The 240,335-nt window shown below is 44.5% G+C and overlaps 4 protein-coding genes across 7 annotated transcripts; 2 read left to right on the top strand and 2 right to left on the bottom strand.

The window, feature by feature from the left end:
* Positions 1 to 1,866: 1,866 nt before the first annotated feature.
* LOC120524111 (splicing regulator RBM11-like) lies at positions 1,867 to 29,499 on the bottom strand. The gene is made up of 5 exons (XM_039745990.1): positions 29,298 to 29,499; positions 15,024 to 15,186; positions 12,610 to 12,691; positions 6,160 to 6,253; positions 1,867 to 3,253 (listed from the first exon to the last, which is right to left on the bottom strand). The coding sequence occupies exons 1-5, from the start codon at positions 29,397 to 29,399 to the stop codon at positions 2,921 to 2,923; spliced, it is 774 nt and encodes a 257-aa protein (XP_039601924.1). The 5' UTR covers positions 29,400 to 29,499; the 3' UTR covers positions 1,867 to 2,920.
* Positions 29,500 to 38,206: 8,707 nt separating this feature from the next.
* On the top strand, positions 38,207 to 142,675 carry LOC120524644 (multidrug resistance-associated protein 1-like). Its single transcript, XM_039746471.1, has 29 exons — positions 38,207 to 38,212; positions 39,778 to 39,939; positions 53,278 to 53,339; positions 60,076 to 60,208; positions 62,993 to 63,153; positions 70,954 to 71,128; positions 73,346 to 73,600; positions 76,321 to 76,386; positions 77,421 to 77,558; positions 77,687 to 77,833; positions 84,060 to 84,144; positions 87,946 to 88,012; positions 88,845 to 88,971; positions 89,322 to 89,498; positions 91,532 to 91,699; positions 96,953 to 97,139; positions 97,446 to 97,497; positions 101,844 to 101,904; positions 104,283 to 104,502; positions 110,880 to 111,034; positions 112,375 to 112,530; positions 113,333 to 113,532; positions 119,132 to 119,258; positions 119,748 to 119,849; positions 122,176 to 122,319; positions 126,052 to 126,210; positions 129,499 to 129,665; positions 137,846 to 138,040; positions 142,265 to 142,675. The coding sequence occupies exons 1-29, from the start codon at positions 38,207 to 38,209 to the stop codon at positions 142,407 to 142,409; spliced, it is 3,999 nt and encodes a 1,332-aa protein (XP_039602405.1). The 3' UTR covers positions 142,410 to 142,675.
* Positions 142,676 to 149,451: 6,776 nt separating this feature from the next.
* rbb4l (retinoblastoma binding protein 4, like) lies at positions 149,452 to 168,205 on the top strand. 2 transcript variants are annotated; one of them, XM_039745988.1, is made up of 13 exons: positions 149,452 to 149,616; positions 151,381 to 151,525; positions 152,589 to 152,734; positions 152,975 to 152,977; positions 154,897 to 155,070; positions 158,418 to 158,533; positions 159,308 to 159,468; positions 163,248 to 163,374; positions 166,009 to 166,086; positions 166,719 to 166,795; positions 166,997 to 167,054; positions 167,137 to 167,247; positions 167,802 to 168,205. In XM_039745988.1, exons 1-13 carry the CDS (start codon positions 149,601 to 149,603, stop codon positions 167,868 to 167,870), a joined length of 1,281 nt encoding a protein of 426 aa, XP_039601922.1. In that variant the 5' UTR covers positions 149,452 to 149,600; the 3' UTR covers positions 167,871 to 168,205. The 2 variants fall into 2 exon arrangements, with proteins under 2 accessions (XP_039601922.1, XP_039601923.1); XM_039745989.1 differs by lacking the exon at positions 152,975 to 152,977.
* Positions 168,206 to 172,726: 4,521 nt separating this feature from the next.
* On the bottom strand, positions 172,727 to 224,509 carry txlng (taxilin gamma). 3 transcript variants are annotated; one of them, XM_039745985.1, is made up of 10 exons: positions 224,413 to 224,509; positions 220,982 to 221,240; positions 199,249 to 199,340; positions 188,781 to 188,951; positions 187,434 to 187,628; positions 186,116 to 186,235; positions 181,620 to 181,694; positions 179,366 to 179,458; positions 178,032 to 178,127; positions 172,727 to 174,506 (listed from the first exon to the last, which is right to left on the bottom strand). In XM_039745985.1, the coding sequence occupies exons 1-10, from the start codon at positions 224,470 to 224,472 to the stop codon at positions 174,201 to 174,203; spliced, it is 1,467 nt and encodes a 488-aa protein (XP_039601919.1). In that variant the 5' UTR covers positions 224,473 to 224,509; the 3' UTR covers positions 172,727 to 174,200. The 3 variants fall into 3 exon arrangements, with proteins under 3 accessions (XP_039601919.1, XP_039601921.1, XP_039601920.1); XM_039745987.1 differs by lacking the exon at positions 224,413 to 224,509 and adding an exon at positions 223,869 to 224,070; XM_039745986.1 differs by lacking the exon at positions 224,413 to 224,509 and adding an exon at positions 221,725 to 222,590.
* Between the last annotated feature and the right edge of the window lie 15,826 nt (positions 224,510 to 240,335).

The following is a 240,335-nucleotide window of genomic DNA, read 5'->3' as shown; positions in this document are numbered from 1 at the left end:
TTACGTTAAGGCCATGTCAGCGTTACGGGACCCTCACACCCATTTATTAGCAGAACGTCATCAGTCACCAAAGCCATCCTGACCAGTCTGTCATCATACACTCATCATGCCTGCCTGTCCCCGAGACGACTGCCTCCCTCTCAAGTCCTGCTGCTTGATGCTGGGAAGACTTTGCACACATGAATTCACCAGAGACACTTTATTTCGGTTTGACATGTCTCTTTTTTTCATGTCAGCATGGAGAAGATGTGGAGATGCGAGTGTCCAATTCATCAGGTCAGTGAACTGCCATCCCACCGTGTCCTTCAGGCACCAAACACGTTCTTCATTTCTTTTCTTTTACTTTTTATACCACCCAGTTACGCTGGTTACCAGAGGTGGTGACTGAGGACCACAGAGCAGAGGCTCAGCTAAACCACGCAAACACAACTGCTGGCCACCAAAGGACTGAAAGAGACTTGTGTGAGGAGACCGTGATGGACAGAAACACCAGGAGTGAAAGGAAACCTGCCAATGGCTGAACGGTAGGCGGAGGGGCTCTTGAGCAGGCAATACAAGTTAAGCCATTAAAAGGCAAGACCACCAAATACTAACAAAGGGTGTGGAGACCCACTGAAAACCTGAAAGCCGACATCAATCTGGAGATAAAGGCAATGGAGCCAACACAGGGAATGTGTGGAGCAGTGACACGTGCAGTTTGAAGGTCCTTGGACAGAAATGTGTGCCCTCAAGAGCAGCAGAACCTTCACAAATCACGTTACCACCCACCCTGGTGCCACACCAGACCCTGAAGATGGGACAATAAGGACCTGGAAAACCAAACTGAGCCACACGTCACGTGTCCTTCAGCTCAGGCCTGAAATGGGGGAAAAAACAGTAAGAAGAAAACCTAAAAATCAAGGAATGGTGGGAATGGCGGCGCAGTCACGGCGGATGTCGAGATGATTCGCAATCAAGATAAAGAAGTAAATGAATGGCACCGTCATCAACGCAAAGCAAGGCCATCATACGCAACGTCACAAGGACACTCAAACAGCCAGCAACCGACTGCTTAATAATAATGTTATTTATATAGCGCCTTTCCGATGCTCAAGGCAGCGTGTTGATCAAGAACACAAATGGCTCTGCTCACGTGACAACTCAATCGATCTGCGCTGCATTTTTTGGTCAATTATAAATAATAATAATAACTTCCTTCAAAGGCACCTTGTTGGGAGTCGGACAACACGCGTTGATCTCCGTTTCATTAGAACAGAAGGTTCAAGTGGTGATGACTGGCCAGCAAACCCAAGGGTGCCAGTTCAACCCCACATGGGTGCCAGCCTGGTCAAATCTTTATAACATTAAGGCTAATTGGCTCTTTTACTTAAGAAGTTGGACAAATGAGAGGAGGCCATTCACTCCATCGCGCTCCATTGGTTGTCTAATTGCGGGGCAATGCAGGTGGCAGCCAATCCCAGCAGCTCTGCCCTGTGCTCTCCCTCTGCTGTTCTCTATTTCTTGAGCTTCTGGCACAAATAAAGTGCTGTCTATTATATAGTGCCTTTCATCTCTCTCTGTTTATCTGTTGCCAATGTCAGATATTTTTAAACTCTGTGACTTTTTAGTTTCTTTCCAATTCTCAAATCTCTAATGTCTCCTGGCCTCAGCCACAGATGCAGTACCCGTAGCCTCCACTAGATCTCCATGTCCCCAACTGCTGGATCTTGAGACTCTTTAAATCCAAAAGCAATTCTAACAACTCTACTCCTGGACCTCTGAAACCCCCAAATGCCCCCCTGATATCTCAAACATCTTTAGAGGCCAAGAACAAAACGTGTAAACAATTAAACCAAAAGCCAGATCACGACGCACTAATTCTTCAGGTCTCTGCCTGTCATTCTGGGTTTAATTAAAAAAAACAAAAGACCACCGGTGTCACTTCAGGTCCCATGCAGACCGTGCCATGGACTTTGGTGTTCTTTTAGTTTGATGCCCACTTTGAGAACTATGATAACAATCACGACAACTGCAGTACTAACAGCACCCGACACACAGGGACAAGCCTGGCAGGAGAGTTCTGAGCAGATGGCACTGCATGTCCACTGTGATGACTGCCACTTGCATTGTTCGGCCTCATCTGACGGAGACGCACACCAGGAAAGGACGGCTGCAAAGTCATGGCTGGGGTGGGCTACCAGTGTTGTGCTTGTCCCCCACTAATGTGTATGATGTGGCTTTTATTGTGATCTATCATGCCAAACGTTCAGGCCTGAACCCCAACGTATACGGCATGACAGTCCCACCTGACTGATCACAGACAGAATTCTGGTTCATTGCCCTAAAGGTAATTCCTGCCTATGCCACTGGGTGGCAGCCAATTAGTCAATAAGCCAGTGGCGGAGCCAAGCGCAGCGTGCTGTGTGTGTGTTTCTGTCACATTCTCAATTATTTGGGTCAGATGAGCCACAGTCACCCATCCATTCAAAGTAAGCTGGTGCCAATCCCAGCAGCACTGACCCTGGAAAGGCTGCCAGTGGACCACACGGGCACACTTTAGAACTGCCAGTTCATCTAACATGCCAGCTTTTGGGGTTTGGAGTAAAAACTCAAGGGCTGATAGAGAAGCCCCCAGAGACACGAGGAGCACATGCAAACTGTCCACCAGTGGGGATTTGAATCTGGAATGCTGGAGCTAAGTGCTGTGCCACCCTACTGGTATCACGTAACGTCGTGTCACTCGATCGTCTACCGCTGGCATCAGAGTGAGTAAGATCAGCAGGTAAAAGGCTGTCAAATGACTCAGACCATTCAGGATTTTCACGTCTGTGAACTTCCTTTTGCTTTACTCTCCTCATTTGACATAAAGTGCAGGAAGAAGAGCAGAAGCAGCAGCCGCCACTGCCAACGCCACCAAGCCAGTCTGCCGCACGTGTCCCCTTCAGCTTTTGTCGCCTCGCGTTTGACTTTTGCGCCTCCTTCGGTGCTCGTGCCTGGTCAGGTGACTCCTTTTCCCCCTTTTCTCTCGGTTTTCGTCACTGTCTGTGTCACTCTGCTGGTGTCTTCCTGCTCCCCGTGCTACTCCTGGGTACTCCTGGGTCAGCTGATGCTCCCAATTCCAGTATGCTGGTCCGACTGGAAGGTGCGGAGTTGCACTCTGACACCCAGGAAGAGGCGTTGGAGGTGTCTGGTAACTCGCTGCATTATGAAAATAAAACTGATGTTGAGCTGCACAGACGTCAAAGGGAAACTGCAGGGCTGGAAATGGAGGCACCTGGAAGGGAAAGACGAGAGTCGTTTAGAAAAACATCGAGATGCCCCAGACGACAAACAGTCAGTGGCGGCGGTGGGCGGCGTGTTCAAGAATAACGATGACAACCCAAACGGGCCAGAGGGAGCGAAGGAGCTCGTGACAAACACTCGGGGACCTCGGCGAACAGGAACAGTCGGTGCACACGACTCGGCGGTCAGTCCACTTAGCAAATGACCAGCGGCCACTTCATCCACATGTCTGCCGAGTCATTTATCAAGTAGACGTGAGGCCAGTCCACAAACACACAGACAGACGCCTGTCCTAAACTGGACATCACTGTCAGAAGCCATTCACATGAATCCACTAAACTGTGCGCTCAGAGTGTGGCCATAAGTGAACACCACGGACAGATAATTACTACTCTAAATACGTCTGTCACAGCTTTCAATAAAAATGAAATAAGCACAGGACACGCTTTACACAGATGACGACTCCGCAAGGACCTTTAAGGGACGCAGGGAAGTCTGAATTCCAGTTCAGGCCCGGGGGGCACATCTGGGGCTCTGCACTGACTCGCAGTGAAACGGTAAAGGACTAAAATGTCAAGGATCAGGAGATGAAGTGATGCAGTCAGCCAAAAGTCAAGGCGATCGATCGGCCGTCAGGATTAAATCACTAACCAAAAATCAAGAGCAGAGTTCTACAGGCCCGAAGTTAACTGTCACCAAACGAATCGCACAGGGATTATCCACAACCTCGGATGAGAACATGGCCGCCACTGCCAGCCTTTATACCGTCAGTATTCACAACGTCAGGGGTCGTGACCTCAGTGACAACGCCCCTGGCATCCAAGAGGTGCATCTTGACAACACGTCTCACAAAATGAGACGCCGTAACGCTGAAAACGTTGTTCACTCAAGTCGTGGGTTCCAAACCCCCTAAATGCTACTGTATACATGAATACTGAAAACACAGAATATGAATAAAAAGTGCCAATCACGACGGGTTCAGGTCGCACTTTGCCCGCTGTACTCGACCTCGTGTGTTGTTACGGTGGACTCACAAAGCATTCCGACTCCTTCACTTTCCGCACACTTTAAGGTGTTGCCGATTTAACATTAAATGGATAAACGTGCCCCTCAATCTCCACTCAATAATAGTAATTCATTACATTTATATAGCGCCTTTCTCACGGCTCAAAGTGATCTCCACACAGGGAGGACCCGGGAAGTGAACCCCCAATCAAAAACTGAAATCTCCCATTCCTAGAAGTTTTCAGACCCTTAACTTACTACTTTTTAGAGACCCTTTGGCAGCAATTCCAGCTTGGAGTCTTCTTCGCAAGTCTCTACAAGCTTTGTACTCCTGGATTTGGGCAGCTGATCCCATTCTTTCTGGTAGATCTTCTCAAGCTCCATTAGACTGGGTGGGACGCGCCTGTGAACTGCCATCTTAAGCTCTCCCCACCACGTTCTATGGCGTTTGCCCGGGCCACTCGAGGACACGCAGACACTTGACCTGAAGTCACTCCAGCGCCGCCTTGGCTGTATGCCTCAGGTCACTGAACCATTGCTTCAGTCTGAGGTTGCACATTTTCATCAAGGACCTTTTTGTTTTTGGCTGCTTTCACCCTTCCTTGAATCCTGACCGGTCCCCCTGTCCCTGTTCTCGCTCCATGATGCTGCCTCCACTGGGCTTCGCCATAGGGATGGTATTAGGCAGGTGCTGAGCAGGGCCTGGGCTGGGCTTGGAGTCCATTTTTGTTTCATCAAAAGAGAGCCTCTTCCTCATCGTGTTCATAGAGTCCCTTCAAATGTTATATGCCCTTTACTCAAGAGCGACTTCTATCTAGCCACATTGCCTAAACACTTGAATAATGAAGTGCTGCAGAAATGGTTGCCCTTCCATCTCAGCAGAGGACTTCTGAAGGTCTGCTAGAGTGACCATTGGATTTGTGGGCATCTCCCTGACCAAAGCCCTTCTTGCCCTGTTACTAAGTTTGAATAGACGGCCAACTGTAAGAAGAGTCCTGGTGGTTCCAGCATCTTCCTGCGAACACTCAAAGCCTCAGAAATGGTTTGATCCCCTTTCTTTATCTCGGTGGTCTTTGGCTCGGACATGCAGTGTGAATTAAGGGACCACCTTCTGTACATGACATGTCTTTCTAAATGATGCCCAGTCACTTCAGTTTGCCACACTTGACTCCAGTGAAGTTCTTGACACATCTCAAGGAGAATTAAAGAAAACAGAGACATCCAAGCCCAATGTGGACTGGCACAGCAGAGGGTCTGAGTGAAAGATTTCAGCTTTTGATTTTTAAGACATTTGTAAACCTTTTTGGTCACATGTTTTCACTTTGTCATTACGAGTTATTGAGAGTAGAATGACAGTCAAAAATGTCACCTTTGTCCGTTTCAAAAGAAATGTACAAACCCAACAGTGTGCAGAAGGTGAAGTTTGTCTGAAGACTTTATGAGTCTACGGGATACTTACATGACCTGTAAAGTGAGATCTGAGCCACCGGCATGTTAGTCAAGCACACAAATGACAACATTCACTGCGCTCTGCACACGTGACAACTGAATCAATGGATCTGAGCTGCGTTTTCTGTAAATTCAAAAGAGAGCGGACATCACTGGCTACCGGCGTGTGGTTACTAAGCCCACAATACCCAACAGACCTTGGCACCGTGTGCTTCCTACACAGAGCGGGATGTGGGCACACACAATGAGAACAACACTGCGGAACAAGTTAAGCTGCTCTTTCTGAGAATACGGTAGAGAGCAAGAGAATGGGATATGAAGTACAACTGCTGGAATCATAAAAGGACCGACCAGCGTCAGCATCTACAAGGCAACTTGGCAGCCATTTTAGTTCATGCAGGATCAGCATGCCAGCAGTAAAGGCCTCTTCATGACAGGACGTACCGCATTGGGCCAACAGGGATTCTCCTGTGACGCCCCTGTGCTGACCACCCAGGGAGAAGGACAGACCTGAGGAGACCCGTGATGACCATCAGCCCTGGACACAAGACAAAGGTGTCAACTGGACAATCAAAGTGTAGCACATTTCACTATGCAAGGCGCCACATACATGACTGTCAGTGCTTTACTTCTGATAGGCTTTTTCAGGGACATTTCTAAATAAATCACATATTACAAAATAAATGTGTTGACTTAGTAGTGATAGCAGATGCCACTATTAGGATTTACGATTAACCAAAATGAGGGTACTGGTGTCTGAAGCACCGCATTGGGTTTGTCCACCAGCACACAATGGGTCAGTCCCCATTGTTGATGACGGACCCAACAGGTTTATTCTCAAGTTTTAACAGTTGTATTCCGGATTTGTCAATCAGTTTCATAATTTCTCAGTTTTACTGTGTGTTTAACCTCATTTGTGTGTTCACGTATGTAATGATGTCTGCTGTCACCATTTCTGTTATTGCCTTACATCTGTGAACTCTGGCAGGAAGGCTGTGCTCGGCCTCGGTGAGGAGTGCAATGACTGCCCAGAAAGAAAAAGTCATAAATGGGTTTACTTAACACTAGAATCCCTGAAGCCTATGAAAACACTCGCAATCCCGACCCACCTTAAATCCCTTCGCACCACCTCATCAGCGTCTTTTGTGTTGTAAATCTGTCGATCAGCACAAGCAGCAAGCAGCCTGCTATCCCATCCTCTCCACCACAGATGCAGCTCAAGTCGCAGAGAAGATTCTCAGAGCTCAAGTCTGTTTATCTGGGTGTGAGGTGCCTGGACTTGTAGAGGACCTCTTGCTGCATCCAAACGACGCCATCTTTCGCCTTTACACTGGTGCAGCTGGGTTGTTCTTATGTGAGAGTGGACGTGTCTTGCGAGGAGGGCTTCTGTTCTCTTTCTCCAATGTAGAACCCTCATCTTCATCTGAGTTCACCTCTGTTATAGCTCGTCTTTATTTGAAAACACCAGTGTCAGATCGGGGGGAGCGTGAACGTGACTGAGAGAATAAAACTGAATAATGAAACAAAATGCTAACCTTTACAAGTACCATACATTTACAGCAGCTGTTACAGACTCAAATCAAATGTATGTTTTTATTGTATAATAGTAACAATAAGAGCAGCTCACTACTCGAAATGGACGAGCTCGGAATGGAACTGAGAACCTCTTGATTATTAGCAGTGTCACCGTGTCGGTGTTGAACCCTAACCTGATTTCTTTTTCTTTGGTTATATTCTTGAATAAAAGCAGGCTTGTTTTGTTAAACTTGTACCTTTTGTGAAAGTGTTTTGATATTTGGACTTCAGGCTTCACCTATTATACACTTCATGTCTACATTTTGCCAGTTTTTACTAAAATATGAAAAACATTTCTTTTTTAGTTATGTGTTCAACAATTCCTGCCTCGCATTTCATCCTCCATTTACACTGATCTTTGTAGACACATGAAAGGCATGTATTCCAAACGACGATAGATTATTTACCCTCTATAACTTCAGGCACCTCACACCCAGATAAACCACTTGAGCTCTGAGAATCTTCTCTGTGACTTGAGCTGCGTTGATGGTGAAGGGGATGGGATAGCAAACTGCAGGCTGCTTGTGCTGATCAACGAATTTACAAAACAAAAGACGCTGATGGAGAGGTTTGAAGGGATTTAAGGTGGGTCGGGATTACAAATTTTTTTGTAGGCTTCAGGGATTCTAGTGTTAGGATCTGGGCATAGGGGGGGTCTGAAAAAATAAGCAAGCAAAGTCGATACCAGTAAGCAAGAAAATGAGTATTTAAACAGAGCCTAAAACGTGAGGCCAAAATCAGGGTCAAAAAGGGCACAGCGAGAAGGCTGAGAACCAGAAAAACGATTAACTCATTGGCTGAAATGAGAGACAAAAATCAGTGTCAGCTAACCGAGAGATCAAACGAATCAACAGTAATAAGCTGCTGTCACGCACAAGCGCATGGGGAGTGGCTCAAGGACCCGACAGGCAACGCGACAAGCCATGCCGGGGGACAATGGTGGGGTACTAACCTCTCCTTTCTTGTTCCTTCAGAAAGACCGAAATGCCGCCGCCATAAAGAAACCCAGAAGTCTTCTGCTACCAACCATGTCCGGGGTCCTTTCTAACCTCCAGTCCCCCTAAGATGACATCACTCTCCCATCAACCATTACAACTTTCCCCATCATTTCATCACTTCCTGTTGCACCACTATAAACTGTCCGACCTGCTTATGTTCTGTTGTCTGTTGTACTTCAGTAGAAAACACTGACATTTTCTTTGAATTGCTTTACAGTATATGGGGCCAAGAAACCCCAAACTTTTATACTTGTCTGTGCTTTTTCATTACAGCTGCACACAAACTTCTCTGAAGATCTCGATATGACAAATCAGAGATGATGCCATCATTATGACGCACTCATCTGACCATTACATCCAGCAACAAAGTAGCACCAGCAGAACAGAAGAGACGGCGCTACAGCAAATAACAGTAACGTTCATAAAACCATGAACTCCTCTTCATCTCAGAAACACCCAAAACGTCAGCTTAATGATATTCTGAGGCCAAGAAACAACTACAAAAAATCAAAAAAGAATCAAATCCTGTCCAGCGGCAATCCAAACAAGTAAACCGAACTGAGCTGCCATTTCAAAGTGTTTTGCGTTAAGTACTATTGACTTAACAAATTCACTTTTGAAGGAAAGCAGTCATCTTCCATGTTTCGTGTCATCAGGCCATCACCACCACCATATTGGCATGCACGTGTTCAAATTGTGCCTCTCCTTTGAAATTCTTTTCATTTTCATCATCTTTGTAATTTAACTCCAGTGCTTGTCCTCAGTTTTCATTTTATATGATTTCTGGATTTTAGCCCCTGATTGCTTGTTTATGGCTGTCAGGTGGTCAATCAGGAGGTACTGAGGGACTCTGTTTAAGACCCCTGCATGTTCAGCGGTGGCGCTGGGTCACCCCTCATGGCTCAGAGTTTGCCCCTTTTGCCCCTCACTTTGCGCGTTTTATGGTCTTCTGACTTTTTAGTACTTTGAATGTTCTTGCTTTGCTTCTTGGATTTTGTGGATTTGGTTTGTTGTCCACTTTTTAGTTTTCTGCTGTTAAATCTTTAGTTTGAAATTTGTTTTTGTATTTTGTTTAAATTCTTTGCTTAATTTAATTCAGATAATTTGGGTAAAGTGTTTTTTATGTTTTTTTGCCTTCATTGTTTTGGTTATTCATAACAGAGTGGGTGCAGTGGGCTGGTAGATGTCCCCCGTTATTACGGGAGTATCAAACCATCATGGTCAACTATTCCTTGCCGTTTCTTGGCAGTTTTTCTTTTTTTTGTCCTTTCCCTTCTTGTGCCTCTGCTACTCCCGTATTTTTCTTTATCTCAAATTTTTGTTTAATATCACAGTGTGTTATTTCTTCACCTTGATCTAATTCTTAGGCAGATGCACATATCTCTCACTACATTGGGTATGACATGTGAGGTAAACCCTTGCGGGTTCATCTTAGGATGGGCTTCCTCACATGTTGGGCCTTCTGGGCTGTCGCTCTTACAGATCAGCAGGCTCAGTAGCACATCTGCCTTTTTTGATCCACACAGCTGAGCTGCGACACCAAGAACTGCCACAAAGCTGACAGGCTGGTCATGTGTTTTGGAACATAACTCTCATGATCTGCAGAAAAGCATTTTGGGTAAAGAGTTTTGTTTTGAATTATTATGATTATGATTCTTTTTTATCATTATTTATTTGCCATCACTGCTTTATCATTTAGCTCATCACTATTTTGTTTTGTTTAATTGATATTTTTGTGATCGCTGCCTTTAAAGCTGCCCAGTTACTAAGCAAGCGACTGGACGTCAACACAGTGTGTGACATCATCACCGTACTACAGATACAGAATATGGCAGTGTGGTGCAGATGGCATCCGAGCTTTGGACCCTTAAACTTTGTCCTCAGACCTTTGTCTGTCCTCCTGACGCTTGCTTTGCCTCACCCCACTGGCTCTTCACCTCTGTTAATTTTTGCCCTTGCCATTTTGTTTTATCTCCTGTCCACAATAATAACTGAGAACACAACATTGTGGTCTGCCATACATAATAGTGGGCAGAGAAACAATTGTTCTAGAAAAGATCAGAAATGGAGTGGGCAGCAAAACTTTGACCGCAGGCTTACATCCTCATGGCCTCTTTTAATGTGTTCCCATGTTAAGATGGTTCCCCATAATTTCCTGGAGTCTAAAGAGCCACAAAATTTCACACATGGTTGTAGGAACCTTCAGAAATAAGGGTAGTGATTTGGTCTGCAATGGTAATTGGAACAGCACGACGTTACCTTTGATCTCTGAAACTGAAGTGGTCACATGTGAGTTGCAGCGATGGCTAACAGATTCTTTGTTACTGCCATCTGACCACTTCCACTATCAAAAACGAACCGTAATATCCAATCATGCTAGTCATGGAAGTGATTGTCTGCATTTGCTGTTTGAAGCCTGACCAACGTGTTCTCTGCCGTTTTGTTTTCACTTCAGATTAGAATGTGAATTAACTGAGACTGCAACACAATGTTCACAAAATACCAAGACATGTATGTCATATTACAACAACTGTGGTGAGAACAGGCCAGAGAGCCCAATAAGCCTGTCCATCCTGCTGATATCACTAAAATAAAATCAAGTCGAGACATGAAGGTCTCTGAAGTCCTACTGTTCACCAGACTACTTGGTCACTTATTCAATGAGTCTGTGGTTCTTGAGTGACAAATATTGGCAGGGCCGGCACTTATTCTACGCTAGACGAAGCTGTAAAAGTCACACCAACACTCAAGTGTTTCATGGTGTAGCCACCCTAACTACAAATCCCAGCAGCCCCGGTAGTACTTCGCCATTGGTCAGCTGTTGGGGTTGCTGTCCGCAGACTTTAAAGTTGTGCCAGAAGTAGACGGCAAAAGAAACTTTCTGTGTCTCAATGTTTCACCCCAATATCGGATGACCACAGCTTCCTGAAGATTACGAATGCTGGATTTCTGTTTGTGTGGTCTGACCAGAGTTGGTGAACGTCTTCATCTGTGGAGCACTCCCAATGCCTGCAAATCTTCACCTACACCCCACCACGGCAGGACCAGACTTTATATGTTACAGAGAAGGCTCTTCACTTGGGACGTTCATTCATTTATCACCTTCAGTCGGCATCTGCATGTGGAAGTGGACCGTGATTGGACTTCGCCGTTAGTTGTGTTTATCGTTGATCTCTTTGTATTGGTGCTTTGTTCTTTGGTAGTTAATTAATTATCGCCATCCAGGGAATTGAGGCCGGGCTTTTGTGTACACATTAGCTGTCTAAAAATGGTTTTCTTGCCTCCTTTATGTGTTTCATATATACTTTATTATCAATTCGTTTGAGCCTCTGTCTGTGTGTGTGTGTGTGAGTCAAGGCTGGGTGTGTTTCTGGGGTCCCCGAAATAAAAGAAACAAATCTCCATTTCCGGATGGTGTGAATCTTAAAAGTGATTCACAACCGCTACAGAAGTTTTTGGTCTTTACTTACAGGCATATAAAATTGAACAGCGGGTGGGGGGGCTCTTGGAAGACCTCAGTTTCCCAGTTTGTGCTTCAAGAACACACATATACAGTATGGTATACAAATCAAACAGGGGGCCTGTCCTCCTAGGTGTTTTTGAGCCCGTTGTGAGTAAGTCAAGATCAACAATGATGACAAAATCAAAATGTCGTCGCCCTTGGTGGCTGCCTAGTTCATCGACCTGGTGCTGCCCGTTTCTCTTAGGCTGGATATTTTAATTCCAAAATCACTTTTTCTATGGAGCTCCTTTGTGTCTTATGGGAAGGTCGTGCATTTTTGTGCAGTGACCTCTGATTGGATTGGCTGTTGTGCATTTATTATTGAGAATAATCTGGTCAGAAATCAGAAATATGTTTTACATGCGTAAATGTTCGAAACATGTCAACGATTAGTTTGATTTTCTCTGAAAACCATAAATATGTATTATTATTCCTCTTATTCTTATTATTCTTATTTAATATTATTGTTACATTTTTAACATGACTAAAAACTGATTGCATCAATGATGTGTTGTGCCCTCGTTCCCAAGCACTTCAGTGCCCATGTATTACGGCCCCTCAAAAGCTTTGTCATAGCTATTTGCCTTTGCCAGGCCTGGATGATGTGACTGAAGGTCACATGTGCAGCCAGAGGTGAATCAAACTGGCATCACGTCCAGTAAGCTGGACCTACAAGAGATAAGTGAGCTCAATGCTAAATGGCGGGTCACATGCATTCACCTGTAGTGTGTGACTGCAGCCATGTTTGTGATCTAGACATTCATTTCATTTTTGTAAAAGGATACTTGTGGTCCCACAGAACAGCAGGAAAGCACTCACCTGGGCCCACCTGAGGGAGGTCGATAAGGACTGCTGTCTGAGCTCGTGTAAGGACTGCCTGCCTCATTTATGTGAGAGCTCCCTGTAAAGAAGCAAATACGTGTTACTTTACTTGGTAGAGCAAATGTGGGTAGTCAGCGCCACTCTACTAATATCATTCTCATAACTCATACACAGCTGCAGAGGGCCAGAACAAAACACCCAAGTCAGGGTCGGAGGGGTCAGTGGGCAGACGCCATCTTGGCACCAGTGGGCAGAAAACATGGCCCACTCACCCACTCACATGCCCACCCAAATAACAGTGTGAAAAACTTTTGTTCCAAATCAGAGTCCCAAAATGAGATAAACTGAAGCCATCTGCTTAATTTGAACTTGTGATCTGACATATTGAAAGAATAAACCAACAATGTCAACAGGACACGGATGGATTGTAGATTCCAGTGCGACACCATTAGTCAACAACTGTTGGTTTAACACTTTAGGTTCTGATTTTGTGGTTAAGACTCATAACTTTCCAAATGTCATGTTATGGAAAATGGGAGGAGCAAGAAGAAGAAGAAAAGAAAAGATGATGATTTTGGCTCAAGTTGAATTTTTTCTGTTTTTGTTAGCAACTCCTGCCAATTCTTGCTTGACTACAATAACAGTTTAGCCCTCTGGTATTTGATAACAACCCATAATCTATCTGTTGTAGTTTCTGTTTTAACCACCAGGCTCATCTCCTGGTCTGTTGCTATCTAGCAGCTGATCTTCAAAGAGGATGGCTGGAGGACAGCACCTTTACTGAAGTTCAGCCGAGCTGCTTTGACTATTCTCACCTGGCACAGAAAAGTCCACAATCTAAGATCTAAATCCACAACCAAAATCAAATTTCGTAAATCAGGAAATTACAAGAAGTACTTGCAAAATAAAATTAAAAAAAATAAGGAAGATCTGAACAAACACAGCAATACGTCAATGTCCCAGTGCTAGCAGTGACGCTTTCTTAGGCTTGTTTAGGCAGGGAGGCTCACCCCCTTTGGTACAACATATTGAGAATAAGAAGCAGACCTAAGAAATACTACAATAATATAAAAGAATTAAATAAAAAACAATATTCACTAAGAGAATTGACTATGCTAAAATGGGCCCATTGTTTGTGTGTGTGTGTGTGTGTGTTTGCTCTGTGATGGACTGGTGCCCCATGGTAGCTGAGACAGACCCCAGCACCCCAATGACCATGGTCTGACTGGATTAAGCAGGTTAGAAAAGGATAGGACAATATTCACTGAGAAGTAATAAAATCCAAACAGTAAGAATGCACAAACAGAATTTACAAAATTAATATTTAAAACATAAACAGAAGACCACAGTGCCCAAATAAAATGAGTCCTAATGTAGTTTATGTGAAAGTCACTGTGTAAGAAAAACCTCAAGGCCCTTATTTAAATTTCCTGGGTGCTGATGAAATTGTCCTCCACAGGGCACTCCTTCAGCCTGATGGGAATTGTAGTCCCTGTGTCAGCAGGGCCACGAGACACTGTGTCAGATGAGATGAACATATAGGGATGGATGAAGGTGTGTCTATATATACGAGGTGTGCCTATTAAATAACGAGACTGGGTTTCTATCTCTTAAACAAAGCGGTGAGAACTGATTACGAGCAAACCTGTTTAAACCTGTCCAAACCGGCACAGCAGACGACAACACTCTCTGCCGTTTAGCTGACTGTCAGTCACCGTTTAATGCAGTTGTGTTTCCCCTCGTGTGCCGCAGTCATGAGAAGTTTACAAGATGAGCAACGTGTCAATTCGAAATATTTAGTAAAATTGAACAAAACACAAAATGAATCTTTTAAATGCTTACTGAGGCTTACGGGGTAGACTGCATGTCTCGTACGCGAGTGTTTTTCCTAAATTGAAGGGACATGTTTTGAGTCAATGGATGCAGTCAAGAAGTAAAGAAGAAAACGTCTGGAAACAGCTGACAGAAACTGATCTGCTCCACGCCTTCGACCCGTGGGCCTGCGTCTGTGCATATTGGTGAACGGGAGCATATTGAAGGGGACGAGCATTACAACTGTTATATAAATAAAAGTGTCAGTCTCGTTATTTAATAGACAGACCTCGTAATATATTACCTTATGTACTATTAGATATATTAAACAGCTTTCTTTCTGGATCAGTTGGCCAAATTTGACTCGCTGATAAGCAAGCAGCATACTTCAGCAATTCTTTTTGCAAAGCAAAATTCAAAGTTTCCCTGTGGACTCAACTTCACTGGAATCAAAGACACATCGATACTAAAAAAAACTGGAAAAACAGCCACAGGCCCAGGTAAAGGGCCCCCGCCACCCCCTGGTTGTGCAGTCTATGATCAACAGCCAAAAAAACTGTAAATAAAATAAATAAATAAATAATACATAGGATACCCACCAAATTTGTAGTGGAGCTTGATGGGCCTTCCATAAAGTTGAATGCCGTTGAGCAGAGCGATGGCGTACGGCACAGCCTCCTTGTGTTTGAAGCACACAAAGCCATATGACTTCTGCCTCCCATCTTTATCCTTTGGAATGGCAACTCTGGTCAGGGGTCCAGCCTAAAATGAAATCAATAAAGAGCTAACTGAACATGCAAGAAGTTGTTTTAAAAGATGACTCTACGTCACACATCATCAAATAGGATAAAAACTAAACGTAACTAAAAAACAAAAAGTGGTGCAGGTGCTCCTCTCCAAGCGCTGCACTCCCGCCGAGTTTGCATGTTTGACGTTGGGCCGTTCAAATGCTGCAATTGAATGAAAGTTGGGTCAACCTGAAGGACCATCCAGACACACATTGTGAATTTACATTTCTGCTTTGAGGAACCTTCATATAAATTTAGATTATTGACAAAGGTCCACGTGTGTGTGTGTGTGAGTGTATCAGGCATGGCGTGTTCAGCAGGAGGGTCATGCTTTGCACCCCTGTAGGCCCAACATGGTAGTGTGAGGTACACTGAATAATCAGCACGGAAAAGCAGAGGGTAGCGGCTGAGCCAATGGGAGCGGTCGTAGCTCAGCATCCAATCGCAGGGCAGACGTCTCTATCTGCCTCTTCATCTTACTTGGCAGTGCAGGACTGGACATTCAGCATTTAACCCGTTTGATTCAAAACTGAAAACACAGATATGTTTGGTTTTACACTTGATATCCAAAGTTAAACCACTAAACATTAATGGGGTTAAAAACTCGATGCCAAATTTTGAGAAAGCCGCTGAACACTGCAAACGTCACCTGCTTACTTTTGTTCTGCAGCTAACGTCCATGTATTCCAGATATAAATATGAGAGGTTTAATAACTAAGTCATTTCCTGAATATCCTCCCTTACTTTTAATTTTGTAAATTCTGTGCTAACCTGTCGCCACATAAATATGGGGTTCAACACTGGATCCCCAATTTTCAAATTCTTATGAAATAAAAAGAAACCCTCTGTTATGATTTCAGCACCACACAAATATGAGGCCTCCAAAATTGGGCCAAAAGCAGGCCAGTACCCTTACCAGTCTGCCCTAAGAAGGCAACACTTCAAAAGGCTGGCATATGAAATCCTCAACAAAAATCTTAAGAAGCAGAGCAAAATAAGTTGGAAAGACCAGAGATCAAAGCCAAAGAAAATACGAAACTCACGGAACCACCAAAATCCACCGAGTGCACAGGCCTGAAGTACACAGGACTTCAATTCCCAGCAGCCTTTATTGGGTTTGGGGGTGGTCCCTGAAATATGATGGATGGATGGCTCTGCCTCTCTGGGATCCACCCACAAAATACAAAAGAGCCTGAGAGATCTGCAGGACACACAAAGATACTACATGTGAAAGAAATAGAATAAAAAACAACAGATAATAGATAACTAAACAAATAATCAACGAACAGCACAATATTAAAAGAACAATGGAAAACAAGGAACAGGTCAGTTCAGGTCAGGCAGCAGGCACTGGTACAGCACCCACCACAAGACTAAACAGCTCGGGATCCTGGTTGTCAACCCCCCGGGTAGACTGCGGTCCAGTCCCACTGTCCAGAATGACCCTCTATCTGTCTCAGTCAGGTGTTACGTGGGTGTCCCCTTGGCCTGGTCCAGCCACTCGGCTCCTCAACAATTAGGATCCTGCAAGCTGGATGATCCTCAGGTAATCGCTCTACATGGCCATAGTGTGGTAACTGACGATCCCTCACAATGCAAGTCATGTGCCTCATCCATGACCAACCACTCATTCAACACAAAGTCAAACCAGCGGCCCCCAAGGATTCTCCAAAGAGACACACATGAAGGAGTCCAGTCTTCATCTCAGGTCACTGCATAGCGCCCATGTCTCACAAACTAGGACTCTAAAGACTTGGACCTTTTTCCTTTTGTGCCACACACCCTTCTCCAGAGACCTCATGACCCCCCATACTCTCCCAATCCGCCTACTGTATTCATAGGAAGAGTCACCAATGTCTCATGAATGGTAAGTAAACTTCTTGATGACGAGGTCGACACTCTCTCCGCAGACAGACACACTGCTGATGGCCGTACCCAAGAGGTCATTACAGGCCTGGCTCTTGGTTTTTATCAGGACCCTTGCAAGCCCAGACACTCAGACCCCTCAATCAAGCCTCCATTAACTCCACAAAGATCACAACATTATCTGCAAAGTCAAGATCAGTGAATCTCTCTTTACCAACAGATGGACCCCACGACCCTGCCTGACACCCAGTCCATACAAGCTCTGAAGGGAGGAGGAGCAGAACACACCCCTGACAGACCCCAGAATCAACTGGGAAAAACGCAGAGGTTCTGCCTCCACTCTGCACAGCACTCACAGTGCCAGACTACAGCCCGGCCATGATATCCAGCAACCTTGAGGGGATCCCGCGAAATCCCAGGATGCCTCATAGGGCAGCTCAATCAACTGAATAGATTTTTAAAAAGCATTCAAAAAAGACTGCAAAGAAACTCTGCTGATATTCGCGTTTCTGCTCCATGAGAACCCTCAGTGCCAGGATGTGGTTGATGGTAGAATTCTTAGGTGGTAGGTGAGCAAGTGATCACGGATCCTATTGAGGATGACCTTACCTGGCACCGAGAGCTGTGGTGTCCCCCTGTAGTTGATAACCCATCCCTTTCCAGATAGGGATGACAAGTCTCGTTTTCCAGTCAGTTGGGAAGATGCCAATCTCCCAAATGGAAGCAGAGATTGCTAGCAATGCCAGGAGGACAGCCTTACCACCAGCCTGCAGAAAGAAGTTCACTCCAGATACAGCAGACCCTGCAGCCTTCCCTGCCCTCAGCTGGTTCATCACCTGTGAAATGCCAGTGAGACTATGGGGGTCACAGCTAATTGGAGGATCAGCCTCAAGAACTATGGACCAGAGATATCTAACATCCTAGCTGGAGGATCAGCTTTGAACAACTGCTCAAAGTAGCCAGCCCAGTGGGTCACAACTGCAGTGTCATCCGTAAGGACCGCTCCATCAGCTGCCCTGACTACGACTCTCTGAGGAATAGATTCAGATGTGCATAATGCTTCGATTCCTCTGTAAGCAGGACGTGGGTCACTAGACCACAGATGGTGGTCCCTGCTCACAGGTTCCTCTAACAAACGCCTCTTTATCTGCCCTCAGAGCCCTCGCAGCCGTCCTTCTCAGTTCCCAGTACAGACCAGAGTTGAACTCCTCTCGATGATATCCAGGGTGCCCTGCAAGATGAAACAACACTGGTAACACCAACACAACCCTCAGCAACCTTCAGGGTCTTGTTACAGAGGGTCTCTCACATCACATTAGGACAGGCAGTCACACCCAAACCGGCAAGTTCCTCACACAAACTGCAGGCAAACTCATTAGAAACAAGAAACAGAAGGAAGCACTTGAAACATGAGCCAAAGGAGCAGCCCTGCCCTGCCTTGATGCCCTCGATTAAGTGTTTCCACCCTACGTTGTGATCGATTAGATGGTAGAGTCTCGTTTCTGGATTTTGATTTCATGTTTTTGTCTGTTTTGGTGTTTCTTCCTCCCTTCCTGGATTTGACCTCAAATCCCATATTGTCCCCAAGTCCCACTCTGTCCCTTCTCTCATTTACAGCACTAAAACTAAAATCTTAGGGTACCAACTTTGGCTCTTTAGTGTCCTACATGATGACTTTATGGGGCAGAAGGTGGGCGAGGAATGAGACAGAGCTCAGCTGATGCCACAAGGAGGTTCTCCGCTTGTAGGGTTTAGACAGGCAGTCCCTGCGCATTTTGGTATCGAAGTTCTCCTATTAGCTCACGCTGTAAGGAGCTGGTAATCTAAGGGTCTTTGTGATCCAAACCTTGTGGGTCTGCGGCCGACCATCAGCAGCAATCTCATCTCCTTTTCCTGACACCAGAGGTCTCTTCTTATTGTGTGGGGTTTTCTCTCCTTCTCTTCAGCTGGTCCCATCCATCCAGATTTGCAGCTCTTTATCCTGCTTATCGAGGCCAGTGGAGTCTCTGTTCGCTCATCTGTGTGGAGTTTGTGACGGCACTTTGTCACTTCTCTCTGTTTTTTAAGTGGGACTCTCCCTCAACACGTCTGTCTCTCTCCCTCTCATAGTGATCTCTGTATTTGTTTAAGAGCCCCAAACTATAAACCACTCCATCTGGGATTGTCCACCACATTGTTTTACTCCCCATCTTGGTCTGTCCTTTGATGCCGGTTGTCCCTGCCAGATCCCTTTTTTTGTATGTTCTGGTAGTGCCCCCCCACTCTCGGCTTTCTGGGTGTCTATTGCTAATTTCCTCTCGACCGTCTTTCACAATACCTTTCCTCGTTTTTCTCCACATTTTTATTTAGTGAACGTCTCATCTTTCTTTTCCTATCACCTCATATGCAGAGGCCTTTTTCTGTGGCACCAATGGGATCTCTCATTAGGAATCTGATGTTTCCTTTACATCTCACCACATTACCCTTCTGGAGCCCTCAGCGGAGGTGATAAATGGGCCACCCAATTCATAAATTACTGAATGGTGTGCTCCAGGTGTAATTTCTGTGGGTGGCCAGTGACTGCTGGGCGATGTCCAACTGTGCCACCCTATAATGTTTTCAAAGCATTCGTCCCATTCACAGCTGTGGGCAGCCACTGCGTATGCCAGCAGCATCAGGAGCCAGGATAAGAATGGGGAAACTTCACTCAGAAAATGCACAGGAATTTGTATTTGAGCAGCAGCAGCTAACCACAGTACATCCCATAATACAAGTTAATGTGAGGTATTAGTCACCTGGCTCTAGATTGTTCCTGCCTGGCAAAGAAACTGTCAGGGCAGAAGGTGGCACGCTCAAAAGTTTCAGTACTTTAAACGCTATAACCACCCAGGTGATTGGAGTAATTGCCCCAGTAATTGGCAGAGTAGGTAGACAGGGGCCTGCAGGGGGCAGTAAGTGAAGCTCAGGAATAAATGACCCCAATAGCTTCCAGAAAAGTGGAGTTCATGAGCCACCGGAAGGAGGCCCACCAGGTAGGGTGGGTTTGACATTACAGAAGGACGGTGTCTAAGAGGTGCTTTAAAAACACAGACCTGGTGGGACGCTCGGCTAGTGGTCCACCACGCTTAGTAGAGGATGGAGAGCTGGCAGAAGGGTCACTGGGCAGGCAGATGGTTTGACCAAGAGAGTGTTCTTGTGCTTGAAATGCCAAGCCTGAGGTGAGTACATGAGTGATGGAAAACCATGAAGTCCCTCTTGTGGCGGATGGATGGTCAGGACACCTCAATAGTGGAAGGATCGGGGAAGAGTGCGTATCCAGAACATTACCTCCCCTGAAGCACTAGGTGGCAGCGGTGCCATGGACTCCCACAGGGTTCCTTGGGAATTGGAGTTTGGAGCAGCCCCATTGGGTTGCAAGAACTGTTGAGCCCAATGTTTGGCAGCATTTCCACAACACCCAGAAGTGCTGCCAGAAGAGGCTCACTGCAAACACCTGGAGTCCTTCTGGGCATCCTATTAAAGGAGCCAGCCGCCTTGACTCAGGGAGCCAGAGTTGGGAGGAGAATGATGAAGAAACTTGCCAGAGAGGGAGTGGTGGCAGAAGGACTGTGACAGAGAGGAAGAGGAGAGCTCTGAACAGAAAATACTTTGGTGCTTGTACTGTGCTGTGTGCTGCACTTGTGTGTCGGGTTAGGGTGGCCGTATGCGCCCCTGGATACCCCACTCCTCTTCATCCTCCACAGTGAAGGTGATGAATGACAAAGAAAATAAAAAGAGACAACGGGCAACAAGTCTGAGGCCCACAGGCAAAAACGACTGCTTTGTCACTTGCAGCTGCCTTCATTTTTGATGCCCTTTCTATATAATTATTAGTTTAGGATTTATTTTATTATTTGACGTCAAACTTACATTTTTTGTTGCCACTTTCTCTTTCAGAAATGCTGCCAATGGTTTAGTGGCAGCATTCCAATTGTTATCATGTGACACCAGAAAGTTTGCTGTGACATCACAGCCTGGAAGATATTTAAAGCAGCATTTAAATTTGTAAACGATAAGCAATTAACTTCAGCAAATCTAAGAAAGGGAGACCACACAGAAACAGTAGCACTGCTTTGACGCCGGGGGCCACCTGTTTGCAAAACTGAGCAGAAACGTGCGCATGAAGTGGGGGAAATGCCATGAAAATGTACATAGCGTTACGCCAAATTTAGTTTTTATATACATCTCGATGTGAGCGTGGATACGGGCATACGCACTGTTTGAAAACGAGGCCCCAGGACCTTTCTACTTCCATTTCTTGCCCCTCATAAATTGTCACACCTGTCACTCTGAGTCACTTTTGAATTTTACCATCTCCATCAACTTGGGGTCTCATGTATAACACCTTGTGTAGAATTCACACTAAAACACTGAGTACACACAACAAGAAAAACAAACAGAAACGTGCGTACGCATGCCGTGAAATTGTGCATAGCGTTACAGCAAGTTTAGTTTTTATGCAGCTCGACGTGAGCTCTGAAATAGGCATACATATCAGTTTTGTGCGTATGTATGGTTTCTACACGAGGCCCCTGGTCCTTCCTTTTGTTTTCTTGCCTTCCTACAAAGCAACACAGCAGTGAGTCTCCTTTAGGGCGCAAATCAAATAAATGAGGACTGGAGAGAAGCTCAATATGGACGCGTGGGAGGATGGAGGTCACCAGATATTAGAGCAGGGATACGAAACTCAGATCCTGGAGGTTTGAATTCCAGCCCCTTTCTCCATGATTAACTGCTGACTAATGCTAACAGCACAGACCATGTTGCCTTGATTTTAATTGACTTCCATTTTAATTGTTCTGTTTTATCTTAAACAAGCAGCCAAACAATAATGAGATGCAAAGCAAGCCAAAAGATGGCCAGGCGAACTTCGACCTCATTTGCACCCGTGTCTTTCACACGCTATCCGTCTCAATAAAATATCTGACAAGAAAAAAATGAAGGACTGAGAAATACTGAGCTGCAAAACATCTGTGTGGCGATGTCAGAAAAAAAAAAAATACTTTTAAAAACTTATATTAAGTGTACTAAAAAGTAAAAATAAGTCTTTCATACATCACTCGTAAAAAAAAAATAAGAGCGTGGGCACTTTTCTGAATGTTGATTGATGAAAAGTACCTACACTTTTATTTTATGAGTGATGTATGAGAGACTTATTTTTTAGTACACTTTTTAACTTAAAGGTTTTTTAAAAAGTATTTTTATATATATATATTATTTTCAACTTTTTATTCTTGGGTTTGTCTTAGTATAATTTTGTAATCAATATTTTAACACTTACTTTGATGTTTATATGCACACATCTTCATACAAAATGCAGTTACAAGCGCCATCTATTGGTGAAATCTTGAACTATTCTTCATATATGAAAATTTCATTTCATTTACTTAACATGGATTAATGGATCAATTAGTGAAACTGATTACTGATTCATGTATTGTCATCGGAAGTCATTTGGACAACAGGAAGTGAATTAAATATCGATTACAAGATTTGTACCAGACAACAAACAGGTGAAGTTAAAATAAGTGTGGTAAAAAAAAAAAGAACACCAGCTTTGGAAATGACTGGAGGGGCAGAATGAGAACATGCCACAGAATTAAATAACAGGCTTCATCAACAGAAAAAGGACTCTGGTGGGAGTGAAAATGGTGGAGACCCCCAGATAGCTGCTCATCTGTTGGCTTGCTTTGTTTAGCCTCACGTTAAGGAAAAAAAAACCAATTAAGCAAATGAATGACAACTAACAGATGTGCATTACGTTCAACAAGCAGCTGTAACTCTGTGGCCCTGCAGGATTTGAGTTTGGCACCCCAAGTGCAGAGTGCGGCCTTGAACAGACCCCCCAGTACATGGAAGGAGTGAGACTGAGATGAGGGCAGAACAGGAGGACCCAGATGAGTGTAAGAGAGGCCTCGTGCTCAAAGTTTGGGGGTCGCGGCCGCTTGTCTGTAACTCTCTAACGAGAGGTAAATGCACACCACATAAAAACTTTTATAACCCCTGCCAAAAATGGTGGAATCCCTACTCTTGGAGGAGATCCATTCAGCTGTTTGACTTTGCTGTGAACAAACATATCACAGATATGAAACCAAACGATTTTATTGAACAGCTGAACATTCTGGTACACCTCAAAAAATTCAAATGAAATTGTTGTCATTAATGGCACAATTTTTATTCAGACCACGTAGGGCAAAAAAAATGATGGAATCACTCAACGATGAGGACAAAATGATGGAATCAGCTGGCAATTTGTGTTTCTAAGCACAAGTCGAAATCGGCCAACGAGTGTGCAGTTCAAAGCGAGAGCCTGCAGACCTCGCTGAGCCGTTGCACCGGGCTGATGGCCCCAACGTGACAGCGGTTGATTAAAACAATGGCAAGGATTAGAAAACTCTTTCAAGAAGGTCACTCAACACGGAGTGCGGCAAAAGAAGTTGGTTATTCCCAGTCAGGGGTGTCTAAAATTTGGATCAAGTACAAACAAAATATGAAAGCTGGAAAAGGGAAGCATACAGACAGACATCAAAGTGTCAGGACAGAAAACTCACCAAAGTAATATGATTGGGAAATAGAAAATACACAACAAAAGAAATGAAAAACAAATGAGGAGCCAATGTTTGTGACTGAACTGCAAGAGATCAGCTGAAGGAAACAGGATGTGCATACAGAAAAGCCAAAAGTAAACCATTAACACCTAAAAGGGAGAAATCAGTGGGCTACAGACAAGCAGCCATAGGCTGTGGATGAAGGTAACATTCTGTGATAAATCACAAATCTGCATTGGCTAAGGAGATGATGCTGGAACCTTCATTAGGTGCCGTTCCAATGAAACATATAAAGATGGCTGCCTGAAGAAAACAAGCACATCTCCACACTCACTGCTGATACGGCGTTGCATGTCAGCTAAAGGCTCCATCCTGCAAAGCTGCTCTGTCTACTGCTGTACAAAAAACCTGACTGATGAAGAATACTGTTTGTCATTAGTGAAGTCCATGCCTCAAAGAATTCAAGCTGTCAAAAAGGTCAGAGGAGGCAACAAAAGCACTAATTGTCATTTTTAGGGACAATGATTCCATCATTTTTTTCCTCTGCTTGGTCTGAACAAAAAATGTGCCACTAATTACAACAATTTCATTTAATTTTTTGGAGGTATGTTTTACAATGCCAGAATATTCAGCTGTTAAATAAATAGTGATTTTTTAAAATTTTATTTTTACAAGAAAAGTAAAACAGTTGAATGAACATCCTCTAAGAGTAGCAAGTCCATCACTTTTACCAAGGGTTGTAGCAACACTCACCTTTGCTGTGTTCCAAATTCACTGTAAATTCTAAATTCACTGATCAAATGTAGCAAAAGGAAAAGAAAAAAGACAAACCAACAATGGACTTGATTAAAAAACAACGACCACCTGCGGTCGTTACGTGTCTCTGTGCTAAGGCCTCAATTTAAAGACGCGAGGCTCTGCTAATTCTCTTTAGTGACGTCAGGTCGAGTGATCTGCCTACAACGCACAAATGCAAACATTATTATATCGTGTCTTTCAAGGTGAGCCGCATTTCAGTAGTTAGGGCATCAGTGAGTTAATGCCATCCACACCACATTGGGTCCAGAGCAGGAACACATTCATTCAACCAAATCACACACAGTGAGACTTTTTAGAAATACTATGATATGGTTCTGCTATGGACAGGCTAAGCACTTTAATCATCACTAAAATGGCAGATAAAATGTAATGTAAGTACTGTAAACGTAAAGTACTACATTGTAGGAAGGAAGGATGACAGATCTGAATACACAATGGGAGGTCTGAAACCAAAAAGTACCCCTTATGAGAAGGACCTGGGAGGTACAGTGGAGTCGTCGCTATCAGCTTCCACACAGAGGACAGGGGCATTCAAGAAGGCTAATAGGATGTTAGGCTGTACAGCACCCTGATGAGTAGGGTACAAGTCAATGGAGGTTACTCTTAATCTTTATCACCTACTAGTGAGGCCTCACCTGGAGTACCGCATGTAACTTTGGTCTCCACATTGCAAACAAACACAAAGCAGAAGCAGAGAAAGGCCAGAGGCGAATGGCGAGGCTGATTTGAGGCCTAAGAGGTCTGAGCTATGAGGATAGAGTGAAGCACATTAGCCTTTAAAGGACGGGGAGACTGGGATGTGATCTGTCTGGTGTATTTAAAATTACAAAGACATTAGTATAGTGGAAACCAGGCATTTGCTTTAAAATCAAGTTCTTCAACAAGAACATGGAGACACAACTGGGAACTTTTTAGGGGTAAATTTCACACAAATGTTAGCGAGTATTTCTTCACCCAGAGCACCACATACATATGGAAGTAGCGTGGGAGACAGCAGGGTCTACCAAATCTTTGCTCGATGTTTTTGGAGAAGTGAGATGAACAGGCTCTGCTGGGCTGAATGGCGTTGTTGTCAAAAATGTTCTAATGCTCTAAAGTAATAAACAAAACTCCGCAGTTGGTTAATAAAGAGTTAAAGAATCAGCTGCAAAGGAAACAAACAGATGAATAAGGCATAGAAGACTAATGACTGCAAAGTGAATTGTAGAGCGTATGAGAACAGGAGGGCAACCATTAAAAAGGACATCAGGGAGGCTAAAAGACAGTTGGAGAGGAACAGAGCAGATAAGGCGACAGACGACCCAAAGAGATTGTTTCAATATTCTAGTAGTAAAAGAACAGTCAAGGAGGAGGAGAAGTGCATAAGGAATAGTAAAGGGAATTAAAAGATACAGACAGGGAAACAATAGATGCTCCAAACTCACACTTCCTGAGGTCTTCACAAGTGAGGAAGGGGATAACCTCAGAGCAGTAACAGGGACTACTAAGGAGGTACTGAGGGATTTGGAAATTGTAGAAGGAGATTAAATAAGATGAAATCAAACAAATCACCAGGACCAGATCCTATTTACCACAGAGTTCTTAAGGAGGTTAGCAAGAACACATACAAACCCTTGACACATTTTTAGGAAGGTACTGTGTACTGGGGAAATTACGATTTTTGGTAAAGCAAGACTCCATTTGAAATTTATTTTTTAGTAAAGGTTCTTTTACAATAAAACATTTCATGGCATTCCTGTGTGGGTTCTGGGATATTCAGCATTAAAACTGTGGGATATTTCAGGAGGGGGGCCATCAGAACGGGTCTTCTTATGTCAGCTGTAATGCGGGCTTAGCTTATCTTATGAGATGATAACTTGACATCGGTGCCTCTTAGCGTGGACTTGATGACTAACCATGGCAGCTGCATTGGCTTCCAGACAATCCTGTCTGTTAATAAGCAATTTCATTTTACTACAACAACATTTCTTTCTATAGCACATTTTCTTACAAATACTGTAGCTCAAAGTGCTTTACATGATGAAGAATAAGAAAAAAAAGACAAAATAAGAATTAAAATAAGAGAACACTAATTAACATAGAATAAAAGTAAGGTCTAATGGCCAGAGAGGACAGAAAAAACACAAAAAACTCCAGACGGCTGGAGAAAAAATAAAATCTGCAGGGGGTCTGAGGCCATGAGACCACCCAGCTCCCTCTAGGCATTCTACCTAACATCAATGAAACACTCATCTTTGTATTCAGGGTCCTCATGGAAGGACTAGACAGGACTAGACAGTGCGTTTGTGTTCTCAGTCTGCTGTAGAAGTGTCCACTTTACTGTGTGGGTTAAGTGAAAGAAATGCGGTGTGAATTCTTGGCATTAGCTGCCCATTAATATACCAGGTTAGCTACTATCTTATCACTTAGAGCGTACAGCTAACAATACAGCTGGTCAAGACAAACACAACGTAGTAGGTTTATAAGTTACTAGGGTCTTTATTGTCACATGTACAGTGCACAGAACAAGGAAATTCTTTCTTGCATGTGCCAACTAACAAGCAACTTGTCATCAGTGTCTGGTGCCAGTGACCTTACCTTGAAACGTGCGTCTTCCTTACCTGACAGTCTGCAACATGACCTGCCACAATGAAGGCATTGAATCCTTGCAGAAACTTTTCTTTAAGCTCAGTCAATAATCAATGCCCTGAATCTCTCATACACTACAAATAAATCAATTAGGTAAACACAAACTTTCAGCCAAATGAAACCTGCACATTTTATTTATCAAGATGCTAGAAATGACTGAAAGGCTACAAACAATTAACAGGCCAAATGGGAGAATGAAGGAACACCTGACTCATGAATGATGTATTTTTTTAAATGTTTCTTACCCAGTTTAGTTTGCAGTGATAGCCAAGAAAAAAATGTTAATCTTATGATTTCACGCAGAAGGAAGACAAAAATGTTTATGATACAAGTCAATAGTGACCAAAAAATATGAAAAACATCCATGGAACAAAAGAAAAAAAAAGTCTTCACGTTACTCATATCACATAATCACATGCCAGATATCCAGACATGTGCAAAACGTACAAAACACATGCTAAAATATTGTCAAAAAATACTTAATGGAAAAGTCTGTGCACATCATGAAGAGAAAATACAAGTCACATGAGATTGACTTTTTGGGCTGAAAATCCTCCTCTCCAGCCATTCATTCTGTGCTTCTAGTTTATGATGTGCACTTTTTTCTTTTCCTGGAAGAATCTAACACAATTTTACCAAAGAATGCATGTGTTGTGCACGTTTTGATCAGCAATCACAATGAACTTCAAGGGGTGAGTAACATATAAAGAAATATCATTTTTGGGTGGCACATTCCTTTTACTCATTTCGCTCAACAGCCACGTCTGGTTTCTAATATTCCGCGAGACAAAATGGACACAACAGCACTGGATATCAAACCATTTTGGGTGCAGTCAAGGGTGTATTACTGTAAAAATAAGAACCAATTAATAGAAATGCACAATGTACTGTAAGAGTTTCTCCCAAGAGGCACACTAGTCATATAAATGAATCACTCAACACAACAGACACACAAACTGGGCCTTATGGACGCACACTGAGGCTGAGGGGTCTTCTTAAATAAGAATTGTGATTTCAAGGTAAGGCAGCTATTTCAGAAGGAGTTAGACAGACAGACGCTTCAAGTAAGTTAGTAATACTCACTTTGTACATGTGTTGTATGTTGATGAGAGCAGGACAGTAACAATTTCATGTGACAACACAGACACTACGAACCCATGTTGAACATCAGAAGACATTAAGAATGAAATATGAAGAAGATTCATTGAGCATACGATTAAGGCACAGGTGTCAGAGACACAGCTCGGTTTGTGTTCCTTGATCAATAGGTTGTCATAATAATAATAATAATAGTTTATTTATAAAGCACCTTCCCCATGCTGAAAGCACATAGAGTAGATAAATACAAACTCAAGAGTAATATTACAAAAAGTAACAAATATGAAGCAAAATAAAATTGGGGCACTTTACTAAACTGACTTGCAGCCTTTTAACTGAACGCTGGCTGTTAGTAAATTAAAGGATGGCAGGCCGACTACTGGACTGGACGCAGCTGTCTAATTCAATGAACCTTTTAGCAGAAAGCGGACAGCGACTTGTGATTAAGTGGCCATCGCAGTCACTCCCTTCGACTTTTGTTCCCACGAAGCTCCATCAGTGCTCACCGCCAACTGCATTTTACTTCCGTTAAACTCTAAATTGAATCTTCTGATCCTTCTGTAGTATCGCCTCACCCTTTCACTCTCCACTAATGTCCTAATGTTCACCTTTACTTCTGCAGCCATTTCTTTGCTGTGTGAGATTCCTTCTCATTTTCACAGTACAAACTATTTTTTTTACATATGAACCTTACAGTTTATGTTAATATGGAGTTGATCTCGTGAAGGGGAATGACGGCGGATCACTGGCTAAAATGGCATCCGCGTACACACAGGCTGCCTACTTAAGAATGAATAAATAAAAGAGTCAAGTGTTGTCTTCTAATCATAATGACCTAGCAATAACACAAAATATGGCAGTTGTATGGACAGCAATGTAATGGTGTAAATTGGTTTAACGCTGCTGTTTAAACGAACGCCTCGGCCCGCGCCTGCCTTCCTCTCCGTCACAATCCCAAGGCGGCTGCCTCGTAACTCGCATGCACAGGTGGGTCTCTTCACTGTCACCCGGCGACATCTCTGTCGCTATTCTGATCCGGACGTCTCGACAGCGACGGCCGCCTGCCACTAACGCGCTCGGCTGGACAGGCTCCGTACGCCTTACAAACCTGGAGGAAGAGCTCGAAGAGGATTTCTTCTTTTACTCTGCTCTCCAGATTGCCCACGAAGACAGTTCGGTCAGCCTCGTCGCGCTGGCTTGTGCTTAACATCCCTACGGTTACGCCTTTTTAATTTTAAATTCGTCACCATATCTTTAGCTTTCTCCTCGGCATGCGCGACTCAATGACATCGCCTGCCGCAAAGCGTTCGTGTAAACAAAACTTCACGACACGGTCACGTGGCGAGCGGCGCCGGACGCTGATTGGTTGGAGTGATGAGCCGGGAATGCGAGAGCGTACGCAGAGGGCGAAGGTCGCGATTCCAGCACGCGGAGAGTTTGGAGGGAGAAGACGTGCGCTGCTGCGGCAGCTCGCTGGACCCCCACCCTTGATTCGAGGGACTGCGGATCGGTGCTGCTCATGTTCAGGGGCCACTCGCTACGGCTGTGGGCTTTCATTTCATCAGGACACCTGCCTTCGTTTAGCGAGATGTCATTTACCAGTGGCGATGTTTAGAAGTTCTGTTCAGAAATTACAAGACTGGATGTGTTCTACTGTCAAGCTGATTGTTACTGTTATTGAATTATAACAATCACCAGTAACGGCGCACTGCCTGTAAAAGGCTTTGTAATCCTGTTGGGGACGCAGGCAGCTGCATGTAATCGCCATAAGTACAGCAAACAACTGTTTTTCAAAATGACATTTTATATTTTGGTGCGATTAAAGCAGTAGTCACGAGTTTACATCATTTCAAAGTGTAGAAGTAGCAGGTCAAGTTAGTCCAACCTTAGGGATTTACAAAGCCTTTTACTGCCCGTCTTTCCCCTCCTTCATTGGTCATCAAGCCACAACTCCAGTACTTCCAGGTTTTTCATTGTTTGTCAAACTGTCCCAGTAAATGTACCTTCTGCACCAGAAAGCCTCTCAGATCTGCACCAGCATGAGGTCCACTGTGCACCTGATTGTATTTTCAGCCATTTTTCTTTAATTTTCAATCTGTTGTTGTGCTCTTCTCTCTCATTCCATGTTTTGCAATGTTGATATCACATGAAGGGTCATGTTAACCAATGTTACTGCATGGCAGACATAATTGGACCAGGAAATGCATTTGTGTTCAGAAAACTACAGGAAGGATCCATTTCAAAAGTCAGAAAAGCTGCGGCCAAAACTCAAATTCTAAATCCTCAATCATGTCAAAAAAGCCGTTAACCAGACGTTGATAACTAAAAGACTTGTAGGACTGGAAGCACACACTCCAAAGCTGTTAGAGTTTCAAATCCGTAATCAGGATTATAAAAGGTAGCATCAGAGACGTGGCCCATTGTGACATCCAGAGCTGAACCCTTAGCAACCACATGCTGACAATACAGCCACTAAATGGCAGAGCCAATCTCCTTCTTCTTTCAGCTGCTCCCGTTAGGGGTCACCACAGCAGATCATCTTCTTCCATATCTTTCTGTCCTCGTCATCTTGTTCTGCTACACCCATCACCTGCATGTCTTCTCTCACCACCTCCATAAACCTCTTAGGCCTTCCTCTTTTCCTCTTACCTGGCAGCTCTATCCTTACTATCCTTTTCCCAATATACCCAGCATCTCTCCTCTGCACATGTCCAAACCAACACAATCTCGCCTCTCTGACTTTGTCTCCCAACCGTCCAACTTGAGCTGACCCTCTAATGTCCTCATTTCTAATCCTGTTCATCCTCGTCACACCCAGTGCAAATCTTAGCATCTTTAACTCTGCCACCTCCAGCTCGGTTTCCTGTGCCACCGTCGCCAGCCCATATAACATAGCTGGTCTCACTACTGTCCTGTAGACCTTCCCTGTCACTCTTGCTGGTACCCATCTGTCACAAATCACTCCTGACACTCTTCTCCACCCACTCCACCCTGCCTGCACTCTCTTCTTCACTTCTCTTCCACAATCCCCATTACTCTATACTGTTGATCCCAAGTATTTAAACTCATCCACCTTTGCCAACTCTACTCCCTGCATCCTCACCATTCCACTGGCCTCCCTCTCATTCACACACATGTATTCTGTCTTGGTGGTCCTACTGACCTTCATTCCTCTCCACTCTGATCTCCACCTCTCCAGGGTCTCCTCAACCTGCTCACCACTCTCACTACAGATCACAATGTCATCAGCAAACATCATAGTCCATGGGGACTCCTGTCTAATCTCATCTGTCAGCCTGTCCATCACCATTGCAAATAAGAAAGGGCTCAGAGCCGATCCCTGATGTAATCCCATCTCCGTCACTCCTACCTTAGCCCTCACCACGGTCACACTTCCCTCGTACATATCCTGTACAACTCTCACATACTTCTCTGCCACTCCCAACATCCTCTTACAATACCACAACTTCTCTCCAGGCACCCTGTCATATGCTTTCTCGAGGTCCACAAAGATGCAATGCAACTCCTTCTGGCCTTCTCTAAACGTCTCCATCAACATCCTCAGAGCAAACATCACATCTGTGGTTCTCTTTCTTGTCATGAAACTATCCGGCTGCTCACTAATCATCACCTCACTTCTTAACTGAGCTTCCACTACTAATTCCCATAACTTCATGCTGTGGCTCATCAATTTTATCCCCCTGCAGTTACTGGAGTCCTGCACATCCCCCTTATTCTTAAATATCAGCACCAGTAAACTTCTTCTCCACTCCTCAGGCATCCTCTCACTTTCCATTAAACAATCTCATTAAAAACTCCATTGCCATCTCTCCTAAGCACATCCATGCTTCCACAGGTATGTCATCTGGACCAACAGCCTTTCCATTCTTCATCCTCTTCATAGCTGTCCTTACTTCCTTCTTGCTAATCCGTTGCACTTCCTGATTCACTATCTCCACATCATCCAACCTCTTCTCTCTCTTGTTCTCTTCATTCATCAGCCTCTCAAAGTACTCTTTCCATCTGCTCAACACACTCTCCTCGCTTGTGAGTACGTTTCGATCTTTATCCTTTATCACTCTAACCTGCTGCATGTCTTTCCCAGCTCGGCCCCTCTGTCTACCCCACCGGTCCTTTTCTCCCTCGTTAGTGTCCAACTTCTCATATAACTCATCATACACCTTTTCTTTAGCCTTCGCCACCTCTCTCTTCACCTTGTCACCTTATCTCCTTGTACTCTTGTCTACTTTCTGCATCTCTCTGACTATCCTATTTCTTCTTTACCGTCCTCTTCCTCTGTATACTCTCCTGTACTTCCCCATTCCACAATCAGGTTTCCTTTTCCTCCTTCCTCTGTCCAGATGTCACACCAAGCACCCTTCTTGCTGTCACCCTTACTACATCTGCTGTAGTTTCCCAACTGTCTGGTGATTCTTCACTGCCACCCAGAGCCTGTCTAACCTCCTCCCTAAACTCAACCTTGCAGTCTTCCTTTTTCAGCTTCCACCATTTGATCCTCGGCTCTGCCCTCACTCTCTTCCTCTTCTTGATCTCCAACGTCATCCTACAGACCACCATCCTATGCTGCTTAACTACACTTTCCCCCACCACCACTTTGCAGTCTTCAATCTCCTTCAGATTGACTCTTCTTCATAGGATATCACCTACCTGTGTGCATCTTCCTCCACTCTTGTACGTCACCCTATGTTCCTCCCTCTTCTTAAAACACGTATTCACCACAGCCATGTCCATCCTTTTGGCAAAATCCACTATCCTCTGACCTTCTTCATTCCTCTCCTTGACACCATACCTACCCATCACCTCCTCGTCTCCACTATTCCCTTCACCAACATGTCCATTGAAATCTGCTCCAATCACTACTTCATCATTACTTCAATAAACTCACTCCAGAAATCCTCTTTCTCATCCATCGCACACCCAACTTGCAGTGCATATGCACTAACAACATTCATCATCACACCTCCAATTTCCAGCTTCATAATCATTACTCTGTCTGACACTGTTTTAACCTCCCAAACACTCTTGATGTGCTGTTCCTTCAGAATAACTCCTACTCTATTTCTCCTCCCATCCACACCGTGATAGAACAATTTGAATCCACCGCCAATCCACCTGGCCTTACTCCCCTTCCATTTAGTCTCTTCACGCACAATATATCAACCTTCCTTCTCTCCATCGTATCTGATAACTCTCTCCCCTTACCAGTCATACTGCCAACATTCACAGTTCCTACCCTCAGTTCTACTCTCTTTACTTTCCTCCTCTCCCCTGCCTACGTCTCCCCCTCTTCTTCTCCTTTTTCTTCGGCCAACAGTAGCCCAACTTCCGCCAGCACCCTGTTGGCTAACAGTACTGGTGGCGATTGTTGTTAACCCGGGGCTTGACCGATCCGGTATGGAAATCTGTATTGTTGTCTGCATATTGATCTGGCAAAATTTTACACCGGATGCCCTTCCTGACGTAACCCTCCGCATTTATCCGGGCTTGGGACCGGCACAAAGAAACACACTGGCTTGTGCATCTCCTGTGGCTGGGATCAAAATAAAAAAAGCCAATAAAAAAGTCAAAATGGTGGCTATGATATTGGAGCAGGCCAGAATCCTGACTTCAGAGTTTAAGGGTTGACTGGAAGGGTGATCCCACCAAACATGCACTATGTTACTAGAATAAGTCTCAAATAAAGATTTTTCTTTCTTTCCTCATATTTTTTAAGGCCATGGCTTATGTAACTATAACCAGGTTTCCATCCAAGGAGTTTTTGCAAAAAAATATTTAGCGCTTCAAATGTTTTTACTGATATAGCTGATGGAAATGCTAATTATGGATAAAATGTTGTACATGTCGACATAATATTTTTCCGTTTAACTTTAGCACATAAATTCCATATCGATACTTCAGATGTCGCAAAAACTACATTGGAAACACTTTTTGTTGGAAAAAAGGGCTTTAATGCAAATAAATGTGTCACATGATACAGTCTCGTGATGAGCCAATGCAGTAGCGGATAGGCTGGGTCTCCTGAACTCCCTCCACATCAACTGTAGCCTGGGGGGTCTCTCAGGATGTCTAAATAATACAAAAACCGCAAAGGTAGTTTACTGTGCCAGTCAAAATATTTAATAAACCGTGTGTTTCATTATCTAAACATTTTTTTCTTATTATTAAATGGCAGATGTTTTAGCATATATGAGAAATTCTCTCATTAATATTAACTTTAGCTTTTTTGATTAAACGTCGTTATTTTGTATTAATTCAAATTTCAGTTTTAATTAAAAACCTTAAGGGAAGCAGGTTACAGTACTAGTTCAGTTGTCATCGCACTGAGAAGGGATGTTGAAAGGTGGGCTCACCTGTACAGATCCGATGCTGCAAACACAGCTGCATCATGGGCACTTCCAGGAGTGCCAACGCAAATGTCTCGTTTCATGCACCTGTCATCAACAAGGGCCTGGAGAACAATAGATGGCCACCCTTTGTGATTAATGTAATCGCGGTAGCCTTCCGTCGGGGGAAGAATAGGCACATGCGTGCCATCCAGCGCACCGTAAATCTGTGGCACAAGATGCACCAAGGAATTGCGGTATGCAATTTCATTGGCCTTCGCTACAGTCGGAAGTCTGATATAACGCCGCATTCATCATTTTGAGAATCTTTAATAGCGGTGCACACAGCATATACACTCTTATCGATGGTTGATTTATTTTGGTAGTTTTACTAACCCGGTGCAAAGTTTCTCCAACTACTCTATACTCGGCGCAGGTTGCCAGCTTGTAAAGGGCGATGGCAATCCGCTTTTGGGTTGGAACCGGTGGTCGGGGGCAACCTGTGATGGGCGCAACATCAGGACTGATGAATCCACACAACATCTCAAATGTCGGCCGTGTAATCCTAAAATGTTGCAGCCAGAGATTTTCTGTGAATTGTCTCCCCACCACCTCCATCTAGAAGGTCTTATTCCGTCGTCTCTCCCATACCCGCACTGGGGTTTCGTCGCACTGGGGTACTTTCTTCGAGCTCTAGGGCTATCAGACAAGCAACTGCTTCATTCTGCTGTCGCCTTCGGATATTATGTACAATTCCAATTATTTGTGAAACTAAAATAACAGTAAGCTGGCAAATTTCAAAAAACTGTCTCAATAATCTCTCCATTTCTTTGTTTAGTGGAGGGGGTGTAACGTGGAAAACAAAAGGTAGATAATTTGCGACACACACAAAATTATGTATGGAAACGGCTCAAGGGCAGATTTTTTTTCGCGATACAACAAAACTTATGCGACAGTTCGTTTTGGGGGGGGATGACGTCATCACGCACACCATTTTATCGATAAAAAGCCAGTTGGATGGAAACAGGCTGGAGACAGCAAATTTTGCACATTTTTTTAACATATATTCTGTTTGTCGATAACAAAACGTCGCAAAAAACTGGATGGAAACTTGGCTTATGATAATAAACAACAGTGGAACCTAAAACATGCATCACTTCAAACAGATACATGACAACAGCAAACTCAAAGAATGACCATTCTTAACGGGAGACACCAACGACTTCACACACCCTGATGTTCAAAGAATCCAAAAAGCCACAAAAGAGCTGCAGACAGAAAAGTAGTTTAGGCAAAAAAAAGAGAAAATGGCAAACTGTCCGAAGTCGTAGCCAGTGGGAGTGACCAATGGAAGAGCAGGAGGCGGGACTTCAGTTTAACCGTGCGAGTCCACCGCCTGTCATGAGAAGATTTTCCTGGAAGTGAGTTGTTTAACGATATTTTATTCAAACCACACGTGTTTGGGACGTTATGAACATGTGACTGGGCACCTGGCAGGTGGACAATGCAGCCCCAGTAATCGGAGTTTTCTTTTCCTGGACATTTTGATTCTGCTTTGCTCTTGTTCAGGGTGGGTCTTCATTCCAGCCCATTGTTTCGGTAATTTGGTGGCCTCAGTTGTCTGTGAAAACATGAGATTAAAACTTCTCTTCAGACATTGCTACAAACAACACGGGGTAAGTAAGAGACACAAACTGATCATTTCTGAGTGGAGTGTTCCTTTGAAAACCTTTGCTGTCGCGGGCATTGGGGGTCCACACCTTGACGTCTTGGCCCCCTGTTCTGGGGCTTTCAGTCAGGTAAAGCCTGAGACCTTTCTGAATATTCTTAGTTTAGCTCTTTTGTGTGAAGGTTTTCCTTGTCTTGTTTTGGGGATTTTTCTAGTTGACCTTCTCTTCTTTTCCTGTGAAGCTCGACTTTGAGATCTCCCTGCTTTTAGTAACTACAGCCCTGTTAGCAGCCCCCCTGTAAGAAGGAGCCTCTGTCTGCTCATTCAATGAAAACGGGAGATTAAATCTGAACAAGCAGGAAACAGAAAGAAGCACAAATATCAAAAGAGAACAGTCAGTCATGTCAGTCAGTCATTGTCCAACCCGCTATATCCTAACACAGGTTCACGGGGGTCTGCTGGAGGCAATCCCAGACAACACAGGACACAAGGCAGGAACCAATCCCAGGCAGGGCACACACACCAAGCACACACTAGGGACAATTTAGGATCGCCAATGCACCTGACCTGCCTGCCTTTGGACTGTGGTAGGAAACCGGAGCTGATTTAAAGGGTCAGAGTATTAAATAGCAAATAAATTAAATGAAGTTAATTAGCAGCAAAAACAAGTCACTATGTAAGAAAATGCTTAGCATGAAAACCTGTAGCCACAGCGGCCCTCCAAGATCGGAGTTGGCCACCCCTGCATTAGAAGGCCTCAGGTATGATTACTATTGAATATATTCTACACTTCTGCATTGTGGTGAACGGCCGGGGCCTTACCGAGACGCCTCGATAGTGGAAGTACCGTTAGAGAGAGCTTATTCTGGACATGCTAGAGGGCAACTCCCCTGGCTTGAAGCGGGGCCACAGGTTTGGAGCATGGAAGCGCAACCCTGCTGGGGCCCGTGGCCTTTGCTGGGAATCCCTAGATGTCTACGGAGTCCTGTTTGGCAGCACTTCTGCCACACCCAGAAGAAGGTTGTTGGACACCTGGAGTCCTTCCCAGTGCCCTATAAGAGGAGCCGGAGGCCACTACTCGGGGAGCCAGAGTCAGGAGGAAGTGGATGAAGCTTACCAATAGACGAGTGGAGGTGGAAGCTCATTAAATAAGGAAATCAATAAGTTGAAGTGGCTCCCCACTGTCAATGTAAAGTGTTTTGAATAAGTTATAATAGAACTGGGGCAGCATGGTGGTGCAGTGGTAGCACTGCTGCCTCACAGTTAGGAGACCCGGGTTTGCTTCCCGGGTCCTCCCTGTCTGGAGTTTGCAGGTTGTCTGCGTGGGTTTCCTCCCACAGTCCAAAGACATGCTGGTTAGGTGGATTGGCGATTCTAAATTGGCCTTGTTGTGTGGTTGTGTTTGTGTGTGTCCTGCAGTGGGTTGGCACCCTGCCCGGGATTGGTTCCTGCCTTGTGCCCTGTGTTGGCTGGGATTGGCTCCAGCAGACCCCCGTGACCCTGTGTTCAGATTCAGAGGGTTGGAAAATGGATGGATGGATATAATAGAACTATATACAGTAAATGTAATTAATCTTATATATATAAACTTAATATCTGTGTGTATGTTTGTGTGTGTTTGTTCTTTACGGTCCATTCACAACACATCTTTTTGTAAACAAATTCTACTTTGTCAGGGAGAATCACTGGACTACTTTGAAACCCAAAATTTGCCCCTGGGGTTACCTTGGGAGGGGGTACCTTTTCATTTTTACTAGAGTGAGACTAAAAAGTGTTGCCTTTTCCCAGATTTTGAGCCCTGAAATAAATGAATTTACTGTCTTCCATTGCTAGATACAAGTTAATATAGTTCTGCCAGGCTGAGAATTACTTAGCTGGGCAATGCCAAGTGCCGCTGCTAGTTAATCATAATCTATTCTTATATTCTTGTGTAATAAAAAGAGCAGCAGGCTCAGCACTGCCCCCTGATGGACGCCACTTTCAAACTCCTTATTTTATGTGGACATGCAGGTGAGATGAGAGTTTCTCTGTCCTCAGTGCCACTGCTCTGATGACTGCTGCTAAGCCTGATCAGGTTTCTCTCCCCATAAGCCTTTGCTTCTCCACATTGCACTTTGAACTCCCACTTCTATCAGTATGACACATGTGGCACCTTATCAAAAGCTTTGTGAAAATCTTGAGACCTGTAAAGGAGAATCTCAGTTTGTTTGTTCTTTATGCACCGCTTTGTTTAGCAAGCCACTGACTTGAAACTTGGCACACAACTTCTTCTCCCCGTTGTCAAGTTTCAGCTGGCATTTCTCCCGTAGCCGGGGTTCAAAGTTGTGTTTCTGGTCTCTTGTGTCTAATCTTGTATCATTTACTTGTATTGATATTTCTTTTGCTTATTGTGTACATTTTTCTTTGTGTTTATTTGTAATTGGGAAATGCCATCCCATGTGTTTTGTGGGTGGTCCCACCTGCCAGTCACCCCCAGTTACTGCCCTTCACCCTATATACTGTACTGTATCAGAGGACCTTCCATAGTTCCTGGTGGTTCAGGGAGTGGAGGGTTTCTTGTATTTACTGTGCTTTTTGCTTTTGCTTTGTGATTTCCTGAATTCTTTGAACCTGTGCTCTGTTTTTGGTTTTCGCCTTCGGATTCTCTTTTAGGACTCATTGTGTTCACTGTGGATTGTCTTGTCTTCTCAGGCAATTTCTTTGTTGTCTTAGGAGCTTTGTGGTTTGCAGAGCCTTTTGTTAAAATAACCCTTTTATTTCATAAAGATTATTCAAGGCCCTTTTCTGTACCTAATTGGAGTTTGGACAGCAACCCAAAAGAGGACAACCTCTGAAAGTGCTTTTGGGACCCCAAGCCACAATACCCATGAGTCCGGTTTACTGTCCTGTATAATTCTGGCGAGGGCTGCTCCAGTGCGATCTGTCCACAAAGAAGCTGTGCTTAGCAAACTTGCCTTTCAACAAAGGAATCCGAGTTTGAATCCTGCAGACTGCCTGTCACGTTTTCTTTAATCAAGCATCCGTTCCTCCATTTTTCTGTCATGGCTTCAAGCTGCCCCGAGGAGGCCATGTCGTCTCCAGACTTATTGAATGCACTTTGGGGTTCTTTGCACCTGAGGAACAAGCTGAGAATGTTGTATACAAAGAAGCTTTAGTAATTGTTATTGTACTAATGCGGCAGGTCAACGCCAGGTAGCTCAGGTAGTCAAAGCCACTAACATCATCAGCTCCATTCTGATCGAGCGCTTGTGTTGCTCCCTTCTCCTAAACTCCACTCAGTCACGCAGTGTACCGCCGGCGATGGCCGATCTCCTCCTCAGCCGCTTTTTATATCAACGCTAACTGCCGGACAGAAGAGAAGAGAAGCGAAGCACGCGCTGGAGAGACTCACCTTGACTCGCCCTGCCCCACTCCCGCTCAGCCGACGGCTCCTCCACATTGGTCAAGGCGGTTCCGCGGGCCGCTCCTATTGGCTAAGCGTCCTGCCAATCTCAGGCAATCTCACAACAAGGAAGTGAGCGGCGGCAGCTTGTGACCGGCGACTGTGGTCAAACACTGAGGGTCTTGAACGTTAGGAGGACAGGAAACAACGTGGGCTTGAGGCGAGTCCACCCGCCAGGGGTGACCAAGTCATTCACGCTGTCATTGTCGCTTTATCCTTTCGCTCCGTCAAACTGGCCGCGCCGTCATCCTCCTGGCATGGCTCGCCTGAGAAGCGGCACCCTGCCGGTGATAAGGTGAGTGGGCAGGTGCTGAAGTGGCTGAACTGGGAGCGCGCGATGACACCTCGGCACGGGGAACCGTCTTCTCGCCGGTGCGAGTTGTCGCCTCGGTTTTGTCGCGTTGTGTCCCACTGGACGGTTGACGGCAGGGGCGAGGTGAAGGTTGTGGCTTTTTAATCGTTGACTACCAATGAGCCGTGCAAGGCGCTAGATAGCGTGCAGGTGACGGGCTCTGTGGACATCTCGTTTATGTCGCAGGGTGTCAAGTGCTGGAGTTGAGCTGAGGATTTCTCGTCATTTGCGCAGTAAACAGGCAGTCGCGATGCACAATGACAGCCCTGCTTCGCATGCTCTTTAGGCCACCAGTACACACGAGTTCAGCATAAGACAGTACGGTGACAATAAAATGGAAAAGCAAATTTCTGTCATAAATACAGCAGTGCAGTGTAGGCATATACAGTGCAAATACTATGAGTATTCCATCCATCCATTATCCAACCCGTTATATCCAAACACAGGGTCACGGGGGTCTGCTGGAGCCAATCCCAGCTAACACAGGGCGCAAGGCAGGAAACAAACCCCGGGCAGGGCGCCAGCCCACCACAGGTACTATGAGTATTACATAAACATATTTAAAAAAAAAAAAAAATTGGGCAGAGTGGTGGGTCTGAGGCTAGGGATCTGCACTGGCAATCGGAAGGTTGCTGGTTCAAATCCTGTAAATGCCAATAGGGACTCTGCTCTGTTGGACCCTTGAGCGAGGCCCTTAACCCGCTGAGCACTTTGAGTAGTGAGAAAAGCACTATATAAATGCAAAAATGATTTATTATTAAAATTATTAAAAAATGTTATACAAGATACCATAACTCAAAAGGTGAGTAGAGCAGGCAAATGGCTGGCTGGACCTTCAGTGTGTGCCAGCAAAGTCAGATATTGTGAGAGGGAGAGGCGATGGATGGGAATCATTCACAAGTCGAATTGCCTTCTGCTGTCTTGTAGTCCCTGATTTCACCCTCCTATAGCGGCTTCGACATGGCAGGTAGGAGTGTGAATAGACTGTTGAGGGTGAGTTCCATCCTTTATAAATGTACGGGTCCTCCTGATGACTCTAGCATGGCAGATGTCCTCCGGAGATGGAAGAGCCGCACCTGAAATGGCTTGGGCTGTCCGGATCACCCGCTGTAGGTCTTTGTAGTCCTGTGAAGAGCAGTTACTAAACCAGACTGTGATGGCATTGGTAAGAAAGCTCTCTGTAGTACCCCATAAAAGCTGCCAAAGATTCTGGCTGGCATGCAACATTTCTTATGCCTCCTCAGAAAGTGCAGACACACTTGAGATTACTTTACCAACTGAACAGCGTTGTGGAACCAGTAAGGTCCTCACCAGTATACAGTCAAAGTAAAAAGTATGTGAACCCTGTGAAATGATCCTGTTTACTGCGTGAATTGGTCATAAAAAATGATCTGATCCTCATCGAAGTCACAGGTCCTGATCTACACAATGTGCTTAAGACAATGACACGCAAACAATTCTACTCTTTCATGTCTTTATTTTACAAATGCATTCAACGTTCACAGTGGTAGTGGAAAAAGTAAGTGAACCTTAGGATTTCATAATTGGCTGACCCTCCTTTGGCAGCAGTGACCTCAACCAGGCACTTCCTGTAGCTGCAGATCAGACCTGCACATCGTGTGTTTGGGGGATTTGAGCCCATTCTTCTCTGCTGAGCTGCCTTAACTCTTCATATTCTTTGCTTGTCTTCTGTGTGGCTCCCTCTCTTCAAGTCATTCAATAGGATTGAGATCTGAGCTCTGACTGGGCCGCTCCACAAGGCTGAGTTTGTTCTTCTGAAGCCATCGTGCTGTTGATTTGCTGCCATGTTTGGGCTCGTTGTCCTGCTGCATCACCCGGCCTCTTCTGAGTTTAACTTGACGGACAGAAACCCTCACATCATCCTGGAGAATTTGTTGATAAACTTGATGATGGCAAGCTGTCCAGGTCCTGATGCAGTAAAGCAGGCCTGAATCCTGATGTTCCCTCCACCATACTTTACTGTAGAGATGATGTTTTGATGTTGATATGTGGTGCCCTTTTTATGCCAAATGAAGTTCTGCTTGTTCCTCCCAAATAGTTCAATTTTGGTATCTTCACTCCACAAAATATTTTCCCTGTCCTGTTGTGGAGTGTCCAAGTGCTCGTTCAGCGATGTTCTTTTTTGATAGCAGTGACTTCCTTCTTGGTGTCCTGCCATGGACTCCTTTCTTGTTCAGTGTTTTGTGTATAGTTGACTCGTGAATGGAGATGTTAGCCAGTTCTGATGACTTCTTCAAGTCCTTTGCTGTCACTCTAGGGTTCTTCTTGACCTCATTGCTGGCTTTGTGTTGTGCTCTTGGGGTCATCTTGGCAGGGCGCCCACTTATACCAAATGGTCTCCATTTATAGACAACGTGCCTAACAGTAGACTGATGAAGATCTCAGATCTTTGAGAGGACTTTGTCACTCTTTCCAGCCTCATGTAGATGAACGATTCTCCATCGTAGCTCTTCAGACAGCTCTTTAGTGCGAGACGTGACTCCCATCTGGATGTGCTTTTGTCAAAAGCTCAAACTCAAACTTTATCGTGTTTTTGATCAATCAAAGTCATTCAAGGCCACCACACCTCTGAACTCGTCTCATTAAATGGACTCCAGGTGTGCGAAATTCAGATTGCAATGAGCTTTTTAAAAAGTCCTTAGCTGAGGGTTCACTTACTTTATCCAACCTTCAGTTTCACAGTTTGAATGATTTATTCAATACGGTCAACACTTCTCTGAAAATCTGTGTGTCTTTAGTTCTAGGAGACGGTGTGTGTTCATTATGGTGACTGACATGAAGATACGAGCAGGTGTTATGTGGGAATTGGACAGAAACAGAGAGAATTCCTAGGGGTTCACATACTTTTTACTTTGACTGTAAACGCTGACAAGTTCAAAGGTTTTCCGCGTCTCCACCTCTGCCTCACGGATGTACCTGGGACTTCAAACCCTGGGGTTGTGGGTCCAAATCCTGGTGCTAACACTGTGCGACCCTGAGCAGGTCATTTCACCTGCCTGTTCTTCAATTGGAAACACAGAAGAAAAGTATCCAGTTGTATCTCAGATGTTGTGCGTTGCCTTGGATAAAGACATCCGCCAAATAATAAATAATTAATAATAATAATGATCTCTCATTGGAGGGCTAAGCCTTAAAATGAGAAGCCCTGACGAGTCCAGTGGTGGGTTTGAACATGGATGGACTCTGCAGCCTTCTTCTGTGGCTTTATGGGGTTTCTGTTATGTTTCAGCCAGCATTTCCACCCTGGCTGGGGGCTCAAAGTTGTGTTTGATTTTCATATTTTCATACTGTATTTGTATTTATGTTTCTTTTGTTTATTATGTAAATTTTTGCTTGTGTTTATTTGTAAGTGGATTAGGCCTCAGCGATGTGCCTAGGGTGGTTTGAGAAGGGGCGGGGCCATATGTCAATCACCACCAGGAACGCCCCTTTGTTTACTGTGGTAGCCTTGACTTTTCAGGCTCCTCCTTTGAGCTCTTTGGAGCTTCCTGTATTGCAGAGCCTTTGATTAAGAAAGCCTTTTTATTTTTAAACATTTGTCAAGGCTTGTAGTTGGGGTTTAATAGTATCAGGAGGGCAACTTTGAATTTGCTTGTGGAGCTTTTATACCTTTGGGTCTCACCAGTCAAATGTCTTGTATTTTTGTACAAACCATCACAAAAGACTTGTGGTTTTCCTTAACTGGTCACTCTGGACTGAGTCCCCCATCGCTCCGTTCAGGGATGGTTTCTGCATTTTGTTCCCACCCCCCTAAAATTGGATTCAATTCATTTATAGTAGTAAGTGGGATAAACAGAGAGAAAGGGGGAAACTGGCCAGGCGTCAGGTTAGACAAATAGCAGAAACAGGACTGAGGACATTCCAGAAGGGCAGCCGTCGAATGGAAATGGAGCCACGGCTCAGACCTCAAAGGCGGTTTTGCACACTCATTCTGTCAGGAGAGTCTCGTCAGCGTTTTCTACCAGTCCACGAAGCGGAGTGAATTCCAATTCCTCCATTAAGTCAGTGACTGGAAGGTCAGCAGGTTGAACCTGAAGTACCGGTTTGCTCGATCTCAGTTAGCGGATGATTCATCTGCGAGTGCCAAGTGCAGAATCTTCATTTATTACTTTGGTCTTTTGTAGCCCACCTGTGACACAGAGTACTCGAGATTTCCTTACTGAGCCTGACAGCTTTCTTTGGAAAATGGATTCATCAGATCAGGTTTGGATCGACAAATTCTTGAATCACTGCCCCCTTACAACAAAAAAGAGGGGCAAAAACAGCTTCTCCTCCTAAACAATGAGTAAAAGACCTGACATTGACAGGATTAGCTGCTTTAGTTGGAATGTTATTACTTGCATTCATTTTTAATGAATGAAAGCTAATCCTGATTTATGTTTTTTTTTTTTATTTGGAATTGTTTTAAAATTCCCAGGATGCCATTTAGTTTTTGTACAGGAACCAAATTTTGTGTAATAAGCGTTTACTGAGTGATATTTGGTTGCTAGCGACTACATCAGAGGTCACAGGGTATAAAGTGCATTTCCTGAGAGTGTTTTCGGATTTGTTTGTCGTGTTTGTGTTGTTTGGTCCTCTGATTTTGACACATTGATCTTCTGTCTTCCCAGTTATGATTTAGCTTTGTCTTGAGTCCTGGTCCTTCTATTTACCCATGTGACACAGCAAGCATACTGTATTTGATTTTCTTTCCTATTTTACTTGATACGTTTCCATATAAGACTTGTAATTCTGAATGTAAATCACATGACCAGGCCTCCTCGTGTTACATGATATAAATCAAACACATTGCAGCTTTCACTGAGAGACCAGCCTCTAACTGGCGGCTGTTCAGGTCACATCAGGCGAGTTTTTGAGATGTTCTGATCGATTGGCTACTAATCTAAACTCGACGATTTTCACTTCAAAACACTCGAATGGCAGTTGGTAAACTGGCTGATCAGGCCCGGTCTTAGGTATTATGGGGTCCAGGGCCCCCTGGAAGCTGTGCGAAATGCGTGAAAATTAGACCAAGAGACGTTTTCTTGTAACGTTATGAGGTCATCACCCTGCGTCCCTTTTTCGACAGCCGCCCACGCGGACACGCCCCCGCTGGCCCACGTGATTTAAACATGCGAGGGGACGGGCGGGCCGGGGGCCTGCGCCGCCGTCGATCTGGGGCCCCGCGGTCGCCTACTTTGCCTATGCCTAAGGCCGGGCCTGGGCTGATCAACAACAAACACATTTTTCATCGTCTGCTTTTCTAATTTAGTTGTGGTGCTGCTTTATGTGAGGTATTTCAGTCGCGAGTGTCCGCTTGTGTGGTTTTTGCTGTGAACTTTCTGTGAACAGAGAGCAGTAAGGCCGACTTTACTAGAGAGAGAAGACTGGAATCTTCATCGTTACATTAAAGAAAGTGGAGTCATGAGCTGAGAAGAACGAATCGCAGGACTCGTCTTGTGTCATTAGACAAATGGTCTAGAAAAGTGCCTTTAATGAATTCCAACCTTTGTATTTTGTCCTTCTGCGGTGGGTTGGCACCCTGCCTGGGATTGGTTCCTGCCTTGTGCCCTGTGTTGGCTCCAGCAGACCCCCGTGACCCTGTATTCGGATTCAGTGGGTTAGAAAATGGATGGATGGATGGATTTTGTCCTTTAATTAAAACGGACGCCACTGATCTGAGTTTGGACGGAGCGCAGGCTCGTGATAAATACAGCAGAAAAAGAGAAGACGACTTTGAAATTGCTGTGCAGTTGACAGCAGGCCTGTAAGTTTCACAGCATAATTTACAAGTTTGACTTTGACTGTTAAACACGCCTGCCTTGGGTCTTACTGATGAACATCTTAGGAGATTTGGTAGATACTCGCCATTCTGTACTCTGCTTCTTATTTGTTTGTGCGTGTCATACAGTGTGTACGTTCTGGTAAGAAAACAACTGCATAATGAAAACGGTAATCCATAATTATAATTACACTGGAAGAAAAAACGATAAATAGAGTATAGAGTACAATGTGTATTTTAACAGCAAAAACAGCCATTGTGTAATTAATGTTTAAAATAATTCAAACCTGTGAGTATATTTACATTTAAGCAGAGTTTAACTGGCAATATAAATTCAGTAAATCAGTTTGTCAGAGATATATATATTTATGGAAATGCACGCAGTTTAATGTCTTAATGTTTCATGAAATTGACAACAAATAAACAATGGTGAATAAATAAAAAAGTCAAGGAATCACTAAGTGTACAAAATTGTATTGAAATTTTTAATTCATCAAAGCAGCCACCTTTTACTGATTTAACAGCCAAACTCACCCGTGGCCTTCTATAATAATAATAATCATAATAATAATTCTTTTATGGAGAGCTTTTCTCACTACTCAAAGCACTTTTCAAACTTTTCTATAAGTGAAATCAAATGTTGGTCACAAAGATCGTCCCAGTACTGTTGCAGAAGTTCCCACCAATGTGTTGCTCCTGTAGGTTGCTCTCCTTTCACCTTTCTCTCCATTTCATCCAAAACCAACTCAGTGGGGTTTAAATCTGGAGGCTGTGCTGGCCAGTCCATGTTTTAAACTGGACCTTCTCATTCTGACATGGCATGGAGGTATGTGTTGGCTCATTGTCCTGCTGTAGGATGAGCTCCTGACCTGCTAGACACAGACCACAGGGTATTGATTGACTGGTCCTGCAAAATGCTGTGGGAACCTTTTTTGATTCTGAATGCCAGTCGCCAACTCTGCCTCCAGCAAAAGAAGCCCAGACCTTCACACTTCCTCCTCCATTTATCAGTATGCTGCTGCTGGAGTGTGTGAATTTGGGATTAATAAAGTGTCTACTATCTATCTATTATATAGTGCCTTCTGTCTGTCTGTCTGTCTAACTCTATATATTATTTAGTGCCTTCTATCTGTCTGTCTGTCTGTCTGTCTGCCTATTGGTGTCACACACTGAGGACCCATCCTGTCAACAACTTGATGCCGTACTAACACCCTGCATGATGATCCAAAAATTTCAAACTTGGATTCTTTGGTTTTCTTCCAGTCTGCAGTGGTCCACAGTTGGTATTTCAAGGCCCTAGTTAGTCCTTTCTTCCTGCCACTTTTACTGTTACACCTGAAGCACAAAGTCTCCTCTTCACAGTACAAACTGACACTCGTGTCTGTGATCACGTAAGCCGGTGACCCTCAGGAACGTGTCTTTTGATTGGCTGGTGACTTTGGCTCTGCCAGATCACTTATATGGGAGTTTCTTCCAGTTTCCAATTGCCTTTGGATTGTGTAGGACTCCACTGGACTCACTGATATTTAGGTTTTTCCTTTGCAGTTTCTCTAAATGAGTGGCCTACCCTTCTAAGGGTGATAATGCTCGTTCTCATTTCACTTCATTATCACTGGAATATTGTCCAAGTGGTACTTCAGAGGGTGTAGTAACTCAGTAGTCTGCTCCAGCTCTGCTTTAAGTAATCAACACAAATTGGGACACCTGTGCAAATTTTGTGCTTCAACTTGCAAGGCATCATGTACTTCAATTGCTGCACAACATCTCTAAGTCGTAACTTATTAGCTGTTCTCTAACGAAGGTCCATTTGTAATATTCTGAAATTTCTTTTTTTCAGTTTTTGCCAACCTAAACTTTAAATTTAAACCTCTGCCAGTTTACTACTTACCTTTTCACCATTTTAGGTCATTCATTGCATTTCAACTGATTAAATCTGAAGAAAAACTGAGGTCTTCTGAAACTTTTGGTTGGTAGCTAACGGGTATAGTTTTTTTTTTTTGTTAGACAAATTACTTTTCTTTAAATTAAGGTTTGTTTCAGATAAGTACATTGGAGATCATAAAAGCTTATAATTATGAGAAGCATTTTTTCTTTAATGCATTGTGTACTATGGATCAATATTTTTTTCTTCATATGTTTTTAGCTATAAAAGTATGCATTTTAGGGGAGCGTCTTTTAGCATTTTTATTGTCACTAAACAGTAAGCCTTCAAACTTTCATTTTCTTAATAAACATTGAAGAGGTGACACCCGTCATCTGTAGTTTAATTATAAAAGATAGCACTTGAATATAAAACATTAGGCTTCTCCTTGCCTTTGGTGTGAGGGTTTGTAAAGAGTTAAAGAAGAAAAAATCGGAATTGGTATCCGAGTTGGATGATCCAGTAATGTGAGCATCAGAGCCTCCCTAATTTTCGCTTAGCGCAGACTCAAAGTGCTGTGACAAATCCCACAGCTACAGTTCATCCATCCATCATCTTCTGCTTATCCAAGGTCGGGTCGCGGGGGCAGCAGCTTGAGCAGAGATGCCCAGACTTCCCTCTCCCCGGCCACTTCTTCTAGCTCTTCCAGGGGAATACCGAGGCGTTCCCAGGCCATCCGGGAGACATAGTCCTTCCAGCGTGTCCTGGGTCTTCCCCGGGGCCTCCTCCCGGTTAGACGTGCCCAGAGCACCTTGCCAAGGAGGTGTCCAGGAGGCATCCTGATCAGATGCCCGAGCCACCTCATCTGACTCCTCTCGATGCTCTACTCTGAGCCCCTCCCGGATGACTGAGCTTCTCACCTGATCTTTAAGGGAAAGCCCAGACACCCTGCGGAGGAAACTCATTTCAGCCGCTTGTATTCGTGATCTCGTTCTTTCGGTCACTACCCACAGCTCATGACCATAGGTGAGGGTAGGAACGTAGATCAACTGGTAAATTGAGAGCTTTGCCTTACGGCTCAGCTCCTTTTTCACCAGACAGACCGATGCAGAGCCCGCATCACTGTGGACGCCACACTGATCCGCCTGTCCATCTCACGCTCCATTCTTCCCTCACTCGTGAACAAGACCCCGAGATACTTGAACTCCTCCACTTGGGGCAGGATCTCGCTCCCAACCCTGATGGGGCACTCCACCCTTTTCCACCTGAGGACCATGGTGTCGGATTTGGAGGTTCAAATTACTACAGTTCAAATTACATAAAAATGGAAATGAGGTGGATAAGAACAAGCAGAGGCTTCGGTGACTGAGGCATTTCAGGATAAATAGGCCTGCAAAATCTTAAGATGTGGAGAACCGCATCAAGCTTCTTCAGTTCACGGAAAATTCCAGTTATCCATCTTGAGAGTTTGTACATCGAGTAAATAATTACAAATTTAATTGGGACGTGCATCCACTGAAAAGTAGAACGTGTTTGGAATGATATCTGGAGCCACTACACTCGGGTTTAACATCACATGAGCCTCCATGAAGTGGGCAGCAGCAGGTGTCATTAATAAGTGAAACTGAATCCACAAACTTGGACAACCAGGACATTGACGACACTAACATTTATAACAACGAGGTAATTATGTTAATTCATCACACTCTCCTAGTCGTCCTGCCTAGGAACCACCTGACAACAAAGAGAACACAAGTCACACATTAGTGGCACCAACAACAAAAATAAAATGTCACCAATGGAGAACCTAATTATTTTTTGTAATATTGTCAGAAACACTTCAAGGACAAAAATGAATGTAACGACTTGTTGTACCTTGTGGGCCACTTGCACTTTACCCTTTCAGTGTCCTTGCTTACGTTTATGACGTCCATTCACCGTCTGTCCCAGTGCTTTTTATTCGCTCTCTGCTGGCCTGAATCATCTGCGAGCAGAGTAAGGCCTGTCAGTAATGTCCATTACCGTGATAGCACTTTGCACAGCTTATTCTTTTTTAGTTTGTAAAATACATTTCAAGGACTTGTAGGCTTTCTAATTTCTAACGTTGGACCGTTTAGTCGTTTCCTTGTCTTGAAGACGGACCTCCAGTGTGACTTCTTCTGGATCAGCACACCTCAATCAACAATGACGCCTTCTATGAAACTAAGGTGCTGTCACTGGATTTTCAAATGGATGTACTCCTATGTGCTTGGGTGGGCATGGGGGTTAGTGCGGCAGCCAAACAGATCCAGAGCCCTGGGTTCATGTTCTGGCCCTGGTGTGGTGTAGTCTGTCAGTTTTCATTTGGATATTTTGGTTACCTTCCACATTGCAGCGACTTGTAGTTTAGGTTGACTGGCCCAGGGGATGTTCTGTGGTGGTCTGGCGCCCCTTCCAGGGCTACTTTCTGTTACTGGGATATGCTGTAGCTCTCCATTATAACACATCATACAGCAACCTCACACTTTCAGACCACACTTGATCCATTCCAGGCAGCTTCAAGCACGAGGTAGGATTCACCCTTAAATGGAGAGCCAGTCCATTAGAGGGCCTACTTGTGAAGTTATCTACTGTATGCATCTTTGAGATGCTGGTGGTGAGTCGACTCGGACACAGGGAGGACATGGAAACTCCACACAGACAGCAACGAGAGGACACTGGCTCTGTCACTGTGCCATCTGATAGTGGAACACATGGAAAACCGTGTGTACATAACAGTGGGGAGGAGAGCCCTCGGCTTGCCACCATGTCTCCATCACACAGCTGGTGGCCAGAATGAAATGAACAACAACCCTGATGAACACCAGTGGCAGTGTTGTGATGACCTTGTTAAAAGTGTTCTGATGGCTTCCTACATCTGAGAAGGACATCTTTGATATTTGTGCAGATTGGTTTCTTCTGCCACCAAACAAGACGTCACCTGACTGATAACACCTGGCTGCTGACAGAAATCTGCGGGCACTTTTTTCATTTCCCTTTTTGCTGACTCTGCATGAGCCGGCTTGACAGACTGAGGAACAGGAAGGACTGGTTTGGATGCGTTCTTCACTTTTTAATTTGAATCGTTTTTGTGCTCATAACAGTTCATTCTGAACACTTTGAAATCCCTTCAGTTTCTCATGTCCGGCACCTCCTGACTCGCACATACGACACACCATTGGACTCCTCGTGATGTCCAGTTCTGCAAGACACTGAGCTTTTTGAGGGTTCTTTGTTACGTTTGGCTCTCTAGAGCCAAAAAGGCTCATTCTAGGTAATTTCAGGACCATATATTGTGCAAACAATGACACCCTTAATATCAAGAGTAAACCAATAGGTGTCTTCAGTAAAGAAGAGCAGAAGGACTTGAAGTAGAGGGTCACCGTAATGAGATATGAAAAGCTGGGGATTGAGGACAAAGTTCTAGGCACAGGGAGTCTCATGTTGTGCTGTTTGGAGGTCAGTGCCTCCTGTGAGCCCACCACCTGCAGGAGGAATAGGGGCCTGGTGCAGTGGGACCGGCGTGGCCAGCAAAGGCAAAAGCCTTGTTGGACTGGAAACCAGACACACAAACTGAGCTGGCAAGTGTGGAAAGGGAAAGGGGACATGTGTGGGCCTCACTGCTAAGATTGACCCGGTGTTAGATAAGTGGTGGAGGATGACCGCCAACATGATCATATTTCTGATATTTGATTCTTTACGGGTTGTCCTAGCCCTCCAAGAGCCAAGCATCGGCATGTGGGCTATCATATTAGACTGTTTCATGGGCAGTGGTTGTGATTATGATGTTATGTTTGATCCTTTACTAGCCGTCTATGGACCTCTACCAGACCGTTTTCTAATACAACTGAGGATATTTAACAACAACAACAACATTTATTTCTATAGCACATTTTCATACAAAAAAAATGTAGCTCAAAGTGCTTTACATGATGAAGAATAGAAAAATAAAAGACACAGTAAGAAAATAAAATAAGTCAACATTAATTAACATAAAATAAGAGTAAGGTCCGATGGCCAGGGTGGACAGAAAAAACAAAAAAAACTCCAGACGGCTGGAGAAAAAATAAAATCTGTAGGGATTCCAGACCACGAGACCACCCAGTCCCCTCTGGGCATTCTACCTAACATGAATGAAACAGTCCTCTTTGGATTTAGGATTCTCACGGAAGGGCTTGATAATGGTGGTCACGTAGACTTCTGCCTTTTAGTCCATCAATGCTGGAGCATCATGATGCTTTGAGTAGGTGGTGGTGGCGCAGGTCGCCACCACAAAGAAACCGGAAAAAGAAACAGAAGAGAGAGTTGGGGTCAGTACGGATTTTAGAGCCACCATGAATAGTTATTATGAAGAATTGAACATACAGAGTATCAGGATTAAGTTAAAGTGAAGTTAGGAAAAGGTCATGTTACAGTAATGTGTTCTCAGCAGTAGCTTTTGGAATTCTAAGGAGACACTCATTTGAGGATCTAAGGTTACGATTTGGAATATAAGGTGTCAGGCACTCTGATATATAAAATAGAGCAGATTATTGAAGGCTTTATAAACCATAAGCAGAATTTTAAAGTCAATCCTGAATGACACAGGTGACCAGTGTAGTGACATCAAAACTGGAGAAATGTGTTCAGATTTTCTTTTCCCAGTTAGGATTCTAGCAGCTGCATTCTGCACTCGTTGCAAGTGATTTATGTCTTTTTTGGTGGTCCTGAGAGGAGTGCGTTACAGTAATGTAGTCGACTGAAAACAAACGCGTGAACTCATTTCTCAGCATCTTTCAATGATATAAGAGGTCTAACTTTACTTATGTTTCTTAAGAGGAAAAATGCTGTCCTAGAGATCTGATTAATATGCGATTTAAAATTCAGATTACAGTCAACGGTTACCCCTAATTTTTTACTTCCATCTTAACTTTTAATCCTAATGTATCCAGTTTATTTCTAATAACCTCATTGAATCCATTATTTCCAATCACTAAAATTTCAGTTTTCTCTTTATTTAACTTGATAAAATTACTATTCATCCATTCAGAAATACCAGTCAGACATTGTGTTAGTGTATCGAGAGAGTCGGGGTCATCAGGTGCTATTGATAAGTACAGCTGTGTGTCATCAGCATAGCTGTGGTAACTCACGTTGTGCCCTGAGATAATCTGACCTAACGGAAGCATGTAGATTGAGAAGAGCAGCGGACCAGGATAGAGCCTTGTGGACAAGCATATCGGATATCATGTGTCATGAGTTGTAAATATTAATTTTTATTTCACCGCTAATCCTATAACAGCATGAAAGTGGTGATAATGAAAGGCGTTTTGTTTGTCTGGCACAGCCATGAAGACTTGAGAGTGGTGTATGGTAGTTTGGATCAAGCAATGTGTGTTTAAAAATGTGAAAGCCATGCCGAGGACCAAAGAGAGCCCAGTAAGCGTCTCAAAAGGCAGTCCGCCAGTGGGCTGCTCATTTCTTGGTGTATCTTTGCTGCATTTCCAGCTCTGAGGTTACTTGAACTCACAGTCTGTCTGATCGGTGGCCCTGAGTGCTAAAGCACCTTGGCTGCCATCTTGTACAGCTCTGACGTCAAGTGGGTGTCAAGTCTTAACATTTCTTTTTGCTTTGTTTTTAGAACCCCAACCCAGAAAGGAACGTGTCTTACCTGAGCTGGCTCACGTATTGGTGGTTTAATAGGTAAGCGTCTTATTTTATTAACATTTGATCAAGGGTGGTGTAGTATATTGTAAGTCTGGACTTTTGGGGATTCCGTGGTAATAAAGGATTATGGGTATTGGAGAGCTATTAGGAAGTAGAGACTAATAATAAAACTGTGTAACGTGTACTCTGGGAACGATCTTAGTAAAGGACCTGTTAGTTTACTACTTTGAACCTGTCTTCGTCTTCTTCCTTTTATTAGTACAATATTATTGCCTGTAGATATAACAGGTGGCACAGCAGCTCTTTGTGGGTCCTTCATATTCTGCTCTGTCTGCGTTCACAATCCACACACTTAGTGAACAGAAGACCCCAACTCAGCCCAGTCTGAGAGATGTGACATGTCAGATATGAATTACTCTGAAAACCTAAACGTAGGTGTGTGCTGGAGGGCTGATAATCTTCTTCAAATCACTCACAGTGTCGGGGGCACACTTATTGTTTGTGGTGTAGACTGTTGTAGTATTTAAACAAACGGGTTAAGTGCATTGTAATTGTGATAGTTTAAACAAACAAACAGTGCCATTTCTTTATAAAGAGTGCATTGCTTCACATCAAACAGTAGCCTATAGTGCAGGGGTGGGCAAAGTCATTCCTGGAGGGCCGCAGTGGCTGCAGGTTTTTGTTCCAACCCAATTGCTTAATAAGAATCACTTATTGCTCTAGAAACACAGCTTCTGTCAGCACAAACCTTCTTTCCTTCTTGGCATTTTAGTTGTCTCCCTCACTATGATTTTGAGCCCTTATTGCTTATTTAAGTCTTAAACAGCTGCATTCTCTGTTTTTAATTACTCCTTATTACCAATAAGATGCAAATGACAAAAGAAACCAGCAGCTCTCCATTTTGCTTGTTCCCCTTTACACCTGTGTGTATTTATCGTGGACTATTTGGTTTAGTTAAATACTTGGAAGGAAAGAGAAGAGAAAAAAGTGAAGGGTTGAGAATTACCCCTCCATTTTATACTTCAAAGTATTTGGATGATATCCTTAGAATGAAAAAAAAATCTAGGATATGAGAATGAGTTGACGTAGCAGAGTTAAAGCACTAACAAGCCATGAAATGTAATTATTGGCAAGGATTGTTTTCTGATTAAGAAACTGGGTTGGAACAAAAACCCGCAGCCACTGCGGCCCTCCAGGAATGACTTTGCCCACCCCTGCTATAGAGTATGCAGCAGGATCTTTTTGGCATTTGAACAAACGCTTCATTGCAAAGAGTAGTGATAAATACAAATAAATAAAAGGCCTCAAATTGTAACTGCTTAAAAAATGAATCCTGACAGATACAATCAGACCTGAGGCCGACAACAAGAAGGCAGAGGGCATGAGCAGAGCAAAGCTTTGGGGTGATTGTGTCTACAGATTTCTCCTATTTGACAATTTAACAAGTGCCTTTTTAAGAGCATCTTTAAGTATTCAGGATTTCCATTATCATTTGGTTCAAACTGTATCCAACTTCAGCATTGTTCCTTTTTATTATTCCTACTTAATGTCAGCAGTTTTTTTTTTTTTTTGCTAAAGTGTTTGGACACCAGAGGCGCTCCAGCTCCTCCACACCCAGCACAAGCAGGTTTGGACTCAAATATAAAAGGCAAAGAGTGTTTAATTGTGGGAAGCACTTCCCTAAGCGTTTCCCACCACAGCCGCAAATACAATTAAGCACAAGCACAGTACAGCACAACTGGTTTATGTTCTTCTCTCTCTTGTCACTGCCTCCTCCACACAAGCATTAGATAGATAGATAGATAGATAGATAGATAGATAGATACTTTATTAATCCCAAGGGGAAATTCACAATCCTCCTCTTCCTCGTCTTCCTGACTCTAGCTCGTCCCTGTGTTGCAGTGGGCTCCTTTTTATGCTGGACACGGGAGCACTTTGTGACGGTGGGTGGCACTTCTGGGTCTCCTGCTCCCATGCTGCCCTGTGGGTGTCCAAACTGGAACTCTGTATGAGGAATGCTGACACCTATTATAGTGGGGGACAAACTGCCTCCTGCTGTCCTCTCTTTTACTGATTCCTGTAGCCTTCAGGCACCCCAGTCAGGACAGGAATCATATGGCGTCCTGTCCAGGTATTGCCTGCACTTAGTCCACCCTTCTGTTATGGCATCCTCTGGAGCATCTTCAGGTTCTGTAACTGTGCTTAAGAGTAGAAACTGTCCAATCAATGGTCTGAACAACCTTATCCATTGAAATTGATTTTCAGAGCTTTAGTTCATCCATTGGTGACACCTATAGGCTGTTTGTGAATTTCCCCTTGGGATTAATAAAGTATCTATCTATCTATCTATCTATCTATCTATCTATCTATCTATCTATCTATCTATCTATCTATCTATCTATCTATCTATCTATCTATCTATCTATCTATCTATCTATCTATCTATCTATCTATCTATCTATCTATCTATCTATCATGTTGTCATGTTCTTGTGTTCTTTATATCCCACTCATTTTTGAAATGAACATTGCATTTGCCGCTGCTTGATTACATTTCACCAATGCAAGATGCTCTGATTCATCGTTCAGAAAAAAAAGGTTAAGTGAGATTTTACAAAATTTAGGGGGTTCCTTTCACTGTGGTGATCTGGTTAACTGTTTACCTACACAGGCCCACCTGTACTGACAAAGGCCATCTGACTTTCTGAAGAAAGGAGCAACACAAAAGGCAAGTAAAAGAAGGAATGAAGGCCCGCTTATACTTAGCGCCTCGGCATTGCCATGTCAGTGACCACATGCCTGCAGAATTCTGTGGCTGAGCAGTCCTGTGCGCCCATCCTGCACACATTGACTGCACACATGCTGGACAAGAAAACACGGGCTCATCTGAGGAACAGGTGTATGAGGAGATTCAGAGCTACCCTCACCGATCCAATCCAACATTAAAAGCACACAGAGATGGCAAAATGTGCCCAAATTCATGGTAAGAAACTGCCCAGGCCCTGGGTAAAGATGAAAGTTGGTGCATGCAGAAATGGAAATATCTTTGAGATCAATATGTAAAGGCAAAGAAAAAACTTGGTAAGGATTCTGCAAATGTACAGTGCTGGGCACCGAATGCAGACAAGGGTGCGCCTCCTCTGTGCGTCCTTTGCTCTTGGCACCCGAGTACAAACAGACCTTTAAAGCAACTAAGATCTCTGATAATTGCTGGGCTGTGCACAACTCAGAAAACAGGCTTCACCTCCAGACTAGGCCTAGAAACAAAGTTAGCCTGGCTACAAACTCAAGAAGCAGGCTTTGCGTAAATTAGAAGAACAAAGTTTGTTTTCAATTGTATATTTTATTAACAAAAGACTCAAGAAAACGTTAACAAAAAGCCAGGGCAGGAGCAGTCAAAAAGGTTTGTCTACAAGAGGCAAACCACAAGGCAACTATCCAAAAAAATCTGGTGCTTGTAATTAGAACAAAAATCTTCAAAAGTAGTAACACTTACAAAAATGAGTTAGTCCTGACAAACACGAGCGAAGCCAGAGCTTCAGCATTGACTCGGAGGATTTGACAGGCTTCTGTAGACCATGTGGGGGTCCCACAACTGCAGCATCAGGCAGCCCCTGAGAGCATTACGTTAATTAAAGACTCGACTCGCGTGAAAAGGAACACGGCAAGGAGTGAGAAAAAACACAAAAGAAGGAATCCAACATGAATTGAGAACAACTAAATGGTAACTGTAGTCTAAAACAAAAGAAAGGAAATGATTTCTGAATTTTAGTTGGAATTAAACCCATGTCTAATTTCTTTATGTTTTCTGAAGGTGTTTCATCCCTAAATACAAAGAATAACATTGCAGAGTTCACTCCAGTAACGGGTTGAGCACATCTGTGTGTTTCCATTGCAATGTTGATGTGGAGGATGTTTTGTGTGTCCAGATTATGAGTGGTTGTCCTCCAGTTTTACTAAGGAAAAAACTGAGGTTCTCTTTAGAACATCATAACACTCGAGACGAGAACAGACCATTCAGCCCAACGAAGCTCACCAGTCCACAACAAGTCGAGTTTTGAAAGTCCCTAACGTCTTACTGTCTACCACACTACTTGGTCTCTAATTCCAAGTGTCTGTCGTTCTTTGTGTAAAGAAAAACTTCCTTTTTTGTGTGAAGTTCACCCTTCACAGGTTTCCAGCTGTGTCCCCGTGTTCTTGATGACCTCATTTTAAAATAACCGACTCGATCCACTGGACTGATTCCCTTCATGATTTTAACCACTTCACTCAGGTCTCCTCTTCATCACTGTAAAGGCTCAGCTCTTTTAATCTTTCCTCATAACTCATCCCCTGTAGCCCTGGAATCAGCCTAGTCGCTCTTCTCTGGACCTTCTCTTGTGCTGTTATGTCCTTTTTGTAGCCTGGAGACCCAAACTGCACACAGTACTCCAGATGAGGCCTCACCAGTGTGTTATAAAGCCTGAGCAGAACCTCCTGTGACTTGTCCACCACACATCAAGGCGCTATATAACCTGACAGTCTGTTAGCCTTCTTAATGGCTTCTTAACACTGTGTGGACGTTGATAGCTTAGAGTCCACTATGACTCCTAAATCCTTCTCATAAGCTGGGCTCTCGATTTTTCCGACCACCCATTGTGTAATTAGACCTCACATTTTTACTTCCTATGTGTAAGTCTTTACATTTAATGACATTAAATTTCATCTGCCCAAGCCTGTCAGCTGTCCAAGTCCTTCTGTGATGATGTAACGGATTCCAAATTATCTGCTTATCCACCTATCTTGGTATCCTCTGCAAACTTCACAAATCGTTTCTATATATTAAAAATGCAAGCAACCCTAGCACTGCCCCCTGCTGGTCACCACTCTTAACATCGGCCAGTTCTGATGAGGTTCCTCACACCATCGTCACCCTCTGCTTCCTGTGTCTGAGCCAATTCTGCACCCATCTAAAAACATCACCCTGAACTCCCACTTCTTTTAGTTTGATGCCCACCCTCTCACGTGGCACCTTATCAAATGCTTTCTGAAAGTCCACATCAATAATATCATAAGTTCCACTCTGGTCGTATCCTTTTGTTCTTCCTCATAGAATTCCAGCCTGTTAGTAAAACACAACCTCCCTCTTCTGACCCTATGCTGACTGTCCTGTCCTTTTCAGGTGTTCCTCCATCTTCTCCTTAATAATTCCTTCCATTAATTTTCCAGTGATAGTGGCATCTAGTTGCTTGGACCTGCCTGGTCACCCTTTTTATATAATGGGATGATATTTGCTGTTTTCCTGTCCTTCACAGTGACTTCATTGGTACTAAGTCTACTCTCACCAGACTTTTTCTCTGACAATTGATGGTTTTTCAGTTTCTCCTTCTCCTCAGGTTAAGAACTTGGGTGCCATCCTTGACAGCACTCTGTCTTTCAAAGCACACATTGATGACTTTACCCTGTCTGCATATTTTCACCTTTGCAGTGTAAATCGTCTTTCTTATACCTAATAGCACTGCTATCCTTGTCCCTGCTTTGGTAACATCTCACGTTGATGACTGTAATTCTATACTTCCTCACAAGTTTTTCCATAGGCTTCAGCTGATTCAGAAATCTGTTGCTCATGTCATCACCACAACAACCTCCACAGAACATATAACTCAGGTTTTATGTGAACTCCAAATCTCATATTGATTTGAAGATTTTGCTATTAACTTTCAAAGCTTTTTATAATCTGGCACCTGTATATCTTCTGGATTTGTTACACATTTATACGCCTGCTCGCACTCTTCTTGCAGGTCTTCTTACTCAAATCTCTACTCATTTATCTACAGTGCGTTTAGATCTTTTGGCTTTGGAACTTGCATCCCTCCCGCAGCATTGATTTCACTTCCCAACATCAAATCCAAACTTAAAATTTATCTTTTCAAACTTGCTTGCTCCCCTGCTTTTGCCCTTGGCCTGTTTGGTTTTTCACTTATTTTCTCTTAATTGTTTTATCGTATTGTTTTCTTTTACTTATTGTAAAGTGTCCTTGAGTGCCATGAAAAGGTGCCTTTAAATTAAATTATTATTATTTTGGGCCAATAGTTGTCACAGTCAGCTGCCCTCTGGGCTTTTCACTGTACCCTGTGTCATGTCTGACTCTCATGAGAATTCATACGAAATTGTGACGTGTGAGTCCCTGTCTTGCACCCCAAAACACAAAGCTGAGTCTCAGTACTTTAGCAACACCAGCTTTATTCAGTTTGAAACTGAAACAGCACGCTTATTTATTGTAGCGGGATCTGCCGCTCTCCTATACACAAACACAGCAGTCAGGCAGAGTCGTAGCCAGGTTAGTGGCCAAGTGATACTGTCCCCTACATTTCTAATGTTCCTTGCATCACCCATCGATGACAGGCACTTATAGTGCCACTGCGGTCGGTTCGGATTTGCTGTCATAATGGATAGGCTGTCTTCCATAGATGTGACGATCGCGATCGCGCGTTTTTTTTTCTTCTTCTGTGTCTCTGATTGAGTAAAACTCTGCAATCAGGGGTTTTTAAAGCAAGTGTGGCTACTACTGTTATTAGTTTTACAAGTTTCTGATTGGTCAACAGATCTGTCAGTTACAGAGGCTCAGAAGTCATTTGAAGGCTCTTTTCTGCCCGTTCTGGTCACATGTTGGACATGTCTGCATTTTAATTTTTCTATCTAGGAGGTTAAAGCTGGTGTTTTCTTTGCGTTGCCTCCTATTTTATCTGTAAATATTCAGGAGATACAATCATTCTGTTTACTTTTTTTAATAGAATAATCACCCTTGGCTACAAGAGACCTTTGCAGAGAGAGGACCTTTTCGAGTTAAATGATCATGACTCTCCCTACACTGTCTGTCCAGCCTTCGAGAAGCACTGGAAGGAGGAACACATTCAATGGCAAAAGGTAACGAAAGAAACTCCATCAAGTTTTGAAAGTGATGTGTTTTAAGGCTCAAAACTTTTAACGCTAGAATTACCAGAGCCTACGAAAAACCTTTGTAGATCCATCCCACCTTAAATCACTTCGCACCTCTCCATCAGCGTCTTTTGTCCTGTAAATGTGTCGATAAGCAGCAAGCAGTCAGTTATCACATCCCTCACCCCGCACAGTTTTCTCAGCTCAAGTCTGTTTACCTGTGTGTCAGTTGCTTAGAGTTGTAAAGAGTGAGAAGTCAAGCAAAATGACACCTTTAATAAATACTATATCATTATTTGGAACACTTGCATTTCAGGTGTGTTCCGTGTCTACAACAATCTATGTAAACACATCGTTAAAACAGAAACATTTTTCATGTTTTAGTAATAATTGACGAAATGTAGACATGACGTGTATAATGTGTGAAGCCTGAAGTCCAAATATCAAAGAAACACTTTCACAAAAGGTACAAATAGAACAGAACAAATACGCTTCTATTCAAGAATATAACTGCAGAAAAAGAACCTACGTTAGGGTGTGACATTGACACGCATTTACTACAACAGCTTTGGTGGCGCAATGGTATCAGCTGTTGACTGGTAATCAAAACTTCATGGGTTCGACCTCAGACCAGTCAGTTTTGAGAAGTGAGCTGCTCATAATTATTCTTACTATTTTAGAATAAAAACATACATTTGATTTCAGTCTGTAACTGCCTGTGTAAATTTATGATACTTGTAAGGTTAGGTTTGTTATTTTTTTTTATTCAGTTTTATTCTCCCAGTCGCATTCACGATCCCACCCTACCATTAGACACTGCTGTTTTTACATAGATGCTCTATAACAGAGGTGAAATCGGATGACGACGCCGGTTCTACATCGGAGAAAGAATGCACCTTGCACTTTTGCTATTGCTGTACTTTGTATATGTACACGGGAAGCTCTGCAGTCTACTTGTGACTTTACGCTGTAGGAAGTAAGTAAATACATAAAGGTAAATAACATTCGAACTGGCTCTTATATACAAAGTACAGCGACAGCAGCTTCCACCTTCAGCTATAGACTCTCCACGCTAGTGTTTAGATCTGAACAGTGCATGTGCCCAAACATTAACATTTATATGTTACTTACATAAAAGCCAGATCAAATGTTATTTACTTACTCTGTACAGCGTAAAGTCACAAGTAGACTGCAGAGCTTCCTGTGTTTGATCGACAAGGGCATGCTCAAAAAATACACATGTAATGTCACGAAAAGTGCCTGCTGACACTTCAGTGTGCAAGCATTGGTACGAGAATGCAGTCAGACTTCTTTTTTGGGCAGATACACCGCCCAGATCTAAACACTAGCGTGGAGAGTCACTCGCTTACTGAAGAGTCTATAGCTGCAGGTGGAAGCTGCCGTCGATGTACTTTGTATATAAGAGCCAGATCGAATGATATTTACTTATTTACCTTTATTTATTTACTTACTTCCTACAGCGTAAAGTCACAAGTAGACTGCAGAGCTTCCCGTGTACATGTATAAAGTACAGCGATGGCAAAAATGCATTTTTTATCCCATGTAGAACCGTCGTCATGATCTGAGTTCACCTCTGTTATATCGCGTCTATGTGAAAACAGCAGTGTGAAATGCGAGGGGAGGGTGGGATCGTGAATGCGACCCTCTAATGTCCTCATTGCTAATCCTGTCCATCCTCATCACACCCAATGCAAATCTTAACATCTTTATGCACCAATACACAAATAACACCAGTCCTTTCCTTTTTCTTTTCTTCTTCCTTTCTCTTCTCTATCTTTCTCTCTGTCATCCTCCACTCCTCCTCTGGCAAGCTTTGGCTCCCAGAATAGTGGCAGCTGGTTCCTCTGAAAGTTACTCTCAGTTGTGGTGAAAGCCTGATGTAATAGGGCTCTGTAGTCTCCGCAGCTCCCCCTGGCAGCCTCCACGGGACTCAACAGGGCTGTAGCAAACTCCAACTTTCAGCATGCCCTGCATTAATCCGTGGCAGTACTGCCATCTTACGGGCCGAGGGAGGTACTGTCCTGTGTCTGTTCTCTCCCCCAGTCCTTCCAGTTCAGTGGCAAAATCTGTATATCATATTCATTGTTTTTGAGGTGTAATATGTTTGTCATGTCGGCACACATCCTAGTGATGGCTTGCTGGTATGATTTATTATATGAGTGAGTCGTCATTTGTGTGGAACGCTACGTATGCACATTTAAAGCAAGTTTTATAAATCTGACCCCTGGAGAAAGAGATGCTTAATAGGCTGGCAGCAACAGAGTTGTGAGAAACATCTGGAGAAATAAGAGGAAGAACAAAGCTGTACAGCAATTGGAAGCAAGTACAAAAGCTTTGTAGGTGGAGCAAGTGTGGAGGACGAGAAGACGGGTGACAACAAGGATGTGTTACTCAAACTGAATTGGAATGAGAGCCATGGAGGCAGAACAACTGGATAAGACAAGGAGTTTGAGGAGATCAATTCAAAGTGTCTGCGGCCATCCAGTGGTTCTCATGTGTCCAGGATCACTTAGCAGTTGTCACATGGTCCAGGCCTTCCAGTTCTTTTTGCTTTTCATTTGCTCACAGAGACATTCCACATGTTTTTCTTTCATGTTTTCCTTTGACTGTGTTTTCCTAAAGATGTCATAAATTCAAATAGTCCACCGAGTGTTCTGTTAGTCCCATTAAAGTCGCTGCTCTTTTGGAAGGGCATCAAGTGGTTTTAGTAAAAAGGACAAACCCCACCGTATTTTGTCTTTTCTCATTCAGGGACACCGAGAGGATGAGGAGAGTTTACTGGGACCCCGGCAGAGCAGGAAGCCCTCCCTGTTTCGGGCCTTATGGCGCACATTCAGCGTCCTTTTTATCCAGGTGTTCCTGCTGAAACTGTTGGCTGACATGTTGGCGTTTGTCAGTCCACAGGTACTCAAGTAAGTCACGTTGAGTCACAGTGTTGTGCGCTGTTTAGTATCAGTGAGTTCCCAAAACTCTCCACGTTAGTTTAACGTAATTAATGTTTGCTTTTGAAGTTCAATAGCCAGCTGGTAAGATCAAAAAAAACGTTGCTATTCAACTGTGTGCACAATTATTAAGCAAGTTGTATTTTTGAGGATTCATTTTAATATGGAACAAATACAGTGCTATCAGTCAATCCAAAATGTTGTTAAACGTGTAACTTGAATGTTTTACAAAGGAAATGTGAGTGTGAACATCATCAGGGGAATACATATGTGTGCAACTATTAGTGTGCAGAATTATTACGCAACTAAAGGAAAAATGAAAATGTTCCCATCTCACTTGTTTGTTTTCATCTATTAAAGTGAGAATAATAAACAATTCAAAATTTACAAAGAAACATTTCTGACATTTCAAAAAGAAAAAAAAAATCAGTGCCCAATATAGCGCCCCTTCTGTTCAATAACGGTCATAAGTCTTCCGTTCATGGAGTCTGTCAGTTTCTTGATCTGTTGACAACTTTTTGTGCAGCAGCCACCACAGCCTCTCCCAGACGCCGTTCAGAGACGTGTTCTCTTTTCCTTCCCCGTAAATCTGCCGTTTAAGAAGGGCTTTAGGTCAGGTGAGCTCGGGGGCCATGTCATTATTCTTTTATCTTTAAGGCCTTCACCTGCTAGCCATGCAGTGGAGCACTTCGATGTATGTGATGGGGTGTTCGTTGTCCTGCATAAAAATCATGGTCTTCTAGAAAGATGCAGACCTTTTCTTTTTCCACTGCTTGAATAAAGTGTCTTTTGTCTTCTAAAAACTGGCAGTAGGTTTGGGAGTTGATTTTGAGTCCATCTTAAACCTGAAAAGGTCCAACTAGCTCATCCTTCTATATAATTTGATACTCTCCGTATGTATGGTGTTCGTGTCAATACCTCGACTCAATACAAGTTACAACCATGCAATGGGACTCTGCCTCTGTAGTTAGAACATCACGTGGCACATGCGGACGCAGTATTGCATGACTGGCTAAGAATGTTTGAATGCCTCAGTGACGCCGCTGGACGGCCGAGTGTAGTAAGTCGGTCTTGATTCGAGCAGATAACAGTAAGTTCGGTTGGTTTTTGGAACGTTGCTTTGGTGGGGCGTACTTTCCAGGACTAACATCGTCGACTGACTTAAACCCTTCGACAGCTCCGGAACCGTAAGTAATTTAGAACGTATCGCCATTTGCTTGGTACGTCGAAATCTATCTTTGGGCAGTTCGGTTTTGGCATCCATCTTTCAGACATCTATTGGCAAACTGAGTAGTGACGGCTGGGTATTAATAACGGTCACTGTTTTAAATTTTAGCTCAGATCTAAAATGACCACAGCAACATAATTATTACTCCAACTCTGATTAGAGTCGTAAAATACGGTTTGTTTTGAAAATTTGTTTGCTGGAAAAAATCAAATGAGGTGCACCGAAGAGCTGCGTTCACGTCTCGCAGCCCGGTTTAAACAGGAAGCTCTTCACTACATCGGCCGAAAAGGTCTATTTGAAGCACAAATCAGTGCCATGATAACAAAATCATTTCAAGGACTTAAAAAAACAAATCATTCTTTGCAGAGAAATTATGGAGCTCACAAACGTAGAATTTGTAGCCCGATTCGATCGGGCTCCCAGTCACTAGTCTTTTAATAATACCAGGCCATACCAGTACCCCACCTTCATCTTACTGGTGTCTGAGTCGTAGTCTGTGCCCATTACTGATCCAGCCGCAGGTCCATCTATCTGCTCCGTCAAGAGTCGCTCTCATCTCATCAGTCCATAAAACCTTTGTCTTCAGATATTTCTTGGCCCAGTCTTGACGTTTCAACTTCTGTGTCTTGTTCAGTGGTGGTTGGGTTTCAGCCTTCCTTACCTTGGCCATGTCTCTGAGCACTGAACACCTTGTACTTCTGGGCAGTCCATATGGGTTGCAGTACTGGAATTTGACAGCACTGGAGGATAACGAGTTCCTGGTAACTTCACGTTTGATTCTTCTCAAATCTTTGACAGTTAATTTTGGTCTTTTTTTTTTTTTTCCCCCCCAACACGTTTCTTGTGGCCCTGTTGACTATTTGCAACAAAATGTTTGGTGGCTCTGTGATCACACACCAATATCTGAGCAATTTCAAGAGTGCTGCATCCCCCTGAAAGACTTTTTACAATTTTTGACTTTTTAGTGTCGGTTGCTATATAAATGTGCCTTCTGCTCCGTCTGCTCAACAGCTGACGACCTGCGATGTCATCCCGGGTTTTAAAGGGGTGGGGTTGGGGGCGGAGTCAGTGCATGTCTTCCAGGCTAGGAGTGCAAAAATAAAATGATTGGAGGTTGTAGCAGCCATTAAAATCCTTTGCAGGTGCCCCCTGAAAGAGACACACGTGACCCACAACTTGGACAAGACTGCTAAGAATTTAAAATTTAAGAGGTGAATTCAGAAAAAATAGGAAGAAGAGGAGTCAAGTGTGAGCTCTTATGGAATCATTTGAGCTTCATGAAGTGTTTGAAGCGTGAGTGTAAAGGACATGAGATGTCATCTGCTTGTCCCTGTGATTGGAGCTGTGAGCTGTGGAGTGTGAGGCATGTGAGCGAGGTACTAATAACTCTTAATTAATTCACACTTAGCTTACATTTACTGTATACTAGAAACAGGCCTGTTTTATGAACAGTTTCTTTCCTGCCCCCCATCCTAGTATCACAAATATAATTTGAGTGATTTACTCCTCAGGTGATATTTAATTCAGTGTAACTCTTCACTGAGCTTTATGAGACTATCAGGGTAGTTAGTGCTGCGGTCTCATAGCTCCTGTGACCCCAGCCTGGCCACCATCTGTGTGCCATTTGCTTGTCCCACACACTTGACATTAGATTGATTGTAGGCCAAATGTCAAGCTGGGTGTTTGGATGTCTGTAGACAGGCATAAGTCAGAATGAATTTGGAATATAAAATTGAAAGCTGAATGGTTTTCAGATAAAGCACAGATATCAAAAGAATTCAAACTAATGAACAGAAATAATGCTGGAGCGCTGATGATTTACACACCGGACTGAAGAAATGGCACACCACTGAAACAAAAACACGGCCATCCAAAAAGGCATTAAAGGCTTTGCACGGCATGGTGGACGTGGCAGGAAATAACACAGGACCACTAAAGGCTAGTGGGGTCCTTACTGTGTGTACAGAGACCAGTCGAATTCACCCTTACATGTGTAAATCAACATGCAACACATAGTCGCTCTGTGGTTCGGTCACTGGTGTGCAGATCGACCTGACCTCCAGACTGCTGCTGTCTTAATCTCAGCACACAGTCCACAGCGCTGTCTACCTTTAGGAGACATGTTCATTCAGCAGAGTTTATAAAATGAAAGTAGTGATACACACAATAGCAGAAAAGAAATTCTTAAATGAATCAAACACTGCAGACAACTCCAGAACAGACCCTCAGGGAGGCTGACGGCACGCGTTTGTACAGCTTAAGCGACAGAAACCTCACGGAAAGGAGAACTCGCCCCATGCCATGCTCCCTTAATAGAGCTGGTGGTTTTCTTAAGTTGAACCTTCTGTTTTGAACGTCCTTCTATAAGCTCGTGCCACTTGTTAGCTGTGTTCTCTTGTCACCCGTTTGCCATTCATCCACTGCAGTATCAGGCTGAGGTACAGAATCTTTTCCAGGGTTGTCTGTAACTAAACCAATGGGGATCGATTCCGGCCATTTTATAATTGTCAAACTGTAACTTTAAGATGTTGGACTGCACACAGGCTCACGTCTCAGGTGATGTTAACCTGTCGCTAGTGCTGACTAATCAGTCTGGGCATGAAATGTAATCCTCATCCGTCGAAGGGCTCCTGTCACTCAAAACATCACCTTTATCATTCTGTCCACATTAATATTTAATGCACTATGTGTATGTAACATGGTATATCCATAGATCAAGAGAGAGCCTGATTATATTTAATAGATAAATAGATAGAGAGGGGTAAGTTTGGCTTTTTAAAGAAACTCAATAAATAAATTATATAAATAATTATGACAACTTCCACCCTGTCCCAAATACACACCAGAATAACTAAAATGACAGAAAACATCTGATTTGGTTAAAGATAAAAAGCGCTGGCCCAGTGACGCATTATGCAGACGTATTGCCATTGGTATAAATGAACGTCATGTTCCCCACACACTACTGCAGGATAATTCATTGACTGAAAGTACTCTTTGTGGAAGTGCAGCATCGTTCATAATGGCACCCAGTTCTGTCCTTTACCACTGGCTACAGAACGTGTAACAGATGTGGACCCCCAAGTACTTGTAGCACTCCCCAGATAGTGACCGGTCATACGGACCTATCAGCCTAACTAGACAGACACGAAGACAGGTCTGATTTATTATGAGTGAGTGTGGTGTGTCAGAGTGCCCAGTGATGGTGGGTATCCCATTCGTGATTTCTCAGATCCTGCCATACTTGCAGTATTACTACATTTGGCTTCTGTTACCCTGTGACTTTGTAATTGGGTAAGCTGCTTGAGGGCTTTCCAAGAATTTTTGTTGATCCTTTGGGAGACCATAATGGATGGTCATTACTATATACACTCACCTAAAGGATTATTAGGAACACCTGTTCAATTTCTCATTAATGCAATTATCTAATCAACCAATCACATGGCAGTTGCTTCAATGCATTTAGGGGTGTGGTCCTGGTCAAGACAATCTCCTGAACTCCAAACTGAATGTCAGAATGGGAAAGAAAGGTGATTTAAGCAATTTGGAGCGTGGCATGGTTGTTGGTGCCAGACGGGCCGGTCTGAGTATTTCACAATCTGCTCAGTTACTGGGATTTTCACGCACAACCATTTCTAGGGTTTACAAAGAATGGTGTGAAAAGGGAAAAACATCCAGTATGCGGCAGTCCTGTGGGCGAAAATGCCTTGTTGATGCTAGAGGTCAGAGGAGAATGAATGGGCCGACTGATTCAAGCTGATAGAAGAGCAACTTTGACTGAAATAACCACTCGTTACAACCGAGGTATGCAGCAAAGCATTTGTGAACACGCACAGCCTTGAGGGGGATGGGCTACAACAGCAGAAGACCCCACCGGGTACCACTCATCTCCACTACAAATAGGAAAAAGAGGCTACAATTTGCACGAGCTCACCAAAATTGGACAGTTGAAGACTGGAAAAATGTTGCCTGGTCTGATGAGTCTCGATTTCTGTTGAGACATTCAAATGGTAGAGTCAGAATTTGGCGTAAACAGAATGAGAACATGGATCCATCATGCCTTGTTACCACTGTGCAGGCTGGTGGTGGTGGTGTAATGGTGTGGGGGATGTTTTCTTGGCACACTTTAGGCCCCTTAGTGCCAATTGGGCATCGGCTACCTGAGCATTGTTTCTGACCATGTCCATCCCTTCATGACCACCATGTGCCCATCCTCTGATGGCTACTTCCAGCAGGATAATGCACCATGTCACAAAGCTCGAATCATTTCAAATTGGTTTCTTGAACATGACAATGAGTTCACTGTACTAAAATGGCCCCCACAGTCACCAGATCTCAACCCAATAGAGCATCTTTGGGATGTGGTGGAACGGGAGCTTCGTGCCCTGGATGTGCATCCCACAAATCTCCATCAACTGCAAGATGCTATCCTATCAATATGGGCCAACATTTGTAAAGAATGCTTTCAGCACCTTGTTGAATCAATGCCACGTAGAATTAAGGCAGTTCTGAAGGCGAAAGGGGGTCAAACACCGGATTAGTATGGTGGTCCTAATAATCCTTTAGGTGAGTGTAGATGTAGGCATAACCTGGCTGGGATGGTGCTTAATTATTATCCCAGTTGGGGTGGAAGATTCATGGAGGGACTGGGGGAGGCTGTCTGTCATGAGCAGTTCCTTCCCCAGTAGAACAGATGGCAGTGCTTCTCTGGCATGTCCCCAGTATGGACACCCACAAGGATCCATGGGATTTGTAGTCCTGGGGGACAACCCTGTCAGGGTCCTTGGATGCTGCCAGAGGACACTGCATGGAGATGAACCTCCACCAGACCTGGAAGTGCTTCTGCCATTCAGTGCTATGGCACTGGAAGTACCCCTGGGTCCAACATAAAGGAATCCGCTTGACCTCATCCAGGTGAGCTGGAGTCGGGTGGAAGAGGGCAGTGCTTGCCTGGAGGAGTGTGGAGGGAGAATATTGAATTGAAGAAAGAGCCACGAATTGTATAATAAAATTCAGTTTATTTGTATTTTTGACTGTGTGGGTGCTTTTGTGTTTGAAGCCTGGGGCTCTGGGATGCCCTCTATGTGTCACATACACGTGCCAACCATGTACTGGCACTGCTGCAGTTTTCTCAGAAGTGGATCAGTTTTTAAAAGGATGGTGTCTCTTTTATTTAATGCATTTATTAAAATGTGATAACTTCCTCTTCTTAAGTCTGTAAATGGAGAGTTGGTTGAGCAAGTCACAGCCAACAGATACAACTGAGAATCTCTGTTTATGTTGCAACTACTGTGCTTGAGAGTTTCCTTTTCTCTTTTTTAAATACAGTGCTGTGAAAAGGTATCTTACCCTTCCTGATTTCCTTTACGAGTGCAGATTTTTGACAAGTCTTATTAAATAAAGAGCAACTGGGAAAAAAATAACATGTTTTGTTAAGTAATTGTATTCATCTAATCATCAAAATGTGTCCAGTACCAACTGGCACTCTGTGAAAAAGTAATTGCCCCCTTTCTAAATCCACTCCATTACCAGAATACTAAGAGTCATCTGATTGAAACTTGATTCCCGCCAGCTGTGCTCAGTTTCAAAGTCAGTTACCTGTCCTCGCTGATCGTGGCACTGGAGAGTGATGAGCACACGCAAGTCAGAAATTCACTAAACACGCAGCAATATGACTGATGGACAGATAGATGGGTAGAAGAATCTCAGTGGACTCTGTACACGGGACAAGAACGACCTTGAGATACGACGCTGATTTAGATCACTGCTGCCAGTGTGAAATTCTCAGCACAAACATTCAACAGGCGTATAATGTCATCATCCATATACTGGATTCTATTCACTCTCACCCTGATCAGGATAAGCCTGCAGAGCCATGTCTGTGCCGGACCACAGTGAGATTGACAGGGGATGTAAATTGGCTTCAACGGAGAGCAGAATCTCTCTTTGTTAGGAAGGTCCCCAAGCTGATGGGGAGGTGAGACAAAAGGCGAATGTTTTAGTTTAAAGGAGCCCCACCATGTTCATGTAAAGCAAACACAAGGTTCCCCGTTAAGAACATCAGAGCAGTTGTCAAACATGGTGCTGCCAGTCTGACCGTAATATTTAGTCTTAACTGCCGTAATCTACAAATGTTATATCTGGCTGGATTGCCGAGTTTTAACAATAAAGTTGAACCGCAACACGTGAGTAAAGCAGTGAGCAGTTTGGCTGGGGTCAGCCAAAGATCTGTGGAGCACCAACCTGCAGTCCCCCTAAAAATACTCCTGTCCGCTACTGCCAGATAAACGCAGTTCCAGCAGATTAAGAAGCAGTTAAATCCTTCAAAGCTGCACAGAAACAACACAATTTAAGAGACAACGTGTTATGGGCTTAAAGGCCCAAATGCTCGTGTATGTGAGATTTAGTGACAGGTGTGTCTCTGACTTGCTCTTTCTTATCAATTGACATTTTTGTAAGTCATTTTAACAAACGCATGTCCACTTATAGTGTGCTTTAGTGAACTCCTTGTCAATGTCTGTGGTTTTGTTTTATATTTGCAGGCTGCTCATTGCCTTCTGTGAAAATCAGCCACTGTTAGACTGGAGTGGTCCCACGTATGCTCTGGTGCTTTTTGTGGCCGCGTCGTACACGTTAATCCTGCAAGTTTATCACCGCCTCAACATGTTAGCGGCTGCCAAAATTAAGACTGCAGTGATTGGATTAATATACAAGAAGGTAAGAGGAAACGTGTGAAAGGTCACATGGGACATGTCTGGACAGATTAGCGGACACAACATGCAGCCTGGGCATTTCACATATGACTTTACTGTGCAAACATATGCATGATGTGACTGATGTTAGAAATTGGGTTTGAAAATATATACAGCATTGAGAAAACACAATCAGATTTATAAAGTTTTCTACCTCACTGACTCCACTGAAACTGGAGAAAGCCGTGCCAGGTGTGAAGCCATTGAAGTTTTCCACTGACGACAGAATTTCAGAAGGTTTTACTGTGCGCAGGACCATCGCAGTTTTTAGTAGACCTGATCATGTCCTGCAGCTTCACACAGTCGCACCTTGTTAGCATTTATTTAAAAGGGTCCTTTCCTGTACTCGGCACCATGTTAAGTCCAATGTAGCGTACAAAGACAGGCTGGTAGGGTGGCTTGACTGGAGACTCTAAATCAGACTGGTGACAGCAAATGTGTGGGACTGATTTTAGGACAGTCTTGTACAATATGTTCAGAAACAATTGCAATGGATCACCTTTTGTTGATCCGAATATTTTAACAGGATATCCTTATCCATACGACAAAAAATATGTTTTGCAAATGGAAAATAAAAATAAGACCAGCACTTGTATTTATCATAAAGTGTCTCAAAGTAGGAAAGCAGGTGTAATTGGCTAAACGTTCTCAATTTAGGGGCCGAGTGGTGTCTCTGAGGCTAAGGATCTGCGCTGGTATCCAGAAGGTTGCTGGTTTGAATCCCCATCACTGCCAAAAGAGATCCTACTCTGCTGGGCCCTTGAGCAAGACCCTTAACCTGTAATTGCTCCAGAGATGCTGTACAATGGCTGACCCTGCGCTCTGACCTCAAGGGGTATATGAAAACTAACAAATTCCTAATTCAAGAAATTGTATAAGGCGAAATAAAGAACAAAGTGACCAAACCCGGTCCTCCTCATACGTGTAGAAGTAAAGGCCTTTTATCAGTTCGCCTAAATTAGGGAGCCACACCAAACATCACCAGGATTTAGGAGAACTCGTGAGCTGTCCTAACTCACTAAGAGCTGCCAGAAGATGGCGTTTAGACAGAAATCGGCACACGCGTCCCAGTAGAGGAAGAATGTTTTGGAAACGCTGGACAACAATAAACTCATAAAAAGAGAAGCCCTGCGCCATAAGCTATTTTTCTACGCAGGGAAAATGCAGCTCTGCAACAGGGACTTTGTGTTCAGCACAACCAACCATTTCTCGAATTTTGCCCCAGACTTTGAGTGCATTTGTTATAGATCGTTGCCCCAAGTGTGCATGATATTCAGTCAAAGCAATACCACAATATTAATGCACAGGGGGTCGTGGGTGCAGACCGTACTGCAGTAGCCAACATACTAGCCTGAAGGTAAACAGGGCAGGATGGGTGATTGACAGTGAAATGTCACACAAGTACGCTGAGCTGTCACTTCCACAAACCCCTGGAACATTCATCTTATGTTTTACAAGCCTGGCAAGGCTCAAGAAGGCAAGTGGAGACCCCCAGAGCACTGGATAAAGCCTGGCAGGAGGTAAGGGGGATCAGAGAGAGGGACACGGCACATAACTGTGGAAGATGAACACTGGTGACCATGATCAGCCACAACTAGTTTCAGTAACTGTTACTTTACGAGGTTCATCTGTGGGTCATTCATAGTTAAAACACGGGCTGTTGTCGGGCTTTACTCTCCTCCAGTGTGTGTGTCTCGGTCATTCCATCTCTGCACTGGTTACTGCTTTATTCTTGATATTGTGATCAAGTGGCAATAATTCTGTGCAGCTTAGCGCAGTATCCTGCCTTATTTTGTGTTCCTTCTTCTATTACTTTAATAATTATTATTATTATCATCATCTTTGTGGTGAAATCTTAGCATTTCGTTTGCAGCAAGAGGTGCCATAAGATTGTGACGTCATTCGTTCTCAGACAGGAATTCCTTGTGATGCTCCAGACATGGCAGGGATCTTTGCTAAATCACGGGGTCCTTTTGCAGCTCCCAGACTCGTCTCCTCACATTAATTGTCTGTTTGAGTGCACTGGACACGCGTGTTTGTAAAATGTGTTCCTCAAGATTTAAGGAAGTGGGCTCTAGCGTGGATCTTGGGGGTCCGGTATTAGACTGAATGTATCTGTCGTGCACTCCTCTTTGTGCAGATCTCCGCTGCTTGCTTATTTATGTCTTTTTTGGTTTCCTAGGCTTTAAGTATAACAAATTCCTCTCGACGGAAATTTACAACTGGAGAGGTTGTCAACCTAATGTCTGCAGATGCCCAGCAGTTAATGGACATGGCCTTAAACATGAACCTGCTGTGGTCCGCTCCATTTCAGATCCTATTAGCTGTCTACTTCCTGTGGAAGGAACTGGGAGCCGCCGTCATGGCAGGGCTGGCCGTCCTTCTGCTGGTCATTCCTTTAAATGCGTTTGTGGCATCCAGAGTGAAACATCTAAAGGTAAGGACATTAAAGACTTACAGTACATTCAACTGTACGTCCATCATTAGGTCAACTGACCTGAAAAAATAGCAAAACATAAAAAAGCGGCTTTAACGTTTAAAAGCTTCAGCCCACGTACTTTAAGAATTTGTCCAGTGATGAGTCGCCCTCCAGGCTCCTGCTTTGTGTGCACCATGACGTGACTGTATATTGCTGTCAAATGGCTCAAAAATGTGTGGACAGGTGGGCATATAGTGATGTGAAAAAGTAAATGCCCCCAATTCATTTCAGCCCTTAACTAACAATCATTACGTCTTTCTCAAGTCCTGATATTAGATAAGTTGTCTAACTTGAGTAACATGGAGCAGATTTAACTGTTCGCTGTTTTCCGTGGCGTCGCCTGTGATGTCTGCTCTTGTACGGAGAGTTCTTCTCTTTCAGCACTTCATTAAAAGCAATAAAAGTCATTTCTTCTAGCATAAATAATATAGGCGTCTTAACTAGGTGAGAATGCGGCTCTCCTTCCTGATTTACTGAAGTTAAGATCTACGTGTAACGGATGTCCGTTGTCAGTTGAGATTATTTCTAGTTTCTTTAGCGTTGTCCCCTGACAGACACTTGCCAGATCATCTACATCTGTCCTAATAAAGTTTGAGGAATGTGTGGCGTGTTTTATTATTCATTTAGCTAAAGTCAGTCCGTCACTGAGCATCGCAATTCCTGACCGCTGCACCACACGCTTTAAGAAAAAGAATAAAGTAAAACTCCCTGTGAAACGCCTAAGTTGTAGCTATATGAGAATTGCTGACATTGTAAAACCAAAGGTGAGATATAAGATAAACGTTTGCACAACCGGGTGTTGTAGGTTCATTTACTGTTTTCCTGATTTTTGCACATTTTTTGTGAAGCCGTTTTTCATTTTTTTGTCAAATCACCAACCCCTGACTGTTAATGTCCTCTCGCTCTTAGTGAGAACATCTTGATTTCTGTTTAGGCCTGTTCACTTACAAATCTACAGAAAGATACAAAACTGAAGCAGAACAATGAAATCAGAGCAGCATCTTAATTATCCCATCCCATACAGGTGGAATGGCACGGCTCAGCGATGACTGCGAAATTTCTGACGGGTCAACCAGTTCACGCTGAAAAGCCCCGTCACCAAATAGCCTGAAGTTGTTAAACTTGTCACGGAACAGGGATGACGTGTTTTTGGCTTGACGGTCTCTGTAATATAATGAGGGCGTCTCAATGGTGTCTAAATTAGGTTATTAGCCTTTCGTCATCACCATGAGACAAATAATAATTGCAGTCCTGACATTGGAAAGAGCTAACACTACCATTACCGGTTATGTCATGTAACACACAGCACAACTGGTGTGGTCTTCCTTTCAGGTGATAGTGGGCACCTCCTCAGAGCCTGGGCCCTCGCCAACCTGCAAACACCACAAGACCGGAGATACAGTGGGGGAAATGGGTATTTGATCCCCTGCTGTGTAATGTGTAAGTTTGCTCACTGTTTCCTCTAAGGGTCTCTAGCTCCCTAGTGGGAATAAGTTCTTTTTAATTGCGGCGTTTTACGTAACCCAAAACTATAGCGGTTTAATGTAATAAGGCGATATCCCTCCCTTAGGGAAACGGCGGTAAAAATCACAGAAAATAACAGCTTTCTTTAATGACGATGTACGCGGCATAACAGACGAAGGAAGCCATGACAACGCTTTGCGTATAGTTTGTCATTTTTCGTCGCTGCGTTGAAAGGATTTTCAGGACAGTTGACGTTATCACCCATCCGTGCATCGGCTTCAAGGTATTTAGCTGCTGTCCAAGTCTTATATACTGTCTTCTCCACGTGCAGACCCTTACTTAGGCTCCAAACAAGGGAAAGGAAAAGATTCCATTTCATCTCTAACATATACTCATACAAATGCTTGCCTAGCACTTCTAAATGCTGAGAGCCCCTGTGTGCTAACTCTGGCCTGTACATGTGAGTGGATTTATAAAATAATTTTTGTACAGAGCACAGTGACATTAAACTTATATTCTTATTACACTCACTTACAAAGAAATGAATAGTCTCTCATTTTTATGGAGAGAGAGGGCAGTTGAGCCCTACTGTTCAAAATCGCTTAATCGTGGCCTCCTCATATTGTGCTGTGGAACGGAAATCTTGTTAGCCTCCTTAATCGTTACTGTGCTGTCTGTCTTGGCACCCACAGAGGACAGTAAAATAATTAAAAGGAATTAAAGTAAGCAGTAAAATATCTTAGAAAGGAGGACATTACAGTAGAGGGTCAGCTCAAGTTGGACGGTTGGGAGACAAAGTCAGAGAGGCGAGATTGCGTTGGTTTGGACATGTGCAGAGGAGAGATGAGGAGTATATTGGGAGAAGCATGTTAAGGATAGAGCTGCCAGGGAAGAGGAGAAGAGGAAGGCCTAAGAGGAGGCTTATGGATGTGATGAGAGGGGACATGCAGGTGATGGGTGTGACAGAGCAGGATGACGAGGACAGGAAGATATGGAAAAAGATGATCTGCTGTGGCAACCCCTAACGGGAGCAGCCAAAAGAAGAAGTTCAATATCTTTCATCTTTTTATGAACTAAGAATTTGAAGACTAGCATTATGTGACACAGAATTTGTCTAATAACTGATAGGTGATGCTTGGAAGTTTGCCATCTACCCCCAGTGCCACAGCCTCAACTGTCTAACTGTTTCTCTTTATGTCTTTTCTTATCTTCAGAAAACCCACATGAAGGCCAAAGACCAGCGCCTTAAACTGCTAAATGAAATATTGCATGGAATTAAGGTAATGCTTGTTGTTAAGATTACACTTTTTCATGTGCTGGTATTAGATCTCAGTTCCTTCCTCAGCGTCCTTGGACGGGGCGGTTTGGGCACATTAGCGAGCACAGCAGTCTCACCTGACTGAGGCCTGGACTGGGCTACAGCACTGGCTTGACCATCAAACTCAGTCTGGAGCCTCACTAACATCCTGCGCAGGGCAGGAGCGATGCCTGGACTGGATGGCAGCCCATCGCAGGACAAACACACACTTGCCACACACATACTTCGCCACTTTGCAGTAGCTTTGCCAGTCCACGATGCTGGTTGCAAGTCATAGTCAGTAAGTTATGATTTTGACCAAAGGCGTAACAAAACCCAAGGCTTTTTTTGTTTATGTGAAACAGAAAGTAACTGGAGACAACATTCAAGTTTCTGACATGTTATCAGTTCCATCCATCCATTATCCACCCTGCTATATCCTAACTACAGGGTCACAGGGGTCCGCTGGAGCCAATCCCAGCCAACACAGGGTGCAAGGCAGGAAACAAACCCTAGGCAGGGCGCCAGCCACCTGCAGGGCATGCACACCCACACCCACACACCGGGGACAATTTAGGACCACCAATGCATCTAACCTGCATGTCTTTGGACTGTGGGAGGAAACCCACGCAGACACGAGGAGAACAAGTAAACTCCACACAGGGAGGACCTGGGAAGCAAACCCAGACGGGTCTCCTAACTGTGAGGCAGCAGCGCTACCCACTGTGCCGCCCCATGTTATCAGTTTTTTTTTTTTTTCTATCATTAAGTCATTTAGTAGGAATCAGAAATAAGCCAAATATTCCACCAAAGTTCGCGTGTCGGGCAGACTGCTTCTTAGAGGGTACCAGACTCATTGCGAATAAGTAAGCAATAAATGTAACTTCAAGTTTAATGGCCAAAGCCGCAAGCATCTGGAGTACTAGGCGTCGTGTGATGTTTGGTGAGCATGAAAGTGGGTCTCGTCAAATTGCTGGGTCAACACCGATGACCAATGGTCCTCTGTCCTTACTTTAGATCCTCAAGTTGTACGCCTGGGAACCTTCATTCCTTCAAAAAATCGTGAAAGTACGAGAAGGAGAGATGGAGGTGCTGAAGTCTTCGGGCTACCTGACTGCCTTCTCCATGCTGACGCTGACCTGTGTGCCTTTCCTGGTAAGACCGCCATGACACTTTCACGCCCGTCTCTAGAGATGTTTTACTCATCACAAGCTCTGTGCTCTGTGCAGCTCCGGAGCCTTCACATTCCTGGATTAATGAACATTTTTTATTATCATTTCCAGGTTTCTATGGCCAGCTTTGGAGTGTTTGTTATGACGGATAATGAAAACGTTTTAACGGCTTCCACAGTTTTCACCTCCATTTCTCTGTTTAATATTCTACGACTCCCTCTGTTTGACCTGCCAACGGTGATCTCTTCCATTGTTCAGGTACGCTAAAAAAAATCTCTGTTCTGAAGAAACCTAAAGAATTAAAAACATCAAAGACGCGTCACTCGCACTATGCTGAAGTAAAAATAAAAAGAAGAGAAAGCGCGTTTGTGTTTTGCGAGAGAACTGAGAATGAAACACTGAAGTCAACGCTTAAAAAAATCAACAAGAACAGTCTAGAAATGTGTGTGTGTGTGCAGATCTGCAGGTAACTAGCCCACAGTGGGTGCACTTGTGCAGACTCCAAACCCAAAAAAGATAAATCAGGAGCTCTATTAACAATCAAATGAACAGACAGGCGTAACAGAAATACACAAAGGCAGCAAACCGCTCACTGGGCCTTCATCATGCAATAAGCCAGGGGTGTCGAACTCCGGGCCTGGAGGGCCACAGTGGCTGCAGCTTTTCATTCTAACCGTCTTCTTCTTTAGTGACCAGTTTTCTCTGCTAATTCACTTCTTTTCCCTTCATTTTAATTGTCCTGTTTTTAAGGATTCACTCCTCTGAATTGATTCTTTTCTTCATTGAATGACAGCCAAACAGAAATGAGACGTGAAACAAGCCAACAGATGACCAGCTAAACTGGGGCTTCAAACTCCAACCAATTTCTTAATGAGTTGCTGATTCTTGCTGTTAATTAAACCTGTTGATTTTAATCAATTAATGTTTAATTCCAATGCTTTTTTACTGCTCTCATTCTGCCATAGCAGAAAATTCCCAAACGGTTGATTTTTCTCTTTTTTCTAAGAACATCATTAAAATGTTTTGGTGACCTGAGAGATCAGCCTTACCGACACCATCACCTTTCTCTATTTCCACATATTATGTGATGGCACAGTTGAGCTGGTCGTGTGGCGGCTTTTTTTGTGGCTCATTATTGTTTGGCTGCTAAATAAGGAAAAAGAGACAACTAAAGGGTTTGAGTCAAGTTAATTAAAACTAAGGCCAAAGAAGTTAATTTGCAGCAAAAAACTGGTCAGTAATGAAAGAGATGGTGAGACCTTCCTTAGCAGTCACTTATGGAAGAAAGTCCTGAGCAATAACTGGAGCCAGCACTACCGAAAAGAACTCCTGGTAGTGTTCTCTCATAGCTGTCTGGCTGCCTCAGGTCTCCTTATAAATTAGCAGGCCATGCAAAGGGTAGAATGCAAAACCTAAAACAGACAAATCCAATAAATCGTAAAACAAGATGAAAAGTAGGGACACTTGTAGTGAGATGTCGGATTTCCCATAAGGCCAACCTAGGCCATGGCCTAGGGCGCAGCAGTCAGGGGGGCGTATATACAGAAGAAATAGCAACCAAATATTTACAAATATTTAGTAGTATTATTTTGAAAAGGCCATATAAAATGCTGTTTTTTAAATTTACGTCTATATACATTAAATAAATTGAGCGGTACATTTACGTTGCTCATCTCTACAGCTTGCGCTGTCTTGTTCAGTCACAGGCAAAAAGCATTTGCTATTTCTGTCTCACACATTCAGCATAAATCTTGTGTGTATTATCGTAGTATTTCCTTCTACTTACCCTTTACCTGTTCTCTCAAGGGCAAGTGTTCTCGTCAAGTTCGTTATCGGGTTGGTTGCATTTTAAGATGAACACACACATACATAGATATATATATACACACACACACAGACCCTCACCACAACAGGGCCCCATGAATGACACACACACAGCTGGTTCACCTCTGGCACTTTAAACCACACAAGTGCCTTAGGAATAACACAGCCTGTCACTTTCTCAGCACTTCAAGTGACCTATCGGCACAAACAACATATGATGTTTTAGTGATATCTCAGACAGAAATATTACTTTTAGTCTACAAGAATACATTTAAACATACAAAGACTCAGCACTCTTGATTATAGGCCATTTATCAGCCAACAATACCATCTTTATGTCCTGTTCCCTACTATTGAGTGGAGCTCTCGCCCTCAGCCTTAATAAACCTCGCAGCACAGAGCGTATGGCAAATCTCCGACTGCACCAGGTGCTTAAAGAAATCTAACTTATTACTTCAATCACTCTAGACATTAAGACAAAGCATAGAAAGCTAAAAGCAGCATGGTATTTATTACAAGAATGATAATAATACCACTGGAACAAAGAGTAATAGAAAATAAGACTGATGGAAAAGTTTGAATATATTTTGTCTTTAGAAAAAGCTTACGGAAAAGTTACAGATGACAAGGATGAATGTCGCAAGGCAGCGTTTGATTTAGCAATCGATGGTCATAATGCTTTTCTGATGACCAGTGACGTCTTCCAAGTGATTCATTACACTCATATCTCTTGACTTCTACATATCTATTGATAGTAGGTACACAAAATATTTTCTTACTACTTTTATATACAGTTTAGTTTACTCAGGGCCGTAAGCCTGAAAGCCGGACTCGACTTCAGTGAAACAATTGAAGCCTTTTCATGGACAAAAGTGCGAAGGAAGAAATTCTAGTAGATACTTAAAACGACTTGAAGAAATTCAATGGAAAGTTTTTTTGTAGGTGTTAATGTTATGCAATTTCATAAATAGTGTAGTAGTGTAGTTTTGAATTAAAAATATAATGTGGTTCAAAGATTGTATTAACTGCTTATATGTTTCAAAAATAAAGTATTACATATTAAATTGAAATTTATAAATTAACATTTTTTGGCGCATAATTATGTGCTTTGGCCTAGGGCGTAGAAACATGTAAACCCGGCCCTGCCAGTTGTAGTGAAGCAGGCACACAAAATGATGAAAAGTTTGTAAAGCCTCAAAAAAGGAGCAAAACCAGATCAGGACCTTAACAAAATGATATAATAACAAAACCAGCATGACAAATATTAGTTCAGAAAACAACGAACAGGAAAGGACAAACGAGGGAATGAAGGCTGTTTGAAACGTAACACCAGTAAATGCAAGCAGAGCACAGGAGGTCTGCCTCAGACTCAACACAATGCCAGAGCTGCCGCTACTGCTTTAGGGCTGCTGTGGTGGTCTCGCAGCTGCGGTGTTAGGAGACCCCACCCCTTGAGGCACCACATTAAGGGCGCAGGGCAATGACATGGAGAACACAGTAACATACTGCAAAATGGAAAAATAATCAATAAATAAATCAGACACAGGAGAAAAGCCCCAAGAGAACCAAATGATCAAAAAGAGAACTAACAACATAACGTGACAAATAAAATTACGAAATGTAGCTGCGTTTTTCCAAACTTGCCAAAGTTCAGCAGCTCTAACTCAAAAAATGGGATTCAACAAAAGCCTGACACACAGAAATGATTCCACAGACAAAATGTCTTCATTTTTAAAAGTTTAGTTAAATTTCAAAGTAAAACAGTTCACACAAAAAAGAATAGCAAAAAAAAAAAGAAAAATTCTTGTTAAGAAAAATTCTGTTCAAAGCTTAATTCTTGTTACATCTCAAATCGTTACTATTTACATTTCTGAACCATTTCAAAACGATGACGGTCAGAAAACTGTATGCCTATCCCATCTCTGAGATGAAAATGGGTCCCTCTTTACTGGGACCAGTTCTAAACACAACTGACACAATTATAACAGTTATAGTCAGAAAGTTCTCTCTCTTACTGACTTATAGGGGGAAATCAATACACCATTAACTATGACTATGAAAGAAATTACATTCTATTCAAATTAAGCAAACATTAATATGAGTTTAACTCAAAACTTTCACTTTCTAAGATTACATGAAATAAAGAGTAAATGCAACACCTCCGCCATATGCAAAGTCTTGAGCCTGAACACAACGCCATCAGATGAGTCACAGAAATGTCAGTTTGTGTTTGAAGGATAGAAAATGTCTGATTGACACCCCAGCACTGAGGACGTTTAGCCAACAGAAGTGTGTCAAGAAACAATAAGGGGGCTCCTTCATACTTACGGCAATATGCCTTTATAGTGCCTGCCATCAGTAGCCAAGCCAGAAGATGTTCTTTTTAATAATTGTCATGTGTGTCTGAGTCGGCGGTTGTTGCTTGTTAAATTGTCTATCTGTCATCGTATAGTGCCGTTCATATCTGTCTGCCTATTAATTATATAGTGCCTTTACTCTCCGTTCCATAAGTATTTGGGCAATGGATTTGAAATAAAACAGTCCTCATGTGATTGTAGACTTTCAGATGTAATGTAAGGCGTTTACCAAAAATATCGTGTCAGCCGTTTAGAAATGACATTTTTCTGCATAGCCCCCATTTCCAGGGTCTCAAAAGTATTTGGACAAACTAACATCATCATCAATTTGAGGATCATTTTCAATATGCAGTATCATGATTTCACGATGACTGCCTGAACTCTGAACACACGGCCATCTCCAAGCGCTGGCTTTCCACTCCACTGATGCTGTGCCAGGGCAGCTGTCTACTGAGCCAAAATGATGAAAACGGTGTTGCTGTTCAAATACTAACTGTATATACTGTACAGTCATATGAAAAAGTCTGGGAATTGAGCAGTGACAGGCATTCAAATCAGCACAATGACAAGGGGACCCACATTTGTGCACAGCCAGTTTTTCACATTTAATTTAATACAACTAAATACTGCGTCACTAAAAATCTTTGTTCGGAAAACACCGGAGTACTCAGATGTTCCTAGAAAATGAAAGACGTACCACTGTTATCTTTACTGTTGAAAGGAGAGTCACTTATTATGCAGGCTGAGAGGGGTCACAAACTTTTTCATATGTCTGTAATTATGAATGAGATGAATGGAGCAATAAGGCTCATCCAGTGGAATCCAAATCCAAATTCCCTTTTTTGGTTTTATTCATTCACCAGTATGAAATGTACAGGAATTTATCTTGGAGCTTCTTCTACCAGAACACAACCTGACATACAAATGACATAAATAACAGATGTTAAACAATATTCATTTTAAACAGTTGCAGAATAGTGAAGGCGCGCAGTCATACATACACACATCACCGAGACCCTATGACTAACGACAGGAGACCATTCAAAAACCCGCTTGCCAACTGCACAGTTTGGATTAAAATGGGAGAAGCAAGTAAAACATGCATGAGGGCCTCAGTCAGTCCATTGGAATAACCATCAGGGTCTGTGTGTTCCCATGATCCTCCACAGTCAATGCCATGAAGCACATTAGAGCGCCATTAAGAAGTGAATTGCATGAATCATACAAGCAGATGGCGGCGTGGCATATTGGGTAATGGGACTTCGTCACATCTTCACGGACGTTTGGGTGAATGCCAACGTGGTCAGCCTAGCAGATCTGCAGTTATAGTTGATGTTCTTCCCGTAGATGAGCAACTGAGGCTTATGGGCGACTCCAAATTATGGTGCTGTGAAGGAGTCTGAGTGTGTGTGTCTACAAAGCTGGTTTCTGTCTTGTGCTCAGCGATGCCATGAGAGGACTTCTTTGTCTACGATCCCACAATGGGATAAAGAGATTCAGAAAAGGGATGGAAGGATTTTTGAAGTCGGTCACTCCAGCCAGAAGACGCAATACAACACCGGTCAACAGCCATTGTGATGACTTCCAAGATCGGGACTTTATAGTGACTCGGCCAGGAGAGCTGAACTAACAGCCGAGGGATTCTCAGTCCAGTGGCTACCCATGAGAGGGGAGCACATTAAAGTATTGACATTCACTGTAGGTTAACATTTCTTAACATCTCTCTATATATAAAATCCTACATCTGTCCGTCTGCTTTTCACGAGAGAACGACTTCACCGATTTAGATCAGATTTCTTTTCTATAATTTCCTTGAACATTCCGGTTGGTTTTGCGACTTCTCTCACCTTGCTAAGTATCATCGTTCACTTGCAGGAGTGATATATTCACGTAAATCTGAGACACCTCGAGGGGAGGTGGAGCTGTGACGTCAGGATTAGGGAGTCGGCAGGGCCTTCTGTGTTTTAGAGTGTACCTCGCCCCCTCTTAGCTAGCGATACCTGTTTATTTATTGATTTTTAAAGTTTCACTACTACACCAGCTGAGCTGCAAGCGATGGCTAGTGTTTGATAAAATGCCGTCATGGTCATGTATGCCTGCATAGCCACACTGTCAGTGCTGTCCTCTTAGAATCGATGGCCTATGGACTCTTCCGCGGTCGTCATTTACAGCTTCTCTCATTCTCTCAGTGTCAGATTCCAAAGGAGCTAAACGGCACCTGTGTCTGCACAGCCATCTCCTGATCACTTCGTATAAAATGGCATTTAGGTTCTCACATTTCCTCTGTTTCTCTGTTTGTTTAGACAAAAATATCTCTGGGCCGGCTGGAGAGATTTATCTGCTGCGATGAACTTGACCCCACTAGCGTTCAGACGGAGTACCTTGGAGGTAGGTAGCCATCGCTCAGCAGCACGCGTACTTGACTCCACAATTATGAAGTCACTTCTGTTACGAGTCTCGTATTTTGAATAATTCTTATGGATTTTAAAAAGGCAGATTTCCTATGAAATGTACAGTATGTGTGTATTCAGGGTTTTTGATACTGACATATTTATTTTTAGCCTTCCCAGCTTACCTTTAAAGTGTGATGCCGTTTTGTTTGATTTATAGGCACAGCCATTTCATTGGTCCCACTGCTGCCAGTTGCTGGAGGGGACGAGGTTTCAAACATTGCGGTGTCTGATGTCATAGACATGACACTTTACCAGCACTATGTGTCTTTTATCATCCGTGATTAAGGATAATAATAACAGAAAACTTTGTGCGTGCCTTTTGAAATCTTTTCACAGTCCTCTTTGACTTTGTCTTTCAGTTCTTGTTTTGGCTTCAGCAGCAGATTTTGTGTCTTTTGATTACCAACATGTTTGTGACTTTCACTAAAGCTGATGTCACTTTATGTGACTTAAGCTGCAGAGCATGATCTCCTGATGTCAGCTTACACGACTGGAATGTAAAATGCAGCAGTTCGCACCTTTAGAGGCAGCCAGTAGAGTGAGTGCTGCCTGATGGATCCAGTGCTGTATGAACGGTCAACAGGCACAGCAAGTTCAGCCGCAACCTCATCCCTGTCATAAGAGGAGACACCAGCAGACAAATGAGCTTCTCTTCTGCCTGTAAGGTTTGAAACTCCCGCCTTCCTTATTCCTTGTCGCTGTGCTCTGTGCATTGTGCTGCCAGATGAGCATTCATTGGTGGTCAGCGCTCGTGTACTCGGAGCCCACCCACGACTAACGACAAAGTCAAACCTGTTAAATAGAACATCTCAAACGTTCACTTGACTTTGGGTGTTTAGGCTAAAAGGTAAAATGAGGCAGCAAAAAGGGATCAGGAGATAAACACGGCAAGCAAAGATCAGAAGCAGAAGAACGTTCATCTGTTCGCTGAAACGGAAACTCTAATCAAAAATCCTAATTGATGGGATTGTTTCAACAGGGCGCTAACAAAGTAAAGTCCAATTTTATTTGTCATCTTTGATCGTTTCCTTTGCCCTGGCCCAGCATTGCTTGGTGTAGATGTCTCAGACGTTGTCTTCAGCTGACCACACATTCTCTGCACAGCCTTGTGGTCCTGTTGCAGGCAGCCTGAAACCTAAAGACACTGTCATGCTTTCTTTACCAAGGTGTCAGTGTGCTTGGATCAGGTCAGGTCCTCTGTGACGTGGACACCGAGGTATCTGAAACCATCCGCCATCTTCACCTGAGTGCTTTTAACACTGAGTTGGTGCTTCTGCCACTGCTCTTTTCTCCCAAAGTCCATAACCCGCTCCTTTATCTTGCTGGTCTTGTCCTGACACCAGACTGACCACCAGACTCTCCGTGTCATCCATCTAAGCCTCCTCATTATTGTCAGATATCATGCCTGCCATGGTTGTGTCATCAGTAAACATGACAATGATTTAAGAGTCGGGTGCAATCACACGTGCAGATGGAGTACATCAGAGGGCCTGGTACACAGTCCTGTGGAGCCCCTGTGACGAGAGTGAGGGATGATGAGGTGTGGCCACTCCCTCAAACCACCAGGGGTCTCCCTGTCAGGAAGTTACTAACCCAGCTGCCCAATGAAATGTTCAGACGCAGGTCTGGTGATGAGCTTATGGGGTTTACGGTGTTAAATGTGGAACTGCAGTTTTAAATAGCACTTCATTCTCTCTCTTGTCCAGGTTGCCAATACAGTTCGAGGTGATGACATCATCATTCGTGGATCTGCTGTAATGGATCCAGATCTTTAGGCAGAGAAGGGCATACAGAATATGCTTTTATCGAGTGGCCTCTTGACGCACGTCATTGCTGTAGGCGTTAGTGTGATGGGGTGATAGTCATTCAGGCTGGTACATTGGTGGAGCTGTTTAGTCTGCTACTGACCGCAGTCCTTGCCACATACGCCTAGGATACGACTGTTCAAATTGCCTTTTTACTTTCTTCCCACGTCATCGCTTTAGCAGCCTTAATGGCCGTCTTAGATTGTACGAGGCAGTTTTGTAATCCTCCATATTCCCAGACACAACCCTTAGTTGTACGCAGCGCTTCATGATTTTACTCACCTATGGTTTCTGCTTTGGGTAAGTCCTGAGGGTGACCTTTGGTATCGGTATGTTTTACGAGATATCCAGTAAATCGTATCACAGCTTCTTTAGACGCATCGATGTTAACGTCAGAAATGAGCTTGGCGTACTCCTGTCGGCAGCACCGATCGCGTCCTGTGGAGAGTGGCCTCTGATTGGTCTGTCAAACATTCAACATCACGCATGACTTGAGCTTCCTGCATTAGTTTTGGTTTATATCTGGGCATAAGAACCATGGTGGCATGGTCAGAAGGGGCTGATGCTGTAAGCCCATCTCTATATATGGTGCATAGCAGTGGCCAAGTATCCTGCTGTGAGAGATAACCCTGGGCACGGACAGACACCGAGACATTCAGATGTCCACAACACACACTTGGTTTTCCTCTGCTCACACAGCACACACACAGTGCCCAAAGACTCACAATAACTCAGTCTTTTCCTTTCTTCTCTCTATTGCCACCTCTACTCCATTCCTTGCAAGCTCCATCCTCTTCCACCTGACTCCGGCCCCCAAATGCAGTGAGGCGGCCCCTTTTATGACACACCCGGATGTGCTGCAGGTGCTCCCTGATGATCTTCCGGCAGCACTTCCTGGTGTGTTCATGGCTAGGGAACCATCCAGGCGCCCCCTGGTGGCAGCCACGGACCCCTACAGGGATGAGCTTCCCAGCTCTGTATCTGTGGCCATGGAGGAATCCATGGGGGGCCGTCCTCTTGCATCCAGGAGAATATACTGTCCCTCTCCCGGTCCTTCCTTGTTCCAGGCGTCCCAGTGGGGCAAGGTCCCTGATCGTCTGCCACACTGTCAAGTGTCCTGTCTCCTCTGGTAGTACTTGTGATGTGCATTACGATTTTCAGATTAGTCTACAGTAGATGAAATCACCAACCACCAAGAGGGCAGCATCCTGGCTATCACGCTAGTGCCAACTGAGTGTCTCATCCACTTCTGTTTGGGCAGTGTGAGTGTCTGCTTGAGGTGGAATCTACATGGCCATGACAATGACCACAGTATCAGGGAAGACCAGGCACTACTCATCACCTGCCTAATGCCATCCCTACTTTGAAGCTTGGTGGTGGCAGCATTGTGCAGTGAGGACAGGGAGACTGGTCAGAATTGAACAGAGAGAGGTCCCTGAAGAAAACCTGCTCCAGAGTGCATGCCACGTGAGATTGGGGCACCTTTCAGCATGGTGATGACCTGAAGTGTGCAGCAAACACAAGGCTGGCATGGCGTCAGGACAAGTCTCAGTGTGTCCTTGAAAGAACATGTGTGATGGGTCACAGGCTGACTGAACTTGAGAGGATCTGCCTGGAAGAGTGGGATCAAGTGCCCAACTCCAGGGGTGTAAAGGTTGTAGAGGACTACCAAGAGTTCTGCCAGGGGGACATCAAGCTAATACTGAATTTAGGGTTTTTGATTTTTAATAAATGTGCAGGCAGACCTTTCTGAAAATGTGTTCCTCACTTTGTCATTATGGGTTACTGAATGGAGATTGATGGGCAGCAATGGCAAATGTAAAGTACAACCCAATCAAGCATGCAGAAGGTGCAGTTGTGAATCCACTGCCAGGCGTGTTATACTTTATCGTCGTACCCTTTCATGTTCATTCACTTCTTGTTTTCTGCAGGCCATGCTGTTGGATTTGTCGATGCCTCGTTTCGTTGGGAGAAGACTGGATGTGCTGCATTGAGAGAGTGAGAGACGCCCAGTTTTTATGGTTTATGAACAGCAACTGTCCCTACACTTTGTGTTTTCTGTAATTTTGTTTCTTTAAGTTGTCACTGATTTATAAAACGGGCAGATTCAGGGTGTGTGTGCCCACACACACACATGATGCCACTTCTTGGATAAGAAAGAGAGTGGAAATAAAAAAAAAGATGAGCAAGGACCCCACAGCTGTCCTAGGAGGACACAAGGCAGTGACGTCTACGATTCTGCACCACCCTGTTAGAAAGCAATTAAAACAAATCAAATGAGAATAAATCAGTCAGGGGTAAGTTCATTTGTCAAGGGGCCTGTCATCACCAAAGGCCATTTAGGGAATCTCTAATTAGCTGTTAAGATCTTTTTGGAGTGTAATGGCATTTCAAAAGCTGAAGAAGTGCAGTAGGTCTTCAGAGTTTGAGACATCAGTGTGTTGTGAACAGACAGATAGATCAAACTTAATTTGGCTTTTTACAGAGGATTATTAAATGAATAAATACATCAGTAAATAAAGACGGACTAAAAAGAGAGAAAACTTCTGACTTGGCAGGCCCCGTGCCAGTCAGGTGCTACACAGTCACATTGCTGTTGACATACAGGAGCCCCATTGGTCGCCATGGCATTCGATTTTGTCTTCATTCTGTGCCCCTCTGCTATCTCCATTGTTGGGCATCCCTGCTGTCACCTAACAGGTTGATTCATGCTGGTGCCACAAGTCCCACTTTAGTGGCTACACCGAAATTTGATGCTGCGTCTGTGGATGTTTTGCGTCGTTGACCTCTGATCAGGTATTTTCATTTCAGTGTATTTTGTTATTTTCAGGTTAAATTTGAAAATAGCTGATGAGTCGCTCGTTGCTGTGGTCGGGCAGGTTGGCGCCGGTAAATCCTCTTTACTCTCGGCTATCCTTGGAGAGATGGAAAAGGTTGAAGGCCTCCTCCAGAGAAAGGTCAGTGGGACGTGTTGTCTTCATCATGCGCCATAACGTATTTCATAAAAGCCTCTTCCAAATTCCTGCAGGTATGAAACGGGGCATCCCGAGCAGTGAAAGTCTTGGTCCTTTTGAGCCTCTTTTATTTTATGTGTGTGGCGTCCAAGGATTAAGGTGTTGGGCACAGCAATGAGAGTGCTGGGCAGTACAGGTGGACTGAAATTGGCAAAATGCACACGTCAGTGTCTAAAACGTTCTCTAATGAAGGCCTGACTGAGCTCGCCAAGCCAGCGGTCCGCTTCACTGCTCTCAGATTATTCGAGGTGCCCTCTGAGCTCTCGTAATGATGCACTTGACCTCCTCTCCAGGGCACAGTCGCTTACGTATCCCAGCAGGCCTGGATTCAAAATGCTACTCTTCAAGAAAATATTCTCTTTGGTGCCGAAATGATTGAGAGCCGCTACCACCTGGTTATGGAGGCGTGCTGCCTCCTGCCAGACCTGGAGCTTCTGCCACACGGGGACCAGACGGAAATCGGAGAGCGGGTGAGTAGGATGGCATCCGAAGTGTATCATTTAAAAAAAATGAAAGTTATGATGCAAGAATGACATTTTAAATCAAAAGGGCTTCTTTGGTTTGTTTTAAAGCGTTTTCCGTTTTTTCCTTTGCTGTTTTGGGAACTTGTTATATTCATTCCTGAGTTTTATAGGTTGGAGATCTCATTTCTTTTATAGAATTCATTTTATAGCAGCCAAACTTCTTTCATTTCTTGTTTTTATTGTCCTGCACTGCTATTGGTTGCTGCCTGTATCGTTTTGGTGTTGCCAGGGTGATGGTGTCAGGTTTGTGCCTCGCTATGTCACTTGCCTGGCACCGTTTAAACAAGAGGCCTGTTAGATAGATAGATAGATAGATAGATAGGAAAGGTGCTATATAATAGATAGATAGATAGATACTATGCACACTGCAGTCCCAGGTATTTCTAGGTCTGTACCCTCTGCACAGTCACCTCTGATGATCACAGGGTCCGTGAGGGGCCTGGTCCTCCTAAAATCCACCACCAGCTCCTTGGTTTTGCTGGTGTTCAGGTGTAGGTGGTTTGAGTCGCACCATCTAACAAAGTCCTTGATTACGTTCCTATACTCCTCCTCCTGCCCACTCCTGATGCAGCCCACCATAGCAGTGTCGTCACGTGGCAGGACTCCGAGTTGTATTGGAAGTCTGATGTATCTTGGCTGAACAGGACCAGAGAAAGTCCAGTCCGCTGCGGCGCTCCTGTGCTGCTGACCACAATGTCAGACCTGCAGTTCCTGAGATGCACATACTGCTACACACCACGTCCAAGATTGTGGATACAAACAAATCTGCTGTTGAATTTTGACGTCAGTTTCCTTTTATGTTTGGCTTCAAGCCTCGGTTTACAGATTTACCAGAGACAAACGTCGACTTGTTTTTCTAACTGCGTTTCACCTCCTGATCCCTCATTCACTTTTGGCAGAATAGCAGTCGAGATGCACTTGTAGGGTTTATTCCTATTATATTCTCTTCCCTTATTTTTGTTTAGTATGATTATTATTATTTTTACTGCAACACAATTCTGTTCATTTTTCACAAGTTCTTGATTGTTGCTATGCCAGCTGTCATCACGTGTCTCTATGTGGTCACCGCTCACGACATCATCGTATCACAACTACAAATGATGGGCTGCCATTTATTCACATCCTATCTTTGGACTGAAGAACCTGAAAAAACTTTGTAATCAAATTTGTGTTAAGAAATCCCAGAACCGTAGTGAACACTCCGCTCGTCGGCACTTACTGACATTTTTATTTATTCAAACACTGAATGAAACACGCAAACTCAAGTGAGAAATGAAAGGACGATGAAATGTGCACATCGTACAGTAAGCGCAATGTTAAAGAGTATAACGAGTCACCTCTCTTATTCCGATTTATCACAATGGGCTTAGCGGTACGTCCCTCTGTTTCGATCACGTTGTGCATTTGTGAACCTCTGTTCTCCGGAGAGGCCTACCAGCCCTCGTTCTTTGTGCTTCTTGTTGCTTTTTATCATCAGCCCTGTTGTGGACGTGGGATGATGGGATGCCTGGACACACAATGTACAGTTTACTTGCTATCTATCTGACACTGGCTGCTTGCCTTTGTTCATTAGACATTACCGCCCACTTGTGGACACCAGATGACATTACTCCTGGGCAAGGGCACAGATGCCAGACAGATGGACGTCTTATCGCTTTATTTATATAGAGGTTGGCTGTCTGGTCATCTCAGATTTTCATTTTCAGGGGTTCTACTTATTTCAGAATAAGATCATCTGTTCCTGTAGATCTCCTGAACTCTCCATTCATAAGACCACAGGTATGAAGTTAAGAAGATGTTGTAGATCTGGAGATTGCAAAATAATTTGAAAGGCCTAAAATACCATGTAGGTGAACGGTTTGGATGCACCATGAGTGGATTTGAAGTGCAGGCCACCTTTATGTCTTCACAGTTGAGTATTTTGTTACTTCTGAATTCCGAGCTCCTTCAAGTCACAAAGCTTCTGTTTGCCTGTGCAGGGCGTGAATTTAAGTGGAGGCCAGAAACAGCGAGTGAGCCTCGCCAGGGCTGTCTATGCTGATGCGGACATCTATCTGCTGGACGATCCCTTGTCAGCTGTCGACGTCCATGTCGGGAATCAACTTTTAGAAAAAGTTATTGGACCAGCAGGACTTCTGAAAAATAAAGTAAGTTTCATTTCAAAAAACAAAATATAACATTTTGTGAAGCGTGAATGAATCCTGTGGAGTGAGGCCTGTTTCTCTGATGCCATGCGTAAAACCTCGGCTGGGCTAGAGCAGCACTTCTTCAAATATGTGTCATGACTTGGACGTGTTCGGGATGGACGGCCACATAATTGTGTAGTAAAATGAGCCGGGTGTGTCCAAGCCTGAATTCTGTGCCCCCTTTTTAGTGTACATGTTTATCGTGATGGTATGCGATCTGTTTACACGCAGCCTCACAGAGAGCTCTTCATATCTGTGGCATCAAAAAATATAATGAACGTCCTCCACAACTAAAACCTGCAAAACGGTCAGACGGAAATGGCCAGCGCCGTCTGAACAGCATTATAGGCCCCCGGGCAAAGCAGAGCACTGGCGCCCCTACCTATACAACCACTCACAGGAATAAAGTCGACAAAATGAAACATAGAGTTATTGCATTGGTACTTCCTTCAAAATCAGTGTTTAAACATTAAAAAACATGCAAAGATTAATCAACACAAACGTCTGAACAATGAAACGTGAGCCTTGAAAAACACAAAGAGAAGGCACAGTATGAAATTACGCTGAATTATTTATTATCAGGGTGGCACAGTGGGTAGCACTGCTGCCTCGCAGTAAGGAGACCCAAGTGGGTTCGCTTCCCGGGTCCTCCCTGTGTGGAGTTTGTATTTTCTCCCCGTGCCTGCATGGGTTTCCTCCCACAGTCCAAAGACATGCAGGTTAGGTGGATTGGTGGTCCTAAATTGTCCCTAGTGTGTGTGTGTGTTTGTGCCTTTTGATGGGTTGGCGCCCTGCCCGGGGTTTGTTTCCTGCCTTGTGCCCTGTGTTGGCTGGGATTGGCTCCAGCAGACCCCCATGACCCTGTAGTTAGGATATAGCAGGTTCGAGGATGGATGGATATTTATTATCAGTCAAGTGTTCAACACAAACATTTGTGAAAGTTCTTTGCAGAGAATTGAGTTGAAGTGACGTTAACTTCTACGCTTTTACGTTACGTAGTGCGTGAGATCCGTTGACATACAGGTATGTGAGGTTGACACTAAATCAGAGGCGAATGCCAATGTCCACTTGTAACACCAGAACAAATATTTATAGTTTAGTATAGTAAAGTATTTATTTATTGACAGCAAGTCACAACATACACAGATTAGCATGGCAACCCTATGTTTGTGGGGTCCCCGGGCAACTGCCCAGCATGCCCATGCGTTAAGACGGCCCTGCAAATGGGTGAGAGGAGGGAATGACGCAGACAAGCTTGTGAGGATAAGGGGCTGCAAAGCCAGTCTGAAATGACAAAATGAAAAGAACAGGAGCAACACAAATTTAGGGGCATTGTGGGAGGTGGGACGGTACTGTGGGGGTATATGTGGTGCTGTGGCAGTCTTTCATGTAAATGCAGTTTCAGCGGTCGTGATGAGGAGTCGACCAGTTGAACTTGTCCTCCATTATGGTATCTATTGGATGTACAGTAAATCTCTCACGGGGTGTAACACATCCATACTGTACATACTGTATTGAGGATGACTTGTGTTCTGGGTATTGTATTGTATTGTATTGACCCCCTTTTTCTTTTTGACACCCACTGCACGCCCAGCCTACCTGGAAAGGGGTCTCTCCTTGAACTGCCTTTCCTGAGGTGTCTTCCATTTTTTCCTTGCAAGGGTCTTTTCTTGTCTTCTTAGAGAGAAAAGGCTGGGGGGCTGTTAAAGCCCACCACGGCACTCCTTGTGTGATTCTAGGCTACACAACAATACATTGTATTGTATTGTATTGTAAAGAAGATTCTGTATTACGTTAACATGCCTCAGAAAGAGTGAACTCCTCCTGCGACTACTTGAAAGTGGTTCTTCATATGTCAGCTTACTGGTAGTGGGAGGATGTGTCTGTTGGGCCATCAAGAACTGCAAAGACCCCCGAAAATATGAGAAGGGCGAGACAGGCTGCAGAGCAGACTTCGGTCATTCAGGATGAGGTCGAACAGCAGCATTAAACATTTCAGACCATTTTGTTATCTGAATGTGTATAAAATACAAATAGTATATTTATTTTTAGGAATAATTTAGTTATGCGGGTCAACCTTGTTTTACTCAGTTTATTGAATCGTTAAATAAAATGAAAATCTGCAGTCACATTTAGAGGAATGTATTAAAAACATGATTAAAAATATCATGTAACTGAATATAAAGTAAATAATGGATTGGGATGGACTGATTAACTATATCTTGACTGCTTTATTCCTTATCCTGTGCCAGGAGTCAAGTGACTATGCAATCCCTCGTGCAGTCCTTTCATAAATGATCCCCGTTAGAAATGTCTGCTGCTCTGGTGTTGTGCCCCACAGTCGCCTGTCTATTTGGATCATAAAGCGATTATGTTTGATCTTAGCCTACCTCTTAGTAAATCAGAGGCTCCACACGTCGTCACATTCCCTAATGTCAATGCTGAGAATTGTATTGGCCTACGTAACCTACGGCCTGTTTAAGCCCTAACTGCCACTCCATCAAATATCAACGGATCCTTGTAACGCTCTTCTGTCTTCTCCTCTCAATACGTTGGCTCCTTTAAACACGCGGACTCTTTCATTTACGCGTACTGCTCCCTGGTTTATATCTGAACTCTGGACCGTCTGTTTAACCGTCTGCTGTCCAATGAGGAACGTACGCAGATCGTGTGTTACGCTACAAACACGCTCGTCCTGCAGTGAAGACTGTGTGTCACTCATTCTAACATTATGAGTACAGGAGGGTGTAATGCTACAGCTCGTTCCTCTACAGGCTAATTGCACCACCAGAAAATGTCATCCACTTGAAGTTCACTGCTAAACATTACTGTGACTTGTTGGGCTTCTTCAGTTCTAAGATCAGGGAGACTCACCAGCAACTTGCTTCTCTTATCCTCGCAGAAAATGAAATGCTTTCTAGTGAGACCCCCTGTTCCCCTCCCAAATACTTTATTCTCAGAATTCAGTCTAGCAACTGAAAATGATATTTCGGAGCTTATAACAAATTACCCAATTCCTCTACTAATTCCAGTAACTGCTGGTCTCGTGAAGTTCTGCTGGCTAAACATTTATCCTTTGATAATGAACTCTTCCCGTGCCATTGGCATGGTTCCTCCTTCATTAAAGATGGCTTCACTTACACCACTTCTGAAAAAACCTGATTTAGACCCTGAAAACGTTTGTAATGGCCGACCTAATTCCATTTATAACAAAAATGTTTGAAAAGAATTTCAAAAAAATAACCCATTTGAACAATTTAAATCTGGCATTCGTTCAACACATAGCACTGAATCTGCATTGGTCAAAATTACAAACGATCTTCTCCGGTCAGCAGACGTGGGACTTTTAACAATCCTTGTACTTGTGGATCTCAGTTCTGCATTTGATACTCCAGCCATCTGATACTTTTGGAACGTTTAGCTCATTTCGGAGTTTGTGGCCTTGTGTATCGATGGTTTTCCTCTTATCTCACAGATGGAAGGCAGTTTGTTCAGGTGAAGGGCTTTGGGTCGGAGGGTACAGTGGCTACACAGGGAGTAGCACAGGGCTCGGTGTTGGGGACAATTCTTTTCCTTAATTATATTTTTCCTATAGGTAATATATTTCAGCATCATTATGGTGTTCAGTTTCATTGTTATGCTTTATTTATCCACTGAATCCAGTGCTGTTCTTCACCCTAATATTCTTACTGCTTGTCTACAGGACATAAAGTTATGGATGATGCATAATTTTCTTTGGTTAAACAATAATAAAATAAAAGCACTCCTTGATGGTATGAAATCTGTTCTTGCTAAGGCTCACAATTCTCCAGTTTTGATAAACAATACATTTACAAATACAGTAGAACCTCGGGTCATGACCGTAATTTGTTCCAAAACTCTGTCGTAACCCGATTTGGTCGTGACCCAAAGTAATTTCCCCCATAGGATTGTGTGTAAATACAATTAATCTGTTCTGGACCGTACAAACTGTATGTAAATATATATATATATATTTTTAATGATTTTTAAGCACACAAATAGTTAATTACACCACTGAATGCACAGCGTAATAGTAAACTAAAAGTAAAAACATTGAATAACACTGAGAAAACCTTCAACAGAGCAAACTCACGTTGCAAGAGTTCACGCTACAGCCTGACGAACCGCTCGCTGTAAACACTTTTTTTAATGAGTTTTAAGCACAGGGAATAAAATGAAAATTTGAAAAATCTGTAATTTATACAAAAACTAACCATAAACAACCAAGAAAAGCAACCTTGCAGGAGTCGAGTTCTGGCATGGAGGAAGTGAGGAGGAACTGGGTGGAGAGGAGGTTACAGTTTTGAGGTAAAGTCCCTCTGCGCGATGCACGTCTGATTGAGAACGACGTACTGTACAGGGATCATCGGTGCGTACGAACTGGAAGGGAAACTGGCTTATTCGTCACCCGAGTGTGTGGTCGTGAGCAGATGCAAAAGTTTGACAAACTTTTTTGGTCGTAACCCGATTTGTACGTGGTCCGAGATGTTTGTGACCCGAGGTTCCACTGTATCTCCTCTCAGATCAAGAGTCTGCGTGTCATTCTGGGTAAATTAAAGTTTTTAGGATTGTTTTTTTTTTTCAAAATAGTTCTAGACTTTGTCCAATTTGGACCAAACATAGTGCAGAAGTTTTAATGAATGCCTTAGACAACTGTAATGCCATTTTGTCTGGCATCCCTAAAAATGTATCCATTGTTTTCAACTTATACAGAATTCTGCTGCTCGTGTACTCGGCCTGTTCTAACGCCACTAAACATACTACACGGATTCTTTTCCACCTTGGTTGGCTCCCTGCCTTTACCGTATTCAATATAAAACTGAGCTCTCCACAGTCTATCTTTGTGATCTTTACACACTTTACGCCTCTTCTCACACTCACGGATCCTCGTCTTCATCTTTACCGACCCTGAGTTTTCTCTTACAGCGCTCTGGAATTCTCTCCCTGCTCATATTCGTCAGCTCGATTCAATAAGAAAATGTCAAACTATTCTTAAAACACGTCTCTTCAAACTGGCGTATCAAATGGGATTTCATTATTTGTTCATGAATTTCTTGTAAGTTTACTTCTTTCTTGCTGTTTTGCTGTTGATTTTATTTGTAAGTCTTTGTAAGGAGCATTTAGGACAGCACCCGATAATTAAATTATTGTTACTTGTTATTATTAATATTATTATTTTTTGTTCTTTTTCAGACCCGTGTTCTCGTGACTAACAGTACCGTAGTGCTGCCTTTAGCTGATCAAATACTAGTTATGGACGAGGGCAGAATTATTGAAATGGGCTCCTATGAGAAGCTGCTGTCTGATAAGCGGAGGTTTGCCGACTTTCTTGAAAAGTATTGCAGTAAACCTGAGGAGAAGAGCAGGCCTGAGGCTGAAGGTGAGTCTTCTTGTGAAAGGAGGTGTAAAGGCCCCCATTTTATAAAAATGGCTTAAACAACGTCTCTGGAAGTCACGTTTCACTCATTTTGAAAGGTGAACTCCTTTGACTTGATTTTCTTGCTTATTTAGGAGTGAATCTTCAACACTAAGTCATCTTCACAGCATCTGAGATGTGGCATTTATGTCAAGTCTTTAGTCGGCTCGTTTACTCTCCATGGATAATCACGAGTTATGTTCTCTAACTGCTTTGCAAACTGATAATTAAGAACCACTGACATTTAAACCTTTGTCTTGTCTTTAACAGAGATGCACAAGAAAGACGAGAGTAATGTCAAACATGGAAAAGTATCAACAGGGTAAGTAGGACTTGTGACATGACCAGAGTCGGTGAAGACGCCATGTTGAGCCTGCCTGAGACTAAATGATGTTGAGACATTGTGTGTAGTGACCTTGTCTCTGACCCTAGGAGATTTAGCAGATCTGAACACATTACATTACCGTTTGAGCCAGTGTTCTGATTAACACTCACTTTTTAATTAATTACGGTACAAATGAACCTTATGTGTTTCATGGGAGTTGGGATGATGTTCTGCCATAAGTGGAATGAAGGCAGAGAAAACCCATTTTATGAAAAGACCAGGAGACTGGAGCAGCGAAGTACACAGGCAAAGGACAACGTAAGGGTCACAAGTGACAGGATGTCAAACAAAACCAAAACAACGAGCCTGAAATATTAAAGTCATCAAAGAACATGCGGAGGTGCTTTATCCTGACAAACGAGGACACCAGGATGAGCACATTACTTCCAGGTCATGACATCACGATGCATGGCTGCCTGGTGTCACATGACAGCAGGGGGAATGTGTGGCCAACCATAAAATGGCCAGCAGTAAACAAAAACAGTTCAGCTAAACCGCGGTGATTGTGGCAAAACAAAAATGTTGATCGAAAAAAATATAACAAACCGCAAAATACATTTCAAGTCACAAAATAAATAGCAAATATTCGCAGGAGTAAAGCCACTACACATCAACCAGAACATCACTGAAACAGAAAGGGTGTGGATGAGAGTTTTGGGGCAAGTGAGCCATCGGCCAACCAGACAAGAGACACCTTGGCAGAACAGTCGCCTCTCTCTGATCAAACGTCTTATCTTTTATGACTCTGGTTTTGGTTTCCATTTTTTGGTTTTTGTGTTTGTGTGGACTCAATGGGTTTTTTTTTCCGAGTATCTAATGGCTGTGTCTGTTTATTTTTGTGACTTATTTCAAAGAGTGTCACCCACCTGTTATGACCAGATGTGCTCGTTCCAAAGGCTTTCAATGAAATGGGTGCTAAACTCGTAGTCAGAAAATCATTGCAAAAATGTCCCGATTGCCTAAGAATCTTTTCCGTGTTTAGCTAATTGTGATTTTCATTTGTCATCGATATACTTGGACACTCCTACTACCGTGACACCACCCAAAAAACCATCAGCAACTAAGATGCCATCTGTAGTGCCACCTTCGAGACGGATCACAGTGGGACCTTGGGAGGATTTGTGGCAGATAAGATTTAATGTCAGTAAATGTAAAGAATTACATATAGGAAGTAAAAATGGGAGGTCTGAAAATCGAGAGTCCACCTTATGAGACTTAGTGGACTCTAAGATATCAACTTCCAGACAGTGTTGAGAAGCCATTAAGGAGACTAATAGACTGTCAGGTTATATAGCGCCTTGATGTGTGGAGTACAAGTCACAGGAGGTTCTGCTCAGGCTTTATAACACAATGGTGAGGCCTCATCTGGAGTCCAGGGTGCAGTTTGGGTCTCCATAAAGACATAACAGCACCAGAGAAGGTCCAGAGAAGAACAATGAGGCTGATTAAGGGCTACAGGGGATGAGTTATGAGTGAAGATTAAAAGAGCTGAGCCTTCACAGTTTATATGAATGGAGGTTAAGAGGTGACACGATTGGTCAACTTTTGAAAGAAATTGTTAAAGTGAGGACTTTAAAATGAGTTCACCAAGAATGCAGGGAAACAGTTGGAAACTTGCTAAGATTCAATTTTGCACAAATGTTTTGCTTCACCCAGAGAACCTCTGGCACATGGTGTAAATGACCAAGTAGAGTGGCAGAGAGTTGCACAAATTACCACTCAATGGCGAGAGATCCCATGTTTGTTTGTTTAAGTGTTTGGTGCAGCAGACCTACATATAGTCCAGAGAAGAGCGACGAGGCTGATTCAGGGCTACAGGGGATGAGTTATGAGGCAAGATTAAAAGAGCTGAGCCTTTACAGTTTAAGCAAAAGAAGGTGAAGAGGTGACATGACTGAGGTGTTTAAAATGATGAAGAGAATTAGTCCAGTGGATCGAGACGGTGACTTTAAAATGAGTTCATCAAGAACACGGGGACACAGTTGGAAACTTGTTAAGGGTAAATTTAGCACAAACATTAGGAAGTTTTTCTTTACACAAAGAACGATAGACACTTGGAATAACAAGAGACCAAGTAATGTGGTACACAGGAGGACTTGAGGGACTTTCACAACGCGACTTGACATTTTTTAGAAGAATTGAAGTGGACAGGACTGGCAAGCTTTGTTTGGCTGAGCATCCTGTTCTCATCCAGATTGTTCTGATGACCAGCAATAGCATATTTGCCAACATCAAAGCCACTGAGAATATTGAACATTGCACAAAAAAGCGTGACAAATGAGAGGAAACCATTCAGTCCATTTGTCACTCATTTGTTTAGCTAATAGCTCGGCTGTCCCAGTGTCTCATCCAGATCCTCCTTATAGGTTTCCAGGTTTTCCGGTTAAACTCCATGTCTTGTGTACTTCCTTGCTGCAGTCTTGAATGCACTAATCCTTCAGTTCCACTGGTGTCCACCCGAGTTTCACCATTTGATAGAAAGAATTCTGCTGGACCTCCTTTATCAAAGCCTTCGTGGACTTTGAAGACCTGGATGAGGTCCCCACGCAGTCTCCTCTGCTCAGGTTTCATTCTCTGAGTCTGTCACAGTACAACATGACCTTAAGTCCCATGATGCACTTGGTGACTCTCCTCTGCACAGCGTCAAGCGCCCAGAATTGCACACAGTTCTCCAGATGTGGTCTCACTAGTGTGTTTTATAGTCTGAGCCCAACGCCCCTCGACTTTTATACAACAGTTTTAATGATGTAACCTAACATTTCATTTGTCTTTTTAATTGCTTTTTCACATCGCTTTGATAATGAGAACATTGTGTCCACATAAACCCCTAAGTCCTGTAGCTCGTCTTGTATTTATAATTGATGCTCCTTTTGTTCACGTGTACAAGTTTGCACTTTTCTACTTGTCCAGGACTTTTTAAATTGTTTTTGCTGCCTCCTCAGTGTCTGCCATCCCTTCAATTTTAGTGTCATCTGTGAATTTCACAAGTTTGCTGCCTACACTGGAAACCGTGTCATGATTTAGAAAAAGTAACGGCCCCCAGGAGAGACCCCTCACTGACGACCTCACTCCAGTCTCCTCTTCTCCTGCCCATTGACCAACTCGAGGTTCCAGTTTCGTCGGTTCTGCAGCTTCTACTTTCAGAATGAATCTTTGGAGTTGGACGACTGAGTCAAAGGCTTTCAGAAAGTCAGAGCACATTATGCCGTATGCTGTTGTTTTTGTCGTCTGTTCCAGTTGCCTGTTAAACGTGTAAAATGGCGCTGCAGTGACCTCAACAATGAAATTCTAAATGATGTCAGCAACAAGAAAAACATCATTTAATTAAATTAATCTATACATATAAAGGAGAGTTGGGATCCGAGAGACTGTGTTTGTGGAGGGATGGAGCGTTAAGGCTGGTGGGGGAGTCACGTGATCATCTCCCCTCCCATTCACTTCATTTCGCTCCGAGTTGAGCTCCGCAGCTGACGCGGTCTTGCCGTTTTTTTTCCTTAGTGTTCAGTCGTCTCTCCTTTACTGATTTACTGTTTACTAGACGCAGTACTTACTGAATAGTATTTTTTCCTTTAGTGTTTCTAATTAGTGTTTCTTAGTGTTTAGTAGACGCTGTGTGCCGGTGTTGCGGTTTACTGTTTCTTTCTACTTCGTTTTTGTACTTTAGTGTTTAGTAGACTTTTACTTTGTCTCATTTACTCTTGTTTTTTACTGTTGTTCCCGGTGCTGTTGCCCTTTTTTCCCGTTTCTATTTTTTATGTAGCATATTCACAAATTAGTCATAGAGAAAATTTATATATTTTGGCTCCAGGAGGACAAACCAAAAATGTTGTATATAAAGAAGCTCTATAAGTCGCATGTAGATGCATATTTATTCCAACTACAGCGACTGCAGCAAAGCGCACGTGGCCTGCTAGTCATTATACAAAAATAACCGTTGGAGCACCAAACTTGTACACCACAATGTAGAACATCACGTGCACTGCTGGGCAAAAGAAAGAAAACCCAGCGTCTCTGGAGAAAGCGTAAGCTTATGCTTGATGTTGATTCCTTGATAGAGTCCACAATACGTGAGTTACTTTTAGCTCTCCCTTCTCTGATCCCAAACCACTGGATCTTCCCGATGTGCAGCTTCTTTCCTGGGCTTTAAACTGTAGGCCTTCATGTTTCATTCCTCCTTTACTTTACTGACTGCTTGGCTTAATGACTCGATGTGCCCTAAACACGGGCATCAAGTGACAGCCACGCACTCGGCCGCACTTTCAAATAAATCTGTTTACTTACAGGTCATCCCACGAGAACAAAGGCCGACTCCTGATGAAGAAAGAAGAAGTTGCAACTGGAAGTGTGAGTTAAAAATTAAGATCTGGACTGCGGGGCGACCTTCTTGTCACTAGTGATTTCTGCCATGTTGTTTAGACCAGGCTGCCTAACTTTATACAGCTTGGCTGTTCACCTCATTAAATGTTAGGCCTAAAGCTGGTGCCAAATGGACACTGACACCTCTAGCACAGCTCAGGAGATCTTCATGAATGTCACGTTCCAAGAGAAGAACATAGTTTATTAAGTACACGTTTTATTAATCAGTTGCATGGAATTAAAGCTTCACCCAAAGTTACGTGAGCCGAGTGTTGGAGAATTTCTGAAGGGCCAGATGCATAGTCATAGCCACATAGAGAAAGGAAGACCTACTGTGTGTCCAATTATAAATTAGAACCGAGAGGAGATGTGAGATTACGGCCCGAACTGCATACATAGAACTTGTACCCAACAGCACATACTGTATGTCATCAGTGTAGTCAAATAGCGAGTAACCATAATACTTCACAAACATGCAGTGCTGCCAGGAATTTGTAGCCGTTGACCAGTGGTCCTCAGGATTTCTTCTTTGATTACCTAACCATAATAATTCTCAGAAGAAATCTTAAAGAGCCAATGGTTTCCGTCACCTGTCTCCACCAGCGTATCTTCCTTCCTCTCTGTCCACAAACGTTTGCAGCCCTACTTGTAAAAATGTAAAAACATTGAGTCAGTTCCTGATTGGTCAGATTGAACCAAAGTTCTTAATCAGCTCACTTGACCTCTCAAACCTGATGAGCTCAAGCTACGCCACCCAAATATTTTTGACATGTCAGGAAACGTCTGGCAGCTTGTAAGCTTGGGTCATGTGGAACGTAGCTCTTATCTTGTGAACAGTGACTTCACAACCTTCAACAACTTCCTTGCAGTTTCATATGGGTTTGAAAAACCAGTTGGGAGCTCACAAGTTGAACAAGACCCATCCATTGGGCACACATATAAATAACAAATAATTGCAGGGCTTTCAGCCCATTCACCTTCTTCACACACAAATATTAAAACCTTCATTGAGTACTTTGGCAAGGATTCCAGCTTGGAGTGTTCTTGGATCTGATGTGACAAGCTAGGCCCACCAGGATCTGTGGATGTTCTGCCAATGTACCCTGCAGACCCTCACAGGCTCTGCCAGGCTGTTTTCAGGTCTCATCAGAGATGTTTGATCAGGTTCAAGTCTGGCCACTGGCTGGGCCTCAACAGGACATTCACAGAGTTGACCATAAGCCACTCCTGTCTTGTCTTTGCTTTGTGCTCAGGGTCATTGTCCTGTTGGAAGGTAAACCTTTGGCCAAGTCTCTAGTCCAGAGTGCTCTGAGCAGGTTTTCATTAAGAATATCTCTGCACTTTGATCCGTTCAGCGTTCCCTAATTCCTGTCTAGTCTCCCAATTCCTGATGCTGACACCACCATGCTTCAAAGTTTGAATGGCATTACTCAAATGATGAGCAGTGCTTGGGTTTCTTCAACAACAACAACAACATTTATTTCTATAGCACATTTTCATACAAACAGTAGCTCAAAGTGCTTTACATAATGAAGAATAGAAAAATAAAAGACAAAATAAGAAATTAAAATAAGACAACATAAATTCACATAGAATAAGAGTAAGGTCCAATGGCCAGGGTGGACAGAAAATACAAAAAAAAACTCCAGACGGCTGGAGAAAAAAATAAAATCTGTAGGGATTCCAGACCATTAGACTGCCCAGTCCCCTTCAAACGTGTCACTTAGATCTGAGGTCAAACAGTTCAATCTTAGTGTCCACGGACCAGATAATCTTCTTTTTCACAGCCTAAGAGCCCTTTAGGTGCCTTTTTGTAAACTCCAAGCAGGTTTTCATCTGCGGTCTGATCACTCTGCCATAAAGCCCACCTTAGTGGAGTGATGCAGTGATGGGTGATCTTCTTGAAGTTTCTCCCATCCCCACTAGAGCTTGTCTGGAGCTCAGGCAGGATGGCCATTGGGTTTCTGGTCACCCCTCTCTTTCCAAGGTTCTTCTCCCCTAACTGCTCAGTTTGACTATGCAGCCAGCTCTAGGAGGAGTCCTGCTGTTCCACACTTCTTCCATGTAAGCAGTTATGGAGCTCATTGTACTCTTGGGAACCTTCAGTGCTGTAGACATGTTTGTTTCTGCTGCTCGACACGATCCTGTCTCTCTGCTCTGCAGGCAGTTCCCTTTTATAGACAGGCCTGAGCCTTTCCTAATCCTAAATCTTATTTTCTGGGAAACACAGTATCATGGGTGTAAGGCACATGGGTATGCAGGTTTATTTTCTTACTGTCTTCTTATTTTAGCCTTCCAGAAGTTTCCTGCAGTGTTTTTCTTGCCAGCTCCACTCACCATCGAATCTGCTTGGTCCTTATTGTCAGGTTAAAGGCTCCGTCATCTTGAAGTACCTGAACTCGTTTGGCACCTTCTGGGTGACTCTCACCATGATGGCCTACATAAGTCAAAACGTAGTCTCACTGGGGCAGAACTGGCTGCTGAGGACTTGGACAGATGAAGCCAAGCAGGTTCAGGAAATGGCTAAGTGGATAGAACTCAGAGATTCACGGCTGCGCATGTATGGAGAACTGGGTGTCATACAAGGTAACACGTTTTAAACTTTAGCTGGACGTTGCATGGATTTGCATTTTATGAGTGAGAGTGGACATGGAATGATTTGGTAATGGGCCAGGAGATGAAGATGCCAGGGGTGAAACACAGTCTATGACACTGAAGGGTTAATATTGAATGTCATGACCCAACATACTAAAACAAAATCCGAAAAGCAAGCCAGAAATGTCTTCTCTGCCTTAAAAGCTCTTCCTTAAGCAAGTAGCACAACAACAAAGAGATTGTCTGTTTGTTATCCAAAGCCTTGGGCTTCTGATCCAAAGAACATCAGAAAAACATTTGACAAGAACGGGCCATTCAGCCCAACAAAGCTCGTCATTCCTGTCTTCCTAATTCCTCCAAACATCAACATCAAGCTGAGTTTTGAATGTCCCCAGAGTCCTACGGCCCACCACATCCATGTCTGTATAGCTCTCTGTGTAAAGAAAAACTAGAAATCAAGACGTGCAAGAAAACTTCTGCTTGGACTGTGTAAATGTGACCCTGAGGCGCCAGGCCGAGTAGATGGTAAGGCCAAAGTGTGGCAACTCCTGCAGTTTGTTCAATGTCAGAATCGCCGCAAGCACTGACCCTGGCAGGACCCCCAACAGGCCTAAAAATGACTGTCACAATTGGAGCCTTATGAGGGAAAAGCCAAAGAGGGCAGCTTGATGCTTAGTCTTGAGATGGTCTGTGTCCATGGTGAAGTCCTCCTCCAGGTTCTCTGGTGTCCCCCTTGCATCCCAAAGATTAGCAGTTTGGGGCTGAGGTCGAGTGAGTCCTGTGACAGACTGGCAGCTTGTCCAGGGCTCCTTCATAGCTTGTACCCGGTTCTGTTGGAATAGACTGCAGCTCCTAGCAACTCCAAAACTGGGCTTTAAATGAGCAGATGAATGTCATTTTGTGGCACAATGTCACCTGTGCCAGCTGGTTAGCAGGCACTTAAAACACTGACTAAACTGCCCTTTTACTTGAGGTCATTTTTAAAGTCATTCCTAGTGTTTGGAATTGCTGTTTTCATGTAGCATTCAGCCTCTTCATGCCCAGTGTACATTCAAGTGGCACCTGTATGCCAAGGTGACCAGAAGGAGGGTGCTGGTAAGAATGTATTTAATTTTTGAGCTGCTCCAGGCAGTGTCCAAAGTGTGGGTTGAGTTAAACATTTGACCACACCCACATTCCCAAAATGCCCTGCCCACAACTCAGAGATCACACTAAGTGGCACTGAACTTTGAACTGCCTTTCCTGAGGTTTCTTCCATTTTTCCCTACAAGGTTTTTTAGGGAGTTTTTTCTCGTCGTCTTAGAGAGTCAAGGCTGGGGGGCTGTCAAGAGTCAGGGCCTGTTAAAGCCGATTGCGGCACTTTCTGTGTGATTTTGGTCAACACGATAATAAACTGTATTGTATTGTATTGTACTGGCAGAAGCTGCATTTCTAGTCTGTAAAGGCATTGCCTGTGAAGTTGGTAGACCTGAGAATAATGTGCGTGTGGTCCTGATGCTCGGTGAGCCAGTTGTCTTTTTCAAACAAGAAAAACCTTTCAGTGTCCCTGTAGCACATCTTTAACGCAGCCTACTGTGGAATGTGTGCGGCATCTCGCGTCTCACCTTCCGCCTGGGATGAGCAGATCTGTATAGTCTATGAAGGAATACATCAGTGAAAGTCCACGTTAAATAACATTCACAACATGTTTACTGCAGTAAATCAAATAATACAATGTATTTATAACATAAGGATAATAAAGGATGAATATACACAAGTATACAGACAAAGGCCAATAACGGACTACACAAGATATAAATGTATGCTAGCATAGTCTCGCCTCTGGAGACACAGACAGACAGGCGGACACCGATGGTTCATCACCCAACACTCGTTTCATATTTACAATAGTAAAGTGCCACACACAACCCCAGTACTTCCCCAAAGTCCAGGCCCTTCCAATGCCTCTCTTTCTTTGGGCCGCCTCCACTCCTCTCCTCCCGAGCTCCGTCCTTCTTCTCACCCGACTCAAGCCATCGAATGGAGGGAGGTGGCCCCTTTTATCCACACCCGGACGAGCTCCAAGTGCCTCCCAATTAGCTTCCGCTGGCACTCCCAAGTGTGCCGAAAGTACCGGCTGCGCACCCGGAAGCACTCTGGGTGTCCCTGATCTTCTTCCCCCAGCACTTCCAAGTGTGGCAGAAGTGCTGAGGGCTTGGGCTCCTCAGGCTTTGGGACGTCCCCTGGCTGTGACCACAGGCCCCTATAGGGTTGAGCTTTTAAGCTCTGTTCCCATGGTCCCCAAAGCCACCAGGGCGGTCACCCCCTTGTGGTCTGGAGGAGGCGTAAGCCCTCCTCTGGTCCTCCTGGGCGTCCCAACTGGGTACCATTCCAAGCCACTCGCCACACCTCTGGAGAAAGGCACATAACTTATGAATTCTAATTGCTTCGTTCTCACCTCAAGAATTACCCAGGAAACATCCTTCACTCTGGACTGGCTTGAAAATCTAATCCAATCTGAATTCTGTCTTTCAGCCATTAAGGTGGATTACGTTCTTAGCTCGTTTATAAAGTTTCTAGCACCTGCATTGTGATGGCAGCTTTGAGTTCTTCACAGCTAGTGTACACGGATTGACTCCCTACACACAGGTCCTCAGTGTGTGTGTGTGTGTGTGTGTGTGTGTGTGAGATGCTGCTCTGAACCTTCCTACAGAATTTAAGACGAGAACCTCATAACCGCCACAAGCTCCCCCCCCCACACGGGTCATGGCTTCTCTGTTCCACCAGAGTACACTGCATTAGCTGACTTCATCCTAACTACTACGTTACAATCGACGTCACCATACTTGCTGTTTGGTTCGTGTTGAGTCCAACCGCAGGTGATGCTTTGTCCCAATCCTTCTGGGTCACCTGACTCTGGATATTCAGGAGGTCTTTCTTTCTTTCTTCAGATGCTCTTTTCCTTCTTTGCTTTGGTCAGATCTTGACTTTTTATGTGGTACTGCTGTTGGTCATCAATGCTTCACAGTGGTCCTCTTTAGCTCATGTAAAATTGTCTGCTTTGGGGATCAGTTGGCACCCATCCTTAGCCAGATAAATGCACTGCTTCACATTATGTGTCTCCTGCTTGGTCACCTTGCTTTACTTTAAAAGGGTGTGGCCTCGTGGTACCCTCATCCAACTCCAATACAGATGGTCTTCCTTTGTTGGTAGCCACACGCTGGGCAATAAGTGCCCTGCTATGGAGCAGAAGCGACGGCCAGGATGGGAGCGCATAGAGAGTGCAGATCTAGCGCTTGCCATGACTTATAAAGGAAGGAGTGGACGTTCTGCCGCTGGTTTCTTGGGTGCCCAACCTTTTGGTTGACAACTGGTACAAAGATTTGCCCATCAAGGTTGATTGTCGTTGCGTCACGGCCTTTTGTTCTCTGACTAGATGTTGAATAGCATGCCTGTGATGGCTCACTCTTATCAGACAAAACCCCGAAAGTGAATTCCAAAGTGGGGCCCTGTGAGGAGAACTGGCACTTTAGCTTTGGTTAACAAGCTTTGTCAGCCACCTTGTGTGCCAAAGCAAAGTGGGCAATGCCCACATGTCAATGTGTTTATTTGTACTGTTCATTTGAGTGCCACTTCATTAAAACTCTTAAGTTTTTTTCCATTGTTCTGTGATGCATCTTTAGACCTTAGTATTAGTAAAGCCTGATTAAAAAAATGAAGAAAACGTCATTTGTTTAGCAGTTACATGAAATGAAGTGTTAAGGTAAAGATGAATTTACACAAGCGGTACGTAGACTCTGTCATCAAACGTCGCATGTTATTTTCTAATTATTAAACCAAAGTCTTTGTCCCTGTGACAGCTTTATTATGGTGACTACATGCAAGTCCTCAGTTTGCATTCCAGTCACTGAACACACACTGAAAATCCAAAGTTCATGTCGCCACACGCGCTGTACACCAGTGTAGTGTCGCAGTAAAAAGAAAGAAATCCAATAAAACGTACTGGCTGATTGTGCCACTCTGCCCACAGACGCTTCTTGTCCTCTCTCTGTGTCCACGGTTTATATTTCTGTAATTCTACCCTAACCCTAACCCACCTGTCACCCTAACCTTTTGCCCTTTTCAATTACAGGTCGGTTTCTTAGGCTAGTTTGTAGTACTAGGTTGTTGTACCGTGTTAGCCATTATGAATGTAGAGAAATTGCTTGGCTTTTCTCTACATTAGGCTAGTTTAGAATTTATTGTTAGCTTTGAAGTTTTTTCTAATATTTTGGTTTGTTTTTGGACTTTTCCTTGATTGACTGTAATGCATTTAAAGCTGTGTGTGTTGGGACCCACTGGTTTGGCGTTTCCCTTTTCTCATTGTCTGTCTGAGTGTGTGAGAAGTTAAGCACAGCCAGTGACACACGTGTTTCTTTTTTAACATACAGTATGTGGAGATATCAAGATCTGATCTTCATTTCAACAGTTTCTATGGATAAAGGTGATATAACAAACATTATGCCACATTTACATTTTGTAATCCATTGCATAACTTGAATGCAAATTTTCACATGGAAAAAGTAAGTGGACCCCCACATTTATCACCACCACAAATCTGTGCAGAGGATCAAACTTCATCAGAGGGTCTCGTCCAGCCCATCATTGAAGGTAAAGCCGATGTTCCATCCAGCAGCTTTTTTATCAGATTTGCTGAGCCGTAATAAATTTAAACACCTGAAACACATGAGCTGTGTCTGCTCTACCGACTGAGCGCCGACTTTCCAGCACATCCCTTTTGTGATGGCCAATATTGTGGTGCCTGACGTTACTGCCAGTGCAGTATGAAGAGTGAAGAGCTGCAGTGAGTTCAGCTAAAGTCTCAGCCCTTTCATTTTTACTTTTTCCTTTCTGTTTTAGTTCATAACACACAAGACATCAGACAGATGAGCTCTTCTTCTGATTACGAGGTCCAAAACATGAGCGTTCCTAGTTCCTCATTGGTACATTTTATGCCTTGTACTTCTGGATGAGCATTCATTGGTTCTTCACTCATCTTCTCTGCTGCTCGCACAGCCCACCCCTCCAACTAAGGACAAGATCACACCTGCTTCATTTTATCAGAGCGAGCCGCAGACTAGTTGGAGTGAGTCACAGGAGACGTGATGTTAGATGAGCAGCTTGACAGGAGCGAACCGCCAACTGCGTCCGACACACAAAGATTCTGGGAATGAAGGCTGGGACTGAAAATGTTGTGAAATGTGAGACAGACTTAACTCAGACGTTTAGTCTTATCACCGAGGTGAGCTCTGTGAGGCCTTCAGAAAGGAGATTACAGATGCTGCAGAGTCTGGGAAGGGATCTCCAAACAATTCAAAATCAACCATTCTACTGTCTGGATGATCATCTGCAAGTAAAGAAGACTTGAAACAACTGGCTGCCCCAGCAAAGATAATGATAAGAAGATCATGAAAAGATAATGAAAGAAATCTCTAAGAAGCCCAGAATTTCATCATGGGACCTCCATGACACTGTTGATGCCAAAGTCCACCATTAGAAAGAAGCTGCGTAAATGTGCCAGCAGGTGAGAACATCAGGGCACCTAGAAGACCAGGACGTTTGGAAGAATGTGCTCCGAACAGACAAGGCAAAGATGAAGTGTTTTGGCCAAATGTTTGGCAAAAAAACAAAGTCTGCAATTGCCCATTTGATGCCAGCTGTAAAACATGTTGGTGGAAATGTTAAGTTGGGGGCTGCTTGGCTGCACAAGAGTAGGTGCGACTCACCATCACAGAGTTCTTCATTTTACCAGAGGGTGCCTCAGGATAATGTGAGGCCATCTGTCAGAAGATTCAATGACCCAAAACATACCAGTACGGCCGCCAAGGAATGGAGGGTTCTGGAATGGCCAAGTCAACGCTCAGATTTGCTATGGGGTATGAACCGGGCTGGACATGCAAGACACGCCTCAAACACCACAGAGCTGCATGGAGGAGTGGGAAGACGTTTCTCCCAGTTGATGTCTTGGAAATGGCGACTTGAGGGGGCAATGCCATCAGTTTTGTTTTCTAATTACATGACCTTTATCTATATCTGTTGATATGCCCTCATACAGTATGTTGAAAAAGACAAACCGCTCATGGCTGTAGGCCTCAGGCCTCTCTCAGGGTATTCAGGCCTTTTTCACTTTACTAGACCCAACTCCTAACGGGTGTGCTTTCCATTTTTTCTTTTTTTCCCCCAAATTGCTCCGGCGGGTCTCCTGTCCAGGAGGGGTCACAGGGGATCACAGCAGAGTAGTTTTGTAGCCATTTACAGCTTTGATGTTTACGTCACAGTCCTGGGGTCCAAGTGGCACCAATCAGTGACCACTAAATGCTCATCTCTTGTGACTCTGCTCTGATTTGCAGCTCTGGCCGTGTGCTTCGGCGCCTTCGTCTTGACCAAAGGAACTCTACAGGCCTCACGAACGCTACATCATCAAATGCTGGACAGCATTCTGCATCTCCCTCTGCTTTTCTTTGAGACGACGCCCATCGGTCAGCTCGTCAGCAGATCCACTAAGGTCAGATGAACTCCTCTTTAGCTGCCTGGGGATGTCTGAGTTTCTAGTGCCAAACCCTTTGGGTCCCTTGCAGGCCTCAGTTAATGGCTTTATGTTTGGAGCAAGAGTGGCACAGGGCCACTCAGAGAGAAGAAAAACCACACTGGTGATGTGAGGCTGGTGATGTTTGCCGTCTTTGGGCAGGACAAGGCAGGAGTCTGGGAACATTGCAGCCAAATGTGACGAGCGGTTTCAGCCAAGGTTTCCTGCTCCTCCACTTTCTCTTTTATTACATCAGCTGTTTCAGTTCAAGTGGTCTTTCATGCCCCCCAGTCAGCTGGCGCTGGAGGGGCACTCTTAGTTTTTGTGCACCGTTGTCTGTTTTCATTTGTCAATCCCCTTTCATCCCTGTTGTGAAAACCAAATGAACCAAACACTCCGCCTCAGTTCCCGCAGCAGCGCGTCTTCTGGAGTGCATTTTGTTAGACGGGGGCCGATACATTCCTACAGATGGCACACTGTCACACTCATTCTTTTAGTTAAACATGGCACAATAAGTGTTAAAAAATCCACATTGATAACAGACTGTGACAAACATACAGTGTCTTGTTGTATCAAACATCTCGTCCCACATCTACATGCCATTGTGGGGAGCAGGACGGGCAGTGCTCTGCCATGGAAAGATTCCGTCAGATAGGGAGAGTCAGTGAAGTCATGGCGGCTTGGCAAGTGGCAAGAACACCTTCATCTTCCTAACCAGGAAAACCTGGACGGCCTTCCATCTTTATTAAGGGTGAGTGTGGACTGGCCTTTCAATAGGAGGTGACACAATGTTGTGCCTTTAAGACGGGCAGCCAGGAAGCTGCCTAAGAACCCTGGGCCTTTAAGGGCTACCTAGGGTCCAGAGGTGCCAGGGCATTTGAAGTGGTACATGGGAGGTGGACAAGTGGATGAGCCAAAGTCCTGACCAGTGATAGGCCTAGCAAGGCTTGAGGGTAGTTGGCATTATCGATTGATCGATTGATTGATTTATTGAGTGAGTAGTTTTAAGATGCTGACTTTGATCGATGCTTGACCTACTGGAGGAGGACAGTGTCCTTCCACAAGTGGAAGACAGACGATATCAGACAGGGCTCAGTCTCGTCTGTATACTTAATGATTTTTTGATAATTTAAAATATAAAGCACCTTGGCATATTTTTGCTAGAATTATAAGAACTGGATCAGCATTATCTAAATCCTAAAAACGATTTAAAAGATGACCTCCAGTTTATCTGTGTCTCTGGTGGCATTTCACTTTTTCTGTATCTGACTTTATGAGTGTTGTCACAAATGACTAATGATGAGGTTTGCTCAACGCAGGACATCTACGTCATCGACGAGCGTTTCCACTACTACCTACGCACCTGGTTCAACTGCCTGCTGGATGTGATGGCAACCATTGTGGTCATTATCGTGGCCACTCCCTTGTTCGCCGTGGCTATCGTCCCCCTTGCCATTCTGTATTTCAGTATTCAGGTAAGTGTCATTGGCACCTTGGGCGACTGATGATGCAGACGCTCTTCTCCATTTCTGACGTTAGGAATCTGAGTGTGTTAGGATTGTGTGGCTGGATGCCATCACTGAAAAATGAGCATTTGCAGATAAATCAAAATGACTATAAATTACAATGTGAGGAAATCAAACTGGGTGGCACGGTGGTGCAGTGGTAGCGCTGCTGGGTTCACTTCCGGGTCCTCCCATCGTGGAGTTTGCATGTTCTCCTCGTGTCTGCGTTGGGTTTCCTCCCACAGTCCAAAGACATGCAGGTTAGGTGGACTGGCGATCCTAAATTGTCCTGAGTGTGTGCTTGGTGTGTGTGCCCTGCGGTGGGCTGGCACCCTGCCCGGGGTTTGTTTCCTGCCTTGCGCCCTGTGTTGGCTGGGATTGGCTCCAGCAGACCCCCGTGACCCTGTAGTTAGGATATAGCGGGTTGGATAATAAATGGATGGATGGATGGAAATCAAAGAGCATTGCAGTGTCAGCTGACTTCCTGACTCGGCTGCTCAGTTTGCATTGCTAGAATGAAATTCTTTTTTGGATTCCACACAACTTAATATTTTGAGCACTTTGAGCTCCATTATTTGTATGAAAATATGCTATATAAATAAATGTTGTTGTTGAATATTTTAATGGGATTGCAAACGACTGTTCAGCTTGAGGTTGGTACCCTGGCACACTGGTTAGTTCTGCTGGGCTTCATCGATGTAATGAAAATGGCGTAAACAGCCTTAAATGTCTGGCGTCCATTGTCAGGGTTGCCTGTTTCTGTGCTCCACAGAGATACTACATTGCAAGCTCCCGGCAGATTCGGCGACTGGACGGGGCTTCTCGATCTCCCGTGATCTCTCACTTCAGTGAGACCCTTCTGGGTGTTTCTACAATACGAGCGTTCGGCTATCAAGACCGCTTCATCAGTCAGAACAAAGAGGTCATCTATGAGAACCTCGTCTGCTACTACAACAACGTGATTTCCAATCGGTAAGTGCATGAAATGATCTGGGGGTGTTAGCACGGCGACATTCAGTTACCTAAAAACAATTTCTCACTGGGAGGGCCACACGTACAGACAGACCGCTGTGGGGGCATGGCAGGGATCAACTCTGGGTGGGACGCCCTACAGTCACTTAATGTGACACACATCTCTGGGACATGGGGTGAGACTAAAGCCTCCAGAAAATAAAAACCCCCAGAGACCTACAGAAGGGGTGCCAGCTTCACACAGAAACTGAGACCCAGAAGTGACCGTGGAGCCCCCTGAGCCCCCAGGGTCCTGCATATGTAAATTCATGTTACTACGTGACATACAGCAGCAGACACAGGCTTATGAGTGCAGTCACAAAGAAAGTAACTAATGCTGCGTCCTGAAAATAAAGTCAGGCACAGGAAATTAGGGTTTAAAAGAACTGTGTAAATGGCATCAGATAACAAATGTGTCACACATCTGGAGGTTTAAGACCCATAAGTCCAGGAGAACAGCAGTCCGACAGTCAGGGCCGAGGTCAGCCCTCCATGGCTCATCCCCACCGGACACCAAATGACCGCCTGTCTCTAGAAATGTGACAACTCGACAAACTGCACTTCTTGGTTTTCTCACTCTTATGTGTTGCTGTTTAAGTATTCATATCATGAATGGCATTTTGTGTTTAAAGTTGTCGTTCAATAAAATTTGTAAGATGTGCTTCTACACAGTGAGGGCTGAATATTCTAAACTATTGGGACAGCCGTCCTGGATAAGACTTCACAGGCGCCGTTATAGTGACGTGCTGAACTTTATTATAGCTGTGGGGAGTTTCTGTCAGGGTTACAGCTGAAGATACAAAAACAGCAAAACTCAAGTGACGAGACAGCATCCTATAAAACCAAACCTGAAAATGGACACAACTGCACGTCCGCCCCACACAATGCCCAGTGTTTGAGGGTCTAAGAAGGCAAAATCTGTGGCGCAGAGTGGCTCACGTAGGAAAGAAGCGGCTGGCAGGCCGAGTGGCTGAACGCCCACGTGACCGCAATACTTGGTTTCTTACTCCGAGTGTCTATCGTTCTCTGTGTAAAGAAAAACTTCCTAATGTTTGTGCGAAATTTACCCTTAACAAGTTTCCAACTGTGTCCCCGTGTTCTTGATGAACTCATTTTAAAGTCACCGTCTCGATCCACTCTACTGATTCCCTTCATCATTTTAAAAACTTCAATCACGTCACCTCTTAATCTTCTTTTCCTTAAACTGTGAAGGCTCAGCTCTTTGAATCTTTCCTCGTAACTCATCCCCTGTAGCCCCATAATCAGCCGAGTTGCTCTTCTCTGGACCTTCTCTAGTGCTGCTATGTCTTTATGGAGAACCAATCTGCACACAGAACTGTTCCTAGTAACTCCTGTCCTTGCCGTGTGTTTCTCAATCTTCTCCTTATTAATTCCTTCCATTAATTTTCCTGTGATGTTTCATGTTAAGCTTACTGGCCTCTAGTTGCTCTGATCTGCCCTGTCACCCATTTTATATAACGGGATGATATTTGCCATTTTCCAGTCCTTCAGAATCTCTCCAGTGATCAGTGACTTCCTAAACATATGTGTCAGTGGTTTATATCTGTACTCACTAGCCTCCTTATGAACACGAGGATAAATATTATCTGGGCCTGGTGATTTGTTTGATTTCATCTTATTTAATCTCCTACAATTTCCAAATCCCTCAGCACCTCCTTAGTAGTCCCTGTTACTGCTCTGAGGTTATCCACTGGCTGACTTGTGAACACCTCAGACAAATGTAAGTTTAGGGCGTCTGCTATTTCACTGTCTGTATCTTTTAATTCCCCTTTACTATTCCTGATGCACTTGATCTCCTTCTTGACTGTTCTCGTACTATTTAAAGAGTCTTTACGGTCGTCTCTCTCCTTATCTCCAGCTGTCTTTTAGCCTCCCTGATATCCTTCTTAATGGTTGCTCTCATGTTCACAAAAAAAAAATGGATTTCAATTTTGATCTTGGTTGAAATATTTAGTAGTTTTTAAAAGCGTTTAATTCTGATACTTTAATCAATTTGAATACAAAAGGATAACAAGAAAAACAAAAGAATATTTTATTTAAGGTCAAAATTTAGTTTTTAAATATTGGATTGAATTTTTTCTTAGTCTGATCCCTTTTTTTTTTTTTTTTTTTTTTATAAAATTGAAAACCATTTACGGTCTTAACCTTTATTTGTAAATGAAGTCCACGTGCCTATCCTTCTCCATGAAATCTCCGTCACTTTCTTGTAAAAGTCCTCCTTATTTTCCTTTCGTTTTTAAAGTCTTCATTTTCTATTTTGGCAGTCAGTCGGAACAAAAAATAAAACTAAACGGCCCGCTGCAGAGCACTTGACTTTCTGATGTCGCTAACTTATTGGCGCCTCTGTGGAGAAGAACAGCAACAACGAGCACCTGTTGGGCTCACGTGCGCCCCCTTCAGGGTGGCACGCTACTGTCTGCCTCACCCTGTGCCTTCTCACTGTGGTTTTATGGTGGATCAGCAAATTAAAGACATCAGCCAGACTGTGGAAAGTCAGGGTGTATAATAGACGTGTCTGCAAATGTTATGTTGGTGACGTACAGAGAGACAGCGACAGGCATGCGCCAGCTGTACACATCAAGTCCGTCGGTGTAGGAGGAGAGCGCAGTCCAAGGTGAGGTGAAGCTCGTCGCTGCCGCACCTCGCGTTTCTCGCCTGCATTTCAACAGGAAATGCGCAAATTCAGCGGTTTTGACTATCAAAATTATTGGAGTCACACAGAAAACAAAATTATAGCACAGACCAGTGGACACGTTTGTTTTATGTTATCATTATTAGTTTTTGTACTTTTCATGATGACTGGTGAGGCTCTGCCACCCTGACCGCAGGTCCCTGTTAAAATGACTGTCTGCATTGGGTGGTCTGTAACACACTCCTAAAATCAGACCTCTTTCCCTAATATTTTCCAGGTGAAGTCCCAACGTCCTCACTAAGATGGGGCTCATCATCCAACTGAAGACGACTGACATTTAAATCCCTTTTTGACATAAACAGCCACCCCACCTCCTGTTCTGTTCTGTCTGTCCTTCCTAATAATGTGTATCTCTCTGTTACACTCACTCCCATCTGTGTTATTTAGCCAGGTTTCCATTATTGTTATAATATCATAATTCTGCTCCACTACATACGACTCCAACTCACCTTTTTTTTTTTGATACTTCTAGCATTAAGGCAAGCCATTTTTAATGTGTTACTCCTTCTACATTTAAATGTTTACTTAGAATTTACATTTCTGTGCATTTTTATTTCTACACCATTGATTGTTCCTCCGTGTTCAGTTCTAAACCTGGCCTTGTCTTAAACTCCCTGCTAAAATCCTCGACTAGCCTACACGTACGCCTCTCCAATACATTGGTGCCCCTCCGGTTCAGACGTAACCCTTCGCGGGGGAACAGGTCCCATATTTTCTTCTTATTTTATTCTTTATTTTTTACATATTTTATTCTTGTGCTAATCGCTGGAAACTTTGACCATGTGACGCTGGACAAAACATTACCTGCCGTCTTCCAGTATGTGGACTGTAACACCCAGGGAAATCGGACTATTGACCTACTGTATGCCAACGTTAAAGACGCATATGGCGCCACCCCGCTGATCATAACCTGGTTCTGCTTCAGCCTCACTACAAACCAAGAGTGAGGGCACTACCTACAACCACACGCTCATTGAGGAAGTGGTCCTCTGAGGAAGAGTAGGGTCTGAGAGACTGGAACTACGGACTGGGGTCACATAGTGAGAACATTGAAGAGGCTGTTGACTGCACAACTGATTACATCAACTTCTGGATGGACATTGTAGTTCCAGTAAGAAGTACGCTGCTATGCTAACAACAAGCCATGGGTTACAAGTGACATCAAGGGCCTTTTGAACCAGAAGAAAAGGACTTTTAAAGGTGGTGGTCAGCATGAGCTCGAGGAGAAGGAGAAGGAACTCCGAGTTCAGCTCAGGGCGGTGAAGGAGCAGTACAGGAGAAAGCTGGGGCAGAAGTTGCAGAATGACAGCATGAAGGAAGTGTGGGATGGGATGAAGATATCACTGGCTGCAGCTCGAAGCAGGGGTGCCACCATCGAGAGAGACGTGGAGAGAGCAAACCAGATGAACAACTTCTTTAACAGGTTTGACCACCCTAACCCACTCTCACCTCAGAGTACTGCACCCTCCACCCATCCTTCTGTTGATACCAGCATAGGTGAGACATCCCCACCCATAATTACAGCAGCACAGGTGAGCAGAGAGCTGAGAAGACTTCGTGCCAGCAAAGCAGTGGGTCCAGATGGTGTATCGCCACGACTGCTGTGGCGAGTGTCCTCTTCTACGTGGTGGTGTGCTGGGGAGGCAGCATAAAGATGAAGGACGTCTCACGCCTGGACAAAATGGTGAGGAAGGCAGGCTCTATTGTAGGCACGGAGCTGGACAGTTTGACATCCATGGCAGAGCGACGGGCGCTGAGCAGACTCCTGTCAATCATGGAGAATCCACTGAACAGGATCACCTCCAGACAGAGGAGCAGCTTCAGCGACAGACAGACAGACTGCTGTCACCGTCCTGCTCCACGGACAGACTGAGGAGACCCCACACTATGCGACTCTTCAGTTCCACCCGGGGGAGTAAATGTTAACATTGTTCAAAGTTATTGTCTGTTTTTACATGCATTTTTATTTTAATTTTTTTGTTTTTTTTTGTTTTTTGTATCAGTATGATGCTTCTGGATTATATGAATTTCCCTTTGGAATTAATAAAGTATCTATCTATCTATCTATCTATCTATCTATCTATCTATCTATCTATCTATCTATCTATCTATCTATCTATCACAAAAGGAATCCCAAATCCCTATAAACCTGTACCCTTCCACCCTGCACCAAGATTCATTAGATATATTTAGAAATTATTTATTTAGATATATTAAACAGTTATTATAAAAGTGAGGTTGAATAAATTGGACTAAAAAGTAAAACACCATTTCCGGTTAGCAGAAATAGCTCAAAAGTTGGTAGAAATGTAAATTTTGTGCCTAATACTTGTATGCAAAATTTGATTGAGCTGAGTGAAAGCATCCTCAAGTTATTGTGTTAACACACACAGACACGCACACGTGCAGACGCACACAGACATAATTCCAAAAATGGTATTTTCGGACTTAGGGAGGTTTAAAACTTGTCATCAAAATCTCGAAATGTAATTTTTGGACGATGACAATACTCTCCCTAAACTTCGCATACAAGAAAGTAAAAAAATGTAAAGAGGCCGAGATGGCAGCTGAGCGGGCCGATCCTTTAACCCTCCATCAAGCAGCACATCACTGGCTGACAGTAAAGAGGCAGAGCTTGCGATATTTTGGAAATATAAAAAGACTGAGAGCCTCAGGTGATGAGGTCAGCAGCTGCTGTTGTCAAGCGTGACATCCCACCAACTAGCTGTTGTGTCAAGTGACATTGGCTTTAGCTGCTGTAGACACCGACATGTGGGTGGGCTTCTTTATGGTTTGTTTTAACAGTCGGCTGCTTTTCCTGTTTAAACTCGTGTTTGCTGTTTGCAGGTGGCTGGCGGTCAGACTTGAATTTGTTGGAAACCTGATGATCTTCTTAGCTGCACTCTTTATGGTCAAGAATAAAAGTCACCTGGATTCTGGAACGGTGGGCCTCGCCATGACCTACGCACTCAACGTAAGTTTAATCTGAAGAGTTGTGACGTTTAGTCTTCTCTGAACCACGTGATCGAAGTGCTATGATCAGAATCACTACTAAATTTGGATTCAAATGCAGAAAGACACGATTACACTTTATCTTCCGTACTGTCGCGATCTTGTCAGGATTTCATTTTGAATTTTTTTTACAGGTTTTCCTTGGTCTCAAAAATCGCAGAGACGTCATTCTGAGGTTTTGAAAGGCCAACGAATCATTTCATGTTTTTATCTGCTTTAAAAATAAAATACTCTTTCCCACAGCGCCTTTTTGTTTTTCCTGTGGGCGCCACCATTTTGCAGCCTTTGCTGTGCAGGTTGTGTGATGTCATTATCACGACAATAAGGTCGGCGTCAAGCACTTCTTGCTCTCCGATACTGGGCAGGTCGATGGAGATGGAGACTCTGGTGACTCTGTGAGTTGACAGTGACGTGCTGCTTATTCACGGTTTGTTTCAAAATGTCTTTACAGATCACAGCAACTTTGAACTTTTGGGTTCGCAAAGCCTGTGAAATTGAGACGAACGCAGTGGCCATCGAAAGAATCTGTGAATATTCTGAAATGGACAAAGAGGTAACACACAGACTCCCTTCAGCTTCATTCAGTGATCCGAGCTGCGGGTGCACCTGGCCAGTCACCCACGTAATGTACAGCATGTCACTCGTGTGGTCTGTGGCACCACAACTTGGCACGGCCTCTCCTTTTACCTACGCTAATCTGACAGTTTGCTTTGTGGAGTTACACTTAATTTAGACATCAGATACCATATAAGCTTTGCCTTTACCAGAACTCAGGGTTAGGAAGAGTGCTGTTTAACGCCCTTCGTCATCTCATGGCACGTTTATAACGCTTCACCCTGTCCCGGACAATGACGCAATATTTGGTCTGCAAGTCGGCCCTAAACTGCCCTTGGACCCCTTCCTGCACTTCCTAATCTTGGTTGACCACACTGTCCTGTTCGTTTCTTGCTGTATCATGTCAGCTCATGAAAAACTAGGTTGGGAAACTCTTCAGGGTGCCCACCTCCAAAATGAAGAGGGCTTCTCTCTGGACTTGGAGAATTCGTGTCTGGACCATCCGCCTTAAAGTTGTCCTCTTTTCCTGCTTTTTCAAGATCTTTCTTCTAAGTGTAGGTCAGCGCCCTTTGTCATGCCAACCTCCTAGAGATAATGGCGGCTGGCCGTACTGTACAAGGGTCCTCACTAATGCTGTCTTCCCAAAATGCCTGACTTAGTCCATTCGTTTTTTTTACACGAGCCTGGTCAGAGACTGGCATCACATTTAGGGAGACACAAGAGAGGCGCCATCATGTGTCAGTGCTACACATTCGGGCGCTCCCCGTGTCTTGTGATGTTTGACCTTCCCCATCTTCTCACTTTTGCATACGTTTCCGGTCGGATTGTAATGGAGAGACGCGAGGTCGCACTTTACTTGTCACTTGGTCTGCAGAGAAAGACAATTAAACATAAACTTGTTTTGTGATAATAAAGAAGAAACTAAACGCGTTACAGTTGTGCTCTAAATGCAGTCCCACCACAAAATCTCATTTCTTGCTGATCAGGAAATCTTTTATTTTATGCAGAGGTGGAAGCTCAGCGTTACGCCAACACTCGGAGAGTTCAGGCAGTTTCATCTGACTGTGTTTGATAGTTTGTGGACGTCACAGCTGACGAAGACTCCGGTCAGCTTGTTACGTGTGCTGCTCTCGTGTCGTCATGCGTCATGCGTTTCCAAAAAAGACTCTGAAAGGGCTGGAAAACGGCGCTGCTGTGAATGTGAAACTTGAACTTATTAAGCAGCACAGAATGAAGGGATGATGTCTCGCTAAACTAAATTGATGTCTTAATAAACTAATTCTGTCCATTTTCATGTCACAGTGCCAGTGAAAGTCATGACTGACGTAAATCCGCGTGAGACGCAGTGCGTTTGTGTCCTTGAGTTTACTACTTGGTCAGCTGTGGTGAGCCATTCAACGTGTGGCCGTCTGGTCAGGTGGTGCCAGTCAGCCTATCAAATGTCACACAGCTAGACCCAGGGTACCATGAGGGTGTCACTCTAAGAAAGTGGCGTGTTTGGTAAAGGTCACCACTCTTGATGGCGAGGGGAGTTTTCTTGCCCCGTTGAATGCCGTTGCTCAGGTCATTTTGAAGGGGACTCTTTTAGTTTTTCTTCTTCTTTTCCATGTTTTATTCAGTTCTCTGTTTAATGTAAGTTAGTGTGAGCTTACACTTAATTTAAATGACATCTTTTAACACACTAAAGTGTAAACTCAACGTGAGTGACCTCTGCACTCCTATGGCACTTGGAGCCCGTGAAGTGTGCCCGTTAGCCTGACTGGAATGAAGGCCGACAACGCTGAAAACACAAACGCACACGTGCTCAGTGTGACTGTGACGGGGCGCACCACCGTTGTGCCATTTTCGACTTGATCAAGTCTCTTTGGTTTTGTTTTTTTTGATTTGCATTTGGTGAACTTCTTAACATTTCGTTTTTTTGAGGACCCTGTAGTCCTGTGCCCGTGTCTAAAAAGTAGAAAGGACCCTGGGAGCACTTCAAGTGACGCCAATGTGCGAATGTCATCAAGTGTCGTCGTGGCTTCAGTTGGCTGGTGCCGGAGTGAACATCGTCGTGCACCCTCTGGTCTTTCCTTCATGGCGGCAGCAGACAGGCAGCCTCAGTGTTTCTCATCTGGAGGTTCATTTTAAATGTAAACACATAAAAAGATGGTATCCTCCTGACCGGACTGCATAAATCAGAGCGAGCGCCCCTATACCAGCTTGTCTGCCACGCTAATCCCCCAACTTGGCCTTGTTCCAGTCGCATGTTAAGCGTTAGTGGGCAGCTTGCCTTGTGTTATCATTTACTCCATTATTTTAATTGTCTTTTCTTTCTCAAAAAGGCACCTTGGACGTTACCCACAAGACCACCTGCCGTCTGGCCGGAACAAGGAGTTGTGCGCTTTGACAAGTATGAGGCTCGCTATAAGAGGAACCTGGAGCCCGCTCTTCACGACGTGTCCTTCCAAACTCTCAGTAAAGAAAAGGTAATTGGCATCATGGGGTACAAGTCACATGGTGGTGTCTTCACTTATAATCTGTGTGATGGCATTCAAGTGCACGAGTGTGTGGCGAGCCATAGCACCTCTGGTTGGGTTATGCAGTATGAGACTGACCCACCATGACAGTTCAGCTAAGGGTTAACTAACGGAAAAATCCAGACCCTCGTAATATCCTGCCGGTGTTGTGCAAACAGGGAAATCATGAAAGCTGAGAACTTAGCACTGTGAAGAAGTCGATAACTCCTGGAAGTGACAGGAACTCTTAAGGAGGTCCTGAGTGGTTTGGAAATTGTAGAGAGAGAAGAGCTGCGAGGATTAAATAGGCTGAAATGAAACAAATCAGCAGGACCGGAGAACCTTTATCATGGAAGATGGATAGTGAGTACAGGAATAAACCCTTGATGTGTATTACTCAAAAATATCTGCACATAAGGGAAATTCCTCAGGACTGGAAGCTCTCAATTACAAACCGGATTCCAAAAAAGTTGGGACACTATACAAATCGTGAATAAATCACGGAACAAAAGTTTAAACTGAGAAAATGTATCATTTTAAGGGAAAAATATGTTGATTCAGAATTTCATGGTGTCAACAAATCCCAAAAAAGTTGGGACAAGGCCATTTTCCCCACTGTGTGGCATCTCCCCTTCTTCTTACAACACTCAACAGACATCTGAGGACCGAGGAGACCAGTTTCTCAAGTTTAGAAATAGGAATGCTCTCCCATTCTTGTCTAATACAGGCCTCTAACTGTTCAATCGTCTTGGGCCTTCATTGTTGCACCTTCCTCTTTATGATGCGCCAAATGTTCTCTATAGGTGAAAGATCTGGACTGCAGACTGGCCATTTCAGTACCCGGATCCTTCTCCTACGCAGCCATGATGTTGTGATTGATGCAGAATGTGGTCTGGCATTATCTTGTTGAAAAATGCAGGGTCTTCCCTGAAAGAGATGACGTCTGGATGGGAGCATATGTTGTTCTAGAACCTGAATATATTTTTCTGCATTGATGGTGCCTTTCCAGACATGCAAGCTGCCCATGCCACACGCACTCATGCAACCCCATACCATCAGAGATGCAGGCTTCTGAACTGAGCGTTGATAACAACTTGGGTTGTCCTTGTCCTCTTTGGTCCGGATGACATGGCGTCCCAGATTTCCAAAAAGAACTTCGAATCGTGACTCGTCTGACCACAGAACAGTCTTCCATTTTGCCACACTCCATTTTAAATGATCCTTGGCCCAGTGACAACGCCTGAACTTGTGGATCTTGCTTAGAAATGGCTTCTTCTTTGCACTGTAGAGTTTCAGCTGGCAACGGCGGATGGCACGGTGGATTGTGTTCACTGACAATGGTTTCTGGAAGTATTCCTGAGCCCATTCTGTGATTTCCTTTACAGTAGCATTCCTGTTTGTGGTGCAGTGTCGTTTAAGGGCCCGGAGATCACGGGCATCCAGTATGGTTTTACGGCCTTGACCCTTACGCACAGAGATTGTTCCAGATTCTCTGAATCTTCGGATGATGTTCTGCACAGTTGATGATGAGAGATGTAAAGTCTTTGCAATGTTTCGCTGGGTAACACCTGTCTGATATTGCTCCGCTATCTTTCTGCGCAACATTGTGGGAATTGGTGATCCTCTACCCATCCTGGCTTCTGAGAGACACTGCCACTCTGAGAAGCTCTTTTTATACCCAATCATGTTGCCAATTGACCTAATTAGTGTTCATTGGTCTTCCAGCTCTTCGTTATGCTCAAATTTACTTTTTATTTCTACTTGTCCCAACTTTTTTGGGATTTGTTGACACCGTGAAATTTTGAATCAACATATTTTTCCTTTAAAATGATACATTTACTCGGATTAAACGTTTGATCTGTCATCTACGTTCTATTACAAATAAAATATTGACATTTGCCATCTCCACATCATTGCATTCAGTTTTTATTCACAATTTGTTTAGTGTCCCAACTTTTTTGGAATCCGGTTTGTAATATCCTGCTATATAAGAAGGACATCAGGCTTGTGAAATAACTGCAGGCCAGTGAGGCTGACGCACGTCATTGGTAAATGAAAGGAAAAGCGTATTAAGTATCACACGTCAAGAACAGTCAGCATGGCTTCCGACGGGCAGATCGGGCTTCACTGATGAGGCGGAATCCCACGAGGAATGCTTCTGGAATGAGTGGTCTGGATTTTTACAAAGCTTTTTGCTAAAAGTGTCCGGTGATCTGCTGTGGGTTTCTTTTAAATAAATGCTGCAAAGTCACTCTGCAAAGGATGCAATGTGTTTGTGTTTACGTGTGTAGATAGATAGATCGATAGATAGAGATATACAGTATAGTACAAGTCCCAGGAGGTTCTCCTCAGGCTTTATAACACACTGGTGAGGCCTCATCTGAAGTCCTGAGTGCAGTTTGGGTCTCCATAAAGACAGAGCAGCACAAGAGAAGGTCCAGAGTAGAGCGACTAGGCTGATTCAGGGTTACAGGGGATGAGTTATGAGGGAAGATTAAAAGAGTTGAACCTTTACAGAGGAGATGAAGAGGAGACCTGAGTGACGTATTTAAAATGATGAAGTGAATCAGTACAGTGGATCAAGATGGTGACTTTAAAATGAGTTCATCAAGAACATGGGGGCGACACAGTTGGAAACTTGTGAAGGGGAAATTTCACACAAACATTAGGAAGTTTTTCTTTACACAAAGAACGACAGACACTTGAAATAAGAGACCAAGTAGTGTGGTAGACAGTAAGACGTTAGGGACTTTCAAAACTCGTCTTGATGTTAATAAGTGGACAGGACTGGCGAGCTTTGTTGGGCTGAATGGCCTGTTCTCGTCCAGAGTGTTCTAATAATAGTAAAAAGGTAAAGTCCAAGACAGAGGAAGAAGGGTTAGGGTTGCCATTGAGACACCGTGTGTAATATCCTGGATTGAAGGAACAACAAAATGCTGAGTAACAGAAGTATCATAAATCGTTGCTCCAGCGTGTGTTCTTATACTGTACATGAATTAGAATTGTCTTCCAGCAGCTCCTCGTCCATTCTACAAAAATCAGAAACCTGTTAATGATGGTGTTCTAAAAGCAGTGCTAATGTTTGTGATGCACCGTCTGTTGGAATGACAAACACAATGCATGTTATTGCCACATGCAGCACAAGATGCATTCCAACAGACGGTGCACTGCAAACGTTAATGCTGAATACGTGGAGGTCACTTGGATTTCAGCCCGCCTTGGACGGGTGGCGCAGCAGATGTTTAACATAAAGCAGCAGTGCAGTTCACACAGAGTTGACCAAGAATAGTCAATCACCTCGATAAGTGAGAGGTTACCTGTACGGAAGTTTCCAAAACTGTTAAAAGTCCAAAAAGCACCACAACAACTTGAAACTTCGCTGTCAGAATGTCTTGCCAGTAAAAGATATTTAGTTTGTTTCAACACGGGCTTAATTGATTAATCCTGCACAGTAACACGGAATCACAATAAGAGCCCATCAACAGGCCGTGTCCACTCGGTGTTCGTGTCAAGAGTCGACTCAGCGAATACTCGGAATCGGAATGAAAATATTCACAATGAGTCACAGTCTTACCGTAACATTTTAATGTAAAACTAAAGTGTGTGTTTGAGGTGAATGAAACCCAAAAGATGACCGGCTCCCATGAACCCACTCGCATTTGTCTGCTTTACTGTTTAAATGTTTGATTTTCTCTTTTTAAGGTGGGAATTGTGGGAAGGACGGGAGCAGGGAAGTCCACCCTGACAAACTGCTTATTCAGGATCCTAGAAGCTTCCAAAGGCCGAATCTTTATAGACGGAGTAGACATAAGTGCCATCGGACTGCATGACCTGCGTGAAAAACTGAACATCATACCTCAGGTAAGAGGGACGTGTGCCGAAAACAGCTGGGCACCATAACGTCACATGTCACACAAGTCGGACCCTGATATCTGTGTTTGTGCCGCAAGTCAAATGTGTGAGTTTGGGACACCAATGCCAGGCTCAGCAGGCCTTCCTGATTCCTGGTGAAATTCCCGAGATCCTCTTAGTCCTCATCCACTCTACATTTACTTGGCTTGGCCTTCCAAAGTGTAGAAACTTACACATAGCGCTGTGGATATGGGGGGCTGGGGGGCGATGACGCATTTTGAGAAGGCTGATTGGTGTCTGGTTGTCATGTGATCAAACCCTCCCCTTGTGTCCTCTCCTGATTTGACCTGCATCAGCTGACGGGTGCTGCACCCTTTAACACTCCCATAATCCTCTTGACCGGACTCCCACGTTGTCACCTTCTGCTCATTTGTAACCTTTAATAGCCGGTGGGCTTCATCGTCTGTCCACACAAAGCAGTGCGGTTTGTTTTTTCTGTTTGGTTCCCTTCAGGTCTGCCCCATAAACAAGCAGTGCTCTTGGCTGAGAAGCCACATGTGCCCAACGGGCAGAATATCCGCATTTCTTGTCATTTCAGAGTGGATCAGGATGGAAGAGAAATCTGTTGAAATTGAAAGAGCCTTTTAGGATTTATCTGTGCGAGTGTGGACTGAGCCATCGTTTAGGTGTAGACACGTCCTGCGGCCTGCGCCTCCTTCCTGGTAACCCGGCCAGCTCTTCCTCCCACGAGAAAGATGCAAAGGGACATTTTGTTGTCCATCGCCGCAGTTTTCACAAGCCATTACTGTGGTATTAATTTGTATGGCTTGCTTTCCAGGATCGCCAATTCCACTGAATGAGCACATGATCATGAGACTGGCACCTCTGCCAGTTGCTGTCACTTGCTCTGTGGTTCCTCCTGCGGTTGTCTTCATCAGTAGGTTCCTACTTGTTAGACTCTCAAATGAGAATACGAGGACAACGCGTTAAAAACTTAATAGTGAAAGACCACAACATCGGCCGCTGCCAAGGCTCCGGCCACACGATTTCTTCCAAAAACCCCCCAAACATTTCCTCCAGTCAGCGCCCTTTAAGTGTATGGGGTGGCAGAGTCCCGTTTCTAATCATTTACTGGACACATACGTAAAAATGGAGAGAGCAAAAGAAACTGAATAAACAACCCGACGATTGCTGTTGTCAGCTGCGGAGTTCATTAGCACAACGTCACTGACGCCTAACGACGAATTTATACATTGGAAGGAGCGCAGTGACAGACAGACATGGGGACACTGGCAGCACTTTGACCCTCTGTGTTTAAGTTGTCTGCTACGACGTCTTCTGTCATTGTGACTAGCGTGTGTCACTGTGTGGCATAACAACAGCAAATGGAGGTTAGACCAGCATTGTGCTTCCCCTGTGGATGACCCGCGGTGTTAAATGCCACAGGTACGTTCTGGCATGGCGTGTTTGTCATTTCCAGTGAGACGGTGATGTTGACTTCCTTGAGCTGTTCATTTAGATGTGCCATCGGGTGGTGGACCCTGTCTGGGTTCTGCTGGAATGTTTGGGTGGTTTGAGTATCGAAGTCTGCGTCTCCTGTGGCTCTTCGTTATTGACTTGTTATTGTTAAGGGTGGTCCTCGTCCTCCTCCTCCTCCTCACCTCCTTTTTGATGGGGTGTGACGCACCATGTGCTTTGAACACATACGTATCTTCCAATTCATATTTTCAGGAACGTGGCTGCCAGTTCTTGTAATCTGACGTCGGCATCATACCTGTGGACTACAGCCACAATGTATCATTCACACTCGCCACTCGTCCATTGTTGTCTTTGAATGCCAAGCTATAGTCTTATTTTACAGAAGCCTTTTTCCCGCACAGCTGATTATGCTTTGTGTTTAACACGTATAGAGTGCTCTCTAACTCTTTGAGGCGATAATCAGCTGTAAACGTTGGCCAAACTCAGCGTTACATTACAGGTGGATCCCCTCTGCTAGGAGGACTTTTAGACTTGTTGACTTGACGTTGAATCCCCGCATGTGTGTGAGCAGCGTAGAGTAAGCGACATCTGGAATGGCATCGACGCTTGGCGAGAGAGCGAAGCAAACACGCAAAGCAAAATATTCTGCGCATTATTTTTTTTGTTTTTTGGCTGCTAAATTGGACTCTGACTTATCAAACTCCGATTTTGGAAATTGACAATAAAGACAGGTAGCTGTTTTTTTTTTTTTCCAGAAAGTGCCTTTCAGCTTATGAGCGATAAGACAGACAGACAGACAGGTACGTAATATGAATGTGAACTTACAGGTACTTACGGTGGAGGCTCATGGAACATAAAAGACGGTGAAATTAGTTAGAAATACATATTTGATGTTGATTTACTGCATGTGTGAAGCCACTGCCCTGGGAGAAAAGAAAAAAATAACTAGCCCTAAAAGAGTCAATGGGGGTCTTTTTATCGCCTGTAGACGGCTCATTGCAGTCAGAAGCTTCCTGTCTGTCGGACCACCATTGATGCCCCCCACTGTAAGCGCTGGATTGGTTTAGAAATGTGACACTCGGTGAGCCATTTAAACGTTCCCACCCACTCTTAAGCACAGTTCACGTGCGGTGGTCTCCAGGTGTATATATTAGATGTCTGGCCGTATTGGCAGGAGGGCCCACCACAGTCCTGTCCAGCCCAGTGACCAGGGTAAGTGGCTGGCTGCTTTCTGCTCTTTCAAACCGTGTAGAGTCTGTGACTTGACGCTTTAAACAGACCTCTGCTTATTGTGCCACCCCAACTGCAGACCCCAAAGTGACCCCACCGTCTGGCCGCTTTGCTGCTGTCATTGTCCATTACTTTCATTTTAGATACTTTCCTGTTCACCCGATGAAGGACTGCAGGTCATCCTCTGTTTTCCAGTCTGGACCAGGGTCACTTAGGAGTGGACGGGTTACGTTGCCCACTTGGTTACGTTTGGTTCCTGCTCTACTGGACGCGCTGAAGATCCTGAGGGCCACTCAGCCATATTTTCAGTGCCCCTTGTGTTTCAGCTCACTGCCAAGCTTTGCACATCGCACAGACTGAAATATTTAATAAACCCGACTGAGCACACGACTCTCGCTGGCCTCCACGTCACCTTTGTTGTTTTCACGTGTCCCAACTTCTTTTTACAAGATGGCGCCTTGACTGTTGTCCAGATGTGGTGCGGTTGTAGTGTCTGCTGGAGCCCTGAGTGGGCATTTGCTTGCTTGAAGGTGAACTGTGGGGTCAGCTGAAGCTCACCTATGTTTTATTATTTTTTTTTTATTCCAGGACCCAGTTTTATTTTCTGGCACGATCCGAGAAAACCTCGACCCACTGGGCAGTCACTCCGATTCTGAGCTCTGGATGGCACTGGAATTGTGCCACCTGAAGGATTTTGTCCAGTCACTGCCAAAACACATCCATCACGAAGTAGCAGAAGGTGGAGAAAACCTCAGGTGAGGCCCAACAGGCGCTGACCACCATTTACATTCAGCAAAGTCCACTGTCTGAGGCGCAGGGGGTCACAATTCATGAAGTCCACAGACACGCAGGCTCAATACAGAGCGCCATACACGTTAAAGTTCACAATTGACACATGCAGTGACCCACCGGCCCTCCCTGTCACCCCCTCTCAGGGTGAAGGGGGTCTGCTGTCCCATCTATTTACTAAAGCTGCAGGATCACAGGGAGCTGAGGCCTACCCCAGCGTGATCAGGTGCACCCCAGAAACCAACCCAGGGTGGGCACACAGACTGTTGTTATTAGTAATATCTATTTAGAGGACATCTTTACCACAGAGTCAGCCTGCACACGTTCAGTTAATGTTACTCTTCAGTGGAGTACAGGCATCAGTGGTAAGATGGGACTCTACATCAGGTCCAGTCACACACTCCAGGTTGTCACTGACACGCCGTCACAAATCGTTTGCATTGGTCACTCGCCCACACATTGCTGTTCACCTTGTAAACCTCTCGTAATTCACGTGTCTGTGATGAGGCCATACGAGTGATTCTTTGTGTTCTTCTGTGACACAACGTCACCAAGAAGTGCAAATGGCAAACACTTGGGAGGTGGGGTATGTAAAAGAGGCGGGCTAAACCTGAGAGTCCAAAAATGAAACGATGAAGGGAGCCACACACAAAATAAATAGTTAGCGGTATGAAGACAGTTGTGGCTGCTCCTCTTACTTGCATACACGGGGACAAGAAGCCGTCAACATCTGACACCCTGGACGATAACTTCCTACTGCAGCGTCTCTGAACTGTTGGCAAGGGTATCCAGCAGCAGGCGCTCTTTCTCCTCTGGGATGTGCTTCTTGATGCAGAATAGATTAGAGCCAATGCCATCCCTTTTGTACCCATGGCAGAAATAATTATGAGAGAGAGAGAGACATGATACATAAAGAGATGTGTGTATTTAACTTGCTTTAAAAGATAACATTCATTCCCAGAATACAATGCATAATCAGGTATACATACATAAATACTGAGGCAGAGAGGAACAAAGGACATCACAGCCAAGTGGGAGAATGGTGACAATCGGAAGACCCATCCTGCTGCGAGGAATGTCGACGGCATAGCGTGACACTTCTGATGACGTGCTGATCCTCGTCATTATAAACGCTCACATATTTACATCTTCATAAAATTCTTGTCACATACAGTCATATGATACAGTTTGGGACCCCCTCAGCCTGCATAATAATCGACTCTCCTTTCATCAATAAAGATATCAGTGGTATGTCCTTCATTTCCTAGGAGTACTGCGGTGTTTTCTGAACAAAGATTTTTAGAGACGCAGTATTTAGTTGTATGAAATTAAATCAAATGTGAAAAACTGGCTGTGCACAAATGTGGGTCCCCTTGTCATTGTGCTGATTTGAATGTCTGTCACTGCTCAATGCTGATGACTTGATGAGCTCGTCAAGCCTTGAACTTCATAGACAGGAGTGTCCAGTCATGAGTGGTCAAAGGTATTTAAGGTGGTCAATTACAAGTTGTGCTTCCTTCCCTTTGACTCTCCTCTGAAGAGTGACAGACAGCATGGGATCCTCAAAGCAACTCTCCAAAGATCTGAAAACAAAGATTGTTGAGTCTCCTGGTTTAGGGGAAGGCTACAAAAAGCCATCTCAGAGGTTTAAACTGTCAGCTTCAACTGTAAGGAATGGAATCAGGAAATGGAAGGCCACAGGCACAGTTGCTGTTAAACCAACTCAGCAGGTCTGGCAGGCCAAGAAAAATACAAGAGCGTCATATGAAGAGGCAGGATTGTGAGAATGGTGACAGACAACCACAGATCACCTCTAAAGACCTCAAGAACATCTCGCTGCAGATGGTGTATCTGTACATCGTTCTACAATTCAGAACATCAGTATGGCAGGGTGATGAGAGAGAAGCCCTTTCTGCACTCACATCACAAACAGAGTCGCTTGTTGTATCAAATGCTCATTTAGACAAGTCAGATTCATTTTGGAACAAAGTGCTTTGGACTGATGAGACACAAATGGAGTTATTTGGTCAGAACATAAAGTGCTTTTCATGGCGGATGAAGAACACCGCATTCCAAGACAAACACCTGCTACCTCCTGTCAGATTTGGTGGAGGTCCATCATGCTGTTGGGCTGTGTGGCCAGTTCAGGGACTGGGGCCCTTGTTAAAGTCGAGGGTCGGATGAATTCAACCCAATATCAACAACTTCTTCAGGATAATGTTCAAGGATCAGTCACAAAGTTGAAGTTACTAACGCAGGGGTTGGATATTCCAACAAGACGATGACCCAAAACACAGTTGGAAATCTACAAAGGCATTCATGCAGAGAGAGAAGTCCAATGTTCTGGAATGGCCGTCACAGTCACCTGACTTTTGAATATCATCGACAATCTATGGGATGATTTGAAGCAGGCTGTCCATCAAATTGAACTGAACTGGAGAGATTAGGTATGAAGAATGGTCAGAAATACCAACATCAGAGTCCAGACACTCATCACAGGCTACAGGAGGACAGCGTCTGGAGGCTCAAAGGAGCAAAAGGAGGCTCAGCTAAGTATTGATGTCATATCTCTGTTGGGGTGCACCTGTCTAATTTTGTTATGATGCATATTTCATATTTTCTGTTAATCCAATAAATTTAATGTCACTGCTGAAATCCTCCTGTCTCCGTAAGGCATGTCAGATATTAAAAGGAAGTTGTGACTTTAAAAGCTCAGCCAATGAGAAACACAAATCTAAAGAATTAAGAGGGCTTCCCAAACTTTGTCATAGGACTGTATGGGCGACTACCAGACGGACTGGTTGGTTATTAATGCCTTTGCCTGTTCTCATCGTTTATCACAGACTTTGGGTTTTTAGCCATGTTGGCCAAGCAGACATCAGCACCTTTTTAAATGACCTACTTGTGTGCCCATCTCTCTAACCCGACTTACCGCTGTCATCTGTCCTGTCATCTCTCTGGCAGTCTGCCTCTCGGCTGAATTGCATGGCTTTAAATAATTGTCACAAATGATATTGGCACTGGTAACCTTCTTGCTACAGATACCCATCCTCTTTGTCCAACACCACCCGTCCTGCTATTGCGATTCTGCATCACACAAAAATGTCGACTGTTGTGAGTTTAAACAGTTAAAGGCAGGCGCGATCACAAGTCGAATGTGCAGCGGTGGCTCAGCTGTTTGCAAGTTAAAGACGTACGTTTCTAGAGCCACTTTGAGCAGCACCAATGTGTGGCCATTCTGACGCTCCACATGTTAGCTATGAGGTGGTGAAGGGCCGAGACAGACAGTTAGCCACCGGCCATTCATGATTAGTAGCTCAGCCATCAGCAGAAAGACAACAACCAACGGAATGAAGTAACAAATGAAGAAGAAGAGGCTACTAAAGGAAACACAGCTGTACACGCAGATAACGTATCTGTACATCCTGTGGATTCAGGAAGTACTCCACACATATAGCAATAACGGAAATCTGGCTAAATAACAAAGATGGGGATGAGTGTAACATAGAGGGATACACATTTTTTAGGAAGGATAGACAGAACAGAAAAGGAGGTGGGGTTGCTGTTTATGCCAAACAGGATTTAAATGTCAGTCGTCTTCAGTTGGATGATGAGCCCCATCTTAGTGAGGACATGTGGCTTCGCCTGGAAAATATTAGGGAAAAAGGTCTCATTTTAGGAGTGTGTTATAGACCACCCAATTCAGACAGTAATTTCAACACACATCTTTTAGTAATATCAAAAAGGCAAGTTTACAGGGGGATATTATAGTCATGGGGGACTTTAATTATCCAAATATTAACTGGGATAACCTTACAGATGGAGGAGCACAAGAGCAGGAGTTTTAGAAGTAATCAGCGACTGTTTTTAACACAGCATGTTAAAGCACCAACAAGGGGTGAAGCCTATCTGGATTTAGTATTCTGTAATAATCAGGATAGAATTGAGGGTGTAGAGGTGATTGAACCACTAGGGTCAAGTGACCATAATGTAATACAATTCTCAGTATTTTGTAAGAGTACAGATGCAAAGACTAAAATTGTTAAGTTGAACTTTAGTAGGGCTAATTTTGAGCAGATGCGACAAAGTCTAAGTAGGATAGACTGGGATAAGCTTTTAAATGTGGAGACAGTCGAGGAGCAGTGGAACAGGTTTAAAATGTTTTACATGTAATGCAGGACAGATACATACCTAAATTTGGAAGTAATAGGAAACTAAAAAAAACTCCACGATGGATTAATAAAGATTTAAAAAAGAAGTTGCAAAGGAAAAAACTGCTGTATAAGGCATATAAGACTAATGACTGCAAAGAGAACCGTAGCGCGTATGAGAAAATGAGGGCAACCATTAAGAAGGATATCAGAGAGGCTAAAAGACAGTTGGAGAGGAATATAGCAGATAAGGTGAAGAAGACCCCAAGAGATTCTTTCAGTATTTTAGTAGTAAAAGAACAGTTAAGGAGGAGGTCAAGTTCATCAGGAATAGTAAAGGGAATTAAAAGATACAGACAATGAAATAGCAGATGCCCTAAACTTACATTTTTCTGAGGTGTTTACAAGTGAGCAAGTGGATAACCTGCCAGAGGTAAACACAACTACTAAGGAGGTACTGAGGGATTTGGAAATTGTAGAGGGAGAAGTGCTGCTCAGATTAAATAAGATGAAATCAAACAAATCACCAGGCCCAGATAATATTTATCCTCGTGTTCTTAAGGAGGCTAGTGAGTACATATATAAACCCTTGACACATATTTTTAGGAAGTCACTGTGCACTGGAGAGATTCCAAAGGACTGGAAAATGGCAAATATCATCCCATTATATAAAAAGGGTGACAGGGCAGATCCAAGCAACTATAGGCCAGTAAGCTTAACAAGCATCACAGGAAAATTAATGGAAGGAATTATTAAGGATAAGATTGAGCAACACATGACAAGGACAGGAACAGTCAGCATGGGTTCAGAAGGGGAGGTCGTGTTTTACTAACATGTTGGAATTCTATGAGGAGGCAACAAAAGGATACGATCAAAGTGGAGCTTATGATATTATTTATCTGGACTTTCAGAAAGCATTTGATAAGGTGCCACATGAGAGGTTGGGCATCAAGTTAAAAGAAGTGGGAGTTCAGGGTGATGTTTTTAGATGGGTGCAGAATTGGCTCAGACACAGGAAGCAGAGGGTGATGGTGCGAGGAACCTCATCAGAACTGGCGATGTTAAGAGTGGTGTTCCACAGGGGTCAGTGCTAGGGCGCTGCTATTTTTAATATATATAAATGATTTAGATAGGAATATAAGTAGCAAGCTGGTTAAGTTGGCAGATGATACCAAGATAGGTGGATTAGCAGATAATTTGGAATCCGTTATATCATTACAGAAGGACTTGGATAGCATACAGGCTTGGGCAGATTTGTGGCAGATGAAATTTAATGTCAGTAAATGTAAAGAATTACACATAGGAAGTAAAAATATTAGGTTTGAATACACAATGGGTGGTCAGAAAATCGAGAGTACACCTTATGAGAAGGATTTAGGAGTCACAGTGGACTCTAAGCTATCAACTTCCCAACGGTGTTCAGAAGCCATTAAGAAGGCTAACAGAATGTTAGGTTATATAGCCGATCTGTGGAGTACAAGTCCAAGGAGGTTATGCTCAACCTTTATAATGCACTGGTGAGGCCTCATCTTGAGTACTGTGTGCAGTTTTGGTCTCCAGGCTACAAAAGGACATAGCAGCACAAGAAAAGGTCCAGAGAAGAACAACTAGTCTTATCCCAGGTCTACAGGGGTTGAGTTATGAGGAAAGATTAAAAGAGCTGAGCCTTTACAGTTTAAGCAAAAGAAGATGAAGAGGAGAACACGGGAACACAGTTGGAAACTTGTGAAGGGTAAATTTTGCACAAACATTAGGAAGTTCTTCTTTACACAAAGAACGATAGACACTTGGAATAAGCGACCAAGTAGTGTGGTAGACAGTAAGACGTTAGGGACTTTCAAAACTCGACTTGATGTTAATAAGTGGACAGGACTGGCGAGCTTTGTTGGGCTGAATGGCCTGCTCTTGTCTAGATTGTTCTAATGTTCCACTTTCTGCACACTTGATTGTGTTTCAGATTTAACCTTCAACAAATCAATTTGCCATTTTGACCCCTAAATCTGCGCTTAATAACCCATCAGGATCAAAGTGAACACGAGACCAGAAAGATGTGCAAATTAATTTAAAATAAAGAACTAAAGTCTCTCATTCCTAGACGTGTTCAGGCCCTTCATTCAGTTCTTTGTAGAAGGGAGCAGGTCCAGCCTTGGGTCATCTTGGTACATCTCCACAAGCTTTGCACATCTGGATTTGGGCAGTTGATCCCAGTCTTCCTGGCAGGTCCTCTGAAGCTCCATCAGAGTGGATGGGACGCCATCTTAAGGTCCCTCCACACATTCTTAAGTTTGGGCTTTGGCGGGCCACTCAAGGACTGTCTGAGACTTGTCCCACAGCCACCCTAGCAGTGTCTTGGCTGGATGCGTCATTCAGGTCACTGAGCCTGGGAAGTTCATTGAAAGCTGAGGCCAGGAAGCACTTTGGAGTTATGGGACTCTGGAACAAAATACTGAGAGAGGGAGTTGAAGCAGAAACCTCAACAACCTTTAAGAAGAACCGAGAGGAGATGTTGGGTCAGCTTAGCTTTTAGCTGAACAAACTGGCTTGATGGTGTGAATGGTCTCCTCTCGTTTGTCACATTTCTTGTGTTTCTGATGTCATTCCAGTCTGCGGTGGCCTCCACTCTGCAGCACCCCTCTGTATTTGGCTGCATTCATCCGTCCCTCCATTCTGACCAGACTCGCTGTCCCCATAGCATGATGCTGCCACCACCGTGCTTCACCACGGAGATGGCATCAGGTCAGTGATGAGCAGTGTGTGGGCTTCTCATGATGTATTGCTTGGAGGTCCGAGTTCACCTTTTGTTTCATCGGACCAGAGAACCTTCCTCCTCATCCTCTCAGCGTCCTTTACACTGTCATCTCCTCCGCACTCTGCCATAGACCTCTGTTTGATGGAGAGCTACTGAGATGGTCGTCCTTCTCACAGGTTCTGCCATCTTTTCGGAGGACGTGTGAAGCTCCATTAGTGTGACGATTGGGCTCACCTCCCTGACCAAAGACACGTCTGCCCCACAGTGTGTTATCGTGGCATGCCCCTCTAGTTACCCTTTACCTAGGGGTAAGTGTATTCATCAGGTTAGTTACCGGGTTGATCTACCATAACACCTACTAGTGCTCTTCACTTCAGTATTCACTGCCTCTCTGCTCACCTAAAGCCTGGCACAATGGGGCAGTGCCCACTTTGCCCTTCTTGTAATTGTGAATTCATTTTCTGTTGTTCGTCGATGATGCCATTTTGTGGCTGACACATGACTGCCCGTTGCTGGAAACACGATGGCAGATGTCATGCCATGTGACGTCTCTGATGACTCAAAGGCAGGAGTGCTGTGCTTACTGATGTCCGAGATTGCGGATCAGTGCTAAAATGAACCAAATTCTTTCTGCCGCGTTCATCTGACTGCCATTTTGGGCTTTGCTGAGAGATAAAGAAATTATTTGGGTCTGAACTTACAAATGGTGGGCAAGCGGTCCGTCTGTCCAGTCATTTGCATTTTCTGACCTCCGTTTTGCTCGTTTGGAATCCATAAAGTGCCCGTCTGTTACTCCGCATCAGTGCAGGGCCACACATAAAGGGGACAAAGCGGCCACAGCTCTGACACTCGCAGACCCCCTCAGCCCCCCACAGTCCAGTCATCACCTTCTTGACGGGTCTTGAGAATTTCAACAAAGTGTCAGCTTGGTGGCCTCCTGTGCCGTACTTTGTGGGTCCCATTGTGTCCTTTGCTTGTCATCTTCTTCAAACATTAAAAGCCGCAGAGTGGTCCATGTGGACAGTTATTGGGGTTCAAGTCTTGAAGTCAAATGAGAGCCCCCAGGTGCCCTTCATCATGCACTTAATAATGGTGCCCACCAGGCTGCCATGTGTGTCCAGTTCCTGGGGGTCTCTTGTAATCCGCTGACATTGCTTGGTAAAATGGAGGTGCTAACCTCTTCAGTGCCCAGAGACCCCAGCACATCTCTGATGCCCCCTGAATTTCTTCTACTTTTCTTTTCCAGTGTCGGTCAACGCCAGCTGCTCTGCCTCACCCGCGCTCTGCTCAGAAAGACCAAAGTCCTCATCTTGGATGAGGCGACGGCTTCCATTGACCTGGAGACCGACAACTTGGTCCAGATGACCATCCGGAAGACGTTCTCGGACTGCACCATACTGACCATCGCCCACCGCCTGCACACCATCATGGATTCTGACAGGTAACTCCTCTCACTTGACGCCTGCCGGCCCAGGAGTTTCTGTTTCCACCGAGTGGCATAAGGCTGGCACAGGCCTGCCATTGTCCATAATTTAATGGAAGAACCTCCACCAGTGCCTGGGGATTCCACCCAAATGGCAGTGTGGGTAAATAGCAGACGCCACCAGCTTTACTGGTGCAATAAGTTACACTGAAGGAGGTAGAGGAGTGGAGCCTGCATAGTGGCAGCAGCTGAGGGCACCGGGATTTCCAAAAAGCACTGCCGACCCCAGAAGAAGCCCTCGGGTGAGAATTTAGAGGTCATTGCCAGCCAGCAGCCATTGAGTCAGGACTGGCTGGCAGGGTGGCAGTGCAGCCAGAGGGCAGAGAGAGAGAGAGAGAGAGTCAGAGCAGGCAGGTGCTCAGTGAAGAGGTGAGCGGGGATGGGTGCCCAGCAGTCACCAGTGTCATCTGTGGGGTCGGTCACCTGTGCTCTTGCTCTTCCTTTGATCATCCCACCCTTTTGCTCTGGTCAAGGGTGCCTGATGCCTCCCATGCCCTATGGCTTTGGCAAAGCTTTGTAGACAGCGGCACAGATACGCAGTGAAGAGGTCAACACACGGGCAGCCCTGAAGCTTCCATTGAAAACCCAAAGTGAACTTTTGGGCTTGAGGGCCGCACTTCCCTCTGCGCTGCGACTGGTGAGCCAAAAACTAAAAGCCAGGTGACGTGTGACGGAGGAGCAGCCGAGGGGGGCCGTCTGGTCAGCCCGGGGCACTTCTCTGCCCTTGGCATTACAGCACTGGGTGGCACTGCAGAGGAAGGGTGGCAGTTAGTCAGACATGACGGTGAGGATTTCAGCGGGCGACACGACTGCCAGGCAGACAGAGGCTTAGATGGAAAAGGCACTCCGGAAATTCAAAAAGCTTTAGATTATTAGATCAGAGAAACCTTATTAATCCTGGGCATACCGTACAAGTCACAGGACAAATATAAAATGAATCAAAATAAAATGAAAGAGTACATCCTGATAGCGGTGGGCAGTACAGACCCCCACAGGCTCTTCTTAGCAGACCATAGTGCTGGAATGAGCCTGTGGCTGAAAGACAGCGCCACCTAGAGGCCACGGAGGGGATTTATTCACGAGGGCTTCCAGTTTTGCTGCCATCCTCTTTTCCACACCCAGGCCCCCATACCCCCCTTGATGGCGCAGGCTCTCCTGGGAAGTTTGTTCAGCTTTGTGCTTCTTTTGAGCTCGGGGGCTTCACCAGGAGACCACGGCGCAGAACACCACACTGGCCACACAGGCTCCTCTGGACTGGTAGAGCATCAAAACACCTGAGGGTCTCCTTAGCAAGCCCAGTCTGCTCTGAACCCTCTGGTCCAGTGCCACCGTGCCATCACACCAGTCCAGTTTGATGTTCATGTGAACCCCCTGCTACTTGCAGTGTAGAATGGGCGTGAAAGACGCTATATAATAGGGCAGTCCATCGACATGGGAAACGCTGTACAACAGACTGGTTAGACTGGAAAGCATTCTGTTAGTTAATGAGAGATGCAGCAGACACATAGGAGAAGTGCTGTCAGACAGACGGAGGTGAAAGGCGCTATATGACAGCTAGTTAGCACTTTTTACAGAAGCTCAAGAGATGCAAACAACAGCAACAGCAAACCTCACACATGCAGAAGAATCACAAAAAGTAGAAAGTGGTCTGATTGGGCTAATAGGGGGGCGCCGCCCAGTGAGGCGCTATCAGGGGTCAGAAGGGTCCCAGTGCTGAAGTCCCCCCTGCTGGTGTGTCACAGAGAGCATGTGCAGCGTTGTTCATAATGGCACTCAGCTTTGTTTGAATTCTCTCCTTTGTCCAGAGTGCGTCCCGTAGCTGAGCCTGCCTTACTACAGGGAGATTCGAGGCCCCCGATATTCTGCTGTAACTCCCGTTAGGATGAAGCAATCTGAACCAAACAGTCCGCTCTCTGCCTTGACGTCTGTGGAATCGATCGCATGACGGGCGACGCTGGAAGTGCATTTCGACGCGCTGCTCCGTGTTCTCTGAACGTATCGACGAGCGTCTCGGGGGGGAGAAGAGCAGCAATTTCACGCTGGATGTTTCCCTTCAGTTTCCTCCTGGTGCTCCGGTTTCTGGTTTTCCTGTCCTCCCTGGCCATCGGACCACCTTACTCTTATTCTATTTCAATTAGTGTTCTCTTATTCTAATTCTCACTTTGTCTTTTATTTCTCTTTTCTTCATCACGTAAAGCACTTTGAGCTCCATTGTTTGTATGAAAATGTGCGACAGAAATAAGTGGTGTTGTTGTTGTTGCTGTTGTTTCCTCCGGCAGTCCAAAGCCATGAGGTGAGGTGCATTGGCGATTCTAAACTGTGCTGGGTGTGTGTGTGTCTGTGCCCTGCGGTGGGCTGGCACCCTGCCCGGGGTTTGTTTCCTGCCTTGCGCCCTCTGTTGGCTCCAGCAGACCCCCGTGACCCTGTGGTTAGTATAGCGGGTTGGACGATGGCTGGCTGGCTGTTTCCTTTCAAATCTTCCACAGTACGAGGCTTGTGTTCCAATGGACTGAGCAGACCCCAAAGTAAGAAGGCTGGTGGTGTCAGATCTGGTGACTGTGGTGGCCAAAGCCCCTTTGAAATGACCCTGTTGCTGAAGAAGGACTCCATTTCTGCCAGGCTCCTTGCCCGATGTGTGGCACGTTGCTCCTTCCTGCCCTTCCATTAACTCACGACCTTCCAGTTGATTCTGACATCACTTAAATGAATTGGTGACCCAGTAGGTTCACACCATGAAGACGCGCTGCTCAGTACTGTACACCACCATCCTGACCCCCAAGGACACCTAGGAGGGGACCACCTCCGTGTTCAGCTGATAAATAATAAACAGATCAACAGAATAATCACCGCTAAGGACCACCTTCACGAAGGTCACATTGTGTTGTGTTGCTGCCTCGTGCCCGCTTCGCTTCGCGTTCTTCCTCATCACTCATCATCCAGAGTGACGAAGTGAAGACGCGTTTCAGACCTTTATGCAAAGTTGTCAAAAATAAAATAAACAAAATAACTGAAATGCCCCCTCGACGTGAGGGGTCTTCTCGAGTCCAACACCACAAGCTCGACACCCCTGGATTTGTCTGTTTGTTTGTTTCCTCTCCAGCTCAGTCAGCGGTGACCGGGACCGCCGGTCCATCCAGAGATGAGTGGTGGGGTCTCTCAAGGACGTGCCCAGAGTTGTCCCTGAGCCACTCCAGTCTTGTCTTTGCTTTGTGCCCCCTCGGCCCAGGTTGGGGTCTCAAGCGCTCTGAGCAGCTTTTCACTGAGGACACTTTGGCACTTTGCTCAGTTCAGCGTAGTCTCCTGCTGCTGCCACCACCGAGCGTCACCGTATGACACAGGACGCTAACCATGTGACCAGAGAGTCTCCCAGGCCGAGGGCCCTTTGGGTGCCTTTTCACAAAGTGCCAGGGGGCTTCAGTGTGGGCAGTCAGCCCTAATGCTCCGCTCAGTGGAGTGTGCCAGCGGTGGCGGTGGGTGTCCTTCTGGACGTTTGTCCCCTCTCAGGTTCTGCACAGGTTCTGTGGAGTGACCGTCTCTGACCGAGGTCTGGCCAGGGGGTCCGGCTCTGTCAGGACTCTGTGGTTGTTTCCAAAGGATTACGGAGGCCACTGTGCTCTGGGGGTCCCTCAGCGCTGTCTCTGAGCTCGTCACTTGGCTTGTGCTCTCCTTCCGTGGACAGGCGGGTGCCAAGGTGTGGGCCGAGGAGGAGGCTCTGCCAGCTTGTGTCTCTCTGGCAGTTCAGTGCCATTTACTGTATTTGGAATTCTTTTGCTGAAATTCTGTGTTTGTGTTGTCATTCCGGGGTTTCGGGAGTTTGTTGATGTGAGCAAAGAAATGCGTTAGCGTAAGAGTGTGACAAAAGGGAGACTATTCAGAAATATAAATAGATATGAAGTCAGTGTGCGGTCGAGGAAAACGATATGAAAGGCGCTATAAACTGGAATGAGACGGGGAGTGCTCTGTGACCGGTAGCTGTGAAAGGCACTATATACTGTCAGACATGCAAGTGTGACGTCACACACCACGACCGAGCTGTCCGCGCCGCGCTTCTCGTTTTCCCACCTCCATTGTAGCCCGACGCTCGTCTTCATGCTTTGATTTTTCTCGCCACCTCTGACTGTGCCAAGTCTGTCGTCCTGTGCCCCCCGACTCCACTGACGTGTCGTTTCATTTCTTTGGCAGGGTGCTGGTGTTGGACTCGGGCAGAGTCGTTGAGTTCGACTCCCCGGAAAATCTCCTCGAGAAAGGCGGCGTTTTCTACCACATGGTTTCTGAAGCGGGAATCACTGGGAGCGGCAAAACCAAGACGACAAATCGGCGAAGCTGAGAGCCGAGCGGCTGCAGGCGTCTCCTTCATGGCAGACTTCTGTCTTTCTTTCTGTCTTTCTTTCAGGTTTCATATTTTTGTACCTTCCTGCAATGACAGATGTTGGTCCTTAAACGATCCTCCTGCTGTTATTATTTTTGTAAATTTCCTTCAGATAGGAATGTAAAGTTGTGATAGAAAGTATTTTGTCAATGTGAGCCGTGCAGGTGCGTCTCGGCCAATAAAAAGTCGACAAGCGCAGTGCGCCGCCTGCCGTTACAACTTGACACGACTCGCTTTTTTGTCCCGACGCCTTTTTCCTCCCGCTGTCTCCGTCTCTCAGATCCCAGCTCTCCTCACTCCTGTCCAGATGCCACCGTCATCTAAAGCTTCGCAGACACTGTGCTGTCGTAGCCTGCAGTCCCCTTTACACTTGAGGACAATCATGGAGGCACTTGGGCTCTAAATGTGCCTTGACTGGCACACGGCCTGGCACAGAACGTCTCCGCTTAGCACCCTTGTGTAAAAGCAGACGTAGAGGGAGGATTGGAGCTGCGGCCGCAGGTAGACGGCTCTTCACAGGACTCTCCAGTCCTCCTCAGCTCCCTTCACGTGGCTGCAGTCTGCCGCACGTTTTCTACCTCCAAGAGCCAATCCAATGCCAGGACCCTACCTGAGACTCGCCAATGGGCCTTAGCGGTCATAACCCGAGTGTCTCCACCCCTTCAGGTCAGGTCAGGTCAGGTCCGCTGATGTGTCTGCACCAAGCAGCAGCTTCATCTTCCTCCAGACTGTCCGACTGCGAGCTTCCACTTCTACGGGTGGATTTAGTGACTGGAATGTGCGGATTTCCTGTCCGCCCAATAACTGCTGGGGCCACAAACTCGAGACCGATGGTCTCAAGACGTAGCGGAGAGGCCTTCGCTCCAAACTCAAGGGGCCTGCACAGGCCCAACAAAAAGGGCAGCAAGCCTTCCAGCGTGAGATGTTTCTTATGTGTTGCTCTCTCCAAGTATTCTGTCATGGAGGCTGAGAAAGAATTTGAATCTGAGACTTTCTAGAGAATGGAGGGGGAAACCAGCAGAGGCCACCAGCGATCAGTGCTGCACGACGGCAAATGACGTGGAAACGGCAACAGGAAAAAAGTGATGTTGTGATCCTCGCGTCTGCGAATCCACGTCAGCCATCCAGTCGTACGCTCAAATCCTACAAAATGCACGCGTTTAGAATGAAATGTCAATAAACCGAAAAATCAACGGCCCTCGTAAACAGGAAACTAAAGCCTAACGAGACGGACGCTTTGAACTGAAGACGAGACTCCTGACCAATGAATGAGCGTTTCACATTAAACCGTTGAGACTGACGTCTCTTTTACTGCTCCGCCCCCTTCACACGCACAGGTCGGCGCGTCAGCGTCATGCGGCCGTGTCCTTCGGTGTCACTGAATAAATCAAACTGAGCCCGTTCTCCTCGGTGATTTCATTTGTTTTCACGCGTTGCTCTTCAGTTCTCTGCAGTCCTCTAAACAAGAAAGGCAAGGAGGAAGGAACTTGAAGAAGAGGAGAGCAAACGAGCGAGAGAGCAGAGCAGAGCAGAGCAGAGCGGGTGACTTCACAACCCTGAAAGTCGCTTTCTGAAACTGCCAGTAAGACGATCAAAGTTCAAGTTTCTATCTGGCCATCATTTGTCGTTGAACTTCACGTTTTTGTCTTCTTAATGTTCCATTTCTTTGCTGAAAGCCTAATGGTGGTCTGTGGCACTTCTGGGGGCTTCCTTAATGCTGGACCCACCACTGGCACCCTAATATGGGGGGATGATGTGCTTTGACGTGCTGTGAACGCCCGCTTGGTGACTCGGCTTACCAGATTTGGTGGGACTTATCAGGACAATCCACAGGGGGCCGTGGGGTCCTCTCTGATCATCCGACGTCATCAACAATCACCGAGTTATTTTTTCCCATGTAATGAGGCCCTGAAGTTACATGTAAATGTCCAGTGAAATTAAAGATGCCAAAGTAAGTCTAGGCGCCAGTTTGGAGTTGGTCCCTTTTGACCGACTGCCCACTATAAGCTGGGGGTCTTCATTCCTGCCAGTTCCCCTCTCAGCCCGCCCTTCTTACTTTTGAGTTGGCCCCTCGGTTTACTTGTCTGTCCTCCAAATATTTCTCAGAATTGTTTGGATGCTTCACCGCAGATTCCGTTTTCTTTCTAATTTGCCCTCCGTGCCCTTTTCTTCTCGGTTGACTCCCTTGTTGTGCCCAGCAAATAGTGGGGAGTGGCACAGACACGGGTGAAGAGTCAAGGAGGGCAGAAACTTTACAACCTCGTCTTCTTATTAAGAAAGAAAAGAGCAGGTGGGTCGACACGGGCCTGAAGTCACGGCCCCCTTTAGCATCTGGATACGATGGGGCGGGCAAACCCTATGGGAGGAGGAGGAGGAGGAGGAGGAGGAAGAGGAATTAAGGAAAAAAAAAAAACAACAAAGGACACTAAAGCATTTGCAGGTTTGGGAAAAAATACAAATGTGCCACCCTGGAGGGGCTGGGCTAGCTGTGCCACCTGAATGGCCTGCAGGTGCCAATGCCTCAGGCTACCAGTAGTGACAAGGACACCAGCAAAACCAGAGAAGAGTAAGTGGGGGAGGAGGGAGCAGCTCATTCCCTTTTTGGAGGTTCTCTTGCTGTGGCCTCTCCAGGTCACCTGTTGTCACTGTCATTTGCACCAAAGCAGGTGACGTTGATTCCCAGTCGCTTCTGCTTCCAGACTGGACAGACTGATCTCCCTGAAGCCTCCCTGGTGATGATTGCGCGTCCTCTTCATTTTCAGAATCTCTTATATACATTTCTCTTCTGGTTCGTCCTGCTTCCACTTTAAAACCGTTTCTGCCCACATGCAGCTGACACGGCATTTCTCGATTCCTATTCGTCCTCCTCCAAACCCTTCCCCACATTCTTCCAGTGCAATTCCTGCAACAAAACTTTTCAAACGCGAACCTCACTTGCTGAACATAACAAAAGGCATTCTTCCCAACAACTATACGAGTGCCAGAAATGCAATGAGAAGTTCACTACACAGGATTGTCTGACTAAACACAACAAAACTCATTTACAACTCTTACAAAGCAACGTTTCCAAAGCAACGCAGTCTCAGCAGACATGCACACAATCCTCTTCTTCACCTCATTGCTGTCTTCCCGTCCAAGACTCCAGACCAGCAGTGCACTGTACTGGCCTGCTGAGTGTAATACGTCCAACAAGTACTCGAGGTGCTGCCACGACGGTAAAGTAGCTTTACTACCTTTGCGGGAGCCACCTTCCTGTGTCCTTTACAACAGCCTCTTACACAGAAAACATCAGAAGCTACAGAGTATCGTGAACACAACTCTTCTCTAGCGTTTGCTTCCATGGGTGCACAGATAACTCGACCTCCTGGCCACGGACCATACTGTTTTAAAATACCTGGACAAGTTTATCACCAAATCTCTCCACTATACGCTGACACTTCTCCCTCTCCAGGATATGGACAGTTGTATGTTTTTGACGCAGTGCAAGCTACTGAAGTACACTTAGAAAATAAAGCAAACTCTGCGTGCAGTGAAAATGGACTTCTCCAGATAGATTCCATGCTCAGAACAATCAACCCCTTCGCTAAATCATACAAACACATGCATGAAATCGCTCAGTCCAATCCAACAGCATCTGTACGAATGGTTTTCAGGAAAAACCCTGGGCAGGATTTACGACGATACAAAGCCCCGACATGTCGTCACACCAATGCTGCAGCGATTTTCATCGGAGAAGATGGCGAACCGCCTGCTGAAAGGGACATTAGCATCTGTCCCTTAGGCAAATCCTGTAAACAGACTTCCACGCTCAACATGAATTGCGATCCTGTGGTGTACCCACATCTATCTTTTATTCCCTTACGGAGACATTGGCTGGCACAAAGATTTACAACGTGTTCCCGATAAAAGAACCGGCAAGCGAATCAGGCTTACTCAATGCCAATTTTACGCGTACAGATTAGCAATGAGGAATACATTTAGTATTTTGCACTCCAGCGGTTTAAACTATTCCAACAGTGCGTCGTAGACGCGTACGTTAAAACAGAGAGCGCGCGTCTCAACTGTCTCAGATTACATCAACAAGATCTGCGTGTGGAACAACACAAAGGACTATCAGACTCACAGCACGCAAAGGCTGAGAATAACGAATGTGTAGGCAAAATGATCAGATTACCGTCCGCATTTCCAGAAAGTCCAAGATACATGCAACAAAACTATTGTTGTGTGAGGCTTTTTCTGGCGTTAGATCTTTCGACTCCTTATCTGTCGTCTCCAGTAAAACACTGCGTCTTTGGAGAAGTATTCCTTTCTTCTTGATTTCTGAATTCCTTTCTCAGCGTTTTCCGTTCCTATTCTTACACAACGGCGGGCATCGGCTAGTTTGTTCTAAGAGAATAAAAAAGGCAACTTCTGAAACAAGGAACTCGAAGAAACGTACAAACGGCAGGGCCATCGTGACACGGGGCGGACTTAAAACCTGCAGCCACTGATGGGAGCCCTGCTTGACTCCATTCTGCGTTCATAAAATGTATCCATCCACTTTGTAAACCCCCTTACCCACACAGGGACGCTGGAGCCCATCACAGTGGGCATCGGGCATAAGGCAGGAACAACAACGGACAGGCCAGCGTCACCAGTCCGCCTAACCTGCATGGCACTGGAGTACCTGGAGGAAAGCCAACGGGAACAACTTGGCACCGGCGCCAGCCACAAAATATGAGAGTGGGATGATAACAGCATGAGGGTACTGCCACCTTCTCCGAGACCTTCTCAGGCTCCTGTTCATGTGAAGACGAGCTGACTGACTCACCCGCCATTGGCAACTGGAACAAACACACACAAGTGCGAGGGGATCACCAGGAATTCTACCAGACCCCCAGAATATCCCATCAGAGGGACTGGGGTTTGAATGCCCTCAGCAAATGAGCTGTGAAGCTGCAGCCCGACATCTTTGTTTAGTGTGCTTGTCATTCCACGTTTCAGATGCACACGCTCCTTGTTTGGACCTTCTGTTATTCCATACCGTGTGCCATCTGCGCCCAGGGCACAAGTCGAGTGTAAAAGTATAAGCTTAATAAACCTGGACCATCAAATTCCAAAATAATAATCTGTGTTAATTATGACAGACTGTGTGATGAGTTCCTCTACGTGGGAAAAAAAAGGAAAATGAGCTTTAAAATGACACATTCATGTGAAAAAACTGAAATGACAAATATAAACCACGTCACTGAACATGGCACCGTGACTTTAGTAGCACAAAGCCAAGGGATCGGGACAACTAAAGACGTGGAGCGAAACTCAACACCTCAGAACCAAAGGACCCAAGTCAGGGCCAAAGGAGCCCCGGCCTACCCAGGCAGTGCTGGGCTTGAGCCAAACCAGGACAGGCAGCCACTCGCCCACCCACACCCAAATCACACTGGGCTAACTTAGAGGTGACCGCTCACCTAACGTGCACATCTCGGGGATGTGGAGGGAAAATCAGAGTATGAGGACCAAACGTCTACACAGCCACAGAAAGAACATGCAGACGGCACACAGACAAGGAACCCAGTAGGCCGACTCCATGAGCGACACAAAGTCAAACCAGCGGGGCCCAAGGACCCTCTGAAGAGACACAGGAGTCCAGTCTTCGTCTCAGGTCACTGGATGGTGTCCATGTCTCACAAACAAACAGGGAGCACCAGGACTCTAAAGACTTGGACCTTCGTCCGTTTGCAGAGATATCAGGACCACCACACACCCCTCTCCAGTGACCTCATGATCCCCCTTGCTCTCCCAATCTGCCTACTGACTTCATAGGAAGAGTGACATGAATGTCACTGCTGAAGTAAGTAAACCTCTCGATGACGAGATCCACACGACCCTGCCTGACACCCAGTCCATGCAAACACTGAAGACAGTAGGAGCAGAACACACCGCTGACGGACCCCCAGAATCAACTGGAAAAAACACAGAGGGTCCGCCTCCACTCTGCACAGCACTCACGGTACCAGTGGACAGGCCGGCCATGACATCCAGCAGCTTGGGGGGGAATCCCACAAAATCTCAGAATGTCCCACTGGGCATAGGAAGTATTTAATACTGAAATGCAAGTAATTATCAGCCGGCTGCCTCTTCGGACTTTCCATTAAGCTTTAAATTCTTCTCGAGTGTCCACACTTTACTTAGCCAGTAGATGTCGCTACACAAATGATTCTTCAGCTTGCACTTCTGAAAAACTGTAAGCTTAACCTACGCCGTCTGACAAAGATAGATAGAAAGGCGCTGTATAATGAATAGATAGATAGAGGATATGAAAGGCACTATATGATAGATAGATAAGGCACTATATAATAGACAGGCATGAATAATATAATAGATAGATAGATAGATAGATATGTGAAAGGCGGCACTATAGACAGATAGATAGATAGATAGATGCTGGAATATGAAGACGCACGTGTTCCACTACAGAAACGTTGAATTACAAGATTTCTATTTCCCAGTGCCACACATAAAATGACTTTTCTGAAGTAACCGTTTCAAAAACAAAATTCACCTGCAGTATTTTGAAATGTAGCTACAATCATTTACAAGTCCTTATCGTGTGAAACGCCGATAAATGTGACACATGAAGTAAGCAATTCAAACAAGAGAAAGCCCAGCCAAGCTGCTCTCGGCGAAACGAAGCCTCAACTTCGGCTTTTTGACAGTAGGCGGGTTCTGACGTCACTGTGTACGACACGCCGTTAGGGTCATAAAAGTCAGCGTCTTGTTCTATACGGAAGTTTAACTGCAAGCATGCGCTCGCTCCTTCGCTCACTTGGCGCTCACCGCCTGCTCTGAATGTACGCGGCGCGCTCACGAAGTGTGGCTGTACCTCAACAGAATGGGAGGAGCGCAAGTCAATCATTTTGTAAAAGCCAATTAAATGTAGGATGAGTTCTACTAGAACAAATCATCTTGCAAGATTTACTTGTCAATCATTTTTCGGGCTCTTATTATCGTCCGTCATTCCACGAGAGGCGTGGTTACATTTGCGCAGGCTCTGTGAGCATCGCGCTTGAGGCGCGGATTGTGACAGAGAAGTTACGCGTTTCTTCGGAGCTGGGCTGCTCAGCGCGCTTTTCTCATAAAGCTTGTTTTCTAAAAGGATTTCTGTGGAAAATGGCAGACAAAGAAGGTAACGGTGCAAGTTTACATTCCTTCCTTGAAAGTCTGGTTGTAGTGTTGACAGAGAATCGCCACTGCCCATTATTTCGGCGCGCTAAAATTCACCGCTCTGAGAGCGGGCCCTACGGCCGTCAAAGAGCGGCATCTCCCGAGCACTGTGACCGGCACAAATGGAACCACGAGGTCTGTAAAGTAAGTCGTGAAACGTTCCCCGTGAACGGCGAGCGCAACTTAGTTCAGTAGGTTTTGGTGGAGCGAAACCTCAGTGGGTGGGCACGGGTCAGTTAAAGCACGTGGGTGAAAATATGGAACAAAACACGCTAGGACGCGATCGAGGAGGCAGCTTGTCGCCCGGAGCCGAAGACCGGTTCTGTATGGTGCCATTTGGCTACTTCTCTTAGCCTTATTTTCTAATCTAAAATCCCGCTTGATGTTTACGTGGATTCGACGAGTGAGAAAATGATGTTTAGTTGGATGAGGAGAGGGTTTGGGGCAATAACTTGTGTTACATCGGAGGATCGCGTATGAAATTGTGATTTAGTACGAAACTCGGTGTGGTAGATGAAACCTTTTGGTGGTAAAGTATGAAAAATTAAAAATGTAATTTATAAATGAACCATCCCGATTAACTGAACAGAGAAATCGGTGGTTTGCCTTCCCAGATCTGGCGGACATCCTTGATTTCTGTAGGCTAACTTCAGTAGCGCCTCATAATAAAGGAAAGTAAACGCAGGCATTGTGGCGTAGTGGTTAAGACTTGGGGCTTCAAAGGTTGAAATTGTGGCCTCAAATCCTCTTATGGTGAGCAAGTCCCACCACCTGCCCGTGCTCCAATTGGAAAAACCAAAAGAAATGCAACTTATTATGCTTCAAAGTCTGTAACTTGCTGTGGATAAAGTCATCAGACAAAGAAGTACATAATACTACTACAGATAGTCTAATGGGCACGGTGGCCCGACTGCCTCAAACCAAGAAGACTGAGGTTCCTGTCCTGGGTGCCCCCAAACCCTGTGGAGTGTTCATGTGCTCCTCGTGCCCGCTGGGCTTCTCCAGTTCACCCCCACAGTCCAAAGAGATGCAGGTGGATTGGTGATGCTAAGCTGATCCGTGTGTGTGTGTGTTTGTTCACACTGCGATGGACTGGCACTCTGTTTGTTTGGCAGTTGTCCCTTCTTGCTGTGGTAGGCTTCCCTACGCCCCTGCTCTCTTACGAGGTGAGTTTAGACGGTGATGGAGGGGGAGTGACACTCATAGGTGTGCTTTTTCAAATGTGCTTACATGACAGTGTGAGTGGCGTCTTAGTGATGACTCCAATAATCTCAGTTAACCACTTGATTTGGTTTTTAATGTTGTACATTTATTTAAAGGTAGCAATCCACTTGTGAAGTCCATCCAGGATCACATTTTTTTTCGGGAGCCATATTTTATTCATAAGTTAGTTGCAGGGAGACTCCTCGGGCAGTAACATGTGGTGATATATGCATGCCCACCAACACTATTACCGTGTGACTTTTCAGAGCTGCCAGTCCACTTGATGGCATGTTTTTGGGATTTTAATTCGTTTCCATAATCTAAAGCTGAAAACTATCAAGAATATCTGGAGAACCTTTGTACAGGCACACGGCAGGTGGGAAACGTCCAGTTTGCAGGGCCCGATCCACTGTGGTACCTTGAAGTAATTGAATACTCGCAATGTTACATGCACTGTGTCGTATTGTCCAAAAAGGCGTATCCTTGGTGACTTCACAGAGCCTTTTTCTTTGTTTAATTACAGTTTATGATGACGCAGTCGAAGAACGTGTTATTAATGAGGAATACAAGATTTGGAAGAAGAATACCCCGTTCCTTTATGACCTGGTAATGACACATGCCTTAGAGTGGCCCAGCCTCACCGTGCAGTGGCTTCCAGATGTGACCAGGTAATGCACATTATTGCCGTATTATTTTATTACAGTACAAATGTGTTTTTGTAGGCAGCAAGGCTGAGCGAGCCTGCTGCTGTGTAATATGACACCACCACCCAGCTGCAGTGGAGAAGACAGAATTCCGGGTTTTCATTTGGGGAGAAAGAATTTACAACGAGCTCAGATGGGCATCCTGCCATTTACTGACTTGGAGGCTCCGGTTTACAGCCTGCCTCTCCATGTGAGGACATGAAACGCAACAGGGCAGGACCGGACGGGACCCTGAGTGACTTCTCACTGGGGACGCTTGGCTAGACTAGTCTGTTACAACTGGCTTATGTGAATGTGGGCATGATGAGAGGAGCTGGTGACTAAAGGATCTCCGGGACCGTGTGGCATGGAGAGGGTAGCACAGTGTGCAGTGACTTTATATTTTGTGTTCCTGCTGCAACAAGACAACTTGATTTTGGGGATCAATGAAATATGTCTGTTGTCCGCTCACTTTATCTGTGATGTAGTGGCTTCTCCATTTTTTATATATCTGTCTGTGTCTGCCTTTCCTGACTGTCTGGGGGATGCCCTCTAATTCTGCCCCATACTCTTGGCTTATGCAGTTAAGTCCCAAAGCTCACTAAAAAATACTTTTCTGTCCACAGCCAAGCAGCCGTGCGCTCGTCCAAGGGGTGTTCAGCGTTCGTGTGTACAGCAGAAAGCATTTGCAGTGGCCTCTAAAAGGACAAGTTTCAGTTCTGAAGTCCTAGTTGTCATTTCATGATATTGATCAGAATTTTATTTGTTCTTGTGGAACAGAAGTAAATGTCACTCTTGGCAAAAAAAAAAAAAAAACTAAAATGAGAATGAAATTTGAATTATTCTTTTCCATGACGTCGTTTTAGTGACGTACCTTTCAGGTGTTTCCATCCTTGCCGTGTCGCCCTTTTTCAGCTTTCTGCTTAAGCAAAGTTACATTTTGTGGGGGTGCACTGAACTGGGGTCTCTTTACGAACCCTCTGATTTGTCTGTATATCAGCATTGTATTTTTATTTTAGTTTTTTTGCCCATTTTCTCTCCTTTCAAGGCCAGAAGGCAAAGACTATGCAGTTCACCGGCTGGTGCTGGGCACCCACACGTCTGATGAGCAGAATCATCTCGTCATCGCCAGTGTTCAGATTCCTAATGACGATGCCCAGTTTGACGCCTCTCATTATGACAGTGAAAAAGGAGGTGAGTGTGGGGCCTTTGATGCCCTTCCACATCTGCTGATTTTATATTTGCTTTAGTTGGTAGTTTTTTCTTTTTCTTCTGAAATCTGTCTTGTGTATTAAACACGTCTTCATCCCTTCACTGCGCTCATTTAGATAAAATCCGTAGTTAGTTTTGCGTTTACCGTTGAATTAATTAATGGTGTTTCTTTGCATGTGAAGTCGCATATTAACCTGTGATTATCTTTTCCTTTTCTATCAGCAGGTAAGGAATTCCAAATCTAAGAATGAAATCGGCACAGTCGGTGAGTTAAAGCGCAGCCATCAAGCATCTGATCAGGTCACCAGGGAGGGCTGGCTAGATAAAGATACCTGACTTCAAGGTGGTTTTTTGCCTTAATTCTGTTTTAATTAAAATGTGAACAAGCACAAGTCCTCGGCATTTACACTTGGATACGAATGTGGTTTTCTAACTAAAGACGACCAGTAATGGGTTTTTACAGTTAGATGCTCTAAGGTGCTAAAGTTCTCCTTCCACATCCCAAGATCTTTCATGTGAGACGGACTGGTACCCCATCCCATGTTTCTTAACTTGTGTCCAGTGGTGCTGGGGTTGGCTCCTGACCTGAGGTCTGGGAACAACACATTATGATGATGATAGTTAAAATGCTATTTAGGCAATTGTGGCTTAGTGAATGACACTTGGAGTGTAACAAGCATGGAAATGAGCCACCGAGTCTTCAGTTTAATAAAACCAACAGTTTGTTTTTATGTGGATAGACTGGCATCTTCACCTAAGGTGGCAGCAGTTGTGTTAAAGTATGCAAGATAAGCTAACCCTCTCAAACCTGCTTAATCCAGTTCAGGCTTGGTACTGCTGGCTCAGCTGAGCCTTAATGTGTTTCCTTTTATTTGTGGAAATGAATCGTTGTAACCATCTTAGAAAGCTCCTAGTTAGTTTGGAACTGTCTGTTCATTGAAGAACGTCAAGGAGTGGTGTTGATGGGCAGGCGCTCTGCCGCTGTAACCTGATGCTTAGTCAAGATGGTCAAAAAGAGACCCCCAGATGAGCTGAGAAAGCGTGCTTTTACAGGTGGTACTGTGGGAGGAGTTCTGGCCAAGTTGGATTTCCTTTTCAGGGTCAAGTGTTGCTGGGCAACGATGGAAACAAACTGCCACATTTCCTGCCAGACCCGCATTTTTTCTCCATAAATCAATCGGGTTGGTGGCTCCCACTCTTGATGGTGCCTGATGTTCCAGTGGCTTAGGAGTCACTAGCTCAGTCCTTTGGTTTGGTTTGGGAAATGATTCTGGGCTTTTCAAATCTGATGCATTGGTTAACGTGGGATTTCTTGTCTAGCGTGTTTTGAGTAAAGGGCTGGGTGCTGCTGCAGACTTGGTCTCTTCGGCTGCTGTGCCAGTGTAGTTTACTGAAACCAAAGGCAGGTAAGGTCTTGGAAAGACGACAATCTTTGATTGCCTGTTTTATTTCTCTACTTTTTTTTTTTCCTCATTTAATCTGCTGTATAAGGCTAAATGTCCGTTTTTATGTGGTATGTAAATCCACACCATTAAACTTTTTTTCTGTTAAATTTTGTACGGGGAAGACCACATGCTATGTTTCGTTCCCCTTGAAGTTTTATTTCATTTTTGCACCTGTGCTCCTTGGCACAAGTATGTAAAGATGACCTGCATGGAGGTTTTAGTGTCTGAAATTTTAATTGAGGCCAAACATTTTCACCCTGAGGAATTTATGTTGTGACTGCACCCACACGTCCTGCCACCCCAGGCAGTGCCAAGTACTCCTGCTAGAAATTTTAAAGTGGTCTGGAATCCATGTGCTCCGTTAAAACGCGCTGTGCAAGTTTAGCCAGTGGTGGAAAACCAGAGGAGTAAATAAAACATTTTCATCCTGTACAAAAATGGCTCTATTTTATTGGAGTTACCTGACATGACAGGCGTTGGTAGAATTTCACCCTTTCTTTACGGAGTTTTTGATTCTAAATTGCACCAACTCCCTCCCTCCCTAATCTTCCCAAAGCCTTGCCTGTAAGTGGCCATTGCTTATCTAAGGAGATACGCTCTCTGCCAGGTTAACCTTACAGTTTGCATGTCCTGTTCACTTGGTGCAGACAGGTGTGTCCTGCATTAGTTTATCTTTTACGTTTTCTTTTTCCTTCCTAGAATTTGGGGGATTTGGATCAGTAAGTGGAAAAATTGAGATTGAAATAAAAATTAATCACGAAGGAGAGGTGAACAGAGCCCGCTACATGCCACAGAACCCCTGCATCATCGCCACAAAGACGCCAACTTCAGACGTCCTTGTCTTTGACTACACAAAGCATCCGTCCAAACCAGGTGAGGTACACTTTAGACCTTTGCACATTTTTGTGATGAAGTACAGTTTACATGTTGCTTTATTTTTTACTTAAGATGGGACAAGTTTGTTTACAAGGTTTAGTCTTTAAATGTGATTTTATTACGGCTGCTGTTTGATTAAAAAATGTAATCACAATGAATTGAACAATTACCATTTTTAATCGCAGTTCACTGCATATTAATCACAATTTATTGTATTTCCTTCAAGCAAATATTTTTCTCTAAAGCAGAAATACAAGGAAGGTTTTTTTGTAAATCGTCGATTTGTGAACTTAATAATGGGAAGGTTCGCACGACATGAAAATGAAAGTTATGCCCTCTGCTTGTAGAAGTGGTTTGGTTTTAGTTGTTCATGTTAGTCTCTGCACTTTAAAGGGCTTGTGTGTGTGCGGTATGGAAACCAATGTGTTCAAAAATACGAGTCAAACCGCCACCCTTACCGATTCAGTATGGTACTCTGTGTTTTTATGTTCTAATACAGGACAATCCACATTACAGTGTGTGTGTGTGTGTGGATGAAAACCTTCATCAAAACCATCGAGCCCTATGACTAGTCTTGGATGCACTTCACACTTAATGAAACTGCCAGGTGAACTCATATTGGCCAGATTAAATTCACACATTTAGAGATTGAGTTCAAAATATTTAATTGTAGAAATTTAACTTGTTGTGTGTGGTCACCAGCTCTAGGTATTCCATTCCATGTATAATTCATTTGTTAAATTCTGACAGAGCTAAATAAACAGTATTTGGGTTATTCTTGTAGGTTTGTCTCCATCCAGGAGTTCACTTGATGGTGGTGTGGCTAAGAGCTGCCGGACAGAAGCTTGCTCATCTCGTTGATGGCAGCCCTGCTGATTGGACAGCTTCTAAGTGGCAAGTGGCACACTTAAGCATGTGCAATGTCAGCTTGGCTGTGTCCTGTGCTGCCATGGACCAAAATGACACTTGACCATGTCGGAGTCTAAAGTCAAAGAAGGCTCCCTCTGACTATGAATTGGAGATTAGCTGGACCGAATGATGCCACCATACAGTGGTGTGAAAAACTATTTGCCCCCTTCCTGATTTCTTATTCTTTTGCATGTTTGTCACACAAAATGTTTCTGATCATCAAACACATTTAACCATTAGTCAAATATAACACAAGTAAACACAAAATGCAGTTTTTAAATGATGGTTTTTATTATTTAGGGAGAAAAAAAAATCCAAACCTACATGGCCCTGTGTGAAAAAGTAATTGCCCCCTGAACCTAATAACTGGTTGGGCCACCCTTAGCAGCAATAACTGCAATCAAGCGCTTGCATAACTTGCAATGAGTCTTTTACAGCGCTCTGGAGGAATTTTGGCCCACTCATCTTTGCAGAATTGTTGTAATTCAGCTTTATTTGAGGGTTTTCTAGCATGAACCGCCTTTTAAGGTCATGCCATAGCATCTCAATTGGATTCAGGTCAGGACTTTGACTAGGCCACTCCAAAGTCTTCATTTTGTTTTTCTTCAGCCATTCAGAGGTGGATTTGCTGGTGTGTTTTGGGTCATTGTCCTGTTGCAGCACCCAAGATCGCTTCAGCTTGAGTTGACGAACAGATGGCCGGACATTCTCCTTCAGGATTTTTGGTAGACAGTAGAATTCATGGTTCCATCTATCACAGCAAGCCTTCCAGGTCCTGAAGCAGCAAAACAACCCCAGACCATCACACTACCACCACCATATTTTACTGTTGGTATGATGTTCTTTTCTGAAATGCTGTGTTCCTTTTACGCCAGATGTAACGGACATTTGCCTTCCAAAAGTTCAACTTTTGTCTCATCAGTCCACAAGGTATTTTCCCAAAAGTCTTGGCAATCATTGAGATGTTTTTAGCAAAATTGAGACGAGCCCTAATGTTCTTTTGCTTAACAGTGGTTTGCGTCTTGGAAATCTGCCATGCAGGCCGTTTTTGCCCAGTCTCTTTCTTATGGTGGAGTCGTGAACACTGACCTTAATTGAGGCAAGTGAGGCCTGCAGTTCTTTAGACGTTGTCCTGGGGTCTTTTGTGACCTCTCGGATGAGTTGTCTCTGCGCTCTTGGGGTAATTTTGGTCGGCCGGCCACTCCTGGGAAGGTTCACCACTGTTCCATGTTTTTGCCATTTGTGGATAATGGCTCTCACTGTGGTTCGCTGGAGTCCCAAAGCTTTAGAAATGGCTTTATAACCTTTACCAGACTGATAGATCTCAATGACTTCTGTTCTCATTTGTTCCTGAATTTCTTTGGATCTTGGCATGATGTCTAGCTTTTGAGGTGCTTTTGGTCTACTTCTCTGTGTCAGGCAGCTCCTATTGAAGTGATTTCTTGATTGAAACAGGTGTGGCAGTAATCAGGAAATTGAACTCAGGTGTGATACACCACAGTTAGGTGATTTTTTAACAAGGGGCGCAATTACTTTTTCACACAGGGCCATGTAGGTTTGGATTTTTTCTCCCTAAATAATAAAACCATCATTTTAAAAAGTGCATTTTGTGTTTACTTGTGTTATATTTGACTAATGGTTAAATGTGTTTGATGATCAGAAACATTTTGTGTGACAAACATGCAAAAGAATAAGAAATCAGGAAGGGGGCAAATAGTTTTTCACACCACCATATGTGTTCTTGTATCTCTAAGGTGGACCGTGTCTGAGATGAGCAGCCGGGCCTTTAGCATTTGTTTGGGCAGTGCTAACCTGTTCCATGCTGGTGGTGGTCTACATGCAGTGTGATTCAAAAAGATTCATTTCACTTGTAAATTACAGAACAATACAGTAAACTGTAAATGATTTAGGCGAGTATAATGTTATTATGTAATTTGACAAGTGTGAGCAATATGACCTCCTTCATCTGTACAGACAACATCAACGTGACGGTCTAGTTCATCCCATACTCGTATTCATGGTTCTCTCAGTGCGATTTCAGAGATCATCCAGTGCTGTTGGGAGTGGTGGCACATAAACGGAATCCTTAACATACCCCCACAAAAAAAAAGTCACACAGCGTGAGATCTGGTGGTCTTGGGGGCCAGAAGTGGAGTGCCAAATCGTGGGCTCCTTTATGGCCACTCCAGCGATGAGGGAGCTTGTTGTTGAGAAATGCGTGGACTGAAGGGAGCCCCCTCTTTCAATTGGTATGTGATTTGGTTTCTAGGTGCCTCTTTTTGAAACCCCCTGTATTAGGCGGCCATTACAGGTCATTACATCTCTAAGAGTTTAGCTGCATACTGATGATGCACCAGTAGTGCCATTCCATGTTAATCGGTTTTAAAGTTGCAGCTGTGACCTCTAATGTTCCTCCTCCTTCTGCTCTACAATAGATCCCAGTGGGAGCTGCAGCCCTGACCTGCGATTACGTGGCCACCAGAAGGAAGGCTATGGCCTCTCCTGGAATCCAAACCTCAGTGGCAATCTTCTCAGCGCTTCTGATGACCACGTGAGTGCAAAAGCCCAACAAAGCAGTAACTGGTAAAGGAGCAGCCTGTGCACACTGCAGTAGCTTTGAGATAAAGTTGGTAACATGAGGTACCCGAGACTTGGGCACATTCTAACAAAAAGCTGACACTGATTTCCTGTACTCTGCACGTTTACAAGGTTGAAGTTTAATTCAGTTATGTTGAAGTAGAAAATGGCCATTTTGTTGCAATAGTTGTACATTAAAATTGAGGGAATGAGCAGGTGTAGGATTCAAGTTATTAGACTTTTGATTCTTATTCATTTGTAGACTTGCATTCTTTTTTTTTTTTTTTTTTTGATGTTTCAATCTTCTCTAAAGTATAAAACATTTACAAAGAGCAGTACAGCATGTTGCAGCAGTGCTTAGTGGTGCTTCCTCCTATGCCTGCACTTGAGGGTTCACTTGCCAGGCCGCTTACCTGCTGGTTTCTCTGTGTGCATGTCTTTATTGGGGTCCTTACATTCTTTTGGCGTGTGCAAGGTAAGCTAATGGCTAACTGTAAATTGAGATGGTGAGAGTGAGCATATGTCAGACAGTCACTTACAACATCAGAACAATTTGGCCGACGGCATCTCTCGTTCATCTGTAGTCCCGCAAAAGGTTGCATACTGTACTGGGTACAACATTCGAACTGTGTCTTCTGGAACTGGGATGCAGCAACATGAGCCTGAGTGCCACCAATTGCTGAAGATGTACTCGAGTGAATTACATTTTAGTTATCTAATGCAAGTTTCATTTGTGTTCTGCTTTCAGACAATATGCCTTTGGGACATCAGTGCCGGACCAAAAGAAGGCAAAATAATTGATGCCAAGACAGTCTTTACTGGCCATACTGCTGTAGTGGAGGATGTCTCCTGGCACCTGCTTCATGAATCGTTATTTGGGTCCGTGGCAGACGATCAGAAGCTAATGATGTAAGGCACTGGAGTGTGTGTGTGTGTGTGTGTGTCATGAATATACAGCAGGTTTTCTACAGAAGTTCTAGTTGTCTTTTCTCTTCATACGTGCCACTGTGAATCTGCTAGAGTGAAAGTTGTGACTTTACAGCAGCACATCTGTAATGATTGGTCACCATTTTGAAGAACTGCTTCTAACGACACTGGTAAATACAACACAAGCCACAGATGGGGTCTAATCGCGTGTGCTGATTCTCTCGATACCTAGAGATCCAAAAGTGCGGTTTCATGTATTAACCTCCTGGCTTTCACAGTTGTGTGTGTTGTACCATTTAATCAGTGTTTTAATGGATTTTGTCCTTTTTAGAATCTTTAAAAATACTGCTTAAACTTTAAATGCTCAGTAAGTCTACACACTGGTATAACCGGGGTCCTCGCTCCAGGCAAGATATCATCCGAGAGTCCATTGGTGTGTTACGGCAGTAGAATACTGGAGAAGCTGTGATGAAAACGGGCCGTTCAGCCCATTCCCCCAGATTGCCTAAAATAGAGATGTCCAAGTACCTAAAGTCCTGCTCTCCACCGCTCCACCGCACTGCTTGGTTATTTCTTCCACGTATCTGTGGGTCTTTGCACAAAAAAAAGTTTTAACCTTTGAAATTTGTCTGAACATTATCCCAAATGTGTCCGTGTTTTCCTGTTAGAATTAATTGTAAAATAACTGGCATCCATTGTACTAATTCCTTTAATTTCAGTCGTGTCCTCCCCTAATCTGTTTTCTTAAACTGAAAAGGATCAACTCCTCCTTCAGTCCCTCCTTCTGGCTCAGACCTTGTAGTCCAGGAATCGTGCAGAGCTGCTCCCCTCTGTTCTTCCTCTAGAGCTGCGATGTCATTTTTGTAATATGGAGCCCAAAACCGAATGCGGTCCTCCAGCTGAGGCCTCACTATTGCATTTAAGAACTTCAGCTTAACTTTTCTTGACACTCCACACATCAAGGCGCTATATAACCTGACATTCTGTTGGCCTTCTTAATGGCTTCTGCACACTGTCTGGCAGTTGATCGTCCACCACGAGTCCTTAGTCCTTCTCATGAGGTGGACTTTCGGTGTTCATACCTCCCATTTCTACTTCCTTTGTGTGACTCTTTACTGACATGACATTTCTACAAATCTGCCCAAGCCTGTCTGCTGTCTCTCTAACAGTTTAACTAATTTTACATTATCTGCCATTCCTTGTATTCTTGTCCAAATGACTTATTTCACTAACCTCTGCAGGGCCCCACTTTATAACATCACCTTATTCTAGAAAAGCCCCCATAACCCTTTGCTTCCTGTGTTTGAGGTAAATTTGTTTCCATTTACTTACTTGGCAGACTTCTTTATCCAAGGCGACTCACGACATTATTATATAATTGGTTTTCCAGTTGGAGCAGAGGTCACAGTGTCCATCGTAGGATTTGAACCCACGGCCTGAGGGTTTGAAGTCCAAAGCCTTAACCACCACACCGCACCACACTGCCTGCTTTCTACCTACACACCGCCCCCTGAATTCCCACTTCACAGCAGCAGATGAACTGGCATAGGAGGAATTTCAAATGGCATGAGTGGTGTGTTAATGACTCCGATTGGGCCTCATCGGCTAGTCATACCCTTCTGTCCTGGCATTCCTTTATTATACTTTGCGTTTTGGGGGCTTACTCCAAAGTAATGAGAACAGGCTAGATAATATACTGACTGATGGTGCGAGGATTTTCTGTTCTTGTCTGTCTCAGTGGTGTAATGAGAATTTGATGGGCCCAAGTGCAGAAAAATGAATTGGACTCCCATCATGGACAATTAAGTTAAATGTGACTAAAAAATTGCACAATTAAGAGAGAAGTCAAGTGTATAAGCTGCACGGAAGATGAGTAGTAAGCTTTAAGGATTTGTGAGGCGAGAACACCGTTGGCCTTTACACTCTGATATCCAGCAAGTCAGTGTGTTGGTAATAAAGCCTTGAAGTCCCCGTGGACCCCCTAACCTCGTGGACCCTGGCACAGCTGCCCCACCCACACTGCCTAAAGTTAATGCCACTGGTCTGTATGGAGGCCTCAGAATTACAGTATATTAAAAGTCATTTGTTTCACTTTGCTTATGAATTTTGGGTAACCTGACTGGAACTTCATGAGTACCTTAGTGGTTTGTTGGTTTGTTTGTTTGTTTGTTTTCTGAGAGAGGCTCTTCAGAGGAAGTTGAAGTTTCTCCCGAGTGTGTGACGCGCCGTTTACTTGATGATGAATGTGGCCTCACTCAGTTGCTATCTTATTCATGTCTCTGCACTTCAAAAGCGGCCATCTTCACCTCAAGGCTTCTTGACCTCCCTACAATTATGAAACATGAAGATGCTTGCAGTTAGTCGTTTGGTTCAATGGTGTAAAGGCCTTTGGATATTTTATAGGAACAAATCTTTTCAACAGTAGCACTCATCAAGACAAGTGTCACAGCTGATTAAATCATGAAATACTGAGTTAGGGACAGAAATGCCAACATGAACACCCAGATCTGGTAGGATTTGATGCCGTATGAGGAATGCAGATGGCCAAGGGTGCAAATGGTGGTACTATGCCCTGGGTGAGTGCATCTGTGTGGTGAGCTGTGCTCTGAGAAGTCCTTTATTTAAACCATTCTCATTAGTCGTGGGGCCTGCATATGTAGGACAGGCTTCTAAAAATCCCACTGCCCTGCCTCGGCTGCGCCTTGGAGCCGCTGGTTTATTGTGACCACCCTTGGCACTGTCACACGTCAAGCTGCTGCAGAGATACAATTCTGTGTTCAGTCCCCTTCACTTTCTGCAAACTTTGTCCTCTGAAATGGACTCATTTGCCATGTTTGCCCATCGGTCTCCACTCCATAACCCCTAATAACAAAGTGACACGTTTTCAGAAAGGCATACAAAGTTGTGAAAATCAAAAACTGAAAGCTCTCCTCCTTAAACATATTCAGACCCTTTGCCGTGGCTCTCCAACTTGTGCTCCGGTGCCTCCTGTTTGCTTTGATTCTCCTTGAGATGTTTGTAAAACTTGACCAGAGTCCATGAATTGATTGGACATCATTTAGAAAGGCACATGTGGACCACAAGTCCCACCAAACTCTGACCCATCTGTAGACCTCTGTGATCAAATTGGACTGCGGCACAGGTCAGGGCATGGGGGGGGTTAAGTCATTTGTGAAGCTTTGAGTGTCCCAGGAGCACAGCGGCCTTAGTCAGGGAGGTCCCAGTGGTCTCTCTAACGGAGCTTCTGAGGTGCAAGGACAACCTTCAATCGCTAGAGTGGCTGAACAGAAGACCAGCTGGAGGGAGAGCAGAGGTAAAAGACCCCCTGGTCTGAGGAGACCAACATGAAACTCTTTGGGCAGAGCTGCAAGTACTGTCGTGGTGAAGAGCTGGCACTGCTCATCTCTATGGTGAAGCACGGCACTGGCCGCGTCATGTTCTGGGGTGCAGGGGGCTTCTACAAAGTACTGAGTTAAGGGTCTGAATACTTCTAGGAATGTGAGATTTCAGTTTTGGACTTTTTAATAAATTTGCAGACATTACAGAAATCCTACTTTGACTTTTGTCATTTATGTCACTTTTGTGATTTGAGTGTAGATTGATGGGTGAAACTGGCAAACGTATGCATTTAGAATTCAATCCGTAACTCTGAAGGGCTCTGAATGCTTTATGAATCGCTGCGTCTTCACTTCGGTTTTATATGTAAATGTTGTTTTGTGGAGTTTTATGTGGTAACACAGAGTGCTTGTCCTTTGTTTCAGCTGGGATACGAGATCAAACAACCCGTCCAAGCCAAGCCACTCGGTGGACGCCCACACCGCGGAGGTCAACTGCTTGTCATTTAACCCGTACAGTGAGTTCATTCTGGCTACTGGATCAGCTGATAAGGTGGGCTGGCTTGCTTGTTTGTTTGTTTTATTCCCCCCCGACTCTAGCCAGGTGGCATGATGGGTAGAGCTGTTGTGCCGTCTCGCACTTCAGACCACCAGAGTTTGATTGCTGTATCTGTGGAGGTTTCTCCCAAATCACAAAGACTTTTGGGTGCATACTTCACGAACACAAGTTAGGGGGGGCTATGGGTGTGTACAAGGTGTCTTTATTGTCCCCCGTACAATACGTTGGAATGTCGTGTGGAGCAAACCTTTTAGATGCTTTACATAAAAGAAGAGCAGCCATTAAACTATGAGAAGCACAGTAGTTTCTCCAAACAGTCCCAAATACACACATCGTGAAAGTAAAGGTGAACATCCATCCCTTCTCCAACCTGCTATATCCTAATTACAGGGGTCTGCTGGAGCCAATCCCAGCCAACACAGGGGGTAAGGCAGGAAACAAACCCTGGGCAGGGTGCCAGCCCACCACAATAGAGAAAAATAAATGAAGTCACAGTGAAGACTGCAGTCGGTGTTCTGCTCATGGGGTCCTGTATATGTGTGTGAGGCTGTGTGTCTGTGTGTGACTGATGCACAAGTTCAGGTCAGTCAGTGGTGGCCTCTGTCATAGGAAGGGGCATTGATGGCTGTCATAGGCTCATTGCTGTTCTTCAGCTTGGTACTGTGGGCATGCAGGGCTGTGAAGGGTGAGTGAAAGTGGATTGGTCTTTGCTTTTCTGATACAGCGGGTAGTGACGGGGTCTTCCAGGGATGGCAGCCGAGTGCCAGTAATTCCCTGAGGTGTAGCCAGACTGTGACGCAGTATGTGATGACGGACTCCATGGTGCACCTGTAGCTGTTAACCCAAAGCTTTTGTGAGAGTTGTGCTTCCTTCAGGCTCGTCGGAAGGTGAAGCCTCTGAAGTCCTTTCTTGGCCATTGCCGTTGTGTTTGTTCTGCCATGGCAGGTCCTCCAGGGTGATGTGGACCCCCAAGAATCTCAAACTCTGGACCGTCTCCGCCCTCTCGCCGTTGATGCCGATGGGATGTTGGCCGCTGTAGTTCAGTCTTGTCCCCTTCTTGGTGTGGAGTGCCAGGTTGTTGTTTCAGCTCCAATTCTCCAGATTGACTCTTGTCTGTAGGCCGCCTCGTCATTATTGGTGGTGTCGTCTGCACACTTCATTATGCTCTTAGTATCCTGGGTAAATAAATCTGCAATCGTATGTGAAGAGGGAGTAAAGCAGAGGACTCGGCACACAGCCCAGTGGCACCCCGGTGATGTGCTTACCATGTGCACAGTTTGTATGGAAATCCAAAATGAAGTTACGCAGGTGAGAGTTGAGACCCACGGTGGTTAGTTTGACAGCCAGCTTGCTGGGAGTTTTGGGGGTCTGTCATCGATGGACCACATCGGTACACAGCTGGCCCTCTGACCTGTTTGTCCTGTAAGTGAACTGTGATTGGTCCAGGGAGGTGGAGGCGAAGTCACTCCAAGCACTTCATAACAAGGGTCTGGGCCGCAAGGCGGTAATCACTCGGGACTGAGGCAAGTGGGGTCAGTGGATGTTAAACAATCTATCGGGTGGTCTGCACTGTGCTTCAGGACCCATCCAGGACGCCATCAGGACCAGCTGCCTTACTGGGGTTAATGTAGCTTAGAGCCCCCCTGGCCTCGTGTGCATAATGGGGGGGTTTGTGCCAAGCTAGTTAGGTGGCTGCTGTCCTTGTCAAATCGTGCAAAGACGTGATTGAGGTCCTCGGGAAGAAATGAGTGTCCGGTGTTGGTAGAGCAGGTGATGGGCCTAATGCCCTGCCACAGGCGTCCGGGGTCAGAGCTGTAGGACCCTAGGATTTCTGTGGACGGAATTAACGCTTAAAAGCGGATTTTAGCCTCAAAAACAAAAGGGGTGACCGTTACAAAGCTTCCAAATAAATTAAATGATTGAATCGTCTGTAGTTTTATCACTCAGATATTATTTTCTAGTTTTTCAAGCGAACGCAATTCTTTGTAGAACTCTAGTCGTGCCCTCGGTTTGTTGGTACGCGTTTCCTGTTTTCTCGTTAATGACACGTGAATTAGTTCGCTGCACGAGACGGAAATGTCAAATCGAGCAGGATCAGATACTCTAACTACGTCTCAAAATCTAAAACGCGAGCTGAATTACAAAATTGAGGGCACAACAACAACCTGGCGACTTTACGAATCTGGACAAGTTTTCTGCAAGTTTTTTTTGGCACGTCTGAGTTCCCGAGGGTATTGAGGGTGCCAGATTATGTGACCGGGTAAAGAAAGGGGGCACCTGACACAGCCCAGTGTCCCGTGTACTTCTCGACGTGGCTGGATGAAGACCCTCCAGGTAGGACGAGTTCTGCTGTGATGCGACAGACCTGAGCTATCGAACTTATGACTGCAGGGACCCCATGGCGAGTCGCTGGGGTTGTCGCATGGCACCACTGGAGGTCATGTGGTTGTGCCAGGACTGCCCCCCTGAGTCTGTGGCTGAAAGCTCGTGTCGTGTGGTGGGAGCTCCAGCTCTGGGCTTTGACTTTATTAACGAGCTCCGTCACTTAACGCCTCAACATCACGTAATGCCCATCACATGCCCATTCCAGTGTAACACGCCCTCTTGTTTCTTTGTCTTTTTGTCCAGACGGTGGCTCTTTGGGATCTCCGGAATCTCAAACTGAAGCTTCATTCCTTTGAGTCTCACAAAGACGAGATCTTCCAGGTAAGTCTTCTTCACCGGGACCGCACTGGGGGGGTGGTCTTCATGTTTAGTTGCTGTACCCCCTTCAAGTGTGTGCTTCTATATTTTGAGTCTTGGGTGGCATGGTGGTGCAGTGGTAGCTGCTGCCTCCCTGCCACCTCCTGGGTACTCCCTGCCTGCAGTTTGCATGTTCTCCCCCCACAGTCCAGAGACATGCAGGTTAGGTGGATTGGCGATTTCTAAATTGTCCCTGTGCCCGGGTGTGTTTTGCCCAGTGATGCATGGGCACACTGGCTGGGGGCTGTCTGTGCCTGCTGGCATAGGCCCCTTAAAGATGCTGCTCGGGATCAAGTGGGGTTAGGAGATGGATGGACGTTTACTGTATGGGCTCCTCGCCAGGAGGTCCGCTGCAGTAGCCGTCTGGTAGCCACGTTTGAAGATGAAACTAGCAGGAGAGCCCCGGGGTCTCATCTCGTAGCCCGGGTGTCTTCATCTTTGCCCAGAGAAATCCCACACTGGCCATATTGGCATAAGTGGGGAAAGCAGCAGGCTTGAAATGCACTGCAGTGGCAGGCTGAGAAGGTCGAGAGACAAACCAGGTTGGCATTTGTAAGGGAAAAGTGGTGACCCTCCATTGTGTTTGTGTGTGTCAGGTTCAGTGGTCTCCTCATAACGAGACAATCCTGGCTTCGAGTGGCACGGACCGAAGACTCAACGTGTGGGACTTGAGGTGAGCGGCCTGCTTGTGTGCTGGGGTGACACTAAACCAAATGGAAATGGTTTGGCTGGCATGGGTGGTGGTGGCAGCTTGGTGAATTAACTGGGAGTTGTGGTAACGTGAATGAGGCATCGCCGACTGCGTCTCGTCCCTCTATCACGCGCTTTGTGCTTCATGGCCTTCTCACTTCTCTGTGTTCCGATTCCACTTTAGCAAAATTGGAGAGGAGCAGTCGTCCGAGGATGCAGAAGATGGCCCTCCCGAGCTGCTGGTAAGTGTGGACCCTCGGTGAGTTGGCATCTGCCCACTGCCTGTTCTTATTCTGAAGCACATGTTGGCGTTTTCTGTTGCAGTTTATCCACGGTGGGCACACTGCTAAAATCTCGGATTTCTCCTGGAACCCCAATGAACCCTGGGTGATCTGCTCTGTATCTGAAGACAACATCATGCAAGTGTGGCAGATGGTAGGTGCCAGTGTGTGCCGCCTCCTGCGCTCGCTCCGATTCAGAGTCCCGTTTGACTCGCATGATTTAGGATTTGCTGAATGTCAGCTGATGTCTCATTTAGGAAAGAAGTTCAAATGTGTGTCCCCTCCTGAGAGGCGTGCAGCTGCCAGTGTTGCAGTGCCCTGCCCTTGGCGTGGGTGACACCTTCAAAGTCCAACTGTAGGCGTCGGCGCCATTGTGTGAAGGTCACTTTATTTATTTACTGTTTGATCCAAGGAGGCTCATTTGAAAACTTTAATCAGAATAACTTGTAGAGCTGAGGGTCTTCACCCTGGTCGGTGGTCTGTGCCCATCTGAGTGCCAGGATGACCAATCTAGCAGACAAGAAGGCGGAGAGGATGGCAGTAAACCAGATGTGGAGATGACTGCCCCCCCAATTCTCCCTCCATTCTGCACTTTGGGGTGGGTGGCTGAGTGGGAGTACGGGTGGTCCTGCCCTTACCAGATATGTCACACTGTTGCTTTAGGTGCCAGAATGCCAGTTTGCTAAAGTCTGCCCTTTCTGATTCCAGGCCGAGAACATTTACAACGACGAAGAGCCCGAGGCGTCTGCCGCAGAACTGGAAGGCCAAGGGTCCTAAAGGGGAGTTGAGGCCCCGTCTGGCTGGCTAACGGGCACGGCGGGCGTGGCTCGAGGTTCAGTCATGTGTCACGGCTTCACTTGTTTCCTCCGAATGCCACCAATTACAAAAAAAGGACAAAGGGACTTGCTAAGCCGCTCCGTGTGACACTTGCAGAAGACAAATTGGGTTTGTGGCGGCCGTGCTGACCCTCCAGGCTGCGGCGCGATGGCCCTTTTTTAGGGTCTCTATTTACAGAGAGCCGAGTGCCGCCCGGGGTGATGGCACGCGGTGCTTGTTTGATGTTTTCTGTGATTAATTAATATTGCAATAAAATCTTTCTACCAGCTTTTAAATGCACTGTGGGCTCATCTTGTGGGTGCAGGTGGCACCGTGGTGGCTGACATGAGACCCCTGGGTGACACTGTCATCACGTTACCATTAATGTGAAAAACTGCCAGGACCTCGCTAACATTGCAGATGTTTTTTTTTCTTTGATTGCCCACCTGTGCCCCCCTTCACTTATCCTTAATGAATCTCTTAGTGGGGAGACCTCTTGTGGTGCTGGCACAGCTGAAGCCTCTCCCATTGAGTGAAGCGACATCACGGGCTTAACTTGAGTCACAAGGTCCTGGCATTTTGGGGTCAAAGTGGCCAACACAAGCCGGCTTTGTCAAAAAGAAAGCGAAGCCCCTGGGCCCCGTTTGGGTGACAAAGTGCAGATCTACTGACCTGAGGAAAGGAAGCCGATGGGACTTACGAGGACATCAGCGAGGTGGCAGCAGGGCCCCCCTGTGGCTGTGGTTTGAGTGTCATAACTGACCTCGTTGTTCAATTTGATTTTCTTTCCTCAATGAGGTGACACGTTGATGTGTCACCATTTGAGGCGGCACCTCCGCTCCATTAAACAGGACAGCAGATGGCAGCCCCCCGCCTGTCCGCTCAGGAAGTTCTTGTCGACGCTTTGTTCTTCTTAAATTGGCCTTCCTGACCGGACCCTCGTGGCCTCAAAGCGCCGATCCTTCGCCTTCAAGCCGCTCTGCTCTGCAGTGGCTCACGTCATTGCCGACTGCGCTGGATTTTGTCAAATTCTTCTCAGGCCGTTGTGTGCCTGCAGACCAAAGTGGCGGCTCACCCACAGCGATGGCCTCCCAGCTCACAGCATTCGGCCTTCATCTGCTCCGCAAATGGACGCCTGAGGGCCGAGAGGCCAAACGTTCCTGTTGGGACAGGCGGCCTGTAGAAGACGACGTGAATTGTTGGGCAGCCGAATGTCTGCTTCATTCTGTGACATTTAAAAAAAAAAAAATTAACAACAGAGGGGTGGCAAAGCCAGCCAAGGGTCCAAGAAAAAGAAGAAATGGGCTGCAATGACAACCTGCAGCCAGCGGGGGCGCCAGCACTGACCTCGACAGTGGGCTCCACCCTCAGCCATGGTGTTCTTCTGCCCCTCTCGCTGCTGGTGCCCACCACACGGGCAAAAGCAACCAGCTGAGCGAGTGCCGACTCAACCAACGGCTGTCTGCCTATTTCAGCATTGAATGACAAGGTGACGAGGCCTGTGTGCAGGGTTGGTGACAGATGGCTGCAGTGTGGCAGTGGCACAGAATGACATGGATTTGGCCAATGGCCCCTTCACAGTGTGGTCGGACCCTCCACTTGTGCGCCAATCATTTCATTTCAATTCGTTTTCTCCACCCGAGGGCCCAGGATGACGACGTGAAAGCGGCACTGGAGGTGTTTGGTGTAACTGATGACAACCAAAAAGCTGAACGTGGCCTTTGACGCGAGGCACCTGCTCACCCTTAAGGTGGTCCGAGTCCACGTGGGCTCAAATCGACTCAAGGCCCACCACACCTGGCCATGAGCTCAAAGGACGTGCAGAGCCGCCGATACGTTTGTGTTATGCACCTCAATGCCAGTCATCGGTCTGATCCGCTTTGCCCACCTTGATGGTTCACATGCCCAAGTCAATTGTGAGCTCACTCTCCACCTGTAACGTCTGTGCCCACCGATTGGTTTGTCATTGGCACCATGGTGGGGAGTCGACTTCTGCTATTAAAATGGCGGCGCTCGTCACCAGCATACGTGTCATCAGCTGTTGAGGTCGAGAAGATGAAGTCCAATGGTGGCTTGTGATGGTGGGATGCCAGCTGTCACCGCCGTCACTCTCCGCCAGTCGATGCCGTGTGGTGTGCGTATGGACAAAACAAACTCGCGCCCTCTGCTCGGACCGTTCACATTCATGTCACACGGCCACAAATCGGACCCCCACCTCTATGAAAGGGACCCCAATCTGACTTGAAAAGCCCAGCAAACATCACATTTGTGAATGTGGCCCGAGGGGCAGCATGAGGTCACAGCCACAAGCTCCGGAGGGTCCTACAGGGAGAGCCGCCCCCATAATTGTTAAGCGGAGAGATATTTGGAACAAGCTGAACAAATCGGGCAGAAGGGCCTTAGTAAGAGAGATGACCAAGACCCCGATGGCCACTCTGGCTGAGCCCCAGAGAAACTTCCAGAAGGACCGCCGTCACTGCAGCACTCCAGTGGTCTGAGCTTTATGGCAGGGTGGCACCTAAAGGACATGCCAGCTGGGAGAAATGAGACGCTATACTCTGAAGAAACCAACCTTGATCTGTTTGGCGCCAGTGCTCCACGTCCAATGGAGGGGCACAGAGGGGGCAGTGCCAAGACCTCAGCCTGGACTCAACAGGGCAAAGCACACACAATGCTGGAGTGGCCCAGCTGGACCCCCCGATACGAGTCCAATCCAACATCTCTGGGGGGACCCAACAGTCGCCGACCAACCCGACAACACACTGTGGCTCCTTTAGGGTCTTATGTAGGGTCCCCATCTGCACCAGGGTCCCTGGGAGTGACAGCCACGTCAGGCTTGAGCTGCAGTCCTAACAGACCATTGGCACCCCCCTGCTGGCCCCATTAAAACACCACGAGGACAGCTGGGGGGGCAGAGCCACATTACAACATGACATTATGTGACACAAGTGGTGTGCCAGCATTCACATTTCAGAACGACGAGGGTCCAGTTGTAACACAACACACAAAATGTACCAAAGCCAGAAGAGCTGCCCACCCAGGAGGGGACACACAAACTGAACACATCCGCGGAGCCCACCTACTGTGTGTCATGTCCTTGCTGGTCGGTGGTCCTCCTCCTCCTCCTCCGGCTGCCCTTCACGTTTCTTCAGTTTGTCACCACCGCTCCCTTCCTTTCCTTGGCGGGCACACAGGACCACCAGACAAAGCTTCAGCACCCACCTGTGGTCTCCATGGCGAACCTGGGCGAGTGCCACTAACAAGGCATAGGAGCAGGACCACCACATGGGGCTCGGCTGTTTCTCATTAGAGTTGAGGGTCTGCTCCACCAGGTGTTAATATAGTGCCTTCCACCTGGGGGGCCGTCACCGTTTGTGACACAAGTTCAGGCCACACCAGCGTACCTCATGCTGCCCCTCGTCCTCCTTTGAGCACAGCAATGGAGATCTTCAGCTGCAGGCCAACGAGGGGCCAGAGTGACACATGGGCACCAGTTTTAAATAACAGCTAGAGGGGACCCCACCAGATGGAACTCCTGGGAAGGATGGTGTTCTTCTGGGTGGAGCAGGACTTCCGAATGTTGGCATCACTCAAGGGGGCACAACTGCAGCCGCCACCAGCACATCAACTCAACATCCCATCTTAACTCCTGTGGTGGGCTGTGGAAGTCTTGGCAGTGGATCTTCTTCCTCATCCTCTCCAACATTGGCCTGACTAGGACCTCACTGAGTGTCCTGAATGTGAACTGGTGGGCCAGAGTGTCTCCTTTAACATGTGACATGTAGGTGTTACAGGTGGCCTTGGTGCTCCTCAACCTGACTGCTTCCTCTTCCTCCTCACACAGCGTACACAGGACCCCCGAATGAGCCGAGCCATTCAGGTGGCCCCCACCACACCACTAGTAGTCAGCCATGACAAATAGTTTGGGGGTCCGCTCCACTCGTCTTCAGGCCATGAAGGCTGCAGCGATGGCAGCAAAGTCAGCTGTGAATTTGTGGTGACATCCAGCAGCCTCGTCAGGTCCACTCCAGTCCTCAGCTGGCAGAGACTCTTTGAAGTGTGAAGGTTTAATGGCCGCCACCTCTATGGGGTCTTTGACCTGCTGATGTCCCCTTGGCAGCGATGGACTGGCACTCCACCGGTCCCTTCTTCATGAAAGGCCATGCGTCCAGCTGGCTCTTCAGGGCTGGTCAGGGTGGCAATGTACATCTTCATGACATGGCAGCTGGGCTGTGCTGGTAGTGACCAAGGACTCCTCACTATGCCAAGGTAGGCTTGGGGTTGCTGGCCTTGCCAATGGAGGGTAAACCAAACAAGACGACCAGGTGTCTCAGAGTACGCAGGCACATGGCTGTGTGGCAGGAGACACATCTGGGCACACCATGCTGGGCGCTTTGTACGAGATGGTGCATTTTTTTAACTTCACCTCTCAATTTAAACATGCAAGAAGACCGCAGATGCCAAGTCAGTGGTGGTCATGAGGTGTCCCCCCTATTCTGACTTCTAAAGCCTGGTACAAGCTGAGTGAGGGGCAGAAATGGAGACGGCAAGTCGAGGAGAGAGGAGAAGCCCAAGTGAGCAGGCGGGTGAAGTGGCACACACAGAACTACAGAGGCCAACCTCTGACTGGGACATGGTGACAGTGTAAGGCCCCCCCCCCATTACCTGCACACTTGTGCCCACAAGACATCTTGGTGAAGCTGCTTCAGGACCCCAGCCAGCTCAGCTCAGCCCCCTCGGTTCATCACAGTTTGGGATCTCAGTGCCCTCCATGCCAGTCTGGTGCCCAAGTCCCATTAATGAAGGCTCACACGTGAAATTATTCAACATGTTTATATTTGTCATCTTCCTCATTTACAGATTAAAAGTAGACAAAGTTTCTGATGCTCATTAGTGGAAAAAAGAAAACCTACAAAATGGTTCATCGAAAAGCAGAACGACGAGCGATGACGACGAGGACATCCTACAGTCGGGTGGGTGGGTGGGTGGTTTTGGTCTGTTTTGTGTTTTTTTTTTATTTTATTTTTTTTTTTAATATAAACACAAGGTGGGCTTCTGTAAAAATAAAACTAACATGAAGAACCCCAATGCTGCGGGCCGGGTGGGAGTGGAGCTCTGCCTCGTCGCTCGTGCGCGGCCCCGTAGAGGTAGATAACTTGCATATCCTGAGAATCAAAGCGCAAGGGGTGCCAAGTGATGCCCGTCCAAACCCAGTGGGGCTCATCGGTGGTGCCTCCTGATGCACGTGGTGTGTTACCCTTGGCACCATGATGCCTAGTGGGGGGGTGGGGGGGGTAATGGGGGTCCGAGTCCGCGTGTATATTCACATGCAGCAGGAGTCACAGTCCAAGGAGGCGAAGAACGCCATACATTCAGGATATCACTGGGGTCACAAGACCACAGCTGGCCCAGGGGTGCCAATCTTCACCCACCGGCATCTACTGGGAGATCTCATGGCATCGACACTGGCGTCTATTGGTGTACCTTAAGGATTCAAAGATGCCCGCCCTGCAAGGGGAACATTTTAATGGCATTGAACAGAAAACAGCAGTGAAAGGCTGACAACAACAAAGCCACGCGGGCTGTCGGGACCCCCATGACCGAGAGCTGAAGGAGCCAATGACAACTGAATGGAGGTGCAAAACAAAAAGGCGGCAAAGGCCATGCCAGTCTGTCTATGCCTGGCTCGATGGCACCATACATACAATCTGCTGGACGACATGGCTGAAGAATGGCAGGTGAGCGAGGGAATGGAGCCAGTGTGTGTGTGCCAGTGCGAGTGTGTATGTGTGTGTGTGTGTGCCAGTGCGGGTACGAGCAGACAGACACACGCACAGCCCACCAGGTGGGTAAGACTCCGAGGGCGGAGACGTCAGAGTTTAAGATGTGCGGCTGCTTACGACAAGACGTGACGACACGGTGGCTGAATGTCACCAGTCCTGGGCGTGTGGCTCGACTGACCGAGAGGCCCACCCGGCAGCTCATCGCCTCTGCGCTCCGTTTGTCCCTCATGTTGGCACACGTCGTTCGGATGCTCCCAGAATTGGAATTTGGATTTTGAGTGAGGGAGGTGGGCACAAGAGTGGTGAGGTGTGTCTTTGGGGGGCCTGGCACAGCCATCGTGAACGACATGAAATTCAATACTTCTAACGAAAAAACAAAAACAAACAAACAGAGGTGGCAAAGAAAAACAACAAAAGTACAAAATCCTCACCACAAAGCCAAGAATTACCAGGAAGTGAGCAAATGATCATTGAACACAAAAACAGACGAAATCCGCAGCGCCGTCGCTCAGTTCACAGGATGAACCAACGGGACTAGGCCGTCGCTCCCGGGGATGCCCACCATGCCCGTTTCGGGTTGTATTCCTACGTCCTCGCCGGCCGAGTCGACGGCCTCGTCGGCGGTGTGCTCCGAGCTCGAGGTTTCGCCCGCGTGGTCGGCGGCTCCCGTCGTCTCCTCGGTGGACAGCTGGCCCTGTAAAACCTCCACCTTCTTGTTGAGGTCGTTGCGCTCCCTCTGTAACGCGCGGCACAGCTTCTCCAGGCGCTCCAGCTTGACCTGAAGGGCTTTGTGATTCTTGTCCCGCACCGTTTTCTACAAGCAGAGCACACGTCATTAGTGGCCGGCGACCAAAACCCGACGTCACCCGGCTGCGCGGTCGAGGAGAGGCTCCTGTCCCCTCCCTTCTGACCCCAGGGGTCTGCTTCCCAAATTGTACCCCTAATTGGCTTTGGTTTTTGCGTCCCTCCCTCCCTCCCTGCCTGCCTTGTGTTTTGTGCTCTTTTTGGATTCTTTCTAATAAATTCTTAAAGGATCTCCGCTTACTTTCTTAGGCCAGCGTTTGCTTATTTTAATACCAGGAGGAGCCCAAAAATAACCGGAATCGGTTTTAATCGTTTTTACTTCCTGAAACGTTGGCCTCCTTCGTGTGAACGACTGCACTCGCCCACTGGAATCACCGAAGACGAACGGCGTCCAAGGGAGGCCTGCAGCCATTTTTCTTTGACTTCCTCCACGGTACAAAACCGCTTTCCTCCGAGCTCCTTTTTTTTTTTTCATATGCGGGAACAAGAAAACGTTGCACGGAGCAAAGATCAGGTGGCAGAAGACAACAAAATTCAGGGCCCCGTCAATCCCCCGTCACAAAGAACAGCGAGTCTGCGTTCAATTTGATCATCTCTTAGTGGAAAACGGCTGCTGAAGCTGTGGTGACGCGTTTAGCTAGAGAGGAAGCTTCAAGTAAGACGCAGGTCTACGAGGGGTTTTCACGTTTCGTCACCCGATCTTTGCTTCGTGCGACTTTTTCTTGTTCCCGTATATGACAACAAACAGCTTGGAGGAAGTCAAACAAAAAATGGCTGCAGGAATTGGACGCCATTCCTCTTCGGTGATTCCAGAGGACGAGTGCAGTCGTTCACACGAAGGAGGCCAACGTTTCAGGAAGTAAAAACAATTAAAAACCGATTCCGGTTATTTTTGACATTTCCAGCCCCTTTGGCTTTGAGTTGGGGATGAGGCTGTCCAGGGTGGTGAGGCCTAAGGGTGTGGCACGGACCTCTGAGTGGTTAGCTGCCTGTTTTTGAGGCACCAGAGCCTCAAAAAAAAAATCATGGCAAATTAATGAATACCAGGATTATGAAAACAATAACTTGGGGACATTTAAGAGTATCACCACTTCTTCATTAGCACAAAGTACAGCGTGGGCACTGCCCTTCTACCAGTGGCACACAAGGCATGTTAACCAGCTAACGGTTCATCTGTGGCTCCACCAGCGCCGAGCTGACACCTCTGCAGACAAAAAGGCGTCCAAAGGGACATTCATTTCAGGCTTGTGACCACAAACTGAACCCAAAGTACACGGGATGGGTAAAATAAGGCAGCCATAAGCAAGCACTGGCTCTGGAATTAGAAGGGACCTTCACCCAGTCACCTCAGGTTACGGTTTCCATCAAAACTTGGCTACACTCACATCTCCTGTCAGCTGACGAGTCGTCTCTTGGCGGTGAGAAGCCACCCACTCTCTGTGGATTAAAAAGACCCCCTCAACTTTCTTTGGCCCAGGGGCTCCCCTCCATAGAGCCTTGGAGATGGACGCCCTGAACTGGCTCTAAGATCCACTCTGCCAAGCTAGTCTCTGTGCCAATGACTGGGCCCAGTCTGAGAAGACTGAAAAACTTCAAGTAGGGAACTTCAGCTCCTTACACAACTTGTGCCAGAAAGGTTACCACATGTCCCTATGAAGTTGTGGAGGGCACCTCAAAGACCCTAAGAGTGAGTGGAGGAAGGCAGCACCACACCACGGACAAAAGGACCATGTGGCAAAGGGAAAGAGTGCACGCCAACACAAGGAGAGTCCTCCACTTGAACCTGAAGCAGCTCCACACAACATCGTAAAACTGAATGTGTGCCAAGATAAACCGGAACTCCAAACAGCCAGTAAATAATGAAGCCAGACGGCCGTCTGTCCGTCTTACGTCACGCCTTCTCTGTCGATATCTACGCAGTTCTATTTCTACAGTCTCGGTGGTTATCAGTAAGTTGTACGGTTTCTTAAAGCGAGTGGGCGTTGGCGACTTTGATAGTCTAATGGCCAGAATCCCCCTACAGGAGAAGGTAAGGAAAATAAAGCAGGAGCCTCCACACAACTGGCACTGACTGACAAAGGCACACCTGATACCGCAGACAGTAATCCGCCATCAATTACATTTATTTGGTGCCCCTGGGTGGGCACGAAGCACAGATCCCTCATGCCTTTCCTACAAGTGGTCTTGATATTTTTCTAATAATATTTTAATATGGAAACCCTTTTTTTTTTTTTTAAACTTTATCATCATTTGTGAAACTTTGTTTTCAATTTACCAATGACACTCCCCGGCCACTTTATTAGGTACACCTCGCCAGTACTGGTTGGACCCCCTCTTGTGTCTTCAGAACTGCCGTAATTCTTGGGAGCGCAGATTTAAAAAGGTGCTGGCCACTCTCCTCAGGGATTCTGCTCCATACGGACATGAGAGCATCACGCAGATCTGTCAGCTGCACATCCATGATGTGAATCTCCTGCTCCACCACATCTCAGAGGTGCTCTGTTGGATTGAGATCTGCTGACTGTGGAGGGCACCCGAGTCCAGTGAGCTCTTCGTCATGTTCAACAAACCAGTTTGAGATGACTGGAGCTTCGTGACATGGCGTGTTAACCTGCTGGAAGGAGCCATCCGAAGATGGCGGTCATAAAGGGATGGACACGGTCAGTGACAATATTCAGGTAGGCTGTGGCATTTAAATAATGTTCAACTGGTACACTAAGAGAATATCCTGCACACCATTATACCAGCAGCAGCAGTCTGAACCGTTGGTACAAGGCAGGATGGACCCCTGCTTTCATGTTGCTGACCCAGCCATCTGAATGTCGCAGCAGAAATTGAGACTCGTCAGACCAGGTGACATTATTCCAATCTTCTGTTGTCCAATTCGGGTTGTGCTGTGCAAATTGTCACCTCAGTTGCCCGGTCTTAGCTGACAGGAGTGGCCCTCAGGGTGGTCTCCTGCTGCTGTAGCCCCCCACCTGCTTCAAGGTTTGACGTGTTGTAACGAGTGCTTATTTGAGTTCCTGTTGCCTTTCTATCAGCTCAGACCAGTCTGGCCATTCTCCTCTGACATCAACAAGGCCTTATTGCCCACAGACCTGCCACTCACGGATATTTTCCCTTTTTCGGGTGTGAAAATCCCAGTCGATTAGCAGTTTCTCAAATACTCCAAACCAGCCATGTCACATTCAGAGTCACTTCAGTCCCCTTTCTAATGCTGGGTTTGAACTTCAGCAGGTGGTCTTGACAAGCTCTACAGGCCGAAATGCACTGAGCTGCTGCCATGTGATTGGCTTATTAGAGAGTGACGTTAACAAGCAGCTGAACAGGTGTACCTAATGAAGTGGCTGGTGAGTGTATGTGCGCTGTATAGAGTAACAGACACACACCTTACAGGATTTTCCACCTGGCCATTCTGGTTTTACCAAGGACCACTAAAACGCTTACTTAGACACTCTGACCTTGGCTACAATAATGGACACCTTAAATGGAAACAGATCTGAAAAACTTTAATACAAAACGAGCAACGCCTTACCTCTTCTGCCATTTGCAAGAGAGCTTTGTTGTTATTTTCCCATTTTGTGCGCCAGACAGTTGTCTCTTTTTCAAGTTTCTTGATTTTTTTAGTCATCTGAAGAGCAAAAACAGAATTTTACAATAAAGAAACAAAGCAAGAACAATTCAACATTTATGCAAATCACTCATAAAACACAGGAAGCGCCCGCGTAAATCAGAAACAGAAGGTAAAACAAAACGAGGTGCAGTCAGAGAAGCCCTAGGCAGACCCCGTCCCTCATAAAGTTGGCTACTAAGGCTTGAAGAAAACAACTCCTGAGTTAGGCCCCTGTCACATGGTGCGACACTTCCAGCAATTTTCAGTCGTACCCCCTTATTGATTTATTTAGCCTTGGCCAGTCCGGGGACAGTCAGTCAGAGCCACCCCCATGACGGCCAGTAGTTTGAAATCCCCAATGACCTGGTCAGGGTGGTCTGTGATTCGCTCAGACAAAAATCAAACAAGTTTGCTCTTGTCTGAAGTCACAGGAGGCAGGCATGTGTGTGTGTGTGTGTGTGAAGAGATGGAAGTGCAGTGCATACAATGAGGCTGCAAGGAAAACATGAAGAAAGCCTCGTCTGTCTGGTGTCCCATGTCTTTCCTACCATGACAGGGGGGAAAAACCAAAAGGATGAGATGGGGGAAAAACTCGTCATACCTGAACAAAGGTCATAACATTGCTGCCTTCTAACAGCCAGTTTACAGTGCCAAAGTCACAATCATTTGGAGATTTCAATTTGTATAATATTGTTACCCTCGGAGATCCCTAGTCATACAATTTCAATTTTTCAAACCAACAATCTGTCTAATTCTACAATTAATAAGCAAGTTAATCTTATTCTATCAACACACGACAAACTTGGACTTGACGGAGTTGCAAAGCACAGGGGTCAGGAGACGAGCAGAATTTATGGGAATGAAGCTGTAAAATCCTCAACTGTGGTGCTTGACAAGTGGCACAGGACGTGTGTGAAGACCTGCAGGAAAATACAGGCCCACAGTGCAATATTCAGATGGCTGTGTTGGAAGTCTTCTGTAGATTGGCTTAAGTCCACCAATTCCCCGTAGGCCCAAGTGGGCTTTACTTCATTCTGGTCAGATGTCAGTGGCACACAAAGCATTCTCAGCTAAAAGCTGCGGGAGAGTTGCAAAAAAAAAAACAACAAACAGTTCCTCTCTCCTCAGAGCTCCAGAAAGTGGACACCCCACAGTAAGTTAATTCAATTCCACAAATGCTATTCCATAATTTATTAGTGTAGGTGTAGCAACGTACAATTTTACACACCAGTTGAATTAGAAACACAAATACAAACCTTTTCCATTTCTTGCCTGAAGGTGGTGAAAACTTCATTGCTTTTTGCCAATGTTGTCTGGAACTCTTCAAACTTATCCATATATAGGGATAGCTAATAAAATAAAAAGTGCAGCTCCGTTACTAGTTTACTAATCACATTCCAATGACAATTAAAACAAGATGCCCATACTATGCATGTGGCGGTCCCATATTCAGATTTGGACAATCCACTTAAACAGCCGTTTCTGCTGCACTGTAACCCACTTTGGAAACCGAGTGAAAAACATTTTTTAAAAATGTCACTCAGCCGCCACAGGACACGTTCACTTCAAACTACAGTGTAATGTTTAGCAACTGGTTCTAAATCCTTTGCAGACAAAGTCAACCCTACGACCAGCTACCATCACTGAACTACTGGTTTGTGACGTTCTGAAGGCTGACTTGACACGATGCTTTTGTCCCAATTCCCTGGTGGTACTAACAGTGCAGCATTCTGGGTCAGAGGTAAACAAGAAGTTGCTCACCACCAACGTTATGATGTTGTTATTGTCCAGGTCTCAACACAAAAGCTGTTATTTCACAATGAAATGGTATGCTTAGAATCCATTACCGCCATACTTTATCTTTGTCTCTCCACTCCACATCTGTGTTGGCTCACAACTGTACTTTAAATAAATATTAATCTCTTTTTTCTATTTGTTTCCTTTAGCAGTTTCTTGTGTGGCCTTCAGTTTTCTACAAACAGCTGATTATCAGAACTTAGTCTCACAGCAGTCAGGCACACCTGTATAACGTGTGTATGTCTGCAGTCAACCATTAATGAATTGTGTGGCAACAATCAGAAGGCACAGCGAGTGTCGCATTTCTCAACCAATCCAAGGCTTTGTGAAGGCGGCCCTCAAAGCAGGGGCTGTGATACTGAACTGCAGAGACTGGGGCCGACAGCCAGCCAGCCAGCTTCTGTTTATGGGACGACCCCCCCCACCTGACATATAAGTGTGTCCTTCAGTTACCTTGAGCTACTGAGCTCCCGAGTTCATAGTTAGCTTTGTCTTTCTCTCAGCATCAAGTCGTACATTCTGCATCTTTTGCGCTCTTCCTGAAAGTGCAGCAGCAGTTTAAAATGCACAGACTGGAGAAATTGGGATGGGTGTTTTAGAAGAAGCCCTAGAGGTACAGCCTTTGCAGCACAGGATTCCACTAGTATTTACTACTCACTTTTTAACGGCGTGTCCGCAGACGTGCACTCTCATTTGAGAATCACGTCTGGCCCCATTGACCTCTGCACTGGGGATTTTGCGGATGATTTTAACACCAGTTATGTAGAAGCTCTGACTTACCATTAGACATATACAGTCGATCAGATATCATCAGGGTCTACCATTCACATTTAGCCAGTGAGCGTTAAAGAAAGGCTCCGACGTCAGAATAGAGCGACTTTGTCTTCAAAGGCACACAATTTCACTTTTTTTTTTTTTAACAATGAATTAAATTACACAACTGTTTCCCTAACACTTTACATGATGACGTCTCTCATCCATGCTCAGGATTTTCCATTCATTTTTTCTTTTTTGACTTCTACAAATAAGAGATTTTGGATTCCGCTTCCTACACTTCTGATGCGTCTCCATCTGCTGCACATTCGGAGGCATCTCAGTTGCTGCCAACTAAAACTGTCAGTGGTGTGGCTCTTTTTCAATATACTCAATTTTATTATTCCATTGTCCTAGCCTGGCTTAGACCAAATTTTTCTTTTCTTTCAGTTTCTAAATCGCTTTCTTTATTCATAAACAGTTCTCTGTTCTTCATGTTGGATTAGGCCTTCTGACTTCCCATGGATGAGCCACTAGAGCCGCTCTGTATTTACACAGGAAAACGCAGGAGCAAAAAGAAATAGCCGACACCGGACTATCCCAATGATTATGGAGGTAGGAAGCACAATTTAAACATAAAAAATATTCACAGAAATAAGCAGCAATGTGAAATGATATATTTTGTATTGTTTTCAGTGTTAAATGATTCTGTACAAGGCAAAAGAGTTTTGTCCGTCCTCAAGATTGCATAAAGTTGTTAACAGGCAGGCAAAGCTAACAAACCCAACATTTATGACATTTATCCCTTAAAATAAGGACTTTGTGCCTTGAAACTATAAATACAGGCTACACAGGTCAGATCCTCATTACAGAGGATCATGGGACAGCAGGGAGCATAAGCAGCCTCTCAAGACATTACATCAATGTTTGTATTAAATGGTTTAAGACAAACGTCCTCACCTGCTGCTTCAGCTGAGACTCCTGCTCCTTCATCAGTTCACATTTGTGTCTTGATTCAGTAGCCTCTTTCAAAAGCTAAAATGACAAAATACCCGAGTTGAGGGATAATCTGGAATTCAATAAAGAGTTTAACAAACACACAATGCTGTCAGTGACCTTGAATAAAGGCGTCAGGGGGAGTACCAGAGGCAGTGACGCCATGACCGATTGAGCTTTACGGTGATTTAGTTGAAGTTCTCCCTAACATGGGATATCACGGTACTCGAGGAATCACAAGCGTCATTTTGTTCCTGAACTCCCTGTGAACAGTGTGGTCAACAGTCCGATTTTAGGAGAAAGTGAAGGCAGAAATAAACGGAGAAAAGGGAATTGGAGAAGTCTTACTGCGCATGGGCAGGAACAGCAGCAGGGTGTCAGAAAATGAAATGAAAAAAGAACAAGTTCAGGCCTTTTTAATTTGTTCTGTAATTAACACGGAGACTCCTTGTCCGAGTGTGGGCGCAGAGCGAGTGACTGAGTGAGTGAGTTTAGTTCAGCAGTTCGTATTTTTTATTAGAGAAGGAACAGAAGAAGAAGAAGAATTTGCCTTCGTTGTGTAATAAAGACAGTGAGTGGCCTTTATTGGTTTTTTTAGGTGTAAACGCATTAAGCACACTAGTCTTGTTGCTTCTTGATACAATTCTAATACTTTTTTTGTGTATTTATGAAAAGCTATTTTATTTTCTTTTAAAATGTGTATTATTGATATAGACTTTTATAAGTTTTATTATTTTAAACAGTATGTTTTAAAGAGATTAAGCCTGCAGAATTTCGTTTTGTTAATAAAAAATCCTTCTATATAAAAGCGGTCGGGATTGTCCTTCCGTCCTGTGAGTGCTACGCAGGCGCGGAGTTTCACACACGCCCGGTCCATTTTGCAATGCACGATGGGATTTGTAGTTTCGTTTTTCCAGGTAAAAGAAGATTTTCTACTCCAGGCTGTGCGATATCTTCTTCTTCTGTCTTACTATATAAAAGTGGTCGGGATTGTCCTTCCGTCCCGTGAGTGGAAAGCGTAGCGGGATTATCCGCTTATCACAGACTTACTACTTGCAGCTTGCGGTACGAAGCGACATGATGTGAGCAGAGTTCTGGTGCGGCCATTGTTAGACAAAATGATGTCTCTGGAAATAATTAATGTTGATGGAGTACAAATGCCTCACCGCGTAGTAAATATCAGGGGTTCAAAAGGCGACCTCAATATAGAAAAAAAGTTTCAATTTCATCACAAAAATAACAGAAACTACGAGTATTAAAGTAATTCCGCTCAAATGCAATATAACCAAATTAATATCAAATTGATCTACATATTGAATTGCCTTAAGAAGTGGTCAACTTAAAAGGCGGGTCAGCCTAGTAAACGGCTAATTCATGTGGACTGCAGTATAATTAATTATACAAATACCACATCAATACACAGCATAAGGTGGCCGACTATGCAGTAGCTTAGTGTTAAGAAAAAAAATGTAATGATAAAGAAACCAAATTGAACGATTTTAGCAAATGAAATTGGTGATCGAAATGCCTTATTGGAGTACCCTGATACAGAGCCATGGCTAACCCAGGGGTGCCAACTTTTAACTGCAGGGACCAAATGACAGAAGTTATTGGCTGGCATTTCAGGACAAAACACTAAAATAATTCTTTGCATTGATCTCAAACATTTTGTTATACAGTAGCATGCAAAAGATGGTGCCCCCTTGCTTAAAATGTCTGTTACTAGTGAATAGTTATGTGAACAGAAGTCGAACACGTCACTAAAAAACATATCAAGTTAAAGATGACATTTCTTTTCAGCGTTTTAAATGTAACATTAGTGAATTGTTTTTTTTTTTTTGTACAACTGTACAGTGAAAACAGGAAAGGAGCATCATGCAAAAGTTTGGGCACCCCAAGATATTTGAGGTCTCAGCTAGTTTTTCCGCCGCAGTGTCAGACCTTCATCAGCGCATTAGGACTGCAGTTTATCACATTCATCGTTAGGAAACCCCAGGTGATGCAAATGTCAAAGCTAGCTAAATTCTCAGACTCCAAACTTTGTCCCAACAATCGGCAGCCATGGGCTCCTCTAAGCAGCTGCCTAGCACTCCGAAAAATAAAAGAACTGCCGCTTAACAAGCAAGAGAAGGTGACAGCAAAGCATTTTCCAGTCGACACCTCAACAAATATGACCTTCATGGTAGAGTCAGCAGAAGAAAACCTTTACTGTATCCTAGCCACAAAATTCAGGGCTTTAATTTGCAAATGAACATCTAAACCAGCCTGATGCATTTTGGAAACAAGTCCTGTGGTCTGATGAAGTCAAAATAGAACTTTCTGGCCACAATGTGCAAAGGTATGTTAGGTGAAATAAAGGCCAAATTCCAGTAAAAGAACGCGTCTCTGACTATTAAGCATGGCGGTGGATCAGGCTTTAAGCTTGTTTTACAGCCAGTGGCACATGTCATTGGAAGAGGGAAAAATGGATTCAAATAAATACCAGCAAACTCTGGAAGCAAATCCCACACAATCTGAAAAAGTTGGACGGGTCCTGCAACAAGAGAACGACCCGAAACACACCTCCAAATCTACAAAGGAATACCTCAAGCGGTGCAAGCTGACGGTTTTGCCACGGCCCTCACAGACCCACGACCTAAACATAATTGAAAATGTGTGCAGACCTCAAAAGAGCGGTACATGCAAGAAAACCCATGAATCCTGCAGAATTAAGACGCCTTTGCAAGGACGAATGGGCAGAAAGACCACAAGAAAGAAGTGAAAGACTCTTAGCTGGCTACAAAAGGCGTCGCATAAGGGGGCAAGTGCTGAGCATGTCGGGGGCCCAAACTTTTACTTCAGGCCCTTTTCATTTTTTTTTTTGGTATTTTGTACCTGTGAATGACAGAAATAAAACCGCAATCTTGCTTAAAATATTAAAGAAATGTGTCATCTTGAGCTTTCTGCCTCTTGGTGATCAGTTCATCTTCTGCTCACTTAGGGATTCACAGTAACAGATGTTGTAAAGCAAGGGGGGCACTGTCATACATTCAAGGAGACGCACGACATGTTTATGGCTGACAGAATGCCTAGTGGGGGCTGGCTGGTCTTTTGACCCCCTAGGATCCCCTTCAGATTTTGCGCTTTTTTTTTTTCTGCAGCTTTTTTATTTTTCTGTCCAACCTGGCCATCAGATCTTAACATTGTAAATCTTTTGTATAGTACTTCACCATTATTCTTCTTACCTAAATTTCATTTGTTTTTCTTTGCATGTAACTACGTCTTTGAGCACATCCTTTATATGAAAATATGCAACAGAAATAAATGTTGTTGTTAATGAAGGGCTGAAAGCAGCTTTAAATGGGCTCTGATGCACTATTATAGTTTAAAAATCTACTAAAACTGATCAGCGAGCAATTACTTCAGTCATCAGCAGTTTAGACTGACTTAGGTGGTCTACCACAAGAAACGGCTTTAAGCACATATTTACTGTGGAGGTCTAAACGACATTTTGTAATTTAACTTTTCAGACAGGTTAACAAGTTCATGTCTTCAAGTTAACAGCATATTCTGCTCTTTGCTTAGAGTACAGTTATAAAAGTTGATCAGACAACACACCATTGTGTAGCTGGTCACAACAATACAGAATCGAGCAGCTGAAACTGGTTTTTTTTTTAACTCTTTGAGGGCTGAATATTTTTTCTAGTTTTCTGAAAGGCACACAAAGCAATGGTTTCACACAAATCAGAATAAAAGGTTTTTGCTGGAAAAGGAAAAATATTTAATATATGAGGGCCATCACCTATTATCACTTTGTGCTTAATTTTGATCGATACACTTATCATTGCACAGGTGCAGGAAATATCACAAAACCTTTATAAACTTACCATACATACAAAACTGAAGATTGATTTTAAAATTTGGACTTTTATTATAGTAGTTAGTGTGTGTGTGTGTGTGTGTTTTGTGGTTCTTTAGAATATTAAAAACAAAATTGTGTTAACACCTACACCTCTTACAAACTTGCAAACAGAAGTCAACATCTACTGGCATGGTAAAGAGTCACTCTTGTCTCTACTTAAGACTTCAGTTATTGTGGGTGGAAACTTAACTAAAGGGTAATGCTGGTTCAGCAAACTAGAGTATAGGACAGTAACGTAGCTTGACATTCGCCATATCGGACATTTACAGGATAAGCATGTAGGCTCATTAACGGCAGATACAATTGAAGACACAGCGGCCATCTCAAGCAAAAAATAATGGTGATACATGTGTGCTAGATAAGAACACTTTTACAACATATTGCTAAACTAGTGTTAACATTACATAAAGCGGACTCTTTGTACAAACTCAGCGTGTTCATTTTTTCAGGCACTTAGCCTGGTTTCAAGTCTTTCTTACCAGGGGTTCAGTACTGTATATATATATATCATATCTCTCGAAGAAGAATTCTGAGGATTACAGCATGTTTGAGTACTCACAAAATCTCGCTCCCTCTGATGTTTCTCTTCTGCCTCCTTCATTAGCTCTGCAGTTCTCTGTAGTTTGGCGTCAACCAACTGCTGCTGCAGCTCCTTGTGTTTAAACACCTTGTCAATGTGCTGTGGGAAAAGTTCAACAACATGAAGAGAGTCAGAAGAAGGTATACAGTAGTGTCGCGGAAAGCTTCTGAAGAAAATATATACATATACAAATATATATACACACACACACACACACACACACAAATGGGTAGTGAAAAGAATTCCCCACTTCAAAATATTCCCTTTTTTTGCTTTACAGCCTTTACTGTAGATGTGATGTCTTTCACTTGGATGTTAAAGGTGGCATTGAGTAAGTAAAGCTGGGAAGAAATATTAGTTTGTGTGTTTATATTTAAGGCTGTAAAGCAAAAAAATAGGAATGGGAATATTTCAAGCGGGTGATTCCTTTCTATACCCTGTGTGTGTGAGATATTATATATATATATATATATATATATATATATATATATATATATATATATGTACTGTAAAAGGAATAATGTGGGGGGGCGGAGTATACATCCTTGAGGGGGACCTGTGCTAATATGGAGACAGTCCGAGAGGTGGGAGCCCACACAAACGTATTGTTTCCAGTTTATCAAAGAACTATAAATCCATTGATAGAAGGAAGAATTCAGAGAAGTCTGTAGAAGTTTAATTAACAGCAGCTCAGGGACAATGGTGTAAAAAGCTGAAGTCAACAAACGGTATTGTGGATCATGTGCTGTTCTCCATCAAACACAGTGTAGATAAACCAAAGCTGTTTCACTGCACACTTTTATTTTGTGGAGACAATAACCCTAAAATGAGAAAGTGCCAATAATGTTAACCACAACAGGTCAGGACTCCCTCCTATTCTTGACATTGTCAGTCCTATCACAGGATGCAATCACACACACACACACACTAACAGAATACTTCATGAGCTCTGCCCCACAGCAACACTCATAAAAATATCTGAATACTAAACTAATTAATGAAATTTTCATTCCAAATACTCAAAGGTAAAAAAACAAAAACAGTGTGTGTGTGTGTTCCCTACAGATTTTATTTTTTATTTTTTCTCCAGCCGTCTGGAGTTTTTTCTGTCCCCCCTGGCTATTGAACCTTACTCTTATTCGATGTTAATTAATGTTGACTTATTTTATTTTTGTGTCTTTTATTTTTCTATTCTTTATTATGTAAAGCACTTTGAGCTACTGTTTGTATGAAAATGTGCTATAGAAATAAATGTTGTTGTGTGTGTGTGTGTGTGTAGGGGGATTCTGTTACTCACTTCTTCTCGAAGCTCGTATTGCTCGATCAGTTTCTTCAACTTCTCGGCCAGTTCAATGTTCTCTTGGCGCAGCTTGGTGTTGTGAATGTTATGCTGTTCCATCTGCGCTTGAATTTCATTCAGTGTCATTTGGAAATGAGCAGTTGCCTCCTTGCGTCTTTCTTCATCCTCACGAGCCCGCTGCATATTCTCTTCCTTTTTAAAACATTCAATATTTTCAACATTAACTATTTAACATATTCAAGAGGCTGACAATTATGGAAAATAAAATTTACATTTATGTCACCAAGATAAATGTGTACCTCAGCAAGTAGAAGAAGTTATGGTGGCATACAGATAGACAACATGTCGTCACATTTTGGCTTGTGTGTGTGTATGTATGTGTATATATATATATATATATATATATATATATATATTAATTATATATAGGGGTAATGGGGGGGTTTGAAGCACCCAATTTACAATGTGCCTCCTGAAGCAGAGTGTGACCCAAAGGATCCAGCAGACACACCCGATGAACTGGAAGGGGCACTTTCAGGACTTCAGGGGTAAGAAAGGGAAAAGGTTGTTATATGTGAACTTCTTTAAAACATCAAACCTTCTTGTGGAGGAACAAAGGTGTGAAGTTGCAGTTTAATATTCCCTTTGGTGCAAATGCCTAAAGGAACACACCTTTTGATGTGCATTTTTATGAATATTACTTATTAGTTATTTTCCTGTAACCAGCTACAATTTCATAAAGCTTTCCATTTTGATGAGCACTCACAACACTGATTGAAGTTATCTGTAATCTCTTCAGATTGCAACAAGGTGAACTACAGAGAACATTAAACTGAATAGATAGATTTGACTTCTCACTACATTCATAATGGCTAACACAGCACAACACCCTAGTACTAACTTGGTATTGTAAATGCAAAGAGAAACTAGAGAGGGCAAGTACACGGCCTCTAACCTCTGACGACTGGCTCTTTAATTGGGTTAATCAAGTAACCAATTATTTTATTACCCATAATTGACTGGGCTATGAAATTTTGCGGTTTGTTTGTGTTTGCACAAGTCAAATACTTTTCAAATTAATTTTTCAAATGCATGCACCAATTCCTCCAAAAAACATTTTAATGATACATTTTTGATTAAACAAGGATGTCATTTTACCAATGCGAAGACCTATAAAATTGGCCTTTTTCAAGGAGCAGTGTATAAGAAGAAAGTCTCTCCGCAGACAAAGCAATAGAAACACATAACCATGAAAATGGACCTGTACTTGTGATGAAACCCGTTCCTGACCGTTTCATGGCGACACCTGTCCGGTATTTTAAGTGCATTTCCTCGCAGTCTCACCTTTAGGGTTTTGTTGTGACGCTGTAGCTCACGGCAGAGACTCTCCAATTTACTACGGGCCAGGATGGCCTTACTGTGCTCACTCTGAAGGTGTACTTTCTCCTTCACGATCTGTGCCTGCTTTTTCTGAAGAACCTTCATTTGCTTTTGAACACTGCGACTTTCCTCCAGCTTAAAACAAAAAAAAAAAAAAAGGAAAAAGGTTGAAGGAAAAATGACATAATACAAAATTCAACTTACACAGGAATAACAAACTGCACAAAAACTTTGACAATGCATTGAAGTACTGACAATTAAAATACCAAAGAAAGAGGATGAATGCACCTGCGAAATACAGCAAGACTAACATTCAGAGTATATATTTGAGAGTCGACTTGGCTTAGGTACACAGTAATGCAAAATAATTCAGGCAGAGAACCACAACACACACTCCATAACAAAGACTAATATTACACAATTTCTTTTTCAATATATTTTTTGTAATAGCGGCTCCTGTACAGTTACTCATACTTGCTACATTTACATCATGTGTCAAAGGCACCTCTAGCATTGTGAGCTTAATATTAGAAAATCTTTGTAGTTTTAGAAAATTACCAGGAAGACCACATTAACAGCAGGATGTCAAGTAAGGAAGACATTCGTCTGTCCACGTGTAGGCCTCTTGTGGAACGTGAAGCGGTGGTTTTTGCAGGTCAGCTAGGGACGCACAGGCCGACTAGACTAGTTATCAGAATTGACCACTTTTTAATTGAACTCAATTCACAGAAAGAATAGTTCTTTATTAAATTCTTGTTTCGTAATGACATGTATATAGCAGATTTTAAAATTTTTTATGTACGTTAAATATCAGTACAGCTTTCTTCTTACATATAACGCACCCTCAAAGTCCTTCATCAATCTTCGCTGCCTTCTGCTGTAGCCAAGATGTCTTTGCTAAGATGCAGATTGTCTCCCGTTTTGAACTGCGTTATATTCTCTCATTTATTTAGCTAAACTACACCATTTTTTCAGTCATTTGTAAATAACTTGACTTCATTCATTTTTTGTCTTCTCTTACTTCTTTTGAATCTTCCCCAGGTTCTGTTATTCTTCTAACCTCATTCCATGTGTGAGCGCCGACACACAAGTCCTTACTACTAACACCGACATATTAGACCAAGGATTCTTTTCATTTTCTCTACTGATTAGTACAAACACCTTTGCTGTGTTCAATTTCATATGAATGGCCTTCATCGGCTACTGACTGTGCAAAGCATGTCACAACGTCATCATCCTCAATATCAACAGACTTGCTCCATTTTATTTGTTTATCATCATCGTTTTCACTTCAACGTACTCTGACGAAGGTCAAGTTAATGTTGATTTAGTGCCTAGGAGACAAACTGGGGAGAGAGTGTGTGATTACAGTGTAAAAGACTCCACATCAGCTTTTATATTGTCTTGTTTGATAGATGAATCACAAAGATACACACACGTCTCTACACTGGAAATTTATTTGCACAAAAGAAATTTCCAAGCTGGCAATACAGTGCAAGACTGAAGCATTAAGGAGCAGAGAAACACTCAAAAAGCCCTCAAATGCAGATAAAGTAAAACCACAAAACACAACATTTTGGTTGTTCTACATGTAGTGGCTAAATGCTTCATCGGTCACTGCTGAAGAGCTAACAGATTTGCACAAAAACTAAACTGGCAGCAGAACTTCGTGCAACTTCTCAAGAAAACCTGTTCTGCAGCCGGTGACATTTTCATCCCCAGCCCCTTTTCTCGATGTGCACAAGCATGACAACTGGGCAAAGCCATGCAAGGAGCCGCAGAAGTTCTGGGCAGCTGTAGCAGGAATAACCCTCTTGCTGGCATCACATTATACAACTTCTTGTTGGAGGGGACGTCAAACTGGACGGACGCAGCTGATGATCTCGTCACTGGAGGATGTCAGATTGCATGGCTAGCAATCACAAGGCATGACAAACTGGAGGACTCTGTGGCGACTTTACAGCAGTTTCACATCGCCACCGTTATCACAAGTTCGCCCTTTCTCTGTGCCGCCTGACAGAGCTGGTGCTGCTGGACAAATGCTTTCTAGGAATGGAGACTTTAGCTGCAATCTCTGGCCTTTTGTTTTTCTCTCCATTCTGTAGCAGTACGCAAAAACACAAAACATCAGACAGATGAGCTTCTCTTCTGTTTGCGACAGCTCCTTATTCCTTGTGACTGCATTATACGAGGTGCGATTCAAAAGTTCCCGGAATGCATTTATTCTGCAGCAAGAAGGGTTTAGTTATATCAATCGCCGCTAGACAGCAGATCAAGTTGTCCTTGAGAGCTGTTATCATGCGTTAAAATGTCAGCACAGTTGTTTTTCAAGTCGCAGTTCTCGTTTAAACTTCGGTTGTGTCTGTGAAGGGTGGTTCGTGAAAATGAGTGATTTGAAAGACCCCAAAAAAGCTCAACAACTTCACAGCAACACCAAGTCAATGCTCATTTGCTTCTTTGACGTGAGGGGTGTCATCCACAAGGACAGACGGTGAATGGCGCTCTCTACAGGGATGTTCTAAGGCGTTTGAGAAATCGAATTCGCCGAACGCGTCCTCAGATGTGGGCTGACAAGTCATTTCTTTTGCATCACGACAATGCACCAACTCACATATCTCTGATTGTGTGCAAATTTTCGTCTTCTACAAAGTTTACCAACATTCCCCACCCTTCGTACTCCCCTGATTTAGCACCGATTTTTTATTTATTTTTTTATTTCCTAAGATGAAGATGAGGCTCAAGGGACACAGATTTGAGATGGTGGAGGAGATCCAGCGGTAACAACCGACGTCTTGAACACACTGACAAAAAACGACTTCCAGAGGTGCTTCAAAAATGTTGAAATCTCGCTGGGATTGGTGTATCAACTCAGAGGGTGACTATTTTGAAGGAAGTGTTCACCATTAATTGTTATTTTGTGTGTTTGCTTTTAAAGAAATGCATTCTGGGAACTTTTGGATCACAACTCGTATGCATTGCACTTTCAGATGAGCACTCACTGGATGCCAGCTCTTGCACACACAGAGCCCACCCATGAGAACTGTGACTTTGCCAGATAAAGTCGCTGACTGGTTGAACTGAATTGCTGGGAAGGTCAGAGTCCACCACCGGCAGTTCATCAAGACTGCCCCAACTTTAAGGTTACAGTATGTAAATAATAATAATAAAATTCTTTGCATTTATAAATGAAGTTGATTTACATAACTGTAATGGCTACACAATCTAAAAAGAGAGGGTTCGAAGTCCAGTACTGTAAACACTTCCTCCATGCCACCCAATCAAATAATTCAACTACAACCAAAGAGAACGCTTAAATCTGGATTCTACCGTCACAACATTTACAATTCACCCCAAAACAAATACAAAATAAACAAACCTGACCAGTAAAACTACATTTACAGACTCCCAATGAAGTCCAGCATACCAAAATGATGATGATCAGTCTGGATTTTAAAAATGAGTAACTCTGGATGGTGGGATTGGCATTTCCTCTGGCAAAACAGCTTTCTCCAAAAAGAAATCCAAAGCAGTCCTACCAGCAAGTCCTAAAGTTTGGGATGAGCAACGTCAAGCAGGGGTGGCAACTGATAAAATGCACTCCACTGTTCTTCACCGTGTGTCATAAAACGGCATCTTTGGCACTGAAGTCCTGTTTTCTGACTAGAAAGTCTTACTAACACACTAGCAAGTTGAACAAATATGTCCCCCACAGATTTATATTGTGAAACTAATTAAAGACAGTTCCCACAGTACACCACAATCCCCTATGCAAGTCCATTGCCACAAATTATTATGGAAATAAAAAAATCAATTAAAACACAAACCGTAACATAGACACATTGAACAAAAAACAAAACACTTCCTGTGTGGCATCACTAGAGAGTCTGCAATTGAAAATTGCAGAGAAAACTGTACACGTGGCTGGGCCTTTGTGAGCAATTCGCCTTTTTTTTGGACCCAAATATTTTTTACTAACCCTGCAAACATTTACTTTACTAAGTTTCTTGTTTCACACTTGGAAATCCATATGCAAAACAAATTTAAGGGGCAATTCATAGTACTCGGGTGTTGTACCGTGTTAGCCATTATGAATGTAGTGCGAAGTCAAGCAAAATGACCCCTTTTATTGGCCAACTAGAAAGATTACAATATGCAGGCTTTCGCAGCAACTCGGGCCCCTTCTTCAGGCGAGATGGAATCGTTACATCTTACATTATACAATCATTTGATTACATTCTGCCTGAGTTGCCTCAAAAGCCTGCATATTGTAATCTTTCTACTTAGCCAATAACGGCGTCATTTTGCTTGACTTCTCACTAGGGGCAATACATGAAACTGTATGCAAAATAAAACTTGGCCGTTTTGCTTATTACTAGCAACGACTATGGAAAATGCAAACAGCTTTGAGTAAAATGCAGATATATTCTGACCTGTAACAGTTTATTACTGTAAACATTTATTATAGCTGCAGGGCCCTGATTACACTCACCAAGGGCTATACAGAGGATGCCAGAATAACGTTTAGCATTTTTTGTTGACTGTTGCACAGTATAAAGACTTCAGTTTTTCAAACCTATTTAAGTTTTTATTCTTCTTTCTTCCGCACACACATTGTGTGAACATTTTTCTGACAAGAATCAGATCACCAGTGAAGACTAGACCTGGTGGACGGAGTGCTGGAGCAATGAAAAGCATTGCTGTCCAGTACACATAATCAAACCTAGCCGAGTCAGCATCTGCACAAATGACAATGATGACACTATAAAAGTCTGTAAACAGATAAACGTAAATCAGAAAAAAATAAATAAAATAAAAAGATCAGAGCAAAAGCCAAGGATAATACAGGGCAGGGCAGGCCAAACCAAAGTCAAGACCTGCCATTTAGAGAGGCTTTCTGGCTGTGCAAATGAATCTCTCATGGCCATCACTAAGCCGAGTGCACGCAGACGTCAGAGCAGTCAAACCAAGCCGGCAGGCAGAGCTCGACTCTTTGTGAAAATGTCTGGCACTGTTAGCATGAGATTTTTGTACAAATTCAGCAATTTCTAGTGCAAACGCAGACACTTGTTAATGCAAGTAGGGCAGTCGGATCAGCCACCTGTTTCACTCATTTACCCAAAGTCTTGGTAACTGAGTCAGCTTTACTTCTCATGTATGCTTTCTTGTTAGTAAGACATGGATACCAACCATTCATATAAACACTCTGTTCACTTCTCGACTACTTTAAATGAAAAGAAAGCAAGTGAATTTATTAACAACAAAAGTGGTGAGGGTGAAAATGGGGTAATACAGCTGGTTCAGAAGACTGTGAGTGGTGCATTCTGGGCTGTTTCATTTTCAAAGATACAAAGCACTAAATCCCGATTAAAGCAACACTGTCTGACCATGCACTAGAGCCTAACAGTCTCGCATAGCATAAAAACACCAAATGAGTGGAATCCAACATCCAGCTGATCAAGGAGTATGAAGCCAGCCGGCGGTTTTTTGGCAAATCAACTGAGTTGCAATGGCCACGCTCCGGCTCCGCTATTTTGAGGCTAAAGAACGAGTCGCATTAAGACCAGCTTTTACACACAGAACTCAGAATTACAAAATAATACAACAGGAGTATAGGACACACAATATTTTAGAAACAGATTGCCAAACATGTACTCAGTAATTTTAGGGGCACAAGCTCATGTTTAAGGAATAAAACACTCAAATCTACTTAATGCAGTTCACGGTCACAGTGAGCCACAGGCTCTTCAACACGATTCAGCCATGAATAGGACAAGAGTACACTGCAGGGCAGACTCGCACACAGCCACACGGAGGCAATGTGGAGTGACCAATCTACCTAACAATCACCAGAAAACTAATCTAAGTAAACAGGACTTGAGGAACTGAAGTATTTATTCAGATATGTAGGCACAGAACAACACACAAGATAGTGTGCGACACTCAACTGCCTGCAATCGTTACAAATTCTAGTCTCTCCCTGACAGAAGAAACCACTGTAGGGTACATAGAATTAGCCTGTAGTGCAAATGCAGAAGTCACTGTTCATTTTACTAGTCTCTACTGAGCAGTGAGAAATGGAGGTTCATGCTCTAGTCAGGGGTGCCCAATGCATTGATCAAGATCGACCGGTAGATCGTAAAGGCAGTTCAGGTAGATCGCATTGTTGTTGTTTTTTTTTTTGTTTTTTTTAAAATGTTAGTCTATCATATATCCTCCCTATGGCATTTGCCACTTGATTGACATACAGGGCGGCCAGTCTGAGATCTCCTTTCTTCTAACACACTGGTCATCCCGCACACACGATCAAACGCACGAGCTACTGCAAAACTCCGGCTGTGATCTAGATAGCCTTCCAATTTATATCGACTACATTTTTTTCGGGAGGGTATGGACTGGATGTGGAATTGGAAGAGGATTTTTTTTCTCTCACAATGTCACAATCGAATTGCGTTTGTCTGATCTGTCAATCTATCATTGCTATTCCAAAGAAGTAAAATGTGAACAGGCACTTTCAAACTGTTCATAAAAACTACGAAACTGACTTCCTTCAGAAAAGCGATCTGAAAAAGAGGAAGGAGAGGGAACTAAAATCGCAGTTAAATCGGACAGCCGTCATTTTTCACTCGGCTGAACTCAAAAGCAAAGGCAGACACACGAAGCATCGTTCCGGGTGAGTCACTCGATCATTAAGCAGAAGAAGTCCTTCCAAGAGCTTCCTCCTTGACTGCATTATTCGGCTCTACTTATTTATGCAAGTCAGCCTGTTCCCACAGGATGATTATTAAATCCAAATACTGTAGTGACCATAAATGTATTGAATTGTTATTGTGCCATAAAGGTTATTCAGTTATGCAAGGTACGAGAACATATATATGATGTATAAAGTACAATCAGTGTGGGCACCCCTGGTCTAGTACTAAAATACAACAATCATGGATGACTGAGCCTGCCCAAGTTTGAAAAGAAAGAAAACAACAAAGGATAGAAGAGGACAAAACCTCACTCCTTTTGGTAGAAATGGCTTCATTGGGTCACTGTGGTTGTGCATAAAGTGAAACTCCTACTTGTATGAGCTAATCAAGAGTATCCACTGCCAGTCAAAACTTGTAGAACACTCAGCATTTTCAGCTTTTACGGAAATGCACAGTTTAATGTCTTAATATTTCATGAAATCAAGGCAGAGAACAAAAAAAAAAAAAAGGGAAATAAAACAAAATAAGTCAAGGAATCATTAAGTGTGCAAAACTGCATTCCAATTTTTGTTTCATCACAGTAGCCTGCATCTATTGCTAATATAACAGCCAAACTGTGGTAGCCATTTTGATTCACAATGCCAGTCACCAACTCTACCTCCAGAAAAAGAACCAGAGACCATCACACTTCAGCCTCCACGTTTGACCGATGGTGTCACACACTGAAGCATCTGGTCACCAACTTGACAGCATACAAACCCCCTCTGCGATGATCTGAAGATTTCAAACTTGGATTCATTGATCCATAAGGCTTTCCTCCAGTCTGCAGTGGCCCACAGCTGGTACTTCAAGGCCCTATTTGTCCTTTAAAGGAATGGCTTTCCTCCTGCCACTCGCCTTGTCACACCTGCAGCACAAAGTCTCCTTTTCACAGTACAAACTGACACTTGTGTGCTTGAAGCTGTTGTGCTGCGAGGCGCCTGTCATCACATTAGCCGGTGACCCTCAGGAACGTGTCTTCTGATTGGCTGGTGACTTTGGCTCTCCCAGATCTCTTCCTATCCTATCAGAGTTCCTTCCAGTTTCCAATTGCCTTTGGATTGTGTGGGACATCACTGGACTCGTTGATATTTTGGTTTTTCCTTTGCAGTTTCTCTAAATGAAAGGCCTACCCTTCTAATGGTAATAATGTTCTGCCTCATTTCATTTGTTAATTGCTCTTTTCTTGCCATGAACACTGGAATATTGTACTTTAGAGGCTGTAGTTAACACAGTAGTCTTTTCCAACTCTGCTTTAAGACACACTAAGGGTTTTGAAGTAATCACACACAAGTTGGGACACCTGTGCAAATCGTTTGCTTCAACTTGCAAGGCTTCAATTACAAACCGGATTCCAAAAAAGTTGGGACACTATACAAATCGTGAATAAAAAATGAATGCAATGATGTGGAGGTGCCAACTTCTAATATTTTATTCAGAATAGAACATAAATCACAGAACAAAAGTTTAAACTGAGAAAATGTATCATTTTAAGGGAAAAATATGTTGATTCAGAATTTCATGGTGTCAACAAATCCCCAAAAAAGTTGGGACAAGGCCATTTTCCCCACTGTGTGGCATCTCCCCTTCTTCTTACAACACTCAACAGACGTCTGGGGACCGAGGAGACCAGTTTCTCAAGTTTAGAAATAGGAATGCTCTCCCATTCTTGTCTAATACAGGCCTCTAACTGTTCAATCGTCTTGGGCCTTCTTTGTCGCACCTTCCTCTTTATGATGCGCCAAATGTTCTCTGTAGGTGAAAGATCTGGACTGCAGACTGGCCATTTCAGTACCCGGATCCTTCTCCTACACAGCCATGATGTTGTGATTGATGCAGAATGTGGTCTGGCATTATCTTGTTGAAAAATGCAGGGTCTTCCCTGAAAGAGATGACGTCTGGATGGGAGCATATGTTGTTCTAGAACCTGAATATATTTTTCTGCATTGATGGTGCCTTTCCAGACATGCAAGCTGCCCATGCCACGCACTCATGCAACCCCATACCATCAGAGATGCAGGCTTCTGAACTGAGCGTTGATAACAACTTGGGTTGTCCTTGTCCTCTTTGGTCCGGATGACATGGCGTCCCAGATTTCCAAAAGAACTTGAATCGTGACTCGTCTGACCACAGAACAGTCTTCCATTTTGCCACACTCCATTTTAAATGATCCCTGGCCCAGTGACAACGCCTGAGCTTGTGGATCTTGCTTAGAAATGGCTTCTTCTTTGCACTGTAGAGTTTCAGCTGGCAACGCGGATGGCACGGTGGATTGTGTTCACTGACAATGGTTTCTGGAAGTATTCCTGAGCCCATTCTGTGATTTCCTTTACAGTAGCATTCCTGTTTGTGGTGCAGTGTCGTTTAAGGGCCCGGAGATCACGGGCATCCAGTATGGTTTTACGGCCTTGACCCTTACGCACAGAGATTGTTCCAGATTCTCTGAATCTTGGATGATGTTATGCACAGTTGATGATGATAGATGCAAAGTCTTTGCAATTTTTGCTGGGTAACACCTTTCTGATATTGCTCCACTATCTTTCTGCGCAACATTGTGGGAATTGGTGATCCTCTACCCATCTTGACTTCTGAGAGACACTGCCACTCTGAGAAGCTCTTTTTATACCCAATCATGTTGCCAACTGACCTAATTAGTGTTCATTGGTCTTCCAGCTCTTCGTTATGCTCAAATTTACTTTTTCCAGCCTCTTATTGCTACTTGTCCCAACTTTTTTGGGATTTGTTGACACCGTGAAATTTTGAATCAACATATTTTTCCTTTGAAATGATACATTTACTCGGATTAAGCGTTTGATCTGTCATCTACGTTCTATTACAAATAAAATATTGATATTTGCCGTCTCCACATCATTGCATTCAGTTTTTATTCACAATTTGTTTAGTGTCCCAACTTTTTTGGAATCCGGTTTGTACTTTAACTGCTCCAGAACATCTGTAGCTTGTAACCTATCAGCTCTTCCCTGAAGAAGGTCCATTTGTAATATTCTGAAAGTTCAAGTTGTTCAGTTTTCACTAACCTAAACTTTAACCCCTGGCAGTTTACTGCTCACCTTTTCACCATTTTAGGTCGTTCATTGCATTTCAGTTGACTAAACTTGTAGAAATATCTGAAGTAACTGAGGTGTTATTTAACTTTTGACCGGTGGTGTATAATAAAATAATAGTCACATGATCTATGTCCTACACACTGCAACTCAGTACTACAAAAATTACCAATTAAAAATCACTTAAAGGTTTTCATTTTAGTTCTGTATATGTACAAGAGAAAATATGAAATGTGCCTTCTCAGCTGAACTCGTGGGAGAAACAAAAAGCAGGTAAGAAAAAAAACACAGACATGAACAACTTAAAATCATTATCAAAAATCAATACTTGGGACAACTATTTAAAAGTTTCTAAGGCTTGTAACCACAAAATAAGTCAAACTAATGCAGGCGCACATCGTGCCCATCAAAGAACAGTATATTGGTGAAAGACAGCATTCCTTTAGCGGTGTTGGTGCAACTTTAAGGCAGACGCTAATCTGGATTATTAAAAGAATGTGCTGCATTTAATGGGTTGGTGCCAAACGTTGAGATGATTCACAGTTTTCTTAGCTATCAGGGATAAACAAATAAAGTCCTATTTTTATTTAAAAGTTTAAAAACAGGAGCTAAAGCTGAATACATGATGGTACTTACAAGATCAGCGTATTTCTTACACAGAGCTGCCAGCTTCTCTTCTGGGGTTGCCAGTGTATTTAGGGCCTGCATTAGTAACAGGACCTCTTTTCCTAGAAAACAACACAGTCTGTTAAGGTCAAACGCTCCACCATCTTTTCTTTGTGCACTTACTTACCCATTTGTTCAACAAAGTCACATTTACAAAATTCAAGGAAGTAGGACACTGCTGTAATAGCTAGAATCTCACCAACAAGTATGACAAGCATTGATTAAACATAAAAACAGAAATATAAAAAAGTCTGCTTGAATCATGCTCTGGTTTGTAACATGAAAATAACTTCTGAAAAACAAGCAGTTGTTTTCACATTTAATTTATTTCTATGCTCTGAGAAAAACCTATACACACAATTATGAATATACAACAAATAACAGGTAATTTAGTAGATCTTGCGATGTCAATGGTGCATATGGCTTTTGATAACTGTAATATGTTTAAACAGTGTTACTTTGCAAATAATTCTGTAAATGATTATTTGCTTTTGTGGATGGTACAGTGGCACAGTAGTTAGCACTGCTGCCTGACAGATTCAATATCCTGTGTTTCAACACCTCACCTGGTGGAAGATCTCCCCGTGTCTGCATGTGGTTTTCCTCCAGCATTGCCACTGCTGTACATGATTGGTTAAGTGAGAATACTACATTAATTCTGTGTCAAGGTGGATGTCAATGGCCTGTCACCCACTTCCCAGCGGGCATCGACCACTACTTGGCATAGGGCTCCAGCTCCCAGGAACTCGGACTTGGATTCACTGGGTTTGAGGTTGGAAGAATGCATTTTCTTTTGGACTCTTTAATTGTGTTCACGCTGTTCAGAGCTTCAGTTCCCTGGGTGTTTAATGTGCCTGGACTACAACACGTTGGCAAACTGCACTATTGTCATAGTAAACTGACTCTTCTGTAATTAGACGATTCTGATCTATACACAGTAAAGTTCAATTATTATTGATCTGCTGGCTTTAGACATCATACAGATAAATAGATTTTCCTTATAAAAAGAATTCTACACACGCACAATTGAATGGCTTTAAGTCAGCGTGTAACCTTTTTGTTATTGTCATACGAGTTACTGCGTTGTTAGGTATATTGGTTTATTGTGTTGGTGAGCCTTGTACAGCTGAATCATCCCCACGACTAGGATGTCTGGAGAAATGCATTTGTGATAGGATTACCCATTGGAAGCCGACACAGACAAGGGGTCAGACAAAGCACCATCCATTAACGACCCTACTGATAGTCTCAGTAGAAATGCCAGGACCCATTCCTGTAAAACGGCCTAGCAGTGGCGTTTGCTGGTGGGTTTCCTATGGCCAGGTGACGCATGTAGCCCAATAGGATTTAACCAAGTCCCCAAACTTGAATCTAAATGGTAAACTGCGGGGAGACTTTTGTGCTACTTGCTTATTAACCGTAACACCCACCGTGCATGAACACAAAGTGTATATATATATATATATATATATATATATATATATATATATATATATATATATATATATATATATATATATATATATATACATATATATATATATATATATATATATATATATACATATATATATATATATATATATATATATATATATATATATATACACACACATATATATATATATATATATATATATATATGTATATATATATATATATATATATATATATGTGTGTATATATATACACACACACACACACATATATATTATATACACACACACATATATATATACACATACATATATATATATATATATATATATACACATACATATATATATATATATATGCTTTGCATCACATAAATTATATTGAAAAGTAGGCTATATTAAAATGGAAAACCATTTTTTAAATTGTAATTTTTTTCCTGTATTTTTTTATCAAGTAAATGCAGGCTTGATGCGCATAAGGGACTTATTTAGCCTGAAATAAATGTGCATGCAAATTTCACCAAGTGGAATAATATACGTTAATGGACATATTTATTTATGCATTCATTCGTTTATTTAGGCCTATTTATTCATTCATTCGTTTATTAACGAATGAATTGGCCTAAATAAAACTAATTTCATTTGTTTATGCCTATTTATTCATTCATTTGTTTATTTAGGCCTATTCATTCATTTAGATAGATAGATAGATACTTTATTTAATCATTTATTCATCATTCATTAATTAATTCATCCATCCATCCGTCGGCAGGACTGCGCAACTCGCTGGGGCTCCAAACTGGCAATGGTGGAGCGAATCCTCGAGCAGGCCCAAGCGATCAGACACGTCCTGTCTGATGACAGAAGGAGCAGCCTGTCCCTGACCTGGCAGGACATGGACGTCTTGAAAGCTGTTCACGAAGCACTGAAACCAGTCGGTGACTTCACTGATATTTTGTCAGGAGAAAATTATGTGACCAGTTCCTGTATCCTCCCCATACTACAGCTCTGCAGGGACAATGTGTTGGCCGCGTCAGAAAATGACCCCCAGCTAACAAAGTCAATCAAAACTGGAATTCTAACAAAGCTGGAGGCCAAGTATGAATCCAATTCAGTGCGCAAAATATTGCGAAAATGCACTTTCCTCGACCCTCGTTACGTGGAGGATATGAGACGGATGACAACGCATTGGCTGAGACCAAGGCTGAATTACAGGCTGAGATCGTGAGCTTAGAGGCAGCAGGTCCAGTGGCCATCAGAGTGAAAGAGGGAGAGGAGCAACCTGCACCCTCACGAAAAAAGATGACTTTGGGGAGTATGCTGAAAAAAAATCTGATGCAATGGCAGGTCCCGTCGGCACCGTAGAGGACCGAGTCGGAGCTGAAATAACAGCCTACTGTTTGGAGCCAGTTACTCAAGGAGACGAGGACCCACTTATCTGGTGGAAAAATGCTGCCGGGCGTTTTCCCCAAATGTCGCGAGTGGCACGAAAGTACCTGTGCGTCTGTGCCACAAGCACACCATCGGAGCGGGTTTTCAGCACCGCAGGTAAAGTTGTCGGTCCACAACGTGCCCTGTTAAAGCCGGACAAAGTAAACATGCTGGTTTTTCTAGCGAGAAATCTTGAATAGATTGATGCCACTTGCCATTCGTTCCTTTTCGCACTGTGTTTATTTTTATTTCATTGATTCAGGTATTTTTATTTGGTTTACGTTAAAACGATATTGGAAAGAAGACGTTTTTGTTTAGGACTATTGCTTGGCAATACTTTTTATAATATGGATGATGTTTATGTTAATTCAACTCTGGTTGACTGTTGTGGGTCTAGTTGCACTTTTTTATAAGCTGCTCATATTTGTTATTAAAAGTTGTTCAGGCGGTGTGATTTAATTTAATTGATTTGTGTGCGCGTCTCCGCGGGAAAACTGTTCTGGATGTTTATGTTAATTTAATTCTGTTTGACTGTTGTATTTGCACTTTTTTTATAAACTGCTATTTGTTGCTAATAAAAGTTGTTAATATTGTTCTGCATGTTATTTTGTTATTGTTTCAGTATTAGTGTTTGATATTCAGTTTCTGAACGGTTTAGGCACAAGCCAACAGTTTGGTGATGCTGTCTGAGCCTTACGTCACAATTTTTTTATTATTCACGGTAATACCGTATACCGAGGTAAAATAGGGAGGAGGTTTGACGGTATCAAAATTTGGATACCGCCCATCCCTAGTGCCATGTTCTCTGCTGGTAGGGGGTGAGCAGCTGCTCCAAGTGGAGGAGTTCAAGCATCTGAGGATCTTGGGTACAAGTGAGTGAAGAGCAGATTGGGAAGGAGTAGCACACCACAGTGGTAAAGTGGGATTTAGGTCCTTGAACTGTCACTTTCCCTGAGAGTTGACCTTCTCATCATCACCTATAGTCTAAGTATGCGCCAAAGGAATGAGAACACAAGTACAAGCAGCTGAAATGACTTAACAGAGCAGAACTGTGGGGCGTAATCACTGACAGGGCGAGGAGTTCGGCAAAACAGGAGGAATTCCGAGTTGAACCACTGGTTCTCTGGATTGAAAGGAGACACCTCAGCCAGTCAATGAATACACACTTGGGACAGCCCATTAGGGGAGGACTGAGTGACACTCCCAGGACAAGCTGGAGGGACAGCGGCTCACATCTGGCACTGGGAGTTTCTGGGAGATCTTCAGGAGTTGCTGAAATGAGCTGCTAAAGCTATTGTGGCCTGGGCCCAATTCAGCATGCTGCAGTGCTTACCACAACCCTCATCAGGAGAAGCAGAGTGAAAATACGCATGATGAGGAAGAGGAGGATTTGTACAAAAGGTTTAGCTTCTTTATGTTAACCTGGTTTACCCAAGCTATTACTTTACATATGACAGCAATATTTGCATCGTATAATCATAAATAAGACAAAAGCGCAGGCTCTCAGGCATCACTGAATGCCACTTCAATAATCGAGGAAAGAACATGAAAACACAAAATGTGAACTCCACGTGAAAGGCAGGCTGTTAAAGATCTTTATAAATATAAAATCAGCAGTATGTGAGGTTAGGTCACCATTTCTGTACGTAGGCACACAAACCCACTGTACTGCTCCTGGCTTTAAACTCCATGAGGGTATAAACATCGACATGTAAAATATCACAAACCTCGTTACATCTCCAAATCACCATCCGACAGGATTCTGTACATCAGGAACACATTTACTAATGCCGGCTCAATAAACAAATGTCCAGTTTACAAAAGACATTTAAAAATGTGACTTTAGCTAAAAGAATGAAGTTAATTAACCAATACCAAGAGTACTTAACATATTTCACTTACAGCTGCCAATTCAAGGTAGCAGGTATGCCGCTCTTCAAAAACTGCATTTGATTATTTTACCAATAACTAAACTCAATTTCCATTATCTGTTTCCACAACCAAAGACATAAAGGAGCAAAATAATAAAAACCTCAGCCAAGTCATGTTGTGCATGAAAAGCCAGCAGAGCGAAGTGTCAGCTCAGGAGGCTCAATACGATGTTAGCGATTACTAAATGGCTGCTCTTGGACACTGGAGTGTGGCACTTAGCTGAAGTCCCGGTACACGCTCTTCATCTGCGGGCAGCGGTTATCTACATGCTTGGAGCCCATGAGCTTCTTAGTGAAGGTTTCGTTTTACCAACTACTGCTGGCATGGCAATATAAGAACTGCAAACTGCCATACAGTGGAATTACAGGGGCCTCTTGAGAGAAGAAAATGAAATAAAAGAATAACGCAGGAGATCAAACAAAGCATCGCAAAAGCGGTCTTGTATGTTTAGCGCATGGCCTCCAACACTTGACTGAACTACAGAGTTACAAGTTCACTTTAACTTAATTCTGATACTCTGTATGTTCAATTCTTTATAATAATTATTCACAGTGGCTCCAAAATCCATACTGACCCCTACTCTCTCCTGTTTCTTTTTCCTGCGCCACCACCACCTACTCAAAGCATCCTGATGCTCCAACATTGATGGACTGAAAGCCAGAAGTCTACGTGACCATCATCATCAGGTCCTTTCATGAAAACCCTACATACAAAGAGGACTGTTTGACTTATGTTAGGTAGATTGCCCAGAGGGGACTGGGTGGTCTCGTGGTCTGAAATCCCCACAGATTTTATTTTTTTTCTCCAGCTTTTGGAGTTTTTTTTGTTTTTTCTGTCCACCCTGGCCATCGGACCTTACTCTTATTCTATGTTAATTAATGTTGACTTATGTTTATTTTTTATTGTGCCTTCTATTTTTCTATTCTTCATTTTGTAAAGCACTTTGAGCTACATTTTTTTGTATGAATATGTGCTATATAAATAAATGTTGATTGATTGATTGATTGACAAGGAGAGGACATCAATCCAGGCAGCATGGGACAATGCACCGTCTGCTGGGCACACTCATGGCGATCGATATTCACACACACACACACACCGGGCAGACCACCGTGGAGTCTCCAGTTCCACAGACAGTGGCCAGTGGTCTTATCAGAATGTTTTATTAGTGACACAGGAGCTCCAGTATCTTCACTGGTACTGAGGGGCTGCACAGACAGACTACTCCTGTATGAAATGATTGCTGCTGTGTCCTTATCATTAACATTTATTTATATCACACGTTACCATATTAAATTCTTAAAGAGCTTTACATCACATTAATGATTACATTTGAAAATGTTTTAAAAAATAAATATAAATTAAACAGGAACTTGCACAATACCGATAAAGCAGTAAAAGGAAGGGAATGGCACTAAGCAGTACTAACATCACTACTAACTCAACTCTCTTTATTTCCCACACTTCTTTTAACTTCACCTGACTGCTCTCTGGTACAAATCCTGTAAATCGATATTTAACTCACTTCCTGTTGTGCAAATGACTTGAAACTTGGCACACTTACTCACTTCTGATGACAATACGTGAATCAATAATCAGTTTCAATTATTGATCAATTAATCCATGTTAATAAAGAAATGAAATTTTCATATCAAAAATAGTTCAAGATTTTACCAATAGATGGCGCTTGTAATGGACAGAACTAAAACAAACCCAAGACTTAAAAGTTGAAAATAAATAAATAAATATATATAACACACACACACACATATATATATATATATATATAAATAAAATAAAGAAATACTTTTTAAAAATTACGCTTATATTAAGTGTACTAACAAGTTTAAAAATAAGTCTCTCACACATCACTCGTAAAATAAGTGTGGGTGCTTTTGTTTTAAGAAGTGCTTTTTGAATGTTGATTTTACGAGTGACGTATGACAGACTTATTTTTTTACTTGTTAGTACACTTTTTAACTTAATAGAAGTGTGCTTTTTAAAAAGTATTTTATATATGTACGTTCCATAGTTGACTGTCAAATAATGCAACGAGTACATGACACGTGTTTCGCCCTAATTTGGGCTCATCAGGCGTACACACTCCACTGCACCCCTCGCGGGGATCGAACCTCGGACGTCAGAGGCTAAGCCTCTTTACGCTGCGTCACTGTCAGGACTCGGACTAAGAATGCTATGAATATATATATTAAGTCTTTAATGGTTATAAAAATCAGTCCAGTTCTGTGGTCAGCTGGCCAGTGAGGAGAGGAGAATAAAAATTCCAGCCTAGGAGATACTGGAGGAAACTACTCAGGTAGGGGGGTCTATGACCAAAGACCACCAGCCTCCCACCGGCTCCTGAGCGAGTTCTCTACCAAACATAAATGTGCCAAAGCGGCCCATTGTTTCGTCGCACCGCCCTAGAAGATTGGATGCGGTGGATTTGTCAGCAGCTGGAGATAAACGTGTGCTGCACGGTACGCCAACTGGCTCCTCAGCTGGGCCGAACGTTCTCCTTTAAATGACATTCCCGCCATGCCAGTCAGTCACATCTCACACTTGTCTGTATATTGTATTTCTACCCTTGTACCGTTCACTTACTGCCACCTGTTCACTTCTCCAACTCCTCTTTTCTGATTTCAGTCACCTGCGGTGTTCACAGGCATCACACCCAACACTGCTGGCATGTTTCTTACACAGCACCTCTCTCACATAATTCGTTTTCTTATCGTCATACTCCTACACTGCAAGGCTACCCAACTGCTACAAATTTCCAATAATTCAACATTATATGGAGTCTCCTGGTCTGCCACACAAGCCTGATAAACCCGATTAGCGACACCACCAAGTCACATATTTGATCACCGCTGTTTGTATTTCACAAAGATGAAAAATGACAGTGTTAGTGTCTTTGTGTTAAACGATAGAAAACTCAGCTGGAGGCAAGTGTGGTTCAGTAAACATCATCTGGGGCAAGTCAGTTAAACTTTATAGATCTCAAAAATCAGGAATCTGCTTTGCATTTTAACAGCTCTTTCATTCGGATTAAACTTTAATAGAAATGCAAGGCAGTCGAACGAAAAGAATACACGCATATCTGCAAGTACATATGTTAGCGTGCGTATTTTATTTTATTTTAATAGTTCAAGGCACTGGCCTTTCTAAAGGTGCTGAAATACACAAAACTTAATCCAATTCAGGGTTGGTGGCTGGTCACAGTCTAACCCAGCAGGGCCCACCGTGGGTCCTGCTGGTACAGACACCCAATCTGGAACTGCCAATTAATGACAAGAAACTGGGGAGATTGGGGTGACAAATCAGTGCCCACGAGAACACCCACCCACACAGTCATATGTGAGCGAGTCTTGAACCTCAGTATGCTGGAACTGTGCTGTGGCAGCACCATGCCACGTCTGATCACGCTGTATAAAAAGAAAGCAAACGGAGTACATGTTTAAGAAGTGTTTAATATATTGCCACATGACGTAGCTCACATTTTGGAATATCGTTCTTAGTTTAAGGATGTTCTTCAAATGGGACTGAAATGCTCAACTACAGCTACTTTGTTACACGATGCTCTTCAGCCTCAGCTTTAACTGTTGAGGATAAGCAGCAGGGCTGTCTTTCTGAAGGCCTAAGCTCTCAGTCTTAACAGCAGATTAACAGAGCCAAGCCACCTAAATGTTTAAGAGAGGGCAGCACAAACACACTGGCACCACCTGCACAACTGTTAAATGAACTCTGGGCAGATAGAATTCATGGAAGAAAAAAATCGAGTAACGCTGCCCAAGTACTGCGCTGGGCCTCCAAATGTGAAGGCAGGCAAGCTGGAGAACTGAACTACAGACGTCAACGACAAGGGCATGTCGCTAGATACACCTCCTTGGGCACGGCGTCGTAGGCAGCAGTTTGCTGCGTCCCCACAAAGTTATCAGAAGTTTACTGAAGGATTCTACATAATGACATTTCTAAAGGACAGTTACAGGAGTAGGTCACAAACAACACTGACGCATCAACGGTTTCCAATTTCTAGGATGAGCCAAATGTTACTGAAATATGACAAGAACAATCAAAGCCATATTTAACAGTTAAAAAAAAACAATCTACATCTGTTAGCGCTTTTGTGGAACTTCCTGTAGGAAAAATGAGGCATGATGGATTAAAGGACTGGCCCCAAGTATACGCTCTGTTCACACACAGTATCACAACTGGCTCAATCAATTCATCCATCCATCATCCAACCCGCTATATCCCAACTACAGGGTCACGGGGGTCTGCTGGAGCCAATCCCAGCCAACAAACAAACCCCGGGCAGGGCGCCAGCCCACTGCAGGGCGCACACACACACACACACACACACATACATTTAGAACCACCAATGCACCTAACCTGCATGTCTTCGGACCCACGCAGACACGGGGAGAACATGCAAACTCCACGTAGGGAGGACCTGGGAAGCGTGCCCACAGGTCTCCTTACTGCGCGGCAGCAGTGCCACCCACTGCGCCACCGTGTCGCCCAACTGGCTCAATTTAAAAGAAAAAGAAAAAATCATCAGTATCGCAATTTTCACCACAGGTACACCTCCACTAATCCAACAGCAGTGGGGCCTGAGGAGTGCCAATTAGCGAAAAGGCAGAAGGACAGAAAGATCACCAAAGAACAGCAGCTGAACAGCTCATCAGCCCTCGACAAGATCATGAAATTCAGCACAAGCTGGATAATAAAGGAAACAGAAAAGGCAAGTGAAGTTTTAATAAAGTAATGTACTGTACAGGCACAGGTAATATACGGCATAAAGGGAAGAGGTGAGCAATAGCTAACCACCCTCAAAATATCAGGTAAATCAGTACAAGTTGAATACCTGCAATAAAAAGGCACAGGTAAGATTAGGATTATGGGAGTAACGCCAACCATCAAATAGCCATGTCCTGTAACGGGGTGTTCTGTACTACTTTTTTGATTTTATTAAAAACAAATAGCCTTCCATACAAATAACTCAAAAAGGTTCAAGTAGGAGACTCTTCTCACCAAAATTGATAAAGAGGATGACTGGGGAATGAGATCAGATGAAGAACTTTGTTTCCTGGTGCCAATAAAATGATCTGTATCTTAACATCGGCAAAACAAAGGAACTGGCGATTGACGTTTGCCACACCAAGATGTCCGGTCACTACTCATGGAGTGGATGTTGAGGTGGTCCACAAGTATGACAATGACAGGTTGGACTGGTCTGAGAACACAGAGGAAGTAAAATACAAAGGGCAGAGCAGACTCTTTTTCCTTAGGAGACTGTGCTTCTTTAATGTGGGAAGTGACATCTTCTACAACTACATTTTCATACACACAGTAGCTCAAAGTGCTTTACATAATAAAGAATAGAAAAATAAAAGACACAGTAAGAAAACAAAATAAGTCAACATTAATTAACATAGAATAAGCGTAACGTTCAATGGCCAGGGGGGACAGAAAAAACTCCAGACGGCTGGAGAAAAAATAAAATCTGTAGGGATTCCAGACCATGAGACCACCTGACCAGTCCCCTCTGGGCATTCTACCTCACATAAGTCAAATAGTCCTCTTTGGATTTAAGGTTCTCATGGAAGGACTTGATGAAGATGGTCACGTAGAGTTCTGCCTTTTAATCCATCCATCATTGTTGATGGCCACTGTGATGTGCTTGGCTGGTAACATCACTTCAAAAGAGGACCACCAGAACAAGAAGCTAATTAAAATGAGCAAGCTCAGATATGGGATCTACTCTGGATCCCCATAGGTAGTAGCAGTGGAGAGGACGGAAACAAAACTCTGCGCCACTATGAACAATGCTATACAGGACAACCACTGATACACCAACACCAAGGACTTTCAGCCAACAAATTATTCAGTAGAAATGTGTCAAGAAACCCGACTGGGGGTCCTTCATACCAACAGCAATAAGCCTGCATAATGCCTCACGGAGACTTTGACAGGTTAAGTCAAGGAGCATGCATCAGTACAGTGCATTGCCACACTCACGACATGACAAAAACAGCTCGGGATCCTGGTTGGCAAAGCCCCTAGGCAGATATGTGGTCCAGTCTCACCCTCTATCTGCCACAACCGAGTGTTATGTGGGGATCCCCTTGGCCTGGTCCAGCCGCTCAGGTCCCCAGCAATGAGGGTCCTGTAAGCCGGAACACCCTCTGGGAATCGCGCCACATGGCCATAGTGCAGTAACTGATGCTCCCTCACAATGCAGGTCATGTGCCTCTTTCAGGACTCCATGAGCAACACAAAGTCAAACCAGCGGCCCCCAAGGATTCTCCAAAGACACACAGCACTCAAGAAATCCAGTCTTCGTCTCAGCTCACTGGACAGCGTCCATGTGCCACAATCATATAGCAAGACAGAAAGCACCATAACTCTAAAGACCTGGACCTTCGTCCTTCTGCAGAAATATCAGGAGCGCCACACACCCCTTTAAAGTGACCACATGACCCCTCCATGCTCTGCCAATCCATCTATTGACTTCATATGAAGAGTCACATGAATGTCACTACTGAAGAAGTATGTAAACCACTCGATGACGAGGTTGACACTCTCTCCGCAGACAGACACACTGCTGTGCCCAAGAGGTCATTGAAGGCCTGGCTCTTGGTTTTTATCAGGACCCTCGCAAGCCCAGACCCTCAGACTCCTCACTCAGTCTCTCGAGAGCCCCAATCAGAGCCTCCAGTGAAGATCACAGCATCATCAGCAAAGTTAAGATCAGTGAATCTCTCTTCACCAACAGATGCCCCCCAGCCGCTGGACCCTACAACCCTGCGTGTGGCAGCCATGGCAGAACTTTTCTTTCTTTTCAGTTTTCTTCTTTGTGTGTGTGTGCATCTATTTATATATGTATTTATTTGAATTATTGTGCTTCTGTAAAAAAGCCACAATTTCCCCTCAGGGACGAATAAAGTTCTATCTAAATAAAGCCAGCTGAAAAGTTAGTTTAAAAAAAAAAAAAGGGACCAATTTGCTAGTGAAGAAGGAGATTTGCCCGAATTCTGTGGGTCTGCTTAAATGACGGAAATCGCTTTAAAACTGCTTGTTCAGAACTGTATGTGGTTGTTAAGTGGTGCAAACCTGTAAATGTAGGAAACAAGAAAGTGGTACTTGCCTGCGTCTACAGGAGCACCCAGAAAACAACCAAAACAGCACCCAAAATGAGGGAGTGCAGCAGCCTGGGATTAGCAAAGGAGCAGGATTAGAGGCAGGCAGGTTAGTGAAGCTCTACCTGTACTTTAATTTTCCACAATTACTTCATAACATTAAATAAAATCCACAAAATGTCCAACACTCTTTTGTCTGTTGACTCCGCATCCGTTTCCTGGCAGTACTGAGTGTGAGGAAAAAACCCGAGTGAGCATCAGAATAGGAAAAGCTATGAAGAGGTAGGGTTAGGGTTAGGGTAGCTCTAGTGTTTGCAAATGGTACGGCTCAGTTCAAGAAGTAAAACCTCTACAGATGAAACATGAGACTGCATAAGAGGAGGCCATCCGGGCAAGTCCAGCACCTGCAACATGGCCTCCCCCAGTAAAACGCGTACCCACAAGGCCAAGTTCCTCATACAGCGTTTACTGCCAAAGTCCGTTCCTCTCGAAGTGGCACAATGCGTCTCCTTCCTGAGAGGTAAGACTTGCGTATTATTGTTTGTACAGGTGAACGGAGAGCCTTCAGGCGTTTGTAAATTGTTTTTAAGGATGACCGAGGTTTGTGGAGGTCCACAAGTTTGGTTTTTTTTTTTTTTTCCCTGAGGTCTTGGCAGATCTCTTTTGATTTTTCATCATGTCCAGCAAAGAGGCAGCGAGTTTGATGGTAGGCCTTAATATCCATCTACTTGGTGACTCCAGTGAGGCCAATTGGCTATCAGAAGCTAACCGTTTAAATCGCCTAAAGGCTTGATATCATTTTCTGGAATCTTCCAAGCTGTTTAAAAGACAAAGTATATGGAAACGTGTGACTGTATGGAATTGTGATGGTCAATAAAAAGTGAAAAACTCTGAGATCTGTGAACATTGTTGGAAAAAATTACTTTTCTCCTGCACAAAGTAGATGTCTTAAACGATATGCCAAATTTATAGTTTTACTAGTATAAAATCTGTGGAGGGCTATAAAGGAAGTTTTAAACAATTCAACCAAAGTATATGGAAACTACTGACTTCAATTGGAACTCATTTCCATTGACACCTACAGTGATCCCCTGCCTATCGCGGAAGTTACCTTCCTGACCCATCAGCCATAGGTGAAAATCTGCGATATAGAAAGACCATATCAATAAACTCTTTTCTTTTCTAGTTTAAGCCTTAAAATACCCATCCCATACACTTTAAAACACATGTAAACTTATTGAAACACACTTTGTTAACACATATGATGATATGTGGATGTCAGGCTAAGGATAGGAGTAACATCTCTTTATTATAAAGCATGTTAACGTCACGCACGACGAGACAGGAGGACAGCGGCTGTGCAGGCTTTTAAATGATTGGCGCGACAAGCACAACACACAGCTGGCCAGCAGCACCAAGTCCACTTCTCCTTAGCGTGCAATCAGACCCCCGTCTTCACAACGTGAGCTGCGTTACACGTCCTGCAAGAAAGATTTAACCACGCCGGGGGCAGGAAATAGCAAAAAGTTTTAAAGTAAAAATCAAAATCCTGCATATGTAACAATTCCCATGAAAATAACAATCTCTTTAAATTGTTTATCTGGTAAACCAAACCCGGGGGGTGGGCGAGCCCCCTAGTAATAATGATAGTATTAATAAATCTGCAATGTACCGCGGGCTCACTGTGTGTGTATTCATCGTGAACTACCAGGTTTAATACAAAATATTATTAGGAAACTGAAGAGAAAAATGTGAACCTAATGTGAAAACTTCAAATCTTTTCAAGCAGTGCTGCCCAAACTCGGCCCTGGGACCCCCTGGGGCTGCAGGTTTTTTTTCCCCCCCAAGCAGATTCCTAATCAATGACAATACCTGATGACGTTGATCTCATTTAAATTAGCTGGGATTAGTTTTCTCTTATTCTACATTAATTCAGCACATCAGCATTACGAGACATTTAGAAATCAGATTTAACTCTCCCGCTGATTTCATTCTATTTCGCCCCCTTTTTCTGTGCACTTTGCTCCCTTCATTGTTTCTTATTAATGACAAATAAAAATGAGCAGAGCAGACACCTGGGCAAACACCACAGAATAATCAAAGGCTGCAACTACTTTAGCGTCAGACCCACAGATTAGAAAACAATGGATTAAACAATTAGAACATCCATCCATCCATTTTCTAACCTGCTGAATCCGAATAGGGTCACGGGGGTCTGCTGGAGCCAATCCCAGCCAACACAGGGCACAAGGCAGGAAACAAACCCCAGGCAGGGCGCCAGCCCACCGCAGCTAATTTCTATATCGTTCCCAAAATACAAAAATTGGAAAATAAAAGTTCACTTGATTAACCCAGGAGTCCAATTAAAAACAGAAGCTGGTTGCACAAAAACCTGCAGCCACTGCGGGTCCACCAGGACCGAGGCTGGAAAACACGCATTTAGATGACATCCCTGGAAAGGAAAAAAAAAAATTTCACAGATACAAGAATGAGCTGAAATGGCAGAGTTAAAACACTAAGAAGCCATGAAATTAAAGATGTGGTGTCATTTACTGGCAAAGACTGGTTTCCAAATAAACAACTGGGTTGCTGACCCCTGAACTACACCAACCACAAACTCGCATCAAAAGGGAGACTTGTACACATTTCACATCACCCCTCTGTACTGAAACACCACAAGCGGGACTTAAAGGAGCACTCGTCGTTTTATTGTGTGTGAATTACTCTAAGCTTGTATATCAGTTGTGGGGTCAAATGCATTACTTGTCGTCATTTTATTTTTACTAATTGTATTTTGTTTAGCAGAAGAATTGAGCTTCCTAATGACAACAGATTAGTCATTGTTTAGCGCCTTCATTGTGTATTAACATTTATAAATGTGTTGTACTGGTGACTGTTGAATCGGTCAAGGTTATTGGAAGTCAAATATCCAATCGTATCACTTTGACAACAGAGGTTAGTAATGGGGTATTAAATGATGAATTGATAAAATAAAAAATTGGAGGGATTTTCGCAATGCCAAATGTTAACAGCCAGACACTACTTTACTGCTCACGGAATTTAAAAGTGAAAATGAAGTTTTGCTGGGTAGTTGAAACGGCTTTGTGTCCGCCATACATATAACCGCCCGCCACAGTAATTCAACAACCCCCTTACAGAGTCATCTCCAGTGCCGGTTGGTTAAAGTAGAGAAAGAAGGCTTCAAGAAGCCGTCGACAAGGAGCCAACACTGCAGACAAAGCCGTCTCCCCTCTCAGTGTCGAAATGAGCTCCTACATAGATCTTTAGAAAACGGATTGTATTTAGTGTTTCAAAACCAAGTGTTACAACCCTAGCTGGACAAATCGGCTTTAGTGAAGGCTGCCATCTGTTAATCCATGTTAAAACCAGTCTGCTTCATTCAGAACTAAAAAAAAAAAAAAAGTCGTCGTCGTCACTGGCTGAAAATGAATAAAAAAAAAAAATCACTTGAAAAGAACGTTTGGCTTTATTCTCTTGTGTGTATCTACACAGCTGCTATTAGTCAAGGCCTCCCTGCATGTGTATGTGTGTTATAGGAGTAATGCATTACAGCAGATTAACACACAGTTACTAAAATGTCATACTATACATACAGATAGGAATTTTATCAAACCTCTCCACCCACTATAAGCATACGGTCAGTCAACATGGACTCCTACCTCTCAATTACGTACAACAGCCAACAAAGCGCCAAGCCATTTATTTATGTGCCAAATGCACAGAAAACACAGTCGAGACATTTGGAAGAGCAGCTTTTAGTCCGACTGCAGCATCTCAAAGCTTTCAATCCACTACACCTTAGTCAGCACAACTTCTCAACTAGACTACTACACTTAACTCTCCTTCACAGTTGAAATGGGGTAAAAAAATGATATATATATATATATATTTATTATGATCTGAAATTAGTACAATGTACCAAAGGAACTGAACAGCACATGGTGGGCAAAACTCATTGTAGGGAAGTACCTAGCTGGATAGCAGTGGGCATTACAAAGGGCAGAGCCACATCTGACTAGTATGCGTGCAGGCCATGTCCACCCTAACAGCTCCAGATGTTGGCTCACGGCGGACTATTTTTTGCCAGGCGTGGTGCTTTAAGTATTGTATGCACACTACCAGTCAAAAGTTTTAGAACATCTCAGTATTTTCCATTTTTATGGAAATGCATGCAGTCTAATGTGTTAAAGTTTCACAAAATCAAAGAATAAAAACAAATGAACATTGGCAAAGCAAATAAAAAAAAAATAAAATCAGGGAATCATTAATTGTACTAAATTTTATTGCAAAGTTTGAATCAAAGTAATCTGTGCCTTTTGCTAATCTAACAGTCAAACTGTGGTTTCATTTTTGATTCAGAATGCCAGTCACTCTGTGCAAGTCGCCAACTCTGCCTCCAGCAACAGAAGCCCAGACCATCACACTTCGTCCTCCACACACTGATGACCCAACCTGTCACCAACTCAATGGCTTACGAACACCCTGAATTCTTCAGTTCATCACGCAGATTTGGATTAATCGGTCCATAAGACTTTCTTGCAGTCTGCACTGGTCCAAAGCTGGCATTTCAAGGCCCTATTGTGTCCTTTAATAAATGGCTTTCTTCCTGCCACTCGCCCTGTCAAACCTACAGCACAAAGTCTCCTCTTCACAGTAGAAAGGGAGGAATGCTTTGTCTCAATTTATTTGTTAATTGCCATTTTTTTGCCAAGATCATCAGAAAATTGTCCAAGTAGTACTTCAGAGAGTGCAGCGACAGTCTGTTTGGACTCTTCTTTAAGACAGACACGGTTTTTATGCAATCAACAGAAGTTGGGACACCTGTGCAGATGGTTTGCTTCATTTCTTGTAATTGGTGCAGACCATCTGTAGGTTGTAACCTATTAGTTGTTTCCCTGAAGGCGGCTCATTTGTAATATGCTGAGATTTCCTTTTATTCGGTTTTTGCCAACCTAAACTTTTTATTTCAACCTCTGGTAGTTTATGGATTGCCTTTTCACCATTTTATATAAATCACTGCATTTCAACTGATTAAATATGAAGACATATGAAGAAAAACTGAGGTGCTCGAAAACTCTTGGCTGGTAGTGTAAGCGCGAGGTGAGACTGAACCTTGTCCCATGACGTGTATATGTGGGTTTGTCTGTCAATATATATTTGATACCAAATTCAAGAAGAGAGACTTTGAAATTTGAGGCTACGAGAAGGTCCAATTCCAACTGTGACATAAACATGTTGCTAAATGTGAGCAAATGCCCATTGATTTTTGATTGCCATGCCCAACATTGACTCGTGTGTGCATAGAAGCTTTTAAGGGAACAGCAGCAAATTTCACCATAAAAAAACATTTTAAAATTCACTTAATTTTTCTCACACAATTTCAGAATGTAAAGCATACTGGGTTGAGACTCTAAGCGTTAATAAATGCACTCCACTGTTTGAATTTTTTTTTTGTGCATTGAGAAATAGAGAAAAATAAGATAAGCTTCTGTGTGCATTTGAGTTAAAGGAGGGTCCAAAGTTTTAGAAAACTGTGCAGCGACAGCATCTTAAAAGACCAAAATTCATCTAGGAAAATATACAGAAATCAATTCTAGTGATAACAGCGATTAGTCAAGCAATCTTGAGCATGCATTTGTGTGAAGACAGAATGTGACGTTTGAGAAAATTATTTTATTTAAACTGACAGAATAAGACGACCCAGAGATTACAGTAATTGCTTAAATAATATTTCAAACAATATACTGGATTATCAGCATCTTCTCAAAGATATCCACTCTCCAGTTTTTGACTCTTTATCATAACAGAATTGTAAATTAAGTAAAAATGTATTCTAAACGTCATTTTAAAACAGAAAAATGACTCATGTCAAGAAAAAAAAAAAACCTGTAATAGAAAAAAGGGGTACAGTGCCATGACGGCTTGAGCTTCTCAGCCCTGCTCTATACCACTGCTTATGCGAGACCCCTACATACAGCAGCAGCACTTGCATGAATAAGGCATGCAGGGAAGTCTGCACCGCTCCACCTGGCACAAGGTCACGTGACACATGAAAGCACTTTATCAGGGGCTCGCTATCTTAGGGCATCATAACAGACTGTTTTAGATGAAGGAAAGAAACTGAATAATCACGAGTGGCCTCCCTGCAACTTCCTCTTGTACTCAGATATGGGGATGGATAGTTGAGCAGTAAACTGCAAGACAAGGATTAGAATTTTTATATTACGTACATTAAAGTACCATCAACAACAAATCAAATGAATAATATATTGAACAAATGATTATAAAAGTAAAGTTGAATCAAACTTTGAAATCAGACTATGCAGCTGCAGGAATATAAAGGTAAAGTACCACTCCCGGTCAACAGAAATAGCCCAAAAGTTACCAGAAATCTACTTTTTGTACCTACTGCTTGTATGCAAAATTTGGTGGACCTACCGTAAGTGAAAGTGTACTCAAGTTATCTCGTGGTATTTTTTGGACTCCGGGAGGTTGAAGATGTCGAGATTCATCAAAATCTCGTGGTCAAATTACAATACTTTCCCTATACTTCATATTTGACAAAATAAAAAAAGCAAAACGTGACTCTTGTGTACAGCCATAAAGTCAATACACTAATAAATAACTTGAATGAATCAAACTAAACCACACGAACACCTCCAGAGAAATAAAGGAATCACTTGCACAGGGTAGAGCAGGGGGCTGCCATCTGAAGCTGATAAGCGCCTAGTGTGTTTGACATGAAACACCGGCTGAACTACACTATCCAAAGTTACACATTTGACATCACCTCAGTGTTTCCAGTATTTCTTCACATTTAATCAGTGAAAATGCAATGAACGACCTAAAATGGTGAAAAACTACACAATAATCTACCAGAGGTTTAAATTTAAAGCTTTGGTTAGCAAAAACTGAAAAAAGGAAAATTCCGAATATTACAAACAAGCCTTCTTCAGGGAACAACTAATTGGTTACAACCTACAGATACTCATCAGCAATTAAAGTAAACGAAGCCTCGCAATTGGAAGCACACAATTTACACAGGTGTCCCAACTTCTGTCAATTACTTCAAAACCCTCTGTCTGTAATGACAAGAGAACAGCAATTAGCAAATGAAACGACACAAAGCATTACTACCCTTAGAAGTGTAGACCTTTCATTTTAAAAAATTGCAAAAGAAAAATCAAAGTGTCAGTGAGTCCAATGGAGTTCTGCACAATCCAAAAACAATCGGAAATTGGAAGAGACTCTGATAGGAAGAGATCTGGCAGATACAAAGTCACCACTCAGTGAGAAAACAAAGTTCCTGAGGGTCACCGGCTTGTGTGACTGCAGGCGGCTCACAGCACAACAACTTCAAGCACAGCTTAACAGTGCAGGTCAAAAAAAAAAAAAAAGGCAAGCGTCACTTTGTCCTGTGAAGAGGAGACTTTGGGCTGCAGGTGTGACAGGGCGAGTGGCAGGAAGAAAGCCATTCCTTAAAAGGACAAACCGCGGCCTTCAAATACCAGCTGGGGACCACTGCAGACTGGACAAAGACTTTCAGCGGTGTGAAAAACTATTTGCCCCCTTCCTGATTTCTTATTCTTTTGCATGTTTGTCACACAAAATGTTTCTGATCATCAAACACATTTAACCATTAGTCAAATATAACACAAGTAAACACAAAATGCAGTTTTTAAAATGATGGTTTTTATTATTTAGGTAGAAAAAAAAATCCAAACCTACATGGCCCTGTGTGAAAAAGTAATTGCCCCCTGAACCTAATAACTGGTTGGGCCACCCTTAGCAGCAATAACTGCAATCAAGCGTTTGCGATAACTTGCAATGAGTCTCTGGAGGAATTTAGGCCCACTCATCTTTGCAGAATTGTTGTAATTCAGCTTTATTTGAGGGTTTTCTAGCACGAACCGCCTTTTTAAGGTCATGCCATAGCATCTCAATTGGATTCAGGTCAGGACTTTGACTAGGCCACTCCAAAGTCTTCATTTTGTTTTTCTTCAGCCATTCAGAGGTGGATTTGCTGGTGTGTTTTGGGTCATTGTCCTGTTGCAGCACCCAAGATCGCTTCAGCTTGAGTTGACGAACAGATGGCGGACATTCTCCTTCAGGATTTTTGGTAGACAGTAGAATTCATGGTTCCATCTATCACAGCAAGCCTTCCAGGTCCTGAAGCAGCAAAACAACCCCAGACCATCACACTACCACCACCATATTTTACTGTTGGTATGATGTTCTTTTTCTGAAATGCTGTTTTCCTTTTACTCCAGATGTAATGGGACATTTGCCTTCCAAAAAGTTCAACTTTTGTCTCATCAGTCCACAAGGTATTTTCCCAAAAGTCTTGGCAATCATTGAGATGTTTTCTTAGCAAAATTGAGATGAGCCCCAATGTTCTTTTTGCTTAACAGTGGTTTGTGTCTTGGAAATCTGCCATGCAGGCCGTTTTTGCCCAGTCTCTTTCTTATGGTGGAGTCGTGAACACTGACCTTCATTGAGGCAAGTGAGGCCTGCAGTTCTTTAGACGTTGTCCTGGGGTCTTTTGTGACCTCTCGGATGAGTCGTCTCTGCGCTCTTGGGGTCATTTTGGTGGCCGCCACTCCTGGGAAGGTTCACCACTGTTCCATGTTTTTGCCATTTGTGGATAATGGCTCTCACTGTGGTTCGCTGGAGTCCCAAAGCTTTAGAAATGGCTTTATAACCTTTACCAGACTGATAGATCTCAATGACTTCTGTTCTCATTTGTTCCTGAATTTCTTTGGATCTTGGCATGATGTCTAGCTTTTGAGGTGCTTTTGGTCTACTTCTCTGTGTCAGGCAGCTCCTATTGAAGTGATTTCTTGATTGAAACAGGTGTGGCAGTAATCAGGAAATTGAACTCAGGTGTGATACACCACAGTTAGGTGATTTTTTAACAAGGGGGCAATTACTTTTTCACACAGGGCCATGTAGGTTTGGATTTTTTTCTCCTAAATAATAAAAACCATCATTTAAAAACTGCATTTTGTGTTTACTTGTGTTATATTTGACTAATGGTTAAATGTGTTTGATGATCAGAAACATTGTGTGTGACAAAACATGCAAAAGAAGAAGAAATCAGGAAGGGGGCAAATAGTTTTTCACACCACTGTATGGACTGACAAATCCAAATTTTAAATTTTCAGATCATCACGCAGGGTGTTTGTACGCCGTCGAGTTGGTGACGGGTCCTCAGTGTGACACCAACAAGTGTGAAAGTCTGGAGGTAGAACTGGTGACTGGCATTCTGAATCAAAAGGGTTACCACAGTTTGGCTGTTAGACCAGTAAAAGGTGCAGGCTAATTTGATTAATGAAAAATTGGAACAACAACATTTCGTACACCTAATGATTCCTTGACTAATTTTTTTCATTTGCCAATATTTATTTGTTCTATGCTTTGATTTCATGAAACATTAAAGACATTAAACTGCATGCACTTCCACAATAACTGAAAATATAGAAGTGTTCTAAAACTTTTTGACTGGTGGAGTATAAATGCTTGTATCAAATGAGACATACGGTTTAAAATGCAACCATCTATGGAATGAACATCTGCTTATTTCTACCGAGAGTCACCATTTTGATCTTGGCACATCATTCTGCATATTTCATGAATATATGGCATTATACCGTTGGTGCCCACGACATGCTTACCAAAACATAAAATGTTAAACAGGTTCACTCTGTGACAGACAAAGCCTTGGCACATTTTCAACCATACCTAATCCTTTCTTCTCTTTGCCTTTGTCCGAATCGGGATCTTGTTGTCCATCAGGAGGATCAATTCTCGAGTCTTCCCTGCCTGGCGTCTCCCCTCTGGACTCTTCTGAACTTCCAGCCGATTTCTGCTCAAGAGCATCTCCTCCTTCTGTCATGCAGGATGGACCGACAGCCTCGGAGGTTGTACTGCTCACCAGCAGACCCCGTGCGGCTACTTCTAATCCACACACTCCTGACATTTCCATCACGCTGTTTGGTAGCTGGTGGACAGAGAAAAGCAAACAATGTGTCATTAACTGCATTTATTCCATTAACTCTCAATTTATAGCCTTGAAACTCCGAGAGAATCGTCCCCGTGCCAATCTGTAATGCGCTGCAGAGACAGAAGTGCACTGGTGCCTTATTCTGCAGCAACCCGTATCAAACTGGCACAAACCAGGAGTCGCACCTTATGCAACAATCGGCGTCTTTAGAAATTCACACATTTCTGAAACAGTGCGTTATATTAAAGGGAGCCCAGAAAACAGCAACATTCCGTCACCAGGCACACTTAAACGATGCCAGTTTTGAGAGGCTGCTCATCAACATTCACATTTTTGAGACAGAGAAGGAAAGCAAAGCCTCGGACACGGGGAGGTGTGCTGTGGGGTACAAACTGCTTCAACTTCATTTCTTCCTTGTGGAAATCATGAAATAAGATACAACTGTAAATGAACAAAAATGTCAACATTTTAATTACTTTACCTTTCTGCTGACTTCTGGGAGATGCAGAGCCAATATTTATGTGAACGTTCTGACTCGGACTTTAAAATTACGAGGAAAGAGTGACCACTTAAAAAAAAAAAAAGTTTCTTTTTAAGCCAGTTCTTCATGAATCAGGTACCTACGCCTGGCACACATGTAGCTCACAATTCAGCAGCATCTCGCCCCTGCCCATTTGTCAACTTGTGTCATCCACGTAAAACCTGACAGAGCCACAGGCTTGGCTACTCCACAGCACCAGGGCGAGACCTACGACTATCACATGGCCAACCTAAAGGTCCAGAGCCGTCGAAGGAAAGTCGAGTCAGCACACCCGGGTGATTACAACCTCACTTTGAATCCGAGCCGTTGTGGCATCTCAAGGGGTCAGAGTTCATCCCATGATTAGCCCAATCGGGTCACCGCTAGCCAGCACTAGATACGCTGCCCACAACATTACTGAGGCAGTCTCTCCACACCCACAGCTCGGCCAAACTAAATATTTACACGCAAGTCACAATCAAAGACAACGTCCTATCCTGCCACTCATTTATGAGCCAAAGTGGCCGATTCATGGGGTGCTTTAGACTATCCTGGAAACAGCAGTAGAGCTGGAAACTCCCAAACTGAGTGTCACTTTACTGTGACAAAGCCACTCGTCATGTCAGTGACCGACACCTGAGCAAAGCTTCCTGGAATTGTGAAGCACCAGTAACACTAATCACTGCGCCATCAGGCTACCCAAACAAAAAGACAAAAATGCAAATGTCAAAACGAACAAAGACAAGCAGCAATGTTCACTTTAGAGAGTGTATGTTCTATTATGAACCCCATCCAAATAAAGACACTTTACTAAATCCTTACAATTATATAATCTTTACAAATGGAGCAAAGGCAGTTGAACTGAATTGGTCAATGCCACACTGTGTGGCAGAAGCAGGCTCTGGACCAACGTTGCTGTGTTTTGAAGTCGCAGGTAACTACACCTGGCAAAAGAGAACGTAAATGCAAGGCTTACTGGCCGTCTATGCAGACAGCAGACAAAAAGAGGGAAAACTGAGCTTTTAATAGAATTTAAGAATTAATATAACAAACAGTAGCATCGGACCACCACCAAGCACGAATCAACAAAAAAAAAGAAGAAAACTCCTGCCTATCATTAGCTACAGTACAGCAAGAGAGCTGTGCCGTGTGTATCGCTCCCAGTGCCGTCCGAAGCCTCAGAGTCCTCGGTGTCACAGATGACGGTCAGCAGACTTCATTCTCCCCTCCGCTACTGCAGCCCTGCCTTCGTAATCAGCTTGTCGATTCGGTGGGCTTGTCTTGAAGGGATGTGACCGGCCCAGCATACACGGGGGGTCTTAATGGCTCGTCTACTGGACTGTTGGCAATCAAAGCACAAATAAAGTGAACCCGCCACAGAAAAGCCCTAAAGACTGACCGCCGTATGGATGACTGCTAGGAGATTAAAGCCTTCTGTCCACTTTTCACTCAATCTCGGCATACAGAAAGAAAACTCGAGACCCCTGCACACCGTAAAGGCAGGACGCTGCGTCTTTAATGCCCGCTGCCAAGTGACAGGTCCATCTTCGTTGCTGAACCCTCGTGAGTGCTGTCACCACTCAGCACTTTACTGTAAACCGCACCTGTGACACGCCACGCTCCTCTCTCACGGCGCGACACTGATGTCAACCTTCTGTCACCGCACCTGTTCCGTCCCAGGACTTAGCGGTCGCTCGCTCCTAGCAGGGCACGATCAGCCCCCGTCTCGTTTTTGCTTTACCAGCTCGCCACCCACCTACCCATCCTCCTGGCAGGCTGTCGGAGGCCCCGGAGCCTTTAAGGAAGCGTCAACTTTCAGCACGTGTTTCGCCGCTCAGCACATGGCAGCGGGCGCACAGACGGTTCGTCAACCTCGACGGTGCGAGACGACCGCGCGGTCGCAGACAGCCTCTGCTCGGCGGGTTGAAGGTCTGCGACGTGAAAAGTAACAGACAGATAAATAAAAAGCGAACACGCCGCGGCTCCTGCACGTCAGCGCACAATAAAACACACAAAACAGAAGCGGCGGCGGCGATCACGTGCAGCGCAGATGGCCGGGAACGTTCAAGCTGCGCAGCTCGCTGTGGGTCTCTCCCGGTCCTCACCGCTTTTCTGGATGCCCAGCTTCGTACGACTCCCGCTCGCTCGCTTGTCTCCGTGGCTCACGTTACACGACGCCCGGGCCTCGTCGCAGCGACCGGCGTGTGGCCGCTTGTTTGCTGCGCGCGCTCTCGCTCGCTTGCTTGTCCTCTTGAGCTCCTCGAACGACAAGGCGAATAAAGAAAAGCGAACGAGTCGTCCCTCCGTCGGCGCCGGCCGCTCACCCGCTGGACGCAGCCTCACGTTCCCTTGTTTACACTTGTCTGCCTGCTTCGCCACACTTTCTCCAAGCTGAAGCGTTCAAGAGCAGCAACCTGCTGCGCACTTCGAATAACCCCGGCCGGCCGCCCGCCTCTCGGACTCTTTGACTCGCTCTCTCTTTCGCGTACGCAGGCACAAACGCGCACATTTCCTGGTTGAAAACATTTGCCCCTTTCGGCTATTCGAGGGGGTTCAGCTTTGGGACTAAAGGGGCTCCGTCCCGCTCGTCAGCCTCACTACGCTTAGAAACCCGCGATTCGCCGCAGCCGTCGGCATTCCGTGCTTTACCTGAGTGTTTTCGGGGTTTAAATCGACCCCGGCTGCTGTATCCTGAATTTGCGTCGCCATGATGTGACGAAAGCAAACGTAATGATGGAAAAGAGAACACAAAAAAAAAAAATTAAAATACGGCCCACGCTACGCGATGTGGGCGGTGCCTGAGTAGTGGGGGCGTGCTCCGCGTCACTCTAGGCGCGATGGGCGGGGTCTCTCCTCTTAAACAGGATTCGCTGCTGCTGCTCTTCTCTCGGCCGGCAAAGACGGGGCTTCCATGGAGGGGTAGGCGCTGGGACGGCCGGTGGGCGAGAAAGTCACCTTCGTTATTGTTGTGCTTTAGTTTGCGTTAAGCCGGACGCTGAAGCACCACCGGTAACAGTCAAAGTCAATGAGAAAATGAAATTAAACACATCGAATTGGTCAGACGAGTGACCACAGGCTTTGGACAGGTGCACAACTTCAGTGAACTCTCCGTCAGGACCACCTGCGCCCCAATTAAAATGTGTGAACAATTATAGTATAGTATGGAAAGGCGCTGTATAAAATGGCTGGCAAATCCATCCTTTGCAGTTCTGTGTGCAGTGGTGTGGCTGCCCTTCACTAACGCACACATACCAATGTGACCAGTAACAGCCTGGTCTGATATACTAAGGAAAGGCGCTATATAAACTGACAAAGTGCCACTGCTTTCTGTGTGCATCCACAGTATATGGCCTGCCTTTATAAACGCAGACATGCAAATGTCAACCACTATGGTGAGACTGTGCAAAGGCACTATATACGGTTACAAGGGGACTGGCTCAAGTCCACTGGCCATCATCACCATCACAAATACACACATACACATGTGAAGGATTATGGCAAAGTCTGCTATTGTCTACAATGTAGAGACTTTGGGAAGGCGCTATATAAAGTTACAAGGGACTGGCTCACTTGGTGTGTTCACCTTACTGTATGCATGCAGTTGTGTATGTTGGCCTCCCAAATGCATGTGCACAAATACAAATGACTATGACAGCCTGTTATTGTGGAGATTATTGAAAGGCGCTATATAAAATGACAAGGAGACTGGCTCAGTCCTAGTGTTTGTCTTACTGTGTCAGCCACTTGGCTGGTCTGTGTGTGTGTGTGTGCAGTCGTGTAGTTCACCTTCACAAGCACACAGATACAAATGCAAGCAAAGTCTGTTACTGTAGAGACGATGACAAGGCGCTATATACAATGACATGCAGCATCAATTCCAGTGTCCCTTTTGCTGGCATGTGGATGTGCAGTCCTTCCCAGAATGGGAGCACTTACTGCACCGTCTGTTACTGTAGAGACTGCCGAGGACCACCGAAGACCGCTGAGCCAACCACAAATCCTGCAGCCTGATGCTAAAAATGTTTTTTATGCGAACAATTATGTCAATTATTGGAAAGGCGCTATATAAAATGACAAAGTGGCTGGCACCAATCCAATATCCATCCTTTGCTGGTCTGCCTTTGCAAATGCGGAGGTACAAATGTGAACAATCAGGGTGCAGTCTGTTATTGTAGAGATTATGGAAAGGCGCTATATAAAGTTACAAGGGGCAGGCTTCTGTTCAAGTGTTTCTCTTACCGTGTGCGCCACTTGGCTGGTCTGTGTGTGCAAATCCGTGCAGCTCACCTTCACAGATGGGCACAATTACGGCAGTCTGGTAATGCAGAGACAAGTGTAAGGCGCTATATGAAATGCCAGTGAGGCTGGCTCGGGTCCATTGTCCGTCATTCGCAGCTGTGTAGCTCGCCTTCAAAAATGCACATGTGTGAGCAGTGATGGCCTAGTCTTCTAATGTCGAGACAATAGAAAGGCGCTATATAAAGTGACAGTGAGGCCCAGCTGCAATGGGAGCCCCTTCTCTAGGTCTGCAGTAGTGCAGCTCTTGGTAAAGCACCTTGCAATGGCATAGTCCGCAGAAAGGCGCTATATTGGATTTGAATGCACTTCACATGGCCCCCTTCACTTGGAGCTTCCACAGATTTAAAAGCAGAGCGCAGTGACATCAGGAAATGATGACAGCAGTTTAAATCCCTGCCAGCGGGCCAGCTGGTACGTTTCCCAGACAGAATTCCAAACTGCAGTCCAGGATGACACCTGGGGTGTCCAGGGATGGGATCACCAAGTAGTGGACGGATGCCAGGCGAGTCAGCCCAGTGTCTGTTGAGTTGGCCTGGAGGGTCGGTGGCAGCAGGCCTCACCATGGGAGCATTTGGGATGTGTAGGGTCTTCACGAGGAATGGGAGTGACCTTGGGAGTTCTCCTTGGGTCTGCCTTCAGAGAGGTCAGAGGAGGAGGAGGAGGAGGCAGCATGGAAGGCTGCAGGCTGAGGTGACGACGTTCACCACCCTAACCGTTCGTTTTTCTGGACCGTATTCTTTGTAATGATGGGTGACCTTACCCAGCAGCAGGGGCGTCTCTGGAGATCTGCTGGTGACGCTAAATAACAAGGCAGCAGTTTCAAGGGTCAGGGCCCTGTGAGTGTTGGGGTCCGAGATGGTCGCACCTCTCTGGGCTGCTTTTTGCCCATCACTACCCAGGGCCTCCAGAATACACCAATGGGAACTGAAGGCTAAACTCCAATGCCCGGGCTGAGCTGTGGTCCATGGACTGGGGGGGGGCTTCACTGTGGGTCATGGCGGCACAGTGGTTAGTGCCCTACCCTCACGTATCCAGGGTTCAACATCCATGCTTGTTGGTTTCTCTCCGAGTTTTTCTCAGACATCCATGAGGACAGGCGGGTTAGATGAAGTGACGATGCCAAGGTGGCCTCATGTCAACCTGTGATGTACAGCAGACCCAGTGGGGGCCCTGAGCTGGGTTTGAGGGTCTGTGTTCCCATTGTTCTTTAGTGGGTCTGCCACAGGCCATTAAGTATTTGAATGTGGGTCCTCGAGGCCATCACACTCCCTCCTGTGCCACGCTACAGGCTTGGCCACATATGGAGGGTCTAGCCAGCTTGTTTAAAATGTCCCCTGTTAAGAGGGTCCTCAGAGCTGGCCGATGACATATACAACACGACTCTGGAGTTTCCGTCGTTCTTCATCGGGTTATTTTTGGTCAAGGAGGCGCCTACTGGTTTACTCTTCATCATAAGGGGTCCTATCCCGCTCCAGGAATGGCCTACAATTGGGGATTAGTGGGCCAAAAATAGGGGGGTCTCCAAAAAAACTTAACATCTCCCATAACAAGACATCAAAATGAGTCCAATGATGTGTCATATATGGGGAGTCTCCTTGTTTGGGTGGGTTGGGGCAAAGCTGAACAAACACAAAGAAAGCCCAAATGTAACCTCAGGACGGACACCCGACTCACACAAAGGACCTGAAACGGCGACGCCATAATGGGAAGTGAAATGCTGGAGGCCTGGCTGTGCGCGGGTTTCATTACCGACCATCGACACGCATCGGGCAGTGCAAGGTGGGGGGGGTGGCCTTTTGTAAGGCACTATATATCTAAAATGAAGGTTCACTTTCTGCCATCACTTTAATATGAACTTTGTGCAAGAAAATCGGAACAATCAATGCCATCACTGGGCACACTCCAAATGGGGCCAAGTCACATGTCCTGTCACCCTTGTCATACGTCTTTGTTGAAAAATGTGACAAACGTGCTGTGACCGGGCTGAGCTGAACACAGGGACGCGAGAAGGTCACCAGACATGTCAGGTGGGCCGAAGTGCCACCGTGTCTCATCCTGGTCCTTCTTCAAAGCTGTCAAGGTCCCCCCCACCCTGATTCCCATGATGCTTTGTATGGCGAAGTCCTCTCCAATTTCAGTCGTCCTTATCGAGTCAAGTGGCTTTACTGTCCCACCGTTCACACAGCACACTGCAGCATACAGTGGCGCCAAATAACCGGACCACCGCTGTGCCACATAAACAGAGGACAGGTGAGGGACCACCCTGTGCTGTACTATGAACAGACAGGAAGAAAGAAAGAAAGAAAGAAAGAAAGAAAGAAAGGATGACAACAGTAGTGACAAGTGTGACACAGCATATAACAAAACTATCGTACTGGGGCAGAGCTGAGGGCAGGGGGGCTGCACAGTGTTCAGAGTCTGGACCACCGCGGGGTAGAAGCTGATCCAGAAGATTCCAGAACCGGTTCAGATGCTGTGGTACCTTCGGCCACGTGACAGTGGGTCAAAGAGACCATGAGGTGAGGGTAGTGGTGGTCCTTCACCCACTGTAGGCTTTGAAGATACGAACATCCGACTTACGACTTATGAACAGCATGTGTCTCAGTAACCGCCGCTCCGTCATCTTCGGCCTGGGGACACTGCAAGCGGTGGCTGGACAGAGGCTGGTGGGGGCCGATTTTGCTGCTTGCAGAGTGCAGTGTCCCTCGAGGGGTGACCCGTGGTCCATAGTCACCCAGGCCACAGCGATCGCTCATGTGCAAGATGGAGGTTTGATGGGACGGTTTACTAACCAACCACACATGGCTGCCCCGTTCATTCTCGGTGGGCGGCTGGCGATCCTGCAAGCGGTGACCCGGTTGTGGCTGAACGGGGCGACGGGGGGTAGCATTGATGTGTGCCTCAGGTGGCAGCCTGTTGAATGGGGGTGATTCAGTACCCGCCTTTGGCCGCACCCTGATCGTTCTCGGTGGGCGGACGCTGCAGGCAGCATACTGTAGTGGAGGTGACTGTGTGGTGGGCGAGTGATGAAACCCCCCTTGGCGCCCCCTTTCATTCTCAATAGCGAGCCTGCTTGTACTGTTAAGCACACATCAGGAAGTCATCTCTCATTCAGTACACCAGACGTGCTGGCGAGGGGTGCCATCCTGCTGTGATAGTGTGTACAGTGCTGGGCAGAAGAGCCTGCAGAGGGTACCTGTTCCGAGTTACATACAAATTCAACTTAAGTACAAACCTACAGTCCCCGTCTCATACGTAACCCGGGGACTGCCTGTACAACGCTTGATAAAGATGTCTCAATCTCTAGGACCCAATGGTCCTTTCTGCTGTGTGCACCAGCCATTGGAGGACAAGGACCAAACCAGGGGGTGACACAGCTGGTCTGAATGGAGGGACGTGGGTGGGCTTACCTTCTTCAGTGACCAAAGGAAACAGAGACACTGCTGTGCCTTCCTGGCATGAAAGTGGTGTTCATGGACCACCTAAGGTCCACATCAGGGAATGTGCTGCTCGTGCCCAGCCGTACCACAGAGCCCTCCGTGTGTAATGGGGTGGGCAGCATGGGCCGTCCTACAGTCAACAGTCATCTCTTTGACTCGACCATGCAGAGGCAGATCGCTACACTTGTGCCAGCCTGCCAGTCATTTGGGTAGGAATATCAGTGCCAAGCGGGTTATGTCTACTGATGATACCAATCTGGGTGGACTGGCAGATAATCGAGAATCCATTGAATCATCACAGTGGGACTTGGACAGCAGACAGGCCTGGGCAGATACAATACAATACAATACAATACAACTGTTGTGTAGCCCAAATCACACAAGGAGGGCCACAATGGGCCTTGACAGCCCCCCAGCCTCGACTCTTGAAGAAGACAAGGAAACCAATTCAGAGAGAGACCCCTTTACCAGGTAGGGTGGGCGTCAAAAAAAAACAGGGGGGGGTCAATACAACACAACAGACAGAAGAGAAGACAAGTCCACCTCAATTCAATAGAAATATTACAATGACAGAGCAGAATTCAACAGGAGAGGATATCCCATAATAGGATTTGTTCAGAGCCCTGGAGACCCTGGCCATCAAGCTGCCTCCCCCTAAATGACATTTAATATCGGTGAATGTAAAGAATGACATGTAAGAAGTAAAAATGTGAGGTTTGAATACACAACGGGCGGTCGGAAAATCGAGAGAACACCTCATGAGAAGGACTGAGGAGTCGTAGTGGACTCTAAGATATCGACTGTCAGGCAGTGTTGAGAGGCCATTAAGAAGGCTGGCAGGTTATATAGCGCCTTGATGTGTGGAGTACAAGTCACAGGAGGTCCTGCTTATGTTTTATAACACACTGGTGAGGCCTCATCTGGAGTCCTGGGTGCAGTTTGGGTCTCCATAAAGACACAGCAGCACAAGAGAAGGTCCAGAGAAGAGCGACGAGGCTGATTCAGGGGCTGCAGGGGATGAGTTAGGAGGAAGATTAAAGAGCTGAGCCTTTACAGGAGATGAAGAGGAGATCTGACTGAAGTGTTTAAGATTGATGAAGGGAATTTGTACAGTGGTTCGAGACTTGGATTTTAAAATGAGGTCATCAAGAACACGGGGACACTTGGAAACTTGTGAAGTGGAAATTTCAAACATTAGGAAGTTTTTCTTCAAATCCAAGAACCACAGACACTTGGAATAAGCAACCAAGTAGTGTGGTGGACAAGAGGACTTTACGGACCTTCAAAACTCAACTTGATGTTTTTTTTAGCAGAATCAAGTGGTCAGGACTGGTGACCTTTGGTGGGCTGAGTGGCCTGTCCTTGTCCAGATTGTTCCGATGTTCTAATGCCAGCAGAAAGGGCAGCCCTGGATTCACATCTCACCTCTGCCATCTCAGGAGGGTGACTAGAGACAGTGGGGCAGTCACCTGAGTGACAGGGGTCAGGAACTGGATCAGGGTCCATGGAGCCATAAGGCAGCAGCTCAACCCACCACAGACATGACTGGCGAAAAGTAGACCACCTGGGATGAGGACAAACCTGGATTACAAAAGTTGATGTACAAGAGGGTGCCAGTGCTCATCTGGGCCCTCATGCCAGCTGTGGTGCCAAGTGGGACATGCCTACAATGTGCAGACCCATCTCCTTGTGAATAAAGAGTTCAAACCGAAGGACTGAGAGAGCTTCCTTCTGTAATATCTCACGACCAGAGAGGATTCACTTCTAACCTTTGACCCTTGTTTAATATATTCACATGTACCACCCATCGAGTCCAACACCCCAAAGCATTTGATTTGGCTGCTCACCACATTGTACCCATTTGGGTTTGGCCCTACCATACCGTATGTGCGTTGATCAGACCACCGTATGCCAGTCCGACTTGACAAGGTGGCCCCCTGTCACCACTGCTCTTTGCAATTGCCATTGAGCCACTGGCTGTTTAAGGTCACTCTACGCTGATGACATGTGACTGTATTTATCAGATCCTCACAATTCTGTGCCAGCCGTCCTAAAGGTGCTAACAGATTCTCCAGAGGTGCCCGGACTCAAAACCAATTTGAATAAAAGTGAAGTGACTGGAAACACAAGATTAGAGTGGACACCTGGCCATTCATCTCAGCAGATCAGTTTCGATACCAAGGGGTCAACGTCACAAGTAAATATTAACATCTTTATTGACAACATTTTGCTGCATGCAGGGAACGAATAAAACAAGACGTGAACAGACGGTGGTCCACCCTCCACCTCACATTAGCAGGGAGATGAACAAAGCTTCTGTTTCTATGTCAGAACATCCCTATAAACATTAACAAATATTTTTAAAGAAATCCGATTCAATCATCCACACATTCAAAAGGGCGACCCTACAGAGACCTCAATCAGAAGGCGGCACGGCACTGCCCAACTTTCACTTCTACTACTGAGTGGCAAATATACAGGCCATGAAGACCAGGGGCCTCACGTATAACGCGTGCGTAGAACTCGCACTATAACACGACGTAAGCAGAAAAGCCGAAATGTGTTTACGCACAGAAAAATCCAGATGCAGGAATCTGTGCGAACTCCAACTGCCACGTTCTTCTGCTCCATAAATCCTGGTCAGCGTGAAAACTAACGCTCGTGCACGCGCTTTATGTAGCGCCCCAACTCCTCCCAGAATTACGCCTATTTGAATATGCAAATCAATATAAATCGCCCTTAAGCGCAGCCTTCTGTGAAAAGACAATGGGAAAAGCACGGGGAAAATATAAGAATTTCAGCGAATACCAAGTGGAGGCAAAGGAAAAACATACAATTTGTTCAAATAAACCGTGGAATAATCAACAAAATGAAGTTGATCGAGTGACATAGCGTGTTGGAGAAACTTGAAAACTCACATTCACAAAATCGCACAGTGCCGGAAATAAAAAGAAGTCGCATATCAAAGTTGCCGTGAAAAGAAGAGTTGTAGCCCACTGTCTGAGTGTCATATGAAAGCTTATTAGGGTACAGAGAAAAAAGGCACACGGTGGGGAAAAAGCACAAAATGTCAACTTCAATCTCGACATTTCCACTTTAATCACGTAGTTTATTTTGTCATTTAGTAGAACATTATAAACTTCATCTTAAAATCGTTTAATTAACCAGTTTCTCAAAATTACATCGTAATTAAAGTAGCACGTTAAATGCTTTGTTTTGTATTTGATCTTCTACTCGTATGTGCTCTGTGTGTGAATCACTACTTGCTTCTTAAACCGGCTCTCTTCCTCCGACTGGTCACAGAGTCCATTACATTTGTGATATTACAGCTCTCTGAATAACTCAAATACTGAGATGTATACGTGATGTCATTTTCATGATGATAGGAGCTAAAGCACATTATTAATTAAACATGTGTTTCATGAGCCTCGTGCTCATGACAAGCATTTATCTTTTGTCGAAATTTGTCGCTGCGTTTTTAGCTGTGTCGTTATTTTCTCTTTCTGTTTTATATTCAATATATATTGGCGTGGCTGTCACTGCAGTCCTTGCTTTTCTTTCTCCAAGTAACCGATCGCCACACAATCAGCTCTGTAATAGACGTTAAGCCATCTGTAAGCTTAGCGCCGATTCTTCAAAACGTTTAAAGAACATTGAAATATCTTCGTAGTACATGTTTAATTATTCTATCCTTCACGCCAGTCCCAGTGAAGAATATAGATTATTTAAATGAAGTTCAAGTTTTATCTGTATAATTTAACAAACATATTTTGCTGCATTTCACCTTAAAAATGATATCGTCATCATATGTAAATACGCTTTTATAAAGTGGCTCAGGTTGTGTGATATTATAACTGCAGTGCAAGTTTACAGTGCGGTGATTGTACTTATAAGTCCTAACAGTTCTACAAGGAGCACTTGATTGGACTGATTGACTGTTTGTGAACCGCGAGGTCCGTACAGGAAAGGCTTTGAGACGTTTTGCAGTGGCTGAGACAGCGTGTGCTTGATGCTGTAATACCGATAATTCTCTCTCCGATCAGCTGCTGCTGTGATTCACACTCAGATACAGTGATAGAAATACTCCGAGTCGTGCAGTGAGAGTTATATTGAAAAAGATGATCCGCTGTGGCAACTCCTAACGGGAAGAAGAAGAAGAAGAAGAAGAAGTGAGAGTAACAACGCTAAAGCAGTTCTGGTATTTGGAATACTATGGCTGTTCCCTGGCCCATTATATTGTTACAAGTTAATTACAATCAGATGCATTACACTAATAAACAATATGCGGTTAGTTCCTGTGTATTTATAAAGCCGCATCAGGAAAATAAGGTGTAATCACACAAGAACAGTAGCACTGCTTTGACGCTGGGTACCGCCAGTCTGTAAAACCGAGCGGAGAACTTGCGTACGACAAGGCATGAGGTACCGTGGACAAGTGCGTGGATTAACACCAAGTGTAGGTTTTATACATCGCGATTTGAATGTGGAAGTTCTTACACAACATTTCTGTGCGTACGCACCGTTTATACCTGAGGCCCCTGGACATGGACACCCACAAGCCTGGTCTGCAACAGAATTCAAATCCTGCGGCACCTCCTTATATGTCCTGCTGGGTGCCCAGGAAATGCCAAGTACCACCGTCACTAGTAGCACGTAGACTTAATTGTGCCCAACTAGAAGAACTGTAGCGCACCTCTGTTAGGTCAGTGGGTCACTCATGTTCTCTGAAATTGGACAAAATCAAAGTCTCACGTAGAGGGTCTCCTCTCGGTTTATTTTTTAAACCTGGCAGGACCTCCTCAACAACATCTCAGAGTAGTCCTCTACATCGGGCAAAAGGATCCTCGTCCTTCCTTGCTGCCTCAGAGATTTGCGTTGTTAGCCCTCCTTGAATTTCGGTTTGTTAAGTTTGATTTGATTGGGTGGATTGTTATTTGCTGTTCATTAAATAAACGTAATTAATAAAAGACACCGATACACCCATTTTAACGCACGTCTTTGTTATCTTCTCAAATATTGTAAAGAGACGGGGGGCAGACTTCACCTCCATGCTGTTATTCCCACAGGAGACCCCCAGTGTCTGCCCCATCACACGCCATCTCCCCCCACAGTCCACTGAAGGCCACTTACCTTCTACGATTGATCCAATCCCCCCCAGTGTCTCCGCCTGTATTCTCGAACCTGCCCAGGCGTGTCGGGGTATCCTGAATAATCCTAAAATGTTCCCCCAGTTCTCCACAGACCTCATCCAGTTCACAAGAGAACACAGACTGGAGGGAGTCACACCAGACCCATGGAAGTCAAAGACCATCCACAAAGCAGACTGGTTGGAACCGCTCAGGACCCTCCGAGCCACCAAAGCCACAGTGGTCTGCAACAACGCAGCCTTCAACAACGTCACCACAGACACAAGAACATGGCCACTCCACTTGTTCAGATACACCAGGAGATGGCGCAGGTCCATATACGGTCATCTGTGGTGCGTCCTGCTGGAGGAAACTCCACTCCACCTGTTCTGGGAACACACTGGGACAGGACCTGGAGAAGTTGGCCCACTGAGACCACATCACATTCTGGGGTACCCACACTCTCGAGGCCACCAAGGAGGCATGGTGACTCATGTGCTACATAAAGAACCCCCTGGTATTGAGACGGGTTAAGGAGGACAGTCCAGAGCCCACTCCAAGTCCATTGTGTCCCAGACAGTTTGGAAGAGCAAAGGAACGAGAACCGTGAAGGAAATGGCCAAAGCGTGCAGACCTCAATGGAGGAGACCCCCCGCCTCAGGTGCTGGCAGGTGAGGGGACTCGCTCTTTCCACCATTGAAACAAAAAAAAAAAACCCAAATGGAACGCAGAGCTCTGTGGCCTGGGTGACGATTCGCTGTCAATCAATCATCCAGCCCCACCCATCGTCAGGGTAATCTGCAGACTGCTACAATTTGAACATAAGACAGTTGAATCACAAGACATGACGCCCGCTGATTAGCACATTCAATTAAGACTTTCACTGCGGGCTGTACACGTGACAGTAAAGACCCCAGCGAGACCACCCATCCTTTAGTGACCTGCGTGATCATCACGTGTTTCTCCAATGATGGTCGTCCTTCGACTTCCTGCTTGAGTGTCTTACTGACCTGTTAGTCAGGCTGAAGGTCCTGACTGTTCCAAGGAAGAGTTCACAGAAAATGGTGCATGAAGCCGAGACCACCCTGCTGTGACAATGTCCCCCTAACCCTCTGGCTACAGCTATGACATACCCTCAATTTGGAGTCTGTATCTGTGACAGGCGTGCCCACCTCCCGTGTCACTACAGCCTGCGGCCCCCAGCGGTGGATTGCGAGGTCCGGTCCAGTACAGTGGTAAGTTTGAGCTTTGGGGGTCCCAGTAGAGTTCAATTCATAAACAAGTCCATGGATGCCGTGATTCGCGGTACTCGTCTGAGGAGTGACGAAGTGAAGTGTGTACCCTGTGGTCCCTGCCCGTCATCACCTCCAGTGTCGTACGCCGGTGACGCTCAGCTGTGGGGATCAGTAACGTTTGTCGTGTTTTGCGTTAGTTTGAATTTTTCAATCAGGTTTCTTCTACTGTCTTAGTGTTTCATGGCCGCCATGTGGTAACGTCACTTGATACAAGGCCACATGTCACATTGGCAGGATTTGGTGTCCTGAAAATCGATACAACACAACATCGTCTCATGCCTGGCGTGTAATAAAGACACTCGGCAGCCGTTCCACGAAGCCCCTTCAGCGAGGTCAGCCCATGGACCACCAGGCATGAACCTCATTTTCAGAGCCACTGCCTTCGGCACCCGACGTGTCCCTTGATCTGATGTCTCGCACCCCTTGCTGCTTAAGTCGTTTCTTCAAGTTAAACACAGAAAAACATAAGAGTTGTTGGAAGAAAGTTCTAGAAATGAACCTGAGGCCTCGACTTTTCAAATTACTCAGATCTAAACTTCAAACTACTCAACCACCAGGGCTGTGTTTCTTCATCGAGGAGGTCCTGCGACTCCTTGTAGACCTCTTAGAACATCTCATGATGCTGAAGAGCACTCTCTTACGCCTTCAGCGTTACTTTTACCCAAAGAAAGACGAATAAAAAACGTTCAACTTTGTCGTCCCTTCAGCCTTTTCATATTAAACAGAATCCTCAATGTCACGAATTGAACTCGTCGCTTGACGCTGTGATGTCACAATCATTTTTACAAAAGGAACCCAATTCAGTTTTGCTCAGATGGCAGCTTCACCACTAAACGTCAGGTAAATGTTGCCTGCGCTGCACCATAAGTCGTCACCCGGAAGGAGAAAAGTCACGTTGAGCGGCCAAGCTGAGCTCTCTGACTGGGCGACCGCATAACGGACAACTTGGCACAGCCAATCCGGAGCAACTTTAGCTACTCTGCCCCTCCATCAACTCCTGGGAAGAAAAAAAAAATGGGGGGGCCCCATAACGCACAGCCCCCCCGCTGTGAATACGACGGTTTGAACGGCTCCTTGGGTGGCACACGAGATTTAAAAATAAATAAAGCGACAGACGGAGTTTGGAAATTTCTGCAAATTTGTGGAGCCAATCGTCAGCTTTTATTTATTGACATTGACAACGTGGTCAGCCAATCAACGACAGACGAGATCATCGCATCAGCCCTGGCGCGGCGCACACCATTTGTACACCAGCACTCGTCTCCTGGGGCTTGAGGGGACCAGAAAAATGAAAAGAAAAAAGTGAAAAGAAACAAATGGAAGAGAAAAAGGAATGGTGTAAGCGGTGCTCTGCACGCCTGAGTCTTTACAGTACGTTACGCTAAAACGACCTCAGCCTGCTTCATCGAGATTGGACTGCTGCCTCAGAATCAAGAGGTTGCGGGTTCGATCCCATCTCCCCCTCACATTTACCGTTCTGCGTAGTGAGCCGCTCTTATCGTGCCTGTCATATAATAAAAACAGACATTTGATTCGGGTCTGTAACAGCCGGCGTAGATTTATGGTACTTGTAAAAGTTAACGCTGAAGGGATGAAAGCCGTGACGCAGCAGTGATGCAGCTCGGTCACTTCTTGTTGGGCAGACAGACCCCGCAGTGTCTATGCTGAATGTTACTTTTCCTCACACACAGACATTCACATCAACTGGTCATTTGAACAATTTTGCATCACGGTCTGGTATGGCAACTGTAACATATCTGACCGCAAGGAATATTGAGGACAGCAGAGGACATCACTGGGGAGCCTCTCCCTTCACTACAGGACGGATTTTACAAACGCAGTGCAGTATTGAGCAGGACCCCTCACAGGGACTTTACACACTTCTGCCATCCAAGAGCCCGACCTGCCAGGCTGCAGGAGAGTTTTTATCCCCCCAAGCTGTCAGACTCCCCTGGGGTCTTCCACACGGCCTCAACCACCACCTCTAGAAACAGAACTTTTTTTTATACATGCAGGCCGCTGTCCTGTAAAGACGAGTGTGAACTGAAAATCTCAGACTGACCTTTAAAGATTTGACATTCTTGTGAAACATTCTGACCCGTCAATGTTTACACGTCTTAAACAACTACACTCATCATTTCTCTACTATCTACATCTATTATTTATTTATTACATATCTGTTGACTATATTGATGTATCTAGATTGAAAATACCAGACATGCCATCAATGTTCATATTGCTATCTACACGTCAACATTGCTGCTGCTACTTTGTCTTGTCTTGTTTGGGTTTAAATTTCAAATTTTAATTCTATTTTTCATTTTTTACTTGCACGTCATGTTGTTACTCTGTAGACCCTGAGCTTCACAATTTCGTCTGTCTGTATACTTTGTGGCAAGCGGCTGCCCGGAAGGACCGGGGGAGGAATTACGCCTCCTCCAGACCGCGAGGGGGCGACCGCCCTGGTGACTTTGGGGACCACGGGAACACAGCTTAGAAGCTCAACCCTGTAGGGGCCCGTGGTCAGTGCCAGGGGGCGCCTCGATGCCTGGAAAGCCCCGGTCCTCAGCACTTCTGCCACACCCAAAAGTGCTTTGGGGAGACGACCAGGGACACCCGGAGTGCTTCCAGGAGCGTAGCCGGTACTTCTGTCACACTGGGGAGTGCGGGCGGAAGATAGGCGGGAGGCACCTGGAGCTCGTCCGGGTGATTATATCCCTCCAGTCGGGTGGACGAGGACGGAGCTCGGAGGAGTGGAAAGGAGGCGGCCTGAAGAGAGCGAGGCATCATTGTGCATAGAGGCCTGGACTTTGGGGTTGGGTGGCACTTTGTTTGTTAATATGTGTAATGAACGTGTGTGGGTGTTTGAACCATCGGTGCCCGCCTGTCGGTGTCTTCGCCAGCCTCTACAACTTGTATATGGCTGAGATGGCAATAAAGTTCACTTTGACTTTGGAATTAAAAAAAAATCATTCAAACAACTTGTTCATACGAATGTCCGATTTCCAGGAAAAGTAACATCTTTAAAAGTACCACACATTTACACCGGACGTGCTCTTTATTACATGATGGTGATAAGAACAGCAGCTCACTACTCAGAGCGCTAAATAAAGAGAAGACGCAGGATTTGCACCCGTTACGAGCTTGTCCATCCGCCACCTGCACAGATCTGTGGCAGAGCAGCGTCACCACCGTGACAACGGGTTGAAAATGAAACTCACACACACACGTGTATGAAGCCATCTTTTATTTTGTCCCGACTGAGCAGTTTCTTTTCCTTCACTTTTATTCCTGAATAAGAGCGCACTTGTTCTCATTACACCTTTTGTGTTTCTCGGATATTTGGGCCTCACACACCCTGCACTTCACGTCAACGTTTTACTCTAACATATGAAAGCATTTTCTGTTTTAGCCGCCGTCACACACGCGTGTTTAGGAGGCAACTAAGGGGCTCGAATACATGTAATTCCACGCCGAACCAGGGGGTGGCGAAGTGCACTAATTCTCTCTCTCGATCTCTTACAGACCATTCGAGGGAACTCCCACCCGGCTCTGGGGCAGCCAACGACGTCACTTCCGGTCCTGATGACATCACTTCTTTTAATGGCCTTTAAAGCCGCCATCTTGTTAATACTGAGGCAGTTCTGTTTTGGACCGAGTCGTGTGAACATGGACTTGATTATTAATAAGTTATGCAGCCGGGAACAATTATACGGGCAGCTGCCCCAAACCTTCGCAATGTCTTTTGGTCGTTATTGTTACACTGCGTATTTCTTGCCTCGTATTTCCTCTGCCATGAATCGTTGTAGACACAGAGCACACGTGACGCGTACGTATTTCATTATCTGTGTAATTCCTTACAACGCATCGCCAGATAAACACTTCGACACCGACCTGAGGACTGCGATGCCTTCATCTGACTGAATCTCGGGGTAGCAGGCTGCGTTCTGCTAATCCACACATTTGACAAACAAAAGCGGCCTAACAGCGCAGTGATGAGGAGCTACGAGCTTCTTGGTGTATGTTAGGAAGATTTAAGGGGGTCGAGGACAACGAAAAAAGTCGTAAGCCTCAGAGATTCTCGTGATAAAGTAACGTGAGTTGCGTTTGTGACTTTTTAGCATGGAATGGACAGTCAAGGTGGAAAGTCACGCAACGCAGACCTGAGTGCATTCAGCATTTCCTTCCGATACGCCGGCAGGGCAACACACAGCTTACCGGGAGAGAGCGAGACCCGTTATGACAATGAAGCGATGAAGCCGTCCTGCACAGCGCTGCGCCGCGCCGCGCCGCACCGCACAGCACAGGTCAGCTCAAGCCACTTGTCCATCAAGTACTTCCCAGACTTCTCTGAGCAGTTCTGCTGACCGACTGAGAGGCCTGCACTACGAGGAGAGACTGAAGGATTAAGA

The sequence above is a fragment of the Polypterus senegalus genome, chromosome 2 (genome assembly GCF_016835505.1).
Source record: "Polypterus senegalus isolate Bchr_013 chromosome 2, ASM1683550v1, whole genome shotgun sequence".
Classification (NCBI taxonomy): Eukaryota; Metazoa; Chordata; class Cladistia; order Polypteriformes; family Polypteridae; genus Polypterus; species Polypterus senegalus.
Note: the sequence above shows the minus strand (reverse complement) of the source record. Positions and strands in the feature narration are given on the sequence as shown.

Coding starts and splice junctions, on each gene's coding strand:
- LOC120524111 (XM_039745990.1), bottom strand. CDS start 29,399: ATGTTAAGCACAAGCCAGCGCGACGAGGCTGACCGAACTGTCTTCGTG. Junction 15,187..29,297: donor TCTTCGAGCTCTTCCTCCAG/GTTTGTAAGGCG, acceptor ATTTCATTTTAG/GCTGGACCCCTGACCAGAGT. Junction 3,254..6,159: donor ATCCCTGTTGGCCCAATGCG/GTACGTCCTGTC, acceptor TTTCCCTTCCAG/GTGCCTCCATTTCCAGCCCT.
- LOC120524644 (XM_039746471.1), top strand. Junction 104,503..110,879: donor AGAACTGGGTGTCATACAAG/GTAACACGTTTT, acceptor TCTGATTTGCAG/CTCTGGCCGTGTGCTTCGGC. Junction 126,211..129,498: donor AACTGAACATCATACCTCAG/GTAAGAGGGACG, acceptor TTTTTATTCCAG/GACCCAGTTTTATTTTCTGG.
- rbb4l (XM_039745988.1), top strand. Junction 163,375..166,008: donor CTACTGGATCAGCTGATAAG/GTGGGCTGGCTT, acceptor CTTTTTGTCCAG/ACGGTGGCTCTTTGGGATCT. Junction 167,248..167,801: donor TCATGCAAGTGTGGCAGATG/GTAGGTGCCAGT, acceptor TTCTGATTCCAG/GCCGAGAACATTTACAACGA.
- txlng (XM_039745985.1), bottom strand. CDS start 224,472: ATGGCGACGCAAATTCAGGATACAGCAGCCGGGGTCGATTTAAACCCC. Junction 188,952..199,248: donor GTAAGAAATACGCTGATCTT/GTAAGTACCATC, acceptor TTTTGTTTTAAG/CTGGAGGAAAGTCGCAGTGT. Junction 181,695..186,115: donor ATCAGAGGGAGCGAGATTTT/GTGAGTACTCAA, acceptor TTGTCATTTTAG/CTTTTGAAAGAGGCTACTGA.